This window comes from Mirounga angustirostris, unplaced genomic scaffold, assembly GCF_029215605.1.
Source record: "Mirounga angustirostris isolate CCGP_5_RB_7025 unplaced genomic scaffold, mMirAng1.0.hap1 SCAF_6, whole genome shotgun sequence".
In the NCBI taxonomy this organism is placed as follows: domain Eukaryota; kingdom Metazoa; phylum Chordata; class Mammalia; order Carnivora; family Phocidae; genus Mirounga; species Mirounga angustirostris.
In genome coordinates this window covers 47,579,020-47,846,290 of record NW_026991714.1, presented here as the reverse complement: position 1 = coordinate 47,846,290, position 267,271 = coordinate 47,579,020, and the positions used below count along the sequence as shown (strand labels likewise).

At 40.6% G+C, this 267,271-nt stretch overlaps 3 protein-coding genes and 2 pseudogenes across 6 annotated transcripts; 2 read left to right on the top strand and 3 right to left on the bottom strand.

Moving 5' to 3' along the window:
• The first annotated feature begins 42,455 nt into the window (after positions 1-42,455).
• On the top strand, positions 42,456-119,938 carry SOAT1 (sterol O-acyltransferase 1). Of its 3 annotated transcripts, none has more exons than XM_045877359.3 (16): positions 42,458-42,648; positions 55,947-56,072; positions 85,218-85,276; positions 99,161-99,309; positions 100,509-100,568; positions 103,758-103,865; positions 105,398-105,680; positions 106,399-106,477; positions 106,988-107,069; positions 107,386-107,431; positions 108,103-108,232; positions 110,877-110,974; positions 112,072-112,170; positions 113,475-113,610; positions 114,212-114,357; positions 115,858-119,938. In XM_045877359.3, exons 2-16 carry the CDS (start codon positions 55,955-55,957, stop codon positions 115,912-115,914), a joined length of 1,650 nt encoding a protein of 549 aa, XP_045733315.1. In that variant the 5' UTR covers positions 42,458-42,648; positions 55,947-55,954; the 3' UTR covers positions 115,915-119,938. The 3 variants fall into 3 exon arrangements, 2 of the variants coding, with proteins under 2 accessions (XP_045733315.1, XP_064450320.1); XM_064594250.1 differs by lacking the exon at positions 42,458-42,648 and adding an exon at positions 54,678-54,924; XR_008506289.2 differs by lacking the exon at positions 113,475-113,610 and having other exon boundaries at positions 42,456-42,648.
• Positions 119,939-125,882: 5,944 nt separating this feature from the next.
• Positions 125,883-238,515, top strand: AXDND1 (axonemal dynein light chain domain containing 1). Its single transcript, XM_064594249.1, has 25 exons — positions 125,883-126,624; positions 128,596-128,768; positions 129,785-129,888; positions 136,045-136,165; positions 136,948-137,033; positions 139,506-139,562; positions 140,736-140,838; positions 142,139-142,260; positions 166,341-166,481; positions 167,157-167,261; positions 175,599-175,719; positions 177,249-177,350; positions 178,415-178,578; positions 179,876-179,948; positions 182,240-182,474; positions 186,976-187,177; positions 187,992-188,085; positions 195,631-195,830; positions 197,327-197,423; positions 206,148-206,258; positions 215,521-215,625; positions 217,484-217,588; positions 230,003-230,085; positions 230,949-231,199; positions 234,421-238,515. Exons 1-25 carry the CDS (start codon positions 126,531-126,533, stop codon positions 234,492-234,494), a joined length of 3,123 nt encoding a protein of 1,040 aa, XP_064450319.1. The 5' UTR covers positions 125,883-126,530; the 3' UTR covers positions 234,495-238,515.
• On the bottom strand, positions 155,816-157,368 carry LOC135364667 (inosine triphosphate pyrophosphatase-like; annotated as a pseudogene).
• LOC123846192 (small ribosomal subunit protein mS35-like) lies at positions 157,896-158,849 on the bottom strand (annotated as a pseudogene).
• Positions 238,516-238,659: 144 nt separating the features above from the next.
• NPHS2 (NPHS2 stomatin family member, podocin) lies at positions 238,660-257,103 on the bottom strand. 2 transcript variants are annotated; one of them, XM_045876163.3, is made up of 8 exons: positions 256,777-257,103; positions 253,151-253,254; positions 248,432-248,504; positions 246,810-246,892; positions 244,949-245,152; positions 242,224-242,279; positions 240,856-240,934; positions 238,660-239,532 (listed from the first exon to the last, which is right to left on the bottom strand). In XM_045876163.3, exons 1-8 carry the CDS (start codon positions 257,033-257,035, stop codon positions 239,254-239,256), a joined length of 1,137 nt encoding a protein of 378 aa, XP_045732119.1. In that variant the 5' UTR covers positions 257,036-257,103; the 3' UTR covers positions 238,660-239,253. The 2 variants fall into 2 exon arrangements, with proteins under 2 accessions (XP_045732119.1, XP_064450318.1); XM_064594248.1 differs by having other exon boundaries at positions 239,244-239,532; positions 242,220-242,279.
• Positions 257,104-267,271: the final 10,168 nt, after the last annotated feature.

Here is a 267,271-nt window from a genome sequence, read left to right as displayed (position 1 = left end):
CAGCAAACTGAAGACCCTGGAGAGCTGATGATGTAGTTCTAGTCTCAGCCTGACGGCCTTAATGTGGTTTTGGAATGTTGGTAAGGTCCGGAGCCAACAGCCACGAAAGAGTTCTTGAGATGTCTTTGCTGCAATAAAGGTGATTTCGTTAAAGCATGGGGACGGGACCCGCGGGCAGAAAGAGCTGCTGCACCAGGATTGTGAGAGGTGACTGATTATATACGTGGGAGCTGGGGGAGGTAAGCACAAAGGAAGATGTCCAAAAGGATTTTCATACGCTAAAGAAGACCCTCAGGATACAGGAGGCCTTACTCTTCTCAAGCTGAGGTTGTTTTTCCCTCTAGCAAAGCATGAACATTAAGATAGTTGGAAGTTTCCTGGAGGAATATCACACATATCCCACCCAGGAAGGGGGCCGGGGGCGGGGGGGGCATGGCCAGTGTCAGCTCATGCTTTGTCCTCAGCTAGCCTTCTGCTCCCTCATCAGCCTGAGACCCAGGAGAGCTGATGACATAAGGCTCCAGTCTTGGTCTAAGTCCCAGGTCAGGAGAAAATTGATGTTCCAGCTGGAAGACAGGCAGAGAATGAAGAAACTCTCTCCCTTACTAGGCATTTTTGTTCTATTCAGGCCTTCAACAGATTGGGTAAGGCCCATATCTATTGCAGAAGGCAGTCTGCTTGGGGCGCCTGGGTGGCTCAGTTGGTTAAGCGACTGCCTTCAGCTCAGGTCATGATCCCGGGGTCCTGGGATCGAGCCCCACATCGGGCTCCCTGCTTCTCCCTCTCCCACTCCCCCTGCTTGTGTTCCCTCTCTCGTTGTGTCTCTCTCTGTCAAATAAATAAAATCTTTAAAAAAAAAAAAAAAAAGGCAGTCTGCTTCACTCAGTCTACCCATTAAAATGCTAATCTCATCCAGAATCACCCTCACAGATACACCCAGAATAATGTTTAACCAAATATCTGGGCAACAGGTTACCTGGTCAAGTTAACACATAATATAAACTATCACACACTCCTAGATTATTTGATGAATTGATAAAGATGCAAATATATTCCTGTATCACAGATCTGCTTTTTAAGAGTATTTGGCTAAGCATTTGTTGATACAATAGTTTCCCCTGTAGTCTCATTTTTTTAATTTTTATTTTATACACTTAAAAACAATACCCTGGAATGGAGTCCATAAGCTTCATCAACCTGCCAAAGGGTTACATGGCATCAAGAAAAAAAGAAAGGAAGGGAGAAAGAAAAGTTCAACCTCTCTAGAGCTATAAATTCATTTAGGCCACAATCATCCTTCTAAGTTATGTCAAGTGACATCAAGTGTTTTGTGAGTGCATAATATGTGTCTCCATTTCTCAAGGTTTGGATGGCTGTTTCCTTACCTCCTGCTGCCGCTGATGTCACAAATATTAGGTTTTTGTTAGGCAGCTGCAATAGACTAAATGTTTGTGTCCCTCCCCATCCCCTCCGTTCATATGTTGAAACCTAATCTCCAGTGTGATGGTATTTGTAGATGGGGTCCTTGAGAGGTGATTAGGTCATGAGAGTGGAGTCCTCATGGAAGTGATTCATCCCCTTCTAAAGAGTCCCCAGAGAAATCCCAGGTCCCTTCTGCTCTTTGAGGACACAGCAAAAAGATGGCCATCCATGGACCAGGAAGCAGGCCCTCACCAGACACTGTATCTGCCAGAGCCTTGATGTTGGACTTCCCAGCCTCCAGAACTGTGAGAAATAAATGTGTTGTCTATAGGCCACCCAGGCTGTGGTATTCTGTTAGAGCAGCCCAAATAGACTAAGGCAGTAGCACTCTACTTCAAGATACTAATGTCCTATATCGGTTAAGGTGAAGCTATCTGCTGTAATAAATAAACCCCTAACCTAGTGACTTGCCACAATCGAAATCTATTTCTTACTCAAATAACAGTTCGTGTATGGTTCATGGTACACGACTCTCCTGGGTCATTCTCCTGGGCATCTCCCATCCAGGTGGTGATCTAGGTACCTAGGTTCCTTCCACCTTATGCCTCCGTCATCCTCACCACATGGATTCCTTGCCAGCTAGAAAGGAAGAGAGCAAGGAAGAATGTGCTTGAGAGATTTTTATAGCTAGAACTCAGTCACATGACCCCACCAAACTGCAAGAGGATATGGGAAATATAGTATAGCTCAGAGAGAAGAAATGAGTCCAGGGCGCCTGGGTGGCTCAGTCGTTAAGCATCTGCCTTCAGCTCAGGTCATGATCCCAGGGTCCTGGGATCGAGTCCCACATCGGGCTCCCTGCTCAGTGGGAAGGCTGCTTCTCCCTCTCCCACTCCCCCTGCTTGTGTTCTTGTTCTCGCTGTCTCTCTCTGTCATATAAATAAATAAAATCTTAAAAAAAAAAAAAAAAAGAAATGAGTCTGATGTGGGAGTGGCCAGTTAAAATAGAGGACTCCAGTTAAATTTAAATTTAAGATAAGTAACAAATTTTTTTTAGTATAAGTATGTCCTGTGTAATATTTGAACATCCTGTATTTTTATATGTTGAATCTAGCAATTCTACTTCAGTATCAGCTAACAATCCCTGTTACAGACTGTTGAACAGTTTAAGGCCTTGAGTTAATTGTAAATTCCTGGTGAGAAGGAAGCCTGTAGGGAGAGATTTTAGACTTCCTGATAAGTAGGATTGGGACTAGTGCAATTTACTTGGGAAGATAAAGAGAGGGGACAGTATTTGTATCATGTATTCACAGAGGGAATAAGTTACATTACCAAGGGTCTTATCCCAGGATATTTATGAATTTCCATCTAGCACATACTTGTATTAAGGACTACAGAAAACTCCCCAAATGGGAAGTATTTGATATTTTTTAGATAGTGGCTATGATGTTGCAGACGGCTAGAACACATGGGTGGATGTAGATACTTAAAATCTCTGCTAATGTAGGGAATAGACACTAGTGGTCTGTGGTGAGCCTGAGCTTGAAGGATTCAACACTATGCTTTCAAACCAGGCAGATACAGAGTGGTTTGGTGATGTAGTTTTTGAAGGTAGGTGAGGTCCGGAGCTGAAGGCCAAGAAAAAATTCTTGAGGTCCGGGGACAGAACCCGTGTGCAGAAAGAGCTGCTGCACTGGGGTGAGGAGTGGCTGATCATATACTTGGCAGTTGAGGGTAAGGAAAAAGGGACGTTTTCTTTCTTTCTTTTTTTTTTTTTTTTTTTTTTTTTTTTTAGCAGACTCCCCGCCGAGCAGGGAGTCCGATGCGGGACTCGATTCCGGGACTCCAGGATCATGATCTGAGCCGAAGGCAGTGGCTTAACCAACTGAGCCACCCAGGCGCCCAAAAAGGACGTTTTCAAAAGAATTTTCATATGTTAAAGAGGACCCACAAGATATTGGAGACCTTGCCATTGTCAAACTAAGGTTGTTTTTCCCTCTAGCAAAGCATTAACATTAAGACAGTTGGGAGTTTCCTTCTGGAAGTTAGACTATTGATAAGAATGCTTTTTTCTTGTAAATCACTAAGACATTTGTAAACTGAGGGAGGCTCCTGTCCTGCAGGACTGTGATCTCCATAAATTAACCATTTGTTTTTCCTTTCCTTAGCTTTAGGGCAGCCAGGAGTGCCTGAAGAATTTCACAGACATCCCACCTGGGAGTGTGTGGGGGGGGGGAAGGGGGGTGGCGGTGGGTAGACTGTGGGGTGTCACCTTGTGCTTTGCCCTCAGCTTGCCTTCTGCTCCCTCATCAGCTGGCAGACGATGCAGGAGAGAAAACATGATGATATTAATTTCTTGTTTGTAATCCCTATCCCTGGAGAATTTTGTCTAAGGTAGATAGTTTACAAAATTCCTAACTCAGACTCTAGATAAACTTCTAAAAATACCAGCACTCTTCCTTAAAGCATGGACTGTGGCAAGTCTTGGTGTATAAGAAAACCCTAATTACCCCAAGCCTGCCTGAACAAGTCAATCAAAGACATGCCCAACATATTATATTGCAGTAGTCTGGGGGAAAATATTTCCCAGAATCTGAGGCTATTATCTGGAATGACCTTTTCCAGCCCCAGGAAAGACACAAATAAAATTTTAATTAGGACATATTGTTGAAGTCCTATAAAAGAGGCAGATAATAGAAGATATTAGAAGTTAGGACAAATTGCAGAAGTCCTACAAAATAGACAGATATCAATACAGCACTTTAATGGTGGTGCCCTAAAAGTTATTGATGACCCTTTGATAGAAAATACCTTTATGGCTGTGGTAAAGTATTAAAAATATTTGGGCAAAATAGTTTTTTCCATTTCTAAAAATTATGATTTATAGATATAGTAAAACACCCTTTACTAAAACTGTACATGAAATACAGTTCTGTGAGTTTTGAGTCATTTAACTTCCACCAAAATCAAGATATGTAACAGTTCCATCTCCCCAAAACACTGCCCTCTCCCCCCAACCCCAATCTCTGGCATCCACTGATCTCTTTTGTTTTGCTCTGGTTTTGCCTTTTTCAGGATGTCACATTAATGGAATCACATAGTATGTAACTTTGTGAGTCTGACTTGTTTCACTTAAGAGAATGCTTTTGAGATTCATTCATGTTGTTGCATGTATTAGGATTTGGGACCTTAAAACTTAAAAAAAGTGTTTTTTTAGAATATAAAGAATCATCAGTCCTTCATTTTTTTTTTTTTAAGATTTTATTTATTTATTTGAGAAGGAGAGAGAGAGAGAGAGCAGGAGCAGGGGGAAGGAAAAGCAGACTCTCCGCTGAGCAAAGAGCCTGACGAGGGGCTCGATCCCAGGACTCTGGGACCATGGCCTGAGCTGAAAGCAGACACTTAACCAACTGAGCCACCCAGGCACCTCAAAGAATCATCAGACCTTTAGTCAAAAATTTCAAGACTAGACTCCAGAGAAAGGAGAAATCCTAAATTAAAAAATATTAAGACATCATACACATTTAGAGGGTTTGCTCCAAAAATTTATCCACAATGGTTCCCACAGAAAAATCGTCATCACAGACACTGTTCTCAATGAAGAGCACAGATGAAAGCTAAAGCTGTGAAAACTGCCTCCAAGATTTCTGGAATTAATGAGGCTAATTCTAAAAGAGGAAAAGAAGACCTAATCCTTTTGAAAGAGCCATCAAGACCCACTCTAGGGTCTTAGCAGCCAGTTGGGAAGGAATGTTAACTACAACTCAGAACTTTGGGAGTCATCATCAAAGACTCTTAAAGCCAGAAGGAATTTTGCAGTTCTGTCCATGTTTTTATTCACTCTGGAAAAGATGGGTATTTTTTCTTAAAGATTTTATTTATTTATTTGAGAGAGAGAGAGCACACGAGCAGGGGAAGGGGCAGAGGGAGAGGGAGAAGTAGCCTCCCCACTGAGGAGGGAAACTGACATGCGACATGTGGCTCCATCCCCGGACTCCCGGGATCATGACCTGAGCTGAAGGCAGATGCTTAACCAACTGAGCCACCCAGGTGCCCCAAGATGGGTATTTATAGAGAACTGCACAAAGGAGAACCATGAAAGCTAAGGCATGTTTTGGAATTTGTAGAAAACAAGGGTGAACCCAGAGAAAGGAGGATCCCAAAGCTGATACCAGCTCTCCCTCCCTTCATGGGTAGCAAAGGGCCCAAGACAGAGAGAAGGTAGAGGCTCAAATGTTCACAAAATAATAGAAAATATGGGAGCTAGCCCCATCCAAGCCAGATCCCCTCCTATTTGGCTGCCTAAACGGTAGTTACTATCCATTCTTTGAATCCCGTGGCAGGAACGAAGAAAAGTCTGGAAGAGTGCCCATAAATATAAAGAAGGAGATCTTTCTTCCCTTCTGTTGGGCCCAGAGACTTAGGCGGTGGTCATAAGTCTGAGGATGAAGAAGGCTTGCCTGGATATTCAGGCTAGAAAATCAATGTATCTTTCTGTTTAGAGCTGAATTTGAAAGTAATGTGCCAGGTTCCCAAAGAGGAAAAGAGAACAATTAGCCAGAGCCTTGGGTTCATGAGGTGCCACATGATACCTGAACACATCCCGATTCTGGGTCCAGGGCCAGTTTATGGTCCATAAGGCAGCAGTGCACATGGATGGAGGAGATTTTTATAAACAGGCATCCTACTGGTGCCTTGGCAGAAACCAGAACAAAGCCCAGCACTCTGTATAGGCCAGCTGCCTTGTTGTTGTCAGTATTCTATTTCACGATAGCAGCAAGAAATTCTGTACACTAATTACCCTGGATTCTCCAAGAGTCCTAGACTACAGGGACCCGGTGTGCACACTATGGGGAAAAACTAGGGCATGAGTAAACCCCACTCATGGAGACTAGGAGAATGGAGGGTCTGGTTACATATACTGTTTTTGTTTTGTTTTTTTTTTAAGATTTATGTATTTATTTTTAGAGTGGGGGAGGGGGAGAGGGAGAGAATCTCCAGCAGATTCCTGGCTGAGTGTGAAGCCTAACAAGGGGCTCCTGGGCTCGATCCCATGATTCTGAGATCATGACCTAAGCTGAAACGAAGAGTCAGATGCTCAACCGACTGAGACACCCAGGTGTCCCTGGTTACATATACTTTCCTAAAACTTTGTCATATATAGCTCTGTATCCCTCGCAATGCTTTTTAAAATTTTTCATTGAATTAAATCTTTGTTGAGTGCCTATTAGGTACAAAGCTCTGTTGGGGGAGGTCAAGTTCACGTATTAATCCCCTTTGCCCTGGTAACTTGAAACACTGATACTATCAGGAGATGTACTTATGAAGTACTAATCACAATGATCTGTCCATAATTTCTTTTTTGTTTTATTTTTAAGATTTTATTTATTTATTTGACAGAGAGATAGAGAGCACAAGTAGACAGAGTGGCAGGCAGAGGGAGAGGGAGAAGCAGGCTCCTCACTGAGCAGGGAGCCTGATGTGGGGCTCGATCCCAGGACCCTAGGATCATGACCTGAGCTGAAGGCAGACACTCAACCGACTGAGCCACCCAGGGGCCCTGTCCATAATTTCTTTAAGAATTATTTAAAAAGGGCGCCTGGGTGGCTCAGTTGGTTAGGCGACTGCCTTCGGCTCGGGTCATGATCCTGGAGTCCCGGGATTGAGTCCCACATCGGGCTCCCTGCTCAGCAGGGAGTCTGCTTCTCCCTCTGACCCTCCTCCCTCTCCTGCTCTCTGTCTCTCATTCTCTCTCTCTCAAATAAATAAATAAAATCTTAAAAAAAAAAAAGAATTATTAAAAAAGATAGGGCATCTGGATGGCTCAGTTGAAAGAGCATGCAACTCTTGGTCTCAGGTTCTAAGTTCAAGCCCCACATTGGGTGTAAAGATTGCTTAAATAAATAAAACTTGAAAAAATTATTCAAAAAAGATTTAACAAGATCCTATGCACTAAGTGCCAGGCATTGGAGCAGTACAGAGGGTCAGAGGATAGAAAAGTGAACAGGTAGCCTTTACTTCAAGGAATACAGTCTAATGGGTATATATCATACAACCATTTTATCTATATTTACATGTATGAAATTTAGAGTTTTGATTATGAATACTTTAAGCACTGGATTGGCTTTATAAAGGGAAAGTGGATACAGTAAGAATAAGGAAATGTGCTCATGCACATTTGAAACCATATAGCACAGTGTTTGGCACATAGTAAGTACTCAGTAAATATTTGTTCATTTACCAAATGATTGTATTTGAAGATATTCTGGTAAAAGTATCTGCTGGTTATTTAAAAAGGAAATCCCCCGGGCACCTGGGTGGCTCAGTCGTTAAGCGTCTGCCTTCGGCTCAGGTTATGATCCCGGGGTCCTGGGATCGAGCCCCGCATCGGGCTCCCTGCTCCGCGGGAAGCCTGCTTCTCCCTCTCCCACTCCCCCTGCTCGTGTTCCCTCTCTCGCTGTGTCTCTCTCTGTCAAATAAATAAATAAAATCATTTAAAAAATAAAATAAAATAAAATAAAATAAAATAAAAAATAAATAAAAAAAATAAAAAGGAAATCCCCACAGATTTCAACATACTATGGTCTGGCTCTCACACTGAAGGGATTGATTCTATGCTTTTTCATTCTTGACCTGTAAAAAGGTCATATGCTCTCAGAAAGGAGACTTCTCATTTACCTTTATAATTACGAGAAAAACTTTTTGTAGAGGCAATTAAGTAAGGGTCGATGTGGTAAGATTTCTTTGAGAACTGCCTGCTCCAAAATACCCTGATCACAGATTTGCCAATGTCCTTGGAATCACTTCCAGTAGAATCTTGACTTTGGATAAGATACTGCTTCAGAAAGTTCCCAGAGTGCAATTCTCCTAGAGAACATATTGATAAATCCAGACCTCTTAAAACATTAGCAATGATTAGTTTATCAGATCAATTGACAAGACAATTAAATATCTCTAAAGTGCTGGGTTAGGAAAATGAGGGACCCTTGGGAAAGCTTTTGCTTCTTAGAGCAGGATGGAGGGGAACCAAAGAGGTGGGAGGAGATACTAAAGACAAATCACATCTACTTCATGGTTTGGTTTGGGGATGCTCTATTACGGAGGGAGTAAAAGGCACTATGTAAGGTTTATAAAGAATTAGTACTGTAAATGCTCTTTCTTGCAATGCAACGGTATTTTAAACTTGGGTTGAGGGGTGCCTGGGTGGCTCAGTTGGTTGGGCGTCTGCCTTCAGCTCAGGTCATGATCCCAGGGTCCTGGGATTGAGCCCCGCATCGGCCTCCCTGCTCAGCGGGAAGCCTGCTTCTCCCTCTCCCACTCCCCCTGCTTGTGCTTTCTCTCTCGCTGTGTCTCTCTCTGTCAAATAAATAAATAAAATCTTAAAAACAACAAAAAAAATAAACTTGAGTTGATTTTTCTTTTTTTTTTTTTTTGGTCTATAAAGAATTTGAATGGATGGAAAATACATCTTTCTCTCTTAATTCTTTTTTTCTAAATAACCATAGCCAAAGATATTTTAGGCTCTGAATATTATTTTAATAAACAATTGGGTTTAAATGTAGTTTAAGTGAATTGCTGACAGTAAGAAGACCACTTTTTCTTGTCTCCTTGACTGCCAAAAAGTTTAGAAGTCAAATTTGATTTTCAGGGATACTGGCTACTATAAATGTGTAAATCAAATTTGATACTGGCTAAATCAAATGTGTATGTGTTCATTTTTTTGGTCCTGACTCTCTACTTCTATTTGTATATATTATTACTGTTATTTAATATGTTTTGATATAAAGTTACCATAAATCCTTCACTTAATAACATGAATGAATGAATAAAAAAATAATGGAATAAATATATAAACAAAACATTGCTCTGTGTTTGTTGGGACAACTGGATGAGCACATGCAAAAGAATGAAGTTGGACCCTTTACCTCCCATCAGAGAAAAAAGTTAACTCAAAATGGATCAAAGACCTAAATATATTAGCTAAAACTATAAAACTTTTTAGAAAAAAACATAGGAGTACATCTTCATGACCATGAATTTGTCAATGGCTTTTTAAATATGACACTAAAAACACATGCAACAAAAGAAAAGAAATGGATACACTGGACTTCATCAAAATTAGAAACATTTGTTTATCAAAGGATACTATTGAAAAGAGTGAAAAGACAACCCAGAAAAGGGGAGAAAATATTTTCAAATCCTATACCTTATAACGACTTGTATCCAGAGTATGTAAAGAATACTTACAACTCCAGGTTGTGCCTGGGTGGCTCAGTCGTTGAACATCTGCCTTTGGCTCAGGTCATGATCCCAGGGTCCTGAGATTGAGCCCCAGATGGGGCTCCCTGCTCAGTGGGGAGCCTGCTTCTCCCTCTCCCATTCCCCCTGCTTCTGTTCCCTCTCTCGGTGTCCCTCTCTGTCCAATTAAAACAAAACAAAACAAAACTTACAACTCCAAAATGAAAGACAACTTAAAACTGAGCGAAGGACTTGAATAGACATTTCTCCAAAGAAGATATACAAATGGCTAATAAGTACATGAAAAGATTCTCAATGTCACTAGGAAAACGCAAACTATAACCACATTGAGATATTACTTCAGACCACTCGGAACACTTAAAAGCAACAAGGACAACAACAACAAAACAAGGGAAAATAACAAGTTTGGGTGAGGATGTGGAGAAATTGGAATCCTCATACATTGCTGGTAGGAATGTAAAATGGTGTGATTTCTATGGAAAAAAGGTTTGGCAGTTCATCAAGAAGTTGAACATTGGATTACATGTGACACACCAATTCCACTCCTAGTTATATACCCAAAAGAATTCAAAACACATGTTCAAATAAAAGCTTACACAAGAATGCTCTTAGTAGCACCATTCATAACAGTCAAAAGGTGGAAGTAATCAAATGTCTATCAACTGATGAATAGATAATATGGTACCTCCATATAATGGAATATTATTTAGCCATAAAAAAGGAACGAAGTACTGATACATACTACAACATAGACAGACCTTGAAAACATTATGCTAAGTTAAATAAGCCAGACACAGAAAGTCACATATTGTATGATTTCATTTATATAAAATATCAAAAATAGGCAAATTCATGGAAATACACAGCAGATTAGTGATTGCAAGGGACTAAGGAGAGCAAAGAATGGGGAGTGATGGCTTAATCGGTAGAGAGTTTCCTTTGTGGTGGTGAAAATATTTTGGAATTAGATAGTGGTGATTGTTACATGACATTCCGAATGTATTAAATGGCACTGAACCGTACACTTTAAAATGGTTAAAATGGGGGCACCTGGGTGGTTCAGTCGTTAAGCGTCTGCCTTCGGCTCAGGTCATGATCCCAGGGTCCTGGGATCAAGCCCCACATCGGGATCCCTGCTCTACAGGAAGCCTGCTTCTCCCTCTCCCACTTCCCCTGCTTGTGTTCCCTCTCTTGCTGTGTCCCTCTCTGTCAAATAAATAAATAAAATCTTTAAAAAATAAATAAATAAACTTACAAAAAAATAAAATGGTTAAAATGTATATGTATATATGTGTATGTATATTTACCACAATTTAAAAAAAGAGTCATCTATTAACTTGTGAAAGGTTAAACAAACTGGGACATAACCATACAAATATATATGTGTATATATGTATATGTATACATATACACACACACACATTCATACTGGGAAATAAAATGGAATGAACGGATGTATGAAACAATATGATTAATCTCAAGAGTATGTTATAATGTTAAAAAAAGCAGTGTCATTTGTAAGACATTCTAGAAAAAGAGAAACTATAGATACAGAAATCAGATCAGTAGTTATCAGGACTTGGGGTGGAGGACTGATGGCAAAGGGGAAGGAGAGACTTGTTTGAAGTTGTAGGCTATTTTATATTTCTGTTGTGATGGTGATTATTCTTTGTATTTGTCACAGCTCATCAAGCTCTATACCCAAAAAAGGATGAGTTTTGCTATATATAAAATAAATCTCATAAAACTGACTTAAAATTTCAACATAGAGAAATTATACCCGAACTTTTAGAGAGATTCAGAAAATTATAAATTTTCTTGAGCTAGGAAAAGAAAAAGCAAGCTTAAAAAAACAAGAACAGGGTGCCTGGGTGGCCTAGTCAGTTAAGTGTCTGACTCTTGATTTCAGCTCAGGTCATGATCTCAGGGTCATGGTTTCAAGCCCCTAGTCAGGCTCTGTGCTCAGTGGGGAGTCTGCTGGAGATTCTGTCCCTCTCCCTCTGCCCCCCCCAAATAAATAAATCTGGACATGGAGCCTGCTTAAGATTCTCCCTCTCCCTCTTTCCCTACCCCCCCTTCCCCATTTCCCTCTCTAAAAAAACAAAACAAGAACAACACTACTTTGGGCTTATCTAATGTCTTTCCTCTGAGAAATGAATGTACATATTTCTATTATCCTGACCCATCAGCCTCTAAGGTAATCTATTTAAAAAAATTATGCAATATAAACGTGAATCCTGAAGGCATTATAAATCACCATCCAGAAGTATTCCAAGTAAAATTCCATTGAATAGAGTACTAAAAAGAAAGTCCTGCTGGTATCACATAAACCTCACTATTATGTTTGAGGAACTCCTGTAAAAAAAGATACACTCCTGGGCGCCTGGGTGGCTCAGTCGTTAAGCGTCTGCCTTCAGCTCAGGTCATGATCCCAGGGTCCTGGGATCGAGTCCCGCATCAGGCTCCCTGCTGGTAGGAAGCCTGCTTCTCCCTCTCCCACTCCGCCTGCTTGTGTTCCTGCTCTCGCTATCTCTCTCTGTCAAATAAATAAATAAAATCTTTAAAAATAAAAAAAAGATATGCTCTTGTTTTCAGAAAAAGCACCTAATATTTTGCATTCACCTTATAGGTGAACTGTAGTGAACTTTGCTTGATTACGCAAGAACTAACCTTCAGGCACAGGCACTTGGTTTATAGCCAAACTTTAAAAGAAATAGGTAGATAAGAGGGCTCCTGGGTGGCTCAGTCGTTAAGCGTCTGCCTTCGGCTTAGGTCATGGTCCCAGGGTCCTGGGATCGAGCCCCGCATCGGGCTCCCTGCTCCGCGGGAAGCCTGCTTCTCCCTCTCCCACTCCCCCTGATTGTGTTCCCTCTCTCTGTCAAATAAATAAATAAAATCTTAAAAAAAAAAAAAAAGAAATAGGTAGATAAGAACATCACTAACATCGAATGACTGTATTCTTTAATTTTCACTTTGGCATGGCCTCATCCATAAGATCTGATTTCCCAGTATTTATCTTCTTATTCTCAATTGACGTCACAAACAAAATAATTGATGTCACAAACAAAATAATTAAATCTAGCCAGAAAACAAATACCATAATGTTAAAATTTTTTAAATTTACATTCAATTTAATTAACATATATTAACATATTATTAGTTTCAGAGGTAGAATTTTTTTTTTTAAAGATTTTATTTATGTATTTGTGAGAGAGAGAATGAGAGAGAGCACATGAGAGGGGGGAGGGTCAGAGGGAGAAGCAGACTCCCTGCCGAGCAGGGAGCCCAATGCGGGACTTGATCCAGGGACTGCGGGATCATGACCTGAGCCAAAGGCAGTCGCCTAACCAACTGAGCCACCCAGGCGCCCCAGAGGTAGAATTTAGTGATTCATCAGTTGCGCATAACACCCAGTGCTCATTGCTCCAAGTGCCCTCCACAAATACTATAACTTTCAATAGATCTATTTTCTATTTTCTCTTCACTGGGATGCCTACGTTTAGATGTTATTTCCAAACTAGCTTCTTACGTTACTTACATGCACGATTGTCACCGCAGCTACCTAATTAGCTTTTCTGGTCTCTTTTTGGAGTTGTCAAAGGTCAGCTCTTTTATGCCTGGCTATACCTTGTCTGTATTAAATTAGCCTATTTTATTTTATTTTATTATTATTTTTTTAAGATTTTATTTATTTATTTGACAGAGAGAGACACAGCGAGAGAGGGAACACAAGCAGGGGGAGTGGGAGAGGGAGAAGCAGGCTTCCCGCGGAGCAGGGAGCCCGATGCGGGGCTCGATCCCAGGACCCTGGGACCATGAGCAGAGCCGAAGGCAGGCGCTTAACGACTGAGCCACCCAGGTGCCCCTAAATTAGCCAATTTTAAATGATGCTGTTACAATATTGACTTTTACCCTCTGTTCATTTTACAGTAAAATCTCCAGGCTTATTAATATACTATGGACATTCTCTAGAAGAGAATGGGGGAAAAAAATCTGTTCTTTATTTCATATAGATTCTTCAATATATTTATTTCACATTTAGCAAGAAATGTAACATAAAAATCATTTATGATCGTGGCTCATTACAGGATTTGGTCCTTGATCTTGATGAGGTAGCAGGAAGGCTGGACCATTTCTCTTCCAGTTGCTTCTTATCATTCAGTCACCTACTTAAGCTTCTTTACATGGCAGCCTTGTTCCAGAATGAAGGCAGAAGCAGCAAGCATCTAAAAGCATAGGCTCGGGACGCCTGGGTGGCTCAGTCGGTTAAGCGTCTGCCTTCAGCTCAGGTCATGATCCCAGGATCCTGGGATCAAGTCCCGCATCGGGCTCCCTGCTCCGCGGGGAGCCTGCTTCTCCCTCTGCCTCTCTCTCTCTCTCTCTCTCTCATGAATAAATAAATAAAATCTTTAAAAAAATAAATAAAAGCATAGGCTCCAGAACTCACATACCATTTCCACTGTGTTCTATTGGTCAGAGCAAGTCACAAGTCCCATACAGATTCTAGAGGGTACAATGAAAGACTACCTTTTGATGGAAGGAGAGGCAACACCATTTTGCAAAGGATTATGAAGACAGGGACTCATGATACTATGGGAGCCATTATTATAATGCTCTGCACAGTTGGGGAGTGCAAATTATTTTGCTACATGGGGATTTGATCAAAGAAAGAGAAACTAATCTCTAGAAATTAGCAACTCTTTTTTTCCTTTTGAATTATTCAGGAAAAATCTTTATAATAAATCCCATGTATTCAATCAGCATGAAATATATCAATGTACCTGGAAATCAAAACTGAAAGTTCACCTAGAAATTGGCAAGCACTCTGCATTTTTCTTTTCCATTTTAACTCTGCGTCTGAAGTATAGGATTCCTGGGGTTTGAACTCTCTGAACTACAAGCAGTACTTAAACACTGATTAAAGGGAGTACTTGCCGAAGAGAGGAAAGAAGTGATTTTTTTCCTTTATAAGGCAAAAATAGCATGGATTTCTAAACGTGATGAATTTTCCTCAAATCTCTTCTTTTTTACTTTTTATTGAACACTTTGGCTCATCCTACGCTTTGTGATTTCTTAGGAAACAATACATTTATCTGTATTGGGATGACGAATTTCAATGTGAACGGTATTTATAGCTCTCTTCTTACTTGCCCCAGCACCTGCACATGCATATGATTTTTTTTTTTAATTTATGCTCCATTTAAGCTACAATGAAGCACCATTGAGTCCTGTGTAGCAAATTCTGTTTTAAGGTATATTAACTCAGCTGAAGCTAAATTCCAAAAAAGACTGAAAATGGTGGTGCCTGGGTGGCTCAGTTGGTTCAGCATCTGCCCTCAGCTCAGGTCATAATCTCGGGGTCCTGGGATCAAGCCCCACGTTGGGCCCCCTTGCTCAGTGGGGAGTCAGTTTCTCCCTCTCCCTCTGCCCCCCCACCCCCCTGCTCATGTGCTCTCTCTCTCAAATAAATTTTTTTAAAATCTTAAAAAAAAGACTTAAAATGGTCTTTGCAATTAAATGGTTATAAAATTATCTGGAAATTTATAGGCTGAAAAAGATTATAGAGAAGTAACATGGTATACATCAGGATTATAGAAAAGGATGTAGAAAAGGATTATAGGGAAGTAAACAAGGAATACAGTGAAATATTTCTCTGGGTTCTGACTTCTTTTTCTCTCTTATGGTTTCTGTAGATTTTACTTTCCCCCCTCTTTACTTCATTAATGGTAGGACATTACATATATGAGAACATAAGGATTAATTTCCTCATCTATAAAATACAAGTTTATACTAGGTAATCTCTATGATTCTATGATTTTATTTGCCATAATGGGAAACATTTGTGACTCATTCAGGCTGGCTTTGATTCTAATACTGACACCAAAGGATGTTTTGTGAGCAGATTTCTTTCCTAACTTCAACTATAAGAAGGTGATTTGATTCTGAGATTCTAATTCTCTTAATAAGTCATTAAAATATCATGAAGTAAATTTTCTTTTAAGTTATTCAACAAAACTCTCTTTTACATTTTTAAAAATATTTTATTTATTTATTTGACAGAGAGAGCACAAGCAGGGGGGAGCAGGAGGGAAGGAGGGAGAGGGAGAGAGAGAAGCAGGCTCTCTACTGAGCAAGGAGCCCAACGTGGGACTCGATCCCGGGACCCTGGAACCATGACCCGAGCCAAAGGCAGACACTTAACCAACTGAACCACCCAGGCACCCCCCAAATTGTTTTAGAAAATGCAATAAGTTGAGTTAAAATTCACATATGAGTGTAAAAGTCTGATATAATGCCTTTTTGATAAGGAGGAATATGGAGCCTGGGAAAGTAACACATTAGTTTGTGTCATTTCTGGTCATAAATTTCACTGTTTTATAACCTTCATGGTGAAATAGTCTTACCTTTTATTTGTTTAATATTCACCTTTCAAAGGCTTCAAGGCGTGTCCTGGCCAAATAGGCCAAACTGCTAGGTGGAGCAATGTCAGAGATCAGGACTCACAAGTGTCTCATTTGGCTCTGACTTCTATTTCACATCTACCTTTGGCCATCCCCAATCCAGTTGTGGCATATGTATATAGCAGGTGGAGAAATTTCAGAAGAAAACCAGGCTTATTTTCAGGATAGGAATATAGGTTTCATTATTTTATCAAAAGGAGGGCTCTTGGTGACACCTGGAATATGTTCAGAAAATAAATGGATTTATCTCAGTTTGAGCTTTATATAAAGAATTGATCACAGGGGTGCCTGTGGGGCTCAGTTGGTTGAGCGTTCAACCCTTGATTTTGGCTCAGGTCGTGGTCTCGGAGTGGTGTGATTGAGCCCTGTGTCAGGCTCTGGGCTCAGTGAGGAGTCTGCTTGTCTCTCTCCCTCTGCTCCTCCCCCACTAATGCTCTCTTTCTCAAATAAATAAAATCTTAAAAAAAAAAAAAGAAAGAATAGATTGTATGGGTCTCCTAGAAATGAAAACAGACCCCACTAAAAAAGAATGGAGTCCTTGACACAAGGATTTATAAACAAGAAAGGAAAGGAAGAGAAATTTGTCCTTTGACAAATTAAAAAGTAGAGAAAGAAAAAAGGAAGTTAGTCAAAATTAGTTGAAGCATTAAATACAAGATCAGTAAGCACAAAAATGCATCTTTTTTTTTTTAAAGATTTTATTTATTTATTTGTCAGAGAGGCAGAGCACAAACGGGGGAGCGGCAGGCTCCCCACTGAGTAGGGAACCCGATGCGGGACTCGATCCCAGGACCCTGGGATCATGACCTGAGCCAAAGGCAGACGCTTAACTGACTGAGCCACCCAGATGTCCCAAAAATGCATCTTTACATTAAAAAAAAAAAAAAAGAACTTACTGGGGCACCTGTGTGATTCACTTTGTTATCTGACTCTTCATTTCAGCTCAGGTCATGATCTCAGGGTCATGAGATGGAGCCCCGTGATGGGCTCTGCACTCAGTGTGGAGTCGGCTTGAGATTCTCCCTCTCCCTCTGTAGCCCCCTGCTCGAGCACTCTGTCTCTCTCTCTCTCAAATTAAAAAAAAAGAACTTACTGAAATTAAAATGCAAAGCCCTTAGGGAAATGTTCACCTGGGTTTTCAACTAATAAATAGTATTATAGAAAGTGCTTGATTAAGAATCAAGAGTCCTGGTATTCAAAACCAGCCTCCTTCATTAACAACCTGAATGAAATTGAGCAAGCTAATTAAACCTGTTTGTTTCCAGTTTCCTCATAGAGTGAAAAAGACAGTGTCTCTGACTCACTTAAGCGCTATCCTTCTGTGTTGTCAGTTATGGGTAATATCTTTAGCTCTAAATTCTATCTTAGAATCTTTGATTTTTTTTTTTTAAAGATTTTATTTATTTGACAGAGAAAGACACAGCGAGAGAGGGAACAAGGGCAGGGGGGGTGGGAGAGGGAGAAGCAGGCCTCCCGCTGAGCAGGGAGCCCGATGTGGGGCTCGATCCCAGGACCCTGGGATCATGACCTGAGCTGAAAGCAGATGCTTAACTGACTGAGCCACCCAGGCGCCCCAGAATCTTTGATATTGATTAAAGACATTTCCTACCGTCTTGACTGGCATGGGCAGTTAGCAAAAGGACTCCTTGCATTTCACAACCATGATACAAATTAAGAAATAACAGTGAAGGGCACCTGGGTGGCTCAGTTGGTTAAGTGTCTGTCTTCAGCTCGGGTCGTGACCCCAGGGTTCTGGGATTGAGGCCCCGCGTTGGGCTCCCTACTCAGCAGAGAGCCTGCTTCTCTCTCTCCCTCTGCTGCTCCCCCTGCTTGTGTGCACTCCTCTCTCTCTTTAAAAAAAGAAAAAAAAACAGTGAATCATACTAACCTACACAGGTGTCACGTTATCTTTCTACGATAGATTAACTATTTTTAATAGGATCATGTTTCCTCAGACTGGCGTGAAGTGTGGATTTTAAAACCATGAGGTTTGTTACTGGTAGCCTCTCACCTCCCTTTCTTCACCTCCTCCTACTCGTAATGTTGCCTTTGGCCCAGGTGTTCCTGCTTTCACAATTACTCAGCAGCTGCCAACTTCCACCTATCCTCCTCTTCCTCACCTTCTCATGCCCTACCTTTGAGTTTATCCTTTAATACTGTACCTCATTATTAAAATTTTGTCGGGGCACCTGGGTGGCTCAGTCGTTAAGCGTCTGCCTTCGGTTCAGGTCATGGTCCCACGGTCCTGGGATCGAGCCCCGCATCGGGCTCCCTGCTCAGTGGGAAGCCTGCTTCTCCCTCTCCCACTCCCCCTGCTTGTGTTCCCTCTTTCGCTGTGTCTCTCTCTCTGTCAAAAAAATAAATAAAATCTTAAAAAAAAAAAATTTTTTGTCATACTTACCCACAAAAGCCAATGTCCATTCTTAAAGTTCCTAATTCAGTGGATACATTGAGGAAAACTATCTGAATGAAAGAAAGAATCAGGGGGCACCTCGGTGGCTCGGTCGGTTAAGTGTCTGCCTTCGGCTCAGGTCATGATCCCAGGGTCCTGGGATTGAGCCCTGCATCCTGTTCAGTGGAGAGTCTGCTTCTCCCTCTCCTTCTGCCCCTGCCCCCCACTCATGCTCTCCCTATTTCAAATAAATAAGTAAAATCTTGGGGGAGAAGAAAAGAGTCAATATTAAGTTATACATAAATCTGCAACTTGTTTCAGAAGAGTATAGTTGGTGGAATTTCTGACTCAGCAGCAAAATAAAAGAATTTTAGGGAATGGAGGGGAAATTTGGGAAAATACAAGTGGCAGAAAGGGCTTTCTTACTTGAAGTATCGTCCTAGGAGCAATAGCAATAGAATCCACTGGGAGCTTGTTAGAAATTCAGAATCTCAGGCCCTCTCCACCCTACTAGTCAGAATCTGCCTTTTTAACAAGAGACGGAGAGGTGGTGGTAGTTCATATGTACAGTACGGTTTGAGAAACACTGTTTTACAGTATTCCACATAGGTGAACACCCTCTCCCCTCTCTACTTTAAAGTCAGCCAACTAGGGGCGCCTGGGTGGCTCAGCTGGTTAAGCGTCTGCCTTTGGGTCAGGTCAGGATCCCAGGGCCCTGGGATCGAGCCCCGCATCAGGCTTCCTGCTCAGCGGGGAGTCTGCTTCTTCCTCTACCACTCCTCCTGCTTGTGTTCCCTCTCTCGCTGTCTCTCTCTCTCTGCCGATTAAATAAATAAATAAAATCTTTAAAAAAAAAATAAAATCGGCCAACTATTACTTCATTCAAATGAAGATCCCTTTTATGTTTCTAAGCAGGCTTCATTCTGATTATTGATCCAAAGACATTATTGCCACAAATACAGATTCCATTGAAATTTAATACATTTGGAGAGGAGTAGGCATTACAAAAAACTCTCATTTAACACAACATTGGAAGGAAGTATAGAAACCAGAAATTAGGAAAGCAGGTAGGATACTCAAGTTGGAGTAGTGAACATGGAAGCCAATGGTTGACTGAAAGAGTTCCATTCATATGGCAACCAAAACAAAGTATTCCCAGGAACACAATCACGACAAAATTCCTAGGATTGCTATTGGCTAGAGTGGAGAAGACAGCTCTTATGTATGTTGCAGGTATCAATTGATGAAGGCAACCAATCCAATCCAACTAATTTTTTTAAAGATTTTATTTATTTATTTGACAGGGGGGGGGGGAGCAGCAGGGAGAGGGAGGGGGAGAAGCAGGCTCCCACGGAGCAGGGAACCCAATGTGGGGCTCGATCCCAGAACCCTGGGATCATGATCGAAGGCAGACGCTTAACTGACTGAGCCACCCAGGCATCCCTCCAACTAATTTTTTTTAAGGATTTTAGTTAGGGATGCCTGGGTGAGGCTTCCTGCTCAGTGGGGAGCCTGCTTCTCCATCCCTCTCTACTCCTGCCCCCTGCTCTTTAAATATTTTATTTATTCATTTGAGAGAGAGAGAGAGAACATGAGTGGGGGGAAGGGGCAGAGGGAGAGAGAGAAGCAGACCCCCTACTGAGCAGGGAGCCCAATGTGGGGCTCCATCCCAGGAGCCGGAGACCATGATCTGAGCCGAAAGGAGACAGTTGACCAACTGAGCCACCCTGATGCCCCCCAAATAATTTTTTATAGGGTCCTTTTCAACTTTCATCTTCTGTCTTCTATGAGGCCTACTCTGACTCCCCCTACAGCATTGCTTTTGTTGAGGTAACCAATGTTCTGTTTGCCCAGGACTATTCTGGTTTTCTCTCTGAAGGTTCTGCATCCCAGGAGGCCCCTCAGTTTCCAGCAAACCAGGACAGTTGATCAACCTACCCACACTCCAAGCTAGAAATACTGGTCCTTACCTTGAACTTCTTTAGCTATCTCAACTCTCATCGTTTATTTGGCACTTGCCACGTTTTGCTTTGCATGGTAATCATTTGTATACAAGAAATGTTTCCCAGATTTGCTTATAAATTACCTAAGAGCAGAATTTGTCTTTCATGATTTCTTTTACTCCACACAGCAAGAGACAAGTGTCAGTCACACAGGAACCACTTAACAGTTTGAATGAAAGAATCTATTTAGAAAGAAAAACCCCAAACAACTCTTGCCACTTGGAATTTCATTCTATTGAATCACAAAAGTGACAATTTGGAAATCAAATATTCTTACATTTGCATTGAAGACGGCTTTCAATATGACCTCAACCTACCTTTTCAATTGAATCTTTCACCCCTCCTTGTTACTTCAGCCATGATTGATGCAAGAATGTCCAGGGTCAAAGAAATCACAGAATGAACATGGTACATTTTTCCAGAGACTAGTGTTTATTTAAAGATTTTTTTTTTTTTTTTTGAGAGTGGGGGTAGAATGGGGAGTGTGAACTGCACAAACATATTTTGTCAGATTTTTCATTTTGGGTCTTACGGCAGATTAATTGTCTAGAGAAATCCTGGTATGGCATACCTAAAACAATAAAACACACATATATACACACACACAGTTGTGTATATGTGTGTGTGTGTGTATAGCTTTAAGATGTATGGCTGAGGGGTGCCTGGGTGGCTCAGTTGTTAACCTTCGGCTCAGGTCATGATCCCGGGGTCCTGGGATTGAGCCCCGCATCGGGCTCCCTGCTCTGCGGGAAGCCTGCTTCTCCCTCTCCCACTCCCCCTGCTTGTGTTCCCTCTCGCTGTGTCTCTCTCTGTCAAATAAATAAATAAAATCTTTTTTAAATAAATAAATAAATAAATAAAATGTATGGCTGAATTGGTTGGAAACCTTGAAATCATCAGTGGAGTCAGATGTCAGTGTTTGCTCTCTGGGCATCTGTCTACACAGGTGGCCTAATGTTTGAGTTACAAAAGGTGTAGTGAGCAGGGGACAAAATTAAGACTTGTCTTGTTACAATGGAACATTGGTTAGAAACCCCTACATGAATCTGGAAATCCCCCCCCCAAAGCTACTTTTCTTCAGCATATAAACCAGGAATAAAAATTCCACAGAGGATTTGTTAGTGACTCTTGTCGGTCTCCACCTCAGCGTTGTTGGAGGAAAAACATGACTCTGGAGAATTTCCCAACCATTCAAAAAACAAAATGAACAGACTCTAGCTGAAAATGTAGTTTAAACTGGTCTCGAATTGTTGCTGCTCCATTTGGCAGAAGCACTTATTTATTCATGAGAGACAGAGAGAGAGAGAGAGAGAGGCAGAGGGAGAAGCAGGCTTCCCGCTGAGCAGGGAGCCAGATGCGGGACTTGATCCCAGGACTCTGAGATCATGACCTGAGCCGAAGGCAGACGCTCAACCATCTGAGCCACCCAGGTGCCCAAAGAGCAAATTTAAACCCTCTCAGGAAGGATGCCCTTTAAACCGGGCCTCAAAAAAAAACAAACAACAAAAAACAAAAACAACAACAAAAATAAACCGGGGCCTCAGAGATTTCCCAAAAAATACGAGTGTACGTACGGTAACTCTATGTTTAACTTTTCGGGGAACCGCCAAACTGTTTTCCAAAGGGGCTACGCCATTTTACATCCCTTCCAACAATGGGCAGGATGACAGTTTCTCTGCACCTTTGCCAACACCTGTTATTATTATTATTTTTTTAAATTATAGACACCTTAGTCAGTGTGAAATAGTATCACATTGTGGTTTTGATTTGCATTTCCATAATGACTAATGATGTTGAGCATATTTTCATGTGCTGTTGGCTGTTTATTTGGCTTTGGGGAAGTGTCTATTCAAATCCTTGGCCCATTTTTATGATTTTATGATTTTTATTTTTATTTTTATTATTTTTAAAGATTTTATTTATTTATTTGAGAGAGAGAGAATGAGAGACAGAGAGCACGAGAGGGAAGAGGGCAGAGGAGCAGCAGACCCCCTGCTGAGCAGGGAGCCCGATGTGGGACTCAATCCCGGGACTCCAGGATCATGACCTGAGCCGAAGGCAGTCGCTTAACCAACTGAGCCACCCAGGCGCCCCTTGGCCCATTTTTAAATTGGGTTATTTTTCTTTTTATGGTTGCATTAAAAGTTCTTTAGATATTCTAAAAATGATTACTTTCTGATAAAGTACAACTTACCTATTTTTTTCTATTGCTGTTTGTGCTTTTGGTGCCCTATTTAAGAAATCATTGCAGAATGTAAGGTCACAGAGATTTAGGCCCCTTTTTGTTTCTAGAAGTTTTATAGTTTTCCTCTTACATTTAGGTTTTGATCCATTTTGAGTTGTGTTTTTGTACATGATGTGAAGTAGATGTTCAACTTCATTCTTTTGCATGTGGATGTCCAGTTGTCTCAGCATCATTTGTTGAAAAAGACTATTCCTTGAGGCTTCTGTCTGGTTCAGTTAGTAGACCGTCTAACTCTTGATCTTGAGGTCATGATTCAAGCTCCACGTTGGGCGTAGAGGTTACTTAATAAAAAAATTATAAAATAAAAATTAAAAAGAAAAAAAGAATATTTAATGATAAATTAAAAAAAGAAAAAAAGGAGGAGCGCCTGGGTGGCTCAGTCGTTAAGTGTCTGCCTTTGGCTCAGGTCAGGATCCCAGGGTCCTGGGATCCAGCCCCGTGTCAGGCTCCCTGCTCTACGGGAAGCCTGCTTCTCCCTCTCCCACCCCCCCTGCTTGTGTTCCCTCTCTTGCTGTCTCTCTCTCTGTCAAAAAATAAATAAATCTTTTAAAAAGAAAAGAAAAGAAAAAGACCATTCCTTTCTCATTTAAATGATTTGATACCCTTCTTGAGACCAACTGATCATAAGCGTAAACTTTATTTCTGGACTCTCAATTTTATTCCTTTGACTTATGTATCTAAATTTATGTCACAGTATCTTTAATAATGTAATCTAATGGCATATTATCACTTCTGCCATGTTCTGTTGATTATGCAGATCATCCCTGGTACAACATGGGAAAAACTATATAAGTGTGTGAATAACAGGAGACAAGAATAATTTGGGGCCATCTTGGAAGCTAGGTACCAAATAACAATAACCATATAATTACCTAGACATATACAGAAAAAAATATGCTCTTAGCAATTTAGTAACACAAGAGGACTTTTAAATCTGAAAAAAAGTTAGTTTCAAAATACCCTAAATATTACATTTAATGGTGAAACATTAAAAGTCTTCCATTTAAAACCAGGAATAAGGCAGATATATCAGCTTTGCCCATTCTTAGTCACTGTTGTATTATAGGCTTTAGCCTTGTAATAAGGCAAGGCAAGAAATAATGTAAGAATTTGAAAGGAATATATGACTGTAATTCTTTGGAGATAATATATTTTCTACATGAGGGACACCTGGGGGCTCAGTCGGTTAAGCAACTGACTCTTGATTTCTGCTCAGGTTGTGATCTCAGGGTTGTGAGATTGAGCCCCCCGTCGGGCTCCGCACTGGGCATTGAGACTGCTTAAGGTTCTTTCTCTTAGGGTGCCTGGGTGGCTCAGTCAGTTGAGCATCTGACTTTTGGTTTTGGCTCAGGTTGTGATCTTGGGGTCATGGGATTGAGCCCTGGGTTGGGCTCCACTCTCGGCAGGAAGTCTGCTTGGGATTCTCTCGCTATTAGGAAGGACTCATGACTATCTATTGTCATTGTAGCAACAAAAAAGTGTAAAATATTCAGGAATAAATCTGGCAAAAATGCACAAGATCTTCATAAAGCAATTTATAGACAAAATAAATAGGGAGATAGATCCTATCACGAATAAGAAAAATCAGACAATAGAGTCATGCCCTACTTAGATAAAAAAAATATATATATATATATTATTCAGTTATAATAATTGAAACAATGTGGCACTGACAAAAGGATTAACAAATAAACTAATGGAACTGACAAAAAAGCACAGAAACAGGGGCACTGGACTGGCTCAGTCCGTGGAGTATGTGACTCTTGATCCTGGGTTGTGACCTCAAACCTCACATTGGGTGTAGAGATTACCTAAAAAAAAAAAATTTTTTTTAATTACAAGAAAAAGGTATATATAGGGTCACCTGGGTGCCTCAGTCAGTTAAACAGCTGCCTTCGGCTCAGGTCATGATCCTGGCATTCAGCCCTGAATTGGGCTGCCTGCTTAGTGAGGAGTCTGCTTCTCCCTCCCCCTGCTATTGTGCTCTCACTTGCTCTCTCTCTCTCCTTCTCAAATAAATAAAAACTTTAAAAAAGAATGAAAGGAAGAAAGGAAGAAAGAAAGAAAGAAAGAAAGAAAGGAAGGAAGAAGGAAAGAAAGAGTTATATACAAATGTAGTGATCCAAAGGGGTATGCGCACCCCGATGTTTATAGCAGCAATGCCCACAATAGCCAAACTGTGGAAAGAGCCAAGATGTCCATCGACAGATGAGTGGATAAAGAAGATGTGGTATATATATACAATGGAATATTATGTAGCCATCAAAGGAACCGAAATCTTGCCATTTGCAACGACATGGATGGAACTAGAGGGTATTATGCTAAGCGAAATAAGTCAATCAGAGAAAGACAAGTATCATATGATCTCACTGATATGAGGAATTCTTAATCTCAGGAAACAAACTGAGGGTTGCTGGAGTGAGGGGGTGGGAGGGTTGGGGTGGCTGGGCGATAGACATTGGGGAGGGTATGTGCTATGGTGAGTGCTGTGAATTGTGTAAGACTGATGAATCACAGACCTGTACCTCTGAAACAAATAATACTGTATATGTTAAAAAAAAAAGAAGAAGAAGATAGTAGGAAGGGAAAAATGAAGGGGGGGAAATCGGAGGGGGAGATGAACCATGAGAGACTATGGACTCTGAGAAACAAACTGAGGGTTCTAGAGGGGAGGGGGTGGGGGGATGGGTTAGCCTGGTGATGGGTATTAAGGAGGGCATGTATTGCATGGAGCACTGGGTGTTGTACACAAACAATGAATCATGGAACACTACATCAAAAGCTAATGATGTAATGTATGGTGACTAACATAACATAATAAAATAAAATTTAAAAAAAGACAGAGGCATATATATATATATATATATATATATAAGAAAGCACAGAAACAGACCATGCTATGGCAACTTGATATACAATAGGGCTTTCAGTTGAGAAAAGATGCTCAATGGGACTTATTTTTACAAATTTACCTCACATTAGGATGCCTTGCTGGCTGAGTCAGTAGAGCATGTGACTCTTGATCTTGGAGTTGTGAGTTTGAGCCCCATGTGTGGTGTAGAGTTTACTTAAAATAAAAAAAATTAAAAATTTACCTCATATCAAACAAAATTAAATTCCAAGCAGATGATTAAAGACTTAAACGTGAAAATCAAAATTTCTAAAACTTTTAAGATAAATTATAGAACTTCTCTGTGATTTTATGATGGAAGAATTTAAGACAAAATGCTCAAAGCATTAAGGAAAATATTGCTAGCCCCTGTTCATCTAAATATGATATAAAAAGAATGGAAAGGACAAGAAACAACCAGAAGTGATATTTGTAATGTATATGACTGACAAAGTGTTAGTACTCATAATATTTTTTATTAAGTTTTTAATTTTAATTCTAGTATAGTTAACATAAAGTGTTATATTTAGTTTCAGGTGTACAATATAGTAATTCCAAAATTCTTTACATTACTCAGTGACCATCATGGCAAGTGGACTCTTTAATTCCCATCACCTATTTCACCCATCCCCCCACCCACCTCCCCTCTGGTAACCATCAATTTGTTCTCTATTGTTAAGGGTCTTGGTTTGTCTCGTTTCCCTCCTCCCCCTTTGTTCATTTGTTTTGTTTCTTAAATTCCACATATGTATGCAATCATATGGTATTCATCTTTCTCTGACTGACTTATTTCACTTAGCGTTATACTCTCTAGCTCCATCCATGTTGTTGCAAATGTCAAGATTTCATTCTTTTTTATGACTGAGTAATATTCCATTGTGTATACATACCACATCTTCTTTATCCATTCATCTCTTGATGGAAACTTGGGCTGCTTCCATAATTTGGCTATTGTAAAAATGCTACAATAAATATAGAGGTGCATGCATCCCTTTGAATTAGTGTTTTTATATTTTTGGGGTAAATATCCAGTAGTGCAATTACTGGATCATAGGATAGTTCTCTATACTGTTTTCCACAGTGACTGTACCAGTTTGCATTCCCACCAACAGTGTATGAGAGTTCCTTTTTCTTTACATCCTCACCAACACTTATTGTTTCTTGTGTTTTTGATTTGGGTCATTCTGACAGGTGTGAGGTGATATCTCATTGTTGTTTTGATTTGCATTTCCCTAATGATTAGTGACGTTGAGCATCTTTTCATGTGTCTATTGACCATCTGGATGTCTCCTTTGGAGAATGTCTGTTCATGTCTTCTGCCCTTTTTTTAATTGGATTATTTATTTTTTGAGTGTTGAGTTGTATAAGTTCTTTATGTATTTTGGATACTAATCCTTTATTGGATATGTAATTTGTAAATCTCTGCTCCCATTCAGTAAATTGTCTTTTTGTTTTGTTGATTGTTTCCAGTATTCATAATATTTTTAAGTCTTACAAAGAAAATCTAACAGAAATAGAATCAAAAGCCTTGATGTTATGATAGAAAAAACACAATGGCCACTAAACAAATGAAAATGCTCAAATTCTCTGGTAATTACAGAAACTTAAGCTAAACCATAATCATATGTCATATCACATGTAGTAGACATGCAAAAACTAAACGGTGGTGAAGATGTAGAAAAGGCACTCCCATTAACTACTAGTGTAAATTGGTACCACTTTGGAAGATAATTTGTTATTTTTCTTGTGTTCTGTTGCTGCATACGAACCACCCCAAACTTAGTGACTTAAAAAAAAAAAATTCCAAAGGCTCTATGGGTCAGCAAATTGGAAAGGTCTTGGCTGGGCAGCTCTGGAATCATTCCTTCAGTTATAGTGGGGTATCTGGGAACTGGGGCTGCTGGGAGCTGGCTTGGCTCTCCCTTCACATTGTCTCAGGGTCCCTCCTTATGATCTCTACACATGTGGCTAGGTTGAGCTCAGAGCATGGTGGCCTCTGGCCTCAGGGTGGCCAGAGTGCCTATATGGAAGCTAACATCTTTTAGGAGCAAATATTTGAGCTAACAATGTAGATGTATGGCCTTTTATATACTAGATTTCAAGTCATACAGAGTAACTTTTTTTTTTTTAAGATTTTACTTATTTATTTGTCATAAAGAGAGAGAGAGAGCTGCAAGCAGATGGAGAAGCCGGCTCCCCACTTGAGCAAGAAGCACGATGCAGGACTTGATCCCAGGACCCCGGGATCATGACCTGAGCTGAGGGCAGACGCTTACCTGACTGAGCCAGCCAGGCATCCCATATAGAGTAACTTCTGCCATACTCTATTGGTTGAAACAGTTAAAAAAGCTCACCTATTGTCAAAAGAAGGGGACATCGACTCTACCTCTTAATGGGAGGTATGTCAAGGTCACATTATAAAAAGAACATGTGGATGGAAGTTTTTTTTTTTTTTTAAAGATTTTATTTATTTATTTGAGAGAGAGAATGAGATAGAGAGAGCATGAGAGTGGGGAGGGTCAGGGGGAGAAGCAGACTCCCCGCTGAGCAGGGAGCCCGATGCGGGACTCGATCCAGGGACTCCAGGATCATGACCTGAGCCGAAGGCAGTTGCTTAACCAACTGAGCCACCCAGGCGCCCGATGGAAGTTTTTTTTAAAGTAATCTCTACACCCAATGTGGGGCTCAAACTCACAATCTTGAGATCAAGAGCGGCACATTCCACCGACTGAGCCAGCCAGGTGCCTCAAATGGAAGATATTTTTGTAGGCACCTTTAGAAAATACTATCTGTCATGGGCACTATTTACTAAATAAGAAGGTGGGTACCTTATGACTCACGATTTCACTCCTGGATGTTTACCCTAGAGAAATTCCTTTGCATCTGGAGACACATCACCTTGTAATCACAGAAAACCGAAAATAATCAAAATGTCCAGCAATACTGGAATGGATACATAAAAAAATATATTATTTTGTAAATGAAAATGAATGAATTTTAGCCACACAATTGACATGGACAAATCACAAAAACAATGTGGAACTGAAAAAGCAAATTCTAGAATACATATATCATTTATATTACTGTCACAAATAAAGTTGTTTATGCTACTTTGTTATACTATTTAGGAATATCTGCATTTGTGTTAAACTAGCAAATTACAGAGAAAAACAGAGGAGTGATTAACATAAAAGTCAAGATAGTGGTTTCAGGAATAGAGAACAAGTGGAAAGAGAAGCAATCTGGAAGGGGCATATTAGAAGCTTTAAGATTCTGGGGTGTTCCATTTCTTAAGTTAGTGGTAGTTGTTTAGTGTTTGGTTTATTATTAATCTTCTATTTATTTTTTAAAGATTTGATTTATTTATTTGACACAGAGAGAGAGACAGTGAGAGAGGGAACACAAGCAGGGGAAGTGGGAGAGGGAGAAGCAGGCTTCCCGCTGAGCAGGGAGCCCAATGCAGGACTCGATCCCAGGACCCCGGGGTCATGACCTGAGCCGAAGGCAGACGCTTAAGGACCGAGCCTACCAGGCGCCCCCAATCTTTTATTTTTTAAAGATTTATTTATGTATTTAGGGGCGCCTGGGTGGCTCAGTCGTTAAGTGTCTGCCTTCAGCTCAGGTCATGATCCTGGGGTCCTGGGATCGAGTCCTGCATTGGGCTCCCTGCTCGGCCAGGAACCTGCTTCTCCCTCTCCCACTCCCCCTGCTTGTGTTCCCTCTCTCACTGTCTCTCTCTCTGTCAAATAAATAAAATCTTAAAAAAAAAAAGATTTATTTATGTATTTGAGTGAGAGAGAGCATGAGCGGGAGGGGCAGAGGGAGAGGGTATCTCAAGCAGACTCTGCACTGAGCATAGAGCCCGACTCAGGGATCAATCCCACAACCATGAGGATCATGACCTGAGCCAAAACCAACAGTCGGACCTTAATCAATTGTGCCACCCAGGCGCCCCGGTCTATTATTAATCTTTAAAACATATGCATATACTGAATATACCTTTGTAGTTATGATAATTCTCACAAACTTTGAAAAATATACATTTATATAAAAGGCTTTGTCATATGTATGATGGAGTAAAACCAGTAGGAAAGTGTATTAGCCAAAGATAGAAATAGGAATCCTGTTTTTCCTCTGACAATATTCATTTATTTATTTATTTATTTAAAAGTTTTATTTATTTATTTGACACAGAGTGCACAAACAGGGGGAGTGGCAGGCAGAGGGAGAGGGAGAAGTGGGCTCCCTACCAAACAAGGAGCCAGACGCCAGGTCCATCTCGAAACCTTGATATCACGACCTGAGCCAAAAGCAGCCGCTTAACCGACTGAGCACCCAGGTGCCCTGACAATAGATCTTTAAAACATTTTTTTTAAAGGTTTTGTTCATTCATTTGAGACAGAGAGATAGAGAGAGAGAGAGAGAAAGCATGAGCAGGGGGAGAGGGAAAAGCAGACTCCCTGCTGAGCTGGGAGCCAGATGTGGGACTCCATCCCAGGACTCAGAGATCATGACCTGAGCCAAAGGTAGATGCTTAACCATTTGAGCCACCCAGGCACCCCTAAAACATTATTTTTATATGATACCACTGATATGGTGGACTGGTATACAAAATTTGCATTCATTTTATTTTATTATTATTATTTATTTTTTTAAGATTTCATTTATTTATTTAACAGAGAAAAAGCACAAGCAGGGGGAGTGGCAAAGGGAGAGGGAGAGGCAGCCTCCCCACCAGGCAGGGAGCCAGATGCAGGACTTGATCCCAGGACCCCAGGATCATGACCTGAGCTGAAGGCAGACGTTCAACCCACCAAGCCACCCAGGCATCCTGCATTCATTTTAAAGATAAAACATAAGACATCAAAAAATTGGATGGAGATACGGGGACAAATGCTTAGATTTCTTGGTGAGTGGGGCATTCAAGTTTATTCTTCCTCTGTAAGATAATTCGACAGGAAAGTTTGAGAAGCACTGGGTCTCCTGGCCAACCTGATTACTCATTATTTCAACACATACTGTATCTTCTGACTTCTATGCTTTTGCTCCCACCATTGTCTCTAATATAAACCTTTCAAATCACAAAATTTACTTGGTGAGATGGAGGAGATGACAAGCCAACTTGTTCTTGCCCAGACCCAGCACAATTTTTAATTTACATTCTATGTTGCCATAGAAAGGAGACAATCCTCTAGTGTTTGTGCAAGTCTGCCTTATGACCTGAAATGTAAAGCCTGCATCCATTGGTTCATACTAATCCTGGAACAGCATGAACTGAGAGGTGTTCAGCGAAATTAACTGTTGCTTCATCTTATTTTTGTTATTTATTTATTTTTAAGGATTTTATTTACTTATTTGACAGAGAGAGACACAGCGAGAGAGGGAACACAAGTGAGGGAGAGGGAGAAGCAGGCTTCCCGCTGAGCAGGGAGCCCGATGTGGGGCTCGATCCCAGGACCCCGGGATCATGACCTGAGCCGAAGGCAGATGCTTAACAACTGAGCCACCCAGGCACCCCTTAGTTTTGTTATTTAAAATGAGCTCGGCCCCAAGGTGCCTGGCTGGCTCAGTTGGTAGACTGTGTGGCTCTTGATTTGGGATAGTGAGTTCAAGCTCCACATTAGGTGTAGAGATTACTTTTAAAAAATATATATTTTTAAAGATTTTATTTATTTATTTGACAGAGAGAGAGAGCACAAGCCGGGGGAACTACAGAGGGAGAGGGAGAAGCAGGCTCCTCGCTGGGCTGGGAGACTGACATGGGGCTTGATCCCAGGACCCTGAGATCATGACCTGAGCAGAAGGCAGACGCTTAACCGACTGAGACACCCAGGTGCCCCAAAAATAAAATAAAATAAAATACAATACAATACAATACAATACAATACAATAAAATAAAATAAAATAAAAAAACAAATAAAATTAATTCAGCCCCAACAACCTATTAGGAAATCTTAGTCAAATTCGTAGTAGATGGCTATTCAATATATTGCTAAAACCACCACAATTATTGCTTGAATTTTTACTGGTAATTTGTACAGAGTTAGATTCCAATGAAAATAAAAGCTGGACAGCTAGAATATTGCATAGCAGATCTTATAGCTCTAGAGAAAGTGTTTTTTTTTTTTTTTTTAAATCCCTGATGATGAGGTTTAATGTTTTCCTGCCTCTCCTTCTAAAGTAACATACCAAGAAGCCCATGTCTCATTACTACTCATTGGCCAGTCCAACTCTGAGTCAGTGAACTTTTCACCTATAGAAGTTACTCACTGTGCCAAAGGATGCACGGTAGTGACGAGGATTCGGTAAATTTTTTCTGTATTGCTTATGCTTTACATGTCCTGAGGGCAAAGGACTTGACTCTTCATACCTATCACTCCCTCCTGCTTTTGGATTTCTTAAATCCACCATATCTAGAGAAATCTCTAGAAGTGTACCTCCTACTTCCTATACATGTGATTCAGGTAAATTCAAAACCTACTTATTGGTGCCTGTAATCACTGTGATAGACACCATACAGGGGAATCAAGAATTGGTTAAGACCATCTCTGATCTTCAGAAGCAACACAGAATTGTGTGCGTGCGTGCGTGTGTGTGTGTGTGTGTGTGTGTGTGTATGTCTGTGTGGTATATGTGGCAAGCTGGAGAAGGCGTTTAAAAAGTATATAGATATCTGTAAACAAGGCAGCTGTTTGTAGCCCAGCAGTAACATTTGTAGGATAGAGGACAAAAGAACAAATTGAAGCCCACATGCCTTAAGTTTAATCCTTCAAAAGTTATAAATCAAGTTTGCATAGACTATCAAAATCTATCCTCCTACTTTTATAAGAATCAAATAGGAGAATACGTGTAATGCTATGGCTTTTTATATGAGTGAAGAAGTGAAATGTCAAAAATGACAATTTAAATATTATTGCATTTGTCTAGATTTTTGGCTGATGATCTAATGATGTTTGGATGAGGGATAAAGTTAAAACATATGCTATTTATATATCATCATGTATTTATTCCATAACTTTTATCTTGCTATTATTATTATTTTTATTTTTAAAGATTTTATTTTTATTTATTTATTTGACAGAGACACAGCGAGGGAGGGAACACAAACGGGGGAGTGGGAGAGGGAGAAGCAGGCCCCCTGCTGAGCAGGGAACCCGATGCGCGGCTTGATCCCAGGACCCCAGGATCATGACCCGAGCCAAAGGCAGATGCCCAATGACTGAGCCACCCAGGCGCCCCTATCTTGCTATTATTTGAACAAAATCATTAATTATTAGAAATATTTAAGATTTTCATTTATTTATGTTCTATCTACAGTAATCATCTAAAGTATTAGTACACAAAATGTAGCAGTATTTAAAAATGTTTGCAAATTTAATGTGTTGAATATAGTTTCACTAAGAAAGTAAATGTAGGGGCACCTGGGTGGCTCAGTCAAGTGTCAAACTCAATCTCAGCTCAGGTCTTGATCCCAGGGTTGTGAGGTCAAGCCCTGCATTGGGCTCCATGCTGGGTGTGGAGCCTACTTAAAAAAAAAAAAAGAAAGAAAGTAAATGTAAGGGGGTGCCTGGGTGGCTCAGTCGTTAAGCATCTGTCTTTGGCTCAGGTCATGATCTCAGGGTCCTGGGATGGAGTCCCATATCTGGCTCCTTGCTCAGCTGGAAGCCTGCTTCTCCCTCTCCCACTCCCCCTGCTTATGTTCCCTCTCTCGCTGTGTCTCTCTCCGTCAAAAAATCTTAAAAAAAATAAAGTAAATGTAAAATAAAATTAATATAGGTTTTTAAATTACACAGAAAAATGTAATTAATGAATATTAATATTTTAAGCCAAAATTATGTAAATATGCTTTTTAGGCATTATTACAGGAAAAATGTAATTAATGAATATTAATATTTTAAGCCAAAATTATGTAAATAAATACTTTTTTAAAAAAGATTTTATTTATTTATTTGACAGAGAGAGCGAGAGAGCACAAGCAGGGGGAACAGTAGAGAGAGAGGGAGAAGCAGGCTCCCCACCAAGCAGGGAGCCCGATGAGGGGCTCAATCCCAGGACCCTGAGACCACGACCTGAGCCGAAGGCAGATAGATGCCCAACCATCTGAGCCACCCAGGCGCCACTAAATAAAGACTTTTAAAAATGTTTTTCTTTTTTGCCTGCGGTATTATATATAGTAAAGTACACAAATATTAAGTGTACAGTTTGAAAAACTTTCACATTTGTGTACACCATGTAATCATCACCCCGATTAAGATATTACACATTTTTTAAAGATTCTATTTATTTATTAGAGAAAGAGAGAGATAGTGAGAGAGAGCACAAGAGGGGGGTGGGGCAGTAAGAGGGCGAGGGTGAAGCAGACTCCCTGCTGGGCAGAGAGGGTGAAGCAGACTCCCTGCTGGGCAGGGAGCCTGACTCGGAGCTCCATCCCAGGACCCTGGGATCATGACCTGAGCCGAAGGCAGATGTACAACCGACTGAGCCACCCAGGCGTCCTGATATTAAACATTTCTAATACATCGGCAGCCTTCCTCATGCCTTTCAATTGATAACATAGCAAAAGATAACCACCATTCAGACCTCTATATTAGTATGGCCTGTTTTTAAAAATAAGTTTTTTTGAAATATAACTCACATACCTTATGATCCAGCCAGTTAAAGTTTACAGTTCAATGGTTTTGAGTGTATTCATACAGTTGTGCGCCCATTACCACAATTAATTTTAATACATTTTTATCACCCCCCAAAGAAACTCTGTATCTATTAGCGGTTACTCTTTTTTTTTTTTAAAGTAAACTCTATCCCTAATGTGGGGCTCGAACTCACAATGCAGAGACCAAGAGTTTCATGTTCCACAGATTGGGCCAGCCAGGTGTCCCTATTAGCCCTATTAGCATTACTCTTAATTTCCCTCCAATTCTTCCAGCTGTATGTAACCACCAAACTACCTTTTGTCTCTATGGATTTACCCATTCTGGACATTTCATATGAATGGAATCATATAATATGTGGTCCTTTGTGACAGCCTTTTTTTTCCTTAGTAGAATGTTCCTGAGTTTAATCCATGTTGTAGTATATATCAGTACTTCATTTCTTTTTTTAATTTTTTTAATTTTAATTTAATTTTATTTTATTTTTAAAGATTTTATTTATTTATTTGACAGAGAGAGACACAGTGAGAGAGGGAACACAAGCAGGGGGAGTGGGAGAGGGAGAAGCAGGCTTCCCGCAGAGGAGAGAGCCCGATATGGGACTCGATCCTAGGACCCTGGGACCATGACCTGAGCCGAAGGCAGTTGCTTAACAACTGAGCCACCCAGGCGCCCCATTTCTTTTTTTTTAATTTTAATTTTTTTTACTTGACAGAGAGAGAGAGGGTGAGCACAAGCAGGGGGAAGGGGCAGAGGGAGAGGGAGAAGCAGGCTCCCTGCTGAACAGGAAGTCTGATGTGGGGCTCGATCCCAAAACCCTGAGATCATGACCTGCGCTGAAGGCAGATGCCCAACCGACTGAGCCACCATTGTGCCCTGTACTTCATTTCTTTTTATGGCTCAATAATATTCCATTATATGGACATATTACATTTTATTTATCCATTCATTAGTTGGTGAACATTTAGGTTGTTTTCACTTTTTAGGCATTATGAATGACTGCTATGAACATTTTGGGACAAGATTTTTGTAGACGTAGGTTTTCATTTCTCTTGGGTATATACCTTAGAGTAGAATTGCTGGGTCATATGGTAACTCTGTTACAGGATTTCCTTCTCCTTTGGTGCCCACATTTCTTGGTCATGCCACTTTGAAGAATGAAGAGGTAGACCAAATGAAGAGTGGTGGGCTGCAAAGCAAAGTTTATTGTGCCATAGAAAAGTGATAGCACAAAGCTCTTGCAGAGGGAAGGGACCCAAGGGGGTATTATGGTCTTGTTGGTGCACTGTTTTTTTTTTTTTTTAAAGGTTTTATTTATTTATTTGACAGAGAGATAGAGAGACAGCACAAGTAGGCAGAGTGGCAGGCAGAGGGAGAGGGAGAAGCAGGCTTCCCGCTGAGCAGGGAGCCTGATGCGGGGCTCGATCCCAGGATCCTGGGATCGTGACCCGAGCCGAAGGCAGCCGCTTAGCCAACTGAGCAGGCGCCCTGGTGTGCTGTTTTAATCTAATTAACCCTCCCTGCACCTGTCATCCAATCAGGTTGTTGTCATCTATCTATCATGTGGGAAAGGGTGGAGGGCTCCTTCCAGAGTGGGTGTAAAATCCTTTTAAGGGTGGTTTCCTCTTAAGGCGGGGGCGGAGCCCTTGTCCCTGCCTGCCTGCCTTCCAACTATCCTTCATCAGCTCTATGTTTAACTTTCAGACTGTTTTGCAAAGTGGTTGCTGCGTTTAAACATTTTTGCCTTGAAGTCTATTTTGTCTGATATTAACACAGACACTCCATCTTGCTTATGGTTGCTTTTTGCATAATATATCTTTTACTGTTTTTTAAATTTCAACCTATGTGTATCTTTCAATCTGAAGTGTCTCCTAGGGCGCCTGGGTGGCTCAGTTGGTTAAGCGTCTGCCTGGGGCTCAGGTCATGATCCCAGAGTCCTGGGATGGAGTACCGCAGCCGGCTCCCTGCTCGGCAGTGTCTGCTTCTCCCTCTGTCCCTCCCCCCACTCCCCCCTCCCCCCACTCCCTCTGTTCCTCCCCCCACTCTCTCTCTCTCAAATAAACAAATAAAATCTTTTTAAAAAATAGTCTCCTAAAGATAGCATACAGCTGGATCTTGTTTATTAATGTAATCTAACAATCTGCCTTTTGATTGGATTGCTCAGTTCATTCACATTTAATGTTACTACTATGGATGTAGTTGAACTTAATATCTACCATTTAGGTTTTTCTTTTCTATGTCTCACGTCCTTTTTGTTCTCTTCCTTCTTTATTGTTTTTTGTTTTCATTAAGTGAATATATTCTAGTGTAACATTTAAATTCCTTTAGTTATTTTTTTTTCACTTTTTAAAGAGTCATTTTTTTAGTGATTCCCCTAGGGCTTAACATAGTGTCCTAAATGATCATAATCTTTAGATTTATATCCACTTAATTTCAGTGAGATAAAAAAAATCATCTGTGGTGATTCAGGAACTCTTGAGGGTGTTTCCTCTTATGTATATATCCCTCAAACTATTATTATATTTATGGCAGCGCCCAAAATGTGCTTTGCTCTTTTGATCTAGAGAGAATCAATGGAGTCAAGTTGGCTGCCTATTTAACCAGGATGGAGGGTGCTCACCTTTTATACATAAACACTTCTGTTTGTAGAAAAACAAGTGATGATGACATAGCATGCAAGATGACTGAAACCCTAAGAGAAGGAATGAAATTGTGCCTGACATCTATTTTGTTTGGGATCTGCCCATAATCTAGGGACTTATGCCTTCAGTGGGCTTCATTAATACATTCAATGTATTTATCAGGTGGCTCTGGCATACTGTGCTGGGTGCTTCTGGAATACATAAACAAAGCAGGATTCCAGCTCTCCCAGAGTTTTCAGGGACATACCAGTCCAGGTCATTCTCATTTACACTCTTGACTCATTGTCCTTAGCTTAGTCACAAAACTTCAACTCCAGTTGAATCTAACTATGTTTTGCTATGCCTAAGTGCCAATGAAGAAATTACACAAACTTGGGATGGGATATTTATTGCTTGTTTGGTATCATCAAGGGAGATGTGAGCCTTTGAAGAATTCAGATGTTTGTATTTTATTTTATTTTTATTTATTTGTTTAGAGAGAGAGAGAGCATGAGTGGGAGGGCCAGACGGAGAAGGAAAGAGAGAATCTCAACAGACTCTGCTGAGTGTGGAGCCCGATTTGGGGCTTGATTCTACGACCTTGAGATCATGACCCCAGACAAAACCAAGAGTTGGATGCTCAACTGACTGTACTATCCAGGTGCCCTGAGATGTTTGCATTTTAAACCCTGGTTTGGTTCCTTTTCAGTTTTGCTTTCTGGTTCCCCGTAGAACCCAGTGCCTTCTTGCTCAGTCCCAGGCTCAGACCATTGTTCTTTTCCTTCCCCACATCAAAATTTAGGTATATCTCTGGGTGGTCGGACGTTAGATGGCTTTTAACTGTGTCCTTTTCTACCTTTGATTTTATTTCCTGCAGTAAGTAGGCATTATCGACACAACCAGAAAAAAAATGTTAAAGGGATTTTATTCTGAAACCAAAACAAAACTTGATTACTTCTTGTTCAGTTCCTTTAGGTCTCAATAGGAGATGGATTAGTTCAGATGATATGGCAAGTAAAGCTATTCTTGCTCTTTGTCTAGGATATATTTTCTTACCTCAGTTAGCATTAAGTTGGCTAACTCATTAACTTAGCCATTCAGGGGCACCAGGGTGGCTCAGTTGGTTAAGCGTCTGCCTTGGGCTCAGGTCATGATGCCAGGGTCCTGTGATGGAGTCCCACATCGGGCTCCTTGTTCAGCAGGGAGCCTGCTTCTCCCTTTGCCTGCCACTCCCCCTCTCTCTCTCACTCTCTTTCTCTCTGACAAATAAATAAAATCTTAAAAAAAAAATTAAAAAAACAGTAATTCAGTTTGCTAAGCTAGATATCCTAGATACATCCTATGTTACTGTAATGCCCTTCTAATTGAGCTCTTCACGTCCAGTTGCATTTCCCTTGAGTTCAGTCTCCTAAATAGTGTCTCTTCCCTACGGAAGATCCTGCACTGGCTCCCCACTGTCTGTGGGAGTCTAAGTCAAATTGTCCCAGTATGGTTTTTTTTTTTAAGATTTTTATTTATTTAAGAGAGAGAGAACATGAGAAGGGGAAGGGTCAGAGGGAGAAGCAGACTCCCTGCCGAGCAGGGAGCCTGATGCGGGACTCGATCCCGGGTCTCCAGGATCATGACCTGAGCCGAAGGCAGTCGCTTAACCAACTGAGCCACCCAGGCGCCCCAGATTGTCCCAGTATGACCTACAAACTTCTTAAGCCCTAACACCAACTTTATCACCTGCCGCTTCTCATTCAACAACACTCAAACTGCCTTCCTTTTTCCTAGATGGTTCTGGCTCCCTCTTGTCTGTTGGCCTTTGACTTTGTTTTTTCCTTTGGTTGGGATGTCCCTCTTCCCTTGCCTGCCAACTAAACTTCTCCCCCTACTGGTTTTGAAAGCTGGAGTTGGCCCTCCATTCAGCCTTCCCTTTCCTAGAGCTGCAGGCTGTGATAATCATTCCAACTGCTCCCACTGTATCCAGAAGATAGCAACATCAACAATAATGACAAATCTCGGGGTAGAAAGTGTAAAATAACTGTTAATATTTATTGAGCACTTCTATATGCCAGTATCTGTGCTTGGAGCTTCTTGGGTATTAACATCTCATTTAATCCTCACAATGGCCCTGTTAGGTAGGCCTTTTTATTACTTCTTTTTATTATAACACTTGGCCTGTTGTCCTTTTTTTATTTATTCATTTGAGAGAGAGCACGGGTCAGGGGAGGGATGGGGTGGGGTGGGGTGGGGAGAGGGACAAGCCGACCCTGTGCTGAGTGTAGAGCCCAATGTGGGGCTGGATCCCAGGACCCCGAGACCATGACCTGAGCTGAAACCAAGAGCCATTGGCTTTAACTGACTAAGCCACTCAGGTGCCTCAACACTTGTCCCATTGTTTTGAAATTGCTTAGTTACTATTTATCTCCCTAATAGATAGTTGTTCTCATTCATCTTTATATCCTTAGCAACTAGAACAAGTTCTGTACACATGTTATTTGGAATATGAAAGCAACATTCACATTTAACCAAGCTTTAGTATCAAGGATTGAGTGATGCGAGAATATCAGGCCAGTGGTGGAAGAGGATTGGAGTTTGGGCATAGGCTTTCAGGGTCCTCCCAATCAAATGAAATGGTCTTCCCCCTTGAACTAAATGGCATTGCCATCTTTCTACTTGCTTAAGAAAACAACCTGGGAGTCACCTTGTTTACTGTATTTCTTTATACCTGCACTTCAGGAAAATACCTTGAAATTTTTCCACTTCTATTTCCATAGCAACTACCCTAATCCAGATCACCATCATCTATCCCATGGATTTGTGCAATAGCTTCCTGTCATTCTCTGGCTTTTCCCTGTTCCACTTCTGCCCCCTTCCAAGTCATTCTCTACAAGATAGGTTGATTTAAAAAACAAGATGGGGGAGGGGTGCCCAGGTGGTTTAGTAGTTTGAGCGTCTGACTCTTGGTTTTGGCTCAGGTTATGATCTCAGGGTTGTGAGACTGAGCCCCAAGTCGGGTTCCATGCTCAGAGGGGAGTCTGCTTGAGATTCTTTCCCTTTCCCTCTGCCCCTCCCCTGCTCGTGCTCTCTATCTCTCTCTCCCTCTCTCTAAAATAAACAAATAAATCTTAAAACAAAACAAAACAAAACAACAAGATGGGGCACCTGGATGGCTCAGTCAGTTAAGCATCTGACTCTTGATTTTGGCTCAGGTCATGATCTCTGGGTCATGAAATTAAGCCCCATGTTGGGCTCTTCGCTGGGCATGGAGCCTGCTTAAGATTCTCTCTCTCCCTCTCCCTCTGCCCTGCCACCCCCTCCACACACGTGTGCTCTCTCTAAAAGAAATAAATAAAAATTAAAAAACAAGATAAAGCTTAACAATAAAAAGTCCAAACAGCATGGTTATGCTCCTACTTCACTCTCTAACTTCAGTCTCATACCATCCACAACTGTTCTTCAGGCCTCCTGGCCTATTCCTCACATAAGCAAAACTACATCAGCATCCCAACCTTCATACCCATTGTCCTCTGTCTAGAATTCTCTACTTCCCCATGGTTGGCATCCCCATAGCTGGCTCCTTCATCTCCTTTTTTTTCTTTTTAAGATTTTATTTATTTATTTTTAAAATATTTTATTTATTTGACAGAATAAGAGAGAGAGAGAGAACAAACAGGGGGAGTGGCAGGCAGAGGGAGAGGGAGAAGCAGGCTCCCTGCTGAGCAGCTAGCTGGTGGGGCTCGATCCCAGGATCCTGGCATGACCTGAGCTGAAGGCAGAAGCTTAATCGACTGAGCTGCCCAGGTGCCCTGCTCCTTCACCTTCCTTAAGTCTTAGCTCAGATCATTTCCTCAAGAAGTCCTTCCCTGACTACTCTGTTTTGTTCTCTTCACTACCTGCAATTATCTTATTTACTTGTCCTACTATTTATCTTCTCCACTGGAAACATACACTTCTAAGTACAGGGACTTCTGTGTTATTCACTGTTGTATTCCTAGCATCAAGAACAGAACACAGTATTTTTACTCTTTTTATCTCTAGAGAACAAACTGATGGTTATCAGAGGGGTGGTGGGTGGGGGGATGGGTGAAATAGGTGAAGGGGATTAAGAGTACACTTATTATGATGAGCAATGTATAAAATTGTTGAATCACTATATTGTACACCTGAAACTAATATAACACTGTATGTTAACTATGCTGGAATTAAAAAAAAGGCATTTTTAAAAAATAAATAAATGAGGGGCGCCTGGGTGGCTCAGTTGGTTAAGCAGCTGCCTTCGGCTCAGGTCATGATCCCTGGGTCCTGGGATCGAGCCCCACGTCTGGCTCCCTGCTCAGTGGAGAGCTTGCCTCTCTGCCTACTTGTACTTTCTCTCCCTGTGTCAAATAAATAAATAAAATCTTTAAAAAAATAAAAAATAAATAAATGAAATAAAGGAAACGACAACAGTTATAGGCGTATATATGAAGTGGCCAGCAGTCCCATCAGGTATGAATCCCTCTGTTCCTACTGATCTTTAACTGGTGGGAGGGAAGAGGTGAAGCACAGAGGCCACGGGATCCACCAGCTCCTTTTGCCATCTAGTTGGCAGGCAGGAGTCACAATGGTACATGAGGCAAACTGTAAAGTCCGCCAATGATTGCCAGTTCTGAATCTGACTGACTGTTGAGGCCAGTTCCGCTTTGGGGTGAACAGTGCTGCAAGGGTAACTTGTACAAATCCTCTTTGTTTAAAGGTGCACAGAGTAGTCAGTTCAAGCAAAGGTGATCCATTTGTTCAGGGTAGCTTGACAGGGTCGTGGGTGGCCCTCTCAGCTTGTTTGGAGTAGGGTCGCAGTCATTAGGCAGGCTAGGTTAGCTCGCATTGGTTTGCAGGCTCTGAGAGTGACCCTTCAGTCTCTGCTGCTCTCATCATTCCCTTTTCACCTACATCTTTGCCTTCGCAAAATCGGATCAACTGTTGCAACTAGTCTATGTCCTAAATCTCTTTGCATCATTATTTTTCCTTTGATAACGAAGTCTCCTTTTTAATTCCTTAATTGCCCCATCATTTCACTGGTTCCTTACCTAGTTCGCCTGTGCTGAAGGACACAGCCAAGTATAGTTTACAAAGTACTAAAGCAACCCATGATGAACGCTGCTGGCTAGGGCTTCAATTTTGTTCCTAGAGGGTCAGTTCCAACTTCAAAGATCCACGGTTCTAGAGGCGGCTTCTGAGAGTCTCTGTAAGAGGCTCCAGACTCGCCGGTCCGGAGCTATCACGCCGGGTGCCGTTTCGGACTTGTAGGAAGTTATCTCAGGCTCCTCTCTGCCGCACCTTGGATCGCTGGCGCAAAACGGTGTCACTAGCCTCTCGCGCGTAGCTCCCGGCTCTGGGCACCGGGGCCAGGCAGGCGTCAGGTCCTGGGTTCCCGCGAGCCCGGGACGGGGCGGGCGGCCATGGGCGGTGGGCGGAGCCTGGTGGCGACAGGGGCCGCCAATGAAATCCCGAGCCGGCGTTGGCCGTGCGCGTGACGCTGCGTAGCGGGCTGCGAGGCTGGGGGCGGAGAGGCCGGGGAGCGGGGAGCTTTACCTTCGCTGGCTGCGGGGCAGGCTGCGCTGCTGGCTTTGGGCACCTGGAGAGCTCCCCGCCGCCCACCTTTTTACCAGCCGCGCCGTGGGGGCTACCCGGCTTTGCCTTTCTTGACTAGGTCCGCGCTGTCGGGCTCCGGCCCCAGGTAATGCTCATGCTCCCGGATCCGCTCACTTCCCGCCTGGGTCCACCCGCCTCAGCCGGAGAGGAAGGGGAAAGAAGTGGCGGCTGCATCTCCGGCCCGGCGGGCCTGGCCTTGCCCTGGGCCAAAGGGCGGAGGAGGCGGCCGGGAGCCGCGGGAGGGGGGGGGGGGCCTCCGCGAGTCCTGGGGAGTTTGGGGGATGGGGAGGGCGGGAAAGTTACCGTGGGGCGCCCGCATGGCTGGCAGCCCTTTAAACCTTGGAGGTTTGTTACGTGCCCCCCAGATCCTGTGGCATCTCTCAAGCTGGTAGTAAAGAAAGTTATGAATCAGAAGACATTTTATTCTTTAAAAAGCGAAACCAAAAATGGGCTCAGGAAGTCTGGAATTGATTAGGAAAAAAGTGTGTGAAGGGATAGATGGCACCTCAAGATATAGAAAGCTGTCTGGGCACCAAAGCCTTTAATCAGGCTCATTATTTTATTTTTAAATATTTTTTTTTTTTTTAAAGATTTTATTTATTTATTTGAGACAGAGAGAATGAGAGACAGAGAGCATGAGAGGGAGGAGGGTCAGAGGGAGAAGCAGACTCCCCGCCGAGCAGGGAGCCCGATGCGGGACTCGATCCCGGGACTCCAGGATCATGACCTGAGCCGAAGGCAGTTGCTTAACCAACTGAGCCACCCAGGCGCCCCTTTATTTTTAAATATTAAAGTGTAATTTTCTGTCACTGTTAAATGTTAATAGCCATTCAGTTTCTCTGATACGTGTATTTGGAAGTTATTTGTAATCGAGAAACAACTGTAAACGCTATTTTTCGTATTTATATGTAGATGAAGTTCACAGGTCACTTTCTAAGTCACTGCCATCGTTTAAACTACTCTTTTTTTTCAGAGTATCTTCCTTTGACATAGAATTCAACTTGAAGCGGTTTTTTGTCCCCCTTTATGTGGGTAATCTCCATGAATGACTTGTTAGGGAAGTTTGTGTGTTGTCTAGGCATGAGAATGGCTTTTGGGAGGAGCCCTGATATATTCAAGAGTAATCATTTAAAAATGCACGTGTCTCAAAGCCTCACATGCTTAGAACTCTCAAAACATTTCACATTCTCCTCGAATAAAGACCAAAATACTGCTGCCCCTCTTCTCCATTTCATTTTGGGCCACTTTCCTCCTGGCTCTCTAGGCTCAAGCCACATTGGTTTTACTTTTGTTCTAAGAAAGCCTCTTTACTATCTCATGGTCTTTAGGTGTTTCCTCCACCTGTAATGCACCATTCTCTCCTTTACCCAAATCCAACACATTCCTCAAATATCACTGTAGGAAATCCAACCTGTCTCTGTGAAGCCCTCCTAGTACTTGGTTTTCCTTAGCAGCAGTGTAATGTCACTTAGATGCTTTAATTGTTTCTTCTGCTAGCATGTACATTTCATGAAGGCTGGGCTAGTGCATCTTATTTATGTCTTAATTACCAGAGTCTGGCCTAGCACCTGGCACAATGAAAGAATGAATGAGTTGGAGAACAGAGGAAGGAACTTGTTTGAATGGAAAATGTTAACTAGGAAAGAGTGCTTGTTCCTTTTGGGAAGGAAGTGGAAAAAAGTTTTTAACAAAAGCGAGTTAATGACATCTTTTTTTTTTTTTTTGAAATTTATCGCATAGGGTAAATAATTATATTGACCATACAGATGTGAATGAAATTTTGGGTTCTTTAGTTTAGCTAATTGACTTAATGACTTAATGATATAATGATATATAAGTGTAGGGTTGTACTTGGTTAAGTCTTTGCTTGGAAGGGAAGGGGAGAAACTTTATCTTTTGAATTGTAAATTCATCTGCAATTTTTCTCTTTTCCTTCACTGAAGGTGAGAGTGACATAGCAAAGTTGGTCACTGAGAATAAGTTGGTTACTCTATTTGTTTTATAGATTTATAGGTTCTTTTGAAAGCTTTTTTTTTTAAGCTTTTTTTAATTTGTCAGAGAGAGAGAGAGAGAGAGCACAAAGCAGGGGGAGTGGCAGGCAGAGGGAGAAGCAGGCTCCCCGCTGAGCAAGGAGCCCGATGTGGAACTCGATCCTAGGACCCTGCTGAGCAGGGAGCCTGCTGCGGGACTTGATCCTGGGACTTCAGGATGGTGACCTGAGCCGAAGGCAGTTGCTTAACCAACTGAGCCACCCAGGTGCCCCTGAAAGCTTTTTTAGTAGGTACACTGTGGGTAGGCTAAAGTTGACATTCTTTCCAACACGGTTCATTTGTTCTCAAGTCAATTTTGTGTTGCTTTCTTTTTTTTATTTAGGGATGCGTGGGTGGCTCAGTTGGTTAAACGCATCTGCCTTCGCCTCGGGTCATGATCCCGGGGTCCTGGGATCGAGTTCCACCTCGGGCTCCTTGCTCAGCGGGGAGCCTGCTTCTCCCTCTGCCTGCCACTCCCCCTGCTTGTGCACTCTCGCTCTCTCTGTCAAATAAATAAAATCTTAAAAAAAATAAAGATTTTATTTATTTGAAAGAGCGAGAGAGGCAGAGAGGGAAAAGCAGGCTCCCCGCTGAGCAGGGAGCCCGATGCTGGGCTCGATCCCAGGACCCCAGGATCATGACCGGAGCTGAAGGCAGACGCTTACTGGACCAAGCCACCCAGGTGCCCCTTGTGTTGCTTTCTTAAGGCAAATTAGATACTATCACACCGAACATTACAAAACCAATGCACAGATTGGAATCTTAAATAATTTTCCAGTCTGTATGTTGTATTTTAAAATAGGTCTCTGGTCAGCTTTATGTCACCTTGAGTGTAAATGTTTCCATTGCCACTTACTGGCTGTGTGACTTTGAACAGGTTTTATAGTGTTTCCGAATCTTTTGCATCTTTTAAAATGCAAATGTTAGATGAGGTATGTGGAGCACCTGCCCTGCTGCCCAGCACTGTAAATGTTATGGCTTAGTAAACATTAGTTCCTGCTTCCTTTATTGCTGGACCCTTTTGAGAGACTAGTCTTATGATCACTGTTTTTACTTCCTCAACTCATTTTGCAACCTAATCCAGTATATTTCTTTGTCCTTCCTGAAACAAATTGTACAAGCAAAGTAAATTGTAACTATTAATGTCCCCAAATTGTGAAATATTCTAGGTCTCACCCTCCTTTATTTTCTTCTTTTTTTTTTGTCTTTCTTGAATTTTCCATGATATTGATCAGATAACTTCTTGAATTTTTTTTTTTAAATTTTTTATTTATTTGCAAGAGAGAGAATGAGAGACAGAGAGCATGAGAGGGAGGAGGGTCAGAGGGAGAAGCAGACTCCCTGCTGAGCAGGGAGCTCGATGCGGGACTCGATCCCGGGATTCCAGGATCATGACCTGAGCCGAAAGCAGTCGCTTAACCAACCGAGCCACCCAGGCGCCCCTTTTTTTTTTTTTTAAAGATTTTATTTATTTATTTGAGAGAGAGAATGAGAGAGATCACATGAGAGGGGGGAGGGTCAGAGGGAGAAGCAGACTCCCTGCCGAGCAGGGAGCCCGATGCGGGACTCAATCCAGGGACTCCAGGATCATGACCTGAGCCGAAGGCAGTCGCTTAACCAACTGAGCCACCCAGGCACCCACTTCTTGAATCTTTTAACTAGATTTCTAACATTGCTTGCTCCCAGTTCTCCTCCAATCTCTCCTAAGCCTTGCTTTTTCACTGTTCTTTAAGTGTCTTGTAAAATTACTTAACCTGTAATATGGGATAATAGTATCTACTGCATAGATTGTTGTGAGGATTGAATGGAGCCATAGTAAGTACTAGGGAAATGTTAGCTTTATTACTTCCTAAGTTATTTCTTGATATATGGTCTCTCCCTGGGAGATTTCCTTCCTGTGCCTTGGCTGTAGCTGCTGCCACTGATGAATCCAGTTCTTTGTCTCTAGTCCAGACTTGTACGTTCACCTGCCTGCTTTTTCATCATCACTTGGCTGACCCACAGGCACATCATACTGATCTTATTTACACCTTTTTCCACCTGTAGTTACTTAGCTTAATGGCACACCCATAACCTTAGTCAGCTGAGTTAGAAAACCCTGGATCTATATTTCCAGATGCCTTCTGGATATAGCCACCTGAATATCCTAGATGCCTCAGCTAACGCTTGTAAATTTATCTCCCTTATCTCTAATTTGTGAAATCATTTGTTCATTTAATAATCACATGCCGATTGGGCCTAATTTCAGGCCCTTATCTTTTTTGTGTGTGTGCTAATTGTCCTTGCCAATCTCTCATCCTCCACATTGTTGCCTCAATTATCTTACTAAAAGACAAATATCAAGTCACCCTCTTGTTTATTTTTTCTAAATTTTTTAAAAGATTTTTTTTTTTTTTAAGTAATCTCAGCACCCAACGTGGAGCTTGAACTCATAACCTGAGATCAAGAGTCGCATACTGCACTGACTGAGCCTGCCAGGCGCCCCCAGCCTCTTGTTTAAAAACCTCTGTAGCTCCTTGTTTGTGTGTTAAATTGCAAACTCCTTTTAATCAGTCCCTGAGGGTCCTTGACCTTTTGTTCATGCCCTTCCATGTACCCTGTTCTCCAACCTTCTCTTCCTTTAAGATTTAACCTAGATTTTACTTTTTTTTTTTTTTTTTTAAAGATTTTATTTATTTGAGAGAGACAGCGAGAGCAGGAACACAAGCAGGGGGAGTGGGAGAGGGAGAGGGAGAAGCAGGCTCCCTGCCGAGCAGGGAGCCCGATGTGGGGCTCGATCCCAGAACCCTGGGATTATGACCTGAGCTGAAGGCAGCCGCTTAATGACTGAACCACCCAGGCGCCCCTAGATTTTACTTTCTTCAGGAAACCTTTCTTTTCTTTTTTTTTATCTAAGATTTTATTTATTTATTTGACAGAGAGAGACACAGTGAGAGAGGGAACACAAGCAGGGGAAGTGGGAGAGGGAGAAGCAGACTCCCCACAGAGCAGGGAGCCTGATGTGGGGCTCGATCCCAGGGCCCTGGGATCATGACCTGAGCCGAAGGCAGATGCTTAACAACTGAGCCACCCAGGCGCCCCAGGAAACCTTTCTTAATTGCCCCTAAGTTCTGTTGGGCGCCAGGCCTGTATTTCTTTAATACCCTGTACATCTCAGTTACTGTTCTGTAATATTGCTAGGTGTTGTAATTATGTTTTTATGTCTTTTGCCCACTAGATTTTCACTCTTTGAGGGCACAGGCTGTTATGTAGTCATTTTTGCATCCCAGGGCTTGGTACTGTAGTAGACCTCAATAAAATATTTGAAATAGTGAATCCATCACCAAGGTCTGAACTTAGGTTTTTCATAGAGTGCTCTCCTTCCCATCTTGTTTTGATATCTAGAAACTTCTGTTTCTTCTTTGAACTCTGACTCTAATATCACCTCCTCCATGAGGACCTGTTTGACTTCCCTAAATGGTATGTTATACCTTCTTTGGATACAGGGTGTGTATATCTGTATGTGTGTGCTCATGCACGTGCGTGTGCATGTGAACAGTGTAATGGGGTAGACCTCTGTATTACTGCAACACATTTATCTAATATCATAGTAGAAAGAGATGCTTATTAATCTACATGAATTTTCAGATACTTGGCATATACCTTTTAAGTGTCAGAACTTAAAGAATTTTTTCATTGCAAATTAAAAAGTTTTTTCCTGCCTTCTAAGTTTAAACTAGCATAACCTTTTTAAGGTGCCAAGGTCATTAGAGCATGAACTTTTAAGGTCTAATTTGATACAGTGATGTTTTATGGGCCTTATAGGAAACATAACCCTTTTGGTCCTTCACTAAAAGACCTGCTCTTGCTCTCTCTTTTTAATGTTGATTCCTACTTTTAAAGTTTTCTTTCTTCTGATGCCAGGGTGGCTCGGTTGTTTAAGTGGCTGCCTTTGGCTTAGGTCTTGATCCCAGGGTCTTGGGGTTGAGTCCCTCATTGGGCTCCCTGCTCAGCGGGGAGCCTACCTCTCCTGCCCCTCCCCCTGCTTGTGCTCTCTCTCTCTCTCTCTCTCTCTGACAAATAAATAAAATCTTAAAAAAATATATAAAGTTTTCTTTCTTTACTGTCATCTAGAGTTATGCCTCTGGCAGTCACTGCCTTTTTCTGTTTGAAGATGCCAGACAGGATTACCTCCCTCATAGGGTTATTGTTAGTATTAAAGGAGGGAATGTACACAAATGTACACAAAGGTCTTATCAGAGAGTATAGCAAATAGTAAGTACCCACTAAAGGGAACTCACAATTCTTAATGTTTTTCTAATTATTTGAATCATTTCAGGAGAATAATCTCTCAAGTTTTAGAGATTTTCTAGTGGAGTAAAGAGCCTGGCATTTGTCAGAAAATGGTTTTTCAGAGTCTCTTAGGCAACCTAAGTTTAGAATTGGGTCCTGAAAGCAGATGCTAATGAGAAGTCTGAAGCTCTAGAACAGAGCATTTTTATGTGTGTGTATATAGATAATTTAAATCCCAAGCTGGGTAAATGTCCTCATAAACTGTTTTATATTTATCTTTTAGTGTTAATAGGTGAAGATAGAAATAAAAGTGAACATCATTTCAACTCTCATGTTCTTCACGGACGCGTGAAGGACCATTGTTTCATTCCCTTAACATATGTGAAAATGCTTGGTAATACTTTATCCACTTAATAAAGGTGTATTAAGTGCAGGGTGTTCCAGGCATGGTTCTAGATACTTGGAGAAAATAATGAACAAGACAAAATTCTACTTTTCTTGGGGGATTCTAGTCTTGTGGGGTTGATAATAAATGCTATAAGGTGCTGGGCAGTAAGTGCTCTGAAGAAAAATAAAGCAAAGTAAGGGATAAGAGGGTAAGAGGGTGCAAGAGTGTTTAGTCAAGGTAGAGAGGGGAGTCCCTGAGGAGGGGATGTTTGAGCAGAGAACTTGGATGAAGTGAAGGAGAGAGCCTTGACAGTATCTGGGGGGAGATACTCTAGACAGAGGAAATGGCAAAGACCTGTGAGTAGGAATGAGCTTGGCTTGTCCAAGAAACAGCAGAAGGCCAAAGTAATTAGAGCAGAGCAAGTGAGAGAGTTGTGGGAAGTGGAGGGTGCTGGGGGAGGGGCACGGAGGTGAGTGGCGGATCATGGAAGAGTTACTAGACAATGGTGAGGACTTAAAATCCACTGTTTGGAGGGTTTTGATCAGGGGGATGATTTGCTCTGACTTATCTTAGAAGGATTAGTCTGGGTGCTATGTTAAAAAATAGAGCAGAAGGGAGAAAATGAAGACGGACCAGTTAGGAGGCTACTACAGTGAGAGAGGACTGTGCTTAGACTCTGGTGAATGTGGTGGATGTGGTGAGAAGACCTCACAGTTGGGGATTTAGTTTGAAGGCAGAGTAAGATGGATTTGCTTTTGGATTGGATAAAGGGAAGTCAAGAATTAAGGATGACTCCTAGGTTTTTTTTCAAATCTGGGCAGAGTGACTGCTAGTCCCATGATCTGAGATGGGGAAGACTGCGAGAATGGAATTGGAGGAAACATCAGTGGTTCAGTTGCTGGGAATCAGAATTATGGACATGGTGCAGTTGTTGGTTAACAGTAAGTTCTAGGGGAAGGTATGACTGGAACATAAGGACAGCTTTTTGGAGACAGAAAGTCAAGGATCTGGGAGGCCCCAGGGTATTGGATGGATCTTTGTACATGGATGTTGAAGTTAGAGAAGTGTAGAAAAATTAGTGGTGGTGGGGGGGAAGTGAGTGAGGTTCAGATGTACCCTCATAATCTTATGATTCACATGATCTGAGGATTTGATCAAAATTGAGGTGAGCTATTTTTTTAAAGATTTATTTACTCCAGAGAGAGAGAGAGAGAGAGAGAGAGAGATAGCAAGCGTGAGAGCATGGGGTGGAAGGGCAGAGGGAGAGAGAGAGAGAACCCCAAGTAGATTCTGCACTGAGCAAGGAGCCTGCCGTAGGGTTCGATTTCACGACCCTGAGATCATGACCTAAGCTGAAACCAAGAGGCAGACGCCTAACCAAGTGTGCCACTCAGGTGCCCTGAGGTGAACCATTTTAAGTAATTTGTCCTTCCTAACATCTGTATATATGACAATAATAAAATTTGTTAATATTTTCTTGGAAGCCGCATGGTGTTTGAGCTGCATTTGAGAAAGTATATAAATACGGCCCTTTATTTGTCCTCATCTAGTACATCATAAAAGCAAACACAGTAGAATTTGAGGGATGATATGGTTTGTTTGACTGCCATTTATCATACAGGAGATAGATATGTAGGTATCAGATTACTTGGTTAATTTTGCAAACTTGGTTATTAGTAACGATGGCACTTTAGTGTATATTGTCTTCTTTTGTTGTAGCTCGGTGCAGTAGTATTTATCTTCATGTTCTAGATGAGGAAACTGACGCAGAGAGGTTGGAGGATTTACCGAGGACACAGCGATATGACGGAGCAGGGGTGTAAACTACCTCTTAGTGTTGGGATACCAAATCCTGTGCCTTCGAAATTCTCACTCCCTGCAAAGTAGAGGATATTGAGGCCAAAGAAGTTAGTATTCACTTCTAAAATAAGTAGATTTAAACTATGGCAGTGTAATTGTGCAGGCTCAGTACCTGTGTTTTAGCTTTTGAAAGAAGGCTTTCTTCTCTAGACTGGGTTGTTGGCTCCTAGTCTCATCACCAAGAACTCTCTTAATGTTTTCATTCTATAGGGTATTCAGGCTTAAATTTTTTTTTTTTTTGCCTGTTAAACAGCATTTATTTGTCAAACTTGTTTTATTAAGTATTTTTTTTTAGAGAACGAGAGCACGAGCAGAGGGAGGAGCAGAGGGAGAGGGAGAAGCAGACTCCCCGCAGAGCAGGGAGCCTGATGCGGGACTCGATCCCAGGACTCTGGGATCATGACCTGAGCCAAAGGCAGACGCTTAACTGACTGAGCCACCCAGGTGTCCCTTTTATTAAGTATTTTTTTTTCACCTTTTTTAAAGTAGGCTCCACAACTAGCGTGAAGCCTACGACGGGGCCTGAATCATGACCCTGAGATCAAGACCTAAGCTGAGGCCAAGGGTCGGATGTTCAACTGACTGAGCCACCCAGGCGCCCCATTAATTAGTGCTTTTAATCGACATGTAATCAGCATGATATAGTATCAGCCAAAAGCAAAGTAACATTGTTTTAGTCAGCCTGTACAACTTGTTTTATGTGATAAAATATGTAATTATTTCAATTACTGAAATATTTGAAGTTTTTGCATACCCTTAGAAGTCTAGGGGACCCCTCCCCACCCCCGATGAAGAACAGTTGTCATAGGGGCGCCTGGGTGGCTCAGTTGGTTAAGCGGCTGCCTTCAGCTCAGGTCATGATCCTGGGGTCCTGGGTTCGAGCCCCACGTCGGGCTCCCTGCTCAGGGGAGAGCCTGCTTCTCCTCTCCCTCTGCCTGCCATTCTGCCTACTTGTGCGCGCTATCTCTCTGTCAAATAAATAAATAAAATCTTAAAAAAAACAAAACAAAACAGTTGTCATAGATCTTGATGAGTAGGATGTAGAAAGCTGTTCACAGTAAAGGTGATGCTTGTTATCATCCTCCCAGCATATGTTTTCCTCGTGATTCTCTGTGAGGAGCACTGTATCCTGTTAGAATAACTGGTCGTATTAACTGATAGCTCTGTACTACTGCATGCCTGTCATGCTCCAGATACTCCCCCACTGGATTTGAGGGTTTCAAAGAGAAAATGCCATTTCGTCCCGGTCTTGGAGAAGCTTATGCTTAGTGTTAAGAGGCAGATAGTGTCGCTGAGTGTAGTGGGACCGCAGAGGAGGGGGTGACGTGAGAGATGGTGGTCAGAGAAACCTCAGCATGGGAGGTCATTCGAGGTCATCTGCTGATTACAGGCTAGGCTGTGGAATCCCTGGGTTTGGTGTTGGATCTCAGTTCTGCTGTTGGAGAATTATATGATTCGGGCAAGTGAAATTCCCTCTGAACTGTATTTCTCTCACCTGTAAAATGAGGCTAATACCTGCCACCTACGGTTGTAAAGATTGACAACGTAAGGACTTGGCAGTGCAGTATCTGGTAGGTACGTAATAGCTGCTCATTAAATCAAAGCTGTGTTGTTACTGGTGTTCCTACTGCTGCAGCTGTGACCCTTACTTTGCTGGGCGGGTTGGGTTAGCTAGATAAAGGGCACAGGGGAAACGGCGTTCTAGAGATGGGAAAGCCTATAGGGAGAGACATGGTGACCAAAGACCGTATTTGGGGAATAAAATAACATATCTGCCTTACAGATTATATTGAGATTAAAATACACGTGAAGCACATAAACATGCAAAAGTATAGTCCCCGTCATGTCCCTTTTCAGATGCAAAAAAAAAAAGTACAGTCATTTTTTAATTCCTCATTACCCCCTGTATAATTCCTTCCTTTTTGAAACATCTTGGTTCTTTTTTTTTAAAGATTTTATTTATTTGTCAGAGAGAATGAGCGGGGGGAGCGGCAGGCAGAGGGAGAAGCAGGCTCCCCGCTGAGCAGGGAGCCCTAGGCGGGACTCGATCCCAGGACCCTGTGATCATGACCTGAGCCAAAGGCAGACACTTAACCGACTGAACCACCCCAGGCCTCCCGGAACATCTTGGTTCTTTTGTGCATCTTTGTATCTCTATTGTTTTCTTCCCTGATTTCTTCTCTACTTCTTGATGTCTTACTTTGAGTGCATCCCCCAGAGTTTAGTTGTCTGTTGTCACTTCTCTTTTCTCTTGGAGAGGTTAGATGCTCTTCTGGCTTCTTCTGCCACTGTTAACAAAGCACTTTTAACTTCATCAGTTGCCCTGACCTCTTTCCTAGGTTCCTCTGAATTGGATCTTACTGGTCTCCTAAAATTTCAACCTGATCCATAATTCTGTTTCATTTGTTTGATTTCTGAAAAAATTAGAAGGGAAATGATCTAGATTAGTCAGATGTTTACATTGCTAAGGAGGGATACTTAAGAAAACAAACTCACCATGTACTACATTTCATACTGGAAAGGACATTTTAAAAGTTTAGAAAGACCATAATATTAGAATTTAAGAATATGTAGCTTTAAAAATTATGTATGAGGACTTCATTATTTTTCTTTTTGCCTCAGACTAATGAAAACATAGTCATACACTGCTTTGGAGTCAACCTTGTACTGTGTTGATATTGATCTGCCTAAAATTTGACTGTGATCCTATTTTTCAGTGCTTAGAATGGCTCACCACTGCCTAGCTGAAAAAAAATCCTCCTTTCTTAGACCTTTATAGTTTAACTCTGGCTCTCCTTTCTAGTCTTTTCCCCTTTCCCATTTCTCTGTTACCAACTTAAAAAAAATTCAGAGAGTTAATGGTGTTTGTGGTTTGGATCTGAGCCAGGTCCAAATCTGGCCCTGTGTGGTCTTGGGCGAGTTACTGCCAGGAGAAGAACAGCCCTTGGCATCCCGGAGCTGTGCTGGTTCCGTCAGCTGGCCTTGATGTTGTGAGCTAGCCTGGCACTTAACGTCTGGGTCTTCCTGGTGTTCCTGGGTTGAACATAAACAATTTCATTGAATATCAGCATCAGACAAGGCTACTCTGTGACCAAAATGGATCAAGACAAAAATAAGAACATGCCATAATCATGTCTTGACCTAGACAAAACATGAACATTGTCCAAGTCACAAAATAGCCAACATCCTTTTCTCCAGGCTATAATGTGAATGATTATTGCTGTTCTACTGGTTACAGCTTTAGCCTCCCTAAAGAGATTTGTTGATATACCCAGGCATAGAATTGTTCCCACTTTCTGACAGTACCCAACTAGAGTGAACCCCTTCTTCTTTGAACTCTTCCAAAAAATCACCTAGCCAATTCCCAAAACCTAAGTAAGTCATTTTTGATATTCTGAGATTCCCCATAGTTTCCCTTGGTGCGTGTTCTTAATAAATTCAACTTGTTCAACTATAGGTATGTTCCTGGTGTGTGGGCAGAGGGCATTGACAGTACAGTTTGAGCCTTTTTTTAATATATGAACTGCGATTAATAACATCTTTTTTTGCAGAGTTATGAAGATTAGATGAGAAAATGTAAAGCACCCAGTGGAGTCCTCTAACTTTGAGCTACTCAACAAAAGCTTGTTTCTTGTCCTCTACTAAAGTAGTCTGATTAGTCATGGTCCCCCAAAGGGCTTGGAAGGACCTTGTTTTAACCCTGTCTCATCCGTGGAGTGCTCTGCTCTCATCCTTCAGGACTCAGTTCAAATACCTTCTTTTCTATGAAACCTTGCATCTCTTCATGAGCTCTTTTATCTCTGAACTTCAGGTATTGTTTTTACCATTGACTTGACTGTTAATTCTACCCTACTTTGTAGCATCTTTGTACTTACCTTCTATTATCTAATTATTTCTTTTTAAAGATTTATTTATTTATTGGAGAGGGGAGAAAGAGAGAGAGACTCAAGCAGACTTCCTGTTGAGCATGGAGCCCTATTTGGTGCTCAGTCTCAAGACTCTGAGATCATGACCTGAGCCGAAACCAAGAGTTGGATGCTCAAACAACTGTGTCCCCCAGATGCCCCCTGTTATTTAATTCTGAATTTTTCATATACTTACGCCTTGTTCAACTAAATTGTTCTTTTAGGATGGGGGCTTTGTTTAAATAAGGACCTTTGAAACCAATTGTTTTATAAGGACTAATTTCTTTGAATTTGTTATAGTATATTGTACTCAGAAAATGCTTAAACATGATTAAAGTAAAACAAAAGGAACAGGATATGTCGTTTTTCACCTCCCCTAAATATGGTGATATTGTGACATTTGCCTAAGTCAGATACTTCACATGAAGGGGCGCAAAATATGCCACCCAAAAATGTACTTTGGCATATTGATTATTTTGAATCAAGGTTACTTAAGAACATCCAGTGCAGGGAGGACCCTCTCAGCCTCCTTTGTCTTCCTGAAAACAGGAAGTAAGTCTGCCATGTGAAACATACCCTCCCTGTACCAGGAGGATAGAAGACATCCCTATCACCAGACAGAAGGAATTTAGGACTGAGAAGGCTGGGTTTAACAAACCTTGTTACTTCTTCAGTGATTTACTACCCCAACTCCAAATCCCTTTGTCTTAGCAATTCTTCAGATGTTTATTGTTTCTTTGTCTGAAAAGATACAGCGTTGCCTGCTTTGGTCCCGTATTTTTATGGGCTCCCCTACATATGAAATTAAATGTGTTTTTCTCCAGGTAATCCGTCTTACATCAGTATGAGTATCAGACCAGCCCAGTATGAAGGGAAGAAAGGAAAAGTTTTCCTCTCCCACAAGAGCTTTTTATATCTTCCTTCCTAGATAACACGATGGTGGGTGAAGAGAAGACATCGCTAAGAAAACGGCTGTCAAAGTCCAGGGAAAATTCGGAGGAAAAGCAAGACCAGAGAAGCCCTTCAAAGGAGTCCCTAGAGACACCTAGTAATGGTGAGGCTTTTAATTTTTTTTTTTTCAGCTATTTAAGTTTTATTAACCTTACTCAGTAAATATGTAGGATGTGGAGTAATTTTTTAGTGAAGATTGCAGAGGACACTGTGGAGGACATGCTTCACTACTGTGGACTCAGGGACCTTGCTGGCAGGGGATGACTTCTTATCTGCTGCCTTGATAACTCCAGGGACCGCCGTTTGTGTCATGTCCTGCACAGCAAAATGGCCTAGACGTGGTACTCAGAGAAGGTCTCCACACACTCATGGCCTTGCTGGGGGCCGTCTGCACAGGGGCCTCAGGGCTTTGGGTTGTCCTCCAGCCTCGTGGCCGAGTGCTGGTCAGTGTTTTCCCTCCGTTCAGGGGATGTGAGCCGTGTGGCAGTCCAGCACTGGGCCGTAGCCAGCGTGGGTCTGCCTGGGGTGGTTGAGGACCATCACCTGTGCCAGAGCCCGGCCAGCCTCCGCAGTCGTTCCTGCTGTCTCCGGCCACTTCTCGGACACATGCTTCATGTCGGAGCCCACATTGTCAACCAGGCGGGGCCTCCGACAGGTGTCGTGGGGCATCTCCACAGACTCGAGCTCAGGTGACATTGGTGGGGATGAAGGTGACCACCATCCCAGGTGCAGAGGCAGCCTCAGGGGCTTGTCGACTGGGTGGGAAGGTAGAGTCCAGAGACTTCCAGCAGAGTCACCCTGGTGACGTTTCATTTGTCCTCTTGACCTTCCAGCCAGGGCACATTGTTGCTGTGCCAGCCTGAGATGGGCACAAAGGCCACGGCGGCCAGGTTGTAGCCGATCTTCTTCAGGCAGTTGCTCACTTCTTAGTGATCTGGAAGTGCATGGCGCTGAGGTAGGCTCGGCAACATCGCTCTCGTTGACGGCCGCCATGAGCTGCAAGCTGCTTCAGGCGCAGCGTGTAGGCCCCAGTGTGTGTTCGCAGGTGTGCCTTTCTTGGAGATGCCAGCTTTGAACTTGAGCATGCTGCCGCCATGATGAGCACAGCACAGTTGGCCTCGGATGTCCAGGGGTCACATTCTTGATGAAGTCCCCGGGGCCTGGGGCATTGATGATGGTGATGGCATGGTGGCTAGTCTGACTTCCATAGGGAGATGGGAGTGGTGATGCCACACTGTCCCTCCACCTTCAGCTTGTCCCGCACCTGGGCATATTTGAAGGAGCCCTTGCTCATCACTCCTGCCTCCTCCTTCAACGTCTCAGTGGTTCTTTCATCAGTGCTCCCCAGCTTGTAGATGAGCTAGATACCTGGCGGGGGTGGACTTGCCAGAGTCCACGTGGCTAAGGACGACGATATTGATAGGGTCTTTGCCCATGCGATAGGTTCATTAGTCAGTGCTCTAAAGAAAAAGCAGCAAACTTGATTCAGAGATCAGTAAGAGCTACAGCAGCTGTGAGAGACTTGTAATTTTTTTTTTTTAAAGATGTTATTTATTTATTTGACAGAGAGAGACACAGTGAGAGAGGGAACACAAGCAGGGGGAGTGGGAGAGGGAGAAGCAGGGAGCCCGATGGGGGGCTCGATCCCAGGACCCTAGGATCATGACCTGAGCCGAAGGCAGACGCTTAATGACTGACAGACCCAGGCGCCCTGAGACTTGTAATATTTTTGAGGTGAGTTAATGCAATAACAAATGCAGTGTTTTAGAGAAGGGACTGCCATCTCTTTAGCTCTCTTTATTATAAGTGCGTATGCTGGTAGTGTGAAGGTACAGAGGTAAAAAATAAATTGATAAGGAGAATAGAAAGGAACATTGTGATTTAAGTGCCGGTCACAGCCTCATTATGCTGGTGACACTGGTGTGTAAATTGCTGCACATGTCAGAGGTGAGCTTTATTGATGCAAGTGGAATTTGCAGTGTCTACTTCAGGATTTATGTTACGTAGAGTTTCCTGTATCTGGTAACAAAGAAATGAGAAAATAAGCCCTTTCTTGTTAATGAATTCAGTGAACATTATGTACTGTGTTTTATTTTTTATTTATTTATTTATTTTTAAAAGATTTTATTTATTTGACAGAGAGAGAGACAGCGAGAGCAGGAACACAAGCAGGGGGAGTGGGAGAGGGAGAAGCAGGCTTCCCGCCGAGCAGGGAGCCCGATGTGGGGCTCGATCCCAGGACCCTGGGATCATGACCTGAGCTGAAGGCAGACGCTTAACGACTGAGCCACCCAGGCGCCCTGTACTGTGTTTTAGACACTATCCATTTATTTATTCCTTCAGCCACCTAACCTATGAATAATTATTGGTGCCCTGCTAGGCACTGGGGCTACCACAGTTATCAGTACGTGTGTGTTTGCCCTCATGGAGTTCCATGTTAAGTGAATGAGAATCCCTCCCCCAAATAACATAATTAGATTATTACAAATAAGTGCTACTAATTACTCCTGGTGGATGTAATAAGCATAGTGAGACTAATTAGCAGGGTACCTAACTTAGTTCAGTACAGGGCTATAAATCTTGGGGGAGGGAGAGATTAGGGAGTTTTATTAGTTCTATCCAAATTTGCTTAACACACAAATACAAAGAGTACGACACAGTGCTTGATGTTAAGGTCAAGGCTTAATGCTTAAGATTGATAGACCTGGGGCGCCTGGGTGGCTCAGTCGGTTAAGCGACTGCCTTTGGCTCAGGTCATGATCCCAGGGTCCTGGGATCAAGTCCCACATTGGGCTCCCTGCTCTGCGGGGAGCCTGCTTCTCCCTCTCCCCCTCACCCTGCTGGTGTTCCCTCTCTCGCTGTGTCTCTCTCTGTCAAATAAATAAATAAAATCTTTAAAAAAAAAAAAAAAGATTGATAGACCTGTAAACACAACTCCAGCTGATGTCATCTGTTGCATCAGCCTATTTATTTTTGCAATGACATTTGTATAGGTTTGATTTCAAGAAGTATTTGAAATTTGAGCCTTGTTTGGTTAACAAATAGGGACGGAACTTTCTGAGACAGGTTGTCTTTGGCATCGTGAGACTTCTTTCATAGAGAAACGTTCTTTTGCTTTTCCTATTTAAATCTAATTGTAAATACAGCAGCTATATATAGCAATATAAATGTTGCTTATTTTTGCATGATGAAGTTTATCGATTGTTAGGTTCTTCATTAGCTATTTATGAAGTATTTATTTTGTGTATTGTTTTAATGTGATATAAAATGTGAAAATTTTTTTTTGAAGATTTTATTTATTTATTTGAGAGAGCGAGAATGAGAGAGAGTACATGAGAAGGGGGAGGGTTAGAGGGAGAAGCAGGCTCCTCGCCAAGCAGGGAGCCCGATGTGGGACTTGATCCTGGGACTCCAGGATCATGACCTGAGCCGAAGGCAGTTGCTTAACCAACTGAGCCACGAGCCACCCAGGCGCCCTAAAATGTGAAATTTGTACACAAAGGTGAGTCAGCATTGAGTAGAAACCTTCTCCTTCTATGATCCTGGGATGGGGTGATAATCCATGTTGTCAGTCTTGGAGACAGAAAAATCCCTTTTTATTGAAACTTCCTGTCGCCAGATACGATTTTTCTCTTTATGTTACAATTTGTAAAAAGCTTTTAAATTACTCTAATTTCTGCATATTTTCAGTACTTCTTATTGTCTTAGTTAATTTAAGTTTTAAACATTCCATGTTCTAATGCAGATATTAAAAATTGAATTGTTTAGCTTAAATCAAGAAGTATTACCTCCTTGGTTGTAATGCTGATCAGAAAATAGAATGTGTTTCTCCACTTGATTTAACATTTGTTCACTTTGGGGAAGAAGCGGATGGGTAAAATGTGGCCTTTGCGAGTAAGCCAGGCCAATCAGTGTGGCCCACCAACCAGGACTCGGGTCATCTGCACCACTGGGAACTTGTTAGAAATGCCTCACCTCACCTTTACTGAATAAGGTTTTATTTTAATAAGATTTCCAGGTGATATGTAGGTTCAGGTCTGAGGGGCAGTTCTTAGAGGGGCAGTTCTCAATTGGTGTGTGCATTGGAGTCCTCCAGAAGAGTGGAACCAATAGGATATATATAGATACATAGAAAGATTTATTATAAGGTATTCTATCAAGTGGAGGCTGAGAAGTCCCACAATCTTCCGTCTACAGGCGGGAGTCCCAGGGAATCCAGTGTGTAGTACCAGTCCAAATCCAAAGTCTTCAGAGGCCTGACAACCAGGGGCCAATGGCGTAGTCTTACTCTGAGGCCTGAGAACCAGGGAAGGAGAAGACAGATGCCCCAGTTTAATCCGGTGCACAAATTTGCCCTTCCTCTGCCTTTTGTTCTACTCAGGCCCTCCAGCACTGGGGAGGGGGGTCTTTCTTACTCAGCCTGATTCAAATGCTTATCTCTTCTGGAAACACCCTCACACCTAGAAATAATCAGCTGTCTGGGCATTCCTTAGCCCAGTCAAGTTGACACATAAAATTAACTTGTAGAATGAAAAGAAATCATTCAACAAAAACAGCTTATTAGACCCCATTATAGATCTACTCAATCAGAATCTCAAAGGAAGGGTCCCAGGAATGTTAGGTTTGAAAGTTTGCTGGATAATACTGACTGGTGTCGCCACTTGAGACCCACTGTTACCAAGAATTCACACCTAACTGTCTTGTAATACATCGTTTTGACATTGCTCTAAAGATTTATTTATTACCCTCAACTTGGCGTAAATTCTTGAATTCTTTTTTTTATTATTATGTTAATCACCATACATTACATCATTAGTTTTTGATGTAGTGCTCCATGATTCACTGTTTGCGTATAACATCGTATAACATCCAGTGCTCCATGCAGACCGTGCCCTCCTTAATACCCATCACCAGGCTAACCCATCCCCCCACCGCCCTCCCCTCTAGAACCGTCAGTTTGTTTCTCAGAGTCCATAGTCTCTCATGGTTCATCTCCCCTCTTGAATTCTTACTCTGCAGTTCAGAATCTAGTAAGCTATGGAAGTGATGACTTTTATGCCCTAATTTGCTCAGTTTAGTCTCACAGGTTACCTGTGTCCAGCCTAATTCTTTATATAGTGCCCCCTTGCATTTTCAGAGGTGAACCAGTTTGATAAAGTGTCACCCAACTTTTGGGTTATTGAATTAATACTGACCATTACTGTGACTTTATAGTATTCACATTTTCACAAAAGGCAGATACAAATAGTATCCAGGGCCTGTTAGGTGAAATTACGATTAATTAGCTTTCTTGTATTTTGTGGCATTTGTTTGAAATACCAGTTCTGAAGATAACAACTTTCTGTCTAAATGAAAAAATGTTAACATTACCTGATTTTAAAAGTAATACATCATCTAAAAAAAGTTGTTATTGTGCCATCATGTACCTGCAGTTAAAGTGTTCAGTTCAAAAATACAGAAAAGGATAAATAAGAAAGCAGAAGTGACTCAAAATTCTGTCATGGAAAAATGAGTATGTGTTATCAAAAACTAATGATGTAACGTATGGTGATTAACATAACAATAAAAAATATTAAAAAATGAGTATATGTTGTCCAGACATTTCATTCCCATAAATTATTAATGTCTCACATAAATAGAATAGTTTTATAAGTTGTTTAGTAACTGGGATTCCAAGTACCCCATGATAGACCTCTTTCCATTAGTAGATGAGTGGCTACAAAGTATTTTATATGTGTCATGTTTACTTGTTTCCCTGATGAATATTTTTTTCTGCTATAAACAAATGGTAATGAACATTTTTACATATTCCTCAGATGCCTAAGGTACAATTGCAGGGTCAAAGTTGTTACTTAAAAAAATTTTTTGATATATTGTACTGGGTTGCAGCATTTACCTTATACTCTGTAAACGTATCCTTCCCTGTTACATAGCTGTTACTACGTCTAAATTTAAAAAAAACCTATTTCTCCCTTACTATCTCTTTTCATGACAGTATACGCAGCTGTTTTTTTCTGCTTTTACTTTCTGATTTGCATTCTTGTAATATGCTGTGGAATGGTTCACTTTTAGGAGAAGTACAGAGAAATGACGGCTCTGTATAACTTAAGAGAAAAAGCTAATAACATTTAGAGTCTTATCCAGACCCAGTATTAGCTCTGCCATTTACCAGTTCTATTTTTTTTTTTTTTTTAAGATTTGTGTATTTATTAGAGAGTGTGCATGTGCACATGAGTGGGGCAGTACTGGGGAGGAGGGAGAGAGAATCTCAAGCAGACTTACTGCTGAGCGTGGAGCCTGGTGTGGGGCTCCATCCCATGACCCCAAGATCGTGACCTGAGCAGAAACCAAGAGTCGGGACCTCAACTGACTGAGCCAGCCATGTGCCCACCAGTTCTGTCTTCATGCTGAATGTGGAAACATGATTTGAGTAGAGCTTGGTCTAGGTTCTTTTTCTTTTTCTCCTCCTCATTTTCTTCTCTTTTATTTTCCTACTCCCTCCTCCCCCTTATAGGTCTTTTTCCTCTTTCTTTTTTCCTTCTATTCCTCCTAATTTTTTATTGATATAATTCATATACCATAAAATTCACTAATAGTTTAAAGGATACAATTCAGTGGTTGCAAGTATATTTACAAGGCTGCACAGCCAGGATCACTGCTTGCTTCTAGAACTTTTTTTTTTAAGATTTTATTTATTTACTCGACAGAGAGAGAGATAGCCAGAGAGGGAACACAAGCAGGGGGAGTGGGAGAGGGAGAAGCAGGCTTCCCGCTGAGCGGGGAGCCCGATACGGGGCTCGATCCCAGGACCCTGGGATCATGACCTGAGCCGAAGGCAGACGCTTAACGACTGAGCCACCCAGGCGCCCTGCTTCTAGAACATTTTTTTTTTTAAAGATTTTATTTATTTATTTGAGACAGAGAGAATGAGAGAGAGAGAGAGAGCACATGAGAGGGGGGAGGGTCAGAGGGAGAAACAGGCTCCCCACCGAGCAGGGGGCCTGATGCGGGACTCGATCCAGGGACTCCAGGATCATGACCGGAGCCAAAAGCAGTCGCTTAACCAACTGAGCCACCCAGGCGCCCCCTTCTAGAACATTTTTATCACCCCAGAAAGGAACTCCATGCACGTAATAGTTACTCTCCGTTCTCCCCTTCTCTCAGCCCTGGCAACTACTAATCTACTTCCTGTCACTTTGGATTTGCCTGTTCTGGGCATTTCATATAAAAGGAATTATAGCATATGTGATGTTTTATGTCTGGCTTCTCACTTAGCATAAAGCTTTCCATGTTTTAGCATGTATTAATACTTCATTCTTTTGGAAGGCTGAACAGTATTCCATTGTATTGGAATAAACCTTTGTTCATCTGTTTATTAGCTGATGAATATTTGATTGTTTAGGTTACTTACAGTTTTTGGCTCTTAGGAATAATATTGCTATGAATATTCATGTGTAAGGTTTGTGTAAACCAATGTTTTTACTTCTCTTGGGTATATACTTAGAAGTGGGGCTGTTGAGTTATATGGTATGTTAATGTTTAACTTTTTTTTTTTTTTAAAGATTTTATTTATTTATTTGAGAGAGAGAGAATGAGAGAGAGAGAACACATGAGAGGGGATAGGGTCAGAGGACGAAGCAGACTCCCTGCCGAGCAGGGAGCCCGATGCGGGACTCGATCCAGGGACTCCAGGATCATGACCTGAGCCGAAGGCAGTCGCTTAACCAACTGAGCCACCCAGGCGCCAATGTTTAACTTTTTAAAAATTTATTTATTTGTTTGAGAGAGCACGTGCATGTGCATGGTGGTGGGGAGGGGCAGAGGGAGAGGGAGAGAGAATCTCGAGCAGAGTCAGCGCTAAGCAAGAGCCTGATGTGGGGCTCCATCTCAAGACCCTGAGATCATGACCTGAGCCAAAACCAAGAGTTGGATGCTTAACTTACTGTGCCACCTAGGTACCGTACCTCTAATGTTTAACTTTATGAAAACTTGCTGAACTTTTCCAAAGCAGCTATACCATTTTATATTCCTACCAGCAATGTGTTAGGGTTGTTTCTCTACTTCCTCACCAGTACTTGTTATTATCTGTCTTTTGATGATAACATCCTAGTGGGTGTGAAGTGGTATCTTTTGTGGTTTTGAACTGCATTTACCTGATGGCTAATGATATTGGATGCTTTTTCATGTGCTTATTGGCCATTTGCACTTTTTTGAGACCTGCCTGTTCATACCCCTTGCCCATTTTTTAATTTGGCCTTTTATAGAGTTGTTAGAGTTTTTTATTCTGGATACCAGACCTTTATCAGATAAATGATTTGCAAATAATTACTCCCATTTTGGGGGTTGTCTTTTTACTTTCTTGATGGTATCCCTTCCAGTACAAAGTTTAAAAATGTTAATGAATCTGGGGTGCCTGGGTGGATCAGTCAGTTAGGCGTCCAACTCTTGATTTCAGCTCAGGTCATGATCTCAGGGTGGTGAGATGGGACCCTGCATCAGGCTCGGCACTTGGTGTGGAGTCTGCTTGAGATTTTCTCTCTCCTTCTCCCTCTGCCCCTCCCCCCTTTTGCACATTCCCTCTCTAAATAAATAAATAAATAAATAAAATCTTTAAAAATGTTGATGAATCCGATTTATTTTTTTCTTTGGTTGCTTGTACTTTAGACATTCTAAGAAAATCATTGCCTAATCCAAGGTCATACAGATATTTAAAAATGATTTTATTTTTCATCATGGTACAATACAACATAAAACCTACTAGCTTAATCATTTTTAAATCCACAGTTCAGTAGTATTTCATACACTGACATTGTTGTGCAGCTATCACCACCATCCATCTCTAAAACTTTTCATTCCCAACCCCTGGCAACCATCATTCTACTTTCTGTCTCTGTGATTTTTGACTGTTCTAAGTTTCTCATATAAATGGAATCCCTTGGAAAAAGTATTTGGTTTTTTGTGACTGCCTTAGTTTATTTAGCATAATGTCCTCAAGGTTCACCCATGTTAAATATATGTGTCAGAATTTCTTTTTTTTTTTTTAGATTTTACTTATTTGACAGAGAGAGAGAGACAGCGAGAGAGGGAACACAAGCAGGGGGAGTGGGAGAGGGAGAAGCAGGCTTCCTGCGGAGCAGGAAGCCTGATGCGGGGCTGGATCCCAGGACTGGGATCATGACCCGAGCCGAAGGCAGACACTTAACGACTGAGCCACACAGGAGCGCCTATATGTCAGAATTTCTTGACCCTTATTTTATATTACACACAAAAATCTATTCAGAAAGGGTTGCAGATTTCAATGTAAGACTTGAAACTGTAAAACTACTAGAAGAAAACATAGAAGAGAAGCTTCAGGACATTGGGTTTGGCAATGATTTCTTGAATATGACATCAAAAGTATATGCAACAAAAGCAAATTTACACAAGTGGGACTACATTAAATTGAAAAGTTTCTGCACAGCAAACAAAACAAATATATATATATATATATATATATTTTTTTTAAGATTTATTTATTTGACAGAGACACAGCGAGAGAGGGAACACAAGCAGGGGGAGTGGGAGAGGGAGAAGCAGGCTTCCTGCTTAGCAGGGAGCCTGATGCGGGGCTCGATCCCCGGACCCTGGGATCATGACCTGAGCTGAAGGCAGACGCTTAACGACTGAGCCACCCAGGCGCCCCGCCAGATATATATTTGATTAAGAATTGATACTCAACAATATACGAGGAACTCCTATAGTTCAATAGCAGAATAACAACCAGATTTTAAAAATGGGCAAAGGACTTGAATAGACATTTCTTCAGAGAAGAGCTACAAATGGCCAGTGTGGGTATATGAAAGGCACTCAGCATCACTAATCATCAGGGCAGTGCAAATCCACAGTGATACCACTTAGACCTGTTAAAACAAAAGATAAGTGCTAGCCAGGATGTGGAGAATTTGGAACCCTTACACTCTGTTGATGGGACTATAAAATGATGCATCTGCTAAGGAAAAGTGTATGGTGGTTCCTCTAAAATTTAAACATAAAATTACTGTATGATCCAGTTATCCTACCTCTGGGTACATACCCAAAAGAATTGGAATCGGGATCTCTGAGGTATCTGCACTTGTGTGTTCAGTGCGGCGTTATTTACAATTGCCAAGATAGGTATCCATTGATGGATGAATGGATAAAGAAAATGTGGCATATATATACAACAGAGTATTATTCAGCCTTAAAAAAGAAGGGAATCCTGCCATCTAGAACAACATGGATGAACCTAGAGGACATTGTACTGAGTGCAATAAGCCAGTTAAAGAAGAACAAATACTGTATGATTCCACTTACATGAAGTACCTAAAGTAGTCAAACTCATGGAAACAGTAGGAATGATGGTTAGAGTCTAGAGGAAATGGGGAGTTCTTGTTTAAAGGGTAGGAAATTCAGTTATGAAAAATTAAGAAGCTGTAGAGATTGACGTATAGCATTGTGCTTACATAGTTGTGTTTTTTTTTAAAGATTTATTTATTAGAGAGAGAGAGTGCGCCTGTACATGAGCAAGGGAGAGGCATAGAGGGAGAAGCAGACTCCACACTGAGCAGGGAGCTGGATGCGGGACTCTATCCCAGGGCCCTGGGATCCTGACTTGAGCTGAAGGCAGACGCTTAACCGACTAAGCCACCCAGGTGCCCTGTGCTTACATAGTTAACAGTACTGTTATACTTAAAAATTTAAGAGGGTAACTCTCATTACCCTCATGTGAAGTGTTGTATCACAATAAAGAAAATAAAAATTCCCATTTGAAGGCTGAAGAATATTCTCTTGTATGTATATACTACATTTTCTTTATTCGTCCATTAATGGGCAGCTGGGTTGCTTCTAACTTTCTGGCTGTTGGGAACATGTGTACAAATATCTATTTGAGCCCCTGCTTTCATTTTTTTTTAAGATTTTACTTATTTATTTGACAGAGAGAGATAGCTAGAGAGGGAACACAAGCAGGGGGAGTGGGAGAGGGAGAGAGAAGCAGGCTTCCGGTCGAGCAGGGAGCCCGATGCAGCCTGGGATCATGACCTGAGCCGAAGGCAGACGCCTAATGACCGAACCACCCAGGCACCCCCCCTGCTTTCATTTTTTATGGGTATATATCCAGAAGTGGAATTGTGAGACCATATGGTAATTCTATTTTTAATTTTCTGAGGAACAGCCATAGTGTTTTCCACAGCAGCTACATTTTACATTCTCCCCAATAGGCTTCTCATAAGGGTTCTATCTCTTTACATCCTCACCACCCTTGTTATTTTCTGCTTGTTTGATAGTAGCCATCCTAACAGGTGTGAGGTGGTCTCTCACTGTGGTTTTGATTTGCATTTCCCTGATGATGAATGATGTGTAATGCATCTTTTCATGTGCTGTTGGCCATTTATATATCTGATTTGGAGAAATGTCTGTTAAGTCTTTTGCCTATTTAAAAATTATTTATTCTATTTTAAATTTCTAATTGTGGTAAGAATGTACCTAACAGTATTTCCCATCTTACCCATTTTTAAGTGTACAGTTCAGTAGCATGAAGTGTATTCACATTGTTAGGCAACAGATCTCTAGAACTTTTTCATCTTATAAAACTGAAACTATATCCATTAAATAACTTCTCATTCCCTCAGTGCCTAGTAACCATCGTTCTGTATTTTCTGTTTTTGTGAATTTTTTTTTTTAAGATTTTATTTCTTTATTTGAGAGAGAGAGAGAAGGAGAGACAGAGAGTACAAGCGGGGAGGAGAGGGAGAAGCGGGCTCCCTGCAGAGCAAACGCCTGATGTGGGGCTCGATCCCAGGACTCTGGGATCCTGAGCCGAAGGCAGATGCTTAATGACTGAGCCACCCAGGCGCCCTGTTTTTGTGAATTTGACTTCTAAATATCTTTCCATTTATTTAATTTCTTAAAACAGTATTTTATAGTTTTCAGAATATAAGTTTTGCACTTTTTTTTTGTTAAATTTATTCCTAAGTATATTGGTCTTTTGATGCTATTGTAAGAGGAGTTGTTTTCGTTTTTTTTTTTTCCTGAAAGTAAATGGGGATTCTTTTTCTTAGTTTTGTTTTCTGAGTGTTGCTACTGTATAGAAATGCAGCTAGTTTTGTATATTGATATTGTATTCTGCAGCCTTGCTGAATTCATTTGTTAGCTCTAATAGTTTTTTGCGTATGTGGTTTTTGTAGTATTTATTATGTACAAGATCATGCCACCTGCAAAGAAGAGTTAGTTTTACTTCATCATTTCCAGTCTGCATGCCTTTTCATTTTGTTGCCTATTTGCACTTGCTAGAATTCCAGTACAATATTGAATAGAATTGGCAAGAGTAAACAAACTTGACCTGTTGCTGATCTTAGGGAGTAAGCTTTAAGTCTTTCCATGAATTATGATAGCTGTGGGGTTTTTTATCAGGTGAGGAAGTTCTCTACCTTTCTTCTAATTTACAGGTAGTGCTTATTCTTGACTACCTTTTATTTTGCTGTTTTGTTCACTTGCATAACTTATCAATATACTATTACTACTAATCACTAGCATCAGGTTTTATCATATGCCAGGCACTGTTTTAAGTGTTTTACAAATAACAGCTCAGTCGACATATGTTAGTTGTATTCAGTTTCAGTATTTTTAATCCATATATCTATCTGAATATTGGGAGAACATGCCTTTTTTAACAGATTTTGAGAATCCTTTGGCAAAAATATATGAAAAAAAGTTTTGAATATTGTTATTCTATAATCATTCCTCTTTGTTCAATATAAGCATCTAATCCTAAAACTGGCCAGTCCACACAGAGCTTTGAACAACTCAGTAGGTTGAGAGCACATTTTTTTTTTCATTAAGGTAAAAGTAAAACATGTTTCCTTTAGAAAATGCAGATAAGCAAAAGTTCAAGTGTTTAACAGTTCTTCTTTGGGTACATTCCTAGAAATTGTTTTAGGCCAAAGGAATACATATTTCTGAGGGTTTTTTGGGTAGGAATTGCCAAATTGCTCTCTGGAAATAATGCACTCGTAGTAGCATATGTGAGTGCCAGTTACTTTGAACTTTTTCCCATCGTAGATGATAGGAACTTTTAAATAAGTTACATCGCGTTTTGAGAGATGAAAAATTCCACTTACTTGAAAAATGTTTTGTACAATGAGACATAACAATTGCTGGCAGCAATAAATTTATTGAATATTAATTAGTACTTTAAAAATAGCTTTTAAGGTCAAAAGAGTAAGTTTGAATATCTTAGTTCATTACATGAAGTTTAGTCAAAAGAAATGGAAAATACTAGCTGAGACTTTGACAACTTTTTAACATAAAAAAAAAATCATGCTAAAAATAATCCTGAAAAGGTTTCAGATTCTAAGAGGGCAAACAAAATATTGTTAATGATTATTCTTTTCTGAGTTGTAATGTAGCTTAGGCAAATTTGTGTTTGAGAACAATTGGTAAAAATCATTTGAATACAGTTTTGCCTGGACATAACAGGAACATTCATTTTTATTTATTTTTTAAAAAGATTTTATTTATTTATTTGAGATAGAGCAAGAGAGAGAGAGCACAAGCTGCAGGGAGGAGCAGAGGGAGAGGGAGGAGCAGGCCTTCTGCTGAGCAGGGAGCCTGATACAGGGCTGGGTCCCAGGACCCTGAGATCATGACCTGAGCCAAAGGCAAACGCTTAACTGACCGAGCCACCAGGAGCCCCTATTTTTATTTTTTTTAAAAGATTTTATTTATTCATTTATTTGAGAGAGAAAGAGAGAAAACAGCATGTGGGGGGGGGTGGAGGTAGAGGCGCAAGCAGACTCTGAGTGCTGAGGGTGGAGTGGGACATGGGGCTGATCCCACTACCCAGAGATCAAGACCAGAGCCAAAATCAAGAGCTGGTTGCTCGACCGACTGAGCTACCCAGGCGTCCCAGGTACACTCATTTTTATTTATTTATTTATTTATCTATCTATTTATTTATTTTTAAGATTTTATTTATTTGAGAGAGAGAGTGAGAGAGAGAGAGAGAGAGCACAAGAAGGGGGAGCAGGAGAGGGAGAAGCAGACTCCTGCTGAGCAGGGAGCCCGATGTGGGACTCGATTCCAGGACTCCAGGATCATGACCTGAGCTGAAGGCAGTCGCTTAACCAACTGAGCCATTCATTTTTAAATAATGGGGTATGAAGTACAACTTAACTATTTTGAAAAATAAGGTTAATTGTCTTTTGCTTTTAATGAAATTTGTTGCCAAGCCCTGGAACTGGAATAGAACTGCAAATTGTAACAATGTACTGATGGGGAAAATATACAATCAACTTTGACAGTTTTTAAGGTGTACTTGCTAGAAATGTGTAGACATGAAAAGTTTGAGGGAAGAGCTTGCTTTTTTTTTTTTTCCCCTATGATTTTATTTTTAAGTAATCTCTACACCCAACGTGGGGCTTGAACTCGCAATCCTGAGATCGAGTCACATGCTCTACTGACTGAGACAGCCAGGCACTCAAAGCTTGCATTTTTAAATCTTTGTTCTATCAAGAGCATTCTGGAATCTAAATAGTTTTAATAATTTTATCAGAAGTTTCAATCTTGGAATTCAAAGTTCTTAGAGTAAGAATTGCTGTTGGCCAGGGGCACCTGGTTGGCTCGGTTGGTTAAGCACCTGACTTACTTTCGGCTCAGGTCATGTTCTCAGGGTCATGGGATCAAGCCCCATGTGGGGCTCTGTGCTCAGTGTGGGGTCTGCTGGAAATTCTCTCTCTCCCTCTCCCTCTGCTCCTCCCCGTTCTCTCTCTCTCTCAAAAAAAAAAAAAAAAAAAAAGAATTGCTCTTAGCAGTCATTTAATTATGCCCTCCTATCCACATATATATCTGAGATTAAAGTCTGGTTTACTGTCCTCTAGCCAGCAGGTTAATCAGATGTCAGTTAAGTACCTTTGATGTATAAATAAGGCATTGTACCAGGTTTGTTAGTAGGGGGGTTTGGGTGAATAAAATACTAAAACAGAAAGTTCCATGTTATAAATAATAGTTAAGTAAATTAATAGTAACTAAACGATACAGGACACTAATGGGGTTGGGGAAGAGGCTTGCTCTAAAATGGAGGGAAGTGTCTTACAGAAGTAGAATTTGTGTTTGGCCTTTGAAGAGACTGGGAGAGGGCTTGAAGCCAGAAGAAGGGAGTGAGTTTGCAAAGGCATGGAGTTGAAGACAGTAAACTGTTAAGTGCTTGGTGTTTTGTTTACTTTTAGAGAGGATTGGTGAGGTGAGGGTCGGGGAGGTAGTATAGATGGATTTGTGGTTTGTTTTCATGGATATGAAGAGAATTGGAAAGGCAGGAGGAAGTCAAAGTGGGGCTTTAAGTCTTACTCTGTATTCAGTCATTGGCGGACTGCCTGTCAGTGCTTAACTTTTCCCTCATGCAAAACCATGGAGAGCAAATAGCATTAGGTTCATTAAAGTATCTTCCTTCTCCATGATGCTGCGGACTCTTCTGTCCCAGGTCCTAAGGAAGCTTTGTAATTCGTCATTATATAATACATCAGCTGAGAATTGTAATCTATGTGAAATCTTTTTTTTTTTTAACCACAAATTATCTCCTGATTTTAAAATAAGATATGGCATTGTAAAAGTATAATGATAAGCAGGCGAATTCTCTTATTGTGTGTGCCAACCCACCCACATGGTTGATAATAGGTATGGTGATAAAAGAAAAATAAACCAAAGTTAACTCTAGTTGAGGAATAGAGTTTCTAGATTATTTTGATTATAGAATAGAAATCAGTTTATAGCTTTAAAAAAATTACAGACCAATTGTGATTGGTATGTCCATTTATTGCTTTTGTAGATTGGCCGGAATACATCTTTAAAATCTCAATCTTTTGGGGCGCCTGGGTGGCTCAGTCGTTAAGCGCCTGCCTTCAGCTCAGGTCATGATCCCAGGGTCCTGGGATCGAGCCCCGCATTGGGTTCCCTGCTCTGCGGGAAGCCTGCTTCTCCCTCTCCCACTCCCCCTGCTTGTGTTCCCTCTCTCACTGTGTCTCTCTCTGTCAAATAAATAAATAAAATCTAAAAAAAAAAAAAATCTCAATCTTTTGTCCCCATGCTAAATAATTTGGGGCTATTAGTCTTCCATTAGAAATACGAGATTGTTTGGTTTCATTAAAAAACAAATTGCTGGAATATGCTTATAAAATTTTAAATTTAAAGTAATATGTGAAAAAATTCAAACATTGGAGACTGTTATAAAGTAATAATTCTCTTTCCTTTAAGTGATCATTTTCTTTTCCTGCATGTAGGATCATATTTGGGATCTCTTGCAGTTTGCATTTTTTAAACTTAATAAATCTTAGATGTCTTTTTATTTAGTATACATAAGTATAAGTTTTTGAGAGTATGTATGTGGGTATTTCTGTTGCAGACTCCCCACTGAGCAAGGAGCCTCATGCAGGACTTGTTCCCAGGACCCTGGGATCACTACCTGAGCCAAAGACAGATGCTTAACTGACTGAGCCACCCAGGTGCCCTGCAGGAAGCATTCTTGAAACAATATCATTGCTTACTTGTGCTGGTGTGCTTGTAGGACACTTAAAAGTGAAATTTCTGGATCAAAGAGTTGTTTTTTTTTTTTTTTTTGGATCAAAGAGTTTTTTAATCCAAAATTTATTAAATTTTTTTTCAAAACGTTATACCAATTCACATGTATATTGTTTTCCCATACAATTACCGTTATGTCTTTACCAGTCTTTTTTAAAAATTTGCTAGTTTGATGGGTGACAAACAATATAGCATATATTTGTTCTCATAAATTTTAAGTGAGGTAGAGAACTTTTTTCATACATTTATTGACTTTTTTTTTCTTTAAAAACCTTATTCATATTCTGCCCATTTTTGTTCCCTACCTGGTGGCTATTATCTTCCTTCCTTCTTTATTTATTTGAGAGAGAGAGAGAGCATGAGCAGGGGGGAGGGGTGGAGGGAGAAGCAGACTCCTGCTGAGCAGGGAGCTGGATGCTGGCCGATCTAGGACCTGGGGATCATGATCTGAGCTGAAGACAGACGCTTAACCAACTGTGCTACCCAGGTGCCCCATTTTTTTCTTCTTCTTTCTTCTTCCTCTTATCCTCTTCTTCCTCTTCTTCCTCCTCCTCTTCCTCCTAAAGATTCTATTTATTTATTTGACAGACAGAGCGAAAGAGGGAACACAAGCAGGGGGAGTGGGAGAGGGAGAAGCAGGATTCCTGCCGAGCAGGGAGCCTGATGTGGGGCTCGATCCCAGGCCCTGGGATCATGACCTGAACTGAAGGTAGACACTTAACGACTGAGCCACCCAGGCACCCACCCCTATTTTTCTTCTTCTTCTTTTTTTTTTTTTTAAAGATTTTATTTATTTATTTGAGAGAGAGAATGAGAGAGAGAGAGAGAGAACACATGAGAAGGGGAGGGTCAGAGGGAGAAGCAGACTCCCTGCTGAACAGGGAGCCTGATGTGGGACTGGATCCTGGGACTCCAGGATCATGACCTGAGCCGAAGGCAGTCGCTTAACCAACTGAGCCACCCAGGCGCCCTTATTTTTCTTCTTTTAAATAAGTTATATTTTAAGGAAATAAATCCTTTGACTGTCATGTACTGTGAATATTTTTTAAAGTAGGTACTTGTTTTTGACTTTGCTTATGGTGTGCCTTGCCATGTTTAGTTTTTATGTTATCAAATATTCTTTTATTGCTTTTAGATTTCTTGTCATGCTTAGAATCATCCAAGATTATGAAGAAGGAAAACATGAATTTTTAAACTTTTTTTGGGGGGGGTTTATGCTTAAATATTTGATCCATATGAAATTTATTTTGAATAATAAATGAATTAGGGGTCTAATTTTATAGTTTTCCAAAATGGCTAGCCAGTTTTCAACATTATCTAATCTATTAAATCACTTTTCTCTATGAATATATACTGATCCTCACTTCTAGTTCATATTTCATTTCTGTGCAGTTAGTACAGACATGTAATTAGTTGAGAATTTTAGAAGGTTGTTGAGGTCAGTGGAGCAGTAGAAAAGGTAATAGGTGGACTATACTATCTTAGCTCCCCTTTTGCCTTTTTTTTTTTTTTTTTAAGATTTTATTTATTTGAGAGAGAGAGAGCGCGCATGAGAGGGGGGAGGGTCAGAGGGAGAAGCAGACTCCCCACTGAGCAGGGAGCCTGATGTGGGACTGATCCCAGGACTCCAGTATCATGACCTGAGTCGAAGGCAGTCTCTTAATCAACTGAGCCACCCAGGTGCCTCTCTCCCCTTTTGCTTTGAAGATTGATAAATGGTTGGGGCACCTGGGTGGCTCAGTCGGTTAAGCATCTGACTCTTGAGACTCTTGATTTTGTCTTGGGTTGTGATCTCAGAGTCGTGGAATTGAGCCCCGTGTCAGGCTCTAAGGTTACTGCAGTCTGCTTGAGATTACCTCTTTCCCTCTTTCCTTCTCCCTTTGCCCCTTCCCCTCAGGCAATCTCTCTTTCTCTCTGAATAAATAAATCTTTAAAAGAAAAAGATTGATAAATGATTGCTTCTTTCAAGGAATACTTGTAACCATAACCATCCTATGGACTTGAAATGACTTTGACTTACTCTTTTAGATTACTTCTCTGTGGAGAACAAAGTGAAGCTGGGATGAAGATGTAAGGCATAGTCAATGAGAGGTTTTTTTTTTTCCCCCGCAAAATAACCAGGATTCTAAAATGAGTTTGAATTTCTCTAGGCAATAAAAACCTGCTAGTCGGTGCCTACACAGTAGCTAATTCTGTACTTGCCACAAAGAGACAAGGAAAATGTTTGTTAAAAGAACTGAAACTTGAAAAAATGGTTATTAGTCACTGCTTAGAACTTAGTTGTCTTTAGGAATGTAGTCACTATAAGTAGGCTTTCATTTTTTTTTTTTTTAATTTAAGTTTTATTTTTGTGCTGCTTGTTGCATGAATAGTGGTTAGAAGATGGGTATTAGTTCAGGCTCAGTTACTGGCCATGTGACTGTGGGCCAGACGTTTAATTTCTTTGAATCTTATTTATTTTTCTTTTTTAAAGATTTTATCCATTTATTTGTCAGAGAGGGAGAGCGCACAAGCAGGGGAAGCAGCAGACAGAGGGAGAAGCAGGCTCCTTGCTGAGCAGGGAGCTCGATGTGGGACTCGATCCCAGGACCCTGGGACCATGACCTGAGCCGAAGGCAGAGGCTCAACTGACTGAGCCACCAATGCATCCTAATTTGAACAGTTTCTCTAAGGATGTGGAAGGATCAAGGCAGTAGTTTGAAGAGTTAGTATTGAAAATGAGATGGCCTCTGCCTTCCTCTGACATAGGAACCATGGAGATAGTGAAAATTAAGAAAGAAGACACTTAAGGAGTTAGTACCCAAGGTGATCAACTGAAGGTTGCTTGTTAGGGCTGGGCTTGCGGAAGGTGGAAAATGTATGGAGCTACATTTGTGAGGATTGTTAAATTAATCAAGAGGCCAAGATGCAGATTTCATTTTTTATTGCAGGACTGGTTAAGGCTTGACAGTATCAGTTTAGAGTGGCCCATTTTCTTACTTATCTCTGTGGTAATTACTTCCGTAGGCGTGACAATTTGAAATTTGAGAAAGCAAATAGCAGGCAGTATCTGGGATTGGGCTGTGGTGTGGTGGGTCCGGGAAATAGGTGGTGGTGACATAATGATTGGGGTTAGTAACTCTAGGCTGGGTGAGAAAACTGGTAGGCAAACAACCTAAATAAAAAACAGTTTTCATCAGAAGAAGAGAAACTGTTTCCATATGTTTCTCTTCCGAGCAATGAAATTTTAACTAGAAACTCCCCAGGAGATTTTTTATGTCTCTTTGGCCATAATTGGATTACAGGTTATGCTAGCTATTTTCCTTTTGTCTCTCTACTCTTCTCCCCTATTTTGTGTCCCAGAAGACTGACTGTAATGGACTGTATCAGTAAGATGTGGTCATGGGGGGGTGGGCTGGGGCAGGGTGGGGAGTGGCCAGCAGAGAGAGTAAGGGGAGTGTGTTTCTATGGTTGGTTTCCTCTGTGCCAGGGACCATCATTCCTGTCTAACAGTTCTCCAAGGGATTCTCTTTGGGTTTCTGTAACCATTTCCCTCCTTTGTCCTTTGAGGCCTAGGGATGGGAATGGCTTTCCTCGTACTTGCTACTAGCCATAGAATTCCACACTGTCCTTTTTTGCTTTTCTTAAATTCTGCCCACACATGTATAAAAGGGCCGTCTTTAAATTCTTCTCAGTAAACTAGCTCCTCTGGGTCATCTTTGTGCTGCCCTCGCTCTGGGAGATCCCTGTGCCCATTCTTTTTTTTTTTTTAAACATTTTTTTTTTTTTTAAGATTTTATTTATTTATTTGAGACAGAGAGAATGAGAGAGAGAGAGAGCACATGAGAGGGGGGAGGGTCAGAGGCAGAAGCAGGCTCCCTGCCGAGCAGGGAGCCCGATGCGGGACTCGATCCAGGGACTCCAGGATCATGACCCGAGCCGAAGGCAGTCTCTTAACCAACTGAGCCACCCAGGCGCCCCCCCTGTGCCCATTCTTAAATCAGTCTCTGGCAAGGGGAATGAAACACATGCCCTTACTGGGGAAGCAGCCAACAGCGTTCACCATCGTTGTGTTAGCTTGTACAAAGTCACGTGTACTTATCTGTCAGCCTTGTCAGCCAAATTTACAGTTAGTTCGCCATCTAGAACAGGAGTTGGCAACCACAGACATGTATGTTCATTTGTTGTGTTTGTAGTAAGTGGACCGTATGGCCCGCAAAGCCTAAAATACTTGCTATTTGTCCCATTACAGGGAAAATTAGTTGACCCCTGATTTTAGAACTACACCATTCAGTATGGGAGCCAGTAGACCTACACTTGAATATGGTCCAGCTAAGTGCTTGAAATGTGGCTAGTCTGAATTGAGATAACATAATTATAAAATACATAATCACATTTCAAGGACTCACTTGTACCTGTTTCTTTCTTTCTTTCTTTTTTTTTTGAGAGAGAGAGTGCTCACGAGAGAGCTGGAAGGGGCAGAGGGACAAGGAGAGAGAGAATATTCAGCAGGCCTGATGCTCAGGGCAGTGCCCGATCTCACAACGCTGAGATCATGATCTGAGCTGAAATCAAGAGTCAGATGCTTAACCCATTGAGCTATCCAGGTGCTCCTCTTCTTACTTTTTAATGTGGCTCCTAGAAACTTTAAAATTACATATATAGTTCACATTATATCTCTCTGGGACGGCACTGATCTGAGTGACCGGTCACTTTGAAAGTGAGTAGATGGGATGCCTGGGTGGCTCAGTCAGTTAAGGGTCTGCCTTCGGCTCAGGTCATGATTCCAGAGTCCCGGGATTGAGTTCTGCATCGGGCTCCCTGCTCAGCGGGGAGTTTGCTTCTCCCTCTGCTTGTGTGCACGTGCTCTCTCTCTCTCTCTCTGACAAATAAATAAATCTTAAAAAAAAAAAAAAGTGAGTAGATAAAAGCTAACCTTAGGCAAAAGCCTATTAAAATTAGTTTTAGAAAGCAAAGCAAGCATGGCACCCAGAGAGACATTTGGCCCAGGTTTTTACAAGTCTTCGTCTTCTTTCCTCTGCCTGAAATAATCTTTCTAGCACCTGTTCACCATGATTTTCCTTTATCATCTGGGACCCAGCTCAAATATTGACTTACTCTGCAAAAGCTGCCTCCACCCACAGTCCTCTGTATGTTGTAATTATCTATGTTTGCACATTTCTTCTGAGATCCTAAAGGAAGGGTTTGGAATACATGTGTACTACTCTCTCTCTATACTGAGTACTCAGTGGGTTTTTATTTAATGAGTTGAATATATAATAGAATGAATAAATCCTTCTGGGTGACTTTGGCAGAGTAGTATAAATATGGGATTGTTACAGGAAGCAGATTTGGTGCAAAGCCATGAAGAGGTAGCCCAAGTTGAAAGGTACAACTCCTTGGAGTTGTTTATTGTAGTCCTGATTGCTTTCATTTCCGTTTTACTGAAGGTATTGCTATGATAACACAGTACAGTAAATGATCACTTTTATTCCACATAAAAATTATGTAAGATAGTCTTTTTTTTTTTTTTTTTAAGATTTTATTTATTTCAGAGAGAGAGAGCGTGTGCGTGTGTGCGCAAGCATAAGCAGGGGGAGCGGCAGGCAGAGGGAGAAGCAAACTCCCCGCTGAGCAGGGCCCCCCCCCCCCCCCGCCCACCGCCCCATACTGGCTCAATCCCAGGACTCTGAGATCATGACCTGAGCTGAAGGCCAGACACTTAACTGACTGAGCCACCCAGGCATCCCCAGTCTGTTTTTATTTTAAGGTGGTACAGCATATAATATTTTTAGAAAGTTCTTCATCAAAACTGGTTAAAATGGGGTGCCTGGCTGGCTCAAGTCGGTTAAGGCTCCGACTCTTGATTTCAGCTCAGGTCCCGATTCTACCTCCTTGTTCAGCGGGAAGTCTAATTGGGATTTTCTCTCTCTCTCCCTCTGCCCACCGCCCCCCATGCGTGCATGTGTGTGTTCTCTCTCTCTTTAAAATAAATAAATCTTTTAAAAAATTGGTTAAAATAAGATTTTTGATAATTCAGGGAATAAATTTTAAATATTCCAATTTAAATATAGTAGACTTTACAAGGGTTAGGTAATGTTCACAAAGGTAAATGTTGTACACCCGATTTGTTGGAGATGAGAGGGCTAGGAGAAAACAAAATGTAGAGTAGCTTCTTCTATGGATTTATCCTTGGGTCTACTAATTAGATATTATCAGTTAGTGATATTAGTAGACCTAGGCAGATCTTTTAGAAATTGCATGACTCTCAGTCCTGGCTTATCACTATTTCAGGGTCATGTTTTAGAAACTTAGAAACCTTGAGTTGACTTATGTGGTTGGATGTCTGTTCTTTTTTTTTTTTTTTTTAAGATTTTATTTATTTATTTGACAGAGAGAGACAGAGAGGGAACACAAGCTGGGGGAATGGGAGAGGGAGAAGCAGGCCTCCCGCTGAGCAGGGAGCACGATGCGGGGCTCGATCCCAGGACCCCGGGATCATGACCTGAGCCGAAGGCAGACGCTTGACTGAGCCACCCAAGTGCCCCTGGATGTCTGTTCTTTAAATCATTGGATGTTAGCTTTTAGGGCATTATTCTTTTGGCTTTTATGACATTTAATTTTTAAATTTTAGGGTAGTAAGAAAGTAATTTTCTTTTGAATGTTACATGAAATTAATTTTAAGGTGAAGGAAAATGAGTAGAATTGGCTTTTTAATATATTTTTCTTCCACTGTATAGCTTCGTAGTGCTGCTTTTTAAAAAAATTTTTAAAGATTTATTTATCTTTAGAGAAAGACAGTGAGAGCATGGGTACACAGGGGGAGGGACAGAGGGGGAGAATCTTTAGAGCAGACTTCCTGTGGAGCGAGGAGCCCCCATGCAGGGCTTGATCCCACAACCCATGAGCTCATGACCCAAGCTGAAACCAAGAGCCGGATACCTAACCAGCTGAGCCACCCAGGGACCCCTTAATTTTTTTTTTTTTTTTAAGTAATCTCTACACCCAACATGGGGCTAGAACTCAAAACCCCGAGATCAATCAAGAGTCGCACGCTCCACCAGTTTAGCCAGGCAGGTGCCCCATTCCACTATATAGCTTTGATGTAATTTTGAGTGAGGCCTTCAGAGATGAGTCTAGCTGTGAGCAAAAATTCTCCTTATTTTCCAGTCCTCAATTCATTAAAGCCAATTTGTAACAGTGGTTATGTTATTTATGGGTAGACAGATTCCTTTTGGAAGTGATGCACAAGTAGTGAGAATTAATCTGTTACAATCATTCTTTACCCATCCCCCATGGTAACTGAATTAGTTGAAGGGAAGAAGCTTCAGTGTTCATTTATTTATGAAATAGCTTATTTATGAAACCATGGTCTTATCGTAGATAATAGAGAACTAAAAAAAAGCGTTCTTACGGTTTATAGAAATATCAAATTAATATTTGTCTTACTCTATTTCTTACCTATTTAGTTACCAGTTTGTGATTATCTTCAACATTTATCTTCTACTCATCCTCACTGCTATTTGTTTTGGTTTTATGACATCATTTCTTATCTGGATTTATTGCATTTCTCTTGTACATGGTCCTTCTCATCCTGCCAGAGTGGGCTTTCCGGTATCAAATCAGTTATTTTCCTGCTTAAAATTCTTAGTTTCCTCAGAGCCCTTGTTAGAATAAATACAGGCTCTTCATGATATGACCTCTAGCCTCCTTTCCAGTTGACAGCTCCACCACTGTCAACAGTTGAAGATACTATTCCACTATCTGTTGGCTTCTGTTGTTGGTTTGGTAGGTCAGGTACCCAGAATAATTGCACTTTTTTTTGTAGGTGGTATTTGCTTTCTAGCTACTTTTAAGAGGTGTGTGTGTGTTTAATAAACCTGTGTGTTAGAGTTTCACTGTGATATATCTAAGTGTAGATTTTATTTATCCTGCTTGGCCTTAACTTTGAGGATTGGCATCTTTCAACAATTATGGAAACATCTCAGCCCTTATCACTTATTTTTGTCTCTCATTATAGGATGCATTTTTGGACCTTCTCATTCTCCATGTTTTTTTTTTTTTCCCCAAGTGCAGTACTGTGAAAGGATATAAATAGTCCAAATGTCCAATAGGGGATTAAATAAATTATATTTCAGCCATAAAAACAGACTAACAGACCAATAAAAATGATGTAGAGGAGTATGTAATGACATGGAAAGATATTCACAATACATTAAGTGAAAAAAGCAAGTTCCAAAACTGCATGTATGAGTCCATTTTTGTAATATGTGTATTTATAATATGTATATTTGCCAAAGTAGAGGACACATGATATTTACCAAAATATTGATGTTAGTTACTTGGATACCATAGGATAATGGGTTGTTTTGTTAGAGTTCTTTTCAGGGAAGACATTTGGGATTTTAATTTTCTGTAATGAAGATTACTTTTAGAATAGGGAGAGGGAGATACTAAATTTAAATTAGCCCAAAGATGCCCCCACAGTTCATTTTGAGTTCATTCTGGTGTTAACAAAAATTCAACTGGGTGGGGGCGCCTGGGTGGCTCAGTCAGTTAAGCGACCAACTCTTAACTCTTGGTTTCAGCTCAGGTAGTGATCTCAGGTTCATGAGATTGAGCCTCATGTCAGGCGCTGTGCTTAAGGTGGAGTCTGCTTGGGACTCTCTCCCTCTTCCTCTGCCCCTCCCCCCTGCTTGTTTTCTCTCTTTCTCTCTCTAAAATAAATAATTAAAAAAAAAAATTCACCTGGGAGAACTTGAAGATCTAATTGGCCTTATTAATTGATTCATGAATTGGAAATCATCCCATCTACCAAGTAGAGGGGAGTTCAGAGGAGCTGTACAAAATGGAAGGATTTTATAGGCAGAAACAGGGCAGGACAATTAGCAAAAGAAAAGAAAAGATAGTTTCAGGCAAGGCCACCTTCCCTTAAATGAAAGGTCTTTTGAGGATGGATTACCTTATTTTCCTTTGGTTGAGGGAGGGGGATGGAGAGGGCCATGTGACAGATTACCTCATTGATGCTGACCCTAAAATTCCAGATTGGTTAAAAGTACATTTCTGGAAGTGGCTGCAACTTTAATTAGGTTAGGTTCCTGGTTTTGGTGACTTGTCCTAGCATATGTAACTCCATTTTGGGCCTGTGGTTTTCTTTTTAGCATTGGCAAAGTAAATATTTCTGGGAAATTACTTAAAACTTTGGGTGCCCTTCACTCTTCCTTGTAAGTATAATATTCAGTAGCAATTGTTGATACTGAAACAAAAATACTCAAGTAAATTTTGCCAAGGAGAATAGATGAGAAAATATAAATTCTCATTAAAAAATTACTAAGATGACACCAAGTTACCTTACAGCTTTTTATAAAGACTGGGAACTAGAAGTTGTAGTCTTCTGCTTCATGTGTTTCAATACTCAGTCTGTTCTGTTTTATTCATTTGTGTAGAAGGTCTCTACACAGGATGGTGGATGATATTCTTGGTTCCCATAGTATAACAGGAAACTTGACATTTCACTTAAAAAGATAAAATAACATTTGCTGTCAGATTATAAAATTCCTTTTCTAGAAGATACTCTAATATTTGAAGATATGCTTTGAAAAAATATAAAATGAAATATACCATTTTATTTCAAGATCAGTAAGTCTATGTCGAACTTAAATGAATTCCAGTAAAACTCTAACTCAAAGAAAAATCTAACCTTAACAAAAAGTTCCAGTAACAGATTATTTTAGCAAGCAAAATGAGCAGTGCATGTGGCTGTTAATGGGCACCATGTTTAATAGAATGGACATTAGCTTTTGCATTACTATTTAATTGTCCACTTATGTTAAAAGTATTGCTTTAAGCTGTGAATGTTTTGCCAAAGAAAAACGTAAATTTTTTTTTTTAAGAATTTTATTTTCTTTCTCCAGGTAGGAAGGATACAAGTTAAAAATTTTACCAACAAAACTTTAAAAAAATGTGTTTTTGAAGATTTTACTTATTCGTTAGAGCGTGAGCACAAGCAGAGGGAGAAGCAGGCGCCCCGCTGAGCAAGGAGCCATGTGAGACTCAGTCCCAGGACCCTGGGATCATGACCTGAGCCAAAAGGCAGACTCTTAACTGACCGAGCCACCCAGTCGTCCCTAAAATTTTTTAATAAATACATCAAAAACTAAAATCTAGCTAGGCTGTTATGCAAGATATTATGTGTGAAGACAAACTGATGAATGAAGGCAAATTTCATTCAAAATGAACTCTACCCATATTAAAAGGGCAGACAATCAGCTGCTTGCTTAAATTATAATAGTACTATGATTCAGTATGAAAATAAGGAACTGTCTGCAAATCTGTGACAGTAATAAATCAAAATATAAATGTATATAGGAGTCAAACAGAGCAACAAATTCTAATTAAAAACATTTTAATATCGGGCGCCTGGGTGGCTCAGATGGCTAAGCGTCTGCCTTTGGCTCAGGTCATGATCTCAGGGTCCTGGGATCGTGTCTCGCATCGGGCTCCCTGCTCCTTGGGAGCCTGCTTCTCTCTCTGCCTCTCTCTCTCTCTCTCTCTGTCTCTCATGAATAAATAAATAAAATTAAAAAAAAAACAACAACATTTTAATATCTTGAAAATCAATTTTTCTTTAAAATCATGAAAAAGATGCTCATGTTAGTTAATAATTGACTCTAAACCTCAGTTAAACATTAGGAAGCTACGTTAATGTGACTTAGTATACAGAAAGGAATCTTTCAGAATACGGAAATGAGAACGAAATGAATTTTATTTATTTATTTATTTTTAAAGATTTTATTTATTTGTCAGAGAGCACAAGCAAGGGGAGTAGCAGGCTCCCTGCTGAGCAGGGAGCCCAATGCGGGACTTGCATGACCTGAGCCAAAGATAGACGCTTAACTCACTGAATCACCCAGGCATCCCAGAACGAAATGAATTTTAGAATATTTTTGTAACCTGCCCCCCCCCCAAAAAAAGCAAAAAACAAGTCTGTACCCATTAACAGTCATTCCCCATTCCTCACAGTTCTACCCCCAATCCCTGGGCATCCACCAACCTTCTGTCTTTCTGTATAGAATCATCTATTTTGGATTTCATGTAAATGGAATCCTACAATGTGTTGTCTTTTGTGACTTTAATTTAGCAGTTTTCAAGTTTCATCCATATTAAAGTGTGTGTCAGTGTTTTTCTCCTGTTATTGCTGGATAATATTATATGGATCAACAACATTCTATTAATCTATCAGATAATGGATATTAGAGTTGTTTTCACTTCCTGTTATTATGGATATTGCAGCTATAAACATTGATATACAGGCTTTTGGCTGGACATGTTTCATTTCCCTTGTGTGTATACCTAGGACTGGGATTGGGTCATGTGGTAGATCTGTGTTAAACCTTTTGAAGAACTTTCAGACTGTTTTTCAGAGCATCATTTTACATTCCCACTAGCAATGTAGGAGGATTTTAATTTCTTCATGTTCTGGCCAACACCTTTTTTACTCCCCGCCCCCCCCAAACAAAAAACAAGCAAAACCTCTGTTTTATTCTTACCAAGTGGATACCATTCTTCTAAATATTCTTATTACAGGCGTTTATAAACACTTACTAATTGTATCACAAAAGAGTTATCATATCCAGTCCCTGAAATAACACTCTTCTCAAAGTTTCCTGCATGTACAACTTCTTTTTCCTCCCCCCCAGCTTTATTGAGATCAAATTGATGCATTAACATTGTATAAATTTACAGTGTACAATGGCCAACACTTGTTATTTTTGATTATAGTCATCTAATGGGTGTGAAGTGCTGTTTCATCATGGTTATGATTTGTATTTCGCTGGTGGCCAGGGAGGTGGAGCATCTTTCCATGTGGTACTGGCTATTTGTATATATTTTGGAGAGCAGTGTCTGTTCAGATACTTTGCCTATGTTTAAATTGGATTACTTGTCTTTTTATTATTGAATTGTAAGAGTTCTTTATATGTACAAGTCCCTGATCAGATTTGCAATTTTTTTTTTCTTGTTCTATGGGTTGTCTTTTTACTTTCCTCATGTTGTCCTTTGCAGGAAAAAAAGTTTAAAAATAAATTTTGATGAAGTCCAGTGTATCTAAGTTTTCTATTGTTGCTTGCGCATTTTTGTAGTCACAGTTGCAAGATCCATTCAGATAGTCTAATTTCTCATATGGTCAGAATTGGATCTTTTTTTTATTTTTTTTTAAAGATTTTATTTATTTTTTGACAGAGAGAGAGACAGCGAGAGAGGGAACACAAGCAGGGGGAGTGGGAGAGGGAGAAGCAGGCTTCCCGCTGAGCAAGGAGCCCGATGTGGGGCTCGATCCCAGGACCCTGGGATCATGACCTGAGCCGAAGGCAGACGCTTAACGACTGAGCCACCCAGGTGCCCCGGTCAGAATTGGATCTTACAGCATCATATGATTAATACAGTTGTGATTACTGTGTGTACATATAGTAGTTTTGTTTTTATCTTCTTAACATTTTTATGTATAAATTTCCTTCTATTGATATTGCTCATGCTTCCTTTTTTAAGAGTTGTGTCATGTTTTGTGGTTGTATTATAATTCACATAGTCATCCTCTTGCTTGTTTTTCAAATTCATGATTTAAATAGTGCTGGTTAGTAGCCATATCCATCAACTCAAAAGTTACCTTGTTTTCTTTCCTTAGGTAGGATTAACCTAAAACAGTTGATGGCAAAGAAGATACAGTTGACAGCAGAGGCAGAGGTAAGTAGCTTCCTTTCAAGAAACAAGAATGTAGAGTTAGGGTAAGGAATTTTGTTTAGTAAAAAAAAAAAAAAATTAAGATTTTATTTATTTGTCAGAGAGAGAGAAAAGCAGGGGGAGCGGCAGGCAGAGGGAGAAGCAGGCTCCCTGCTGAGCAAGGAGCCGGATGTGGGACTTGATCACAGGACGCTGAGGTCATGACCTGAGCTGAAGGCAGCCGGTTAACCAGCTGAGCCACCCAGGTGTCCCTGTTTAGTAAAATTTTTAATGCTCAGTTTCTTAAAGAATAATTTACCGTTCTTATCGGTTGACACTGTCCTGCCACTTTGTCATCCTACATTTAAGAATCACATTGCTTTTTTCTCTCCCATCCCGTCCACCACTCTCATTTTCTGGCTTTTATTTTTATTTTTTTAAAAAGATTTTTTATCTATTTGGGAGCGAGAGAGAGCAAGAGAGAACATGAACGGGGCGGGTGGTGGAGCAGATGGAGTGGGAGAAGCAGACTCCCCGCCAAGCAGAAAGCCTGATGTGGGGCTTGATCCCAGGACCCTGGGACCATTACCCCTGAGCCGAAGGCAGACACTTAACTGACTGAGCCACCCAGGTGTCCTTTATTTTCTGGCTTGTACCAGCAGAATTCGGTTTTAGTGAACCTTGATATAGTTGAATGTCTGTGCAAGTGCCTTATGAAAGGTTCTATCACCTGTCGTGGTTCATAGTGAATAATGGCTCAGTAGTAAATCTAAAGTAGATCCCTGTTGTTAGGGAGGACATGGCTTGAGCAGAAGTATGGAGAGAGGAAACTTAAGACTTATCTCTTGGAAATGCCACTTCACTTGATGGGCATCTCTGCTCCTGTTGGGGCATGACAGAAAGAAAAATACAGTTGGAAAACCGGGGCTAGATTGTTAAGCATTTTTTTCTCTGCCTTTATGCCCTGTTCATAAAGCTCTTTCTCCTTGAAACTTGAACTTCCTGTTTCACCAGTCAAAATACTGCATATCCATCAAGTTCTAGCTCAAATGCTGCTGCTTCTACAATTTGCTAAATTTCAGCTTGAAATGATGTCCTTCCTTCCTCTTTTATACTTCTAAGAACTTAGCATATACTCTTAGTATATACTCTGTATTTATTACACAGTGCTTCTGTGTATAATAAATTCTTGTGAACTTACAGGTGATTTGACTTAGGAATGTTTTAATTGGCAATTTGATATCTAATGAGATTGAACATCTTGCCATTGTTAATTAATTGGAATGTTTTTGAGGGAGATATATTAGGAACGCTATTTTGATAGCAAAGTTGAAGATAAAGTATAGAGTTTGGAGACGAGACAAGATAGGAAGCTGTTGTAATATTTTAGTATTCTAGACAGGGTAAACGGGCAGGGAGGAGAAGAGAACTACACTTAGAAGTCCTATTACGGACTAGGCCATGTACTAGGTGCTTTACATATGTAATTTTATTAAATTATCCCATTTACAAGAGTGATCTCTTAAGTGGTTACATTTCGTTGTTGTTTTATGGGTTGATATTTACTAATGTGAAATGACCATTGAGGTTGACGGGTATGTGAATATTGTTTGGAGCCATGAAATTTACTTGTTCTTTTGTGGGTTTTTAGAAATAATTGTTTTTTAGAGAGGGAGAGGGGCGGGGAGGGTCGGGGGAGAGGGAGAGAGAGAATCTTAAGCAGGCTTTGTGCTGGCAAAGACCCCAAGGCGGGGCTTGATCTTAACACCCTAAGATCATGACTTGAGCTGAGATCAAGAGTTGGTTGCTTAACGGACTGAGCCATCCAGCTGCTCCTAGAAATAATTTTTTTTTTTTAAGATTTTATTTATTTATTTGACAGAGAGAGACACAGCGAGAGAGGGAACACAAGCAGGGGGAGTGGGAGAGGGAGAAGCAGGCTTCCTGCTGAGCAGGGAGCCCTATGTGGGGCTCGATCCCAGGATCCTGGGATCATGACCTGAGCCAAAGACAGATGCTTAACGACTGAGCCACCCAGGCAACACTCCTAGAAATAATTTTTTTTTCTTTAAAGATTTTATTTATTTATTTGACAGAGAGACACAGCGAGAGAGGGAACACAAGCAGGAGGAGTGGGAGAGGGAGAAGCAGGCTTCCCACAGAGCAGGGAGCCTGATGTGGGGCTCGATCCCAGGACCCTGATCATGAACTGAGCCAAAGGTAGATGCTTAACAACTGAGCTACCCAGGCGCCCCCTAGAAATAATTTTTAAAACAAATGAAAATCAATCTAGTCATTTGTAATTTGGAGTCACTCTGAACTAGTTCGCTCAACTACATTGGACCACCTTCCCCTGATCTTTAAGGTGAGAACATGGGACTAGCTATCTCCAGGGTTCTGTTCAGCTCCAATAGTCTATGTCATTGCATAACTAACCTAAACTTTTGCTCCTAATTCACTGTTTTCCTGGTGTAAAGGAAATGGGTAATCTGTAGATTTTATTGGCAACTCTTTCGGCTCCACAGAACTGGAGTTGTCAGATAAAGTACAGTATGTGTAGTTAAATTTGAATTTCAGATAAACAACAAATAATTGTTCAGTCATCATGCAATATTTGAGATATAATTAGACTAAAAAAGTCACTTGTTTATCAAATTCACATTTAACTTTTGTCCTGTATGCTTATTTGCAAAATCTGGCAACCAACAAAGCACTCCCTGAAAGTTGAGATATATAGAAAGAAGAGCTCATATTAACGGTGGAAAAGGTTGTCAAGTATTGAGCAAGCTCTTTAGTCTGAGGGGAAAACAAATGAGAGACGGATGATGAGATCAGTGGGTTGAACTGAGTCTGTTAAGGTCATGTCTAGGTCCAAATGCTATCTCTCATAAAAAAATTTTTTTTTTTTTTTTAAAGGTTTTATTTATTTGACAGAGAGACACAGTGAGAGAGAGGGAACACAAGCAGGGGGAGTGGGAGAGGGAGAAGCAGGCTTCCCCCTGAGCAGGGAGCCTGATGCGGGGCTCGATCCCAGGACCCTGGGACCACGACCTGAGCTGAAGGCAGACGCTTAACGGCTGAGCCACCCAGGCGCCCCTCTCATAAAAAAAATTTTAAATACTGAACTAAAAAAAAAAAAAATCCAGTGCTAGTGGGATTATACACATTGTGTAACCCTTAGTTAGGACCTTTTGAAATCCTTAGAATTGTACTGTAACAAGACTTAAAAGCTCTTGGAACAGTCCAGGGGAGACTCAAGTGATTAAATCCCAACCAATTTATGTTAATAGATAAATAACTTTGTCTTAACATTGTGTTAATGAAACTATTTGAAACAGTTTCTTTGGTTGCAAATAAAAGACACCTACTTCGGCTTATTTAAGTATAAAAGGAAACCTATTTGAAAGATATTAGTGTGGGCGCCTGGGTGGCTCAGTCGTTAAGCGTCTGCCTTCGGCTCAGGTCATGATCCCAGGGTCCTGGGATCGAGTCCCACATCGGGCTCCCTGCTCGGCGGGAAGCCTGCTTCTCTCTCTCCCACTCCCCCTGCTTGTGTTCCTGCTCTCACTATCTCTCTGTCAAATAAATAAATAAAATCTTAAAAAAAAAAAAAAAAAAAGAAAGATATTAGTGTATCTCATAGAATCCCAGAAGTTGAACACTTAAGCTTTGGAAATGGAAACGCTTGAATAGCAAAGAGTTCATGTAGTTTTTTTTTTAAGTTTTTATTTTTTTTAAGATTTTATTTATTTGACAGAGACACAGTGAGAGAGGGAACACAAGCAGGGGGAGTGGGAGAGGGAGAAGCAGGCTTCCTGCAGAGCAAGGAGCCCAATGTGGGGCTTGATCCCAGGACCCTGGGATCATGACCTGAGCCGAAGGCAGACGCTTAACAACTGAGCCACCCAGGCGCCCCAGAGTTCATGTATTTCTGAATTTTTCAGTTAATCAGATTTTCAGTCCCTTGTTTTAAGTTCAGAGTTTCAGATTTATGAGAGAGAGAATTGGATTTTGGCCAGAAGGGCAGGGCCATATCGTACAGCCCTGGCCTAAACAGTGGGTTCCTGTCCTTAACCTTTGAGGGCAGTTTCCAGAGAAAAATGAGTATGAGAAGAGTTAAAAAGGAGTGCCTTGATACTGTGAATATTTGTAGAACTTTTATTAACGCACACAACTTTATAGAGGGAATGCTAGGTCTCATGTGAGGGAGATGAAAAACTACTTCCTATTTCTGTTTCTTAAAAACACAGATTTATTGCAACATATTTCATTTCCTTCTGATGTAGCATTTAAAATCCTATTTTACACATTAGTACCTTATGCTGTTGCCTAACTATTAAATGAGCAAACTGTAATGAGTAAGGTTCAGATGGCATGTCTGCAAATGAGGACTTCTCTTTATGGTTTATTGCTCATCCACGTTAACCTCTTCTAAAAAAGTGTTTGGATGTGCCAATCTATTTGATTTATTGGCAGACTGCTGGAGAGATAAGTCTAGGTCTTTTCTGCCCAGAAATTCTTCGGTTATTGTATACGTTGAGGTTAGGTTGTGCTGTAGTAGATAAACATAAGATGAACACAAATAATCGTGGCTTAAACAATAGACGTATGTTGCCCTTCCATGTAAATGATCTAGAATTGGGAAGTCTAGAACGGTTATGGTGACTCTTGTGGTCCTCCCAGGACCCTGGTCCCTTCTACCTCTGTACTTTACATTTTGTAGGCTGTGATCGTCCTTTTCATTGTCCAGATGACTCCAGCCATTTCATCTGAGTTTCAGGGAGCAGGATTGAGTTAGGAAAAGAAGTGGGTTGACAACTAATAGCCTCTACTACAACTGTCCATTCTACTTTCCTGCCCTTGACATTCTGGTCAAGTCTTCTTTTGGCTGTGTCCGTGTGATTGTATCCTTCTGATATTTCCCTTTCTGCGTTTTCTCATTTTGCCTAAATACATAGATGTATCAGTCTCCAGTCTCCTTCGATGAACCTTGGGAAAATCAGTTTATTGTTCTTTATGATTTCATCACTTACAAAATGCAGGAAGGTGCCTGTCATATTGCCCTGTTAGGAGTGTTCAGTAATCTGGCTCCATGAGTTACCTACTTGGTTCCTTTGTCAGGCACTGGGTTAGGTGCTGGGATTCTGAAGAAGTTATGGTTTCTGTCCTCATGCTAGCTGAGACCATCATGTGTAAAATGGATAAACAAGAGGAACAACAACTGAATTAGATACTTTAAAAATGTTCTTTAAAAGCTGAAAAGTGATGTCAGTGTAGTTTGGTATTTGTGATAAGAAATTACATAATTTTAGAGCTTTATCGAGAACCTTACAGGTGATAGTTAATCTCTATTTTACATTAACGAGAATCTAAAACATCAAAACTAGTCAGATGGTAATACTCTGCATATCGCTGATTGAGGGACATTTTGGTTCTGCCCCACCCCCAATATTTTGTTTTCCTTCTTCCATCATACAGATTCACGTGGACAATGTAGACACATGTAGGCTTGTATATCATAGGTATATCGGCAAAATCAGCATCCATTTATATGTTCAGTTATATATTTTTAGACATTATTTTGTGGGGTTTTTTGTGTTAAAATATTTTTTGAAAATGTGATATAAAATGATTTCATGATCATCATTTGTATGAATGTATCATTTGTTAATTACTAGGAATGTATTTTTACCACTCCCTGGTTTTCTAACATTTAACAATGGCTAAATGAAGGAGGTTAGTAAAGATGATGAGAAATGGCAGAATATATCAATTAGGTAAGATGGGGAAGCTCCTGAATAGATGAAGATAAATGTGTTTTGGCTTAGTTTGTTGATAATAATATGATAACAGGAATATCGTAGTCTAACTTAAGTTGGGAGACAGCTCAGGATGAATTTTAAGTAAAGAGGGATTATAATTTAGAGCTCTAATTTTTTTTTTTTTTAAAGATTTTATTTATTTATTTGAGAGAGAGGATGAGAGGAGAGAGAGCGCACATGAGAGGGGGGAGAGTCAGAGGGAGAAGCAGACTCCCTGCCGAGCAGGGAGCCCGATGCGGGACTCGATCCTGGGACTCCAGGATCATGACCTGAGCCGAAGGCAGTCGCTTAACCAACTGAGCCACCCAGGCGCCCTAATTTTTTTTTTTTTTAAAGATTTTATTTATTTATTTGACAGAGAGAGACACAGCGAGAGAGGGAACACAAGCAGGGGGAGTGGGAGAGGGAGAAGCAGGCTTCCTGCCGAGTAGGGAGCCTGATACGGGGCTTGATCCCAGGACTCTGGGATCATGACCTGAGCCAAAGGCAGACACTTAACGACTGAGCCACCCAGGCGCCCCTAGAGCTCTAATTTCGTTAGTCGCTGGGTTATCTTGAACCTTTGGCTTTCTGTATTAAGGGTATTAAGGATTATGCAATAGTTATTCTCAAGACTTAACTTCCAAACAAGTGTGTCTTTTTTTTTTTTTAAATGTGGAGTTTATTTACAATGCACTGTTTATGACTGTAAACCTCTTTTACATTGATTGATGCATTCAAATGAAATGTTTGTGATAGGACTAATTTATTAGATTACCATTTTCAGGCTACACGTACATTGTTGACTTTTTTTTTTTTTAGGTTTTACTTTTTGGCTTATGGTACTCATGATATAGAAAATATTTTGGATCAAGTACAGTGGAAAGAAGTATAATGTTATGTGAACTCGGAGTCATCTAGGCTGGGGGTTCTCATCCTAGTTAGACAACTTACAAGTTCTGTGACCTTGGGCAAGTCACATTACTTGATTTGTTAGAGTTTGGATCTGTCTTCGGTAGAATAGGAATTATGTTGCCTACTTCACAAAGATTGTTTAGGACTAGCACTAATATATAAAAGCCCCTAAACAGGCATTTAGCAGTCACAGACATTGAATAAATCCCAGCCATTACCAACAATGGCAACAGTGGTGATTTTTAGGCCCTTTTCCTTCATAGCTTTTAGAAAGAAATCAGGGCTAGGGAGTTCTTTTAGACAAGTACTTTCCGCTTTATGATAGATGTTGAGTAAAGTCAGCAGGGGTGTGAGTAGGAGTTTCAGTGCCAGGGGTTGGTTTCAAAAGCTGTTTTGAAATATACTTAACATCTACAGTCTTACCAGTTGCTTTGCTGAGAACTAGATGTACAGTGGTTAACAAAAAGACATGTTGTTTAAAGTCAGGCGGGGGAGGCAGACATTAAGACATCAAAAAATAGAAATATATAGAATTTCAGATGGTATTAGGTGCAGTGAAAGAAATGAATAAGATGCAGTAGCTTTAGAGTGAATTGTTAGGGGAAACCTCTCTTGAATTAGTTTAAGACCTAAACAGTGTATTACCTGTTCTATTGTGTTACCTGTTTTGCCCAAAAAGGTCTGGTTTCTGGTTCCATGCCACTGTGGGGTTAAAAGATTCTCTGTGTAAAGCCAGGCAGTGAGTCAGAGGAACAAGTAGTAGTTCATGGCCTAGCAAGTAATATGACCTTGTGGAGTCAGAGTATAATTTTTTATACGCTGTACTCAGTATATGTTTTTACTTTGTGTTTCTCTCAGTCTACTTTTTTTCCCCCTCAATCTACTTTTTTATTTTTTTTCATGCCTCTGTGCCTTTGAAAGGATGATTTTATCTATTCATAAATGACCCTCCTCTTTTCTCATTTTAAGACTCAGTTCAAGGTAACCTCTCCTTGGAAGGCTTTTTATAGAAGAATTATCTTTCTAAAATGCAGATCTGAACATGTTTATAAAACTTGTGTTTAAAACATCATTGGTCTCCAGTTGCCCTTTAGGAGAAAATGAAAAATTCTTAAAGTGGCCTGTCATGTTGTAGCCCATTTGCTTCTTCAGCCTCATCTCTGATCACTTGTGAGTGCCTTCACTAAGTGTTTGGACCGTAGGATCTTTGCTTCATGGTGATTGTTCCCCATTCTTAGAATATTAGAGGTTGTCCAGTTCAGCTGCTTATTTAAAAAATGGGGTTTCTTTCAGAGTGGAGAAGGGTGGGGCGATGGGCAAAATGGGTGAAGGGGAGAGGGAGATGCCGGCTTCCAGTTTATGGAATGAGTAAGTCACAGGAATAAAAGGCACAGGGTAGGGAATAGAGTCAGTGGTACATTATAGAAGTGTTGTATGGTGACAGATGGTAGCTACCCTTGTGAGGGCAGCATAACGTATAGAGTTGTTGAATCACTATGTTGTATACCTGAAACTAATGTAACATTATGTGTGAACTATACTCAAAAAAGATTTTTTTTTAAATGAGGTTTCTTGGGGCACCTGGGTGGCTCAGTCAGTTAAGCGTCTACCTTCGGCTCAGGTCATGATCCTGGAGTCCTGGGACGGCGTCTGGCTTCCTGCTCAGTGGGGAGTCTGCTTGTCCCTCCCCGCTGCTCTCTCTCTCTTAAATGAATAAATAAAATCTTTTTTTTTTTTTTGTTAAAGAGGTTTCTTGGGGCGCCTGGGTGGCCTCAGTCAGTTGGGTGTCTGACTCTTGATTTTGTCTCAGCTCATGGTTTCAGGATTTCAGGGTTGAGCAATCGAGCCCTGTGTCAGAGGTTTCTTTGAGCTCTAAAATATAGTGATTAAGCACCTGCTTTTCTAGTTTCTAATTAACTGCCTGCCTCCTTCCTTTGGTCGTCCTTCTGTCCATCTGTCATTGTGCTTGGACAATCATAATCCATGGGCTGAATGAAATTAATAATAGAGAAAAGGTAGAGAAGATAAGCAAATTAGAAAGCCTGTAACACTCCAATCTCCTTTTCAGGTGACTAATATCAGATTATTCAGATTTATAATGATCACAGTATGAAGTTCTGATTAATGACAGTTTCATATAATGGAAGAACTGCAAAGGCAGGAGTGGAGCACTGTTTGTCCTGTATTTTTCTATATTTCCTCTTATACGGGGAGTGATAGCAATAAGCAGTCACTCTTTATTTTCATCAGTATTTAGATACATGAAAGGAGAAGCTAAGGAAACTCAGTGCCCACAACAGAGTTCTTCTTTGTGTCCTAGCGGCAGCAGCTTCTGTGCACTTTAATTGGCGCGAGCCAAGCTACTCATGCTGTTTGACAAAGTCCAAGTATGGGGGACGATCCTGAAAACAGGAGACTCCACAGCTGGCTCCTGCTATTCTCTTTCATTTTGTTTATGGCAATCTTTAGAATTATGGGAATATTTCTGGGGTTTCATGATAAAGTGACTACTCATCTTAGTTATGCCTATCTAAGCAATCATAATGAAACTAATTCCACGAAGAATTAGTTTCTATAGAACAAAATAACAAGACGGTCATGCTCTGTCTAGCACCTTTCTCTTTGCGTACTGTTTTTTAGTTTTAGCGAAAGCCAATAAGCAGAAATCAATAAAGGTCATGTTAATCATTACAAAGGAAAAATGAAAGAAGGCTATGGCTGTAATCCAGAAAATGATCTAAGATTTGGAAAAACAAAAATATCCTAAAATATAAATAAAGTTCCTCCGAGGCTGTCAGGAGGACATGCTTGCAACCTGATCCTGTGTCTGTGTCTCCTCATTCACCGACGCCGTCCTTTCCTACGAGAGACCCACCCCGGCTGGAGCTGGACTCCGGCATTTAATTGCTTGGAAAAAGGGGAGAAATCTCAGTGTTAAGAAATGAATATCAGGCATCTAGTTAGTATAATGCTGTGTACGGGAATATGGTAGATTTGAATCGTTACCTTTTAACATGGGTGGAGTATTATGCTAAGCAAAATAAGTCAGAGAAAGGCATTTCATTTATGTGGAATTTAAGAAACAAAACAAATGAGCATAGGGGGAAAAAGAGAGAGAGGCAAACCAAGAAACAGACTCTTAACTGATGGTTACCAGAGGGGATGTGGGTGGAGGGTGGTTTAAATAGGTGATGGGGTTTAAGGAGGGCGCTTATGATGAGCGCCAGGTGTTGTATGGAGATGTTGAATCATTATATTGTATACCTGACACTAATTACACTGTATGTTAACTACTGGAATTTATTTGTTTATTTTTAAAGATTTATTTATTTGACAGAGAGAGCACAAGCAGGGGGAGTGGCAGGCAGAGGGAGAGGGAGAAGCAGACTCTCCGCTGAGCAGGGAGCCCGATGTGGGGCTCAATCCCAGGACCCCGGGATCATGACCTGAGCCGAAGGCAGACGCTTAACTGAACTGAGCCACTCAGGTGCCCCCACTAACTGGAATTTAGATAAAAATATACATAAAAAATAGTTATAGCACGACTTTTATTGTACATTGTTTTTTCTTCATTGGTTGGCTCTGACTGGGTTGGAGCAACAGATAGCTGTGAGGTGATAACTATGTCAGGTACTGTGCTGGGCATTTTTTGCAGGGGATTTGTTTTGGGGCTTTTTAAAAAATTTGCACAACAGTTTAGTAAGTTAGATTTTACCATCTCAACTTTGCACATGAGTAACTGCTCATAAAAGTGAAATAGCTTGCCTGAGGCCACACTCAAGTGGTGGAGGTAGAATTTGAACCCAGGTCTGCCTGGCTGAAAGCTTGTATTTCCTTTTTTTTTTTTTTTAAGGTTTATTTATTTATTTGAGACAGAGACAGAGAGAGATAGCGACAGAGACCGTGAGAGAGAGCAAGAGTGGGGAGGAGAGGGAGAAGCAGGCTCGATCCCAGGACCCTGGGACCATGACCTGAGCAGAAGGCAGACACTTAGCTGACTGAGCCACCCAGGTGCCCCAAAAGCTTGTATTTCTTTTACTACTTTATTACTCAGCACTAAAGACATCTTTTTCCTTCCTGCATATAAATTTTACTTCAGGAAAAGGAGACACAGATTAATCATATTAAAATAGAACCCTTTTTAGCTCAGCGACCTTGAGAAGTGTTCTGTCCTGTCCTGGGTATGAGAGGTTGGGGTCATAGATGGGGGGTGGGGGGGCAGTTGTGAAAGGAAGTTACAAGGAGAGTTGACATCTGCACCACCTTATACTGTCCCTCATGCTATTGAGACGCCTGTAATTTTTATTCTTTTACTTTCTCTCTTCTCTTTCTCCTTTCTGTCACTCTGAATGCCTGGTGGCATTCCCTGCACCATGAATAATTTGTGTCTTTCCTCATTGATGGGCGGTGAGCTCAGTGAGAGCAGGGCTGTATCTTGTTCACCACCGTAGGTGCTGAATAAAAATACTCCTTGTTGTCCAGATCTGTTTGGTTCCTGGGATTGTATAGTGGGTTGGGATAACAAGGGGTACTCTTTATTTGTGGAGTGACCGGAAAAGAAGAAAAGATAGGAGTTTTGGAATATGGAGCAAAAGGACAGGAATAGAAGGAAGGGGAAGAGAAAAGGGTACAGTTGATAAAGAGGGTGAGGGTGGGGAGGTTGTTGTAGGTGTTCTCACTACAGGACTGGAAGCTGCAAGTTCTGGAGTGTAAGGCAAAGGCTCCTGTGCAGGTGAGTAGTGTGGAAGGCCAAGAGCTTATGTGGAAGATGTTGGCTGTGTGCTCTTCACCTTGAGTTGGATGGATTAGGACCTGACTTTTAACAGCTTTTACTGACATTTGTGTAACATTTATTATGATTTTTTTTTTCATGCTTCTGGTCTGCTTAAGCCAATACTTACTTGGGAAGGAGACTGGTTGCAGAGTATGAGGAATACTAGCTAAAAGAAAAGGTTTGACATCCTTTTGCCACGTCTCAAGACTCCAGGCTTCTTTTTTAATGCTGAGTAAAATTTCAGTGGACTGATGGGAGTAGGGAGCAAAGTGTTAAAACCTTACATGATTTAGCACCCCCTCCTTCTACCCCTTCCTTCTTTATTTTTATTATTTTTTAATTATTCTTTTAGAGTAGGCTATACTTCCAATGTGGGGTTTGAACTCACGACCCCAAGATCAAAAGTTACTTGCTCTACCAAATGAGCCAGCCAGGTGCCACATCCCCTCCTCCTTTTCCGACCTCAGCTCTTACCACTCCTCTTCAGCTTTGACATCCTCCTTCCTTACAGTTTCGCAAGCCTGTCCAGGGTTCCTGTCTCAGGGCTTTTTATACACCTATGCTTTTTTTCCTTCCTGGTACTTTTCCCACAGATATCCACTAACTTACCCTCCTACCTTCTTCAAATCTCCAATGTCATGCTGTCTTTGAGGCTTTCCTTTGACCTCTGTGAAAAACACCTTCCCCACCCCCCATACCTCTGCATTATTTCTTTCTGTAACACCCTCTGGCATTCTGTATGTCCTGTCTACCCTCATTGGAATTTTAAGTTCCATGAAGACGGGGACTTGGTTTTGTTCATTGTTGTATCTCTAGTGCCTAGAACAACTGTGCCCAGAACTAGCACTGCCCTCTACGTGGGACAGTGTTTTCATAACAAGCTGCCGGGGGTGGGGCAGGTCTTTCAAACGAGGTCTTTCAAAACATAAGGACTCCTACATAAAGGAAAGACCTCGTTTTCCTTTATGTAGATGAGTCCTACCAATTCTAAAATACTCAACTTTACAATTTGAATACCTGTAGTAGGTGACCTGTTAAAACCTGAAGAAATAATTTTTTTGCTTCACATTTTTAAAAAACTGTGGCTATATAAGTTCTAAGATGTTACAAATAGGTTGGGACCAAAATATAACAATTTTATGTTTTGAAAGTGTGTGTGTGTGTGTGTGTTATGGCTAGATAAATATATAGCTGTGGAGGTAGCAGTAAACATTGTGTAAATGTTGGTATACAGAAATGACATGACCTAAAATATAAATAGGGGACATGACGACCCCACCAGGTCACTCCTTAGGTGTTATCTATTGTGCTGGAAAACTCCAAAGAAATCATTAACTCCTTGACCTACACAAGCAGGACGTACATTATCTGTTCTATAAGGTATGTGTGAGGCGGGGATGTGGGTTCTTGCAAGAACAGAAGCAGGAAAAAGAGCAAAAAAGCAGTTTTTCATGGGGTCCTTTAGTTCCCTTGTCTCAGTTTGAAAAGCCTTCATGTAGTTCCATTAATTATATTGATATTTTTAGGCTTTACTTTTTAAAAGACTTAGTCAAACTCTTGGTATAACAGAACCTAGAGGTTCTGTTTAGGTTCAATCTAAACAATTTAGAGAAATGAGCATTTATTTCTTAAAACGTTTGAAAGACCTCGTTTTCCTTTATGTAGATGAGTCCAACCAATTCTAAAATACTCAACTTTACAATTTGAATACCTGTAGTAGGTGGCCTGTTAAAACCTGAAGAAATAATTTTTTTGCTTCACAGTTTTAAAAAACTGTGGCTATATAAGTTCTAAGATGTTACAAATAGGTTGGGACCAAAATATAACAATTTTATGTTTTGAAAGTGTGTGTGTGTGTGTGTGTGTGTGTGTGTTATGGCTAGATAAATATATAGCTGTGGAGGTAGCAGTAAACATTGTGTAAATGTTGGTATCATACAGAAATGACATGACCTAAAATATAAATAGTGGGTTTTGAGGGGGCGGGGTGTGGTGCAGGGTTGGCTTGAGAAGAAAAGGGACTTCAATTATATAATGGTGATATAATACTGACCTTTTTCTTTTTGTTCTTTTCCGGATGAAAATTGGAAGAGAAATAAGACTGTCAGTTTTACCATTTTTGTTACTTTGTTTTTATGTATCTTTCCTGGAGTTCATTTAGTAGGAGATTACTTTGATATTTTGATTTATGCATTAAAGGGTCTAAATTCTTGAAAAGACCTAAATCAGCATGTAGCTTTTTCAGTAGCCATTTCTGAAACTGCAGCTTAGCTGTAGAAATCATTTTTCTGTTTTTACTTCTGTGAACTGACTTAACGTGGATTTCTTTTGATCCAGCTCCATTTAAGAGAATCCTTTGGAAAAATGTTAATAATCCATGTGTTCCTAATGTTTTTTTGTTTTGTTTTAAAATTCTAGGAATTGAAGCCATTTTTTATGAAGGAAGTTGGCAGTCACTTTGATGATTTTGTGACCAATCTCATTGAAAAATCAGCATCATTAGACAATGGTGGGTGTGCTATCACAAGCTTTTCTGTTCTTGAAGGAGAGAACAACCACAGAGCTAAGTAAGTATAGATATTAGTTTCTTTTAGTGCAAACATGTCTCTGATAATGCTCAGCGGTCAGAATCTGGACTGTAGTAAAAATGCCTGGATTCACACCCTGGCACCACTTTTTATTAGCTCTGTGTTGCCTTGGGCAAATTAGCCACTTGAAAGGTGGGTTTCTTCATCTTAATATGAGGATTATAACAAGCATGTACCTCATCTAAGACTATGCTGACTTACAAAATAAAAGAGCCAACATTTGTTGAGTGCTCTGCATTTAAACCAATGACCCCGTGAGGTAGATACCATAACAGTCTCATGCTACAGATCAGGATACTGACGTGTGGGACAGTTACGTGTCCAAGATCACACAGTGGGTATTGGAACCCAGAGCCTTGCTCCGGAGTTCATGCCCTTCACCACATCATTGTAGTGCCTCCCTATTGTACTCTATCCAATACCTGTAATAAAGCACAACAGTTAGCGTACATGTTTCTAATTGGTCAGGCATCCGGAGCAGCAGAGGGAAAGCTATCAGAGGCCCATATGTGCTAACTTGCCATTCTGTGCTCTCTTCAGTTTTATGCCCCAGTGGTCTCTGGCAGTCACTTCTATTCCGGAGGACAGTTTTGACCACTAATAGTTGACAGAAGTGTGGGTGATTGTGCAGAAAGCCCTAAAAATGATGATAATGCTAGATGTTTAGAATGCGAGATATTAGGAACTGGAGGCAACCTTTAAGATCAGGAGGCTGTTGGGGATTGTTGAAGTCCTTTGACATTAGGGAGGGTGAGGGTCTCATAAATTTTAGTGCAGAGGACAGACCAATAACAGCATGTGAACTGGCGTATGGCTAGAGGCCTCTCTCTGACCTTAGCGATGTTTAGGAGAAGGAAAAGGGGTTGTCTGTGTGTGATGCCAGGAATGCATTTCCATAGGGGCTGGGCTGTGGAGTACCTTTGAGCGCTGCTCTCCCGAGGTGTGCCTAGCACCTCTTCCTTCTCCCCAGACCTGCATGTATCTACCTCATTGCATTGTTCAGGAGTAAATGAGATAACATGCACAAAACCCTTCACATAGTACCCGGGTCAGAGTGAGAGGTGCTTTATTAACGTTATATACTATAGTTGGTAATATTCTTTCTCTTATCCATAGGTTTAAATTTCTTAAAATACTTGAAGTATTTATATTTTATTTTATTTTTTTGCTCTTCCCAGAGATTTGAGAGCACCTCCAGAACATGGAAAGATTTTTGTTTTAAGGCAGTCTCTCTTAGAGTGAGTATTTTTAGTTGCTTTTATTAATTATTAGTTTGAATTAAAAACTGTTCTGATTACTAAAATCACTGCTTAATTTATGCATGTTTAATGAGTTCTGAATTCATAGAAATCATTAGTTTTGGAACTTCTTGTACATTTGCTGTCTCTTGGTCCTCCTTTGTGATCTTCTGGTTCTATATCTAGTTTCAAAGGAGGAGTTAGAATGAGCATGGTTATCTGTCCTCTGATAAATTTCTTGAAGTTGCAATGCAGAGAATTGATTACCCAAAAAGCTAGAACAAAAGTTTTCTAATTAAGTAAACCCCTTCACAAATGTTTTGGTGTTGCTACCTTCTTGGTATATTACATATTTTTCATCTCTTCTTTGGCTGGCCAGCTTAGAAACTTGATAGTTTTCTCAGATTTACATATTTTAGAACCCTGATTGTGTGAATTTTATAGAGAAAATTAGGCACAGTAAATTACTTATGGTGACCTCACTTGTGAACTGAAATAGGTGTGCTGTAGGTAGGTAATGAATATTTCTTTTGTGATGTTCTCTGAGTAGATCATTTATTTATTTACTCAATCATTCCTCAGAATACTGCTGTAATTTCACCTGCATTAGGATAGGTCATCTGAAATAGTTGGGCGGGTGAAAAATTATCTTGAGTGTCTTAATGTGCTTTTTTAAAACAATACATTTTATGCTTATCAAAATTCACTTTCTGTGAGCCAACTTTATATTCGATGAGAAGGCCAAAATTTTCTGAACATGTTACCTTGTATCCTACAGTTTTAGTGTTTTGCCACACTATTGTTTGAAGAAATTTTAACTTTTAAAATCTGTATCTGGTGGGGAGGGGAAATGCAGGCAGGGGAAAATAAATTATTTTGAACATTATAATTAAGATTTTAATGATAGAATTGCACTATATGAAAAAAGTACTTTTTTTTTTTTTTAAAGATTTTATTTATTTATTGGTGAGAGAGACAGAGATAGAGAAGGAGCAGGGAGGAGAGGGAGAAGCAGGTTCCCCGCTGAGCAGAGAGCCCGATGCAGGGCTTTATCCCAGGACCCTGTGACCACAACCTGAGCTGAAGGCAGACGCTTAAGCGACTGAGCCACCCAGGCGCCCCTCAAGTGTACTTTAATTACAAAGCGTTTTAAAAAGGATTTTATTTATTTTAGAGAGAGAGTGTGTGTGCCAGTTGGGGGAGGGGCAGAGGAAGCGGGGGAAACAGACTCCCTGCTAAGCACAGAGGCCTGCCTGCGCCCTGCTGAAAAGAAAGGCTAAAAAGAACCACAAGATACCACCTCATACCAGTCAGAATGGCTAAAATTGACAAGACAGGGAACAACAAATGTTGGCGAGGATGCAGAGAAAGGGGAACCCTCTAACACTGTTGGTGGGAATGCAAGCTGGTACAGCCACTCTGGAAAACAGTGTGGAGGTTCCTCAAAAAGTTGAAAATAGAGCTACCATATGATCCAGCAATTGCACTACTGGGTATTTACCCTGAAGATACAGATGTAGTGAAAAGAAAGGGCACCTGCACCCCAATGTTCTTAGCAGCAATGTCCACAATAGCTAAACTGGAAGGAGCCGAGATGTCCTTCAACAGATGAATGGATAAAGAAGATGTGGTCCATATATAGAATGGAATATTACTCAGCCATCAGGAAGGATGAATACTTACCATTTACATCAACATGGATAGAACTGGAGGGTATTATGCTGAGCGAAATAAGTCAGTCAGAGAAAGACAATTATATGGTTTCACTCATATCTGGAATATAAGAAATAGCACAGAGGATCACAGGGGAAGGGAGGGGAAACTGAATGGGAAGAAGTCAGAGAGGGAGACAAACCATGACAGAATCTTGACTCCAGGAAACAAACTGAGGGTTGTGGAAAGGGAGGTGGGTGGGGGGATGGGGTAACTGGGTGATGGCCATCAAGGAGGGCAAGTGAAGTGATGAGCACTGGGTGTTATACACAGCTGATGAATCATTGAACACTACATCAAAAACTAATGATGCACTGTATGTTGGCTAATTGAATTTAAATTAAAAAAAATAATAAAAGAATGGCTAAAAAGAAAGGCTAGATCCTGCAACTCCTGAGATCATGACCTGAGCTGAAACCAAGAGTTGGATGGATGCTTAACCAACTGAACCATCTGGGCATCCCACAAAACATTTTTTTTAACCAAGGAAATAAAACACATATTTTATGGCTCAGGTTGGTTTTTATTAGAATTTGAAGATCGTTGATCCAGGGCAATCTAAGATATCCTTGAAAAGGTATGTAGAAGATGTAAGCATACATCTTTGCAAAAGCAAAGCTAAAAAAACTTGTTTTAGTTAAATTAAAAAAAAATACCTCTTTAAGAAAACATCATCTGGAAAGTTGTTGCTGTATTTTGGAAGTAGCCCTGTTTTTTTTTTTTTTTTTTAAATGTTTTATTTATTTATTCATTAGAGTCAAAGAGAGAGAGAGAGGCAGAGGGAGAAGCAGGCTCCCCGCCTAGCAGGGAGCCCGATGCGGGACTCGATCCCAGGACCCTGGGATCATGACCTGAGCCGAAGGCAGACGCTTAACCATCTGAGCCACTCAGGTGCCCCGGAAGTAGCCCTGTTTTAATCAAATATAAAGATCAGTGAGGATAGAAAGTAAAAACATTTGTAAATGGTTAAGTGTATAGACATGTAGGGTGGTAGTTGCATTATAGAAAAGCATACTTGTGAATCTTAACATCTTGGAAATAGCACTTAATAGTAGTTAAGTATAGGGAGTAGAATGTAATAGGATTGAAGACAAAACCTTGTTAACATTTGGGATAGCTTTTGTGTTTCCTGTTTTCAGTGCCTTTTGCCTACCTAAGAAGCAATCACTTTTGGCAGGTTTTCAAGAATGCTCCCCATTTGTTTTAAGTGTTTGATATCCATGCTGTTTTCTAGGGGACAGTATCATTTTATTGGAAAGAGCCTTATCCTAAGCTTTTACACTAAGTTTTTACCTTGGTCATGTCATTTACTGTCTGTGCTTCAGGTTTAATATTCTGGGATTCCTGTTGGAGATGTTTGTTCATGATTACTGTTTGAGGGTGGGTCTGCATCTGCTGACCTGCCTTAAAGACTTTAATATATGGTGTCTTATAATGAAATATAATTAATTGTATTTGTTTGAACTGTATTTACAGTGAGCTGTTTGAGGTGGACCACATCAGAACAATATATCACATGTTTATTGCCCTCCTCATTCTCTTTATCCTCAGCACACTTGTTGTAGATTACATTGATGAAGGAAGGTAAGACAAGAGAAAGGACGTTTGGCTAGTTGATGAATAGGGTGTTGGGAGTTTTCATGGTATTTAAATTTTGGTAAATTTTGGTGATTTGGGTAAATTTGCTTCAGAAGATCCCAAAGCAGCTGATTGGAAGGTGATATTCTCCTCTCCCTAAAAGCACAACTAAAAGGAATATTAGAAGTTTCATTTTATTTTTATTTTATTTATTTATTTTTAAAATTTTATTTATTTGGCAGAGAGAGACACAGCGAGAGAGGGAACACAAGCAGGGGGAGTGGGAGAGGGAGAAGCTGGCTTCCCACTGAGCAGTGAGCCCAACGTAGGGCTCAATCCCAAGACCCCGGGATCATGACCTGAGCTGAAGGCAGATGCTTAACGACTGAACCACCCAGGCGCCCCCATCTTATTTTGAAAATGGTCTATTTTAGTAGTCCATAATTGGTAGTTTCTAGGTAATTTTCCTAAATGGGAGAATTTTGTATATACAATTTACCAATTTTCCCACTATGGTGTATATTTCAGGTTGTTAGTGAAAATAAGTAGCTTATTAGAATTTAATGCTTGAAAAACTTTTTTTAAAAAGATTAATTTTTTAGGGGGAGAGAGAGCACGAGCATGTGTGCATGAGTGGGGGGTGGGGCAGAGGGAGTGGAAGAGAGAGTCTCAAGCAGACTCCCCGCTGACCGTGGAGCCTGACTCAGGGCTTGAGCCCAGGACCCCGAGATCATGACCTGAGCGGAAACAGTCGGATACCCAACCAACTGAGCCACCCAGGCGCCCTGGAAAACTTTTCTTTTTAATATAAAAATGAAATTTAACTTTAAAAATGACAGTGTGGTGAGGTGCCTGGGTGGCTCAGTCATTAAGCATCTGCCTTCGGCTCAGATCATGATCCCAGGGTCCTGGATTGAGCCCTACATCGGGCTACCTGCTCAGTGGGAAGCCTGCTCCTCCCTCTCCCACTCCCTCCTGCTTGTGTTCCCTCTTTCGTGCTCTGTCAAAAAAATAAATAAAATCTTAAAAATAAAATAAAATAAAATAAATGACAGTGTGGTAATCATACACCAACTTATGTGCATTATTAGCAAATTACATTTTGAGATAATGGTATAATAATGTATTAATAGATTTTTGAATTATTCTTCTGAAAAATCATCTTTTGGACATAACAGTGATTGCTATTTGAATACTTTATGTATTAGTGTATCTTAGAGTCTAAAATTTATTAATGTTAGAATCTAATCACTGCGAAGTTTAAAGTTTTATTATTTTAGGTTATCTTGGGTATCTTATGTTCAAATACTATATTATCTTAGGGCTTTTAGAAGATTTATTGTTGGGATATATTGTGACGCAGAGGCTTAGAAGCACCTCTCCCTCTTGCACAACTATTACCCTCATGACCACGACGGATTAATGCTGCTGTGTTTTCTAAGGTTGAGAGTTTTAGGTGTGAAAAGTTTTCAGTTCTATGAGTCTGTGCATATTAAAAATTCACTTCTGTGCTCTTTCTCTGTGCTTTTTCTCCCTAGGCTGGTGCTTGAGTTCAATCTCTTGTCTTACGCTTTTGGCAAACTTCCCATTGTTATGTGGACATGGTGGACTATGTTCTTGAGTACACTTTTAGTTCCCTATTTCCTCTTCCAATGTTGGGCCAGCGGCTACAGCAAGAGTTCTCATCCAGTGGTCTATTCTCTCTTCCATTGCTTCCTTTTCACGGTCTTCCAGATTGGAGTTCTAGGTTTGGGACCAACATATGTTGTATTAGCATATACCCTACCACCAGCTTCCCGCTGCATTGTTATACTTGAACAGGTAAGGTTTGAGGGTTGCCCGATGCAGTGCTATGTTTTGTTAAAATAATAATACTGACATTCTGTTATTTTTAGTTGTATTAGTTGGGTCAATTTTTCTATCTGGTTCTTTGTGCTATTATTTATAAAATTGAAGTTTTAAGATAGATCATCTCATGTCTTAAACTTCATACTAGCTTCAGTGTTCTCTGATTCTTGGCAGTGAAATTATATTGAGCTGTTTAGGATGAATTCAGATTTTATTCTTGAACACTTTGTAGAAGTCATTTAAATGATAAAATATTTTTGTAATTAAAAACTCTACCCTTGAGGTTATCAGATTCATTGGTTTGTCATATAAACTGGTCCCATCTGAATAAAGGATTTATTTTGTTCGTACAGCCTTCAGAATTTTCTGACTTACGTTGGCTGTCTGTTAATTTACACTGTGTGACTAATGGGAAGGACTGCTTCAGGAGACTCTCTTTGAACAGGCTTTTAATTTCTTACTGTAATATACTTGCAATAGATAATACTGTTAGATACAAAATAATTTGGGTAATAACAATGTCCTTCTTTACAGTTTGTTTTTCATTTGTTTTATTCCATAAATGTGAACTTGAGTTGGTATATGCAAAATTAGGAAATTCTTTATATGATCCAGTGCTGTTCTGGGGTTGCTTATAGGATATAAGACGATGGTAGAACATTCATCTTTTTTTCCCTCCCTCCTTTTGTAGATTCGTTTCATAATGAAGTCCTATTCATTTGTCAGAGAGAATGTGCCTCGGGTACTAAATTCAGCCAAGGAGAAATCAAGTATGTAAATTCGTTAGGTCAAGGATTATTCAATAGCGTATTTTAACCTTTGGTATTTAGTGGGATGGCGTTTTACATTCTATAGACGTTATATTTGATTTTAAATATGGAGGATCCATATTGATTTGGAAGACTATCTCACTGTTTCCTGATTGTTCCCGTTTTGCCTTTGTACCTACAATTTAAAAACATTGATCGCCAGAGTCTTAAAACTTTGCCTTATTTTTATAATGTTAATAGACTCATCACCCCATGTGTGCTTATTCTTTGAATTGCTGTTTCAAACTCCAGAAGGTATTTCTAAGTCACAGGAATAGCTTAGTTTAGAGGGATTGGCAATACTGAATCAATATAAGGATAAGAAGTCACTCTGGGAGATCAGGAAGAAATGATATGGGCTAAGTGAAGTCCTTTTACTCTTCCCTACTGTGTGCTTTCTTACTTCTCCCTCTTAGTTTTGCCAGGAGAAATTGAAGAGTGCCTGATCTAACCAGAGTTTTCCTTTTCCAGAGACGATTCCAGTACCCACAGTCAACCAGTACTTGTACTTTTTGTTTGCACCTACCCTCATCTACCGTGACAACTATCCCAGGTAGTTGTTCTGTGAAGCAGAAATGTGTTGAGCACCGGAAGTGTAGCATGAGTGTGGTGGGGTAGGTAGGCAGGGGCCAGTTCATCTAGGGTTACAAAGAAGATAAAATGAGTTATAACTTTCTTGCTGGCACGGGTAAGTCCCAAGTGGTGATTCTAGCAATCCAATTTGATTACAGTAATTCTTGACAGAATTATACAGGCATTCCATATGCCAAAAATGATAGGTTCTGTGTGGGGAGGATATTGTGAGGGTCTTTATTAAAGTTCAATTACTTACTTTATTTAGAAAACTTACTTTGTTTCTTCCTTTTTAGGACTCCCACTGTAAGGTGGGGTTATGTTGCTGTGCAGTTTTTACAGGTGAATTTTTTCTTTACCTAAGGTTTGTTGATTAGTGGGACATGGGGATTCAAATTTATAATAATAATTTAATCTATTTAAAGTGTTGGTAAATTCATGTCTACTGGGAACTCTAGACCTCTTTCTGAAGTCTTTTAAACTCTTTACCAGTACAGTAGGTGGTATTTGTCTTGCCAACATCAAAAGTAATTTCCTTCAGTAAAAGAATTTAATTAAAGTCATCCCATTTGGTTACTTTAGTAAGCATCTATGTTAATTTCCCCCTCTCCTTATGGTTTTTTGTTTTGGGATACATATGTGTGGGTATGGTCTGATGTCTTCCCCATCGCCGCCCACTGCCTCGCTCCATCAGAATCATAAATCCCAGAAGATCTCATTTTAAACTCTTGTCTCAATCAAATACCCCTTTATGAAATAAGTTCTTTTGTGCTGGGTTTCACATAGCAGGAAAAGCAGGTTCCAAGAGTCTCATCTTTTGGTATGCCATTTGATAAAGGGTTGGGAGAGAAGAAGGTATGATAGAAACTAGCTTGTGTAATATCTCTGAAGGATTGCAGTTTGGCAATCTTATATACTAGCATTAATGGAATATATATGTGAACATTAGTCTAAGGGTCACATATCTATCTTCTTTATCAAGCCATCAGTATTATATCTCTGTTATATTCCAGGTTTTTGGTTGCTTTTTTTATGTGTACTACATCTTTGAAAGGCTCTGTGCCCCCTTGTTTCGGAATATCAAACAGGAGCCCTTCAGCGCTCGTGTTCTGGTCCTGTGTGTATTTAACTCCATCTTGCCAGGTAACATGGGTACTGGTTAATTTGGCCATTCATGAAGTTATAAGGAAAAAGAGCTGTTGCACATGCACACCTTTGATTTTCCTGCTTTTTGCTCTGAAGTCATCTCTACATCTATACTCATCTCGACTTCTTTCCATCTATTTCATAAGTGCGTATACTTCCAGTTTCAGCCCAGACAAACTTTCTGTTTGTCTTCTGACTTTCACCCAAGTTTTGCTCTCTGTGACTGTGGGTAGTCCATATTCATGACTAATCTTCCTGTTCACTATTCAGTTCATTGTAATCTTCTAATCCGACCAGGCCACTGATGTGGCCTTTATTGAAATCACTGGTATCCTCCTGATTCTAAATCCAGTAGATGGTTTAGCCCTTATTCTATTTCATCTCCACGAAGCATTGTTTCGATGCTGTTTGACCACATTTTGAAATTTCTCTCTTGCTACTCATTCTTTTTTTTTTTTTTTTAAAGATTTTATTTATTTATTTGAGAGAGAGAGAAAGAGAGAGCAAGCACATGAGAGGGGGGAGGGTCAGAGGGAGAAGCAGACTCCCCGCCGAGCAGGGAGCCTGATGTGGGACTCGATCCAGGGACTCCAGGATCATGACCTGAGCCGAAGGCAGTCGCTTAACCAACTGAGCCACCCAGGCGCCCCTCTTGCTACTCATTCTTAAATTTATTTATTTATTTATTTATTTTTATAATTATTATTTTTTTAAATTTATTTATTTGACAGAGAGAGAGATAGCGAGAGAGGGAACACAAGCCGGGGTAGTGGGAGAGGGAGAAGCAGGCCTCCCGCAGAGCAGGGAGCCCGATGCGGGCCTTGATCCCAGGACCCCGGGATCACGACCCGAGCCACAGGCAGACGCCCAACGACTGAGCCACCCAGGCGCCCTCTTGCTACTCATTCTTACTCTCCTGTCTTTCTGGCCATACCTCAGTCTCCTAACTTCATTCATTCCACTTACTTTTTTCTAGAGATACATGAGTACCTATTATGTGCCAGGTGCTGAGCACCTAGCAGTGAAGAGGACATAAATGCTCTCTACTCTCTGGAGGCTTTCAGTTTAGTTTACAGTTTCCTTTACTTATTCTTTTCTTTTTTTCTACCTGTCAAATGTTGGTCGTGTTTTCTGTTACCTTCTTTCTTCCTTAACCTCTCTCCTAGACTCCTAGGTAACCTTCCCTGATTGCCCCCCCAAGATTCACTCCAATAAATTATTATCTATCTATCTATCTATCTATCTATCTATCTATCTATCTATCTATCTATTTATTTATTTAAGATTTTATTTATTTATTTGAGAGAGAATGAGAGAGAGCACATGAGAGGGGTTAGGGTCAGAGGGAGAAGCAGACTCCCTGCCGAGCAGGGAGCCCGATGCGGGACTCGATCCCGGGACTCCGGGATCATGACCTGAGCCGAAGGCAGTCGCTTAACCAACTGAGCCACCCAGGCGCCCTCCAATAAATTATTTTATCTGTCCCTTTAATAGAATATATATTAAATGCATGTCTTCCTCACTAGGCTGCAAATTCCTTGAGATCAAGGATTGTGTCTTACAGCCAGTCAGCCAACCACAGTCTTTCCCATATTGTCTAATACGTAGTAGATGCTCCATATTCTTTGATATTTTTTTAATAAACAGGTGAATGAAAGGGATAGGCATATAAATGGATATTTACAATGTAGTATAGTATATACTACTTAAGTAGGATAAACAAAGTGCTGATGAACTTTGTATCATATTGGACATGACATTTAACATTGGGTATTGAAAAATAGGTGTTTGGCAGAGAAGTAGTGGAAACATGCTTCTAGGTAGTGGGATGGAAGCAGAGGCATAGAGTATTTTCGAATGGCAGAAGTCCAGTTATGGATGATGTTTACAACACTGGGCATAGAGTCAGAGATAAGTTAACTTTGTCACTGGACATTTTGGGCTGGATAACTCTGTGTTTTGGGGGGCTGTCTTGTGCATTATAGGATATTTACCGATCTCCTTGCCTCTAAAAACTAGATACTAGTAGTACAGTCCTTACCCCTTGAGTTGTGACAACGAAAAATGTCTCCAGAATTGTCAGATGTTCTCTAGGGGGCAAAATCTCCCACAGTTTTAAGCAACTGGTTTAAACTGAGGGATGAGGACCAGATTTTAAAGGGCCTTGGGTACCAAGTTAAACCATATAGCTAGGCATTTCTATTAAAAACAGGCTGGGTCATTTGTTATCTATAAAACCCACTAGGGGGCGCCTGGGTGGCTCAGTCCTTAAGTGTCTGCCTTCGGCTAGGGTCACCATACCAGGGTCCTGGGATCGAGCCCCACAACGGGCTCCCTGCTCAGCGGGAAGCCTGCTTCCCCCTCTCCCACTCCCCCTGCTTGTGTTCCCTCTCTTACTATATCATTCTCTGTCAAATAAATAAATAAAATCTTAAAAAAAAAAACCCACTTGGAAGGAATTTAGTGCTTTCTAAAATTAAAATAACTTTCAAAAGAACATGGTGTCATCTCTTGAATAGGTAAGCTGGAACAGTAACTTTTATTTTACAGAATAATTCCAGCTAAGCATATGATGACATAAAGTTAACTGCTTTGCATGAGCTATTTGGAAAGCCTTTAATATTGTTAATCTTATTTTTAGGTGTGCTGATTCTGTTTCTCATGTTTTTTGCCTTTTTGCACTGCTGGCTCAATGCCTTTGCTGAGATGTTACGCTTTGGTGACAGGATGTTTTATAAGGTGATGTATACTTGGCCTTCTCTTTCTTTTCACATTTTATTTATGCACTTATGTCCTCATTGTTAAGTATTTGAGCATTGTTGAGCATGTTTAACATAAACATTGCAAAGTTCTTTTTCCATGAGTTTTATCAATATTAAGTCTGAGATTCTGATGTTGATATACTTAGCACAGCCTCATAGCCTTATCTTCTACCTCTAATATCTGCTCCCTTAATAAAGCATATGGTTTCTACTGGATCCTGTATTGGTGGGAAAGCATGTGTCCAGAGGGTATCATGAGACTCTGCTGATCATTCATTTGAAATTGGCTGTCTGGTGCTATAGGAGTGATCTTAGCAAATTATTTAAGACTGTTGAATAGTTCATACAGGAAATAACTTTTCCCTCCTTTATTTTGAAAGGCATTAATTATACTTAAAATAGTTGGAATTAAGTTCTAGACAAGAGCCAGGGTGTTCATAGTGTTCTGTAATCCTGCCTAAAGCCCTCCAGGGTTTTGTTTGTGGTGGTCTGGCAACACCCAAAGCCTTCCACTCCTTTCTCAGAGAAACAGGGGGTGTGGGTTGCAAACTTTAGCTGTCTGATACCATGGGTCTGATCCTAAAGTAGGGAGGGATTTATTGCAGGTAACCATTGTCTCACTCATTGTACAGTGTAAATTTTGTCGTTTATGGTACCAGAGGGACAGCTCTTTAGGCTTAGCACGTTAAGCCTATAGGACCTTAGATTTCTCTCCCTGTGTTTTAGCAAGGTGAGGAGATTTACTGATTGCTATTTAGATGAACCTTAGATTTAATGATTATGTTCTGTATCTTCCATCGTAACTTTTTTGATAATGAGATAGAATGAAGTTACAGACTTCATCATCTGTAGATCTAAAATTCGTGTCATATATTGAGCATTAATAACCAAAATGCCATTTAAGATTTTTCTGACTTCAGTGTATGGACTAACAAATTATCATGACACACTCTGGATATTATGTTGTGTGTGTATGTTCTTTAGGAATACTCAGGGGGTTTTGCATTGGTCCTGTGTGTATATGTGTGTTTATGTGTATATGTGTAGTTCTAAATCTTTGCTTTTTTTCCTCAGGATTGGTGGAACTCTACATCATACTCTAACTATTACAGGACCTGGAACGTGGTGGTTCATGACTGGTTGTATTACTATGCTTACAAGGACTTTCTCTGGGTAAGCGGCAAGATAAAGTTGATGTTCAAGAAATGGAGATCCTTTTCCAGAAAGTATTATTATTGTGCAGCTGGAAGTGGTCTTCAGTTCTCTGTGGGCCATTTCTGCCTAAGAAAGCTTATGCTTTGAACGGTATGTACGGTGACGAGATCTAATACCACAGTTGTGTTCCGGGCTGTATTTTACATGATTACGAAGTAAGAACGCATGGAGGCATCCAGAGAAGGTGAAATGATCCACCAGTAATGGATCATTTCTTATGAATCTCAATGCCAGTAAATAATCTCCCTCTAGCTTTTTTGTTTTTTGGGTTTCTTTGCTGAAGTAGGAAACACTTAAGTTTGGATTTGTATCTTTCCAACTGGTGATACGTGTCTTTGAGACATTCTTTAGAACAGAATGTATGTTGACTGGTGACTGTCATGAATGATTATCTCTCTGGATTGCAGGTTTTAGTTATTAAGTAAGTCACTATTTGGCTAAGTGATAGCAAGACATGGTGCAAATGGTGCTGTAGTCGAGTGTTCTTTCATTCGTAAGTGTAGTGTCACTTACGGACAAGGCCTGTTGCTTCTTTCTAAATCATAGTGAAAATGGAGAGAATGCCTGCCTTATCCACCATACGGTTTTACTCTAAAGGTTGAGATTCGATTGTCCATTTATATGTGAAAACTGTTTTGTCTACTGTAGTGACTTACAGACATAGGTTACAAATAGGTTTTTGAAAATATGCCCAGTTCTTTCAACATTCATGGTTTTGACAATGCCTCATTTTAGTAAAATAAGGATTTGAAAGCATAGATGTTTTTTGTAATATTTACTACATTTGGATTAATCCAAGGAGTAGATTAGAAAAATCAAATATAAACATAATTAAATAGGTGCCTTTAGCATGTGATAATTATAAGTCTTATATACAGTTGACTCTTGAACAAGGCGGGTAGGGGTGCTGACCCTCCCACGCAGTAAAAAAATCTACATATAATTTTTTGGCTTCCCCAAGACTTAACTACTAATCACCTACAATTGACTGGAAACCTTACTGATAAGGTAAATAGTTGGTTAACACGCATTTTATGTGATCTATGCATTATATACTGCATTCTTACAATAAAGTAAGCTAGAGAAAAGAAAATGTTGATAAGAATATCATAAGGAGAAATACATTTACTGTACTGTGCTGTATTAATTGAATAAGTGGACCCATGCAGTTCAAACCCCTTTTGTTCAAGGGTCAGCTGTATCTAGTTTGCGCTTAATTACTTTTTAAAAAATTACTTTTTCATATTCTTCTTTTACCCTAGTTTTTCACTAAGAGATTCAAGTGGGCTGCCATGTTAGCGGTCTTTGCTGTTTCTGCCATAGTGCATGAATATGCGCTGGCTGTTTGCTTGAGCTTTTTCTATCCAGTGCTTTTCGTGCTCTTCATGTTCTTTGGAAGTAAGTATCTTGGCGTGCTGTGAGTACCGAGCATCAGGCTAAAAGAGAAATTTATAGAAAATGAAGTCTAAGGCAGGGTGGACAGCTAGATTGTAGCAATACCATTTCAAGGCAGTGTTTATCAGATGGTCACAGCATTGACTTTGAGTAATTAAACCACGCTCTGTCGCAGGATGCTCATCCTTTGAAGTAGAGAAATGAACTTAAATAGCCTCTTGAAGACTAAGGATAACACCGATTTGGGAGGTCATGAAGACTATAAACAACTTCTGCACTCTGTCAGTGTTCACCCCTGAAAAACGCGGACCCTCGTTTGGGTGGGTGGAGGGAGGGACAAGTTCAAATATGAATGATTCCATGACATATTTTCACCTGCTCTGGATATTCTCTGATTTCCAGTTAATCACCGATTGATAAATTTCAATACTTGAAGCTTCATTTTTACTTACAGAACCAGTGGCCAGAATAAAACCTGTATACCCACAGTTGATGCTCATTGTGATAATTACATAATTACAGCACATATCTAAGGCCCCTTGTTTCCTGATAGATGATGTTTTGATAACTATATATATATATATTTTTATCATTCTAACTTTAGTGGCTTTCAACTTCATTGTCAATGACAGTCGGAAAAGGCCAATTTGGAACGTTATGATGTGGACTTCCATTTTCGCGGGCCAAGGAGTCATCCTGTGCTTTTATTCCCAAGAGTGGTATGCACGTCAGCATTGTCCTCTCAAAAATGTGAGTCCTTGGTTAGGCTGGAGTGGAAAAGTAACGTTTTTGTTCCCTGATTATGAGGCTTGGTAGGCAATATTAAGGAGAAGAAGAGTAATAGAGATGATGCTGAATTAATGTTAAGGGGAGGGAAATAAGGAGTAAAAGGATTAGCTTATTACCTGATCTTACTGCACTGGCTTTGAAAGTTTTCTTTGGTTTTCTTTACACTGAATGCTCCTAGTTCTTGTTTTTTTTTCCTCTTTCACTTTTTTTTTTGAAGTGTCTTCTAATTTCCTTCCTGTGTCCTGAAAATGTATATGTTCTGCAGGGTCTTCTCAGTGGCATGTGTATCCTCCCTGCTACCACCTACACAGATATATATTTCTTACCTCTTCCTTCCCAAAGTAATAAACTCTTCATAAAAATGTCTAGCTACACTCATATGCCTAAGATCCCATTTCCCTTGATCTTTGTTGTTGTGGTATGTAAGAGTCTCATTTTTAAAACTTTTATTTGCATACGGATAACTCCCAAATATTTAGGGGGTGCCTTCTTGGTATATCTGACTATTTCTCACAGGTACCACAGGTATCTGAAGACACCCATAGGCAAATTAATGTTTCTCTCCCAAATCTTCTCCTACTGTCTATCCTGTTTTTCTTATGTTGCCCTAATGCCCCCTCCTTATTTCCTCTATGTGCATCTGAGCTAGCTGCTTTGGTCTGCCTCTGGTTATGGTGCTCTCTGCACTCGGATTCCACCTGTCAGATTTTATTTTCTCAAAATCCACTTTCGATGCAACATCTTCCAGCTTTTTCAGATTCTTTTTTTTTTTTTTTTTAAGATTTTATTTATTTATTTGACAGAGAGAGACACAGCGAGAGAGGGAACACAAGCAGGGGGAGTGGGAGAGGGAGAAGCAGGCTTCAGGCTGAGCAGGGAGCCCGATGCGGGGCTCCATCCCAGGACCCTGGGATCATGACCTGAGCCGAAGACAGACGCTTAACGACTGAGCCACCCAGGCGCCCCACCTTTTTCAGATTCTTGCTCCAGTTTTTTCCTATTGCTGAACTTTCATAGTGCTTCATCTGTTCTCATTTAGATAATTTAGTAATTCTAAACCTTGTATTATAGTTTGTATATATATTTTATCATCCTTTTACCCTACTACAATTTAGATGTTAGGCCACTAACAGTAGGTCTGTGCTAAAATAAAATGCAAGATCCAAAAGAGAAGTAGTGCCTGTTTGGAATTTGGTCAGAAGTCCGTGTAATTGTATAGAGTTTACTGGACTTCGAAAGCTTTGTGTAAAACTTCTAAATCACTATAATCTGTGTTCTAGATAAAAATAATGAACATCTTTTGAATTAGCAAGCTGCTTATAGCTTAAAGGTTACCGACATGCTGGGAGGCATTGTAGAGGTGTGCAGTTTATAAAATTAACACCCCCTGTCTACCCTGACGACCTTGTGCATACGTGCGTGCAAATAAACTACTCTTCCATTTTTCTTTCCCCATTGAAGCCCACATTTCTGGATTATATCAGGCCACGGTCCTGGACTTGTCGTTACGTGTTTTAGAAGCTTGAACTTTGTTTCATTCCTTGACACTGAAGATGGGTATTCTGCCTGATCTGGGGCCAGCATCTGTTTCCAGCTGTTACTGAAGTTATCTGTGGTATTTGGATCACTCTGCGCTTTACAGATGGCTTGCTCCATTCCTCGGTCAGCTGAGATGTTGCAAGTTTACTGGAATCGTGTGCACTTAAAGCAGTACTTTTTTTTTTTTTCTTTACCTTTTTGGGAGAAGGGAGACTTACATAGCTGACATAATGACAGATTTTTGCTGGGTTTTTGTTTTTTGACTCCCATCTAAACGTTGTGACTAAACAGCATGTTTCCTTGGCCACTGACTTAGCCAAAACACTTATGAAGAAAGCATTTAAATATTTCAGGCTTAGAAATTTTTTTCAGGCACACTGTTGGAATGTATGCTAATTAACTATGTACTTAGGAAAGAAAAGAAAATAATGTGGAACATTTTGTTATCTCTAGTAGAGCGAAAATCTCTCATTTCCAGAGATAATCTCGTTATACATCCTAATGGTATTTTTTTTTGGAAAGAAGTTCAGTTCTACTCAATTTTTACCTTGTTTTCTCTATAAAGTGTAGATCATGATTTTTGTGAAGCAAGATTATACCTTTCACCTTGAATTCTTGAGTTTACATCCGAAATCTTACATAGTGAGGGAACAGAAAGAAGTGGCACAGGACAAAGAAAAGACATTTCCTTTTACAACTTCCAAAGTAATTTTTAAAAAAGACTTGCTGAGCCAATCGTATGTTTAAATTATTTTATCGTGGAACTTATGTGGAGGATAACTTTTTTTTGTTGTTTAAACTTTAATAACTTTTGAGAAGTTATTTAGAAGTACCCTTTGGTAAACTTATTGTTTAATAAATACTGACTTGAAATAGTTGGCAGGCTAGTAAGTCTGTAACATATAAGTATTAATCACCTCCATTAATATTAAAGTGATTTTTAAAGATCCAGAAGCTGGCTTCTGCACTGCTCAATTATTACACTTTTAATGGTATTATACGTTAGGTGAAACAAATTAATATGTGATCATTTTCAAGAAAATGTACTCTATATGTGATGTTTCCATGTTATAAGATGCCCATTGCTAATACAGTGTGGTGTGCAGGAATTATTTTGTTTGTGTGTGTGAGGTGTGATTATGTTTGTAAAGATGGAGCATTGAATGGCCTATCAGAGACCGTGGAGTTGAATTTTCCACCCAGAGAAGTGAGACTTAAGAATTACCCAAAAAGTGATTTTCATTTGGAGTAGCCAACTTGAGAAGCTTTGTTGGTATTCTAATAGCCCTACTTCCATCCAAAAAGTTTTGGGACATCTTTTTAGAATTGTTTTAAAGTCAGTTTGAGTGTCACAAGGAGGAGAATTGAGTTTCTTAGTAGTCACAACTTAATTTGTACCACAAGTACCCATTTTCTTTCATCAGTACCTTTGATCCAGATGAGTTTAGGCAATTTTCAAATATAAAATCCAACTTGGACAGACAGAAGTGCATGTGACACGAGGTCATTTCTTAAAAAGTAATTCACATGGTCCCAGCAGTAATTGTCTGGACAGTGGTGGTGTAATTGTGATGGAGTCATAACCTCCAAACGAGACTGCTTTTGTACATCTTGTAATCTCTGGTATTTTTATTAAAAATCAGAATGCTCAATCACTTGAATTTATGGGACTACATTTTAAATATAATGAGGGAGTTAAGAAAACCAGATTGGTCTAAGACTGTTTCATGAATAAGTCTCAACTGAAGGGAGAGAATGGAACTCTTTGATCTGTATTTCTGTTAAGTGCTGTAAATGTTAGGTTCTCATTGCTCATTGATTTTGTTGCTTTGTATTGATTCTGAATATTTGTAGGACTGATGAAGGCTGGTGAGTTTTTTTGTTTGTTTTAGCTCTCATCTTCCCTTTATTAGTGTTTTTTTTTTTCCCCCTGCCCAAGACCTTGAGGTGACAACAAAAAATGTTTAAAACTAAGGACTCTTTAGAATGATAAGACTGCCCTAAGAAGTTTTCACAAACACTTAAAGGAATAGCTACTTTCTGTGACAAACTAGTTTGATAGCCATGGTCTTAGTGCTAGCCGCTCTTAGCAAAAATCGTTTTATTTAAACCACTACCTATACTCCTAAATAAATTAAAACTTCTGATGTGTTTCAGGAAGATTTATTGATTTTTTTCCCCTCTTTTGCTAATAGGGGTGAAAATTAGTTACAGGATGATACTTTTTTTCCTTCTGAAAAGAAAAGAGTTTAAAACTTCTTTCCTGTAAGAAGTATTAATGATAGTAGCCATTATTGTGGGTGTTTTCTCTAAGACAACAGCTATATCTCAGACTTTGTTTTAAATCTGTTAGATGGTTTCATTCTCAGTCCTGGATAGTGAAGGAAAATGGAGCTGTTTGGTTTTTTTTGGTGGATTAATCTCCTAAAATTGCATAAGTGAAGTTGCTTGCTTTACATTAGAATTTAATTAGAAAATTCAGGTTGCTTTTAACCTTTCAGTAACTACTTTTTGCTTTTGGAAGCGTGAGGAGTGGGGGAAATGCTTTTTCCTTTTAGTTGTAGGGTAAGAGTGGGTGACATTGGCAGGTGAAGAAGGTACAGTAAATACTCTATAATTGCAAACACAGATCATATTGTACAAGTCATTGATTTAGTGTAGGCAGTTTTCATTGAATTTTAAAATTATACTTGGCATGAAAAATGGAATCCTGAATTCTTTATAGAAAGCCTAATAGAACATTATGTATTTAAAAGGTTGGTCATGTGGGTTATGTAGCCTAAAAAGATCTAATTTATGAATTGTTGAGGTCTTTTATGCAAAAAGATGTTTGTTTTCTGTGGTCATGAGTAATTTTGAGTAAAGTTCATTATTTTGTATGGGGAAAAATAATGAACGTAAACTAACACAACTGTAGTAACCGGGTTTGCCTGATGAGTATGTTTTAGTTATGAAACCATAAAAAAAGATAGTTACACTTAAGCCCAGCATGCAAAACAGGTAAACTATAGCTGCTTCTGGTTGAGATTGGGACGCAGGGCTGGAGTCCAGTTGTTTGGGACACCCATTTTCTCCTATCCCCAAATACCCAGTCGGAAAACCACTGGTGCAGCAAAAAAGCATGCACAGATGTTTAAGATGGCCCCATCCTTACTAGCAGTGTGACAATGGGCACAGTTGCTTTGTTTATCAGAGCCACAGTTTTACTCATCTGTAAAATGGGGGCAATAGCTACCTCAAAGGGTTGTTAGAAAACGCTGGCCCTGGCAGGAAAAGGGCCTCATTATCTTCTTATCGTCCATAAATTCTAAACCTGAATCCTTACTATCTCATTGGAATTTTTTAAAAATGTGAATGTTTCAAATGCACAGTCCTGAGAATATGTGCTTTTAAATAGACTCGCGATGATGTGAATGCCCATCGTACCTGGACTGATATAATAAACACTCCCATAATGGAACTAACTAGAATTTAACAAGATTATTAAAGGCCCTTATGTTTCCACCTCCAAAATTACTTTCATATTTATCTGTTTAGCATAAGGGTAGGCTTCTAAAAGAAAAGCATGTCTACCTTTGCCTAGGTATTTAAGTGTTAGAACTAGTGTGTATACTTTATAGTTAAATTTTAGAATTTATGAAGAGGAAGGAAACTAATGAGGCCCTAATTTTGCCAGTATAAACAATGCTTATAGTCTTAATGGGAAGATAGTTCATACTTTTGTTAATAACGTGTAATGGACTTGCTTACTAACCTTGTGCAAAATTTTATGTGACTTACATAGATTTATAATACAGTTTATATATGTGTGCATATATACCATCGGAGAAGGATCTGTCTTGGTCACCGTTTTACTTAAGCTGTAAGCTTTATGTTTATGGCTCAGAAATTGAAGAAACTGCGACGTAAAGGTTCTGAAGAATAAAATGAGTATTACTAGTAAAGCTTATATAAGCATTTGAGTAGTTTCTAACATCACTAAAGTTTCTATCAGGTAGTAGAATTTTGGAACCCTGTTTATAAAGGAGGTAAAACATGGCTTCAACTCTGGTTGAAATGGGGAGAATGGAGTCCTTCTTGCTTGGTCCGCCCATGCTCTTTCTCACCCTAAATTTAATGCCCTGCTTGAACAGCAGTAATGATAAAACTGGAAAGCTGTCCAATCTATATAATCTACGAAGTCCTTTTAATAAAGTTCCCACTTTTTTTCTGTAAAGCATAAAGACTTTTTTTTTTTTTTAAGATTTTGACAGAGAGAGACACAGCGAGAGAGGGAACACAAGCAGCGGGAGTGGGAGAGGGAGAAGCAGGCTTCCCAATGCAGGGCTCGATCCCAGGACCCTGAGATCATGACCTGAGCCGAAGGCAGACGCTTAACGACTGAGCCACCCAGGTGCCCCGCATAAAGACTTTTTAATAGCTAATTTGGATTTGAGAAAAAGGGTTAATCTCAGAAGTGATAGTTTAAAAAAAAAACCAAAAACGAAAGCTGCCTCTTCTGTATTTTTTTCTAAATGCTTCCTTCTTTCTACTAGCACTCCCAAGGGAGTGCTAACCTTTAAGCTAGCAGGTTATCCCCTGTGCTGTGGGGTTCGTTTGTTTTAGTGAAGTGGTAGGTGTGCTTTCTCATGGTTCTAACTAACTCTGAGACACGAGGCAGTTTGTGCATGCAGTCACTTAGGGATACAGTTTGAATTCCCGTGTGCAAATGTGCCAGTTCTTGGGTGAGAAGAATGCTCCCTCTCCAGCCATGGCTTCACCATTTGGGCCCGTGTGGCTGCTTCCTTCCTGTGTCTACACACTCAACCAGCTTGTGCTTTAAATCCATTGTGTTCTGAGTGCAGCAGAGGGGCATGGACATCTGAGGTGGTTTTAAAAGTTTCTCTATAATTAAAGATTTCTTTTCTAATTCAGTTGTGTTTGCTCTTTTCCAGAATTTCTGTTCATGACCTGCCCCCCCCATGCCCTGCCCTGTTTATCTAATCACTGGTACTATCACTTTGTTCAGTATGCATTGTCTTAGCGTTAACTTAAAATCTACATACAAAATGGCAAAGTGTTGCATATGTGAAGAATGTGGTAAATAAATATATTTGGAAAAAGCCTAGTCTCTGTTGTTTTTAAAAGTAATCAAGTTTAGGGCGCCTGGGTGGCTCAGTTGGTTAAGCGACTGCCTTCGGCTCAGGTCGTGATCCTGGAGTCCCGGGATCGAGTCCCACATCAGGCTCCCTGCTCAGCAGGGAGTCTGCTTCTCCCTCTGACCCTCCCCCCTCTCATGCTCTATCTCATTCTCTCTCTCAAATAAATAAATAAAATCTTTAAAAAAAAAAAAGTAATCAAGTTTATTCAATATCTACATATTTCATAATTACAGATTTTTTCACTTTTAATTTTTAAAAGATTTAATTTGAGAGCAAGAGAGAGAGCACTAGCAGGGTGAGGGGCATAGGGAGAAGCAGGCTCCCCGCTGAGCAGGGAGCCTGATGTGGGGCTCATTCCCATCATGACCTGAGCCAAAGGCAGATGCCTAACCAACTGAGCCACCCAGGAGCCCCAGATGTTTTTCATCTTAATGTCCAGCAGCTTTATGTGCTGAGTATAGCCAAAGAGAAGGCAAATAACTTTTTTTTTTTTTAAGTTTTTAAAAAATTTTTATTTATTTATTTGAGAGAGAGAATGAGAGAGAGAGAGCACGAGAGAGGGAGAGGCAGACTCCCCACTGAGCAGGGAGCCCGACGTGGGACTCGATCCCGGGGCTCCAGGATCATGACCTGAGCCGAAGGCAGTCGCCCAACCAACTGAGCCACCCAGGCGCCCGGCAAATAACTTTCTTATCCAGAATGATGGAGGGGGAGCCATGTTAAAGATTACAAATTAATAAGTGATAGAGCCCAGTTGTGACACTGACACTTTGAGCCTCCTCTCTTTATTGTGGTCATTATTTGTTGTTTGATTCCTTTTGCAGTTGGCCTCTTAAAACATGTGAATGGCTATTTCTCAAAATGTACCCACCTCCTCCCCCTAAATGGGTAGATATGGACTTAGTCTTCTAATGAGAGGTGGCAAATCTGTTGGTTGAGAAGTGTGCTTTTTCAGACAAGACTTGGGGAAACTGATTTTGAAGCAAAATTCATTGCTTTCCTTCCTCTAAAGAATCTCCTCGTAATAGGAACCCATTATGAGTAGGATTTGACATCACAACATTCTTTCCATAGAAGCATCATCATACTAACAGCTAAGAAGTCCTCTAATCTTCCATGCTCTGGCTCTAGCCACCTGCCTCTGCAGGGCCAGAGGAGTGGGAAGGGGGAAGTCCCTTCAGAAATTAGATGGGCCCCTTCCTGTTTCTTGGACCAAGTGAGTATTCTTTGGCACCAGGGGCAAAAGCATGGTGTGGAAGTTTTCCTTGAATTTACTGAAGTTGAGGGTCCTGACCTTTTAGGCTCAGCTTGCATCTGGACTCCAATGAACGAAGGTCACTGGAATACCGGTTTGTAACTATACCATGAGAAATCACACGGGTTGGTAAATATACCATAAGAAATCAGGTTGGCACGGTTGCTGACTGAATTTGCTCCGTAGAAGCCTAATTTATGGTATGATGAGAAAGATGGATTTCTTCTAGACTGCATCAACACCATGTTCCAGATACTGTGCTGTGCACTGAAGATATGCTTGTGAACAAAAACCAAAAGCATATTTCTTCCTGTCGGCACACCTATGTGGAATCGGAAGGTACTTAACTGAATAATGACATAACTGAGACAAGCTGAGGCATCATTTCGGTTTTAGGAATGTCCTGTGGAAGCAACACTAGAAGTTACTCTTCCCCTGAGAGGCACTTGGCTCGGCAGTGCCTAGATTTCTTTCTCAGTGTCTCCTTCACAACACTTACTTGATACCTTCAATCTTTAGCTACACTAAGTACAATTACTGGTCTTTTCCCCAGTCAGACTCCTTCAGGAAACTATGCATGCTATTTGTAAGTGCCCACAAATGAGTGTGTAATCCCTGCCCACACACTTAGAAACTGAATCGGTAAGGGGTGCCTGGGTTCCTCAGTTACTTAAGCATCCCTGATTTTGGCTCAGGGCCATGAGATCGAGCCCCACCTAGGGCTCTGCGCTGAGCTTGGATCCTGCTTAAGATTCTCTGCCTCTGCCCCTCTCCCTGCTTGTTGTCCCTCTCAAAAAAAAAAAAAAAAAAAAAAAAAAGAAAATGAATTGTTAAAAGGTTGGTGCAAACACGCTCCTACTGTTTGTTTTTTTCCCCAGCTCAGGGCATGTTTGGTGATCACAATAACTGAATCTCTTCTGAGATTCCACTTGAAGCCAGAGGACCCTACTGCTGAGTTGGGTATTTGTTAAGCTGCCAAAGAATTTAGTCAATGCCAATAAGCGCATTTAGCTCTGTTTATTATAACTATGGCTGACATTTTTACTATCATGATGTGTTCCATTTAGGAAAATTATTACCTGCTCATCTTGGATTTTTCTGTGATATTTTCCATCAAAGACCTCAATAATACTTTACCTCTCTCCACTTTAGGGTTCCCTTGCTATCAATCAAAATTATGAGAGGGGTGCCTGGGTGGCTCAGTTCAGTTAAGTGGCTGCCTTCGCCTCAGGTCATGATCCCGGGGTCCTGGGATCGAGGCCTGCTTCGGGCTCCTTGCTCAGCAGGGAGCCTGCTTCTCCCCTGCCTGCTGTTCCCCCTGCTTGTGCTTGCTCTCTGTCTCTTTCGCTGTGTCAAATAAATAAAATCTTTAAAAACAAAACAAAACAAAACAAAATTACGAGGAGTTTCCCAAGAGTAGCAACTGTATTCTTCAATAGCTATGGTCTTAGTGTAATATTCTTAAGTGTTCATCTGTCTTTGGGCATTTACTTCATATACTTCTACAACTTTAACACAGACCTTTACTCAGGAAACGGTATGTGTAATCACACCATTGCACAGGATAGAAAATGAGAAGTAACCTTTGATGTCTTTTTCTTCATACCACAGATCCAATCACTTACCAAATTCTATAGATTTTACTTTCTATGTGTCTCTTGAATCTGTTCACTTTTCATCTCTTCTATCAGTCCCCTAGATACTATTTTTAAACTAGGTTAAGAATATGAAAGATCAGTTACCTTGTTTTCCAGTACCCAAAGGCTTAATAAACTGTAAGCTGAACGCTGGAGTTTTAAGATCTCTGAAGTTCAGTCTTCTGGTTATGGTTCCAAACTAGAATGTAGAGTCACACCACCATTGAGGAAGGCAGAAGGCAAATAAACTGGAGGAAAGTTACCTTCCACCTACTTGTGCATTGCTTTTGCCTTTCACCTGTTTGATCATTGCCAGTCCTTAGAGGGAACTACATGTGTGCTATGTGAGTGTTGTCTCTGTAGATTCTTGGAAAATCTAGAAAAAAATTAGAGTGATGGTATAGGGCTAAAGGCTAGAATGCTCAGCTAGCCAGGGTGTTTGACTAGGAGAATTAGAATGGGCCATAGAGACTGTGTGTGTGTGTGTGTGTGTGTGTTTACAGAGAGCATGAGGGGGAAGGGGAGGGACAGGGAGCAAATCTTCAAGCTGACCTCCATAGAGACTGTGTGTGTGTGTGTGTGTGTGTGTTTACAGAGAGCGTGAGGGGGAAAGGGAGGGACAGGGAGTGAATCTTCAAGTTGACCTCCATAGAGACTGTGTGTGTGTGTGTGTGTGTGTGTTTACAGAGAGCGTGAGGGGGAAGGGGAGGGACAGGGAGTGAATCTTCAAGCTGAACTCCCTCCCCCACATTGCAGAGCTCCCACCACCCATGAGATCATGGCCTGAGCTGAAACCCAAGAGCCAGATACTTAACCGAATGAGCCACCCAGGCACACAAGATTTTGTGTTTTTATTTTTAACACTTCGCTCCTATTTTTTCGTTGCTATTATCATTGCTATTATCCTGAAAATCAGAAACCAGAGACCGAATCCATCAGCACAGGAGCAGAACTGTCCAGTTGATTTTCAAACACCAGGTAGTTTGGGCCAGGCACTGTGCTTGGTCCTAAGGAGTAGGACGGTTGAACAAGTTATCTTCCCTTCTAAAATTTATTTGCCAGACCAGAGTCATCTAGACACTGGGATTCCACTCGTACTATTTGGCATTAAGGTTTCATCTTTTTTTTTTTTTTTTAAGGGAGTGAGCGGTATTAGGGAATTTGTTCATAATATTGCTAGGGCTCTAACAAGTGTAGAGTGAGTGAGCGCGAGCAGGGGTAAGAAGCAGGCTCTCCCTGAGCAGGGATCCCGATGTGGGGCTGGATCCCAGGACCCTGAGATCATGACCTGAGCCCAAAGCAGACACTTAAGACGACTGAACCACCCAGGCGCCCCAAGGCTCCATATTAACAGAAAATGATCCCTGGTGGCGGCAAGGGGCGGGGTTTCAGCTCTTCCTTGCCAATTTGTTTATCCCATTCTTCCCTGAGAACAGGTTTCTGGGAAGCCCCAACAATTTTTCTTGGGTTGACTCCGCCTAAAGCGCAATCTCCTTCCCTGCCTCCAGCGAAAAAAAATCCTCGACCTAAGAAGGCCTTGAACGTGCTGGGTGGGGTGGGGGTTGTGCGTAAGTGCCCAAGGAGACTTAACCAAGAGGTCAAGGGCAGGGGCAGCATCCGCAAGGAAGCCTGAACAGATGGGAACCCAGAGCTTTTGGTTACCTAATTTCGCCTTGGATTTGGCTTTTAGAAAAATAGGAAAAATAACAAAAAAGTGGGAGAGAGTAATGGAAAAACAAATCTCTTCCGGGATGCGGGCTCCAATCTGGCGCCGGGTGCCGCGAAGGTCGTCCGCGGGGGCGGAAGAGCGACCCCGGCCACCGCTGGCGCCTGCGCACTGGCGACGACCTGCGGGCGGAAGCGCCGGGATCGAGTCCCTTGCGCACTCTGTGAGAACGGCCCGATTAAGTATGTTTGTTCTCTATTGCTGCTGAACCTATGCAGTGGTGAAAAACCACCGCATCCCTGGGTGTTGGGAGTCTTTAGCAGTCGCCCTCCTCCGCCGGCACCGCTGAAGACAGCCCCCAGTGAGGGCGGCCAAAGCTCGGGGTCCTGGGTTTCCATGACGACACGCAGGCGCTCCGGAAAAGGGCGAGGCGACCAGCTGCTGGCGGGAAACACAATTTACCGGTAGCAGTTGTGTCTGTTTCCCATCACTTCTGAGGCGGACCGGCGCCCACGCTGCCCTGCCCCGACTCCGCGGAGCTGCTGTGCCCCAGGGCGCTGCGTGCGGGCGAGGCCTCGGCCCCGAGCTCCCCGTCTGGAGCCGGGGACCCCCTCCGGGTGGGGCCGGCGGTCGGTGGGGGGCCCGAGCAGGCTTCTCAGTCGCGTCAGGTGACCTGAGAGAACACAGAAGGCTCCCCAAAGAAGGAAAACCGAAGCTAGATGGATTATAAACTCTGATCCTAACATAAGCCCCAAATGGATCTCTCTCTCTTTTTTGCCTGCAGGACAGTGTGGCGGCACGGCCAGACCCCAGTACGCCGCTGGTTTGTTTCTAAGATAGCTTTCTGGAGCGATATTTCAAATTACTAAAGCGAGTGGTAGGAGGCCTTGACTGTTATGTCTCTTCCGAAAACGCCCTCCACATTGCTGACCTCCTTGTCAACACCTGAGGGCAAGAAATTAAGAGTCTCTGCATCCAAGGAGGAGACAGGTAAAGTTCTTCAAGGATCCCGCAGACACAAGTAGTCACGGCCGTGGATGGAACTCACAGCCCCTTCCCCCGTTCCCCTGAGTCTGAGACTTCAGGATACCTTAATTAGTTTCGTTTTTCTAATACACTTGTTTCAATAAAATCAAAAGCCATTCCTTTTATAGTACTTTTGAGTCAGAGTCCTGTCTCACTACTCCACCTGAAGACTAATTTTTTTCAAATGATGATGAGTTTTATATTGTTTTAAAACTTCTTTTTAGAGATTTATTTATTTATTTTAGAGAGGGAGAAAAAGTGGGGGGAGCGGCAGAAGGAGAGGGAGAATACGCAAGCATTACCCCCCTGCTAAGTGCAGGGTGCAAGGGATGGCTGGATCTCGCCACCCTGAAATCATGACCTGAGCCCAAATCAGGAGTCATACGCTCAGCAGACTGAAGCACCCAGGCACCCCTAGTTTTATAGTTTTAAATTCACCCTATTTTAAGTTCCAGTAGTTGCATGAAACTACTTTTTTTGGTACCTGGGCTCTGACTGTAAGGAACCAGTTTGTATCAGGTTTTAACAATATATCTAAATGACAAGAATTCCCTTAAGATTTTCATTCATCTAGAGATAACTGCAGATCTGCATAGAATAAGAATCAGCTAGACTCATCCCTACTCCCATTATGTCAAAACTCCCTCCAACACCTTCATCTTTTTTTTTTTTAGAGATTGTGCTAAAGCCCCACCCAGCTTTTTTTTTCTTCCTATTTCTTGTGATATTTAACTCCATTTCAAATATTCAAGAGATAAAGAGATTTGGTAATGTGAACTTCAGAAGTTTTGCTGGTGAACAAGGAAGGCATGATCCCTCCTTATAGAAATTAATGATGAGGGAGCAGAAAGCAAGCTGAGGGCAAAGCACAAGCTGACAGCCCACAATCCTCCCAGCCCCCCTCCTGGGTGGGATGTGTGTGACATTCCTTAGGTACTGCTGGCTGTCCTAAAGCCAAGGGAACGGAAAAACAAACGGTTAACTAATAGAGATCACAGTCCCGCGAGACATGAGTCTCCATCAGTTTTCCAATGTCTTAGTGATTTACAAGGAAAAAGCATTCTTATCAATAGCCTAACTTTCAGAGACCCATAATTCAATTTTCTGGAGCCCTAACATCACCCTCTCTTCCATGAGTGATGTGGGAAACAGAGGCATAAGGAAATGTAAACAAAGTTGAGTTTGTTAAGCCACTAATCTACGCCCCTCACCAACATTCCAAAAATATATCATTAACATAAGCCATACTTTGTGAGGGGCGTAGATTAGTGGAGAGTACTGTAAGAGCCACAACCCCACTCTCCTTGGCTGATTTCACAGGAGGCCTTTACCTATTTGTTCCCATTCCCTGTCTTTACAACTCCTCCGCCCTACTCAGGCTGAATAGAACACTCTTGGTACAGTTCTGACTCTGCCGGTTTGCTCAGATTATTCCACTCTTCATTTCCAACAATCCTAATTCTGCTTTTCCTCTTAAACCCAACTCAGATCCCTTCCACTCTAAAAATGCCCCAATTAATGCAGTTATCCTCACCTTTGGATTTACATAGAAATAATTACTAAATAATTTGACAGTTGTGAGGGGAACTTTCTTTTGTCCTTTTCACATCAAAGGGAAAATAGTCATTTTAAGTCTGTTCCACTTAATTGAGCAGGTGATGTGAGTTTAATTTTCAGCTTTGAATTTGGAATAATGGAGGTTCATCTTTGTGCCTCAGTTTTTGAAACTGTGTGTGTTAAAAGTGTGAGGAGGGCAGGCAATATGAGCATTTTTTTCTTGACGAGATGATGTTCAGTACTGTTAACTATTCTTGGCAACCAGAAACAGTGTTTGCTCTGTTAGAAATATACAGGTAGTATTGATGAAGCAGCCTGGGAATTTCCAACTAACTACAAAAAACTGCAGCAAGTTTTTCTTTCCTGTTACTTTCTTAGTACTTCCTGAACTAAAGGAGAAAAAAAATATGGTGGATCGTTCAAAACCCCTTCCTACATCCCTTCAGAATGAGTTCATCCCTGAGGAAGTTCTTCTTTCTCTGACCTATGCAGCCAATGCTGGTCCTTGTCCTGAAAACTTACTGCCCCCTAAGAAAACTAAAACCCCAAAGGTGAGTATATACCTATACGAAGAACTGGGGAACATATGTCTTTTTGGTATCCAGTTCATTAGGTATTTATTGAGCATGTTCTTGTAAAAACCAAAATTCAACTGAGTAAATTTGAGGCTCTAAGTGGCTTTATTCAACAATTCATGAGTCAGGCAGCATCCCATATAGGAAGTGGAAAGGAATTCTGAGAAGCTATACAAAATAGAGGGCTGTTTTTGGCGGAAAGGGGCAGGGACAAGGAAATCATAAACAGAAGAAAGGGTTATTTTGGGCAAGGTCATCTTCTGGGGAAGGGTGGGAGCCTATCAGGCTGATTACCTCTCTAGTGCTGATCAGGAACTTCCAGCTGATTGGCTTAAAATGCCACTCTTGGGAGATGCCACAACTGCCATTAGGTAAGGTGTTAAGTGTTGGTTTGCTGATGTGAGGCTTAGCACAAGTGACTTCATTTTGGGCTTGTTTCTTTTTTAATGTTATATATTCCTTTTTTTTTTTTTTTAAGATTTTATTTATTTATTTGTCAGAAAGAGAGAGCAAGCACAAGCAGGGGGAGTGGCAGGCAGAGAGAGAAGCAGTTTCCCTGCCCAGCAAGAAGCCTAATGCGGGACTCGATCCCAGGACCCTGGGATCATGACCTGAGCTGAAGGCAGATGCTTAACGACTGAGCCACCCAGGCGTCCCAGTGTCATATGTTCCTGATTGTCTTTCAAAGTACTTTAAAATTCATTTCCAAGAATGAAAACTAAAATAATTTGCAACAGTGTTTCCAAGGAAATGCTTTTTAAAATGTGATTTACCTAAGTGATCATTATTACTACTGTCAGTCTTGATATTTTTCTTTCACTTTTGAATTGTCCCAGTTTCAGTTTTTCTCCATTGTATTGATTAAGCATTCTGCTCTCTCTTTTTTCCATAGACTATCCAAATGCCTTTAATGTAAACATTCCAAAGGATTAACAGATTTCATTTGACTAGAGCTCCCTCTGCTGTATATTCATGTATTTGCTTTTTCTTAGGGTACACTTCTGCGTCCGGCTGACCAAGTCTGGTATCACCCTGTCAGAAGAAATAAGTTCAAATACCTGATTGACCATCCTGTTTCCTTAACTGGTGCTGGAAGGTAAAGAAGGCAGATGGTAGGGTAGATGCCGATGAATAGAGTTGTTTTCTCATTTTTTCTCATTTCTTTGGGAGGGGCACAGTTGAAAAAATCATAGAATCAAAGATTTTAAATTTGAAGCTTACAGTATCTTTGATGAATCAGAAAACAATCTGAAGAAGACACAAGACCACCCTTCTGTGTGTAGGATTATTAACTCTACTGGCTTTTGCTTTGTTAAGATTTGCTTTATGCATGCCTTTGTGTCCTTGTCCACTTACTCTTCTGTCCCTTGTTGTACCCTAGTAAAAAGGACAAGATCCCAGAGGCAGAGTGTCTCATAGTGCCTCTTTCATCTGTACATTTAAGAAGAGTGAGGTAACATAGCTTCATGAAAACCTTGAAAAGCAAGTGCTTACTCCTTGGTTTTTCTCAAAGTGAACGCTTCACCTTTCGATCAAATCAGCAAATACTATTTGTTGTTTTTATGTCATTCCTAAAAATATTATGAATGTCCTGGGTTTCCCTGTGAAGATTGTGACCAGCTCATTTTCTATGTGTAGTCCATTTATCAGTTGCATGCCCCTCATGAGATATCACTTCATCTGAAAGAAATAATATGTAATATTATGACACATTAATGACACATTAATATGTAATAATAAGCATATTAATACATGGGTAGGTTATTTAGTCTTTCTGAGTTCTATTTTCTCATTTGTAAAAAGGGAATAATAGACTTGCTCCATTTTGTGGACCTCCTGGAGATATTGTAAAACACATATTCTAAAGGAAATAATGGGCAGTGCTTTGTATGTATGTATGTATGTATGTATGTAAGCTCTACACCCATCATGGGGCTCGAACTCACGACCCTGAGATCAAGAGGCACGTGCTCCACTGACTGACCAGCTAGATGCCCCTGTACAGTGCTATTTAAATATAAGCTGTTATTGGGCGCCTGGGTGGCTCAGTTGGTTAAGCGACTGCCTTCGGCTCAGGTCATGATCCTGGAGTCCCGGGATCGAGTCCCGCATCGGGCTCCCTGCTCGGCGGGGAGTCTGCTTCTCCCTCTGACCCTCCTCCCTCTCGTGCTCTCTGTCTCTCATTCTCTCTCTCTCAAATAAATAAATAAAATCTTTATAATAAATAAATAAATAAATAAATAAATAAATAAATAAAAGCTGTTATTACTCAGGTATGTCTCAGTGCTAGAAAAGGTGGCAGGAACTTGGGCTATTACCTTTTGTGTCCTGGGGCTTTGGTGTCAAAGTATCGTATTTTATTTTATACCTTCAGATTATGGTTATAATTATCACTAGTTATAATTAGTAGTTATGAAATGTTTGAAGTACTTTGAAAAAATAATAAGCTATATCTGAATGCAGGAATAACCCAGTATTAAAGTTTTAATGTCAAATGACTTCTCACTTGGAATTTTTAAACTGTGAAGATCTGCATTGTGGTAAGCAGGATAATAGCCTCCCCGCAAAATGTTCTTGGTGTACCTCAGAACTTGAATACATACCTTACGTAACCAAAGAGACTTTGCAGATGTGATTAAGGTTAAGGACCATGAGATGGTGAGATTAACTTGGATTCTCGGGATGGGCCCAACCTAATTGCCTGAGTCTTTGAAGTGGAAAAAGAAGGAAGTTGAACAGGTCAGAGAAGGAGGAGGACACAGTGGAAGTATGAGAGAGAAGGAATTCAGCCTACACTTGCTGGCTTTGAAGATGGAGGAAGGGAGGACACAAGCTAAGAACTACTGTTGGCCTCTAGAAGCTGGGTATGGCCCTCAGCTGGCAACCATCAAGGAAACAGGGATCTCAGTCCTAGAACTGCAAGGAATTGAGTTCTGTTAACAACTCCAATGGGCACAGAAATGGATCTTCCCTTAGAGCATCCAGAAAGGAATACAGCCTTGTCGACACCTTGATTTTAGTCTGTGAGACCTGTGTTGGACTTCTGACTTAGAGAACTATAACATAATAAATTTGTGTTGCTTAAGCTGCTAAAGTTGTGGTAATTTTTATGGCACCAGTAGAAGATTAACACATGTATGTATAACTAATAGTATTTATAACAAGAGGTTATAGAGTTAGGTTAAGAGTATAATAAATACTACTATGTCTAGCAACCTTAAATATTTAGAGCACAGCAGTAAAATATAAAACATCCCAGCAAATAGCCTCTGAGTAATATTTTTCAACAGCTTTATCAGTCAGAGTTCAGTGCAGAAAATAAAACCTATTTTATTTATTATTATTTTTTAAAGATTTTATTTATTTATTTGACAGAGACACAGCGAGAGAGGGAACGCAAGCAGGGGGAGTGGGAGAGGGAGAGGCAGGCTTCCTGCTGAGCAGGGAGCCCGATGCGGGGCTCAATCCCAGGACCCTGGGATCATGACCTGAGCTGAAGGCAGACGCTTAACAACTGAGCCACCCAGGAGCCCCAATAAAACCTATTTTAAACAGTAAATTGAGTATTTACAAAATTGCCAGGAGAGCTAAAGGAGAAAATATGAAGCAATACTTTTGGGAATAACTCTCAGAACAGGGTGGAATTAACCTACCATGCAGGCTACTACCTGCAAGGTTGCCACAAGAGTTCAAGAGTCCAAAGAAGGTAAAAATGGCCAATATGCACATGAAAAGCTGCTCAACATCATTAGCCGTAAGGAAATGCAAATTAAACCATGAAGAGATATTATTTCACACCTACTAAGATGACCATAGTCGAAAAGCAGACAATAACAAGCATTTGTGAGGATGTAGGGACATCGGAAGCGTCATACATTGCTGGTGGGAATGTAAAATGGAGCAGCCTCTTTGGAAAACAGTTTGGCAGTTCCTCAAAAATTTAAACATAGGCTTACCAGATGACCCAGCAATTCCACTCCTGAAATCTTGCAAATGTGCATCTACTTGCGGAACGTAGTTCTCACCCAGAACCCTAGCTGCAAGGGTGTCTGGGAAAGTGCTTTCCAACCCTTCCAACCCAAAGAGGGACCCAACACCCACCAGGGCCTGCCATATTCCAGTACTGACTTAGGTTTCAGAAACATAACCAGACTGTCCTCAGGACACTTCTAACTTCGTAAGTCATTACCTGAATTGTCAAGAAAAGATTACTTTGTGTTATGTATACTCTGTTTAAGAAAGCTGCCACGTTTTAAATACATTTTAGAAAGACTTAATGTTTTTTAAAGCATACCTCAGTTATTTGGAAAATCGATCTCTCTGAAGTACTTCATTCCTTGACAACTTCAGATAAAAGACATGCTTATTTATGAACATAGCCAGTGATGATCTGAAGAAAAATTTGAAGTATGAACTCAGTTTGATAATCTGGGGGAACCAGTTTTTGTGTTATGGGTAGGCATCAAAGTTTGTTTTGTTTTTTGTTTTTATAAATAAAAATAGATTTTCCAGAGGAGTAGAAGCAGGTGATTTACCACAAGAGTTTTATAAGAAATAAAACAGATTATTTTATTTTATTTTTTAAAAGATTTTATTTATTTATTTCTCAGAGAGAAAAAGAGTGCACAAGCAGGGGGAGGGGCAGAGGCAGAGGGAGAAGCAGGCTCCGGGCTGAGCAGGGAGCCTGATGCGGGACTTGATCCCAGGACCCTGGGATCATGACCCTAGCCGAAGGCAGACGCCTAATGACTGAGCCACCCAGGAGCCCCAAAACAGATTATTTTTTAATGAAAAATTAACAAACAAACCAAATGTTTCCTCTAAAAATAAAGATAAAAAAATAAAAATAAAGTAAGATAACCAATAATTTTAATAATAGAAATATAAAAGTGTCCTATAGTTACTTTTTGAGAAAATTTGAATGACAGTTACCAAACCAACATTTCCTTTACAAAGATGTGTATGTGTACCTATGTATATATATGAACCATTCATTGTTTTTATGTTTTATTTTTAAAAGATTTTATTTATTTATTTGACGGAGAAAGACACAGCGAGAGAGAGAACACAAGCAGGGGGAGTGGGAGAGGGAGAAGCAGGCTTCCCGCAGAGCAGGGAGCCCGATGCTGGGCTTGATCCCAGGACCCTGGGATTATGACCTGAGCTGAAGGCAGACGCTTAATGGCTGAGCCACCCAGGCGCCCCTCATTCATTGTTTTTAGCTAACAAAGTTATATTGGCCAATCTCTAGCAGTTATTGGTGTGATAGTGACTAATGTCCCATCATCCTGAGAGCAACTTTTAAAAAAAAACTTGATTAAAAAAAACTTTATTGGTATATCTTTGACACAAAAATTGTGTATATTTAAGGTATACAACTTGATGTTTTCATAAATGTATACATTGTAAAAAGATCACAGTCAAGCTAAATAACTGTATAATTATCATTTGTGTGTATCTGTGAGTTTATATGCATGTGGTAAGCAGATTAAATTTCAGATCTATTCTCTTAGCAGATTTCAAATATATAACACAGTATTGCTAACTATCATCACCGTGCTATACATTAGATCTCCAGAACTCATTCATCTTGCATAACTGAAACTTTGTACTTTTGGACTAACATCTCATTTTCCCCTCTTTCCCCATGCGCTCATCTGACATATAAATGAAGTCATAAAATATTTGTCTTTGTCTGGCTTATTTCACTTGGCACAGTGTTCTCCAGCTTCATCCATGCTGTCACAAATGGCAGGATTTCATTTTTAAAGGCTGAATAACATTCCATTCCATTGTCTATATATACACATTTTCTTTATTTATTCATTCATTCATCAGTGGACATTTAGGTTTTTTCCATGTCTGGGCTATTGTGAATAATGAATAATCTGAACATGGGAGTGCAGATATTTTGTCAAGATCCAGATTCATTTCCTTTGGATATAAACCCAGAAGTGGGATTGCTGGGTCATATGGTAGTTCTATTTCTTATTTTTTTGAGGAAGCTCCATACTATTTATCATAATGGCTATACCAATTGCAATTGGGGGAGGGGCAGAGACATGTGAAAATCACGTGCAGTAAGTGGCGTGATTATAACTGCTATAGGAGGGTGAATTGGCAGAAGTGTGTAGAATGTACTAGAGAGACTTGAGAGCCACGTAAAAAGTAGGGATAGCTTGGACTAGTGATTTGGCATTGGCAAGAGACAACAGGGTCAATGCTAGAATGCTATGAGGGTGACTATGAAATTTATAAGTGTTAGTGGTGGGTGGGAATTTAGGGCAATGGATGGGAAGGAATCAATTATGTATGCTGAGCTTTTGATGGATAGAGTGGTAGTACTTCCTGACAGAATTAGTGAGGATAGGAGGGTGGAGAGTTAGAATGGAGGGAGGATTATTCAGTGTATGTAGAGGTAAAAAATGTGATAACAAATGTGATAAGGTGAGATTTGCATGGTATTGCCAAGAGAGAAAGTATAGGGAAAGAAGACAGAGAGATGAGGCCATAATGTTGCAGGGCATTTCCATTTAGTAGACAGGAAGTCACAGAGGAGTCCAAGAAGGAGAGGTTAAGGCAAAAGAACCAGGAGTCCAGTAGCACAGAGATAGAGGAGAGGATAGTGTTTTTAAAAAAGAGATGATCAACCCTGGGAAATATTACAGGGAAGCAGTGGAAGAGAAGAGCTGATGACTTAGCAGTAGAAAGTCATCAGATTTCTAGAGTGGTTTCAGAAGAGAGATAGTGATTGAAATTAGATTGCGGGGAAATTTCAAGAAATCTGATGAACGGAAAGTGAGAGATCGGTTGATAGATAGATCCTGATAACATGGTCAAGGAAGGACTTTTAGAAGGGGAAAAGACTTGAGTTATAGATCAAAGGGAATATTCCAAGGGAGGGGGAAATATACAGAAAGTAGATTGGTAGAATGAGATCCCAAAGGATGTGGGTAAAGATGAAATCAAGGACATCAGTGGAGGAAATAACCCTGGGGAAGAGAATACATTTTCACCCGAGGTTGAAGGAAGGGAAAGGATTTGTGATGTGAAGGAGAAATATGAGGTGGAGAAGAGGAATAATGGGGTGGGGGTGGCTCTTGTCTAATGCTTCTGCTGTCTTAGTGAAGTATGAAGTAAGGAGACTGGTTTTGTGCCCCTTTTCATCCACTAGAAGATGTATGTGGATCTTACCCACTCTTATCCAGTAGCCAGACAGAATATTTTGTAAATATATTTTTCTTATTTTTAGGGATATTTCTTTTCTGTACGATGTTAAATATGTTAAAGGAGAGGCCAGGGAGAGTTCGCTTTGTCCCCCATGTTTGGAACGTTCATTACAGTCACATGATGGTGTCATTGTGCCTCATAAGGTAAAGTATTTGACAAATAATTTCCTCTCCCTCTAATTTTTAAAAATCATTTCCTTAAAAATATAAAGCAATGCTGTGCTGTAACACTTTCTAATTATTTCTAGGAAAAAGTAGTTAGTGGGCAAGTTTCTATGATACCTTATTTTAAGCCATTTTTCAAACTACAGTTACCCACTTTAATCTAGAAATACATTATAGAAGACTAGATTTTTTTTTTAAATTTACAGTTCAAAGTTGTAAAATTCTTATTTTTGGCATGTTGCTAAGGTAAATTTTAAATTGCTATTGAATTTTATTTATTTTTTATTTTTATTTTTTGAAAGATTTTATTTATTTATTTGAGAGAGAAACAGAGATAGCAACAGAGAGCACTTGTGGGAAGGAGAGGGAGAAGCAGGCTCCCCACTGAGCAGGGAGCCTGATGCTGGGCTCAATCCCAGAACCCTGAGATCATGACCTGAGGTGAAGGCAGATGTTTAACCAACTGAACCACCCAGTCACCCCTCCTATTGAATTTTAAAGAGTCAATGGATTACTGAATGTGTGGGACATGTGTGAATAATACTAAAACCAAGGTTGTTCTTTAATTCATGGTTATTTTTTAAATGTGTGCTCTGCTAAATGTTTTTTATTATGTCCTATGGTCCATATTACTAATACTGTTATTTCTATAATCAAACCTCTTAATAAATAGTATCCCTTTGGGATAGGAATGTTGATTTATGCAATCCAACTTTTTTCATTTACTAATGTTTTCATTCTTGTCCTTCTTTCTTTTTAAGCCAAAGAAACTAACAGATACTTTGCTTCCTGAAGAATTTCATATTGTGTCAAATACAGGAGTTTCAGGTTTGGAGTGTTATGATGAGTGAGTACCATAGTATATCCTGAATATCTGACAAGTGGAACTGTTTCCCCCTCCTTAGACATAGAGGAACCTGAGAACAGTTCCTAGATAATATCTACATTGAAATAAGGAAACATTTGGCCTTCCATCCTAAATTTAAGAATGAAAATGTCTTATTGAAAAGAGTTTGTGATTTTAGTAATCAAAATGTTCTCTGTCTTTTCCTACTATTTAATTTTCAATTAAAGAAGTGGATCTGTGTTCTGAATGCTCACCTAGGCCTCCTTAGGAATGGTTTTGGGTAGTGGCCAAAGAGACAAAGGAAAGTAGCCCTCTGAGTTGATGTCTCATAAGGCACACTCTAGGGCTTGGATCCAGCCTTCACACTAGTCATCTCCAGTTTTCTTTGTTTCCTGCTTATGTCATTGAAAATGGGATCTTCCTTGTATTTTCTGAAACAACGTTTGAATGTTTCATAGTGTAAAAAACTAGAATTATGGAGTAAGGTTTTATAATAAAATCTCCAGAGGCTGTCACTCTTTTTACTTTCTCTTTTTCTTTTTTTTTTTTTAAGATTTTATTTATTTATTTATTTGAGAGAGAATGAGAGAGAGCACATGAGAGGGGTGAGGGTCAGAGGGAGAAGCAGACTCCCTGCCGAGCAGGGAGCCCGATGCGGGACTCGATCCAGGGACTCCAGGATCATGACCTGAGCCGAAGGCAGTCGCTTAACCAACTGAGCCACCCAGGCGCCCTCTTTTTACTTTTTCAATACACATGGCATTTCCTTATGATAGTGGGTTTCAGAATAATATTTTGTCAAAAAGAACTAAATGGAATTCATTTTGGGGGAACTTTTAATTTTTATATAATTTCAAAATTATAAAAATGTTACAAAAATATGGCAAGCAACTCTCATGTACTCTCTGTTTTAACTATTTACATTTTGCCTTATTTGCTTTGATATACACACACACATTAAAATTATTCAAGAGTAAGTTGGAGATATGACCCTTTACCACCAAATACTTCAGTGTATATTTCCTAGCAACCTACCAGTTATAGATCTTTTTGATGACTTTTTTAGCTTCATCATTTCTTCTCTGTTTATTGGTTAGCATTTTACCATATGAATTCATGGATTTCTATTTTTTTTCTGTGGGTTATAGTTCTTTACTATGATTATTTTTTTTAAAAGATTTTATTTATTTGTCAGAGAGAGAGGGAGAGAGAGCACGAGCAGAGGGAGAAGCAGGCTACCAGCTGAGCAAGGAACCCTATGCGGGACTTGATTCTAGGACCTGGGGATCATGACCTGAGCTGAAGGCAGACTCAGCTTAACCGACTGAGCCACCGAGGCATCCTTACTATGATTATTTATATGTTCAAAAATTTTTAGATTTGGCCAATGTTAGCTCCTCTGAGCTGGCTCTTATGTTCTTTGGACATGTCGCCATTATTCTTTGTTTCCTTATTTTCTGACTCAATAAGATTTCCAGGTTCATCTTATATTTCCCAACTCCAGCTGTGGAATGAGCTATGTCACTTCTCCAGGGAGTACTGATTCCTTTTAGTGGAGAATGGTACTTAGAAATCAAGATCTGGGTGGTAGGCATGCTCATTGTGCCTGGGCTATCATTGTTTCTGGTTCCTCTCATTCATTTTTGAAACTTTGAGTCTTTATAGTCCCTGGAGATTTTTCACTGATCTAAATTCTGAAAATGGACCTTATTAACCAACTGAGTTCCAGTAGGGGGCAGAACGAAAGGAAATGCTTATTAACAAGGGGGAAGAAAAATGTTACATAAATAATAATGAATTAGGATTACCGTGTGGTTCTCACTGTGATACTCATTTAGGTGGAAATGAGCACTTTCAGAGGACAGATTTGGCTGGGAGTTAGGAAAACTGGGTTCTAGCTTCATCTCTGCTTATTAATTTTATAACCTGTTTATTCATTTAACTTTGTTGACTTCAGAGTTCTTAGAACATCCTTCCACCTTTGAAAAGGCATTTAAAAAAATGAACTAAGGAAATGTTCGTATTGTCACATATGAAGAATGTTATTAAAACTTCTTTACTAAAGGGCGCCTGGGTGGCTCAGTTGGTTAAGTGACTGCCTTCGGCTCAGGTCATGATCCTGGAGTCCCGGGATCGAGTCCCGCATCGGGCTCCCTGCTTGGCAGGGAGTCTGCTTTGCCCTCTGACCCTACCCCCTCTCATGTGTTCTCTCTCATTCTCTCTCTCAAAAAAAAAAAAAAAAAAAATCTTAAAAAAAAAACTTCTTTACTAATAATATTCCAAATATGATAAATGTCATTACATCTGTGTCTGTAGATGCCTTGGTATGATCTTGTGGGTAAAATGATAGACCTTTTTGATTGCCTCCAAGCTTCCCAATTTTTGAGGTCTTAGGTTTATCATGTTGTGATATGTGATAAACAGGCCAGTTAATTTTCTTACAATAATATTTATCTGTCTTATTTATTGCAGCAAATATACTACTCTCCTCACAGATAGTGAAAACAGGCTATTGCTCTTCCCATCCATGTAAGTACAGTTTATTTTTGAAAGTATTTCTCAGAAGGAACATATACATGTGAATATGTATTTTAATATACATATGTATTTTTTAGTACTTTATTGCATAGAAAATATTAAAATTATAGCAGAAACCCAAGATAATAAGTGTCCACAATTCCATCATCTAATCAGTGTTTTCAATTTTCACATATTTATAATAATATTTAAGTACTATAAAATATTTTTTTTTACAGTTAAAAATTTTTTTTTTCTAAAATTTTATTTTGTTGTGGTAGGAACACTTAACATGAAATCTGTCTTCTTAACAAATTTTTAAGTTTTCAATACAGTATCATTCAATCTAGGCACAATGTTGTACAGCAGATTGTTTGCTACAGTCTTTTTTTTTTTTCTTATCTCTCCATTGTCCTTTTTCTTCACTTACATACTTACATTGTGAAGTAACCAATACTAACAGCTTGGTATTTATCTCTCCATATTTCTTCTATGTTTTTACAATCCTGCACACTAGGTATATAGAATTTTTGGAAGGAAGCATTATTTTATTTACAAAGAGGATCATACTATTTACATTTTCCTTTTCTTTTTTATTTTTTAAAGATTTTATTTATTTATTTGACAGAGAGAGACATAGCGAGAGGGAACACAAGCAGGGGTAGTGGGAGAGGGAGAAGCAGGCTTCCCGCAGAGTGGGGAGCCCGATGCGGGGCTCGATCCCAGGATCCTGGGATCATGACCTGAGCCGAAGGCAGATGCTAAACGACTGAGCCACCCAGGCGCCTCCCTTTTTCTTTTTTTAAAAATTTTATTACTGCTATAATCCACTAGATCAGTACATACAGGGCTAATGCTTTGAAATACCATTAATATTCCATGGGCACCTGGGTGGCTCAGTCCGTTGGGTGACCTCTTGGTTTCACTCAGGTCATGATCTTCAGGTCCTGGGATTGAGCCCTAGGTTGGGCTCCACACTCAATGGGGAGTCTGCTTGGGGCTTCTCTCCCTCTCCCTTTGTCCTTCCTCCTCCAGCTAGCTCTCCCTAAAAAAACAAAACAAAACAAAACAAACCCATTAATATTCCATAGTATATACATTTTGTATATATTATATTCTTTTTGTCATTTGAGGATAACCTGTTATAACACTTAATTACATAAGTCTGTCACCTTAATCTTTTAGGAAACCTAATAAAAGAGTAGAAGTGGTCCAGCTGAATGATGTGATGGATGCTATGCTAGAGAGGGCTGGTGTGGAAAATCAGGAATATACAGGGCCAACCAAGGTAATTGCAAAGATCAATGTAACCTAGTGGTTGAGAGCATGCATTCTGGAGCCAGAATGTCTGGATTAGAATCCTGGCCCTGCCATTTATTAGCTAGTGACCTTGGGCAACTCACTTAATGTATTTGTGTCTCAATGTACTCATCTTTAAATTAGAGGTAATAATAATACCTACCTCATAGGGTTGTTGTGGAGATTAAATGACATATGAATATAAAGGGCTTAGAATAGTGCTGGGCATGTAGCAAACACTGTATAATTGTTGGTATTATTATTACCGTATTTCATTGACTATAAAGTACCATTAATTATAAGACCTTTATTATTTTATGTACTACTAAAAAACACTGCCAATTAAACCATGCTTTCTTACCTTTTAAAATTTTTATTTCATTAATGAAAAAGCTCTTTCAACCTTACAGAGATACAGATATTTTTCTTTATGAGGGCTCTTCCTCTTTTGTTTTGTAAATTTTTATTTTTACAGAATTTGAAACTTAAAGACAAGTTCAGTATAAGGCATTCCTATGTAAGCTTTACCCAGATTCACTAATAGTTTACATTGTGCCCTACTTGCTTTATCATTCTCTCTTCCTCTTTACATACATATCTCCATATGTATAGTTTTTCCTAACCATTTTACAGTAAGCTGTTGACATCATGCAAACATTACAGGGTATGTTTCCTATGGATAAGGATATTCTCTAATATATCCATAATATAGTTAATCAAAATCAGGAAATTTAACATTGATGTGTTGGTATTACCTGTCCATATTCAAATTTCAAATTTTATCAGTTGTACCTATAATAGTTTTTATAGCTCTTGTCCCCTCTGTTTCAGGATCCCAGGATCACATAGTGCTTTCATGTGTCATGTTCCATTAGACAACTATATTCTGAAACAGTTCCTTGTTTTTCTTGACATTGATATTTGGAAGAGCATATGCCAGTTATTCTGTAGAATGTTCCTCAATTTTGGTTTGTCTGGTGTGTACTCATGATTAGATTCAGGTTATGTATTTTTGGCGGGGATGATATAGAAGTGATACTGTGACCTTCTCAGTGCATCATGTAAAGAGGTACATGATTAAACATACTTTAAAAATATATTATATTTTTATATTTATATTTTAAAAATAATATATCATTTTTGTAGATATATTTATAAAGAAAAATATAAGTGAAATAAATTATCAAGGTGTTTCTAAAACATTCACATTCAGAGTATTTACTTCCTAAAATGATTTTTTACTGATAAGACAGTAATAAATACTGATGATATTCCTTATCTTCTGCCAGATGCACAAACTACTACATGTATTGAGGAAGGAACAGACCATTTACAATACAGTATTTCATGAACTTATTCGACAAGTCAGTGTGGATTGTGCAGATAGAGGAGAACTACTGTCCAAAATCAGGTTAGAGCTGTTGCTGGAATATCCCGGTTTGAGTTTTATATTACAATTATGTTTATATCTGCTTTTGAGAAGATCACAAAAGTTCCCTTCTTTATTCTATTGATAATAAGGAACTGAATTGCATTTCTATTTTCTATAGTAAAAATATAATAGTTGAGAACTTCCTTAAGATGATTTCTGTTGAGATGTTTGACACCATATTCTTTTTTTTTTTTTGAGATTTATTTATTTTAGAGAGGGGAGGAGGGGCCGAGGGAGAGGGAGAGAGACAATCTCAAGCAGACTGTGCGCTGAGTGCAGAGCTTGATGTGGGGCTCGATCCCACAAACCTGAGATAGTGACCTGAGCTGAAATCAAGAGTCTGATGCTTAACCAATTGTGCCATCCAAGGGCCCCGACACCATATTCTTTTATGATTGGGAGTGAAGTGCTATGTGAATTACTAGAAAATGTATAGATTCTGGAGACAGACTGATCTGGTTTCAAATCAACATCTAGATGTGTGACCTTGGCAAAAGTGTGAGCCTTAGTTTTCGCATCTGTAGATGCAGATAATAACTGCTGTGAAAAATTTTATTTGTCCATTTGTTCATTCATCAGTCAGTGATGTTTACTGAGTGTCTACTCTGTGTCAAGCATCAAGAGGCTTCACAGGATTGTGGTGAGGTTAAATGAGAGCACAGAGGTAGATGGTCAATACATATAATTATTATAGATGATCATGATAAATACTATCATAACTATAATGTTTCTGAATGACTGTGGTACTTTACAAAACCTGGAAGGAATAGTGGAATTAGAATATTGGGTTCAAATTACATATCTGCAGCTTACTTGCCATGGAACCACAGGAAAATTATTAGATCTTTCTGAATGTGTTTCTCCTGAATGAGAATAAATAATATAAATTTGCCTTATTTGCCCACTGTCTGACTTATGGAAGCTGAGTCTTCCTATCTGATGGTGCTGAGAAATGAGGAGCAAAGCTGTTAATAAGATACTTGTCAAGATTAGGTACTAAGGAATCAGTTCTTGGAAGACGTCAGGAGCTGGAGAATGCAAATTAGAAGAAGGATAGGGACAACTGAAGTCTGAGTTGTCAATCTAAGAACAGAGCTAGGAGGGACAGATGACGAAGCATAGCAAAGGAGCTAGATGACTAATGGTGGATCCAGACTTTCCCATTTATGAGGAGTAGAGGTGAGTGGGACTCTTCCAGCTGATTTCAGGAGTTAGCTTCTAGGGGCCAAAATAGGGTGGGGTCCAATCCCAAAAGTCTAGACAGAAAGAGACAGGCAGGCAAGTCAAAGCCAAAATCCTTTAAAAAAAGTTGAGTCACCATGGACACAAAAATACTAACTCCAAGGTACCAGAGACAGGATCTCAGTAGGGCATAAAACCAAGGACTTAGAATAGGGTAAAGTTGGGAATTAAAAATGTAAAGTAGCTGATGGAGCGCCTGGCTGGCTCAGTCAATAGAACATGTGATTCTTGATCTTGGGGTAGTGAGTTCAAGCCCCACTTTGGGCATGGAGCTTACTTTAAGTAAATATATACATACATACATAAATAGAAAGTATACATGAGTGTGGAATATTCTTTAAAAAAAAAGAATACAGGGTGCCTGGGTGGCTCAGTTGGTTAAGCGACTGCCTTCGGCTCAGGTCATGATCCTGGAGTCCCTGGATCGAGTCCCGCATCTGGCTCCCTGCTCAGCGGGGGGTCTGCTTCTCCCTCTGACCCTCCCCCCTCTCATGTGCTCTCTCTCTAATAAATAAATAAAATCTTTAAAAAAAAATAAAAAAAATAAAAAAAAAGAATACAAAGTAGGTGAGAATAAGCAATGAGATTTTAGACTGATTGCTGCAAACATTCATGATGTGTCTATGGAATGGTGAATCATTCATTCACTAAGTTCAGAATAATCTAGCGGTCAGCATTTTGTTGTGGTAGGAGATCTTTTGAAGGTCTAGGGCCTACCTTCAATGGGGAAGGTTGTCCTGAGTTTGGTATCTTAAAGAGTTTTCCCTGCTTCACAAGACTGTTGTGAAGATCCAGTAGAAGTCCCCAGGAAATGGTAACGCCATGTATGCCTTGGAAATACTTGAGATCAGCCTGTGACTTCTCTCTGTTTGCATGTTACTGTAGCTTTCTGCTTCTGGTCTCATTGAGTGCTTCCTGATCTGCTTGTGTGTGTGTCTCTGCTTTTCCCACTACTGCCCCTGAGGCCTGTTATAGCAGAAGGAAGTTTTTGATCTTTTTTTTTTTTAAGATTTTATTTATTTGCGAGAGAGAGAGAGAGAGAGAGAGAGAGAAAGAGCACAAGCAGGGGGAGCAGGAGGCAGAGGGAGAAGCAAGCTCCCCGCGGAGCAGGGAGCCCGATGTGGGGCTCGATCCCAGGACCCTGGAATCAGACCTGAGCCGAAGGCAGACACTTAATCGACTGAGCCACCCAGGCGCCCCAAAAGGAAGTTTCATATGCAGCAAGGTTTCATAATAACACTTTTTTATAGGAGGAGTAATAACTGCCAGAGTGGATATGAGCTGAACAAGATTCTCACATTACAAAGAAATAGGGGGCGCCTGGGTGGCTCAGTTGGTTAAGCGACTGCCTTCGGCTCAGGTCATGATCCTGGAGTCCTGGGATCGAGTCCCGCGTCAGGCTCCCCTGCTCAGCGGGGAGTCTGCTTCTCCCTCTCCCGCTCCCCCCCTTGTGCTCTCATTCTCTATCTCATTCTCTCTCTCAAATAAATAAATAAAATCTTAAAAAAAAAAAAAAAAGAAATAGGGATGCTATTGTAATCTTTTTGGTTGACACTATAAATATCTTTGGATGCAGCAGGCACCTGACATTTTTTTAGTTGTTATTTTTATTTTTTACAATATTTTACTATGGAAATTTCCAAATATCTGTAAAAATGGAAATTATTTTAAGTTTATTATTATTTTTTTATATTTATTTTTTTATTCTTTTTTTTTTTTTAAAGATTTTATTTATTTATTTGAAAGAGAGAGAATGAGAGACAGAGAACATGAGAGGGAGGAGGGTCAGAGGGAGAAGCAGACTCCCTGCCGAGCAGGGAACCCGATGCGGGACTCGATCCTGGGACTCCAGGATCATGACCTGAGCCGAAGGCAGTCGCTTAACCAACTGAGCCACCCAGGCGCCCTATTTTTTTTATTCTTATGTTAATCCCCATACATTACATCATTAGTTTTAGATGAAGTGTTCCATGATTCATTGTTTGTGCATAACACCCAGTGCTCCATGCAGAATGTGCCCTCCTCAATACCCACCACCAGGCTAACCCATCCTCCCACCCCCCTCTCCTCTAGAACCCTGTTTGTTTTTCAGAGTCCATCGTCTCTCATGGTTTGTCTACCACTCCGATTTCCCCCGCTTCATTCTTCCCCTCCCGCTACCTTCTTCTTTTTTTTTCTTAACATATATTGCATTATTTGTTTCAGAGGTACAGATCTGAGATTCAACAGTCTTGCACAATTCACAGCGCCTACCAGAGCACATACCCTCCCCAGTGTCTATCACCCAGTCACCCTATCCCTCCCACCCCACCCCCCACTCCAGCAACCCTCAGTTTGTTTCCTGCGATTAAGAATTCCTCATATCAGTGAGATCATATGATACATGTCTTTCTCTGTTTGACTTATTTCGCTCAACATAATACCCTCCAGTTCCATCCACGTCGTTGCAAATGGCAAGATCTCATTCCTTTTGATGGCTGCATAATATTCCATTGTATATATATACCACCTCTTCTTTATCCATTCATCTGTCGATGGACATCTTGGCTCTTTCCACAGTTTGGCTATTGTGGACATTGCTGCTATAAACATCGGGGTGCATGTACCCCTTCGGATCCCTACTTTTGTATCTTTGGGGTAAATACCCAGTAGTGCAATTGCTGGATCATAGGGTAGCTCTATTTTCAACTTTTTGAGGAACCTCCATACTGTTTTCCAGAGTGGCTGCACCAGCTTGCATTCCCACCAACAGTGTAGGAGGGTTCCCCTTTCTCCGCATCCCCGCCAACATCTGTCGTTTCCTGACTTGTTAATTTTAGCCATTCTGACTGGTGTGAGGTGGTATCTCATTGAGGTTTTGATTTGGATTTCCCTGATGCTGAGAGATATTGAGCACTTTTTCATGTGTCTGTTGGCCATTTGGATGTCTTCTTTGGAAAAATGTCTGTTCATGTCTTCTGCCCATTTCTTGATTGGATTCTTTGTTCTTTGGGTGTTGAGTTTGATGACTTCTTTATAGATTTTGGATACTAGCCCTTTATCTGATATGTCATTTGCAAATATCTTCTCCCATTCTGTCAGTTGTCTTTTGGTTTTGTTGACTGTTTCCTTTGCTTTGCAAAAGCTTTTTATCTTGATGAAGTCCCAATAGTTCATTTTTGCCCTTGCTTCCCTTGCCTTTGGCGATGTTTCTAGGAAGAAGTTGCTTCGGCTGAGGTCAAAGAGGTTGCTGCCTGTGTTCTCCTTTAGGATTTTGATGGACTCCTGTCTCACATTGAGGTCTTTCAACCATTTGGAGTCTATTTTTGTGTGCGGTGTAAGGAAATGGTTCAGTTTCATTCTTCTGCATGTGGCTATCCAATTTTCCCAACATCATTTGTTGAAGAGACTGTCTTTGTTCCTTTGGACATTCTTTCCTGCTTTGTCAAAGATGAGTTGACCATAGAGTTGAGGGTCCATTTCTGGGCTCTCTATTCTGTTCCATTGATCTATGTGTCTGTTTTTGTGCCAGTACCATGCTGTCTTGATGATGACAGCTTTGTAATAGAGCTTGAAATCCGGAATTGTGATGCCGCCGGCTTTGCTTTTCTTTTTCAACATTCCTCTGGCTATGCGGGGTCTTTTCTGGTTCCATACAAATTTTAGGATTATTTGTTCCATTTCCTTGAAAAAAGTGGATGGTATTTTGATGGGGATTGCATTGAATGTGTAGATTGCTCTAGGTAGCATTGACATCTTCACAATATTTGTTCTTCCAATCCATGAGCATGGAATGTTTTTCCATTTCTTTATGTCTTCCTCAATTTCTTTCATGAGTATTTTATAGTTTTCTGTGTACAGATCCTTTGTCTCTTTGGTTAGATTTATTCCTAGGTATCTTATGGTTTTGGGTGCAATTGTAAATGGGATCGACTCCTTAATTTCTCTTTCTTCTGTCTTGTTGTTGGTGTATAGGAATGCCACTGACTTCTGTGCATTGATTTTATATCCTGCCACTTGACTGAATTCCTGTATGAGTTCTAGCAGTTTTGGGGTGGAGTCTTTTGGGTTTTCCACATAAAGTATCATATCATCTGCAAAGAGTGAGAGTTTGACTTCTTCTTTGCCGATTTGGATGCCTTTGATTTCTTTTTGTTGTCTGATTGCTGTGGCTAGGACTTCCAATACTATGTTGAATAGCAGTGGTGATAGTGGACATCCCTGCCACGTTCCTGACCTTAGGGGGAAAGCTCTCAGTTTTTCCCCATTGAGAATGATATTCGCTGTAGGTTTTTCATAGATGGCTTTTATGATATTGAGGTATGTACCCTCTATGCCTATACTCTGAAGAGTTTTGATCAAGAAAGGATGCTGTACTTTGTCAAAAGCTTTTTCTGCATCTATTGAGAGGATCATATGATTCTTGTTCTTTCTTTTGTTAATGTATTGTATCACATTGATTGATTTGTGGATGTTGAACCAACCTTGCAGCCCAGGGATAAATCCCACTTGGTCGTGGTGAAGAATCCTTTTAATGTACTGTTGTATCCTATTGGCTGGTATTTTGGTGAGAATTTTTGCATCCATGTTCATCGGGGATATTGGTCTGTAATTCTCCTTTTTGATGGCGTCTTTGTCTGGTTTTGGGATCAAGGTAATGCTGGCCTCATAAAATGAATTTGGAAGTTTTCCTTCCATTTCTATTTTTTGGAACAGTTTCAGAAGAATAGGTATTAATTCTTCTTGAAATGTTTGGTCGAATTCCCCTGGGAAGCCATCTGGCCCTGGGCTTTTGTTTTCTGGGAGATTTTTGATGACTGCTTCAGTTTCCTTAGTGGTTATAGGTCTGTTCAGGTTTTCTATTTCATCCTGGTTCAGTTTTGGTAGTTGATACATCTCTAGGAATGCATCCATTTCTTTCAGGTTATCTAATTTGCTGGCATAGAGTTGCTCATAATATGTTCTTATAATTGTTTGTATTTCTTTGGTGTTGGTTGTGATCTCTCCTCTTTCATTCATGATTTTGTTGATTTGGGTCATTTCTCTTCTCTTTTTGATAAGTCTGGCCAGGGGTTTATCAATCTTGTTAATTCCTTCAAAGAACCAGCTCCTAGTTTCATTGATCTGTTCTACTGTTCTTTTAGTTTCTATTTCATTGATTTCTGCTCTGATCTTTATGATTTCTCTTCTCCTGCTGGGTTTAGTCTTGATTTGCTGTTCTTTCTCCAGCTCCTTTAGGTGTAGGGTTAGGTTGTGTACTTGAGACCTTTCTTGTTTCTTGAGAAAGGCTTGTATTGCTATATACTTTCCTCTTAGGACTGCCTTTGCTGCATCCCAAAGATTTTGAATAGTGTTTTCATTTTCATTGGTTTCCATGTATTTTTTTAATTCTTCTTTAATTTCCTGGTTGACCCATTCATTCTTCAGTAGGATGCTCTTTAGCCTCCATGTATTTGAGTTCTTTCCTACTTTCCTCTTGTGATTGAGTTCTAGTTTCAAAGCATTGTGGTCTGAAAATAGGCAGGGAATGATCCCAATCTTTTGGTACCGGTTGAGACCTGATTTATGACCTAGGATGTGATCTATTCTGGAGAATGTTCCATGGACACTAGAGAAGAATGTGTATTCCGTTGCTTTGGGATGGAATGTTCTGAATATGTCTGTGAAGTCCATTTGGTCCAGTGTGTCATTTAAAGTCTTTATTTCCTTGTTGATCTTTTGCTTAGACGATCTGTCCATTTCAGTGAGGGGGATGTTAAAGTCCCCCACTATTATTGTATTGTTGTCGATGTGTTTCTTTGCTTTTGTTATTAATTGCCTTATATAATTGGCTGCTCCCATGTTAGGGGCATAGATATTTACAATTGTTAGATCTTCTTGTTGGATAGTTCCTTTAAGTATGATATAGTGTCCTTCCTCATCTCTTATTACAGTCTTTGGTTTAAAATCTAATTTGTCTGATATAAGGATTGCCACCCCAGCTTTCTTTTGGTGTCCATTAGCATGGTAAATGGTTTTCCACCCCCTCACTTTTAATCTGGGGGTGTCTTTGGTTCTAAAATGAGTCTCTTGCAGACAGCATATCGATGGGTCTTGTTTTTTAATCCAGTCTGTTAGCCTGTGTCTTTTGATTGGGGCATTGAGCCCATTTACATTCAGGGTAACTATTGAAAGATAGGAATTTAGTGCCATTATATTGCCTGTAAGGTGACTGTTACCGTATATTGTCTGTGTTCCTTTCTGGTCTATGTTGCTTTTAGGCTCTCTCTTTGTTTAGAGGACCCCTTTCAAGATTTCTTGTAGGGCTGGTTTTGTGTTTGCAAATTCCTTTAGTTTTTGTTTGTCCTGGAAGCTTTTTATCTCTCCTTCAATTTTCAATGACAGCCTAGCTGGATATAGTATTCTTGGCTGCATATTTTTCTCATTTAGTGCTCTGAATATATCCTGCCAGTCCTTTCTGGCCTGCCAGGTCTCTGTGGATGGGTCTGTTGCCAATCTAATGTTTCTACCCTTGTAGGTTACATATCTCTTCTCCCGAGCTACTTTCAGGATTTTCTCTTTGTCTATGAGACTCGTAAGTTTTACTATTAGATGTCGGGGTGTTGACCTATTTTTATTGATTTTGAGAGGCGTTCTCTGTGCTTCCTGGATTTTCATGCCTGTTTCTTTCCCCAAATTAGGGAAGTTCTGCTATAATTTGCTCCTTCTGCCACTCTCTCTCTTTCTTCTTCTTCTGGGATCCCAATTATTCTAATGTTGTTTCTTCTTATGGTATCACTTATCTCTCGAATTCTGCCCTTGTGATCCAGTAGTTGTTTATCTCTCTTTTTCTCAGCTTCTTTATTTTCCATCATTTCATTTTCTATATTACTGATTCTCTCTTCTGCCTCGTTTATTCTAGCACTTAGCGCCCCCATTTTTGATTGTACCTCATTAATAGCCTTTTTGATTTCTACTTGGTTGGATTTTAGCTCTTTTACTTCTCCAGAAAGGGTTTCTCTCATAACTTCCATATTTTTTTCAAGCCCAGCTAATATCTTGAAAGTGATGATTCTGAACTCTAGATCTGACATCGTACTAATGTCTGTATTGAGTAGGTCCCTGGCAGTCGGTACTACCTCTTGTTCTTTTTGTTGAGGTGATTTTTTCCGTCTTGTCATTTTGTGCAGAGGAGAATAGATTAATGAGAGAACAAAATGCTAGCAGAGTAACCACGTCCCCAGAAAATATACTCTAAACAAATCAGAAAAGACCTGAAGCAGTGGGATAAGAAAGGGAAAGAGAGAAAAAAGAAAAAAAAGAAAAAGAAAATGATAAAGATAAAAACAAAAACAAACAAAACAAAACAACAACAACAACAAAAAAAACCAGAATATGATCAAATATGATCAGGCTGGTATATAGATCAGTGCCACACACTAGATTTGGGGTGTATTTTGGTCTTTTAGAAGAAAGTGCCTCCCAAAATTTTAAAGAAAGAAAAACTTATATATGCACAAAAATAAGGGTTGATATGATGAAGGGATGGAATATGACTGTAAAGATGGAAAGTATAAAAAATTTTATAAAAGGAATTGATAAGAAGTTGTTTGAAAAAAGAAAGAAGAGGATTTAAAAAAAGAAAAAAGAAAAAGAAAAAGAAGAGGATGTGATCAGGCAGGGGAATAGAAAACACCATGTACTAGAGATTTAGGGTATATTTTAATCTGTTAGAAGAAACTATCTCAAAATTTTAAAGAGAGAACAACTTATATATATAAGCCAAAAATATGGGTAACTACTATGAAGGGATAGAATATGACTCTAAAAATGAAAAATAAAAATTTTTTTTTAAAAAAAGGGATTGATAAGATGTTGGTTGAAAAAGGGAAAAAGAAAAATTCAAAAAAAATAAAAAGACAAAAAGACAGTTAAAAAAAATTAACTTTGAAAGACTAAAGAATCATGGTAAAAAAGCCATGAATTCTATGTGCAGTATTCCCCTAGCACTGGAGTTCTGCTGTTCTCATTGATCGGTAAACTTGGTTTTGGCCGCCTGTTCTGCTGATCATCTGGGGGAGGGGCCTGTTGCCGTGGTTCCCAAATGTCTCTGCCGGAGGCGGAATTGCCCCGCCCTTGCCCCCTCCTGGCTAAGTAATCTGCTCGGGTTTGCTCTCCGGGGCTTTTGTTCCCTGCGAGCTTTCCGTACAGCTTTGGAGGCGGAGAGTGAAAATGGCGGCCTCCCAATCTCCGCCCTGGAGGAGCTGAGAACTCGGGGCCCCGCTCCTCAGTGAGCCCCCAGAGAAAAGCCGTCAGTCACTCCCGTCTCCCCGGTCTCCGGCCGCACTCCGTGCTCACCCGGCCTGTGACCGCGGGTTTCTATCTCTGGCACCCGATCCCGGGTGGAGTCTCCAAACCCAGCAGATCCCTGCGGTGCACTCCCGCGTGGCTCCTCCCGGGGGAAGAAGGTGAGTCTCCCCGGATCTGCCGCTTGTTGGGTCCCTGCTTCCAGAAAGTGGTCGCTTTTCTGATGAGAGAGTTGTTGCTCTTCTTTTCTTCAATCTCCTGTTGAGTTTGTAGGTGTTCAGAATGGTTTGATCCCTATCCAGGTGAATTCCTGAGAGGAGACGAAATCCAGGTCTCCTACTCCTCTGCCATCTTGCTCCGCCCCCCTCTAAGTTTATTATTTTTAAAAAGATTTATTTATTTTTTTGAGATTTTTAAATTATTATTTATTTATTTGACAGAGAGAGACACAGCAGAGGGGGAACACAAGCAGGGGGAGTGGGAGAGGGAGAAGCAGGCCTCCCGCGGAGCAGGGAGCCTGATGTGGGGCTCGATCCCAGGACCCTGGGATCGTGAGCTAGCCGAAGGCAGACGCTTAATGACTGAGCCACTCAGGTGCCCCGATTTATTTATTTATTTTTAGAGACAGAGAGAGAGCGCGAGCAGGGGGAGGGGCAGAGGGAGAGGGAGAGAATCCTCAAGCAGATTCTGTGCTGAGCACGGATCCCGATACAGGGCTCATCCGAGCTGAAATTCAAGAGTCGGTCACTTAATTGACTGAGCCACCCAGGTGCCCCAAAATGGAGATAATTTTAATGTGAATGCACACATACCTACTATCTAGATTCTGCCGTTAACATTTTACTCTATTTGCTTTATCACTTGTCTCTCCATCTAGCCATCCTTCTATCTATCCATCAGTTTCATATACTTCAAAGTAAATTGCTGACCTCAGTGCATTTCCCCCTACTTTGTCATGTTTTTCATTAACTAGACAGAGTTCATTATTTATTTGCCTTTTTTTCCATTTTGAGTAAAATTTACATGTATCGAGAAACACAAATCTTGTTTGCCTTTATTGACTTTTTTTAAAAGATTTTATTTATTTATTTGAGACAGAGAGAATGAGAGAGACAGAGAGCACATGAGAGGGGGGAGGGTCAGAGGGAGAAGCAGGCTCCCTGCCGAGCAGGGAGCCCAACCTTTATTGACTTTTGACAAATACAAACTCTTAACAAGATATGGAGGATTACCATCATCCCACAAAGTTCCCTAATGCTCTTTCCCAGTAAATGCCCATCCCACTTCTCCAGGAGTTTTGACTTCTTTCCCTCTTAGATTAGTTTCACCTATTTAGGAATTTCATATAAATGGGATCATGTAGTATATATCAGTTGACCCTTGGACAACATGGGTTTGAACTGCAGAGGTTCACTTATAGCAGATTCTTTACAGTTCAGTACTGTAAATGTATTTTCTCTTCCTTATAATTTTCTTAATAATATCTTCTTTTCTCTAGCTTACCATTTTGTAAGAATACAGTATATAGTACACTAGTTTGCTCCTAGTTTGTTATTTATCTATTCATTTTTTAAAAAATGTGCTCATCTGACTTTCTTTTATTTCTTTTTAAAGATTTATTTGTTTATTTTAGAGAGAGAGAGAACATACGTGAGCAGGGGGAGGGGCAGAGGGAGAGGGACAAGCTGACTTCCCCTTGAGCAGGGAGCTGGACTCAGGGCTTGATCCCAGGGCCCTGAGATCACGACCTGAACCGAAATCAAGAGTCAGGAGCTCAACCGACTGAGCCACCCAGGTGCCCCTGACTTTCTTTAAAAGATAAAAGGTTCTTTTTAAGAATAGTTTTAAATGTACAGAATTGAACAGATAATAGAGAGTTTCCATTTATCTCCCCTTCTCCGTATATAGTTTCTTTCATTATTAGCATCTGGTATTAATGTGGTATAATTGTTATAATTAATGAAACAGTATTGATATACTGAAGTCCATAGGTTACATTATGGTTTATTTTTTTGTGTTGTATTGTTCTATGGGTTTTGACAAATGCATATCTTTAAATCATAAAAAGGAATGAAGTACTAATACATGATATAACATGGATGAACTTCGGGGTGCCTGGGTGGCTCAGTTGGTTAAGCAACTGCCTTTGGCTCAGGTCATGATCCTGGAGTCTTGGGATTGAGTCCCACATAGGGCTTCCTGCTCAGCAGGGAGTCTGCTTCTCCCTCTGACCCTTCCCCCCTCTCATACTCTCTCTCTCTCTCATTCTCTCTCTCAAATAAATAAATAAAATCTTTAAAAAAATAACATGGATGAACTTTGAAAACATGCTAAGTGAAAGAAGCTAGTCACAAAAGGTCACAATATTGTAATATGAAATTTCCAGAAGAGGCACAGCCAGACAGAAAGTAGATTAGTAGTTGCCAGGGCCTGGGAGACAGAAATGAAGAGTGATTGCTAATAGGAACCGTTAAGGACGTTTTTTTTGGCGGGGGGAGGGTAATGAGAAAATACTCTGGAGTTAGTGCTAATAGTTGTACAACTTTTTGAATATACTAAACAGTATTATATACTTTAAAGGGTGAACGTTATGACATGTAAATTATATCTCAATAAAAAAATTATAAAGTGTTCACAGTCATTTCATCTTTGTGATTCCTCATTTGCACATATTCCTTTGTGTATCAAATTTCACATACTAAAAAAAATTAAACAGCTATTTTATATAAATATAATCTGCTTTTCTAGAACTTTACCCGCTAATTCTCATTTTGTACTGTGAAAATACTCAGAATAACTCGATTCTTTCTTTTACCTTATAGCTATTTAAATATTTGAAAATAGCCATTTTTGTTTTCCCTCTTACGCATTCCCTTATCCGGGCTAAATATCCCCAGTTCTTTTAAGTTTTCTTGGTGAAATATACTATTTGTGAAAAGCACACTAATTAGTCAATGTTGATTTCAGTCTGTATAACATTGTAATGGTGGTGATACTGCGTCCCTCCTCCGTTCCCATTCTTTCAAGCCCGCAGCAACCACTGATCATTCTACTGTTTCTATGCTTCTTTCTTTTCCAGAATGTGATATAGTTGGATCATACAGCATGTAGTCTTTTCAGACTAGTTGCTTTACTCACACCTCAATTTTAACTGCTGAAATGTTTTCTGACCATTATCCTGTAGAATTCCCTAAGTTGTGAGCATTATATCATTGCTTTCGAGCAATTTGATTATGATACACCTTGGTGTAATTTTCCTCATGTTTCTTGTGCTTGGTGTTCATCAAGGTTTTTGGATTTGTGAGTTTATATTTTTCATCAAATATGGGAATTGATGGGATCACTGATGCTTTGAACATTTTTTCTTATTTTTAAAATCTTTTTCTGTTCATTTTGGATAGTTTCTATTGCTCTATTTTCAAGTTCACTAGTCTTTTTTTCTGCAGTATCTAATCTGCTTTTAATCCTCTCCAGTGATGTTCAACTCAGATATTGTAGTTTTCATCTCTAAAAGCTCAATTTGGGTCTTTTCAAAAATATCTTCCATGTCTCTACTTAACAATGCAAACATGTAGAATATAGTTATAGTTTTTTTCCCCCAAAGCTGATACATCCATTTTATATTGGAAGCAAGTGCTTTCAGTATTTTTATTTGCTGCATTTTAAAAACATCTAGGGCTATTTGTATGGTTCTTCCCAAACCCTCGATCCTACCATGGCCACTTTAACATCCAAGGTCCTTTCAGGATTCCAGGCCAGGAAGCTGCGGGAGGGATAACTGAATCCTCAAGGGCATGACAATGGTGTCCCTTGCCCAAAGTTTCTCCAAGCAGAGCCAATTGCTCCTCCAAACAGGGCTGGTGAGGCTGTCTCAGCACTCCTAGGAAGTGGTAACCCTGAATGTAATACTTGGAGGAGAGCCTCTCTGATGGCGGAGGTTTCGGGCTAGTCTTCCCTAGATTCCTAGCCAGGACAGTCATCACTGGCTACCAGAGAGTCAGGCTGCAAAAGTGTTTTTCTAGCTCAATCAGGGCCTGGAAGTGATGGGAGATGGTGTTCTTCTCAGCTATGGGCATCTTTGCATATGCCTGCTCATATCCATCAGGCTGAAAGCAGAGGTCCCAGCCAAAGTTCTAGAAGCCTTGGGGCACCCCGATCTGGACCCTGAACAGGGGCACTAGCTTGCTGGGGTCCCTGGTGCTGAGCACAAATGTGCAGAGCACACAGGCAAGTCTGTCCTCAAACCCAGCCAGGAGCTGGTAGAGACCTTCAGGCTTTAACTTCTCCAAAAACCACTTTAGGTAGGGGGTAGGGAGGCTCCCAAGGGCATCGAAGCACAGATAGGTGTCCTCCAGCAGTACAGGCCCCTGTACCTGGTGAGCTGTTTCCTGACACTTCTGTATGGAAATCTCATCAGGCTCTCCCTGGAACTCTGGCAGGTCAATTTTCTATGCCACCAAAGTTCATCGAAACTTATTTCCTAGAATCTGAATGACCTCCTCCAGGTTTTAATGTCCATGTCTGTTAATTCTAACATTTATGCCAGTTCTGGGTCAGTGTTTTTCTCCTCATAGGTGTTTTCTGACTTCTTTGCATGCCTGATAAATTTGATTGGATGGCAGACATTGAGAATTTTAGCCTACTGGATGCTATGTATTTTTCTATTTCTAAAAATATTCTTGAACTTTGATCTGGAACATGATTAAGCTACTTGAAAATAATGTGATCCTTTTGGGCCTTTAGGTGGGACCAGAACAGTGCTTAATTTAGGGCTAATTATTTCTGAATACTTAGACAAGAGTTTTCTTTGTACTATATCCAATGACCCATGAATTGTAAGTTTTTCCAGTCTGACTAGTTGGAACCAGCACTATTTTGAGCCACATGTGAGTGCTGGGTGCTTTTAGCTATTGATCCTTTCAGCTGGCTCCTTCCCTGGCCTCAGATAGTTTTTTCACATTGATGCCCTAATCATTACTTACCTGAATACATGAGAAGGACCCTCTGCGGACCTCTAGGGGATTTTCTGTACAGCTCTTTTCTCTCTGGTACCCTGTCTTCTTTCCTCTCCCTAGACTCTTAGCTCTGTCTCCTTAACTCAGGGAATCCACTGGGCTTCTCCTGGGTTTCTTTGTCCTTGTGCTTTGGCCTTTCAAGTCCAAAACTTGGAGCAATCATAGGGCTTACTTTATTTACTTCTGGGCTCTCAGTGATTACTTTCTTTCATTGCCTTATATCCAGTGTCTTTAAAATTTTTGTGTCACACGTGTCTTGAAAATTGTTCCACATACTTTGTCTTTTTGTTGTTGTTATTGTTATTTCATGCAGGAGAGTACATTTAGTTCCTCTGGATTTCTTTTTATTTTTCCTATACCTATATCTATACCACAATGCTATATATAGATTAATGTCCTTGATAAGTTTTGGAAAATTATCAATGGTGATCTCTTTGAAAAATGTCTGTTTTCCATTTTCTCTTTCTGGAACTCTGATTAGATTTATATTAGACATTGTCATCCTATGCTTTTTGTCTCTTAATCTCTTTTTCCTCATTTCCATCTCCTTGTCTCTGTGCTGCATTCTAGGTAGTTTTTTGAAGACATTAACAATCTCTTTAGCTGGGGTACCTGGGTGGCTCAGTTGGCTAAGCGACTGCCTTCAGCTCAGGTCATGATCCTGGGGTCCTGGGATCGAGCCCTGCATCGGGCTCCCTGCTCAGTGTGAAGCCTGCTTCTCCCTCTCCCACTCCCCCTGCTTGTGTTCCCTCTCACGCTGTCTCTCTCTCTCTCAATTAAATAAATAAAGAAAAATCTCTTTAGCTGCATCTATTCTAAAACCCATCTTTTGAGTTTTATAATTCAGTAATTATACTTCTCACCTAAGAGTTTTCTGTTGGTTTGTTTCCGTATCTGTCTTATCATAGTTAATATGATTTATATTGCTTATTCATTTATAGATTCAGTCTTTCATTTCTCATACATTTTGTGCATAGTTTTATATTTTAAATCTCATACTTCTACTATATGAAGACTATTAGTGTCTAAAATTACTGTTTGTTGTTTCCTCTGAGTCTCATTTGTGATGATTTATTTATTTATTTATTGGCAAATTTTTCAAATTTATATAAAATGAGATAATGATTACAGATATATCATAAAATTAACAAATCAAGGAGATTTTTCCAAATAAATCACATTAGATTTAATAGTTTCTTCACTGATGCTTTGTACTGAGAAAGGGTATTTTCATTGTCCCCCTCGTTCTTAAGACTAACAACAGACTTTTTGTATTCTTCAACTTCTTTTGTAGCAAGGAGCTCTTCTTTATTTACTTCCAGATTTTTCTCAGCAACTTTCATTTGGAGAAGTGTTTCCAGGATATTTTTTTCAGAGGAGCTGTTGTTCCATACATACTCTTCCATGTCTGCTTCAATCTTATATTTCTACTGCTCTTTGGTTTTCCAAGACTCATGGTATAAAACTATTAGCAGATACATTGCATAATCATAATTCTGTCTCTTTAAAGGGCACCCTTAAGGTTATTACTACTCGTGCTTTGGGGTTTCGAATAGATGGTCCGGCTGAAACATAATCAGTTGTGTCAATTTCAATGGGAAAATGCTTCTCGCATTTCTCATCACTGTCCAGTGCAGCTGGCCACTCAGTACAGAAATCTTTAAGAGCTTCACAGTGCTTTTTAATTGCTACAGGAGTTAAATGCAGATAATTGGGTATCTTTAAAAGTTCTAGATTTCCCTCCTTTGCCTTGGGCACCCCCCTTTTTACTGGATAACCCATTCGAATGGGAAGAGGTGCAGCAGATGGTTTAAATGGTGCTGCAACAGGATAAACACTAGGCCAATCTTGGTCAATGGTCATTTTCTGTGTCCTAGGAGGTAGTGCCTTTCTTCTCAGTGGTCTTTCATATCTGGATGTTCTGTCTGCTGTACGTGGGCTTGGTATCGCAGAGAGGGTGGCCAGAGACACAGAGGTACAGAAGGCACGTGGGGTCCTGGGCCCCGGTTGCAGGGCCAGCCACGCGGGGAGCGCGGAGGCCGCCATGGCTGCAAAGACGGCAAGGCGGATGGGACAAGCACAGTCGGGAGTCAGGGGCGGGTCTGTGTGATGATTTATTTAGATGAGTATTTTGCAGTATTTGCTTTTATAGGTAACATTTGGCTAATCTTAATCATGAAATCCCCAGGTTGTAAATCATGGATGCTTCCTGAAGAGAGGATTTGCATTTTCTTCCTTCTGGAATCCTGGCTTCATGCAGTAGTCCAATACTCAGGTCTCCTACTTTGAAGCTGGTCCAAGGCTTAGTCTTGGCCCAGTGTTAGTATTTTTTTTTTTTTTTTTAAAGATTTTATTTATTGGGCGCCTGGGTGGCTCAGTCAGTTAGGCACCTGCCTTTGGCTCAGATCGTGATTCCAGGGTCCTGGGATCAAGCCCCACATTGGGCTCCTTGCTTGGTGGGGAGCCTGCTTCTCCCTCTCCCGCTCCCCCTGCTATGCTCCCTCTCTGTCAAAGATTTATTTGTACTTTTGTACAAATATTTGTACTCTCTCCGCACAAATATATATTTTTAAAGATTTTATTTATTCATTTGACAGAGAGAGAGAGATAGTGAGAGCAGGAACACAAGCAGGGGGGCCCGATCCCAGGACCCCGGGATCATGACCTGAGCCGAAGGCAGACACTTAAGGACTGAGCCACCCAGGCGCCCCCTCTCTGTACAAATATTTATTTGACAGAGAGAGCACAAGTGGGGGTGGGAGGGGCAGAGAGAGAGGGAAAGGGAGAAACAGACTCCCTGCTGAGCAGGGAGCCTGGATGCACAGCTTGATCCCAGGACCCTGGGATCATGACCTGAGCTGAAGGCAGCTTAACCAACTGAGCCACCCAGGTACCCATCAGTGTTGGTCTTTTTAAAAAATTTATTTATTTTTAATTGAAGTATAGTTGACTACAATATTATATTCGTGTCAAATGTACAACATGGTGATTTGACACTATGTACATTATGAGATATTCTCCATGATAAGTCACCATAAAGTTAATACAATATTTTTGACTATATTCCCTATGCTGTACTTTACATCCTCATGATTGATTTATTGTATAACTGGGAGTTAATACCTCTTAGTCCCCTTCAACTGTTTTGCCTAGCCCTTTACACCTTCCCCTCTGGCAACCATCAATTTGTTCTCTGTATTTATGAGTCTGTTTCTGTTTTCTTTGTTTTGTTTTTTAGATTCTACATATAAGTGAAGTCAAATGGTATTTGTCTTTCTCTGTCTGACTTATGTCACTTAGCATAATACCCTTTAGGTCTAGTCATATCACAAATAGCAAGATTTCTTTTTTTATTGACTGAATAATATTCTGTTGTATCCATTCATTTATTGATGGATACTTAGGTTGCTTCTATATTTTGGGTATTGTAAATACTGCTGCGATAAACATAAGAGCACATATATCTTTTCAAATTAGTGTTTGCATGTTCTTCAGGTAAATACTCAGAAATGGAATTACCAAATCATCTGGTATTTTTATTTTTAATTTTTTGAGGAACCTCCATATTATTTTCATAGTGCTGCACCAATTTACATTATCCCCAACAGGGCACAAGGGTTCCTTTTTCTCCACATCCACACCAACACTTGTTATTTTGGGTCTTTTTGATTTTAGCCATTCTGACAGGTGTGAGGTGATATCTCATTGTGGTTTTGATGTGCATTTCCCTGATAATTTAGTGATGTTGAACATCTTTTCATGTGCTTGTTGGCCATCTGTATGTATTTTTTGGAAAAGGGTTTATTCATGTCTTCTGCCCATTTTTATTTACTTTTATTTATTTTTAAAGATTTATTTATTTATTTGAGAGAGAGAGCATGTGCACGAGCACACGAGGGGGAGGGGAGGGAGAAGCAGGCTCCCCGAGAGCAGGGAGCCTGATGGAGGGCTGGATTCCAGGACCCTGGGATCATGACCTGAGCTGAAGGTAGATGCTTTACTGACTGAGCCAGCCAGGCGCCCCTTCTGCCCATTTTAAAATCAGATTATTTTATTGGTGTTAAGTTGTATGATTTCTCTATATATTTTGGATAATAGCTCCTTACTGGGTATGTCATTTGCAAATATCTCCCATTCAGTAGATTGTCTTTTGTTTCATTGATGGTTTCTGTCACTGTGCAAAAACTTTTTATTTTGGTATAGTCCCACTTGTTTATTTTTGCTTTTGTTGCCTTTTCTGAAGAGATAGATCCAAACAAATATTGCTAAGACTGATGTCAGAGAGATTATGGCCTATTTTTTTTTTTTAGGAGTTTTATGGTTTTAGGGCTCACATTTAAGTCTTTAATCCATTTTGACTTTATTTTTGTATATGGTATAAGAAAGCGGTCTACTTTCATTCCTTTGCTTATGTTTGTCCAGTTTTCTCAATACTATTTAACAAAGAGACTGTCTTTTCCCCATTGTATAATCTTGCTTCCTTTGTCATAGATTAGTTGACTGTATAAATGTGGGTTTATTTCTGGGCTCTCTGTTTTATTCCATTGATCTCTGTGTCTATTTTTGTGCTAGTACCACACTGTTCTGATTACCAATGAATTGTAGTATAGTTTGAAATCTGGGAGTGTGATACCTTCAGCTTTGTTCTGGTTTCTCAAGATTGCTTTGGCTATTCAGGGTCCTTCAAAGTTCCATATGAATTTAGGATAATTCTAGTTCTGTAAAAAACGTTGTTAGCATTTTTAAAAAGATTTTATTTATTTGACAGAGAGAGACACAGTGAGAGAGGGAACACAAACAGGGAGAGTGGGAGAGGGAGAATCAGGCTCCGCTGAGCAGGGAGCCCAACGCAGGGCTCGATCCCAGGACCGTGGGATCATAACCTGAGCTGAAGGCAGATGCCTAACGACTTAGCCACCCAGGAGCCCCTGTTGTTAGTATTTTGATAGAAATTTCATTGAACCTGTAGATTGCTTTGGGCAGTATGGACATTTTATTTTATTTATTTTATTTATTTTTAAAGGTTTGATTTATTTATTTGACAGAGAAAGACACAGTTGAGAGAGGGAACACAAGCAGGAGGAGTGGGAGAGGGAGAAGCAGGCTTCCCGCCGAGCAGGGAGCCCAGTGCGGGGCTCGATCCCAGGACCCTGGGATCATTATCTGAGCTGAAGGCAGACGCCCAACGACTGAGACACCCAGGCGCCCCAGTATGGACATTTTAATGATATTAATTCTTTCAATCCATGAGCAGAGTATATCTTTCAATTTGTTTATGTTACCTTTAATTTCTTTCATCAATATCTTGTAGTTTTCAGAGTATAGGTCTTCCACCTCCTTGGTAAAATTTATTCCTAGGTATTTTATTATTTTTGGTGCAATTGTAAATGGGATTGTTTTCTTAATTTCTCTTTCTGCTAGCTTATTAGTATATAAAAACAACATATTTCTGTATATTAATTTTATATCCTGCAAATTTACTGAATTCATTTATTCTAATAGTTTTTTGGTGGAGTCTTTAGGGTTTTCTATATATAGTATTATGTCATCTGCAAATAGTGAGTTTTATTTCTTCCTTACTAATTTGGTTGCCTTTTATTTTAGTTTCTTGTCTGATTGCTGTGGCTAGGACTTCTAGTACTGTGTTGAATAAAAGTAGCAAGAGTAAACACACTTGTCTTGTTACTGATCTTAAAGAAAAGCTTTCACCTTTTCACCACTGACTATGTTAGCTGTGGGTTTGTCACAGATAGCTATTATTATATTGAGTTTTGTTCCCTCTATATCACTTTGTTGAGAGTTTTTATCACATGAATGGATGTTGAATTTGCCAAATGATTTTTCTGCATTTAATGAGATGACCATATGGTTTTTATTCTCCATTTTGTTAATGTGGTGTATCACACTGATTTGTGGATATTGACCCATCCTTGCATCCTTGGAATAAATTGCAGTTGATTGTGGTGAATGATCCTTTAAATGTATTATTGAATTCAGTTTGCTAATATTTTGTTGAGGGTTTTTGCATCTTTGTTCATTAGGGATATTGGCTTCTAATTTTCTTTTCTTTTCTTTTCCTCCCTTCCCTTCCTTTTTTTTGGGTGTCTTTGGTTTTGTTATCAGGGTAGTGCGGTTCTTATAAAATGAATTTGAAACAATTCTTCCTTTTCTGTTTTTTGGAATAGTTTGAGAATAGATATTAAGTCTTTAAATGTTTGGTAGAATTTACATTTGTAGCAGTTTGGTCCTGACTTCTGTTGGTTTTGAGAGTTTTTTGTTTATTGATTCAATTTAATTACTAGTAATTCATCTGTTTAGATTTTCTATTTCTTCCTGATTCATTCTGGGAAGATTGTATGTTTCTAGGAATTTATCCATTTCTTCTAGGTTGTTGAATTTGTTGGTAAATAAATTGCTGTATCCCCTTTATCATTATGTAATGCTGTTCTTTGTCTCTTGTTATGTTTGTTGTTCCAAAGTCTATTTTGTGTGATATAATTATTGCTACCCCAGGTTTTTTATTTCCATTTGCATGGAATATGGTTTTCTATCCCTTCACTCATTTTGCATATGTCTTTATATTTAAAGTGAGTCTCTTGTAGGCAGCATATAGGAATCTTATTTATTTTTATCCATTTAATTACCTTATGTCTTTTGACCTTTAGTCCATTTACATTTAAATTAATTATTGATAAGTTTATACTTACTGCAATTTTGTTGATTGTTTCTGGTTCTTTGTTTTTTTTTTTTTTAATATTTTATTTATTTGTCAGAGAGAATGAGAGAGTGAGAGAGGCAGGCAGAGGAAGAAGCAGATTCCCTGCTGAGCAAGGAGCCCTATATGGGACTCAATCCCAGGACCCTGGGATCATGACCCAAGCCAAAGGCAGATGCTTAACCGACTGAGCCACCCAGGCATCCTGGTTCTTTGTTTTTCTAAGATTTTATTTTTATTTCCATACTTAACATGAGGCTTGAACTTACAACCCCAAGATCAAGAGTTGCATGCTTACTGACTGAGCCAGCCAGGCTCCCCTCTGGTTCTTTTTATAATTCTTCTCTGTCCCTTTCTTCTCTGGCGATTTGATGATTTTTTTTTAGTATTATGCTTGGATTCCTTTCTCTTTCTGATTTCTTGTGTATTTGTTATAGGTTTTTGGTTTGTGGTTATCATGAGGTTTATCTATAACACCCTATGTATTTAACAGTTTATTTATTATTTATTTATTTATTTATTTATTTATTTATTTATTTATTTATTTATTTAAGAGAGAGTGTGCATGTGCATCTGTGCAGGGGAGGGGCAGAGGGAGAGGGAGACAGAGAATCTTAGGCAGGCTTCATGCCCAGGACAGAGCCTGACACGGGGTTCAATCTCATGACCCTGAGATCATGACCTGTGGTTACCATGAAGTTTATATATAACACCCTTTGTATTTAACTGTCTTATTTATTTATTTATTTATTTATTTATTTATTTATTTATTTGAGAGAGAGCACGTGCCATGCATGAGAGCAGGTGCAGGGCAGGAGTCACTCTGGAGGAGTGTCTATCCTAGCTGAGGCTACCTGCTGGGCATGACAGGACACTAGAGGCTTTGGAAGACACAGTTGCCAGGGTGGGCAGGTTGGGCAGGATGGGTCTGCAAGGGGATGCTGGGATGGGTCCATAGGTGCAAACAAGGTAAATGGAGAGTGTCAGAACTGGCATCCACCAGTGTTAGGCCATCTAGGCTGAAGGAAGCCTAAATAAATAAATAAATAAGTAAATAAATAGTGCTTACCAGCACTTTTTTTCCTGGAGAAATTTCCTGTAGATCCCTGTCCCTCCATCACACACCCTAAAATTTGTCAGTAAATCTCCTTCACTCCAGCCCAGGTGCTTTTCAAACTGCTGCCTTTGTGTTGGGTCTCAGAGTGAGGGTTACTATGTGGCGGCCCTTTAAGAACAGAATCTCGGTTCCTATAACCCTCTGGCTCCCCTGGAGTAAGCCCTGCTGATTTTCAAAGCCAGATGTTATGGGAGCTCATCTTCCCAGTGCAGATCCCCAGGGCAAGGGTTGCCCAGTGTGGGGCTTGAACCCCTTGCTCTTCAGTGTGGAACCTCCACACCTGTGATATCCCTCCTGCTTGTGGGTCTCTGCATCAGGGGTTTAGTTCTTGATTGCATTTCTGCCCCTCCTACCCTTTATTTATATCTTTAGCTGTGGAAGTACTGTTCTGCTAGTGTTCTAGTCTTAGAGTAAGGTGTACTGTACGTAATTGCAGCCTTGGTGTGTCCAGGGGAGGATGTGAGTTCAGAATCTTCCTACTCTGCCATCTTACCCTTCCTACCCAGTGTTGTTATTTTCACTGGGGCAACCATGACCTTGGGTTTGCCTGGTGAATACTGATTACCATTTCCCACTCCATTCTTAGTATATTGTATTTTATTTATTGTTTTTGTTTGTCGCCCCTAGAGACTTCTGTTTTTTTCCTGCAAGCCCAGTAATGCTTCAGAAAGTATGCTCTGTCATGGATCTAGTTGTATTGTAATAAGAAGACCCTTCAGAGTATTTTGTCCTTGTATTTCCAGGAGGGAAGTCTTAAAGAATTGATACTTCCTAGTGTATGAACTACATAGCGAACTGATAAACTCTCTGTAATTCTAGGCGTTTAAGCAAGGGCTGGGTAATTCTTTCTGTTATGGGTGAGAGATTAAACTAAATGACCAGGGGCGCCTGGGTGGCTCAGATGGTTAAGCGTCTGCCTTTGACTCAGGTCATGATACCAGAGTCCTGGGATCCAGCCCCGTGTCAGGCTCCCTCCTCGGTGGGGAGCCTGCTTCTCCCTCTTCCTCTGCCTGCAGCTCCCCCTGCTTGCACTCTCTCTCTCTAACAAATAAATAAATAAAATCTTTAAAAAAAAAACCAAAATTAAATGACCATTCCAACTCAAAGATATTATAATTCAGTGGTCTCAGGCTTAGGATATAACACCAGGATCAATTTTAATACAAATGCTGCTCAGTATGGTATTTGTAATTTATCATTTGTGATCACTTCCAAATATTTGGTTTTATTTAGACTGAAAGAAATGACTTCTTTGAATTTAGGGTCTTTATTCATTTTTGAACAGTTGGTGTCTTTTTGGGTTTAAACAACTTGAGAAAGTGGCTTTATTCATGAATTCAACTATTATAAAAAATCCCATTCTATATAAATACATAAGACATGGTTTCTATCCTCATAGAATTTATCATTTAGAAGAAGAAATAAAAGAAGTTCTCATTTTGTTTTACATCTCAGACATTATATTCCAAATGATTATGACTCTGGTTAAAATCCTCCACAGTTCATTTGCTTGTGTGAGCATGGCAGGAATATACATATTAGATCCCTTTCTTTTCCTATCTTGTTCATCTTGCATATCTTTTATGAGTATCTACTATTTCTTTCCCTAACATTACTTTTTCTTTCATATATTTTCTCGCTCTTTTTTCCTTTCCTTTCTTTTTTTTTTTTTTTGCATGATAACCTTGTTTTCTTTCTCATGCAGAGAACGGTATGTACAAATGCTTGACCAAATTGCCCGGCAGATGATTGATTTCTACAAAGACTTGGTAACTCAGCGAATGATGGACCAGCGCATTTTAGAAGAACTGTACAATTTTAAGAATGTTATTGAAGAACTGACCAGGTAAAATCTGTGATTATCTTAAATACAAAACACAAGTCAAAACTGTGGCTCTAAAGAGACGAAAAAACAGGAAAAGTAGAATGGTTAAGAGTGAGGACTCTTTCTTTTTGGGGGTTTAGGAAGAGACAGAAAGGACTGGGTTACACAGGTTAACACGAAACTAGGGCTCTGTGTATGTTTGATAGGGAAGCAATTCCTGTTCTCCTTCTAGGACTGAGATGTTGATCTTAGTCATGTTTACAGAGTAGTGCCATGATTACGGATGTTAAGGTTTAAATCCCAAAGAGGATAAGTGTTATATAGCAATCAAGGTTAGTGATCCTCTAATCTGTGCCAGGATGATTCGTGGCAAGAATGAAGAGGGTAAGATAGGCATGTCAGAGGGTAGGATAGAGCAGCTGGTGGCCTTGCCTGTTAGCATCTGCCTTCTCTCTATTCGAGAGGATCTCTCACATCATCTTTCTGCCCTTTCTAGCCAACCAGATTCCATTGTCAAGCCTGACAGAATTCCATCCAAATGGACACTAGATTTCTTGATTTGGCTTATAAGGTATAAAAACTAGGAAGAGATTTACACATAACTGAGAAGATTCCTGAGTATAAATCGGATTTTCTGGGTAGAAACTTTTTGGAACTCTTCAACTATGAATATAAAATTTCTTTGCTTTATTTCAGGGAGCTGTGTCTGGTTCGGGCTCATGATATGAAATTAACAAAGGAAGCAGAGAAAGCCCACAAGGATTTGGCACAAGCTCTTTTAGATGCTGAAAAGAATGCTAGGTGAGTTACCAGATGTTAGCCATTATGTCATACATGCTTCACACCTTATTTGAAGAAACAAAATTTTATAGAAACATTTGAAGTTTTTTATTACAACAGTGCCTGGAGGAGTTAATATATGTACAAGAAACTTTTAATAAACATATTTATTAACTCCTCCGGGCACTGTTTAATACACATCTCATAAATGTGTTCTTGTGTGAATTTTCCAGGGGTGTATCCCTAGAAGTGGAGTTACTGGGTCATAGGCCATGCATGGCCTTGTCTTGCCAGGATGTTGCCAAATGCTCTACAAAGTAGTCGGACCAGTATATCCTCTCATCAGTGTATGAGATTTCCCTTTTGTCCATATCTTTTATCAGTCTGATGGGTATAAAAAGGTATCTGGTTTTTGTTTGTGTTTTCCTAATTAGTAGTGTGAGTCTAGTTCTTTTTTAGATTTTAATAAATCTACTACGATCCTAATGTTTTTATCCTATTTTAGGGGTTAGCAAACTTTTCCTGTAAAGGGCCAGGTGGTGAGATGTGGTTTCTGATGCAACTATCAATCAGCTCTGCCTTCGTAATGTGTGCTACTGTAGTGTAAAAGAAGGCAAGGGCAATACCAGAACATGGCTGTGTTCCAATAAAACTTTATTTATTGACACTGAAATTTGAAGGTATAAACATTTTCACGTGTCACAAAATATTGTTATGCTATTGCTTTTTTAACCATTAAAAATATAAAAAGTAAAATATGTAAAAAACTAAAAATCTAAAATTCTTAGCTTATGTTCTGTACAAAACACAAGTGGTGGGTTGTAAACCCACAGGCTGTAATTTGCTGACCTTTATTCTATTTTATTTTCAGTTAGAGTTCTAATTACTAGGAGGCTCTTGGGTATATATCAAATGAAATATCTGATTGTATTTTTAATTTTTCTTATTTAATTGCTTAAAAATAATATACTATCATAGAAGCATTATATGTGCCTTGTAAGTAGAAAATACAAACAAGCAAAAATGAATTAAAAATATCCGCTTCACCACCCATAGATTACTGCTATACATGCCTTAGTGTATATCCTTTTTTCCCTATGTGTATGTGCACACATGCGTTGTTTTAAATTGTACTGTATATACTATTATACAGCCTGTTTTTTTTTTTCAGTCAACAGTCTCTACCTGTTTCAGTAAAGTTTCACTTCACAAATTACCCAAGTCATATTCAAATTTTCCCAATTATTCCCAAAATGTATTTTACATTGGGCTGTCCAAACCAGTATCCAGTCTAGGGCCACACATTGTACCCTGTTTTATGATCCTTTTAATTCAGCATAGTCTTCTGCTTTTTTAAAAAATGTGTTGAAGAGTAACTATTTTTTTAAAAAATCAAGAAAAACACAAATGTATACAAAATCTAAATTCAGAGATACCTTACTTTTATTCTATTTTATTCCTTACTAGAATGAGAAGGGTACCTTGATCATTTTTTGTGCACTGAATATACTGCTGTTTTCTGTAGATGATTCACCCTTCTTGTCTTAGCAGAAAACTATTCTATACTTTGTCTTCTATCCTCATTCCTCTAATAGTATCTCTCCATCCTCTTTCTGAGCTGATGACCTTTCTTTCTAAAAAGCAGAAGTAAACGGAAGAGAACTCCTGCTCTCACCCCTACATCTACCCACCTGCCTGCATCTGTGCTCATCTGATACTCATGCCCATCTTTTACTGTGGACCAATTGTCTCTTTCTTTCTAAGGCCAATCTTCCCATTTGTGTACTATTCCATCATCTCAAGATATTTTCAGCAAATATTCCCTATTTCTCCCATATCAATTTTTCCCTCTTTTCCTGATTAGTCCCATTAGTATACAAATATGCTATAAGTACTCCCATCTCAAAACAACAGCCAAAAAACAAAAAGTCTCCTAAGTCAATCTTAGGAGTATCCATGCGTATCCCCTTCTAGCTATGGCCGCATTTCCTCCCCGCCCCCGCTACTTATAGTAATCTTCTTCAAAAAGTTGTCATATTCAGTGTGTCTACTCCTGGTCCTCTCTTTGTCACTCCAATCAGGCTTTCACTACCCCCACCCCACCAAAGTGCACTTGTCAAATTCAACAGTGACTTTCATGTTGCTAAATCTAAAGGTCACTTCTCAATTCTCCTTTAACTTGACTTACCGGCCGCATTTATCAGAACTCATCACTTGCTCTTGCATGAAGCAATGTCTTTCAGTATATCACACTCTCCTAGTTTCCTCCTCCTTTACTATCTGCTCTTTCTTACTGATATCCCTTGCAGATTCCTTTTCTTTTCACCAATTTCTATTTTTTTTTTTAAGATTTTATTTATTTATTTGACAGAGAGAGACACAGACAGAGAGAGAACACACGCAGGGGGAGTGGGAGGGAGAAGTGGGCTCCCCACAGAGCAGGGAGTCCGATGCGGGGCCCGATCCCAGGACGCTGGGATCATGACCTGTGCCAAAGGCAAACGCTCAACGACTGAGCCACCCAGGCGCCCCTCACCAATTTCTAAATGGTAGAGTGTGCATTCCATGGATCTTTTCTGTATCTATATTCACTGACGAAATCTCTTCAGTTTCCTGGCTTTCAATGTCATCAACCTGTATACTCTCAGCTCACAAATATGTATCTACGCCCTTCTCCACAAATTTGTACGCCCAGTTTCAATCTTCTCTTTGAATTCCAGACTTACATATTCCACGGCCTCAACACTTCTCTTAGCTACCTAACATTCCCAAATCGAATTCCTGTTCTTTTCCCCAAAACTACTTCTCCGACACTCATCTCATTTCAGTTAATGGCAACTCCATCCTTCCAGTTTCTGGGGCCAAAACTCTTGGAGTCCTTCTTGATCCCTTTCTTTCTCTCACATCTCACCTTTCTCTGTGGCAAAGTCGGTCACCTTTCACTACATATGCCGAGTCCTCCTCACTTCCGTCCTGCCATCTGCATCTCTTGGCTACGGTGTTGCGGTAACCTCGGAATCACCTTTTTACTTCTGCGTGTACACCGCAGTAGGCTGTTCTCCACACACCAGCCAAGATTGTTGTCAAAAACCGACCTCTGGGCTCTGGAGCCAAAATACGACACGAAGATGGAGTTTGGGGATAAAGAGGAACAATAGCTTTATTACTTTGCCAGGCAAAGGAGGCCGGAGCAGGCTAATGCCTTCAAAACTGCAGACCTGCCCCGGGTAAAAGGCTGAGAGTTTTATAGGAAAATGCAGGTTCTGGGCGGTTTCACTAGGAATCTGGTAGGTGCTGCCAGCCACATTCCTCATGTCTTCAAGGTGGTCTCGTGACTGATGCTTGTGCCGGCCATGAGTCTGGTTACTAGGTATCAACATCCATACCAAGTTCCTGGAACCGAGGATCCCACAGAAGCACAAGTGAATGGGGGAGGGGGCTTCAAGAATGAGGAAGAGAAAAATTTGTTCAACTTGGAGTCAAACCTTGCTGAAACATTAGTATGTCCATCTTAATTTCCATCCGTCTTTACAGTTCTATGTGGTTTCAGTATGATCTATTAAAATTTGACTCCAATAATGTCATTTCTCTGCTCAAAATTCTGTAATAGCTCCCCATCTTAGAGTAAAGGGCCATGTTTTTAAAAAATGGTTTACAAGACTCATCCTACCGGGATTTCTCTGACTTCTCCTACTTTATTCAGACTTGCGGCCTTTGTGCTGTTCTTGAACATACCAGACAGGCTCCCACTTGGGGCCTGGACTCCTCTTCTCCCTTCCCGCCCCCAGAGAGCTGCTAGCTTCCTCCCTCCTTCCTTTGGACCTTTGCTCATCCCCCTCCATTTAAAACACAATATATTTTGGGTTCTCAATCTCCTTTCCCTGATGATTTTTATCTATTGCACTGTCACTACTTAGTATGTTTTACTTTTTTATTTGTTGATTATCTCTTCCAACTAAACTTTATAAGGGCAAAGTTTTGTTTTGTTTTGAATAGTGCCTGGCATATAGTAGGCACTAAACAGATATTTGTTGAATGAATTAATAAAAATAAGTTAGAACTTCTTTTGTGTTAATGTCCATTATAAGAACATCTAAAGCCAGAGAGAAAGGGAAGGAAATGGAGAAAGTCTGAAGTACGATGGGTTTTGTGTGTGTGTGTGATTAGAAATTTTTACTAATATTTTAAAAAATAATAACTGATTATTTTATTGACAATTAGGAAAATAGAAACAAGTAAGGAAAAAAAGCACCCATAATTCTTTCTCTCAGAGGTAAACACTATTAATATTTTCATATATTTTTCTTTTATCGACTTCTATGTATTTTTTATATAAATGAGATCAAACTGAATATATAATTTTACCATTTGGGTTATCTCATGTTACAAACATGAAAAATTTTCCCATGTACCAAAATACAACAACAAGATCTTTAATTAGTTGCAGAGCATTTTAATCATAGAGCTATATCATATATTTTATGTGACCAATCCCTTATTATTGGACATGAGGTTATTTCTGAATTTTTTTCCTTTGCTATTATAAGCAAGGGTCATTGATTCCCTTTTTAAAATCACTGTCTGGGGTGCCTGGGTGGCTCAATCAGTTAAGTGTCCAACTCTTGATCTTAGCTTAGGTATTGATCTTGATGTTGTGATTTCAGGTCCTGCATTGGGCTCTATGATGGGTGTGGAGCCTATCTGAAAAAAAAAAAAAATAAACGTCTTACTTTCAGGTAGTAATGTGCACAAATTGTAAGGGTATATAACTTGTTGAATTTTCATATGTGTATTCACCTATGTGACACCTGGGGTGATTAATTTTTATTAGGTACTCTGGACAAGTGGAAGTCTCCAAAAAGAAGCCTTTCAAGAACTGATGCTGGTGGTTCTTGGCTTTCACCAAAATTAGAAGAATTCTATGTCACAGGCCTCTAATTCTTTAAAAAAAAAAAAAAAATATATATATATATATATATACACACACACACACAATATATTTATTTAAATACAATTAATTAACATATAGTGTATTAGTTTCAGAGATAGAGTTCAGTGATTCATCAGTTGTATATAACAGCCAGTGTTCATTACATCACACGCCCTCCTTAATGTTCATCACCCAGTTACCTCATCCCCACAACCACTCCCCTCCTGCAACCCTCAGTTTGTTTCCTATGATTAACAGTCTCTTATGGTTTGTCTCCCTCTCTGGTTTCATCTCGTTTTATTTTTCCCTCCCTTCCTCTATGCTCCTTTGTTTTGTTTCTCAAATTCCATATATGAGTGAAATCACAGGATAATTGTCTTTCTCTGATTGACTTATTTCGCTTAGCATAATACCCTCTAGTTCCATCTATGTTGTTGCAAATGGCAAGATTTCATTTTTTGATGGCTGCATAATATTCCATTGTATATATACATATATACCACATCTTTTTTATCCATTCATCTGTCAATGGACATCTGGGCTCTTTCCATAGTTTGGCTATTGTGGACATTGCTGGTATAAACATAGGGAGGCAGGTGCCCCTTCGGATCACTACATTTGTATCTTTGGGGTAAATACCCAGTAGTGCAATTGCTGGGTCATAGGGTAGCTCTATTTTCAACTTTTTTTTTTAAAGATTTTATTTATTTATTTGAGAGAGAATGAAAGACAGAGAGCACGAGAGGGCAGAGGGGGAAGCAGGCCCCCCACTGAGCAGGGAGCCCGATGCGGGACTCGATCTGGGGACTCCAGGATCATGACCTGAGCCGAAGGCAGTCGCTTAACCGACTGAGCCACCCAGGCGCCCTCTATTTTCAACTTTTTGAGGAACCTCCATACTGTTTTCCAGAGTGGCTGCACCAGCTTGCATTCCCACCAACAGTGTAGGAGGGTTCCCCTTTCTCAGCATCCTCACCAATGTTTATGGTTTCCTGAGTTGTTCATTTTAGCCATTCTGACTAGTGTGAGGTGGTATCTCATTGTGGTTTTAATTAGTATTTCCCTGATGCCGAGCAATGTTGGGCATTTTTTTTTAAAGATTTTATTTATTTATTTGACAGAGAGAGACACAGCGAGAGAGGAAACACAAGCAGGGGGAGTGGGAGAGGGAGAAGCAGGCTTCCTGCTGAGCAGGTAGCCCAATGCGGGGCTTGATCCCAGGACCCTGGGATCATGACCTGAGTCGAAGGCAGATGCCTAACGACTGAGCCACCCAGGCGCCCCAATGTTGGGCATTTTTTCATGTGTCTGTTGGCCATTTTGATGTCTTCTTTGGAGAAATTTCTGTTCATGTCTTCTACCCATTTCTTGATTGGATTATTTGTTCTTTGGGTGTTGAGTTTGATAAGTTCTTTATAGATTTTGGATACTAGCCCTTTATCTGATAAGGCATTTGCAAATATTTTCTCCCATTCTGTCAGTTGTCTTGATTTTGTCAACTGTTTCCTTTACTGTACAAAAGCTTTTTATCTTGATGAACTACCAATAGTTCATTTTTGCCTTTGTTTCTCTTGCCTTTGGAGACGCGTCTAGCAAGAAGTTGCTGTGGCCAAGGTCACAGAGATTGCTGCCTGTGTTCTCCTCTAGGATTTTGATGGATTCCTGTCTCACATTTAGGTCTTTCAACCATTTTGAGTCTATTTTTGTGTATGGTGTAAGGAAACGGTTCAGTTTCCTTCTCCTGTATGTGGCTGTCCAGTTTTCCCAACACCATTTGTTGAAGAGACTGTCTTTTTTCCATTGGATAGTCTTTATTGCTTTGTCAAAGATGAGTTGACCATAGAGTTGAGGGTCCATTTCTGGGCTCTCTATTCTGTTCCATTGATCTATGTGTCTGTTTTTGTGCCAGTACCATACTGTCTTGATGATGACAGCTTCATAATAGAGCTTGAAGTCCAGAATTGTGATGCCACCAGCTTTGGTTTTCTTTTTCAACATTCCTTTGGCTATTTGGGGTCTTTTCTGGTTCCATACAAATTTTACGATTATTAGTTCCAGCTCTGTGAAAAAAACTTGATGGTATTTTGATAGGGATTGCATTGAATGTATAGATTGCTCTGGGAAGCATAGACATTTTAACAATATTTGTTCTTGGGGCACCTGGGTGGTTCAGTTGGTTAAGTGTCTGCCTTTGGCTCAGGTCATGATCCCCGGGTCCTGGGATCAAGCCCCATGTCAGGCTCCCTGGTCAGCAGGGAGCCTGCTTCTCCCTCTGCCTCTCCCCACCCCCATGTCCCCCACTCATGCTTGTGTGCACGCGCGCTCTCTCTCAAATAAATCTCAAATAAATAAAATCTTAAAAAAAAAACAACCCCACAATATTTGTTCTTCCAATCCATGAGCATGGAACGTTTTTCCATTTCTTTGTGTCTTCCTCAATTTCTTTGATGAGTATTCTATAGTTAGTTCTGAGTACAGATTCTTTGCCTCTTTGGTGAGGTTTATTCCTAGGTATATTATGGTTTTTGGTGCAATTGTAAATGGGATCCACTCCTTAATTTTTCTTTCTTCTGTCTCATTGTTAGTGTATAGAAGTGCAACTGATTTCTGTGCATTGATTTTATATCCTGCCACTTTGCTGAATTCCTGTAACAGGCCTTTAATTCTTGTAGGAAAGTTAATATTCCTTGGGAGGAGGTGTTTCAAATGGCTTGTGAAATGCTACCCCTTTACAACTTCTTTGTTTGTATTCAATCTCAGAAGCACTTTTAATTCTAATTTAATTCTAAGCTTCAGTTTAAGTTGGAAGGAAAAGGTATGTTCTGGTAAACATGAAGAAAAGATAGTTAAGAAAAAGGTACTTACTTGATTATACTTAATCTTTAGTTGGTCGGTAGAGAATTTCTTTAAATCATATTAATTATATATAATTTAAAAGTATAGTTAGGCACTTAATCTTTTAGTTGGTTGGTAGAGAATTTCTTTAAATCATATTAATTATATATAATTTAAAAGTATAGTGGCTCATAATTACTGGGCTTTGTGTCTTTAATAAAGAATCCTAATTCTATTTTGTATTCAGATTTTAAAAATTAGATATACTGTTGTTATTCTATTGCAATACCATGTTGTGAAAATTCTAGTGAATAAACAATATGAAGAAAAGCATTTAGAGCAAGGAACAATATATTGAATTTTTTACTTTAAGACTTTTGTAAGATTTATACATGAAATGTGACTATTTTTTCTTCTATTTCACTGGGTACCAGCAATTATGCCATAATTACTTTATGATGAATTTTAAAAGAACAAATTGCCTATTTTAGAACAAAGTTGTTGTTTTTTAATGTCCAGTATCATAACAATTATCCAATAAATGTGACTTCTCAAAAACAAAGTCTGTATATACTTTTTAATTTTTCTTTTAGGATTGTAGAAGAATACCATGACTTATACACATTGCAAAGAGGAAGGATGGAGAGTGATATTAAACAGTTAATGGCAGAAAGAGATCTCTGGAGCTCAGCCACATATGAATTGGCCCTAAAGGTTGGCTCATCTGGAATCATAACTCAGACTTCTTTTTTGACTGAATAAAGTTTTGTTTTACAATTTTCAGTAATCTAGACAAAAATTTTAAAAATGAGAATGTATATTTAATTTATTAATAATGTAGCTATTATGGGCCTTACAAAAAGGAAGTTACATTTTTTTTCTTTTGTTTCTTCTCTATTAAGTACTTCTCTATTGCCCAGTTAAGGGCTCTTTTTCTCACCAGAATCTATGAAGTATGAGCAAGAATTCTTTTTCTATTGTTTGTGAACATGTTAAAACTTTCAAGTTAAATTTATACTAATAATAAACTAGGAAAAATTGTATTTTTTCACACAGTGTAACAATATTAGGATTATATGACTTTGGTTCTATTACCTTGGCATCTAAGATGACAAATGAGTTAAAATATGGCAGTCTGTGGGCCACTAATGTAATACTTTAGGGAAATAGCATAGTCCCACAATATTCTATTTTTTTGAAATGTTTGCTGGTTGGTTGCCTATTCTCACACCTGGGACTTGGTGTTTATTAAGTATTAACAGCAAATTATGACCCTCAACAGATTCAAACTTCTGTCTCATTTTCTCTGGAATAGTCAGATCTCATCTAGGATATAATGTTTCATCTGATGCAGAATTTTAAAATGGCATGTCAAGAGGAAACAATCATGACAGTAAATGTATAATATATTTTTAGAGCTAGGCCTGTTCAATAGGAATAAGAAGAAGACAAGTGAGTTTCTTCACTCTAGAAGTATTTAAACAATAGAGAACTGACCCCTTGTAGTGGTTTCTGTGGAAAAATACCTTGAATTGGTGGAGGCTTTGTGTTAGCTCATCTCTAAAGGCCCTTCCGACAGGAAATGAATGACAGCTAGAATGTCACCTCCCTAAAAAAAAGACTTTGTTTCTTTTGTTCATGGCAATACGCACAGTGTCTAGAACAGTCATTCATTGAATGACTATATAATTGATTCAGGATACCAGTGGTTCTCAAAGTATGATCCAAGGACCCTCTGGGGATACATGAGACCCTTTCACGAGGTGAAAACTATTTCATCATAATATTAAGACATTATTTACCTTTTTTCACTCTCATTTGCACATGAGTGCATAAAAATACCATTTATGTTAATGTATAATGGATTTATTGTTATGTTTAAGTGAATTAACAAATACATATTTTAAATAATTTCAGTTTTAAGTTTCAATACAGTGACTATCGAATAGATTTAATGCATATAAATGAAAGTTCTTTGGAGTCTTCACTAATTTTTAAGAATATAAAAGGGTTTTGAGGTCAGGTTGCTTAAGAACCTCTGCTATATACTTCAGTTAGATTCCAGTTTAGGAGGTTTAGAAAACATGAGTTTATGATTCAAATTAGCTCATGATTTAAACAAGAAATTGTGATTGAATTAATGATTCAGTGAAAAATTGATATTTGAAATTGGTTTGGGTTTAATAAATCACAGTGATTTATTAATGTCTTAGATTCCTCATTTTAGTACTTTCTTCAAATAGGTAATTGAAAAAAATAGAGTCATATTGGCTAAAAGACTTTACCTCAATGAAAAAGGTTGGAATAAATATGCTAAGCATTTCATCATACTGCTGTCAACCAAGGTAAAGCTCAATTTACTTATGTTATGAGAAGAGAGACTCTAGCCTTTGAGGGTTTAAGAAGCCTTTGCTAAGTTTATAAATTTTAAATATAGTTTTGTATTTGTGCTTTATTGTGAGCGGAATGAAAAATCTAAGGAAATGTGAATAAATGCTCTTCTTTATATTTGTCTTCTAGCCTAATTAAAGCAATTAAGCAATTTATCTAAGTTAATAATACTGCAAATGTTTTATAGATTTATTCTATTTGTTAGTATTTAAATTAAAAAAATGTAAGTAGCTACGTTCATTGAAATAGTGGTATTCTTGATGCATTTTATGCAATTTTATGCAAAAATTCAATGAGCACACTTGGTTGAAAAGGAGAGAAGTGGCATTTAGTGTGTTTCTAGAATCGTACCATTTACACTAGTCATTTCATACTTTTTTTTTAAGATTTTATTTATTTGTCAGAGAGAGTATAAGCGGGGGGGAGCAGCAGGTAGAGGGAGAAGCAGGTTTCTGCTGAGCAGGGAGCCCGATGTGGGACTAGATCCCAGGATCCTGGGATCATGACCTGAGCCGGGGGCAGCCGCTCAACTGACTGAGCCACCCAGGCATCCCTCATTTCATTCTTATAGCAATTCTGTGAGATATATATTAAGGTCTTTATTTTGTAGATAAGAAAAATTAATCCCAATAAATTGAATAACATCCCATAAGGTTACATAGCCAATAATTGGCTAGGATTCACATTTGGTTTTGTTTGGCTTTGAAATTCCTGTTCTTTCCAATGTACCACACTACCTCCCATGAAAGTCCTGTGGGGAAACTGGGCTCATGTTGCAAAGGAAAAATATCTTGTTTCCAATATTTTATGTACCATGGAAAATTCACCAGCAAAGGAACTGTGTGGTGTTACTGATGATATTTTGAAAGAGAAATATCTTCTCAATTTTGATCCATTTTCTATGGATGTCTCTAGTATTATGATATTAATACACTAATTAATTTTATTAGTGTATGCTAATAAGTATTTGTTATGTGAATAAGTGAATGAGTGGTTTGATTCCATGCATATTATCTAGGACACTGCAGACCTTGCACTATTGCAGAAGTTGACACAGAAATGGAGAAGCTCAATGAATAGATTTAAAAAGGAAGTGGAACAAAATGAAGAGTCTACAAGGGAGAAATTACAAACTGTTAAGGATGGTCTTATCACATGGCAGGAGTTCTTCAGAAATGATGGGTGGGTCTATAAGAATCTTGTTTTTGATTATACTGTGTCATGTCTGATAACTCAATCCAATTCTTTCTCTTTTTCTCTGCCTCTCTTTTCTCTTGTGATGACTCTAACATTGATTTGGTCAGGCAACTAACAGCCCTTCCAAGGCTGCAGTCCTGCTAGGGGCTTGAGTGGTTTTGTGGTTTCTGGTGCTAACCATCTCTGTGGTCCATCCTGCTCCTTCTACCCACCTGCTGCTGCCTCCATTCTGTTCAGCTGTTTTACTTTTCTCTCCTCTCCTCTCCTCTTCTCTTCTCCTTCTCTTCTCTTCTCTCTTGTTAAAATCACATCAACTTATGTCATTATTACTGGAGCCCCTGAATATCTAGATCCATCTGCAGATTCTGTAACATAGTGCATATGCAGAGAAATAGAATCAATGGGTGGCCATTATAAGGTGATTGACTTGGATTGGATATTATACTGTGTAACAATTAGAGAAATCTGACAGTGGACAAGCTGCCTATAAAGTAGTTAAGTCAAGGTGGGATGATTAAATCGCAGCCAAAGTTAGTGGGAATCTGGACTTTGAATGCAGGCTTGATTCAGTGATTTCTAAGGTTTTTAATTACTTTAGGATGCTTTGTCTGTTGAGGAAACATGTTTAGGTACCATTTCCATTTCAAATTGAGGACGATGGTTTCAGTTTTTCAGATCCTCTAAGGTTTCCGAGTTAGCAGAGTTGGAAGTTCTGGAAGCTGAAGCTGGTACATATCCAAGCTGTTGGCTGCTGCCATCCCTGTTTCTACTGTTTGTTGACTCTTAGCTGAGAGGGGAGCTGAGGTGGGACAGGGGTTCTTATTTCTCTTTCTCTTCAGAACCTTTTATCAAGAGCTTTCTCCTTGTGAAGACTTCAGAGATACTAAAGGAAACTTTCTTACCAAAAGTTGGGCCTCTTGACCTAAATGCTGAGTCTTAATTATTTATTAGGCTTCCCTTCTATTTACAAATTGTTTTGTCTGCTGTATTCAACCGAATTGCTCTTAAGATGATCTAATTTTGGATGGCAAAGACCCAGAGACCACCCTTTTAATACTCTCATGGCCTCTGACCCTGTAACTTGATTGCTCAGGGCTGGTTGGAGCCTGAAATCATATTTATATTTGCAAATTTAAAGATGAATGCATATGAGGATGGAAGGCATGTTTGAAAATCATTCGGGAGAAACCTAATATTGTTCTGTAGTATATGGATTCATGATTTTCTTTGTTTATACATTGTTCTGAGACCCTGCTCTTGCTCCTTTTCCTTTTTCCAATAGAAAAGACATTTCATCTCCTAGTAAAGAAAACATATTCGAATCCATTATTTCAGATTTCAAGCAGTGGCAAAAGGTAAGACTTTATAATAAACCGTTTGGTAATCAAAATGCCGTTTGTAAGCTTGCCACTCGTCACCTACAACTGAGTCACACCTCATCCTTCCAGAATGCCATACTGCCTTTTATGAAAGACAAAGAAAATAGCAAGATTCCAGGGGCTTTTAAAAACACACTTAAATATTTTATTTTCAGTTCTATTTTAGATTTTTGAGGCAAATAAAGTTAGGCTGCCAGAAAAAAACTGGGAAAGATACTTGGGTGGCAGTGAGGGTAGTTCTGATTCTCTCCTCTAAACGTCAGATATAAGTGACATTTGTGCCTCTCCTGTCCCTGCCTTCTCTCTTAAGGACAACTTGGACTTTTAAAATTCATAACATCTCTTTAAAACTTGTGGTACAGTATATACATAACATCACATTTACCGTCTTAGTCATTTTTCGGTGTACAGGTCAGGGGCATTAAGTACATTTACATCGATGTGCACCCACCACCACCATCCATGTCCAGTATTTTTTCATCTTCTTAAACTGAAACTCTACCCATGAAACAAGAACCCCCTCTATCCCCTCCTTCCCCAGCTCCTGGCAACCACCATTGTACTTTCTGTCCCTCTAAATTTGACTACGCTAGACATCATATGTCTGGAATCACAGTATTTGTCCCTTTGTGATGGGCTTATTTCCTTCAGCATAATGTCCTTAAGGCTCATCTGTTTTGTTGCCTGTGTCAGGATTTCCTTCCTTTCAAAGGCTGAAGAATATACCACTGTAGGTGTTTACTACACTTTGTTTATTAATAATATCTTCTTAAAAGAGTTTGAGCTTTGAAAATAGCTTTCATTAATCAAATTACTATAATGTCATAGCAGTCTGGCAAAGGAAAATATGTAAGATATTGAAATACCTCCAGGGGCGCCTGGGTGGCTCAGTCGTTAAGCGTTTGCCTTCGGCTCAGGTCATGATCCCAGGGTCCTGGGATTGAGCCCCTCGTCGGGCTCCCTGCTCTGCGGGGAGCCTGCTTCTCCCTCTGCCACTCCCCCTGCTTGTGTTCCCTCTCTCGCTGTGTCTCTCTCTGTCAAATAAATAAATAAATAAATAACATCTTAAAAAAAAAAAAAGAAATACCTCCAAAGCGAGTATCAGACTCACAGCCTGGGTGAAGTCTCCTCCAGATCCCAAGGAAGCTGTTTTCTTGTCTTTTGGAATGACGGGAGCAGAATATTCTCAGAATTGATGTTTGTTGTCCTGTTTATATATAGCAGGTTTAGTGACTCTACTCTTTATCTGCTAATTTTGACATTGCATAGGTAAGATTGAAAAAAAGTCATGCTGCTTTATTTCGTAGGGGTAATAATAATTCACATTCATTAAGCACTTACGCTGTCAGGCTGAAGGTGCTTTCCACACAGTATGGTACTTATTCTTCACTGCAACCGCCGCATGCAGGTTTTATGGTCCCCGTCTCGCAGATGCAAAAGGGAAGCTTAGAAATGTTAAGTCACTTGCCTAAGTTGTCTATAAATGGTAAGTGGTGGAGTCAGAATGAGTCCAGGTCTCTCCACCCCCAAAATCCTTGCCCTTAATTGCTCTGCTACATTGCTTCCCTGTACTGATTACTCTTTTTGAAGCATGGGTGATTTGTTTGCATTATCTGGGTCACAATTATGTAAATTGCACTTTATTATAGGACTTGGACTCTGGGCTAGACAAATAAAACACAACCTATACATTCTAGCAACTTTCCCAGTCCAGTGGGGATCATGTAAACAGATATGTGATACCCTCACCAAAGCAGGTAGTAATTAAACATGCTCAGCTCTCTGGTCCTTATTTCCTTGTCATTCATTTTTACCCATATAGGATTTAATATAATTATTTTCAACTGGTAAAATATGGGTTATCTTACAGGATATTATACTGAATTTAAATTCACTTTAATTTTTTTAAAGATTTTATTTATTTATTTGATAGAAAGAGAGCACAAGCAGGGGGAACGGCAGGCAGGGGGAGTGGGAGAAGCAAGCTCCCTGCTGAGCAGGGAGCCCGATGTGGGGCTCGATCCCAGAACCCTGGGATCATGACCTGAGCCGAAGGCAGATGCTTAACCGAATGAGCCACCCAGGTGCCCCCACTTTAATTTTAAAAATAAAATTATGTCACATGAAAAAAATTGTATGAACAAATAATAATAGGGCATATAACTCTAAAATAATTGGCAGTCATTGGGAAATAAGGATCTGGGTAGACTTTGATGAAATCATTAGTGAATAATAGTCTAATTTCCTCACCCCCTTTCATTCTCTAGATGTTGAATGAAGATAAAGACAAGTATACTGGGGATTTTCTAGTGTCAAAGTATGATTCTCTCAAGATTATTAAACATTTACAAGAAAACTGGACAGATGTTGGGTTTGGGATATTGAATCGCCATAAAAGTATGGAGGGGGAGATGCCACCAGAGCAAGAGCACATGAAGGAAATTGTGAAAACCATAGGAAGACTCTACAAAGAATTTGAAATAAGAATAAATGGGGATAATGGTAAGAAAAAAACAATGATATGTTGCTTGACATTATAAAACATTTTTTTTTTTTTAAGATTTTATTTATTTATTTGACAGAGAGAGACACAGCGAGAGAGGGAACACAAGCAGGGGGAGTTGGAGAGGGAGAAGCAGACTCCCCGCCGAGCAGGGAGCCCGATGCGGGGATCGATCCCAGGACCCTGGGATCATGACCTGAGCCGAAGGCAGACGCTCAACGACTGAGCCACCCAGGCGCCCCAAAACATTTTTTTTTTTTAAGATTTTATTTATTTATTTGAGAGAGGGAGTGAGAGACAGACAGCAGGAGAGGGAGGAGGGTCAGAGGGAGAAGCAGACTCCCTGCTGAGCAGGAAGCCCGATGCGGGACTCCATCCCAGGACTCCAGGATCATGACCTGAGCCGAAGGCAGTCGCTTAACCAACTGAGCCACCCAGGCGCCCGACATTATAAAACATTTTAATAGTGACTATTATTTGTAATACAGTTAATATTTAAAATCTAAATAATGTTACGTATGGTTTTAAAAATCAAGCAAAATAAAGCATTGAGCACTGCTTTTTTTTTTTTTTTTAAATCAGAGAGAGAGCACAAGCAGGGGGAGTGGCAGGCAGAGGAAGAAGCAGGCTCCCCGCTGAGCAAGGAGCCTGATGTGGGGCTCAATCCCAGGACCTTAGGATCATGACCTGAGCCGAAGGCAGCCGCTTAACCAGCTGAACCACCCAGGCGTCCCTGAGCACTGCTTTTTTGAGATATAATTCATATGCAATATAATTTCCCATTTAAAGTATATAATTTGATGATTTTTAGTACATTCACAGATTTGTGCCACCATTACCACAGTCAATTTTAGAATATTTTCATCAAAATAAACCTCAAAAGAAGCACTGTACCCATTAGCTATAGCCCTTTTGTCCTCCCATCCCAGACTTTCTATCTCTGTAGATTTCTCTAGTCTCGACTTTCATATGAATGGAATTATATAGTATATGATGTTTTATGACTGACTTCTTTCACATAGCATAATGTTTTAAACGTTCACCTATGTTTTAGCATTTGTCAGTGCTCTATTAATCTTTATGATGGAATAATATTCCATTGTATGTGTATATTGCATTTTGTTTATCATTTCATCCATTGATGGACATTTGTGTTGCTTCCACTTTTTTTTTATTTGAGAGAGAGAGAGAGCATATGCTCGCATGAGCATAGCAAGGGGCAGAGGAGAGGGAGAAGCAGAGCAGGGAGCGTGACTTGGGGCCCGATCCCAGGACCCTGGGATCATGACTTGAGCTGAAGGCAGATGCTTTTTTTTTTTTTTTTTTTAAAGATTTTATTTATTTATTTGAGAGAGAGAGAATGAGAGAGAGGGGGGAGGGTCAGAGGGAGAAACAGACTCCCTGCCTAGCAGGGAGCCCGATGCGGGACTCGATCCAGGGACTCCAGGATCATGACCTGAGCCGAAGGCAGTCGCTTAACCAACTGAGCCACCCAGGCGCCTGCTTTTTTTTTTTTTTTTAAAGATTTTATTTATTTATTTGTGAGTGAGAGAATGAGAGAGAGAGACAGAGAGCATGAGAGGGGGGAGTGTTGGAGGGAGAAGCCTACTTCCCCGCTGAGCGGGGAGCCCAATGTGGGACTTGATCCCAGGACTCCAGGATCATGACCCGAGCCAGAGGCAGACGCTTAACGACTGAGCCACTCAGGCACCCCAGGCCGGATCATTTTATTTTTATTTTATTTTTATTTTTTAAAAGATTTTTATTTATTTGACAGAGAGAGACACAGCGAGAGAGGGAACATAATAAGCAGGGGGAATGGGAGAGGGAGAAGCAGGCTTCCCGCTGAGCAGGGAGCCTGATGCGGGGCTCGATCCTAGGACCCTGGGATTATGACCTGAGCCAAAGGCAGACACTTAACGACTGAGCCACCCAGGCACCCCAAAGCAGGATCATTTTAAATACCCACCCCTAGTGTTTGAGGGCTTTGATTTTTCCACATCCTTGCCATCACTTGTTATCTGACTTTTGATTTTGATTCATGTTTTTCTGATGACTACTGATGTTGAGCACCTTTTTAAGGCTTATTAGCCATTTGTCTATCTTCTTTGGAGAAATGTCTATTCAGATCCTTTGTCCATATTTTAATTGGGGTTTTTGTCTTTCTTCTATTGAGTTGTTAGAGTTCTTTATATACTCTAGATACAAGTGTTTTTTCAGATATATGAATTGTAAATATTTTCTCTTAATCCGTGGGCTGTTTTTGTTTTTTCATTTTTTTTGATGGTGTCCTTTGCAGTGCAAAATTTTAAATTTTGATGAAGTCCAATTTATCTATTTTTTCTTTTTTTTGTTTGTGCTTTCAGTGCCATGTCTTTGAATCCTTTGCCAAATTTAAAGTCATGAAGTTTACCCCTAATGTGTCCATCTAAGAGTTTTGTAGTTTTTGCTCTTATATTATGGTATTTGACCATTTTGAGTTAATTTTTGTATATAGTGTGAGGTAAAGGCTTCTTTTGCATGTGGATATCCAGTTATCCCACTACCATTTGTTAGAAAGACCACAGTTTCCACATTTAGTGGTCTTTGACACTCTTGTCAAAAATTAGTTGACCATAGATGTATGGGTTTATTTCTGGATTTTGAATTCTATTCCATTGATCTGGATGTCTGTCCTTGTGCCAGTACCAACTGTCTTGATTACTGTTGCTTTGTAGTAGATTACTGCCTGTTTTCTTCTAGGAGTTTTATGGTTTCAGGTCTTACATTTATTCTTTAATCCATTTTGTGTTTATTTTTGTGCATGGTGTAAGACAGTGGTCCAATTTCATTCTTTTGCATGCAGCTGTCCAGTTTTCCCAGCACCATTTATCAAAGAGACTGTCTTTTCCCCATCATATATACTTGCCTCCTTTGTCATAGATTAATTGACCATATAAGCGTGGGTGTACTTCTTGGCTTTCTGTTCTGCTCACAGTTAATTGTAAAGTCCATGCCTGATAATTTGGTACTATCTGGTTCTCCTATAGGTCTTTTTTTTTTATTGTCTGTATTTTGTCTTGACTCACAAGAGTCAATTCTTCTCATATTCTTGACTGTTTCTTGATGTTGGACATTGTGTGTGAGAAACTCTAGAGATAATTTGAGACCCTGGATGATACTATATTTCATGAGAATGATGACTTTACTCACATGACTTGCATCATGTGTTACTTAAGAATCCTTCCCAGGTAGGTTGACTGGCTGGCTCAGTTAGTAGAGCATGTGACTCTTGATCTCAGGGTCATGAGTTCAAGCCCATGTTGGGCATGGAGCCTACTTAAAATTAAAAAAAAAGAAAAAAAGAATCCTTCCCAGTAAAGTGTTTAGGTAACCCTGGTCCATTGATTGGCACTGTTGTTCAATATAAAACTACTTCCATTGGGAAAACACAATCTTAATTATCTATAGCCTCAGTAATGTAGTTAGAGATAAGATGCTAATACTTCTCCATGAGAATATATAGTGGGCAGAGAAAAAATGAAGTAGTAAATGGTTTAAAATAAATGAGTAAGTCAAAATGATGAATGATAGTGAAATTAACAGATCAGTTTGAATACTCATAAGAGATCAAAGTTTACTGATGAAGGCAGTAAAATATTTTCATCAAGGACAAGAAAAAGTTTGCTTTTTAACTATTCCTCTTTATAAATCTCTAAGGTGGGAGCATTTCTTTTTTTTTTAAGATTTTATTTTTTATTAGAGAGAGAGGGAAAACACAGAGGGAGAGTGAAAGGGAGAGGGGAGAAGCAGACTCCCTGCTGAGCAGACAGCCTAATGTGGGACTCTATCCCAGGACCCTGGGATCATGACCTGAGCTGAAGGCAGATGCTTAACCGACTGGGCCACCCACGCACCCTTAAGATGGGAGCATTTCATCTCTTATTTTGCAAATGAGATAAGACAAAGGTATAGAGGGGGTAATTTGCCAATATTTTCACAGTGAATCGGTCAAAGATTAGGATCCAGACTCAATCCTTGTTCAGACCAAAACTATAAGCTTCATGAAAACCTGAACAATGACCTAAAAAATGACTCAAATACTAGACTATTCTCATTTCTGTTATCAACTATCCTATAATCACAAAGAAGCTGTTTATCATCATTATCTTCTTAACAGAATGAGTGAATTAATGCCTATTATAGAAAACTGTAATTTGTAGTTTCTGAGTTTAATGCATTTGGTTCTCAGCTGAGAAGACAAGAAACTTAAGGGTATAAACTGTCATCAAAGAAATAAATAGTCCATCAGTCAGAACAGCACTGACTGCACCGTGTTTATTCACTAAACATTTGTTTAAGAACTATTCTTTGCAAGAGTCTCTGCTAGGGCCTAAACTGTAGGATAATAAAAAGATGAAAAGAAGATATGCCCCTATCCTTTAGTATTTTTGTAATTTATTATTGCAATGGTAGACTTACGAATACTTTTAAAAGTTAGTACTTTTCTCACTTTTCTAGGTATCTCTAAAATTATTCCAAGTTTGGTTAGTTCTCTAGAATTCTGTTCTTTCAAGTTGGCAAATGTCCTGGAGTTTCCTGAAATGCTTCATGAAGAATGGGAAGGAGTTAATGAAAAAGTTAATGAAATGAAATCTCAGTTGGATGCATCAATAAACATTATTGGTACCGTTCCTCAGTATATGGATGTGGATTCTGGCCCGTAAGTTCCCACAGCTTTCTGCTGGATGGAAGGGAATCCCCACTTCTCAGCTGCATTTTCCCAGTACCTAGCCTCAGCAACAGGCAACTGGGGTCACATATAGAAGCCTTGGAATTCTTGTGCCTCCCAGGAAGAAAGCCCTCTGACTGGGAGCTGGAGGGTGAGGGAGGGAGTTCTGTGTTCTTGGCTGCAGCAGTCTAGAGTGGAGTTTCTGCCTCACTGAGCTGACAGCGGAAAGAGGAGGGTAGTCTTGTTTTTAAATACCATAGGATCTTGCCTTTTTTACTGAATTTTCATAGATTGTCTTGAAGACACGTTTCTTCAGTTGCTCTTTGTCTTTAGGACGTTTCTAGATGCTTTCAGTGTTTTGGTTTTGTTTTGTTTTTAAAATAATTCTCACCAGCTTCACTGGGAGGGTGGATCAACTTTGCTCCTCACACTCTCCCGTTGGAAATTGATCTCTTGAGAATTTAAAAATTCACTCTTCTCATTTTGTGGTCTCACTGCCTAGAAGTGAATATAAAGGGTATGAGTCTGAGTTTTTACAATAGAGAGCTAGCACTGAAGGTAAGATCTACCTTGTTCAAAGTGCATCATGCCAGTTGCTACCTGCCCACGGTTAGGAAGGCTGTGATAGTGAGTAAGCCATTCTACCAGGTAATTCAGGGCTTTGATTCCCCTTTCCCTGAATTCTCAAATAGTTGTCAACACCTACATTTCCTAGGCCCCGCCAAATAAAACCCTTTCTTTTAGCTGATAGACTTTTACACTCTAAGTATATCTTATATTTATTTTACTTGATTTTTTCCTTCAGGGTACTCCAAGCACAAATATTTAACATGATTCAACAGTGGCTTTTGAAGATAAGCAATGAGATTAACAATGGTAACATTGAACTTCAGCGCCATGTATGTACTTGTAGGGGTTTGTGAAATTATATTTTGCCTTGGCTGGGAGTTTTCTTCAAGGAAAGACTAGGTCATGCCCATCCAGCTGAAGCAGGAGGTTAGGAGGGCAAAATGGGAACTTTTGTGATATAATTACTCATGATTTGCAGGGACTTTTTTTTTTTTAAAGATTTTATTTATTTATTTGACAATGAGAGAGAGCATAAGCAGGGGGAGTGGCAGGCGGAGGGAGAGGGAGAAGCAGGCTCCCCGCTGAGCAGGCAGCCCGACATGGGACTTGATCTCAGGACCCTGGGATCATGACCTGAGCCGAAGGCAGTTGCTTAACCAACTGAGCCACCCAGGCGCCCTGCAGGGATTTTTAAATGTAGTATGTTCCTGCATTTGGAATGAAGTTTCAGAGATGATCAAAAGTTTCGAGTTCTAATTATCTTTGCTCTTTACTCAGTATACTGATTTTTTCCCCCTTAATAGTATTAATCTGGAATGTGAACATTTTAAGGATTTATGTTGGTGCTCCTGCCTGGCTGAAGGATGACGAAACATATTAAGAAGAAAGACAGGATGCCACAGTATTATTAGTCTATAATTTTTAGCACAAAACCTGTGAACTTCTTTTTTTTTTTTAAGATTTATTTATTTATTTTAGAGAGAGAGAGAGAGCACACATGAGCAGGGGGAGGGGCAGAGGGAGAGGGAGAGGGAGAGAGAATCTCAAGCAGACTCCCCACTGAGCACAGAGCCAGATGTGGGGATGGATCTTACAGCCTGTGATCATGCCCTGAGCCCAAAATCAAGAGCCAGACGGTCAACCGATTGAGCCACCCAGGCGCCCCTGAACCTGTGGACTTCTTAACCAGCACAACATGAAATAATAATTTCCAAAGGCATAGTTTACTTCATTTACTCCTACTGCCTAGTCTTAATTATAATCTAGATTTACACAGGAATCTCTTATTATAATTAAACTTAATATGCAAATATTTGATCTTACAAAATTGGTAAAATGAACTTAATTCACTTAAATATTGCTTAAATTAGGAATTTGAGGAGCGCCTGGGTGGCTCAGTTGGTTAAGCAGCTGCCTTCAGCTAAGGTCATGATCCCAGGGTCCTGGGATGGACCCCTGTGCCTGGCTCTCTGCTTGGTGGGGAGTCCGCTTCTCCCTCTGCCTCCTACCCCCACTCATGCTCTGTCTCTCTCTCTCGGTCTCTCTCTCTCTCTCAAATAAATAAATAAATTTTTTTTTAAAGATTTTATTTATTTATTTGAGAGAGAGAGAATGAGAGAGAGAGAACACATGAGAGGGGATAGGGTCAGAGGACGAAGCAGACTCCCTGCCGAGCAGGGAGCCCGATGTGGGACTCGATCCAGGGACTCCAGGATCATGACCTGAGTCGAAGGCAGTTGCTTAACCAACTGAGCCACCCAGGCGCCCAAATAAAATCTTTTAAAAAAAAGGAATTTGAAAGGCAAAGACTGTGATGTTATATGGGAATTCTATTTACGAAGTATTACATTGTATCACAGTCTATGAACTATGTTGTAAACATAGACATCAAGAGTTGAGGAGCAAATATATTAAGACTGGAAGAATGAATCCAGGGGATCCCCAGACTTAAGAGAAATTTCTATAACTTGGAAGACAACCAAAATTAAGAAAAAGGGTAGCATAGTATTGTCACATAATGAGACTCAATAAATACTTATTGAATGAAGTAAGGAAGAACATTCCAGCACTGTTGTCTTATGGTATTGTTACACTGACCCCTTCTTTGGTAAATACTCGGTTTCCTGTTAGGTATTTATCTCCATGGAATCATTTACTCAATTTTTTTATATTATGGAATTCAGTCTTTGTAGCACAAGGTTATTTAGAAAGTAGCCATAATATACCTCTATTTTAACACTACATTATGATATTATAATTGAAGTGTGTAGGAAACTGGCAAGATTATAAATTCCTTGAGGAACTGTGTATATCCATATTAACTGCTATAACTATTTAAAAATGGAAAAGTTTGCCTTTTTTCCACCCACCATTCATTTTCCTTTCTGATTCATTTTCTTACCTTCAGTTTTGTTTTGTTTTTTTTTTCTTTTACATCATAACTCCATCTACTCTGTGCTGCTTGACAAGCTAAAACACTGATCTTCAAACCCTTTTCACCATGTGTCTCTATCAGCAAAAAGATCTTTGTCATTCCTAACTTACATGTATAAAACACATATAAACAGTGAAACAGGATGAGGTAAACAACATTTTTTTCCTTGAATAGCTTTTTTTAAAATTAATTTTACTTTATTATGTTATGTTAGTCACCGTACATTACATTATTAGTTTTTGATGTAGTGTTCCATGATTCATTGTTTGTGTATAACACCCGGTGCTCCATTCAGTACCTGCCCTCCTTAATACCTATCACCGGGCTAATCTATCCCCCCACCCCCCCCTCTAGAACCCTCAGTTTGTTTCTCAGAGTCCATAGTCTCTCATGGTTCGTCTCCCCCTCCGATTTCTGCCCCCCTCATTTTTCCCTTGCTACTATCTTTTTTTTTTTTTAACATATAATGTATTATTTGTTTACAGGTCTGTGATTCATCAGAATTACACAATTCACAGCGCTCACCATAGCACATACCCTCCCCAATGTCCATCACCGAGCAACCCCCATCCCTCCTATCCCCCACCACTCCAGCAACCCTCAGTTTGTTTCCTGAGATTAATCTTATGGTTTGTTTCCCTCTCTGGTTTCATCTTGTTTCATTTTTTCCTCCCTTCCCCTATGATCCTCTGTCTTGTTTTTTAAATTCCTCATATCAGTGAGATCATATGATACTTGTCTTTCTCTGATTGACTTATTTCGCTCAACATAATATCCTCCAGTTCCATCCACGTCGTTGCAAATGGTAAGATTTCGTTTTTCTTGATGGCTGCATAATATTCCATTGTATATATATATACCACATCTTCTTTATCCATTCATCTGTCAATGGACATCTGGGCTCTTTCCATAGTTTGGCTATTGTGGACATTGCTGCTATAAACATTGGGGTGCATGTACCCCTTCGGATCACTACATTTGTATCTTTGGGGTAAATACCCAGTAGTGCAATTGCTGGGTCATAGGGTAGCTCTATTTTCAACTTTTTGAGGAACCTCCATACTGTTTTCCAGAGTGGCTGTACCAGCTTACATTCCCACCAACAGTGTAGGAGGGTTCCCCTTTCTCAGCATCCCCAACATGTGTCATTTCCTGACTTGTTAATTTTAGTCATTCTGATTGGTGTGAGGTGGTATCTCATTGAGGTTTTGATTTGGATTTCCCTGATGCTGAGCAATGTTGGGCATTTTTTCATGTGTCTGTTGGCCATTTGGATGTCTTCTTTGGAAAAATGTCTGTTCATGTCTTCTGCCCATTTCTTGATTGGATTCTTTGTTCTTTGGGTGTTGAGTTTGATAAGTTCTTTATAGATTTTAGTTACTAGCCCTTTATCTGATAAGACATTTGCAAATATCTTCTCCCATTCTGTCGTTGTTTTTTGTTTTTTTTGACTGTTTCCTTTGCTGTGCAAAAGCTTTTTATCTCGATGAAGTCCCAATAGTTCATTTTTGCCCTTGCTTCCCTTGCCTTTGGGGATGTTTCTAGGAAGAAGTTTCTGCGGCTGAGGTTGAAGAGGTTGCTGCCTGTGTTCTCCTCAAGGATTTTGATGGATTCCTGTCTCATATTTAGGTCTTTCATCCATTTTGAGTCTATTTTTGTGTTGAAGTAAACAACATTTTAAGATAATTTTTAGTAATAGTTAAAAAACTGATGTAAGTGAACAGGTTTTATAATTTTTTATAATCACAAGTTAATACTTAATGATAAAGTCATTTGAAGGTCAGCTTCAGCACTTGCTTTTAAGGACTGTCATTCTGAAATGATAGCTCACAAAGAAAAATGAATCGAAATTGAAGAAGTGCTTTATTGACTGTATTTATTAAATAATAAGACTCATCCTTTAATTCCATCAGTGTTATGCAAAGGTTTCTATTAAATTGACTAGTAAAATTTTCCCTCTACTCTAATGTCAGTTGTTCTTGCTGACATTAGACGATGGAGCACTTCTACATTTTAACAAAAGATTCTCAGCCAGCTGAAACACTTTAATTATAAGATTTTAGAACAATTAGAAACTTATTTCCAGATTTTAAAGTATATAAATTTGAAAGTTTTAGGGGCGCCTGGGTGGCTCAGTCGGTTAAGCATCTGCCTTCGGCTCAGGTCATGATCCCAGGGTCCTGGGATTGAGCCCCGCATTGGGCTCCCTGCTCAGTGGAAAGCCTGCCTCTCCCTCTCCCACTCCCCCTGCTTGTGTTCCCTCTCTTGCTGTGTCTCTCTCTGTCAAATAAATAAATAAAATCTTTAAAAAAATAAATTTGAAAGTTTTAAAAAGTGAGCTATGTGTCATTGTCAGCAGCAAAATCATACCAAGGTGGAAATTCTTCTTATCCATTTTCAAAATGACCTGCCCATAACATAAATTTCTCTTACTCATTATTAAATATCACTTATATTTTGAAGGGACAAATTATTATTATTTTTTTTTAGTATTTCTTTTTTTTTTTTTTTAAAGATTTTTTATTTATTTATTTGAGAGAGAGAGAATGAGAGACAGAGAGCATGAGAAGGAGGAGGGTCAGAGGGAGAAGCAGACCCCCAGCTGAGCAGGGAGCCCGATGCGGGACTCGATCCAGGGACTCCAGGATCACGACCTGAGCCGAAGGCAGTCGCTTAACCAACTAAGCCACCCAGGCACCCGGGACAAATTATTTATGATTAAAAAAATCAGCTAGAAGTTAGCTAAGTAGCTAGCTACTTGTCATCCCTGACAAGATTAGTGAATTTGGAATAAGTCTTTTCCTAAAAGAAAATCACTTAATTCATTAAAAATTCTCTTATGAATTTTGTATCAGGATCACAATAAAAGTTATCATACGTACTCTCTAATTACAAAGAATGCTTTCACATCTTTGCGAAAGTAAAAGATATACTTTTGTGTGTAATTTGATTCTAATTTTAAATTCACATGAATTATTGCATGTCCTAGATTCTATCATTTAATCTCTCCAATATAACTCTGAAATGAAGATAACATTTTTCTGTTTGTTTATTAGGGACAGTTCAAGGATTGATTAATATTTTATGTAAGCACAAATTAGTTCTTTCAATGACAGTAAAATCCAGGGCATTGGTATAAGAAAGAACAGTTAGGAATTTATTTACTTTGAGAAGCAGCAGGGGCATATCTTATGAATGTGGGGGGGGGGGGACATATCTTTTGACTTGTGAAATGGGATAACAGTCTTTTTAAACCATTCCTCGGAAGAGTTGCCCTGTTCCTGATGTGTCAATTAAGGTGTAAAAATACACTGTTCAACATTGCTTTAGGTCATTAACAACCTTTCCTTCTGAGGTGGGGGGCTTGGGTTTTACTACCAGATGGGCTACCAAGTTTGATTTTTATTTGTCCCTCTAACAAGCATCTGTTAAGCACTTAATTCTCTGCCAAGTACTGTGTGTGGTTTTGAGGGATAAAATGATGGCCCATGTCTTAAAGAGACGCACAGGCTAATTGAGGTCACAGATGTGCAAACTGTTATAATAGAGGTGTACAAAGTACCATAGAAACGTGGGAAAGGAGCAAATTAAAGCCAGTCAAAGTTAAAAAAACTTCTCAGAGTAGGTCATGTTTAAGCCTAGAGAAGAGGACTGAGGAACTCACCAACAGAGAAAGGGGATAGAGCATTTGAAGGGTATGGTGTGCTTAGATGTTTGCATTTCATAAAGTTTTCTGCGTTTGATTTTTTGGTCCCAGCCTCCGCAAATAGCATAATGCAGAGGTTCCCAAACTTGACCGGTTCACACTGCCCTTTGTGCCTCGGTATTTTCATACTCCTAAACTAAAATAAATACCTCAGAGTTCAGTTTATTAAGTAGGTAGGTTCAAACAACTTACTAAATATTTCTGTGCTAATAACTTAGTAACTGTTTGGAAAAGTAATACATGTTAAAACACTTAAACAAGGAGGCCTTTAGACTGGGGTAGCCCTTGTGCCTGTGGTAACCTCTATAAACAAACCCAAACCAGAGTCCATGCACTTGAATCTAAGAAAACAAAACTCAGGAACTCTTCATATTCAACTAGATTTTCTTGATTATGGAAAAATGAAACTCAAGAACAACTATTAGAACAGCCAAATAACTAAATTTTCCCAAATAAGGCAAACATTTGAGTTATAGCCAATTAAATAATTTCTTTGCTCTGCTTTAACATCTTCTCTTTTAAAATCTTTTTCCTGGCCCCTGCCAGCAGAATGCCCCTAACCATTTTTTGGTTTTGATGCTGCCTGATTCTAATCGTTTGCTCAAATAAGCTTTGTAAAATTTAATGTCTTTTTTTATTTTTTCTTTATTTTTTTAAATTTTTTTTTTAAAGATTTTATTTATTTATTTGAGACAGAGAGAATGAGAGACAGAGAGCATGAGAGGGAGGAGGGTCAGAGGGAGAAGCAGACTCCCCGCCGAGCAGGGAGCCCGATGTGGGACTCGATCCCGGGACTCCAGGATCATGACCTGAGCCGAAGGCAGTCGCTTAACCAACTGAGCCACCCAGGCGCCCAATGTCTTTTTTTAAAAATTTATTTTTTTAAAATTTATTTTGTCAGAGACAGAACGAGTGAGAGTGAGTGAGCACAAGCAGGGGGAGCGGCAGGCAGAGGGAGAAGCAGGCTCCCCCCCAAGCAAGGAGCCTGATGTGGGGCTCGATCCCAGAACCCTGGGATCATGACCTGAGCCGAAGTCAGATGCTTAACCAACTGAGCCACCCAGGCATCCCTAAAATTTAATGTCTTAATTTAACTTATTAGATACACATACACTGAAAAAAAAGAACCTTTTATTTTATTCTCTTCTAATCAGAATTACTTACCAATGGAACATATGTATTTGGACATTGTACAACTTCTCTAACCTTGGAACCAGGTTGGACAGTGCCACCCTGTTGTACCTTGATTTTCCCAAAGTACTTGTTTTTTTTTTTTTTTTTTAAACCACACAACCATCAATAAAACCAGCTTTGCAAAGGTAAGATGTCATCAGAAGTGATAACAGTGCATCTAATGTTGGAACTGTGAACTATGTCAAGTTCATGCTGTGTTGATTGATGTCACACATCACTATGACTTCCCTCAAGAATTTAAAATCCTATGGCATCCTTGACAGTTTGCTGCAGAGCCCTTCAGTGCCTTGGTACACAATCGGGGAACTGCAACTTTAATGGGTTAATACCCTTGACCAAGCTAAAGAGGAGGAGGAGGGTAGTTTAATCTAGTATAGTGAACAAAAGAACAAAATCAGAGTAGTGATGATTTGATGTCATTAAGAATGAGAGTGTTGTTAAAAGTTGGACACAGATGTGATTTCTCTTTTTAAATTTGGTATGTTTTTCACTATTTGATTTTTAAAATGAGTCATTTATGTTATAATCACTTTTTAACAGATGGATGAATTGCATATATCTATGATCCAGTGGATGGTAAGCTTGCTGATTTTAATGGTACCTGACTGTACTGACCAAAACACTCTCCCAAATTTGAGGAAAGAAAGTGCTGAGAAACATGATCTAGGAGTTGCAAAGTTAGAGCTAGATGCGATTGCACTGGCCAGAAAGTTGGCGCAATATTCCAGCTATTTGAGCAGGTGAAACTATCTGGCTGTTTTATTACTATCCTTTTGAAGATTAAATGTGACATAAAGAGAGTAGATAAGGGCAAGGAGGTAGCAGCAATAAGGGACTGTTTGCAAACCTTGAAAGAAATGCTAGTTTTTCTAGTTTTTTTTTTTTTTTTTTTTTAAAGATCTTATTTATTTATTTGACAGAGAGAGGCACAGCGAGAGAGGGAACACAAGCAGGGGGAGTGGGAGAGGGAGAAGCAGGCTTCCAGCCGAGCAGGGAGCCCGATGTGGGGCTCGATGCGGGGCTCGATCCCAGGACCCTGGGATCATGACCTGAGCCGAAGGCAACGCTTAATGACTGAGCCACCCAGGCGCCCCTAGTTTTTTCTAGTTTTTAAACTAGTTTCAACACTGCCCAGTTGAAATACATGATTTTAGTGTTTTCCCAATGGCTTTAGAATTCTTTTGAACATAATGTTACCATAAGTAGGGTGGGAAGTATATGCCTGCTCGGGAGCGAGAATTAGTAAAAAGAAAACCAGATTAAACCATAAAGGCCCACTTGCTTGCATTAATAAGATATATCTTGCATGTTTGCTCATACTGGAGGGGCATTTATGAAGAAGCTTGTACTTCCTGTGTCATTCCGTGCAAAACTGAATGTACACTTATATTTCACTAAATATGTTTGGTTTCACTGAACACCAACTGAAACATCTCTTTTATTTTATTTATTTATTTATTTATTTATTTATTTATTTATTTATGTATGTATAGATTTTTTAAAATTTATTTGACAGAGACACAGCGAGAGAGGAAACACAAGCAGGGGGAGTGGGAGAGGGAGAAGCAGGCTTCCTGCTGAGCAGGGAGCCCGATGTGGGGCTCGATCCCAGGACTCTGGGATTATGACCTGAGCCAAAGGCAGACGCTTAACGACTGAGCCAGCCAGGCGCCCCAACATCTTTTATTTTAAAAATTTATTTATTTATTTATTATCTATTTGAGAGAGAGAGCAAGCGTGAGCAGAGGGAAAGGGAGAGGGAGAACCAAGCTGAACAGGGAGCCCGATGCGAGGTTCCATCCCAGGACCCTGAGATCACTACCTGAGCCGAAGGCAGATGCTTAACTGACAGAGCTACCCAGGTGCCCCCAAAACATCTCTTAAAAAAATTTCAGCCGAAAATCCCTTATATCTGAAAAGCTAGAAGATTCCTACCAAATACAGATGAGGTCTGAAAAATTGTAATTTATTAACTAGGAAGCATGTGTCACTAGGATTGCTTCTAATTCAGGAAGTAACTTTTATGGTCTAGCCAATTTTCTCCTTCATTTCCATTCAGTGTTACCAGTGGTCAAGAGTGAGAGGAATGGAGGGGGGGATCAGGATGAGGGTGAGAAACTGAGAGATTATTGTCAACAGTTTAATTATTATGGTAACTGAATAGGGATTTAAAACACTTACAAGAGGAGCCAACAATAAATAGATCATTCTGTGTGTGTGCTTTTTGTCCCCCCAGTTGTTGCAAAGGGCTGGTAACAGCTATGGCTCTGAATAAGGCAGGTCACTTAGAAAAAAATCCTGCTAAGGAACTTCGGGAGCTGGATGAGATGAAGGTAATAACACTATCTTGCCCTTACTTTTGTTCTGTTTGTTTTTAGCAGACGTCTTAGGTTGACTTGATTTACAACAAACTACACAAACTACACATACAATCTGATAATTTCTAAATTATAGATACACCCATAAAATGATTATGACGATAAAAAAAAAGCAAAATATCTAACACACTCAAAGTTTCCTTGTACCCCTTTGTCATTTCTCCTTCCAGCCTCATCCCCTTCCCAGGCAATGTCTGATCCACTTTCCAACACCAAAGATTATTTTTCATTTTCTAGAATTTATATAAATAGAATGTATACTTTTTTGGTCTGACTTCTTTGACAAGGCATAATTATTTTGAGATTCACACAGATTGTTGCTTTTATTAAAAGTTCATGCTTTTTAGTGCTGAGTAGTATTTCATTATATGCATATACACTATCCATTCTGTGTTGATGGGCATTTGAATTGTTGCGGTTTTGATTATTGCAAACAAAGCTTCAATGCATATTTATGTACATACGCATTGCTTTCATTCCTCAAGGTTGAGCAAATATCTAGGAATGGGATGTCTAAGTCACAGTGGTATGTGTGTGTTTAACTTTTTAAGAAACTGTTAAACCCATTTCCACTCATGCCAGCAGTTGTATGCCTGTTGGTGTTGCTCGCTTCCTCACCAGCGCTCGATATGGGCTCTCATCTACAGTGGATATTACTCTGCACATTCTGTTGTGTTCTGTTATGAAACTATCTGGATTACTGCAGTTTTAGAATTTTTGATATCCAGTAGTGTATTCTCCAAATTTGTTCTTTTTTTTTTTTTTTTCAAAGATTTTATTTATTTATTTGAGGGAGTGAGCGAATGAGAGCAGCAGCTAGGGAAGGAGCAGAGGAAGAGGGAGAAGCAGGCTCCCCGCCAAGCAGGGAGCCCAATGCGGGGCTTGATCTCAGGACCCTGGGATCATGACCTGAGCCGAAGGCAGACACTTAACGACTGAGCCACCCAGGCGCCCCTGTTGTTCTTTTTCCAGATTGAGCAGGCTATTCTAGGTACTTTGCTTTCCATATATGAAATTTTAAAAATTAGCTTATCAGTTTCTCCAAGAAACCCTGTTGGGATTTTGATTGTGTTTACATTTTATCTATTGATCAATTTGTGAAGAATTGACATCCTGACAATATTGAGTCTTTGGATCTGTGAAGACCATATATCTTTTCATTGACTTAAGTCCTTTATTTCTTTCAACAAAGTTTTATTGTGTATAGATAGGTCTTACACAACAGTTTTTAGTGTATAGGTCTTACACATCTTTTTTTTTTTAAAACAAATCTTCGATAAAGCAGGAAAGAATGTCTAATGGAAAAAAGACAGTCTCTTCAACAAATGGTGTTGGGAAAATTGGACAGCCACATGCAGAAGAATGAACCTGGACCATTTCCTTACACCACACACAAAAATAGACTCAAAATGGATGAAAGACCTAAATGTGAGACAGGAGTCCATCAAAATCCTAGAGGAGAACATAGAGAGCAACCTCTTCGACCTCAGCTGCAGAAACTTCTTCCTAGAAACATCGCCAAAGGCAAGGGAAGCAAGGGCAAAAATGAACTATTGGGACTTCATAGAGATAAAAAGCTTTTGCACAGCAAAGGAAACAGTCAACAAAACCAAAAGACAACTGACAGAATGGGAGAAGATATTTGCAAATGTCTTATCAGATAAAGGGCTATATCCAAAATCTATAAAGAACTTATCAAACTCAACACCCAAAGAACAATCCAGTCAAGAAATGGGCAGAAGACATGAACATTTTTCCAAAGAAGACATCCAGGTGGCCAACAGACACATGAAAAAGTGCTCAACATCGCTGGGCATCAGGGAAGTCCAAATCAAAACCTCATCGAGGTACCACCTCACACCAGTCAGAATGGCTAAAATTAACAAGTCAGGAAACGACAGATGTTGGCGGGATGCTGAGAAAGGGGAACCCTCCTACACTGTTGGTGGGAATATAAGCTGGTGCAGCCACTCTAGAAAACAGTATGGAGGTTCCTCAAAAAGTTGAAAATAGAGCTACCATATGACCCAGCAATTGCACTACTGGGTATTTACCCCAAAGATACAAATGTAGTGATCTGAAGGGGCACCTGCACCCCAATGTTTATAGCAGCAATGCCCACAATAGCCAAACTATGGAAAGAGCCAAGATGTCCATCAACAGATAAATGGATAAAGAAGAGGTGGTATATATATACAATGGAATATTATGCAGCCATCAAGAAAAAAGAAATCTTGCTATTTGCAATGACATGGATAGAACTAGAGGGTATTATGCTAAGCAAAATAAGTCAATCAGAGAAGGACATGTATCATATGATCTCACTGATAATGAGGAATTCTTAATCTCAGGAAACAAACTGAGGGTTCCTGGAGTGGTGGGGGGTGGGAGGGCTGGGGTGGCTGGGTGATAGACATTGGGGAGGGTATGTGCCATGGTGAGCACTGTGAATTGTGTAAGACTGATGAATCACAGACCTGTACCTCTGAAACAAATAATACTGTATATGTTAAAAAAAAAGAAGAAGAAGAAGATAGTAGGAAGGGAAAAATGAAGGGGGGGAAATCGGAGGGGGAGATGAACCATGAGAGACTATGGACTCTGAGAAACAAACTGAGGGTTCTAGAGGGGAGGGGGGGTGGAGGAATGGGTTAGCCTGGTGATGGGTATTAAAGAGGGCATGTACTGAATGGAACACTGGGTGTTATACGCAAATAATGAATCGTGGAACACTACATCAAAAACTAATGATGTAATGTATGGTGATTAACATAACATAATAAAAAAAGAATTTATTTTTTTATTTGTGAGAGAGAGCGCATGAGAGAGAGAAAGCGAGGGCACAAGCAGACGGGAAGAGTAGAGGGAGAAGCAGGCTCCCCATGGAGCAGGGAGCCCTACATGGGGCTCGATCCCAGGATTCCGGGATCATGACCTAAGCTGATGGCAGACGCTTAACCAACTGAGCCACCCAGGTGCTGCTACACATCTTTTTTCAGATTGATCCCTATGTAATTCATATTTTAGTACTATTTTTTTTTTAAAGATTTTATTTATTTATTTGAGAGAGAGAATGAGATAGAGCATGAGAGGGGGGAGGGCCAGAGGGAGAAGCAGACTCCCTGCTGAGCAGGGAGCCCGATGCGGGACTCGATCCCGGGACTCCAGGATCATGACCTGAGCCGAAGGCAGTCACTTAACCAACTGAGCCACCCAGGCGCCCCATATTTTGGTACTATTATAAGTGTTTCATTTGTTTTTGTTTTTTTTTTAGTAAGTGATTCATTTGTAATTTCAATTTCTGATTATTCATTGCTAATGTATAGAATTATAATTGATTTTTAAAATATATTGATTTCATATCCTGTGACCTTGCTGAACTTATTTTTTTAAGCGGTTTTTTCCCATTTAGAATCTTTAGACTTTTCTCTGTACACAGTCATGGCATCTGAAGATAGGAGCAGTCTTCTCTCTTCCTTCCAATCTGTATGCCTTTTATTTATTTTTCTTGCCTTTTGCACTACGTAGACTCTCCAGTACCAGGTTGAATAAAAGTGGCGAAAGCTGGTATCTTTGCCTTGTCTGTCTTAGGGGAAAAGTATTTATTCTGTCATCCTTAAGTATAACCGTGGCTGTAGGTGTTTCACAGATGCCCTTTATCAGGTTGAGGAAGTTCCTTTTTAGTCCATGTTTGCTGAAAAAGCTTCTTAAAGATTTTTATTTATTTATTTACTTTAAAAGGGGTGGGGGAGAGGGAGCCAGCGTGTGAGCAGGGGCGGGGAGGAGCATGGGGGTAGGAGAGGGAAGGAAAGAATCCCAAGCTGACTCTGCGCTGAGCATAGAGCTCAATGTGGGGCTTAAGCTTATGACCCCGAGATCATGACCTGAGTTGAAACCAAGAGTCTAACGCTTAAGTGACTGAGCCACCCAGGTGCCCCTGAAAAAACTTTTTAAAGTCAAAGATGAATGTTGGATTTTTTCAAATCCTTTTTTGCATCGAATGAGATGATCATATGAGTTGTGCTTTTTAGTTTGCTAATATGGTGAATTCCAGTAGTCCCTCCTTATCCACAGTTCCACTTTCCACCTTTTCAGTTACCCACGGCCCAACACAGCCCAGCACAGTAGATGGTCCTCCTACTGATGTAGCATCACAAGGTCACATGTCTGTGTCATTCCCCTCACTTCATCTCATCACATAGGCATTTATCACATCATCACAAAAAGGATGAGTACAGTACAGTAAGATGTTTAGAGAGAGAGCATATTCACATACTTTTATTACAGTATATTGTTATAATTGTTCTATTTTATTATTTGTTATTAATCTTTTACTGTGTCCTTTATTATACATAACATATAGGAAAAAACGTAGTTTATATAGGGTTTGGTACTATCTGTGGTTTCAGGCATCCAATGGGGGTCCTGGAACATATCCCCCATGGATAAGGGGCAACTACTGTACCTTGATTGATTTTTGAATTGAACATTAAACCAACCTTGCATCCCTAGGATAAACCTCACTTGATCATGATATATTATCTTTTTTATATGTTGCAAAATTCAGTTTGTTAGTTTTGTTTAGAATTTTTGCATTGACGTTCATGAGGGATATTGATTATATGGTTTTGTTTTCTTATACCTTTGTTTGGTTTTGATATCAGGGTAATGCTGGCCTCTTAGAAGGAGTCCTCTATTTTCTGGAACAATTTGTGTAGAATTGTGTATTATTTCTTCCTTAAATGTTTGGTAGAATTCATCAGTGAAGCCATCTGGGCTCTGGGAAGGTTGTGAACTACAAAAATAGAGCAATTCAGATAAAAGGCTATCTAATTTCCTCAATAGATTCAAGGAAATGTCTTTATTAGATATAAGGCTTATGATCTTTTTCTTTTTGAGTAAGCTCAGTGGCTTTGGTTTTATAAGGAATTTGTGATTTCATCTCAGTTGTTTCGTTTATTGACATAGTTCATAATATTCTCCTATTATCCTTTAATAATGATAGGATGTGCACACTCTTCTTCCTGTTATTGAAATTTTGTGTCTTCTCTCTCTTTGTCCTCATCAGTCTACAAAAAGAGTTATCATTTTTCTTGATCTCAAAAACCAGCTTTTGGTCTCATTGATTTTTTTTCTGTTTTCTATTTCCTTAATTTCCAGTCTGGTCCTTATTATTTCCTTTTTTTTCTACTTCTTTAGGTTTAATTTGCTCTTTCTTTTCTAGTTTCATATGGTATAGCTGAGATCATGATTTCAGACCGTGGATAGACAGTGGAATGGATAAATACATTATGGTATATAAGGACTTGCCTATAGGGTACAGGTAACGTTCTCTTCTCTGGCCTGTGTGATGTTTACATGACTGTTCTTATTAAATTCTACATATGTATTTTATGTCTTACATATGGGATAGGTCTCACTATTTTTAAAAATTAGGTTGTAAGGGGTGCCTGGGTGGCTCAGTCGTTAAGTGTCTGCCTTTGGCTCGGGTTGTGATCCCAGGGTCCTGGGGTTGAGCCCCGCATTGGGTTCCTTGCTCGGCGGGGAGCCTGCTTCTCCCTCTCCCACTCCCCCTGCTTGTGTTCCGTCTGTGTGTCTCTCTGTCAGAAAAATAAATAAAAAATAAATATAATCTTTAAAACAAATTAGGTTGTAAAATAATTTATGTGCACCATCTTACTAATTTCAGAATCTCTAGGAGATGGAGACTTTTCTAGGAAAAAAATTAAGTAACATTAACACACCTACTGATTTCCCCCCCCATCAGAAGTCTTATGGTAGTATTTTCAATATCTCAGAAGTTTATAAGAAAATGACTAGGATCTGGTTCACATTATACAAATTCAACTAGAAAATAGTTTATTTCTCATGAATGATGAATTAACTCTGAAGAAATAAGATTTCAAAAATATTGTTACTATTTTCAAAATTAACTCTTTGATCTGTAGTACAATAAAGTTAAATAATATATGCTTCAGTTTTGTAGCTAGAAGGATCCTTAGGGGCAGTGGTATGATGGCGATTCACAATGGCAAGCAAGAGCTGACTGTGCACACCCATTCCCAGCTCCACATTTAGTGATAACATACTGAATTGATGAATACCATTGAAACTGCCACAGTGGGAATGTGTATGCTATGGAAATCAGCAAATGTTACAAATTAGGACGCCCCACCCCACAAGATGGCTTTTGCCAGTTCCCCACTGCATAAGGGTCACCTGGAGTAAACCAACAACCTCATTTTTTAAAAAAGATTTTATTTATTTTTTTGACACAGGGAGAGAGCACAATCGGGGAGCGGCAGGCAGAGGGAGAGGGCGAAGCAGGCTCCCCGCTAAGCAGGGAGCCTGATGTGGGGTTTGATCCCAACCCTGGGATCATGACCTGAGCCGAAGGCAGATGCTCAACCAACTGAGCCACCCAGGCGCCCTCAACCTCATTTGTTTTTAGTAAATAGAAGACTTTTAAGGATTTACTCAAGAAGTCAACCAATTAGATGAACTTAGGACTAGAACCCAATACTTTCACATCCCTTGTTTGATCCTCTTTCTGATATGCAGTAAGACATCATCCTAACCCTTGAATCCAGAATTGAAATTTATCAGTGACACTAATGAAGCTGTGCTAAACTTACTCAACCCCCATAGGCTTCAGTTTCCTTATCTAGAACATAAGGTTTTAGATTGGATTTCTAAAATTTTGTGGCTCTGACATTTCATAATAATTCCACAATTAGAATTAAGTCTAATAATGAGAAAAATATAAGACATATTACAGTTCTGTATGGTTGATTTCAGGAACCTAAGTGGGTCATTATTTCACCACACAGTACAGTTTTTTGATGTTAAGGTGACCAGATCTCCATCCCCAGAGAGGATAATGTTTCCTAGTTTACTCTGCTACTATTCACTAATAAGGAATCACATCTCTTTTAAACATGGAAGCCTGATCTGAGATGTTCAGAGATCTTGGTTAAGTGAATGTAGTGTTACTATACACTTTAGGTGGATGAGATCTGCTGTAGACCTTTCCTGTATCTCAGCAGATAAGGGGTGAGCACCTTTTCCAAAACAGTGCTGCTGCTGCTGCTTTTTTTAAATAGACTCCATGTGGAGCCCAGTGTGGGGCTTGAACTCATGACCCTCACATCAAGACCTGAGTTGAGATCACGAGTCAGACGCTTAACTGACTGAGCTACCCAGGCACTGCCCCCAAACAGTGCCTCCAATCTTTATTCATTTTAATGGAGGTGGGGGAGTAATATTTTTGTAGTAGTTAAAAGCCCATAGCACCTGGATTAGAGTCCAAGTGCCATGCTTAACTATATATATGACCTTGGGCAAGATGTTCAACTGCTCTGTTCTTCAGTTTCTTCATCTAAAAAATGAGAATGACAGTAGTACATATTTCCATTCTCATCACAAGAAAAAAAATTGTAACTATATATGGTGACAGATATTAACTATACTTATTATTTTTTTTTAAAGATTTTATTTATTTATTTGACAGAGAGAGAGACAGCGAGAGCAGGAACACAAGCAGGGGGAGTGGGAGAGGGAGAAGCAGGCTTCCCGCGGAGCAGGGAGCCCGATGTGGGACTCGATCCCAGGACCCTGGGATCATGACCTGAGCTGAAGGCAGACGCTTAACGACTGAGCCACCCAGGCGCCCTTAACTAGACTTATTGTAGTGATCATGTTGCAATATACACAAATATTAAATCATTATGTTGTTCACCTGAAACTAATGTTATTTCTTTTTTTGTGTGTGTGTTTTGGGGTTAATACATTTTTTTAAAAATTAAATTTTTAATTCAATTCCAGTTAACATACAGTGTTATATTAGTTTTGGGTGTACAATATAGTGATTCAACAATTCCATACAACACCCTGTGCTCATCACAAGTGCTCTCCTTCATCCCCATCCTGTATTTCACCCATCCCCCCCACCCACCTCCCCTCTGGTAACCATCAGTTCTCAATATAATGTTATTTCAGCTATACCTCAAAAATAATAGCATATATTTCATTTTTTTAAAAGATTTCATTTATTCATTTGACAGAGAGCACAAGCAGGGGAAGTGGAGGCTGAGGGAGAGGGAGAAGCAGGCTCCCCGCTGAGCAGGGAGCCTGATGTGGTGCTTGATCCCAGGACCCTGGGATCATGACCCTAGTCAAAGGCAGATGCTTAACCGACTGAGCCACTCAGGCGCCCCATAATAGCACCTATTTCCATACTGAAGATCAAATGAGTTAATATTGCACATGCTTAGAACAGAATCTGGCATATAATTAATGCCATGTAAATGTGGGCTATTTTTATTGTTCTTGTTATGCAATCCCAGTTGACCTGGTCAGTTGTGAACCATTTGTTGGGACAGACCGTTTGCCCATAATAAATCCAGCAATCTTTCTTCATCTTGTTTTATGGCACTTCACTGCTCCTTGTCCCAATACGACCCAGATCTCAAACTCTATTGATAAGAGATGATATGATTTTAGATCTGTATTCATAAATTATTTCTGCACAAATCTTTGAACTGAAGTGATAACAAGTTAATTGAATGGAGTTGTATTTAGAAGAGTTGCACTTAGTAGCTCCTCAATAGAAGTGAGTGAATAAATGAGTTGGTATAATCTGTTTTTTCTGCTTAATAATTATCTTTTCTCTTTCCTCAGAGAGAATGTTATGAATGGATCACCACATGTTCTCACCTCCTTTCTGGGATCAGAGGCAGAAAAATAAAGTTACTGACAAAGGAAGAAAAAGAACACCTATTTGGAGAAGAGGTATTTGCTGTGTGTTGACCCTGATCATTATTCTGGTTCTTCCTGTATTTCACCGCCCCCCCCCCTTTTTTTCAATAGGTAAGGATTCAGTGACTTTTTCCAATTCATATTCTGAGTCCTCATTTATTTACCCTACCTGAAGAGAATTTTGCCCCTGACCTAGAGCATTGGCAGCTCTTCTCTCTTTTTTTTTTTTTTTTTAAGATTTTATTTATTTGACAGAGGAGGACAGCGAGAGAGGGAACACAAGCAGGGGAAGTGGGAGAGGGAGAAGCAGGCTTCCCGCAGAGCAGGGAGCCCAGATGCGGGGCTCGTTCCCAGGACCCTGAGATCATGACCTGAGCCGAAGGCCGACGCTTAACCGACTGAGCCACCCAGGCGCCCCAGCTCTTCTCCCTTCTGAGGGAAAGAATCATCCATCTAACCATCTCGTCTCACTTTCTTAGAGGATGATTTTGTTTCATCCTTCATAAAGGAAAGGATGGCTTTCGGAGGGGGAGCTGCCTGCCACTTCCTGAGGCATGTCCTTAGACTGGTCTGCTTCTGCGTACACTTCCTCCTCCCCTCCAAGCTCAGTCTTCCTGTTTAAGGTTATTTCTTCCTTTGAGCACCTAATCCCAGCCCACTGTCCTCTCTCTTTTGTATCTTCAATGTCTTCCTCTCTAGTAGTTCCACTGTGTCGATATATAAACAATCTATAAGCATGGCCATTGCTTTCATTCTAAAAGATCCCTTGAGCATGTCTTTTTCTCTACTACTTCATTCTCTCCTTCCTATCACAATCATTTCTCTTAAAATGCTGAAACTATTGAGAGGTACTGTAATGATTCCTTATTGTCAGATCCAAGGAACCCCAATGCCGTATTTAACTTGACTTCTCTGTAGCATTTGACCCTGTTGACTAGTCGTTCACTCCTTTTGTAATCTCTCCTCACAAGACAAAAATTTTTTCTCCTACTTTTTTATTTCTTTTCACTCTCCTTTTGGTCTTCCTCCACTGCCTGTCTCTTAAATGTTGATATTCTGTCCTTGACTTGCTTTTACTTTTTATTCTACACCCCACACATGACTGTGCTAATCCAGTGGTATTAACTACCACTGTTTACCGAGGATCCCAAATTAATGAATATCCTGTGCTTCATGGCAATCACAAATGTTTAGTTTTACTTCAGTCTGTTTGAAGGAGTTGGTTTCCAGTAAAGACTGAAGAAGCCCACATAGCTTTCAGAGCTGTGAACTGTGGAGGAGAGATGTGATGGCGTCTCTGTCAGTGCTCTAGGGTCTGCCGGAGTGGTGGGGCGGGCGTGCTTCTACCTACACACATGTGGGACTTTTATCTTACATTTAAACACTGAAGAAACACCACCTTTCTAAATTATACATCTTTTACAAATGCTTATTTTTCTTTGCTGCCCAGATCTTGGCCAGAATTATTTTGAATTAATCACTGAATGATTTCATCAACATTAGAAGTCTTAAATTACATGGGGCACCTGGGTGGCTCTGTCGGTTAAGTGTCTGACTCTTGGTTTTGGCTCAGGTCATGATTTCAGGGTTGTGAGATGGAGCCCCACATCGGGCTCCATCCTGGGCATGGAGCTTGCTTAAGATTCTCTCTCTCCCTCTGCCTCCCACCCCATGAGCTCTCTCTCTCAAAAAAGAAAAAAAAAATTACCAGTATAGTTTTAGAAAATTAAGTACCACAGACATGATCTTGGCTACACAACAGATCTATGAAAAAATTAAATTAGAGAACTATACAGAATCATAGAAACTTAAGAACAGAAAGGATTTTTTTTTGTAAAGATTTTATTTATTTATTTGACAGAGAATGAGACCGTGTGAGAGGGAACACAAGCAGGGGGAGAGGGAGAGGGAGAAGCAGGCTTCCCATGGAGCAGGGAGCCCAATGTGGGGCTTGATCCCAGGACGCTGGGATCATGACCCGAGCCGAAGGCAGACGCTTAACCACTGAGCCACTTAGGCGCCCCAAGAACAGAAAGGATTTTAAGGGAGATTGAATTCAGCAAAACATCTGATGCGTGAATCAGATGTATAATACCCACCCTTGATCATTATGCCTATGTTTGAGTGTCTGAAGTGGCAGAGACCTACTTTCAGAATTAGCCCATTTGTTTTGGTGACCACTGACTATTATAATGTTATTTTTTCTATTGAACTAGATGAAATATGTTTCCTTGTAACTTTTTCTACTCACTGGTCCTTGTTTAGACTTTCGGGTTGATATGAACAAGGCTGATTTGTCTTCCACATTATAGTTTTTACAACATTCCATGTTTTAGTGTTTTCCAGCATTTGAAAATAGCTATATTCAACCTAAGTCTGTTTCTGAAATTTCTGTTATTTTCTATTAATCTATCTCTTCATGGGTCATCACCACAATATTTTAGTTTTTGAGGCGCCATTGTGCATTTTCATATCTGGCTGGGCCAGCCCTCCTCACTGATCTTCTTCAGGGGTTTCATCCCTATGCTTGCTTATTTATTCTTCTATGTAACTGTAATCTACCTCTGGGAAAATATGAGTTTTAAAGACTGGGGTAATACTAAATTTATATATTAACTTAGAGCAGAGATAATTATGTTGTCAAGTTGTCCTATCCAAAAATATAGGATATCTACTTTAAATGCCTTTAAATAATGTTTTATGGTTTACTCATTTTGCACATTTCTTGTAAGGTTTATGCCTGAGTATTTCATTTTATTTTTTGCTATTTTATTTTTAAAAGGTTTTATTTATTTAAGTAGTCTCTATAATCAACATGGGGCTCAAACTCACAACCCCGAGACCAAGCCAGGCACCCCTATTTTTTGCTATTTTAAATAGGATCTTCTTTACCATTGTATCTTCTAACTGGTAACTGTGTATATGTTATTGATTTATGTATTTTTATTTCATATTCTGTGACTTTACTAAATTATCTTATTGCTTTTAGTCATTTTTCAATAGATTCTTTTGGGGTCTCCAGATATTTAATCAAATCATCTACAGATAGATAATTTTACCTCTTTCTTTCAATTATTATGCCTCTAATTTCTTTTTCTTGTCTAACTGCAATGACTAATTCTCCCAATTTGGTGTTAAATAGTAGTGGCAATATCAAGCATCCTCTTCTTATTTATGACTTTAGCAGGAATGCCTTTAGTGATTGGAGTTGATTTTTTGTTTAATTTCTTTATTGTTCCTTCAGATATCTCAGATCTACCCAAGGTCACTTTTCTTCTGCCTTAAGCTTTAAATTTTTCTTTAGTGAGGATTTACTGGAGGCAAACTTATTTTTTTTTTTGTCTGAAAATGTCTTTATTTCACCCTCACTCTTAACAATTTTTGTGGGGTATACAATTCTAGGATGATACTATTTCCTCCCCGCCGATTGATGATACTATTTCTACAGTTTTCTGGATTTTATTGTTACCAAACTGACAGTTGAGAATTCAGCTGTCAGTTCTTTGAAGTTGATCCCTCTCTTCTCCTTGGCTACTTTTAAGATCTTTATGTCTTTCTGTTGAATCACAGATCTGTACCTCTGAAACAAATAATGCAATATATGTTAAGAAAAAAAAAAAAAGAAGACGATAGTAGGAAGGGAAGAATGAAGGGGGGGATATCGGAGGGGGAGATGAACCATAAGAGACGATGGACTCTGAAAAACAAACTGAGGGTTCTAGAGGGGAGAGGGGTGGGAGGATGGGTTAGCCTGGTGATGGATATTAAAGAGGGCACGTTCTGCATGGAGCACTGGGTGTTATGCACAGACAATGAATCATGAAATACTACATCAAAAACTAATGATGTAATGTATGGTGATTAACATAACAATAAAAAAGTAAGAAAAAAGATCTTTATGTCTTTGGCATTTTGCAGTTTCACTCTGATATATGAGGGTGTGGAATTCCTTTTCTTTTAAAATTTTGCTGGGGATTCTTTTGGTTTCCTAAATCTTTGACTTGGTATCTTTCATTAGATATGGAAAATTCTGTTACCTCTTCAAATATTGTCTTTACTATGTTTGCTCTCTCCTTTCTTTCTGGAACTCTGAATGGATATATATTGAAATCTATCCCCATGTCTTTTAACCTTACTTCATATTTTTCTTTGCTTCTGCATTGCATCCTGAATAATTTCTTCTGGTTTACCTTCCTGTTCACTAATCTTCTATTAAACCTTTCTGTTCAGTTTTTAAATTTAATTGTTAAAGTTCTGTTTGGTTCTTTTTCAAATCTGATCATTCTTGTAATCTTTCTCTCTTTATTCATATTTTTAATCTCTTCTTTAAACAGGTTAAATATAACTTTGTAGTTATATTTTGATAATTCTAATATATATCTGTATAAGAATGTTAATTATAGGGCGCCTGGGTGGCTCAGTTGGTTAAGTGACTTGCCTTTGGTTCAGATTATGATCCCAGGGTCCTGGGATCGAGTCCCACATCGGGCTCCCCCTGCTTGTGGGGAGCCTGCTTCTTCCTCTGCCTCTGCCCCTCCCCCCTGCTCATGTTCTCTTTCTGTCAAATAATTAAATAAATAAATAAAATCTTAAAAAAAAAGAATGTTAATTATAAAACTGGACAGCTACATGCAAAAGAATGAGACTGGACCACTTTCTTACACCATACACAAAAATAAATTCAAAATGGATTAAAGACCTAAATGTGAGACCTGAAACCATAAAACTCCTAGCAGAGAGCACATGCAGTAATTTCTCCAACATCCACTGTAGTAACATTTTCATAGATATGTCTCCTAAGGCAAGGGAAACAAAAGCAAAAATAAACTGTTGGGACTACATCAAAATAAAAAGCTTCTGCACAGCAAAGGGAACAATCAACAAAACTAAATGAGAAGTACTGAATGGGAGAAGATATTTGCAAATGACATATCTGATAAAGGGTTAGTGTCCTAAATATATAAAGAACTATAATTCAATGCCAAAAAACCAAATAATCCAATTAGAAAATGGGCAGAAGACATAAACAGACATTTCTCCAAAGAAGACATCCAGATGTCCAACAGACACATGAAAAGATGCTCAACTTGACTCATCATCAGGGAAATGCAAATCAAAACCACAATGGGATATCACTTCACACTTGTCAGAACGGCTAAAATAAAAAACACAAGGAACAAGAAGTGTTGGCAAGGATGTGGAGAAAAAGGAACTCTTGTGCCCTGCTAGTAGGAAGGCAAACTGGTGCAGCCACTGTGGAAAACAGTATGGAGGTTCCTCAAAAAGCAAGACTTAAGGTTCCTTAAAAACAAGACTACTATGTGATCCAGTATTCCTACTACTGGGTATTTAACCAAAGAATATGAAAACACTAACTCGAAAAGTTATATGAACCCCTATGTTTATTGCAGCATTATTTATAATAGCCAAACTATGGAAGCAGCCCAAGTGTCCATCGATAGATGAATGGATAAAGATGATGTACACACACACACACACACACACACAGAGGAATATTACTCAGCCATAAAAAAGAATGAAATCTTGCCATTTGCAACAACATGGATAAATCTAGAGAGTATAATGCTCAGTGAAATAAGCCAGTCAGAGAAGGACAAATACCACATGATTTCACTCTTACGTGAAATTTAAGAAACAAATGAACAAAGGAAAAAGAGATTAAAAAACATTGTTAATTATAGAGAACAAACTGATAGTTGTCAGAGGGGAGGTGGGTCGGTGGGGAATGGGTGAAATAGGTGAAGGGGATTAAGAGTACACTTATCACGATGAGCACTGAGTAATGTATAGGATTGCTGAATCACTATATTGTAATATAACACTGTATGTTAATTATACTGGAATTAAATAAATAGATAAATAAAAAAGAATGCTAAATACAGCATTATTTATAGTAGCAAAATACGGATCTTCCTTGACTTATGTTGGGGTTATGTCCCAATAAACCCATTGTAAGTTGAAAATATTGTAAGTCGAAAATGTATTTAATACATTTAACTTACCCCACATCATAGCTTAGCCTGGCCTATCTTCAACGTGCTTTGAACACTTACATTAGCCTACAGTTGGGTAAAATCATCTAACACAAAGACCATTTTATAAGAAAAAGTTGAATATCTCATGTAATTTATTTTTTTGTTCATTTTAAAAATTTATTTATTTGAGGGGAGAGAGGCAGAGGGAGAGAATCTTTCAAACAGACTCACTGCTGAGTGTGGAGCCCGACCCCAAGACCCCTGAGGTCATGACCTAAGCGGAAACCAAGAGTCCATGCTCGTGTAATTTATTGAATACTGTATTGAAAGTGAAAAACAGAATGGTTGTTAAGTGTATCAGTTGGTTACTCTTGTGATCATGAGGCTGACTAGAAGTTGTGGGTCACTGCCACTGCCCAGAATCATGAAAGAGAGTTGAACCACGTATTGTTAGCCTGGGAAAAGATTAAAATTCAAAATTCAAATGACAGTTTCTACTGAATGTGGATCATTTTTGTACCATTGTAAAGTTGAAAAAATTTTAAGTCAAACCATCATAAGTCAGGGACCATCTGACTTAGTTTATACCATAATTTATGCATTTTCCTATTGTAGATATTGAACTTATTATTAGCTTGTTTTATACACGTCATTGCCATAAACTGAAGGACATTTTTCAGTCAGTAGTTGTGTAGACTCGTTTGAGGTATTCAACACTGTTGAATCCTTCTTTCTCTTCTTTTGACTTTCCTGGTGGCTTTGTCAGACTTCTGACACAACTTCTGGCCTTCTGTGCAGACTTGTCTTTCTTCCCTAGTCTTGTATGTGACTAAGTTCCTGTCCTAAGCCCTCATCCTCCAGCAACTTCACAACTTCTCCTTTGGTAATATAATTTACTTTCTTGGCTTCGACTAAATGCAAATAACTGTTAAATGATTATCTTTAGCCCAAATGCCTCCATCTAAACTCTGTATCTGTGTATTTAGCTACTTACTGAATATTTCTACTTAGATATATTAGTGGTACCTTAAAGTCACATAGCCTAGTCTGAACTTATCTATTTTCCCAAAGCTGCTTATGCAACTTTGTTCATTTTCTCTGTGAATGGCATTATCATCTATGTAGTGGCCTAAACCATTCACCAGGTATCATTCAAGATGCTTCCTTTCCCTAGGCATCCCATATCAATCTAATCACTCCAGCACTGAGTTAACTCCTAAATATCTCTTGAATCCTTCTCCTCCTCTTCATTCCTGCAACCCTATGTTCATTCTCTACTCTTGTCTTTTCTTCTTCCCACTCTTCCTCCCTCTCTCCCTTCTTTCTCTTTAAATCTACTCTCCTGCTGCTAGAGTGATTGTTTAAAATGCAAAACAGATCAATTTATTAGTACTTCATTGCCTTCAGGATAAAATCCAGTTTCCCTGGAATGACACTCTAGCCCTTCCTCTATGACTGTGCTCCTGTCCATCTGCCCCTAAGTTTCTGTCCTACTAACTACTTTTGTTCTCAAGAGCCAGTCATGCCCATGCATCATCCTTTGCCTAGAATCATGCTTTTTTCCCTTACTCATCCTTCAAGAAGAAACTGAGACATTATGTCCTCCAGGAAACCTTCCTGACCAATCCTCTCTTTCCACTACCACATCCACTACCACATCCACTACCATAGATTAGGTGCTCCTACCATGTGACTATATGTATCCATAGCATTTTCTTGTCCACTAAATTGTTAAGCTTCTTAAGACAGGGGCTATTCTTTTTTTAAAATTTAAATTCAATTAATTAACTTACAATGTATTATTTGTTTCAGGGGTACAGGTCTGTGATTCATCAGTTTATATAATACCCAATGCTCATTACAACACATACCCTCCCCAATGTCCATCACCCAGTTACCCCATTCCCCTACTCCCCTCCCCTCCAGCAAACCTCAGTTTGTTTCCTATGATTAAGAGTCTCTTATGGTTTTTCTCCCTCTCTGGTTTCCTCTTGTTTCATTTTTTTCCTCTCTTCCCTGTGATCCTCTGCTTTGTTTCTTAAATTTCACATATCAGTGAGATCATATGATAATTGTCTTTCTCTGATTGACTTATTTCCCTTAGCATAATACCCTCTAGTTCCATCCATGTCATTGCAAATGGCAAGATTTCATTTTTGATGGCTGTGTAATATTCCACTATCATCTATCTATCTATCTATCTATCTATCTATCTATCTATCTATCTATCTCATATATTCTTTATCCATTCATCTGTCAATGGACGTCTGGGTTCTTTCCATAGTTTGGCTATTGTGGACATTGCTGCTATAAACACTGGGGTGCAGGTGCCCCTTTAGATCACTAAATTACCACTAGATAATTTAGATCGTTATCTTTGGGGTAAATTCCCGTAGTGCAATTGCTGGGTCATAGGAGGACAGGGGCTATTCTTTTTTTTTTTTCTTATTATTATGTTATGTTAATCACCATACATTACATCATTAGTTTTTGATGTAGTGTTCCATGATTCATTGTTTGTGCATAACACCCAGTGCTCCATGCAGAACATGCCCTCTTTAATATCCATCACCAGGCTAACCCATCCTCCCACCCTCCTCCCCTCTGGAACCCTCAGTTTGTTTTTCAGAGTCCATCGTCTCTCATGGTTCGTCTCCCCCTCCAATTTCCACCCCCCTTCATTCTTCCCCTCCTGCTACCTTCTTCTTTTTTTTTTTTTTTTAACATATAATGTATTATTTGCTTCAGAGGTACATATCTGTGATTCAACAGTCTTGCACAATTCACAGCGCTCACCATAGCACATACCCTCCCCAATGTCTATCTCCCAGCCACCCCATCCCTCCCACCCCCCACCACTCCAGCAACCCTCAGTTTGTTTCCTGAGATTAAGAATTCCTCGGGGCGCCTGGGTGGCTCAGTTGGTTAAGCGACTGCCTTCGACTCAGGTCATGATCCTGAAGTCCCGGGATCGAGTCCCGCATCGGGCTCCCTGCTCGGCAGGGAGTCTGCTTCTCCCTCTGACCCTCCCCCCTCTCATGTGCTCGCTCTCTCTAGCTCATTCTCTCTCTCAAATAAATAAAATCTTTAAAAAAAAAAAAAAGAATTCCTCGTATCAGTGAGGTCATATGATACAGGACAGAGGCTATTCTTATTACCCTTTTTGTCATTATCCCTAGCACAGTGTCCAGGTGCAAGATTAATGCTCATTAAATTTTTGAATGAATGATTAGTATATACTAAAAATTATTAATATACACTAAACTATATACTATTTGTACTATTGTTTTATCTCATAGGATTTTATAAAAGAATTAATTGAACCTGACATAGACAGGCCTTCTAGAGAGGAGGAAGAAGAAAGTATGGAGGATAATTTTAAGATGCAAAGGGAAGAAGAGGAGGTAAGATGATTTAGTATTATATTTTCCTTTCCCTTTACATTTTTAAGGAATATATATATAGGTACTGAGGTGCCTGGATGGCTCAGTTAGTTAAGCATCTGACTCTTGATTTCAGCTCAGGTCAAGATCTCAGGGTCATGAGATCAAGACCCATGTTGGGCTCCATGCTCAGTGCAATCTGCTTGAGATTCTCTCTCTCTCTCCTTCTCCCTCTGCCCCTCCCCTCACTCACATTCTCTAAATAAATAAATGAATGAATGAATGAATGAATGAATGAATATATATAGGTACTATTGAAAATAGAAATAGGTCATCTGGAATAAACACCCTAGCTCCCTTCCTTTCTTCATATAGATTTAACCATACCTGAGACACCATTGTCTCTTTATTTTCCAAGGTAGGGGTGTCCTTTTCCTTTTCAAAATCTAGTCACTTCCCATCAGCCTCATTCACCCCTGTACTCCTATTACCTACACAATCTACCTCTCATCCTGATGCTGTTTCTTTGTCCTTTCATTACCAGATTTTTCAAATAGTAATTTAAACTCTGTGTTTACTTTTTCTTTTTCTTTTTTTTAAGTAGGCTCCAACATGGGCCTTGAACTCATGACTCTGAGATGAAGACCTGAGCTGAGATCAAGAGTCAGATGCTCAACTGTCTGAGCCACCCAGGCGCCCCTGTGTCCACTTCTTTAGTTCCCATTCTGGGCTACCTTTCCCCTTCTCCCAGACCCATCTCCACATCTCCTTTCTCCTTACCTTGTCTGTATGCCTGCGGGGCATTCGTAGTAATAAAACCCTTCCTGGGGTACTTATAATAATAATAATAACAATCCTAAAAATACAATGATAACTACCAGTAACTGAGTCCCTACTGTGAGCTACATGTTCTGCATGTGTTACCTCTCATCTATACCACACAACTTCAAGGTAAAAATTATTGCCCCATTTTACAGATAAGAAAACTGAAGCTCAGAAAGGTCGACTTGACTTACCCTAAGTCAGAAAGCTGTGAGTGGCAGAACCAGTGTTCAAACCTAGATTAGTCTGGCATAAGAACCCTTGCTGATTCCTGGATTGACTACTACTGTCCTTGGCTCTCGGAACTCAAGATCACCTAACACTCTCTAGACTGTCTTAACTTCCTTCCCTGATGTTTCTTCTCTGTGAATAGTTTAAATGTTGGCATGATCCCAGGCTGTGACCTAGGTCCTCTAGACCCACTGTACATACTAGACAGCAGAAGAAAAATGTACGACAGCTAAGCTGCTTTTCGCCAGCATTTTCTGTTTTATTTCGGTACAGTGCTTGGCATATAGAAGACACAAAATAAATGGGAAACAGTGTTATTTGGACACTAAATTCCATCGTACCTTTTAAATGTGTAATGCATTCCCTCTTTTCCTCCTCTTGTGGCCTTAGTTCTGGCCCTTTCCTCTCTATGTTACAAAGTCTTGTTCGGTCTTCAGATATCACTTTCTATGTAAAAACTTCCCTGGATGTCGAGGCAGAATTCAGGGCCCTTTTCTGGGTGCACAGAGCTTTTGGAACACACCCCTTTGCCAACATCAATCATGCATACCATAATTATTTTCTGGTCCATCTCTCCTACTGTGCTGTGAATTCCTGGGTCTGGAAGATATCCTTCTTGTTTCTCTCACTGTTGTTTACCCTGGTCTCCACTTCCCCATCCCCACTGATTTCTCACACATTGTTTGCTGTAAGTCTTCGAAAATGCTTGTTGAATGACTAATGCAAATTGAAGATTAAAGCTTCAGACATTGCTCCGGGGAACTTGCCATGCCTCTGGGTCACACACCAGCTCCGCTAACAGGTCCTTTGTGTTTCTGTGCCCTAGAAGCCTTCAACATCCAAGGAGGAGGAAAAACTCATTAGAATAATTGAAAAAGATGAAAATATTCATTCCAAACCTCTATTTGAAGCAAATATATTCTCTTCCTGGGTATGTATCTGAAACACAAGTAGGAAATTCAAAACCAGAGAAAAAAGCTAGGAAATTTAACATAATGTAAAAATGATATGGATTTAACATAACTTTTAGCTCCAGGAGGGCCAGGAGCTCCTACATAATGCATTTTTCAGATTTTTTTTTTTTCTTCCCAGTATCATCTCTGGAAAACTCTTGTTTTTTACCTTAACTTTATAAAAAACGTCTCATTCTCTTCTTTAAACCTCATTTTAAAATTAGTATTCATTGCCTTCCTTAATTTAACAATAGCTCGGTAAAAATTTGACCTATTTTTTAAATAAATTCATTCAGCAGACTCTATTGAGAACTGTGATAAGCATATACCTCTGACCACAAGAATTATTGGGAAATTGGAAACCTTTAGACACTCAGCAGGAAAACCGATTTAAAATTCTTCCATAGAAAGTTCTAGGACTATGGTAGACTTAAGTCAGTCCTAGATTTCAGTTCTAGATTGATATGCGTCTCTATAAAGGATGTCATGCCTTAATCCCATTAATCCCCTGAAATGGTATATAGCATTTTGCATGTATGTTTATACTGTGCGTTTCCTAGGGGGGGGTGTGTGTGTGTGCCAGAAGTCCATAGACTTAGTCCAGTTTCTCAGCCCCAAAGTTAAGAACCATGTCACTGTTAGAGATCTGATCCTCCTGAGTAGGCAGTGGCGTCTGGAGGGGTGGGAGCCGTAAGGAGGGTGGCGGCGGACCACAGAAGGATGACTGAGGCAGAGGTGTGGCCCAAAGGAGACGCAGATTGTAGGGATGTGTGTCTAGGGAGCTGCAAACTGGAGTGAGTAGCGCTGAGAGGGGCTGCAATCACTTTCTCCCCAAGTAATGCCTTTTCAATAAGTTTTTCATATAGTATATTAATCTGTCAGTCTTTAAGACTGGATGAGGCAAGGAGGTAAGAGTAAGCAGGGCCATGAGCCATGTAAGGAAAAGGGAAATAAAGGGTAGCAACATTTAATCTGCTTGATGGTCCCTAATCCTACCCAAGGCCTTCCTGCTTCAGCGTTTCTCCCCTGCTGTGCCATCCAGGCAAGGAGTCAGGGTCAGACCTCCCCGATGATCCTCAAGCCAGGCAGGAAGCTGGCAGGAAAACAGCCTGTAACCGGTGTGTGGGGGGGGGGCAGGCGGGGGGGGGGCTTTTTTTTTTTTTATTCTTATGTTAATCCCCATACATTGCATCATTAGTTTTAGATGTAGTGTTCCATGATTCATTGTTTGTGCATAATACCCAGTGCTCCATGCAGAATGTGCCCTCCTCAATACCCATCACCAGGCTAACCCATCCTCCCACCCCCCTCCCCTCTAGAACCCTCAGTTTGTTTTTCAGGGTCCATCGTCTCTCATGGTTTGTCTACCCCTCCGATTCCCCCCCTTTCATTCTTCCCCTCCTGCTACCTTCTTCTTCTTCTTTTTTTTTTTCTTAACATATATTTCATTATTTGTTTCAGAGGTACAGATCTGAGATTCAACAGTCTTGCACAATTCACAGCGCTTACCAGAGCACATACCCTCCCCAGTGTCTATCACCCAGTCACCCCATCCCTCCCACCCCACCCCCCACTCCAGCAATCCTCAGTTTGTTTCCTGCGATTAAGAATTCCTCATATCAGTGAGGTCATATGATACATGTCTTTCTCTGTTTGACTTATTTCGCTCAACATAATACCCTCCAGTTCCATCCACGTCGTTGCAAATGGCAAGATCTCATTCCTTTTGATGGCTGCATAATATTCCATTGTATATATATACCACCTCTTCTTTATCCATTCATCTGTCGATGGACATCTTGGCTCTTTCCACAGTTTGGCTATTGTGGACATTGCTGCTATAAACATCGGGGTGCACGTACCCTTTCGGATCCTACTTTTGTATCTTTGGGGTAAATACCCAGTAGTACAATTGCTGGATCATAGGGTAGCTCTATTTTCAACTTTTTGAGGAACCTCCATACTGTTTTCCAGAGTGGCTGCACCAGCTTGCATTCCCACCAACAGTGTAGGAGGGTTCCCCTTTCTCCGCATCCCCGCCAACATCTGTCGCTTCCTGACTTGTTAATTTTAGCCATTCTGACTGGTGTGAGGTGGTATCTCATTGAGGTTTTGATTTGGACTTCCCTGATGCCGAGCGATATTAAGCACTTTTTCATGTGTCTGTTGGCCATTTGGATGTCTTCTTTGGAAAAATGTCTGTTCATGTCTTCTGCCCATTTCTTGATTGGATTCTTTGTTCTTTGGGTGTTGAGTTTGATGACTTCTTTATAGATTTTGGATACTAGCCCTTTATCTGATATGTCATTTGCAAATATCTTCTCCCATTCTGTCAGTTGTCTTTTGGTTTTGTTGACTGTTTCCTTTGCTTTGCAAAAGCTTTTTATCTTGATGAAGTCCCAATAGTTCATTTTTGCCCTTGCTTCCCTTGCCTTTGGCGATGTTTCTAGGAAGAAGTTGCTTCGGCTGAGGTCAAAGAGGTTGCTGCCTGTGTTCTCCTTTAGGATTTTGATGGACTCCTGTCTCACATTGAGGTCTTTCAACCATTTTGAGTCTATTTTTGTGTGTGGTGTAAGGAAATGGTCCAGTTTCATTCTTCTGCATGTGGCTATCCAATTTTCCCAACACCATTTGTTGAAGAGACTGTCTTTGTTCCTTTGGACATTCTTTCCTGCTTTGTCAGAGATGAGTTGACCATAGAGTTGAGGGTCCATTTCTGGGCTCTCTATTCTGTTCCGTTGATCTATGTGTCTGTTTTTGTGCCAGTACCGTACTGTCTTTTTTTTTTTTTTTAAAGATTTTATTTATTTATTTGAGACAGAGAGAATGAGATACAGAGAGCATGAGAGGGAGGAGGGTCAGAGGGAGAAGCAGACTCCCTGCCGAGCAGGGAGCCCGATGCGGGACTCGATCCCGGGACTCCAGGATCATGACCTGAGCTGAAGGCAGTCGCTTAACCAACTGAGCCACCCAGGCGCCCAGTACCATACTGTCTTGATGATGACAGCTTTGTAATAGAGCTGGAAGTCCGGCATTGTGATGCCGCCAGCTTTGCATTTCTTTTTCAACATTCCTCTGGCTATTTGGGGTCTTTTCTGGTTCCATACAAATTTTAGGATTATTTGTTCCATTTCTTTGAAAAAAGTGGATGGTATTTTGATGGGGATTGCATTGAATGTGTAGATTGCTCTAGGTAGCATTGACATCTTCACAATATTTGTTCTTCCAATCCATGAGCATCGAATGTTTTTCCATTTCTTTGTGTCTTCCTCAATTTCTTTCATGAGTATTTTAGTGTTTTCTGAGTACAGATCCTTTGTCTCTTTGGTTAGATTTATTCCTAGGTGTCTTATGGTTTTGGGTGCAATTGTAAATGGGATCGACTCCTTAATTTCTCTTTCTTCTGTCTTGTTGTTGGTGTATAGGAATGCCACTGACTTCTGTGCATTGATTTTATATCCTGCCACTTTACTGAATTCCTGTATGAGTTCTAGCAGTTTTGGGGTGGAGTCTTTGGGGTTTTCCACATAAAGTATCATATCATCTGCAAAGAGTGAGAGTTTGACTTCTTCTTTGCCGATTTGGATGCCTTTGATTTCTTTTTGTTGTCTGATTGCTGTGGCTAGGACTTCCAATACTATGTTGAATAGCAGTGGTGATAGTGGACATCCCTGCCGCGTTCCTGACCTTAGGGGGAAAGCTCTCAGTTTTTCCCCATTGAGAATGATATTCGCTGTAGGTGTTTCATAGATGGCTTTTATGATATTGAGGTATGTACCCTCTATGCCTATACTCTGAAGAGTTTTGATCAAGAAAGGATGCTGTACTTTGTCAAAAGCTTTTTCTGCATCTATTGAGAGGATCATATGATTCTTGTTCTTTCTTTTGTTAATGTATTGTATCACACTGATTGATTTGTGGATGTTGAACCAACCTTGCAGCCCAGGGATAAATCCCACTTGGTCGTGGTGAAGAATCCTTTTAATGTACTGTTGGATCCTACTGGCTAGTATTTTGGTGAGAATTTTTGCATCCATGTTCATCAGGGATATTGGTCTGTAATTCTCCTTTTTGATGGGGTCTTTGTCTGGTTTTGGGATCAAGGTAATGCTGGCCTCATAAAATGAGTTTGGAAGTTTTCCTTCCATTTCTATTTTTTGGAACAGTTTCAGAAGAATAGGTATTAATTCTTCTTGAAATGTTTGGTCGAATTCCCCTGGGAAGCCATCTGGCCCTGGGCTTTTGTTTTTTGGGAGATTTTTGATGACTGCTTCAATTTCCTTAGTGGTTATAGGTCTGTTCAGGTTTTCTATTTCTTCCTGGTTCATTTTTGGTAGTTGATACATCTCTAGGAATGCATCCATTTCTTTCAGGTTATCTAATTTGCTGGCATAGAGTTGCTCATAATATGTTCTTATAATTGTTTGTATTTCTTTAGTGTTGGTTGTGATCTCTCCTCTTTCATTCATGATTTTGTTGATTTGGGTCATTTCTCTTTTCTTTTTGATAAGTCTGGCCAGGGGTTTATCAATCTTGTTAATTCTTTCAAAGAACCAGCTCCTAGTTTCGTTGATCTGTTCTACTGTTCTTTTAGTTTCTATTTCATTGATTTCTGCTCTGATCTTTAGTATTTCTCTTCTTCTGCTGCGTTTAGGCTTGATTTGCTGTTCTTTCTCCAGCTCCTTTAGGTGTAGGGTTAGGTTGTGTACTTGAGACCTTTCTTGTTTCTTGAGAAAGGCTTGTATTGCTATATACTTTCCTCTTAGGACTGCCTTTGTTGCATCCCAAAGATTTTGAATAGTTGTGTTTTCATTTTCATTGGTTTCCATGTATTTTTTTAATTCTTCTTTAATTTCCTGGTTGACCCATTCATTCTTCAGTAGGATGCTCTTTAGCCTCCATGTATTTGAGTTCTTTCCGACTTTCCTCTTGTGATTGAGTTCTAGTTTCAAAGCATTGTGGTCTGAAAATAGGCAGGGAATGATCCCCATCTTTTGGTACCGGTTGAGACCTGATTTATGACCTAGGATGTGATCTATTCTGGAGAATGTTCCATGGGCACTAGAGAAGAATGTGTATTCCGTTGCTTTGGGATGGAATGTTCTGAATATGTCTGTGAAGTCCTTTTGGTCCAGTGTGTCATTTAAAGTCTTTATTTCCTTGTTGATCTTTTGCTTAGATGATCTGTCCATTTCAGTGAGGGGGATGTTAAAGTCCCCCACTATTATTGTATTGTTGTCGATGTGTGTCTTTGCTTTTGTTATTAATTGCCTGATATAATTGGCTGCTCCCATGTTAGGGGCATAGATATTTACAATTGTTAGATCTTCTTGTTGGATAGACCCTTTAAGTAGGATATAGTGTCCTTCCTCATCTCTTATTACAGTCTTTGGTTTAAAATCTAATTTGTCTGATATAAGGATTGCCACCCCAGCTTTCTTTTGGTGTCCATTAGCATGGTAAATGGTTTTCCACCCCCTCACTTTTAATCTGGGGGTGTCTTTGGTTCTAAAATGAGTCTCTTGCAGACAGCATATCGAAGGGTCTTGTTTTTTAATCCAGTCTGATAGCCTGTGTCTTTTGATTGGGGCATTTAGCCCATTTACATTCAGGGTAACTATTGAAAGATAGGAATTTAGTGCCATTGTATTGCCTGTAAGGTGACTGTTACCGTATATTGTCTGTGTTCCTTTCTGGTCTATGTTGCTTTTAGGGTCTCTCTTTGCTTAGAGGACCCCTTTCAAGATTTCTTGTAGGGCTGGTTTTGTGTTTGCAAATTCCTTTAGTTTTTGTTTGTCCTGGAAGCTTTTTATCTCTCCTTCAATTTTCAGTGACAGCCGAGCTGGATATAGTATTCTTGGCTGCATATTTTTCTCATTTAGTGCTCTGAATATATCCTGCCAGTCCTTTCTGGCCTGCCAGGTCTCTGTGGATAGGTCTGTTGCCAGTCTAATGTTTCTACCCTTGTAGGTTACATATCTCTTCTCCCGAGCTGCTTTCAGGATTTTCTCTTTGTCTATGAGACTCGTAAGTTTTACTATTAGATGTTGGGGTGTTGACCTATTTTTATTGATTTTGAGAGGGGTTCTCTGTGCTTCCTGGATTTTGATGCCTGTTTCCTTTCCCAAATTAGGGAAGTTCTCTGCTATAATTTGCTCCATTATACCTTCTGCCCCTCCCTCTCTTTCTTCTTCTTCTGGGATCCCAATTACTCTAATGTTGTTTCGTCTTATGGTATCGCTTATCTCTCGAATTCTGCCCTTGTGATCCAGTAGTTGTTTATCTCTCTTTTTCTCGGCTTCTTTATTTTCCATCCTTTGGTCTTCTATATCACTGATTCTCTCTTCTGCCTCATTTATCCTAGCAGTTAGCGCCCCCATATTTGATTGCACCTCATTAATAGCCTTTTTGATTTCTACTTGGTTAGATTTTAGTTCTTTTACTTCTCCAGAAAGGGTTTCTCTCATAACTTCCATATTTTTTTTCAAGCCCAGCTAATATCTTTAAAGTGATGATTCTGAACTCTAGATCTGACATTGTACTAATGTCCGTATTGAGTAGGTGCCTGGCAGTCAGTACTACCTCTTGTTCTTTTTGTTGAGGTGATTTTTTCCATCTTGTCATTTTGTGCAGAGGAGAATAGATTAATGAGAGAACAAAATGCTAGCAGAGTAACCACGTCCCCAGAAAATATACTCTAAACAAATCAGAAAAGACCTGAAGCAGTGGGAAAAGAAAGGGAAAGAGAGAAAAAAGAAAAAGAAAAAAAAGAAAAAGATAAAGATAAAAACAAACAAAAACAAACAAAACAAAACAACAACAACAACAAAAAACCAGAATGTGATCAAATATGATCAGGCTGGTATAAAGATCAGTGCCACACACTAGATTTGGGGTGTATTTTGGTCTGTTAGAAGAAAGTGCCTCCCAAAATTTTAAAGAAAGAAAAACTTATATATGTACAAAAATAAGGGTGGTATGATGAAGGGATGGAATATGACTGTAAAGATGGAAATTATAAAAAATTTTATAAAAGGAATTGATAAGAAGTTGTTTGAAAAAAGAAAAAAGAGGATTTAAGAAAAGAAAAAAGAAAAAAAAAGGGAGAGAATGTGATCAGGCAGGGGAGTAGAAAAAACCATATACTAGAGATATAGGGTATATTTTGATCTGTTAGAAGAAACTATCTCAAAATTTTAAAGAGAGAACAACTTATATACATATGCCAAAAATACAGGTAACTACTATGAAGGGATAGAATATGACTCTAAAAATGAAAAATAAAAATGTGTTTTTAAAAAGGGGATTGATAAGGTGTTGGTTGAAAAAGGGAAAAAGAAAAATTCAAAAAAAAAAAAAAAAGAAAAGAAAAAAGAAAAAAAGACAGTTAAAAAAAATTAACTTTGAAAGACTAAAGAATCATGGTAAAAAAAGCCATGAATTCTATGTGTAGTATTCCCCTAGCGCTGGAGTTCTGCCGTTCTCATTGATTGGTAAACTTGGTCTTGGCTGGCTGTTCTCGCTGATCTTCTGGGGGAGGGGCCTGTTGCCGTGGTTTCCAAATGTCTTTGCCGGAGGCGGAATTGCCCTGCCCTTGCCCGGTCTGGGCTAAGTTATTTGCTCGGGTTGCTCTCCAGAGCTTTTGTTCCCTGTGAGCTTTCCGTAGAGGTTTGGAGGCGGAGAGTGAAAATGTCGGCCTCCCAATCTCTGCTCTGGAGGAGCCGAGAACTTGGGGCCCCGCTCCTCAGTGAGCCCCCCAAGAAAAGCCGTCAGTCCCTCCCGTCTCCCTGGTCTCCAGCCGCACTCCGTGCTCACCCAGCCTGTGACCGCGTGTTTCTATCTCTGGCACCCAACCCCGGGTGGAGTCTCCAAACCCAGCAGATCCCTGCGGTGCACTCCCGCGCGGCTCCTTCCGGGGGGAGGAAGGTGAGTCTCCCCGGATCTGCCGCTTGTTGGGTCCCTGCTGGAGGAGCAGGGGCCCAATTGTGCCGCGGATCACGGTTTATGGCCACCCCGAGCTGAGAGCCCACGCCTGGGCTCTGCCTCTGCAGCCAGCTTCTCTGCTCAGTTACCTGGGAGCTCTGCCACACTCAGGCACCCCCGGTCTTTCTGTGACCCCGAGGGTCCTGAGACCACACTGTCCCGGAGGGTTCCACCCCCCACTTAGCCACCAGAGTGACGTCCCTCGGCAGAGCAGACTTTTAAAAGTTCCGATTTTGTGCTCCGTGGCTCTATCATTTGCCAGAAGCGGCCGACGGAGGCCCCTCCCCCGCCGTCTATCCTCCCAAATATCGCCTCGGATTCACTTCTCCGCACGTCCTACCTTCCAGAAAGTGGTCGCTTTTCTGATGAGAGAGTTGTTGCTCTTCTTTTCTTCGATCTCCTGTTGAGTTTGTAGGTGTTCAGAATGGTTTGATCCCTATCCAGCTGAATTCCTGAGAGGAGACGAAATCCAGGTCTCCTACTCCTCCGCCATCTTGCTCTGCCCCCCGGGGCTTGTTTTTAATGGTGGCGGTCTCCTGCTCCAGGATGCTGCCTTTCCAGCTGACATGGTGTGGTAGCACGTGACTAGCTCACGTGAGGACAGTGTGGCCCAGAAACTCTATCTCTGGGCTCTGGAAGTTTGTTAATGCTGCTACTCTAGATAACTGAAGATCGAACTGTTTACGTTCTCAGTGACCATAAGGTCTGGGGCATGGACCCACATGGCAGCTGGTATATAGTTACTTGTTACTTCCTGGAGGTAAAGAAGAATCACGTTCATCCTATGGGATGGCAGCTTGAACACTCACAGGCAGAAAGGGATCACCGGGTGCCCAAACAGAAGGGACCTAATTGTGCTAGGCCAGCAGAGACAAAGTTGGTATTTGGGGATGTGGGTGCCCAGAGAATGAAGATTCCTTGAATTGGCTTGTGAGGTCAGAGATGTGGGGCAGAGTTGGGGCTGGGGAAGGGCTGTCTTGATTTAGACTGCGCTGCAGGCCAGGAGGAGCTGGCGGGGCGGGGGCGGGTGGCGCCTGAGCTCTGTGCACTTGTCATTCACGAAAGTCCTGGGGCTCTCTGAGGGCACTTTAAGGTTTCAAAACTTTTACTGTAAGTTTTTCTTGTGCTTTTGTTTGCTCATTTTTTCCCTTTATTTGTTTATTTTTGGGCAGACAGTCTCTGGTCCTAAGGACATAAATACCATTTCGCAGGGATACCAGACCTTTCGGGCAGTGGCACTCCCCCGCTGGTCTAAAAACACAGCTCCCAGGAGGCAGTCCATTTGATTAGCACTGGGGAGGGAAAGGAAAAAGGAAGGGCTCGGGAAGCAGAAAGCCTGTGTGTGCAGGTATAACTTGTCATGTCCCTGGGAACTGAGCTGTGAAACTGGAAAGCTCCAAGAGATAGAGGGGTCCCAGGTTTCTAGCAAGAAATAGCTCCAGACCTCTGAGAAGCTATGGACCTGAGCATGGAGATTCCAGTTACTCTTACTATCCCTTCCTGCAGGTGACTCTGGGATGGGATTTTTCTGGGGGTTGAGATATGAATGATATCTCAACAGGAGGGGTGGTAAGTCACCACCAGCTTGGGCAGACTAATAGCTTGGCCTCATTCATACCATTGCCTGATGCCTAGTGTCCACCATAATGGGGCTGGGCCATCCACTATGCAAAATGCTCCTCAATTAGCTGGGAGTTAGGGCTCTGTGGGAATTCCTGAGGAGTGTACTCACAGCAGGCCCCGTGTACATGACATGGCCTGCTGTGCCTGAAACAGGCACACCCAATTTGGCACTGGGCTCTATTCACTGGTGAACCCAGTGATGCCATTAAGCTGCATCGACTTTGCCGCTGCCCCTCCTGGGAGAAGGCCGCTCTGCCTTCAGCTGCGGCCCAGTTCAATCAGTTCTGGAACCTGGTCATACAGCACCGCTTATGGCCCTCTCCAAATCGCAATCATTCCAACACTGTTCCTGCAGGACAAGCAGCCAGAATTCTGTAACATCTCAGCTGACTGGAGGAGATAGGGGGTGACTCAACCCACCAGCTCTCTCGGAGGTAATACCAAAAGGGCTCTGAGCTACACTGGCCCCCAAGTGCCGCTGCTTGGCCGTATGAGCAGCGCTGCCCACAGCTCAGCGACCCCAACAAGCAAGATATTAGAAACAGTCTCTTTCAGGCTCATCTTCACACCAGAGATTCTGGCTGTCTATAAAGAGTGATAAGTGTATGAGGGAGATGGGAGAGTTTGCTGGATCGCCTGTGAACTGAGGATGAACAGGGGCCAGACTTGGGGGCATCAGCAGTATTTTTAACATAAGATTAGACTTTCTGCCCTCCCTTCTGTTATTGGGCTGAAGGTGGCCCTTAGACATCTGTGTTTCCCTCTCACTGTACCATGTACGTACACCAGAGCAGCGACTAATTTACTCATTTTATAACAGCAACAGGGAAGGGCTGTTGGAATTGGTGGTTCTAGAAAATACGTCCAAAGCTGATGAGGCACTATGTCAGTGCTTGGATCCCAAGGAGCTGGGCCTGCGGCCAGATCCTCCCTGAGATAGACCCAAACTGGAGATACTGTCCAGTCAGAAGCCCGTAAGTAGAGTCAAACCTGAGGAAGATCAAGTCAAAAAGGTCAAAGAGAGAATGGGAGTCAGAGACCAAGTGCAAAGCTGCAGCAGATTGGCACAAACAAGGAAGGACCAAGGCAGTTACTGCCAAGAGCCATGAGGCCCACGTTAACTACCACTAGCTCACTGTTGACCAGAAGCCTTACAGATAACATAAACAGTCATTGAACACACATTCTGTATGTTCTATGTATTATATACTGTATTCTTACAATGAAGTAAGCTAGAGGAAAGGAAATGTTATTAAGAAAATCATAAGGAAGAGAAAATACATTTACAGTGGTGGACTGTAAAAAAGTCCATGTACAAGTGGACCCGCATAGTTCAGACCCATGTAGTTCCAGGGTCCACTGTATATCTGTTGAACGAATGCGGAGTCTGAAGGCTCACGTGTACACAGAGTACAGTCCTGGTTTACTCTGGTTTACCTATCAAGTTGTTTCATACAGCTGTAAACCATGTGTGGAATTCCAGCTCCAGAAGCCTCTGCTCTGAAAACCTTTCTTTTGGGCTCAAAGAACAACTAAGTGAGTGGCGTGTGCGGCCTAGGCACAGCCATGTCCCGTGCTGCGGGTCCCGGCTGGACAGTGAGCGCCATTTACTTTCCAAATAAGCTACTCAAGAAAAGGGAGCAAAACAGAAAGAGGAGAATAGGTGACTGGGGAAATAAGAGTAGAAGAGCTAGAGTAAAAGTGAAAATGTTTAACATAGTTTCTTTTCTCTGGTTTTCCTTTAGAAAAAGCTAGCAGAGTGCAATGGGTTGTGTGGTTGAGAACGAAGAGGCCTTGATGAGGGTTTTGCTTTAACCCACTAGATCCTTCTGTGAGGATGGCAGGCTGCCTACCCTCTTCAAGCTCCCTTTCCATCTATAATGTAGGGCTTATGTTTTACGTTCCTCAGGTTGGGAAGCATGGATAGATGAGATTTTAAACACAGTTCTGGGCAAAAAGGGGGGTGAAGGGGAGTGGGAGGTTCAGGCTTCCAGTGACCAGAATGAATAAGTCATGGGGATGAGATGTAGGGCATAGGGAATATAACCAGTGACATATAATAGTGCTTATGGTAGCCACACTTGTGGTGAGCATAGTGTACTGTTGAGATTTGTCCAGTCAGCATGCTGTACACCTGAAAGTAATGTAACGTCGTGTGTCAACAATACTTTAAAAAAAGGTGCACAGTTCTGGGAAAATGGTATAATATTTATTTTTAAATATGCTTATAATTTTGGTTTTCTAAATACCTTCTTTTACCTTCCTCTTATTTTTTTTCCTAGAATGTATTAGAGTCAAAATAAATGAAAGAGTTGTTTTTTCTTCATATTTTCACTGCCTTGATATTTATGAAGTTCCCTACGAACTAAACGATCTGACTGGATTTTGCAATGTTAAGAGCTTAGTGAAGTAAATTATTAAGAAAAATATAGTCAATCTCTTTGATCATTAACTTGATTTATTATAGGAACATGTTTACCATTCTCTTTATTTTTAAACCTTTTCTTCCTTGTTTCTTTTTGTTGATACTGTTTTCCCTGCTTTTTTTACAATTCTAATCAAATTTTATCCACCCATAGCATGAATAATTTGGAAGCTGGTATGCTATGTGGCCACAGGTAATCCCTATTCTTTTTTGGTGTTAAGATTGTGCTTAATCATCTACTTTATAAATATGGATAGTAGAAAAAAATATTCTGGAAGGTTTGGTGCAGAACATCCTGAAGAAGTAGAGTATTAACTGTTGGGACTCTCAGTTCATTCATAATGCATATTTCCTTTGTCAGAGAGAATCAGCGAATCGAGGTACATTGGCCCCAAAGTATCTTGAAGCAATGGCTATCATTGAACGCACACAGGAGAAGTTATTGTGAGTATGAGGCACCACGATGGTAATTACAAAGATTGCTGGCCAGGAGGTGTGGCTGGGAAATCCATGCTTCTCGGCTTACCTTTGTTTGTTCTGCTTCTTTTATCCTTATTAGTGGGATGGGTATCTCCAAATCTTCTGCTGGAGGCAATGAATTCTACTGCTCGCATAAAACATCCATCCTCACCCACAGTGGAGATGGAGGAAGTGAAAGTGTGTGTATGTGGGGAATAGGGTGTTAGGAGTGATCTATCCAGTATGCTTCTAAGAGATGAGCTAGAGATGTAAATGGAACCAGGAGAAACTACTCTGTTCAAGAAAGAATGCTACATACGCTGAAGAGTAGGAAGGACAGTATAGTTAAGATGGTCGAGAATGCGAAGAGAAGAGCATAGCCATGTAGACGTAGAACATGTACTCTAGGAAGTAAGAAGCACATTTCAAACTAGTTTTCTTGGTTTTAAAATTTGGTTTTAGAGGTCCTGGGCAAAGAAGGGAAACTACTGGACTTAGTTTGTTGGATCACATCAATGAAGAGAAGCCAAAATTAGCTCCTGAAAAGGGATTCCTTGCCTATTGATGGAGAATTCCAAATACCCAAAGGTCAGATTTCACCCAGAGCTGATAAATACATTGCATTCTTAAATCACAGCATGACTGTCACGCTGACATTACCATCCAAAGTAGCGTCCTGGACCCCAGTTCTTGCCTAAGGATTGATGCTCCTGCCTCCCTTATTTGTACCTTTCAGATGCAGTTAGCTAATTCTACTGCTTCTTCTAGACAATGAGTTTCTATACGTGAAAGATACTTTTTCAAACCTTTCCATTTTGTTGTGTTTCTCTGGACTCTGTCCCCATCAGAGAGGTTGAAAGCAGAGCCAGACAAGCAGAGGAGAAGTTTGAGGATGTAAATGAGAAACTTCATTATACCCTTATAAGAAATAAAGAACTGGAGAGAGAATTAGAGGCTATTTTGATGAGGTCTAGAGAGAAGGAGTTTGAAGGAAGAGAAGAAGAAAATGAAGGAGAAAGAGAAGATGGAGAAGATGAAGAAGATGACAATAATGAAGAAATCAGACCAGTAGAACATTCTCCAAAATCTCTAAAGAAAGGTGAGGCTTGCTTTCTCATTTTGCTTTATTTAGGTTATATTTATGAAACAAAACATGTTTGGGTCACAAATATCCTAGAAGAATATAAAATATTTTTAGTACTGATTTACTGGTTCATATTTTTCATAGGAATATACATACATTTAACTATATAACTATCTTATTCAGACAACTCACAAAAAGAAAAACAAATGACTAACAATCGTAGACTAAGAAACTAACATAAAATACAAGTTTTGCTTCTAAAACTGGCAAAGATTTTTAAAAACGAAAGAATATAATGCTGGTCACAAGGGGCAAACTAGTTTGTTTTACAGGTAATACTTGTGGGTGGACAGACAGGTAACTTTTTCAGAAAATAATTTGAGAGTTTGTATAGATATCCCTTAAATACATGCATATACTTTGACCTAATAATTTTATTCTTGAAGATCTAGTCCAAGGAAATAATCCTAAATACAGAAAAAAAGATTAATGCACAAAGTTGTTCAATGTATCATTGTATATAATAGAGGCAACCTACATCTCCAATTATGGAAGAAAAGTTAAATTATGTTATACTAATATACTTGAATAGTATACCACTATTAAAATGGTTTATAATGACATGGAAATTTTTAAAAAAGATTTTATCTATTTGAGAGAGAGAGAGAGAGAGAGCATGAGTGGGGTGACGGGCAGATGGAGAAGCAGACTCCCTGCTGAGCAGGGAGCCTGATGCGGGGCTCAATCCCAGAACTCTGGGATCATGACCTGAGCTGAAGGCAGATGATTAACCAACTGACCCACACAGGTGCCCCAGGAAATTCTTTTTTTAAAATTTATTTTAGGGAGAGAGAGAAGTGAGAATGAGCAGGGGGAGGGGCAGAGGGAGAGAGAAACCCAAGCAAACTCCACGCTGAGTGCAGAGCCTGATGCAGGGCTTGATCTCACGACCCTGAGGTCACGACCTGAGCCCTGAGCCAAAACCAAGAGTCAGATGCTTAACTGACTGCGCCACCCAGGTGCCCTGGAAATTCTTATGTTTGAATATCAAATGCAAGAAAACACACTTTTATAAAGCTGGAAAAAAGACCGAGAAGGAAATTGTATCCAAATATTGAAAGACATTGTCTCTGGTTGATGGAGGTTTGTGGGGAATTTTGACTTTGGTTTTTGGTACTTGTTTGATTTTCTATGATGGAAATAATCACCATTATTCTACAGGAAAAGGAATTTAACTCTTTATTTTCTTATCTCTAATTAGTGCAATAACCTGCCCTCAGGCAGTTTTCAGTAAACCCCAGGATTGGAGGCTAGTTTTTTATTTTTACTCTCACCTTCACCCTTTGGTGTGTTCCCAGGACAATTCCTGGTGCAAGGGATAGGACAGGGAGGATAGCGACTTCTGTCTCTGTCTCATCCCTATTTTCACCTATGCCCCCAGCCAAAGCGGTTGGTTAGCTAGTGCCCCACAGTCTCCCACCCAGGTACGTTGTGTTTGTACTATCACCAGACTGAGCTCATTTTCTCTCCTCCTGTTACCTCTCAACTGGTAAGATGCTAATTATTCCAAGCGTGACAATCCTTTAGCTTTAGGTTTGAATATATGGGAGATAGTTTTTGTGGATTAAAAAATTTTCATCTTACACTGTAATTTTATCCTGATGGTTTGAAAACTAGACTTTTTCCAGATTACAGAAAAATAAATATGCAAACCATGCAAAAGACCTGCATGTTAAACTGGAGAGGTTAGCTCAGTATGGAATGAGTGATGTTATTTTCTTCCATTTCCATAAAGATCTTGGGGATGAGGTTAAATCCAGAATGAAAAGTATTAATAATTTTAAGTAGAGGATAACTATATACAGTTAGTCCCCAATCTATATAAACAATTGCCTGCACAAACATAGCCACCCTTCGCCCTCCTTCCAAATATTCCCTCAGAGTGATTCCCGGGGGCTCAGAGGTGGAGGATGAGAGGCTCTGCAAAGCTTAGGGGAATTGGCTCCTAAGCCAAGCCCGTCTCATGCCATGTAGGAGACCTGAACCTTTTCCCCAGAAAATCTGTAAGTTGGGCATTCCTTAGGGTTCGCAGGCAGCTCCTTTGAAAAATGCAGACCCTCCAGAGCAATATGAGATTCCTATGGCATATGCAGCATCATTTTTGTGTGACTTAGAGTATGAGATCACATTTCCCTCTAGAGTTGTGCAGTGTATGGTAAAGGCTTGTGGATGCAGGACAGGGGGAAGATCTGGACGGAGCAGAAGACATATTTATTTTTGTTTTTGTGTCAGTCTTTTTAATAATTAGCAAATCATTGTGCTCTGAGCTGTGAATGAAGACAAGATAGAGAGGGAAGTTTACGAAGATGAGTAGTGGCTTAGGCTCTAATCTCAGTGAAGCCTACAGTTAGGAGCTAGGAGCCAGGAGAGACACTAAGAGCAAGACAAGGGCATGAACAAGATGACCAAGTGTGGGATGGAGGTGGCAGCAGCCTGTCAGAAAGATTCAAAGTGGGAAGCTTGGTGTCATGGAGTGGCCAGGGAGAGCTGGCTTGATGGCGAGAGGCCTCCTGCCTCCATCCCGAGGGCTGGGCCTGAGTCGGGTCTGTGCACAGAAGGCTGTGCACAGAGGGACCAGGAGACAGAACAGGAGTGCAGGAATGGGTGTGGGAGGACTTTGGATACTAGCTCTATTTGAATTGTCTTGTTTCCGCCAAGCTTGGGATATGTATAGGAAGGAAGGTGGAAATGTTCTTTCTGTTTCTCTGTGCTCCCTGATCGCATAGTCCTCTTTTCCAGGACCCAGAACTCAGGTAACTAACTGATTACACTTTAACTTTGGGAAAATGCATTCTGAATCCCAGTAACCAACTTAGAGTCAAATTTTGGGCATACTGCCTGTTTATAGCTTGGGAGTTACTCAGGCAGAATGGATTTTTTTTTTTTTTTAAAGATTTTATTTATTTATTTGAGAGAGAGAGAGAATGAGAGAGAGAGAGCACAAGAAGGGGGAGGGTTAGAGGGAGAAGCAGACTCCCTGCTAAGCAGGGAGCCCGATGTGGGACTCGATCCCAGGACTCCAGGATCATGACCTGAGCTGAAGGCAGTAGCTTAACCAACTGAGCCACCCAGGTGCCCCAGAATGGAATTTTTAAAAAGCTTTGTAAAGTTAAAAGTCCTTAGTAAATATTAGATATTGTTACTACAATACTGATTTTTTTTTTTTGTCTTTTCAGAGGTACAGCGCAAGGAAGGTCCTCTCAACCCTAAACCCAGACCCCGGACTAAATCCAAGACCAAGTCCAAGTAGCATCCTTAGGGTGCTGGGCTTCAGCAGGGCTCCCCTCACTGATCTCTGTGTGCTACTTAGCTGACCCTGTGGCTCAACTGGAGGGGCTCCCTGTGCAACAGCTACTAGAAAAGTCATGACATACAACCCAAGAATATTTTCTCTTTAAAAGTCACAGTGAAAGCTGTAGGGAGTAAGTGCATTAGTTTATCTCCCGGATTAAAAATAGCTTGTAAAGTTTGCTGGCCTCTTCAAATGATTTCCTAACAGAGGTCTGTGAAAAGTGTTAGTTCCTGTCAAGCAAATAATGTTTTTTGAAAACTCTGAACTCTGCAAAGAGTGGCAAATACAAAGCATTATTTTTTCAATTTAAAAGAGAGGAGCCTGATGATGCTCTTGGGTTTTGGCAGCATTTTCAGATTTCTTATGATTTCAGGCATTTTTATGATTTATTTGATTTTCACAATAACCCTACAAAGTAGGTGGGGGAGATGCTGTTATTATCCCATTTCTCAGAAGATTAAACTGAGGCCCCCCCAAATGGTTATAAGACTCCCCAAGGTCACAGAACTGATGGGTGTCAGAGGCCCCTGCTTACTGGACCTGTGTCTGGATGTTTGACAGTAGTGATGGGCCACCAGGCCACTGCTCAGATGGTTTCCTTCACAGGGAAAGAATGGAAGATTGTACTGAAATTTAGGAATGCTGCTGAAGATTCACCCAGAATCGCCATTTTTTTGCTTTGATCGCCTCACTTGTCTGCTCTGTTCATGACCCCGGATCCATTGAGGCACTAGAGATGGACTAACCTGCAAAAATAAGTTGCGAGTGACAAATGGACATTTGGAGCAAGCACTCGGCAAGGACCCCCTCCTACCTTACTGCTCCCGGCACACCTGCATTTGCTCTGATCTCTGGCTCCAAATACCTATGCACCTGCTTTGGCTCACATATTTGCTGTTCCTTTGGATTTATCTCCAAATTTTAGACCCTTGCCTGTTCCCTAAGCCTCAGAAACCCTGTGACTCAGAGTCCTCAGTCTTTTTCAGCCCAGTCCCTGGCCAGGCCTGCCTCTGCCATCATCAAAGTAGGTATAAGATGGGTTTCAAAAATGCTTAGGGTCTGTCCGCCTGAGCCCACTGGATGACTCTTGAAGTCTGAGCAAAGAAACCTGACTTCAGACAGTTGGCTGTGCTTGTGGCCCAGCTGACAGCCAGAGCTGCCGCTCTTGACCCCTGCTTACAGTTCTTGCTTGCTGGGGCATAGCCAGCCCTACCCTTTCCCAAAGAGATTCTTAGGTGATCCTAGAAAATTTGGAGGCTTTTTGGTGGGATTTCCGAATGCTGCTTTTTTTTTTTTTTTTTTAAGATTTTATTTATTTGTCAGAGAGAGCACAAGCAGGGGGAGCGCCAGGCTCCCCACAGAGCAGGGAGCCCGATGCGGGACTCGATCTCAGGACCCTGGGATCATGACCTGAGCCGAAGGCAGACGCTTAACCAACTGAGCCACCCAGGTGTCCCTCCAAATACTTCTTAATTGATTTCCCACTTTGCAGGAATGAGTGGTCATTTCCATACAAATCAGCAGCCCCTCTCCCTGAACATGAGAACCTTGCCCCTCAGAACGTGGCAGCTCCATTGGGTGGATGGCTCAGTCTCTAAAGGCCAGAGTTAAGCCTGCTGCCACTACAATTAGGATGAGATGTTTGGCACCTAGTTAGGTGGTTTGGTTGTGAGTCAGAGAAACCCACTCTTGCAAACACACATAGAAGGCTAATTTATTGAAAGCGTGTTGGGGAGCTCAGGGGGCTGAAGGGAAGTCTTTTTTTTTTTTTTGAGAGAGAGAAAGAGCACAAGCAGGGGGAGCGGCAGGCAGAGGGAAAGGGAGAAGCAGACTCCCTGCTGAGCGAGGAGTCCGACGTGGGGCTTGATCTCAGGACCCTGGGATCATGACCTGGGCCGAAGGCAGCCGCTTAACCGACAGAGCCACCCAGGCGTCCCACACACCTTAGTTTTGGATTGTACTGTCCAACTTGTCCTCCACACATCATTTCAAGATCAGTAACTAGCTAGAAGGTAGCTCCTGGTGTCAAGAGGAGACTTCTGCTGCTGGGAACTTGCAGACAGCACGATCAGCTCACCTTGCTAGTCTCAACAGAGTTTCCCTTGACCATTCACAGTTTCATACAACTTAGTCCTGATATTTCCCACCCATCAAACACTCCCATCCCAATGGTCAGTTAATAGTTGAAGATATCACAGGCTGCTTGAGCAGAGCTGGAAGGTGCCCTCTGGCAAGCTAGTGAGAAATTTAAATGTTGACTGAGCCAGACAGCAGAGGAGACCAACGAATGGGTGATACCATAACTCCCCACACCTGTAGGTAAATCTGCCTTTGACAAAAGGAGCCATGCTACAAGGAATTCTTAAGGGTCTTAAAAGCCATTATTATTATTACCCTGGCATTCACTCCTAATTGGTCCTTTAAATGGGCTGGATCATCAATGACCATGCCCTGGCTGGTCCACAAAAGCAAACCGCAAACCCCATCTATTAGATATTCTAGGAAATCACCCAGGAATTTTCCCCAACTCTCATCCTATCTATTACTGCCTCCTCAGTGCTTGCTTTCCTCTCTCTGGTACCCTACTTTTGGCAGATTTAGGTATCTGCTTTTGGCTTACTTGGATTTGGCAGCCTTTTGGATTCCATATTTTGTATTTTGGCACTTCTGGTTTAAAGCTTTGCCTGCTCCTTTGGCTTCAGAATCTCCCATTGCCTCCAGCCGAGACTAATCAACCTATGGCTCTCAGCACTGCCACTCCCCCACAACCAAGTATGGTCCTTGGGAGTAGGGAGGGAAACTTCTTTTGAGAAGATATGGAAATATTTTTCAGAAATGGATGAAATAGCCTTTTGAAACAAAATTCAAAGTTATCATCTCAGTACATAGTAACCATATAAGCTGATTGCTAAAATAATAAACGAATTGGGCATGATTGTATGAATATGTGGGTTTTGAAATCATCTAGCAGTTCTGCATAATCTTGGGAAGATGCATTGCTTGGCCAATACCCTCAGGTTTGAAGGCTTGGGCTAGAGTGTGTGGCTTTCCCAGCTGTGGATGGAGGTGAGAAGGAGGCTTAGAGGTGTAGGACAGAGATGGCCCTAGGATGGCATCATTATATACTGCTGTATTAGCATGTGCCACTAGGGAGTTTTTGGTCTTTTTTTGTTGGAAAACAGGAGGAAAGGCAGAGAGGGCAGAAGTGTGGAAGTGATCGAGAGGCAAAGCATCCTTGATCATGGGCCCTGTTTCTGTTACTTAAACATAGTGGGGAACCAGCCCATCCCCAACAGACACAATGCTATAAAAGTTTCTAGGTCCATTCTTAGGAGATCAGAATACATTTTCTCTCTTGAAATAATGCGCTGTAGGGTTTTATGGGTTAACATTCATAAACAAAAACCCTTTACAGGTGTGTTTATGTAAAATGTTTAAAGTTCTCACTTAGGGATACCACTATTTCCTTCTGTACTACCAACATGGAACTTCCTATTATAAGTAGCATTTTACTAACATACACGATATTAGTAATATTTTGGGGATGTTAGTAAGATTTTATAATATTATTGATTTTTTTAAGTCTATAGAGGATTTGCTGTATACCTCAGGATGCTTTCTTATTTGGCTAATTTTTTTCTATAGGTACATTTTTTTTTTTAAAGATTTTATTTATTCATTTGAGACACAGAGATAGAGAGAGAGAGAGCACGAGCAGGGAGAGAGGCAGAGGGAGAAGCAGGCTCCCCACTGAGCCAGGAGCCCGATGTGGGGCTCGATCCCAGGACCCCGGGATCATGACCCGAGCCGAAGGCAGACGCCCAACCATCTGAGCCACCCAGGTGCCCCTATAGATACATATTTCTAATTGAGTAAGACAAGTTAATGGAAAGTAAGACTTATAAGAATCTATTTATATTAAAGAATATCTGTACTAGAAAAGAATGCTTCAGGACATGTATAGGTCACATAATGTCATTACTGTTTGAGGTAAATGCTATACTGAGAATACATCCATCCCATGTTTACAGTGATGCTTCTTAAGATTTTAAGCAACATGTATCAGGTAAATGTTTTTGTCCTTTTATTTCTCTATTTTAAAAAGGAGGCTCCATAAAAAGAATTCCTTTTAAATTCTTTTAATTAGATGTACATTTTATATCCAGCCCAAGTACATCTTCTTTCATTCGCTCGGGAACATTTAAGTGTCACTGTGGTGCACCTATCAGGGTTAGATGTGAAGACCATAGGGTGGAACATACAAGGTTGAATATAGTTGGGGGGGGGTGGGGGGAGCCAATGACCAAGATGTGCCTTTGAGGAGTTCATAGTACAGCTGGAGAGAAGCCTGCATCTTAACTACAGGATTACAATAATGTGTGATGAACACAATAAAAAGGCCACGGGAGCAGCAAAGACCTTGCCAAAGGGGCCAGGGGGCATACAGCAAAATAGACATAAAATTCTTTCCAGAGTAGAATGTTGGCTAAAGCTCTCTCCCATAGTTTCTCTAATTAAAATGATCCATCTAAACTTGTCATTACATCATCTCACTGTCCCTCACAATTGTTTCGAATTGCTGAGCTGTGACTGTGCATTCCAAGGGTATTCCGTGTGGCCACCGAAGCAAGCGCGGGACGTGAGGACAGCGTGCCTCCCTCGGGGATGTGGCTGTCGCCTGACAGGCCCCTTCCAGGCCCGTTCCCCGTGGCTCCTCCTATAGCATGGGAGAGTCTTTCCTTTTAGGACTTGGTGGCTCGACAGGTTTGGAAGGATTGGGGAAGGGGAGGCTTCCTTGAGTTCTACTGCCGGGCGAAGACAGGAAATTGAGCAAGTCAAATGGCAGAGGCAAAACCACCGTGGAAGGTTTGTCGGTGGACAGGGATTGGAGGGTGTGGAGGTAGCGCAGCTGAACAGCGGCCGGAGTGCCTGCCAGAATCTCAGCTGCCCTTCTCAGGGACTCGGACGCGGCCTTCTCCCCCTCCGCAGCGATCACCTGGGAACAGATGTGAGGAGAAGCAAAGTGGTTTGTTCTTACTCACTATTCAGTGTCCCTCAGCGAACGAGCACGGAGCACCGCCTGGCGCCAGGCCCTGTGAAGCAGCCAGCAGGCTGACGGCCTTCTTGCTCAAGGATCCTGGTCTAGGGGAGATTGGCTGCACTCTTTGTTGTAATTTAGGGCCGAATTTGTCAAGGGCCCTGACAAGCATAGTGATGTGTTAGGGGAGTTATTATGTCTGCAGGTGGGGCTCCTGGGTGGCTCAGTCGTTAAGCGTCTGCCTTCGGCTCAGGTCATGATCCCAGGGTCCTGGGATCGAGCCCCGCATCGGGCTCCCTGCTCCACAGGAAGCCTGCTTCTCCCTCTCCCACTCCCCCTGCTCGTGTTCCCTCTCTCGCTGTCTCTCTCTCTGTCAAATAAATAAATAAAATCTTAAAAAAAAAAAAATTATGTCTGCAGGGCCTTGAACGATTAGTAGGATTTTGCCATATTGAGAAAAAGTTGGCCAGCATTCTAGGCGAGGACGTGGAAGCCTGAAGCGGGGACTCCTAACCAGGGCAAAATGAACGAGTGAGCATTTCAGAGGAAAAAGCACGAAGCTCACCACCCAAATGCCACCTTAAAGTGGACTAAGAGGACTAGACTCAGATCTAGAAGCAACTCTGCCCAGAGGACCACTTTCTTCCCTTCCTCCTCTCAACACTCCTCGGTTACTGAGCTCCTCTGTGGTGGGGTTCTTCACTTGCTTTCTCTTCTTTAAGAGCAATCTGTCTCCCCTTCAGTCCTCCTCTTCCTTTTCCCAGCACCCCTCCCACCCCCACCTCCATCCCCAGGAGCTGCTGGTGGCTAGCGCTGTGCGGCCGGCAGGCCTGCCTGGCGTGACCTTCTCTTGGCTCTGGCATTGAGCGAATCGGGCCTCATCGTGGTCATCCCTCCACAGCCTGCACGCAGCTAGGGATACAGGTCTGCTGTCATTCACGCATTAACACAGAGGTGACAGGTGGCTGATATTACCAAGGAAAGATGCCAGCTCGAGGGAAGAGGGATGGCGGGGGTGGGGGGGGGAGGGGGAGGATGCCTTTCAGGAGAGCGAGTGAAGGCAAGACGCGAGGAGGAGGAGGAGCTCACTGTTTCCAGTGGCTTCAGAGAGAGGGCATCGCGGAAAAGGCTGGGTGGCATTAGTCAGGCGGCTATGAACACACTTTAAGGGAATACTTTTAATAGGGTGGGGTGGGGGGCACCAGCTCTGGAGGAGTGGGAGGTGAGGAAGCAGCGGGAAATGTTCTCAGTGGGGGGCGGGCCTGCGCTGCACTGGCTCACCCGCACTTTGGCCTGTCTCTGCGCTTCGGCCTCCACAGCCAGGGAGTGCTGGAGCCCCGCCGGCAGCCTGACATCCTTGCTGGAAAAGAAAGAGCGTGGACAGGTAGGTGTGCAGCACTGCTTTTAGCAGCCAGGGGTTCAGCCAGACTGGCCAACGTCTCTGTTATTTCAGGATGCCCGGCAAATTCTGATCTAACAGGGTGGCCGTCCCTAGACCTCTAAGGCCAATGGTGGGCAGAGAAGGGCCGCTCGAAAGTCAGTGCCTCAACTGCAGACACACGATCACTGATGTTACAGCAGCACCCTGGTTTGCTCTGTGCAAGGAGAACACATTCTTTAGTCGATAGATGATTATGATTTTTCCTACTTAAGGTTTAATCTAAATCCCAGCTATTAAATTTGAACAATGAAAAACAGCTTTGATGAGCCATACTATCCGTGATAGGGGAAGGCATCTAAGTTTATGAAGGAATTGATTTTGAAAAGAGTAGAACTGACCGCATAAGAGTAATACTTAACGTTATTACATAAAGGATACAAAATTGTATTTTTACCCTGTTTGTAACTACGAAAATGACATAGCCAGAAAACAATCTGGCAGTTCCATGGAGAGTTAAACATAGAGTTACTATACGAGTCAGCAATTCTACTGCTAGGTATATGTGAAAACATGTTCCCACAAAATCTTGCACATGAACGGGCACTGCAGTGTTCTTCAGAATAGTCCTAAAGTGGAAACAACCCAAATGTCCATCAGCGAACGAGCAGGTTAACCAAATGAGCTGTAACCACACAATGGATATTAATTGACCGTCAAAAGGAATGATGTCCTGATTCCTGCTTCACCACAGATGAACCTTGAAAACAACATGCTAAATGAAAGCAGCCAAACATAAAAGGCCATGTAACATTTGTATGAAATGTCCAGGATAGCCAAGTACACAGAGATTAGTGTCGTCAGGCTGGGGGGAAAGGGAGCAATGAGGAGTCCCTGCTTGACAGGTGTGGGCTTTCTTTTTGGGGTGATGAAAATGTTCTGGAATTAGACAGTAATGATGGTTACACCACTCCATGAATATAATAAAAACACTCGTACTTTAAAATGGTTATAATGGTGAGTTTTTATGTTATGTGAATTTTATCTCAAAAAATTATTTTAACTCCATGGAGAGAAAATCATGAAAGTAATTTGCCTAAATGTCACAGTGGTTGGTTATGGCTCTGAGTCCTAGGTAATTTTTTCCTTTGTCCGAATTTATGCAGTGTGGCTATAGTACTCATTGAAAATAATTTTTAAAAGTTATTTTAAAATAAAACCAAAATATTTCCCTTTATCACATTGTTCTTCTTGCTTAATTTCCTACCCACATTTCTGTTCTCTCCACTTTGATTCCCCAAATACAGGTCACTGAATCCAAGGCCACCTGTGGAGGGAAGAGTTGAGATGTCAGTGAGAACCTCCAGGTGAGAGTAGAGTACCCCTATGCCCTTATGGCCATTGTTCTGAACTGAGAAAGTACATTTCCTCTGAAGGAACATTCATTTCCTTTTTTGTTTTAATGTTACGGTGCCTTGCAAAAAGTTGCTTAACTTTGGGGCACCTGGGTGGCTCAGCTGGTTAAGAATCTGACCATTGATTTTGGCTCAGGTCATGATCTCAGGATCATGAGATCGAGCCCCACATGGGGCTCCATGCTGAGTGTGGAGCTTGCTTGAGATTCTCTCTCTCTCCCTTTGCCACTCTCCCTGCTCTCTCTCTCTCTTAAAAAAATAAAGCTGCTTAACTTTGCACAGTGCCACTCAATAAATACTTGTGGAATTAAAGATGGTGTGGTAGGCTGAATAATGGCTCCCCAAGACATCCATGTTCTTATCTCTGAAACCTGTGAATGTTACCCCAGAAGAGACCTTGCAGATGGGATTAAGTTAAAATCGCCCCATTTATGGGGCGATTATCTAGGATCTTCCCTGTGGGTCCCAAATGCAGTCACAAGTCCTTTTAAGGGGGAACAGAGGGAGATGTGACTACAGAAGAGGAGAAGGTGATGTGATTCTGTGGGCAGAGTTTGGAGGGATTGAAGGTTGGAGGGATTGAAGATTTGGAGGGATTGAAGATTGAGGAAGGGGCCACGAGCTGGGGAAACGGGGCTGCTAGAAGATGGAAAAGGCAAGGAAATGATTTCTCCTCTTGGAACCTCCAGAACGAAGCTGCCCTGCTGACACCTTGACTTTGCCCCAGTGAAATTATTTTTGGACTCCTGGCCTTCAAAACTGTATGAGATTAAATTGGCATTGCTGTAAGTCACCAAGTGTGTGGTAATTTGTCACAGAAGCAATGGGAAACCAATACAGACAGTGAACTTGATAAATCTGTTTTAAGATGCACTTATTAGAGAACCAGAGTCTAATCTCTCCCAAATGGTTTTCATTTAGAGGTGCTTCCTTCCTGCCGGTGGCCCCCGTTTGCCCCACCTCCCAGGCCCAGAAGGCAGAAGACGATGAACTGTAGGCTCTGGAAAAGAGGGGCAGGGCATGGCACGCCCCGGGGGGGGGGCCCTACTCTTTTCTGGTTCACTGATGTTATTTCTCAGTGGCTGGACATCTAGCTAGCTTAGTGCACCGAGAGCCCTGAGAAGGCTGACTCATCTGGGTGGGGGGGAGGGGGTGATGAGAGGAAGGAGTGTTGAAAAGACCTCACACAGGAAGTGGCATCTTAAAAGACAAATAGGACTTCGCCTGTGGAGAAAAGGGAAACATTCCTTGCAGAGGAGGCCCATGGAAAATGCCAGAGAAACGCTGAGGGGGATGGAGGGTTAGCCCACAGGGGAGGGGGGTTGGGGGGAGGATGGGAAGGAGTGGGGCTACAACAGTTGGCTCCTTTGTTCACTCATCCGGAGAACATTATCTGCCTGCTGTGTGACCTTGTCCTCTATCCTTTAGAGGGGAGGGGTGAACAGGAAGAGAGGCTGAGGGTGCCGAGGGGGAGCACGCTGGACTGGTTTTTTTTTTTTTTTTTTAAAGGTTTTATTTATTTATTTGACAGAGAGAGACACAGCGAGAGAGGGAACATAAGCAGGAGGAGTGGGAGAGGGAGAAGCAGGCTTCCTGCTGAGCAGGGAGCCCGATGCAAGGGCTCGATCCCAGGACCCTGGGATCATGACCTGAGCCGAAGGCAGACGCACAATGACTAAGCCACCCAGGCGCCCCTGGAGTGGTTTTTAATTTCCAGAGCAGGAACTGCCCGTGTCCCTCGTGTTCTAATTTCTTGTTTCTTTTTAGTTCTTTTGTTTCTGAATTTGTCCCTTTTCCACCAAGACTCTAATCTTAGTTTTATAAGTAACAAGCTGGACAAGTCACCTGCGAAGATGAGTGCTCAGGTGCCATCAGGCACAATCACTACCTAAATGCCTTTGGTCCTCCGGGCTTCTGCTGGAGGTCCTCCTTTCGGCAAGACAACATTCCGACCTTCCTGACTCGATTCTGGGCCAGGGAGCCTGTGGCCCCCACGACAGGCTCCCTCACTGTGGCCGAGGGTGAGGAGGCTGAGCTTGCCGCCTGGCGGCTGGATGGGGCTGCCCGTGAGGCACTTCCTGCTCCTCGATTCCCTCCCTAATTCCCAATCAATTAAATCTCAGTGATTGATTGGGAGATTAATCATGTAAGGGTCTGTGACATTTTCTTTTTAGCTGAAAGTCTTATTTGAACTAACTTTGCCTGTTTCCCCAGCTAGACTGTCAGCTCCCAGGAACCATGCCTTCTCATGTCTGTGGGACCAGCCGTGTCCCACGTGGCCCCATCTTCCCTGCCAGCTCTCTTTGGGCTCTGGGGGCACGTTCCAGTGAGTGTAGAGCCACTGGGGTGGGGGGATGAAGGGCAGAACCTGTGGCAATGACTGACTAGTCATCACCTGGTTGACTCAGGGTCAGTCTGGCAACCTCTCACTCAGCTGTCAGCTCCTTGAGGGATGGTACCTTCAACAGTGAACGCCTGCCAGATGCTTCCATTGCATGTGCTTCAATAAATGACCGATGAAGAAATGAATAAAAGAGAAAGAGGTATTTCAACATATTAGATGATAAATTTGTTGAAGTACCTTTATATCTTGGGCAATGCTCTTCCTCTCTAGAAGAATTTCAGTGAGGGATCGGTGTGCTAGGAGACGCTTCATGGTGGTCTGCACAAGAAATTGGACAGCTCTGGGCACGTGAGCAAGACTGCTTAGGAGGACAGAGGCATTTTCCATTCGATAGTAGCAGATGGCATCCATCTCCATTATAAACATGTCTTTGGTCACAACCTGGGCAGAAAAAAGAGTTTGGAGAACATGATTTTTTTTTTTTTTAAGATTTTTATTTATTTATCAGAGACAGAGAGAGTGCACAAGAAGGGGTAGGGGCAGAGGCAGAAGGAGAAGCAGACTCCCCACTGAGCAGGGAGCCCAATGTGGGACTCGATCCCAGGACCCTGGGATCATGACCTGAGCCAAAGGCAGCCATTTAACCGACTGAGCCACCCAGGCGTCCCGAACAGGACTTAGTTTAGTGCTCTTTTCCCAGGGGGATGATAGAGAAGCTAAATGTGTTCAAGGGAAATTTTCTCAGTAAGATTATAGGAAAAAAAAAAAAAAGAGTTGTTGGCCCACCCTTTTATTCGAAATAGATGTGTTTTTGAAGATTCTGGAGTTTTTATGAAATACACTAAAGAACTCACAATTTAAAGGAATCCTGTTGTAAATAGTTTTGTAAAAATATCAGGAATAATTTTCTTAGACAAAAACATTCAGTTAATTGTATATCAGGTCTTTTTAAACTGATGCCAAGGGGCACCTGGGTGGCTCAGATGGTTAAGCATCTGCCTTTCGCTCAGGTCATGATCCTGGGGTCCTGGGATCAAACCCCACATCAGGCTCCTGGCTCAGCAGGGAGCCTGCTTCTCCCTCTCCCTCTGCTCATGCTCTCTCTCTTTCTGTATCTCTGTCAATTGAATAAATAAAACAAAAATCTTTAAAAAAAAAACAAAAACCGATGCCAAAAAATGTGCTTAAAAGAGAAGCACGTTCTGGGAAACAAGTGCTCTGATGTTGTTTGCTGAGTGTCCACTAGGGGGCAGACTGGTGCTACACACCAAGAGACCTAAAAGCTGCTCATTCTCAACATTTCCATTTTTAGACACTTATCACAAGGACATATTTTTAAGGATTTAGCTGCAAGGATGTCATTCATAGTATTGTTTATTATAATAAAAAATTAGAAATCAATTAATATTCACAACAGGGAATTGTGAATTGTGGTACATCCATACATTGAAATGCTATGTGTCCATTTAAAACAAAGGGCGCCTGGGGGACTCATTGGGAAGAGCAGGCGACTCTTGATCTCGGGGTTGTGAGTTCAAGCCCCATGTTGAGTGTAGAGATTACTTAAAAATAAAATCTTGAAAAAAAATAAGACAAAGGGGTAGAAATATAGCTAATATATGAAAACATGATCCAACAGAGTATTGAGGGAAAAAAGACATGTTATGAAATAGTATGATATGTCCACCTGCCTGTAAATATAACCACATACATAGAAAAATTTGAAAGGATACACTCTGATAAAAGGGGAAGCTAGCCTAGCCAAGCTGACACATAAAATTAACCATCACAAAGTCCTTTGCCCATTTTTAAGTGAGTTGTTTGCTTTCTTGTTGATTTGTAAGATTTCTTTATATATCATGGGTATTAATCCCTTATCAGAAGTATTATTTGCAAATATTTTCTCCCACCCATAGGTTATCTGTTTAGTCTTTTGATTGTGTCCTTTGATACACAGGAGTTTTTAATTTTGATACAATCCATATCTCTACTTTCCTCTTCGACTTTTGAGCTTAAATAGTCATTTTGACTTGGACCAGAATTGGTAGCTCAGCCATACAAAACGTAGAGAGAAAGCAAAATCCATCATTTGACTTACCTCATGAAAGGGTATCTCCAAAGTTTGGAGGCGAAGGTCAACCTTGTGGTAGGTATCCAGGCAGGGCAAAAAGAAGAAAAGGCCTAGAAGAGGGGGGTGGAGAAATTGACAGGTGAATGGTTAGTATGGAGATTGTTTGGGGTTCACCTCTTCGGGGTGAGGTTGCATATTGCATTGCTTTCCTTAGCCTCCAACTACACACAGACTGATTGGGCAATCCCACCTCTATCCTGATAGTGAGTTTGTGGTTGCTAAAGTTACCAGACAATTTTTTGTTCAATCTAGAACACTTTTGAGGGTGAAAGGTGAGCGTTGTTACAACTTACTCCAGGACAACAGACATAAGTGGGGATTAATCCCAGCAAAATGGGCTGTATGGTCACCTTGGTCATGGTGCTAACCCCTCCAGATCTTGAGTAACATGTCTGTCTTCTTCACTAGATTTAACTCCCTAACGAGAGTGTCTCATGCACCCTCGTTAGTTTTAGTGCTTGACTTGTAAAATTATTTTTGAATCCATGCGTGTACCAACATGACCAACTTTAGAGCCGGCAACCTCCATGTGGTACTTCTTAAAATGTGAACCCCAGAGGGTATCACAATAGCAATATCTTGATACCAGCTTCATGTTACCTAATGTCATATACAAGGTCAGTGTGCAGTATTTTTAAATTGATTTATTGAGATTTTCTGAGAGCCACTGGGCAGTGTGGGCTCCTGGAAGAGCCAACAAGCAGCACCTCACAGAGCCCAGGACCTCTCTGAGGAGCAGCCCAGCTACTAGCCCTTTCTAGCCCCAGTAAAGAAGGATGCAGAAAACTAGAACCAGAACAAGATGGTCCCTGTCCTAGACCACAGGGTCTGGCTCTACTTTTGCGTGGATCCGTCTGTTTGTTCTGAATTGTCAAACTCAGATTTGTGTCTTCTGGTCTAGTCTCTGTTCTCTACTTGTTTCTGTAAAGCTGGCTTGGAACTTCCAATATATGCACCTGGGACTTCGCTCCTTCCCTTGCCTTTCTGGCTAGCTGGAATCTCCAAACCCCAACTACTTTAGACTTTGTGGACTAACCATATTTCTATCTGTGCTTGGACCTCTGGACATCAACTCCACTATACTTTAAGGTCCTAGAGATCAGAAACCATCTCATTTATCCATCTTCACCTCCTGGGCAGTTATACAATATCTAAGACACAGGAAGTGCTCCATCTATGTTTTCTAAATTCCATGAACCAAAGGCCAATTTGTCACTCGGATGCTGGACTTTTCCTATCTCCCATGGTTTGGTCTGACCCCCTGTATCTGAACTAGCTCAGCTTTGCTCAGCACTCTAACCAAAACATGTTCTGCTCAAACCAGTGCCCAGCCATGGGTCCTAAGCCTACTTGCTAGTCTAGCCAGCCTGGCCCCGGCACTTGACTCTGCACCCAGCCTCCTTCTTGGCCACTGTTACCCGATAGTAATGCTCTCTGAAGAATCTTTCATAACCTGTGTTACAAGTAACAGATTAGAAAATGCAGATATCACAAATCAGGTTATGTCATATAATCTGAGGTCCATATTACAAATATGCACGGATTGAAGAAACTGGCAAGTCTATGGGGGGTAGAAGGGTGTTTCATACCAGGGCCTTTGGCTCTTCCAGGAAGCAGGTGTCCCAGTCGGAATATTATTACTCTCTCATACTCTTGTACAACCTAAAGGGAAAAATAATACTTTTGAAACACTCCAAGAAAGAAAAATAAAGTCTTCAAAAGGACTTGGCACACGAGCGTGATCCTGGATACCAGAAAACTTTAGTTTTGAGAACCAAGAAAAAATTTCTATTAATATTTACATTTCCAAAATCTACACTTAGTAAGTGTAGAACTTCAGAAACCCGTGCAAGTATATTGGCCATGTTAATTTTAGAGCCCATGAACAGAATTTTGATTAAAGAGTCATGATTATCTAAAAAAATAATGCTTCTACTACCTCCGACATTCGAAATCAAGAAAATCACAGCATGTTTAATCTTGTATTTTGCTGTGACTTCTGCCATTATTAGCTTTTATATGGATCCCACATTCGCTATTTAATAGAAATAGCTATTAAATAGCTATTTGTTTCAAACAGCAATTTCTTCTGAGGTTGCTTCAAAATGATTCATGTGGATTTCAATTTGCCAATTCTCATTGGTGACTGTATCTAGAAAAATTAAATGTGCCCTGAAAATATGTAGTTATTTTTAAACGACAAAAAGGGAGATTCTCTGTGTAGAAATGTCTCCATGTTAGGAGAGAAACAGGAACGTTAACACACACTACTTCAAAAATAAACTTCATTTTTCTGGCCCAGTATCAAAATCTGGGTTCTTTTTTTTTTTAAAGATTTTATTTATTTATTTGACAGAGAGAGACACAGCGAGAGAGGGAACACAAGCAGGGGGAGTGGGAGAGGGAGAAGCAGGCTTCCCACGGAGCAGGGAGCCCGATGCGGGTCCCGATCCCAGGACCCTGGGATCATGACCCGAGGTGAAGGCAGACGCCCAACAACTGAGCCACCCCGGTGCCCCAAAATCTGGGTCCTACTACTTGCTTATCATTAGCTTATTTGGTCTGTTTATTTGTATATATGCCCCACCCGTGAACTTCTGTTGAATGAAAAAATGGATTATTTGTGACTGTAGACATGTTTTCCTTCTTCATCTTCCCTCCACTTTAGAAAGCTCCACTGAATGATAATTAGTCAAATATGAAAATGTCATGAAGAGACCAAAAGTAACACGTTTTGAAGTGTGCTTCCTAAGGGAACAGGCTCCCTACCCCACTGTAAGTCCCTTGGGGTCAAGTACCAGGTCTTGTTGATCCTTCCAAGGTTTACAACTCCTGTGCCTGAATCTTGCCTTGTTTGTTGAAACAATGAATGAGAATGAATGCCTAGATTTGGTTCCCAGAGCAGGCCCCAGGCATCCCTGATTTCCTGGCTCCCTGGCATTACTTGTTTCATTTCTGCTTTTACTGGGAGAAACAAATTCTTCCTAGAGATGCAGAGGAGCCTTACTCCTTCAAGACCTTGGTCAAATGTTACACATCATTCTGCTTTAGTATCCTCTACCTAATTGACTTTTAGGGTTTACCATCTTTTTTTCCCCCCCCTAAAGATTTATTTAATTATTTTAGAGAGTGAGAGAGAACACACACGCACGGGGAGGCGCAGAGGGAAAGGGAGAGAGAATCTTCAATCAGACTCCCGGCTGAGCACAGAGCCTGATGTGGGGCTCAATCCCAGGACCCTGAGATCATGACCTGAGTCAAAATCAAGAGTCCAATGCTTAACCCACTGAGTCACCCAGGTCCCAAGACAAAATGGAATTTAAAACAAATACAAAAATGTGCTAGTGATAAAGAGAGACATTGTATAACAATAAAAGGGTCAATGTGTTAGGAAAGTATAACAATGATGAACATACATGTACCTAAAAACAGAGATCTAAAATATAAGAAGCAAAAACCAAAAGAACTGAAGGGAGAAATAGACAATTCAAGCAACAAAAATAGCTGGAGAATTTAATATTCCACTTTCAATCATGTAGAGAACAACTAGACAGAAGATAAACAAGGAAATAAGACTTGAGCAACATGATACACAAACTAGACCTAACAGACATCTACACACAACACCCAACAACAGCAAAATACACTTTCTTCTCAAGAACACATGAAATATCGGGGCTCCTGGGTGCTCGGTTGGTTAAGCGTCTACCTTTGACTCAGGTCATGATACCGGAGTACCAGGATTGAGCCCTGCATCAGGCTCCCTGCTTAGTGGGGAGTCTGATTCTCCATCTGACTCTCTCCCCTCTGGTGCTCTCTCTTTCTCACTCTCTCAAATAAGTAAAAATCTTTAAAAGAATAAAAAGAACACATGAGACATCTGTAGGATAGATCAAATGCTAGTCATAAAACAAACCTCAATAAATTTAAAACTATTGAAATTATACAAAGTATATTATCTGATTACAATGGAATGAAATTGGAAATCATTAACAAGGAAGTTTGGGGAATTCACAAATATATAGAAACTGAATGGGGCGCCTGGGTGGCTCAGTTGGTTAAGCGACTGCCTTCGGCTCAGGTCATGATCCTGGAGTCCCTGGATCGAGTCCCTGGATCGAGTCCTTGGATCGAGTCCTTGGATCGAGTCCCGCATTGGGCTCCCTGCTCAGCAGGGAGCCTGCTTCTGCCTCTGACCCTCCCCGCTCTCATGTGCTCTCTCTCTTTCTCTCTGTCTCAAATAAATAAATAAAATCTTAAAAAAAAAAACAAAAACACTGAATGACGTACTCTAAAATAACCAATGGATCAAAGAAGAAATCAAAAGAGAAATTAGAAAATATTTTGAGCTGAATGAAAACAAAAACACAGACACCAAAACATATGGGATGCAACTAAAGCAGTGCTTAGAGGAAAATTTATAGCTGTAGATGCCTATGATAAAAGAGAAGAAATACTCAAAATAAAACCCGAACTGTCTACCATAAGACACTGGATATAGAAGAGCAAACTAACCCTAAGGCAAGCAGAAAGAAGAAAATAAGGAAGATTAGAGTGGAAATAAATGCAATAGAAAATAGAAAAATAATAGAGAAAATCAACCAAAGTTGGTTCTTTGAAAAGATCAACAAAATTGACAAATATTTAGCTAAATGGACCACGGGGAAAAAAAAGAAGACTCAAATTTCCAAAATCAGGAATGAAAAAGGAATGACAGGAACATCATTACTGTCCTTACTGAAATAAAAAAAAAGATTATAAAAGAAAATACTATGAAAGACTATATGCCTCAAAATAGATATAATTTAGGTGAAATGGACAAATCCCTGTATAGATGCAACTACCGAAACTGGCTTGAGAAAAACAAAAACAAAAACAAAAAAAACCCCTGAAAAGACCCAGAAGTAAAAGACTGACTTAGCAGTTTTGAAATTTCCCACAGAGAAAAGTCCAGAACTAGATGGTTTCACTGGTGAATTGTGCCAAACATTTAACAAGAAAGTACTACCAGTCCTTCACAGATTCTCCCCAAAAAACCAAAAAGGACAGAAATCTGTCCAATTCTTTCTCTGAGGCCAGTATTACCCTGATGCCAAAACAAGAGAGAGACATCCCGAGAAAACTACAGACCAATATCTCTTAAGAATATAGAATCTTAAAACCCTCAACAAACTACCAGCAGCCTGAATCTGGGACCATAAAAAGAGAATTAGACACCATAGCCAAGTGGGGTTTATACCGGGAACACACAGTTGGTTTAACATCCAAAATGCAATGAATGTAATACACCATCTCAATAGAATAAAGGGAAAATACCACTTGTCTCAATGGATGCAGAAAAGACACTGGACAAAATCAACACCCTTTTGTGAGAAAGGAGGAGGGGGAGGAAGACGGGAGGAGGAAGGGAGGAGGGGGAGGATGGGGAGAGAAGCCTGCATGAGGAGTGCAATCAGCAATGGCCCCAGCAGCACCTGTAGCCTTCTAGCCAAGGACATGCTCTTCCCCAGCAGCCCCAGCCAATGATAACAATGGCGGGGGTATTCGGGCCCAGCCATTTCTGCCCATCAGGAAACTCCTCCTTGAAGCCGACTTTGCTCTGGAGTTCCCTCTCAGGCTGGCCAACACTACACCCTAGTCGGAGGCTCCTTCTGTCCTATCCTTCCTTCACTTCTCAGAGCGCAGGTGTCAGATCTGCATCATTGTCTGAAGGCTCCCTCTGCCTACTCTTATTCTCTCTCCCCTTAATCTTTCACAGACAGTGCCTCCCAATAAATCCCTTGCATTTCGAATTCTGTCTTGGCATGTGCTTCCCGAACAGACATGGCCTTCATTTACTTCAGGGACAGGCATGTGTAACCACCTGTGGGCCAAATCGTCGTTCATGGAATAGAAGCTGCCTGAGAGGTTTCCTAGAGTGCCAGAAGTGGACACCATCATCTATTCTGGGCTGACCTCTGTGTTGCAGGATGCAGATGACCTAGACGTAGACCCTGACCTGAGGGCTCTCAGTCTAATGGGAGAGATTGGGTGTCGACAAAGAGTATACGCGCGGTAAGTGCTGGAATGGATATGAAAGCAGAGAGACAAGAACACAAGGAAGGAAGTGATAGTCTGGGGGAGTCAAGGAAGGCTTCACAGTCACATGAGAGCAAGGTCTGAAAGGAATAAGAGCTCTCCTGGCAGAGGAGTGGGAGGTGAGGCCATTCCATGTGGAACAGACAGCACATACAAAGTCACAGTGGAGTGGACCTGGGGTCACTGAGAGGCACAAGGAAATTCCTTATTGGGTTCTCAAGAAGTCTTACCTTTATGCAGAACCAGATCGAAAAAGGGAAGGTCACAATGATGAAGAGCAGGGATGTGAGGACAAGGAGCCACTCACAGACCCCTAAACCTGAAGACTTGGTACCTAAAAAAAAAAAAAAAAAAAAAAAGGAAAAGAATAATTATATTAGAATGTTACCATACTCACTGACCAGTAGTACTTGTTGGTCCAGTTCTTGGTAGGAGGATCACAGCAGTGTGTAGACTTTGCTGGAAATTTAGAGGGAGCTGGATATCACTGGTCAGTTCACATGACGGGACATTGTCTGTGAAGGGCTCTGTGGGGCTGTGGAAGGTGGAGCAGGCTTCTGGAAAGGCAGTAGTGGGGTACCTGGAAGAAGCACAGAATCTGGGCAGAGGGTCTGGGTTCGAGTTCTGCTCCACCATTTTCTGTCCAGTGACCTTACGCAAGGCATATGAACTCTTCAAACGTGTTTCCTCATCTCCACAGTGGGGATGCTAACTAGCTCATAATAACTATCTCATAGCTCTCTCACGAGATAATCTTCACAGCATTGATGTATGAAATTTCGTATATACATGAAAATCACTGAAGTGTGCTTACCATGTATCAGGTGTTGATTCTGAAGTGATTCAAACCACATGTGTGCAGAGGCTCACCTTCCCTGAAATGACTTCCCCGTCTACCACCTGCCCCAAACGTCTCAAATTCCTCCATTAGAGTCCCTTCTTTGGATTAGGGTGTGGATCTCTAGGCAGTCTTTGAAAAATCATCTCTCTGGGGTAATATTAGCCTAGTAGTGTCTGTAAATAAAAGTAATGAGGAACTGGACTGCAGAATGTCCATGTTGCTTGAGTGATAAATGAAAACGTTTCAGGGAAAGTTAATCTCAAGAACACAAGCCTCCTGGGTTATTTACGTTGTGTCCCCAGGGCCTAGAATAGTGTCCGACACAATAGAGGTTCTCCATAAATATTTGTTGAATTGTAAGGATGAAGGAGTGGATAGAAAAAATTATTTAAATGTAACAGTTATGGAAACCTCAAGAATATTAATCTCTAGGTACTGGGAAACTGGCCAAACGGATACTATTTGTGAGTTTAAAAACATCATACAGGTGTTGACTAAAGATTAGGAAGGTGAAAAGCCTAATTTTAAGGGATGGGGGAAAAAGAGGAAAACTAGTTGGTAGGCTTGAATATTTGACTTCTGTGCTTGGAAAATAATTGGAAGGATCATCACCAAATTGATCACTTGGTACACAAGCTGCATCAGCCCAAAACTAACATCAGTGCTAAATGCTATAGTATGGTAGTTCCCGGAGTGTGTCCCACAGAACACTAATCCCACAGGGTGCTCTGCAAAGCAAGAGTTCCCTGGGAAAACAAGTTTAGGAAATCCTGTGTTCTGTGTCCTACTTCTAGAGCTCCCTAGTGCTCATCTGCATTTTGAGGCGAGGGGAATCCCTGCAGTAAAGAAGCATTCTTAGCTTTGTTTAACCCAGGATTTCCCAAACATTTGACAAGGCACTGTTTTCTCCAAGGAAATTCATGATCCATAAAATTTATTTCTCATGCAATCTATTTTGGGAAATGCTACTCTATCAACACCATGTTAGTTTTTACAATATTCTTCCTTAAGGACAATAAGGGTGGTATTGCCATGTTTAATTAGTTTATACATATTTCACTTGCCAGTGGTAACCATGGCAAGTAAAAAGAAATACATATACAGACAAAATAGCATTTTATAAAGGAAGAAAGGCCTCAAAATGCCTTCACATAAGAGTTGGAGATGTGAACAAAAAACTAATATTTATACCCCAAATTTAACTTACAGCTTTACTCACAAAGTACTGTTCTCTTGGAATGAGTTCCTTGAATATTCACATTGTTCAGTTTACATGAATAGTGAAATATTAAATGTTAGGGCAGGAAGAGCCTTAGATATGACATAGTCTAAGAATCTCCAACATTTTGGTAAGGTGGAGCTCTTTCATCTCTCCCAAGTCTTAAGGAGCCTGGTGGGAGGTGAGGAGAAGGAGGTGTTGTTGCTCCTCTTGCTTCCGGGGCCCCTGGAAGCCACAGAAACTTCCCAGGCAAGGGCTCAGCAAGGCCTCAATGGGACTTCTCATCTATTGCTTGGGGTCTTGGGTTCTAGTCACTTTATAGCTGGAGAGACTGAGTGAGGCCCACAAAAGTGACACTCCTTGCCTGAGGCCACACAGCTGGTGGCAGTGCTGGGACCGTGACCCGGAAGCAGGGGCAGCACCTTTCAAGGATGGGCTTTTTGGTCAGGCCATCTTACTCTGGAATTCTGGCCCTTCCATTTCCAGCTGTAGGTCTCTGGCAAGGTACTTAATTTCCCCGCATGTTTTCCGGTCAGTGATGCGGAAACAGTAATACTCAGTACAACACCCAGTGTGTGCCTGGCACATAGTAAAGACTCCACACATGGGGGCTCCCTTCGTGGCTCACCCCAACCGATGTGGTCTGACACACAGTTACAAGACCTCTCACCTCAGCAATACTGTAGCATTGAACCTAACAAACCTTTAATGCCTGGAAGTTTCTGACTGATGAAAGGGCATCCATTGGGCAAAAGGGCATTAACATGGTCCATACAAACTGCACCCCAACTGTAGGAATCTTTGTCAAATCGTACCTTTCAATGTTCCTGCATATACTGCATTGCTGGTAACCAGGAAATGATGTTAAAATTTCATAGCCCTCAGAAACCAAATAACACACAATTCCTTACTGACTTTCCTTGAGACCACTGTCATTCTACACTTAAGGTGTGATGAATTTTTTTCTTCCATTCACTACAAAAAAGGACTGGAAGCAGATAAATTTGTTCCTAAGAGTTGCTTTACCCACAGAAGCCAAAAAGATATTTTTCCCCGTGATTCCCTCCTTTGGTCTAACTTTCCTCTATTTTAGCTTGCAAGTGTTCTGTTCAAATTGGGTCTGTTCTTTGCTCCAAGTGTTGTGCAAAGTGCTTTGGATGGTATATCTCCTCTTATCCTCACACCTACCCTCCGAGGTAGGTACTGTGGTCATCCCCCTAGCATAGCTGGTTAAGGCCCCACCTCTGATCAATGGCTAGCGAGCTGAGATTTAAATTCAGGTCTAGCTCTTCTCCACTTGGCTCTGAGGCCAAAGGATCACCCCAAAGAAAGTTTAAAATACTTTTAGGTAAGACTGAGGGGTGGGGATGAGGAGAGGAGAATAAGCTGCCCAGTTGCCCAGAACCACCAGTTCATTCATGTTTTACTTAAATTAGGTGCCCATATACTCTTCCTTGGCCACAAAAACCCATGCAAGATTCCTTTGCCAAAAGTGTTCATTGCTCCCCAACCTGGACCACTCTCCCTCCCACTTCCTATCCATGGCTCGCCTCTGAGACCAACGGTATTTAGTTGATGTTATCTGTATTTCTTCTGATGTATTTGGGTCCCCACACTGGGCAGGACGTCCGCGGGTCCTAACTCAGGCCTTTCATTTCCTGGGAATCCGAGCAGGTCCAGGAGGCTGCTCTGGCCTCGGTGGCTCTCAGCGCCGTGACTCGTTTCCCTCGATGGGCCATCCCTTGGGTACCACGTGGAAAGGCCACCCCGCCTCCCTCATCCCCGACCTGCCGTACCTTCCTCGGGCCGCTCGCTCTCCAGCAGCGCCACCACCTCGGTGCCCTCCTCACCGGAGCCCCGGACCTCATCCACGTCCACCACGGTGGCTGCGGGCGCGGGGGACTCCCCCCGACTCCCCGCCCGCTCGCGCCCTGCGTCCCGGCGCCCACGGCCTCCGCCGCCCCTCTCCGCCCTCGCCCTCTTGTTCTCCTTGTGGGGGGACCCGCCGCCTCTCCCGTGGGACTCTCTGGAGGAGCTCCGAGCCCTCCTCTCCATCGTCGGGGGCCGGCCCGGGAGCGCTGTCCGGGCGGAGTGACCCGCGGGCGCGACCCCGGACGGTAATGACCGCGGGCGGGCGTGGGGCGGGGCGCGGGGCGGGGGCTCTGCTCGCCGGGAGGCGGGACCGCGGGCCCTTCCAGCCCCCAGACTCGGGCGATCTCCCGCGACGCGTCTGTGTGAAGCCCGTGTGCCGCCTCGTGGTGTTTGAACATGGGTTTCTACAGACGACGATCTAGCTGTAAAGCAGGTTCAAGTTGCCTGCCCCACCCCGGGGGCCCGCAAATCGCCGAAAGTGCGGGGGGCTCCGCGCGGGATTTGTGAACGTCGTAGGAACTAGGGAATGTGGTCCTCGTGCAGCGCTAGACAGCTGGAGGGAACAGAGGAGGTCGACGAATTAGGGTCCCCAAGCGCCCCCTTATCCTCCTGGAGGCTTCCCGAGGGCGCCTCTCCCCCCTCGCCCTCATTTATTTTATATCCTGGCCTTACTCTTTCTGCTGATGCTTTGTAAACAAGAGGTATTGGTGTCGGCGGACTACTCCTGGGAGGATTCACATTTCAAAAGGTTGGGGGGGGGGGGGAGGGAGTTTTCTTTCCTAAAAGGAAAACTCTTTTAGGCCCCTTTCTTCTCTTTCACATACACTCTCTCTCGTATTTGCATTTATATTTATTTTTATTAGCTTATTATTGTGTTTACTAATGCTTAAGCCTGTTGATGTAATGCTTCTTGAAGAATCAGAACGGAAGGGGTTTAACTTTTGTTTTAGGAAAGGGATGCTTTTGCCCTTGGCTAGGCTCTGTTCGCATGCCTCCTTGATGAAGGCAGGACTTGGACTTTGTCAAGGTTCATTGGCCAAGCTCCATCTATCAGCGAACTGGGGGGAGGGGGGCTGCCCCACTTGCTTCTGAGGAACTTGAAACATGGAATACATTTATTTATCCTTTACCCTCTATTGATCACTTGTTTCTCACTGAATGGGTAACCCTTCAAATTCGAGATTTATGATTCTACTCCAACAGCTCAGATCAGGATGGCAGAAATAAGGTTCGTTTATTTGTATTTTTCAATATCTACTGAGTTCACACAGGTTTTCCTCTCAAAAACCTTATTAAAGGGACCGAAGTAACTTACATGGCTCTGGAAAACCATTCCACTACTTTCTTCCATATATTCCAAGTTAGGCCACTGGGAATAAAATAATTATTTTACAATTATATTTACAAGATTGATAATAAAGTAATTTAAATAGATTTGTTTTTTCTCTCTAAACCTGATTATTGTATGGGTGACGTAAGGGAGGCAAATGTTTCCTCTGAGTGCCTGACTCAATTAGTAGTTCCTGCCTAGAGAACGACATTGAGAAAAATTCAGAAGCTGAATTGGGCCCATAGAGGAAAAAGTATCATGATTACTTAATATTCACTCAAATTAACAGTTACAATTAAACACAGTTTATCATCCTGTAAAGATTTCCCTGTTCAGAAAAGCATGAAACTGATTGTAGCGTTTATTATTTTTTCTCAGCCTTTGATTCTCTTGTGAATTAATTTGATCTGGGGTTCTAGCTATACATTCCTAAAATAAACTTGCACCTCAATTTTTACTCCAGTAATTGGCCAAATGATAATCTCAAAACTGCACCCTGTCTGCCAATAAGATAGAGGGATTTCTTGCAGGAGAAAAACTGTTGAGAAAAAGGTCCTACTTGGCATTGGAGTGCATGTTGGGTGCTTCTTCTCAATCTCCTGTGGGACCTGGATAAATTACATAAGTGGGACCTGCTGTGGGACCATGGATAAGTTACATAATCTGTACTTCGTTTTCTGTATCCACACATAACAGTAATACAAGGGCCTGCTTATAACACAATGCTGTCGGGGTTATGGATGGCAATGACGATATCCGAGAAAGACCATCACATTCCTTCGAAAAAGGTCAACCCAGAATCTCCGAAAGGTGGAGGGGTTGGGGAGTGCTGAGGTAGCAGAATGAGTCCCTCCCTAGCTCACTGTTCTTACAATGATGTTGCTGTTTTCTTTTTAGATTCCTTTTTAATTGAAAGTATTGCTCATCCCTTGGTTGAAAGTGCATGTACACGTTTTTGTACTCTTAATACTTTACTCCTTGTTTGGATTTGTTATGAGACTGGCATCTGTGAGGGGGTTACTAGGTAGGGAGGACCAATTACAGTTGTTGACTTTCGAGTTTGTTTCCAAGACATAAAGTCATGGATGGTTTTAAGGCTTTCTAAATTATAATTATTCCTGTTTAGTGTTTTGAAATTTTATATCCATATATGGATAAATGGAAGGAATATTGACTTATATGAATTATTTAATGGAAAACCTGGAATTCATTGTCACTGGATAAGATTGCAAATCTTATCATTTTAGAGCTGGAAGAAACTACAGGGACTTAATTTGACTTTCTCAATTTGTAGATGGCAGAGAAGCCAAGCAAGAGGGCACAGAAAAGGGGTGCTGATAGGAGCTGGTGGGGGGCTTTGACCATGGCGATGGCCAAGGTGTGGGAGCTATTTCTCAGGTAGAGAATCAACAGAATTTGGTGACCACATGGGTTAATAAGGGAGGTGGTGAGGAGATAGAAGACATGAGAAAGGTGACTATTTCGACCTTTATGGGCCGAGTAGTTGGTCATAACTGAAGGCATTTCTGCCAGACCCACTTCTCCTAACTATACTGATCTTGTGCATCTATGTCCCCACCTTGTTTGTCTGGAGATGCAGTTGTTGGCTTGTTAGGCACAGTGGTGAGATAAGACTGACTTGACTTTTCTCTCATTAATTCACTTCACAGGTACTTAGTGAGCACCTACTATGTGTTTAGCCCTGCTCACCTCTGAGGACGTAAAGGTAAGATATGGGGCCTGCCCTTGAGGAATTTGTAGCCTAATAGGGAGAAACAGATGTGTAATCAGGTGTGATAAAGTGAAACTCTCAGTTTCAGTGACCAAAAATGTCTCCAGACATTGCCAAGTATCCAATAGGGACAAAATTTCTTCTGATAGAGTACCCCTGATCTATATGGTACCATGAGGACCATAGAGAGGAGGGGGTAATTCTCTTTGGGTGGAGTCAGAGTTTGAGCCATATTCGGAGATGGGCAGGTGATCCTCAGGTGGGTTTCAAGAGCTGAGCCTCCCACCAGAGGGGGTAGTACAGAAGGTAGGACTTCATACGTGTTGGGTCGTTGACAAATTGGCAAAGGAGGAGACCAGAGAAGTAGGCGGCCCAAGAAATGAAAAGCCTTTTACACCATATGAGAGAATTTGGATTTTATCTTACAGGCAAAAGAAGCTATCAAAGCTTTATAAGCAAGGAATAATATGGCCAGATTGGCAATTTAGAAAAGTGACTTTGTAGACAAGATTGAAGGTAAATTGAAATGGGCAGAGGATGGAGGTAGAGAGACTGGTGAGGAGACTCTTCCAATAATCCAGGTGAGAGGGGGGATATGAGTTATGTTTCAATGAAAATGTGATGACTCCCAATACTCTCTGGTCAAAGTGACTGGGTGAGTGGGGCTGACGTCCAACTGAGGGGATATGAGGGAAGAAAGAGCTTTTGTTTAAAGGTAGGTAGGCACAATAAGTTCAGTGTTAGTCCTATTGAGCTAGCAGTGTCCATAGTATATCTGTGTGAAAATGTACAGTAGACACTCAAATATTTAGAGTTGAAGATCAGGACAGATGGTGACCAAGATCCTCACCTTTCACCATTGCTGACTGTGGCAGCAGCCTCCTCTGCTGGGTCCTCGAGACACATGAGCATAGATTCTCCAAACAATGTGCTCTGTTGCTGGCTTGAACTTTGGGCCCTAACCCCTAACTGGTCTTCTACCTTGGCCAGTTGAGTTAGATGCTTTGTAGGCATTGAGGGCCCTCTTGGCTCTTTCCTTTAGGACTTAAAAAGCTGATCAGGAAAAAAAAGTCCGATGGCCTGATCCTTGGCCCTGTGTCCTTAGGTTTTGACATTATAGTTAAGAGCAGAGCTGACCTCAGTTAACCACTCCATACTTCCTTTACCCCAAGCCCCATCCTAGTGCCCACTAGGTTATTCCTTGATTGTAGGTAACCCTCCATTCCAAATCAGGAGGTATTCCTGATTGCCAAGTGGGAGGGAAGAGGGAGAACGACTGAAAGAGAACGTCGCACATGGAAAAGTGATCATGAGCAGCTTGGCTCCATTAGACTTCAGTTTAGAATTTGTTCCCATCACAAATGATTCATTTCCTGTTTCTGGTGGCTTGTGTGACCCTGAGGATGTTATTTTGTATATTACCTGTTTCAGTGTTGGGCTATGGAAGGGATGGAGGGGGAGGAAGAGAGAAAGAGAGGGACGGTAAGAGAGAGATTGAGATCCTAGAGCAGTGCTTCCAATCTTTGCCCATTATGACAAACATAGAAAATGATAGTATTTGAATACCATACTGGGGCAAACAAAAGGATTTGACAGTATCTATAAAAGGCGTGGTGGTAAAGTTATATCTTTGATATATAATCATGGTAAAAATAAAATGCAAAGTATTAGGGATTCAATATCAGAAACTGTATACTAATAAAATATTTTCAATTTTAAAATAGAATCTTGAAATGGGTGAAGGCAGTCAAAAGTTACAAACTTCCAGATAGAAAATAAATAAATAATGGAAATGTTTAGTACAGCATGGTGACTGTAGTTAATAGTACTATATTGCATAAGAGAGTAGATTTTTTAAAAAAGATTTTATTTATTTATTTGAGAGAGAGCGCACAAACAGGGGGAATGGCAGAGGGAGAGGGAGAAGCAGGGAGCCTGACGCGGGGCTAAATCCCAGGACCCTGGGATCATAACCTCAGCCAAAGGTAGATGCTTAACCAACTGAGCCACCCAGGTGACCCGAGAAAGTAGATCTTATAAAGTCTTCATTACAAGAAAAATATTTTTTTAAACTATGTATGGGGATGGAAGTTAACTATTAAGACTTATTGTAGTGCTCATTTGCAATATATATATCAAATCCTTATGTTGTATTCCTGAAACCAACATATTATATGTCAATTATATCTCAATTTTAAAAAGTAAGGTACACTTTATTTTTTAAAAAGGATTAATTTTTGGGAGGGAGGGGCAGAGGGAGAGAATCTCAAGCAGACTCCCTGCTGAGCACCAAGTCCCATGTGGGATCATCTCCTGACCCAAGAGATCACGACCTGAGCCAAAACCAAGAGTCAGCCCCTTAATCAACTGAGCGGCCCAGATACTCCATGTTCACACAATTTTTGTTTTTATTTATGTATTTATTTTCTAGCTTCTGAGGTATAATTGACAAAAACTATATATATTTAAGGTATATAACACAATAATTCAATATACACTGTGACATGCTTTTTAAAGCTATTTTTTTACAACCACTTGAAAATTTATGCAAGTTAAAGAATCAAATATCTTTTCTTTCACCAACAAATGTCATTTTCACATTTCTTGTGATGAGGCAAAAGGGTTTCAAATCCAGTCAGATTTTTTCGAAAGTAAGGAATATTTCAGAATAACGATACTTTAAGGAGCACGAAGCGCCGCTAATGAGCCTTCCCAGCGCAGCTAGAGGGGAAGCTGCCGGAAGTGCGGGGGAGGGGCCATCAGAAGCCACGCCCCCGCCCCGGGCCTCCCTTCGTGCTGCGCAGGCTCTTTTGCTTCCCTGTCCGGGACCTTCGTCCTTAGCTGCAGGGGCGGCCCTGAAGCGGTAGATCCGTCAGCGCCCAGCTTCTCGAGCCTGTCCGTGAGTGTTGAATGGCCTTACGTTAATACCTGGGTGCCTGTGGGCATTGCGGCTGACCCCACTTGATTGCCTCTGAAAAGTCTGGGTGGAGGCTACTTTGGGGGGGGGGCGGGCTCCCAACACCTGCTGTCCCCCCAGCCCTGAAGCTGCCCCAGTGGGCTGGGAAAATCAGTACTAGACTTCACACCTGTGATGTATCCATGGCACGTGCGGTGGGAAACTGCTCTAGAGGGGCGGTTCTCACTTTAGCAGCATCAGAATCACCTGGAGGGCTTATTAACACACGGCCGTAACTGACACACCTGTCCCGCCACCGTTTCTGATTTAGCAGGTCTGGGCTGAGGCCTGAGAATTGGCATAGCTAACAAGTTTTCAGGTTATGCTGGTGCTCTGGAATCACACCTTGAGAAGCACGGTCATAGAGGTTAAACAATGTTTTCTAAATACTCCCTTTTAAAGCAGCCCCTTCTCACTCCCTTACCCTGGCTTATTTTTCTCAAGAGCAGTTATCATTACTTGATATATATTTGTCTGCTTTTGCTTGTCTTTGGTAAGATTCAGGAGAACAGGCCCTTTGTTTTGCTCACTGTTTTAGTCCCATCTTCTAGAACAGTGCCTGGAACATAGTAGGAGCTGAAAGATATTTGTTGCTTAAATGAACATGCTATTTTGGAAGGCAGCAGCCGAAGCTGAAATTATGAGAGTGAAAAAGGTCACTCAGGAAGAAGGGGGACAGTAAAAAGGAGAAGGGTCAAGGACAGACCCTGGGGTACGTGGGCATTTAATATCAGAAATAGGAAATAGAGCAGAAAGCTGGGAGCCAAGCCTAGTGCAGCAGCATAGAGACCCACTGAGGAGAGATTTTTCACAAAAGGAGGGGACATCAAGAGTAAACATCAGAGATCATCTAAGATGAAAAGACTGAAAAGTCCGTAAGATTTGTCAATTACAAGATGATTTTGGTAAAAGTAACTTAAGAACACTGTGCAGAGTAGCGGTCTCCTTGCTTAGTGAATGGTGGATGAAAAAGTGGAAAAAAATGTGTGGATTGTAAAATGTGTGTGAAAGGTAACCTCTTTCTATATAAAATCTCTTGATTCCCTTTCTCCTAGGCTTTGTCTAGGATGGGATCTTTTTTTATTAGTTATTCTAAGGACTCAGTGGGCCCTTCTAATCTGAAATGTGTTTTTCTTTACATCTGGGACATTTTCCTTCTTTTTAAACTCCCAAATTCAAGGATTTGGCCACGCAGGAATAGCCACAGAGGTATACAGGTCAAAAGAGTGTGTTTCTGTCTCTCACTCCCCGTATCTGTGTTGTGTAAGATAAAAAGGATTCGAGCATAATTTTATGTTATAGGAAAGGAGTCTGTAAGGAGATGTTGAATATACAGGACTGGGTAATCATAGCCAAAGGTCATGATCCTAGAGGAGTTAGGATAGACTCAAGAGTGGGATGGTTGGGCCCTCCCCTGCTTAGACCAGGAGGAAAGATGAGAGGCGCGGCTGGTGTAGAGGCCTGGGTTGGAAGTTGAGGAGGTTCATACATGAGAGCCTCTATTTTCTCTGGGAGTCCAAGTGAAGTCATTTTCTAGTGGTGACGTAGGACTGGGTAAAAAGTGTAGGAGGGATGGCAAAGGTTGGAGTAATTGCTGTGGGAACTAAAATTGAACAGTGGCATCAAATGGTCCCAAATCAGGCATAATGTTAAAAAAAAAAAAACAACTTTGGGAGGCAGGAATGCTATATTAATTCTATGATGAGGTTTAACTCACCTACTCCCTCTGTTTATCTGCAAATCCTCTCCTTCCTGTCATGAGGCACATATTAAAGCTGCAGAAGATTGAAAAAACACGAAAACTTTCCTGGCTGTTTTCTAAGGCGGCAAAGCTGTAGGAGCAGCTGCAATTGAAACACTCCCAGAGGCAAGCAGGGCTGGGAGGAGGCCTGCGGGAGCCCGCTAATTAGCAGAATTAACTCTGATCATCATAATAGGCAACAGGGTGGAAAACACGTTGGTCTAACTCACACAACTCTCTGATTGTGCTTAATTAATGGCAGGATCCCAAGGAATGAACTCAACAAATAACCCACTAAGTCTTTTCGGTTTGTGTAACAACAAAAGCAAACAAACCAAAAAAACTCAATTCCAGGTCTGGGGAACAGAGGCATCTCATGAGTGAGAGACGTGGTTTGTCACCCTGTTCCCAGAACTAAATCAGATCCCAGACCCAGAGCCTGTTGAATGTAGCCAAATATATATATATATATATATATATATATATATATATATATTTTAAAGATTTTATTTATTTATTTGACAGAGAGAGAGACAGCGAGAGAGAGAACACAGCAGAGGGAGTGGAAGAGGGAGAAGCAGGCTTCCTGCCAAGCAGGGAGCCCGATGCGGGGTCCATCCCAGGACCTGGGATCATGACCCGAGCAGAAGGCAGACACTCAACGACTGAGCCACCCAGGCGCCCCTGTAGCCAAATATTAAGGACGCTGCTGAAACGCTGTCCCTAAGCCCTGCAAACCTTCATCATGGCTTTTCCCCAAAGGCCTTGTGATCCTTTTAGGATAACTGCTCTGAAGAAAAGGAAGTACCTACATATTTTCAGTGACTGTAACTTACTAATTCTAAACTAACACTAATTTCTGGGACCCCAGATGTCACTGTGTGCCCTCAGCATTCTGAGCTTACAGGGGTTAGGTGATAAATGAATTGAATTCGGGCCCAAGTTCACCTTTGGATAGGGCAGGTAGGACTGTGAGTCCATCCTGTGGTTATGTACGCTACTTGCCAAGTGAAGAGCTGGAATAGGAATCTGAGTAACTGACAGAATTCCTGCGCTGGCACTTTCACTCACTGAGCAAGGGCTCTTCTGGTAGGAAACACCAAGTGGAGGGCAAAATAATACCTTAAAAGCACTATCACATACCAGGAGAATTGCAGAGGTGAGTGTCCCCATCAAAGGTGTGAAGGATGCCAGTGTGATTATTCCCACCTCATTCCCATTCACTTCCCAGGTTATATACCACAAAAGACAGTGCATTATTGGAAACCCAAGCAAGTGATGACTCCAATTGCAGCTACTCTTACAATGGGGTCTCCTTACCCAAGTAACTCAAAACAGCCCCTGACACTTGGTTTGCACGTTATTGGTCTGGGATTTAGCTCCAGAATATCGTTTTAAAGGTCTCCTTTTACACATTATGCACTGATACCTTTCTAGATTCAGTCATAAGTTTTATGTTTTTATTGACTATCCCTCTTTGTTCTATCTTTGTTCATGTCTGTATATCCATTTCTTCACTTTAAAGTGGGGATCATAATTGTATCTCAGAATAACTGGGAAGAAAATTAGATAATCTTTGTGAAGAGCATCGAGTCAGTGCTCAATATGTGGTAGCTGTTATCTCAGATAATTGGGGATGAGAATCTGGGATACTTTTTTCAACTCATTGTTCATTTTGCAGGAGTCATTCTCAAGTTACTTAGTGAGCTGATAAGCTTTCTGAATCTTACATGTCTACCGATGTTTTTTCTTTTTCTGCATGTAATGCTGATTTGGCTGGATAAAGGATTCCAGTTTCAGCTTTGAGGATAATGCTCCATTGAAAAATCCAATGGCAATCTCAATTTCATTGCTTTATAGGTAACCTCTTTCTATATAAAATCTCTTGATTCCCTTTCTCCTAGGCTTTGTCTAGGATTGGATCTTTTTTTATTAGTTATTCTAAGGACTCAGTGGGCCCTTCTAATCTGAAATGTGTTTTTCTTTACATCTGGGACATTTTCCTTCTTTTTAAACTCCCAAACATTCTTTCTGATTCATTTTTCACCTCTCATCACTTTCCTTTTTGTTGCCTTGTCCATTCTACTATAAACCCATAAATCTTTCCTATGATGTGTCTTTCAGGGATTCCTCAATATACCTGGCTCGTTGATGGAACATATTTTTCCCAGAGCTTTTTTGGATTTAACATGTCATGGAATTTTAGATGGAAAATAAAGTACAGGCGTGTGCACAGGTTTTCTTCTTAATTCAGATTCCTTGGTTATGTTTTGGTTTGTCGTGTTCCTTTAATTAGACTGTACATATTGAGGTCTTTATACCATTCCTATTCTGTACCTCTTAAGCTTTTTTCTGGTTTTCAAGGACTTTAGAAAATTGGCTCATTCTCCCTATCCAGTAAACACATCCCCAGGTTATTTCTTCAAATACATTCTCTTCTTTAGTTTCCCAGCTCGTTTGTCTCCAGTGGCACCTGGAAGGTTCTTCACATTCATTCAAGAAGCTCTCCGCGCCCCGCCTGCTCTCTTCCGGAAGCCCAAGTTGCATCTGGCTCTGCAGTGATTCTCCACCAAGCTTCAGGATCGCCTGTAATTTTACCCCAACAGCGTTAGGCTTGCTGAATCATCATCTCTGCGGATCAGACCTGGGTATCATTCTCT

Coding starts and splice junctions, on each gene's coding strand:
- SOAT1 (XM_045877359.3), top strand. CDS start 55,955: ATGGTGGGTGAAGAGAAGACATCGCTAAGAAAACGGCTGTCAAAGTCC. Junction 105,681..106,398: donor GCATTGTTATACTTGAACAG/GTAAGGTTTGAG, acceptor CTCCTTTTGTAG/ATTCGTTTCATAATGAAGTC. Junction 108,233..110,876: donor ATTTAACTCCATCTTGCCAG/GTAACATGGGTA, acceptor TCTTATTTTTAG/GTGTGCTGATTCTGTTTCTC.
- AXDND1 (XM_064594249.1), top strand. CDS start 126,531: ATGTCTCTTCCGAAAACGCCCTCCACATTGCTGACCTCCTTGTCAACA. Junction 166,482..167,156: donor GTTATTGAAGAACTGACCAG/GTAAAATCTGTG, acceptor GCTTTATTTCAG/GGAGCTGTGTCTGGTTCGGG. Junction 195,831..197,326: donor TATTCCAGCTATTTGAGCAG/GTGAAACTATCT, acceptor TTGTCCCCCCAG/TTGTTGCAAAGGGCTGGTAA.
- NPHS2 (XM_045876163.3), bottom strand. CDS start 257,035: ATGGAGAGGAGGGCTCGGAGCTCCTCCAGAGAGTCCCACGGGAGAGGC. Junction 240,935..242,223: donor AAAGTGGAGAGAACAGAAAT/GTGGGTAGGAAA, acceptor TTTCTTTTCCAG/CAAGGATGTCAGGCTGCCGG. Junction 239,533..240,855: donor AGAGACAGGCCAAAGTGCGG/GTGAGCCAGTGC, acceptor ATCTGTTCCCAG/GTGATCGCTGCGGAGGGGGA.